General features: G+C 47.3%; 8 protein-coding genes, 3 long non-coding RNA genes and 2 other non-coding genes across 28 annotated transcripts; 7 read left to right on the top strand and 6 right to left on the bottom strand.

Annotated features, from left to right (window-relative positions):
• Window positions 1–209: 209 nt before the first annotated feature.
• On the bottom strand, window positions 210–19,079 carry LOC112646336 (uncharacterized). The gene is made up of 3 exons (XR_007411149.1): window positions 18,951–19,079; window positions 11,458–11,540; window positions 210–674 (listed from the first exon to the last, which is right to left on the bottom strand). It is a non-coding gene; the product is annotated as an uncharacterized LOC112646336 (long non-coding RNA).
• A 32-nt stretch (window positions 19,080–19,111) lies between these two features.
• On the top strand, window positions 19,112–44,890 carry RAC1 (Rac family small GTPase 1). Of its 2 annotated transcripts, XM_025426248.3 has the most exons (7): window positions 19,112–19,368; window positions 30,001–30,072; window positions 34,083–34,200; window positions 40,477–40,533; window positions 42,054–42,116; window positions 42,830–42,989; window positions 43,297–44,890. In XM_025426248.3, the coding sequence occupies exons 1-7, from the start codon at window positions 19,334–19,336 to the stop codon at window positions 43,425–43,427; spliced, it is 636 nt and encodes a 211-aa protein (XP_025282033.1). In that variant the 5' UTR covers window positions 19,112–19,333; the 3' UTR covers window positions 43,428–44,890. The 2 variants fall into 2 exon arrangements, with proteins under 2 accessions (XP_025282033.1, XP_025282032.1); XM_025426247.3 differs by lacking the exon at window positions 40,477–40,533 and having other exon boundaries at window positions 19,118–19,368.
• Window positions 44,891–45,824: 934 nt separating this feature from the next.
• Window positions 45,825–78,570, bottom strand: DAGLB (diacylglycerol lipase beta). 2 transcript variants are annotated; one of them, XM_025426239.3, is made up of 15 exons: window positions 78,360–78,570; window positions 76,768–76,919; window positions 70,202–70,373; window positions 69,070–69,328; window positions 66,770–66,892; window positions 65,923–66,050; window positions 64,303–64,429; window positions 63,873–63,956; window positions 61,710–61,787; window positions 58,678–58,758; window positions 58,457–58,584; window positions 50,326–50,394; window positions 50,170–50,242; window positions 48,758–49,008; window positions 45,825–48,652 (listed from the first exon to the last, which is right to left on the bottom strand). In XM_025426239.3, exons 1-15 carry the CDS (start codon window positions 78,452–78,454, stop codon window positions 48,457–48,459), a joined length of 2,016 nt encoding a protein of 671 aa, XP_025282024.1. In that variant the 5' UTR covers window positions 78,455–78,570; the 3' UTR covers window positions 45,825–48,456. The 2 variants fall into 2 exon arrangements, with proteins under 2 accessions (XP_025282024.1, XP_025282025.1); XM_025426240.3 differs by lacking the exon at window positions 76,768–76,919 and having other exon boundaries at window positions 78,360–78,536.
• A 4,620-nt stretch (window positions 78,571–83,190) lies between these two features.
• Window positions 83,191–102,411, bottom strand: KDELR2 (KDEL endoplasmic reticulum protein retention receptor 2). 2 transcript variants are annotated; one of them, XM_025426244.3, is made up of 5 exons: window positions 102,167–102,406; window positions 92,425–92,525; window positions 88,139–88,297; window positions 86,860–87,112; window positions 83,191–85,285 (listed from the first exon to the last, which is right to left on the bottom strand). In XM_025426244.3, the coding sequence occupies exons 1-5, from the start codon at window positions 102,255–102,257 to the stop codon at window positions 85,251–85,253; spliced, it is 639 nt and encodes a 212-aa protein (XP_025282029.1). In that variant the 5' UTR covers window positions 102,258–102,406; the 3' UTR covers window positions 83,191–85,250. The 2 variants fall into 2 exon arrangements, with proteins under 2 accessions (XP_025282029.1, XP_025282030.1); XM_025426245.3 differs by lacking the exon at window positions 86,860–87,112 and having other exon boundaries at window positions 102,167–102,411.
• LOC112646408 (small nucleolar RNA U13) lies at window positions 86,510–86,613 on the bottom strand. The gene has a single exon (XR_003127637.1). It is a non-coding gene; the product is annotated as a small nucleolar RNA U13 (small nucleolar RNA).
• A 13,008-nt stretch (window positions 102,412–115,419) lies between the features above and the next one.
• LOC112646063 (Grid2 interacting protein) lies at window positions 115,420–142,483 on the bottom strand. The gene is made up of 21 exons (XM_035717535.2): window positions 142,355–142,483; window positions 139,509–139,757; window positions 139,201–139,286; window positions 136,327–136,396; window positions 135,619–135,713; window positions 135,124–135,307; window positions 131,413–131,567; window positions 130,384–130,542; window positions 130,029–130,126; window positions 129,737–129,854; window positions 128,619–128,974; window positions 127,797–128,213; window positions 127,192–127,279; window positions 126,345–126,422; window positions 125,644–125,840; window positions 125,181–125,336; window positions 124,956–125,042; window positions 123,939–124,068; window positions 123,723–123,841; window positions 122,883–123,047; window positions 115,420–122,640 (listed from the first exon to the last, which is right to left on the bottom strand). The coding sequence occupies exons 1-21, from the start codon at window positions 142,387–142,389 to the stop codon at window positions 122,569–122,571; spliced, it is 3,114 nt and encodes a 1,037-aa protein (XP_035573428.2). The 5' UTR covers window positions 142,390–142,483; the 3' UTR covers window positions 115,420–122,568.
• Window positions 118,826–131,456, top strand: LOC118354971 (uncharacterized). 4 transcript variants are annotated; one of them, XR_007411154.1, is made up of 7 exons: window positions 118,826–119,010; window positions 120,504–120,949; window positions 121,274–121,450; window positions 125,280–125,823; window positions 128,639–128,705; window positions 129,811–129,875; window positions 130,320–131,456. It is a non-coding gene; the product is annotated as an uncharacterized LOC118354971 (long non-coding RNA). The 4 variants fall into 4 exon arrangements; XR_007411152.1 differs by lacking the exon at window positions 120,504–120,949 and having other exon boundaries at window positions 121,582–125,823; XR_004816501.2 differs by lacking the exon at window positions 120,504–120,949.
• Window positions 142,484–169,734: 27,251 nt separating the features above from the next.
• On the top strand, window positions 169,735–169,841 carry LOC112646395 (U6 spliceosomal RNA). Its single transcript, XR_003127627.1, has one exon. It is a non-coding gene; the product is annotated as a U6 spliceosomal RNA (small nuclear RNA).
• A 9,729-nt stretch (window positions 169,842–179,570) lies between these two features.
• Window positions 179,571–195,912, top strand: ZDHHC4 (zinc finger DHHC-type palmitoyltransferase 4). Of its 2 annotated transcripts, XM_025426250.3 has the most exons (9): window positions 179,571–179,697; window positions 180,202–180,393; window positions 180,832–180,888; window positions 181,001–181,124; window positions 181,873–181,946; window positions 182,865–183,043; window positions 186,699–186,824; window positions 188,599–188,843; window positions 195,568–195,912. In XM_025426250.3, the coding sequence occupies exons 4-9, from the start codon at window positions 181,008–181,010 to the stop codon at window positions 195,856–195,858; spliced, it is 1,032 nt and encodes a 343-aa protein (XP_025282035.1). In that variant the 5' UTR covers window positions 179,571–179,697; window positions 180,202–180,393; window positions 180,832–180,888; window positions 181,001–181,007; the 3' UTR covers window positions 195,859–195,912. The 2 variants fall into 2 exon arrangements, with proteins under 2 accessions (XP_025282035.1, XP_048967112.1); XM_049111155.1 differs by lacking the exon at window positions 180,202–180,393 and having other exon boundaries at window positions 179,625–179,697.
• A 1,226-nt stretch (window positions 195,913–197,138) lies between these two features.
• INTS15 (integrator complex subunit 15) lies at window positions 197,139–211,415 on the top strand. 3 transcript variants are annotated; one of them, XM_049111156.1, is made up of 6 exons: window positions 197,139–197,528; window positions 198,013–198,234; window positions 200,708–200,873; window positions 204,839–205,363; window positions 206,740–206,779; window positions 210,629–211,415. In XM_049111156.1, exons 1-6 carry the CDS (start codon window positions 197,367–197,369, stop codon window positions 210,828–210,830), a joined length of 1,317 nt encoding a protein of 438 aa, XP_048967113.1. In that variant the 5' UTR covers window positions 197,139–197,366; the 3' UTR covers window positions 210,831–211,415. The 3 variants fall into 3 exon arrangements, with proteins under 3 accessions (XP_048967113.1, XP_025282034.1, XP_048967114.1); XM_025426249.3 differs by having other exon boundaries at window positions 197,145–197,558; XM_049111157.1 differs by lacking the exon at window positions 197,139–197,528 and adding an exon at window positions 197,612–197,806.
• A 23,773-nt stretch (window positions 211,416–235,188) lies between these two features.
• LOC125755247 (uncharacterized) lies at window positions 235,189–237,872 on the bottom strand. Its single transcript, XR_007411155.1, has 2 exons — window positions 237,800–237,872; window positions 235,189–235,721 (listed from the first exon to the last, which is right to left on the bottom strand). It is a non-coding gene; the product is annotated as an uncharacterized LOC125755247 (long non-coding RNA).
• Window positions 237,873–238,402: 530 nt separating this feature from the next.
• ZNF853 (zinc finger protein 853) lies at window positions 238,403–245,955 on the top strand. Of its 7 annotated transcripts, none has more exons than XM_025426257.3 (4): window positions 238,403–238,769; window positions 239,020–239,155; window positions 239,563–239,685; window positions 242,464–245,955. In XM_025426257.3, the coding sequence occupies exons 3-4, from the start codon at window positions 239,601–239,603 to the stop codon at window positions 244,578–244,580; spliced, it is 2,202 nt and encodes a 733-aa protein (XP_025282042.1). In that variant the 5' UTR covers window positions 238,403–238,769; window positions 239,020–239,155; window positions 239,563–239,600; the 3' UTR covers window positions 244,581–245,955. The 7 variants fall into 7 exon arrangements, with proteins under 7 accessions (XP_025282042.1, XP_025282044.1, XP_035573432.1 ...); XM_025426259.3 differs by having other exon boundaries at window positions 239,568–239,685; XM_035717539.2 differs by having other exon boundaries at window positions 239,020–239,114.
• A 10,957-nt stretch (window positions 245,956–256,912) lies between these two features.
• Window positions 256,913–275,339, top strand: ZNF316 (zinc finger protein 316). The gene is made up of 6 exons (XM_025426263.3): window positions 256,913–257,063; window positions 261,111–261,493; window positions 261,671–261,810; window positions 262,660–262,786; window positions 263,323–263,436; window positions 271,112–275,339. The coding sequence occupies exons 2-6, from the start codon at window positions 261,139–261,141 to the stop codon at window positions 273,439–273,441; spliced, it is 3,066 nt and encodes a 1,021-aa protein (XP_025282048.1). The 5' UTR covers window positions 256,913–257,063; window positions 261,111–261,138; the 3' UTR covers window positions 273,442–275,339.
• Window positions 275,340–283,112: the final 7,773 nt, after the last annotated feature.

The following is a 283,112-nucleotide window of genomic DNA, read 5'->3' on the forward strand; positions in this document are numbered from 1 at the left end:
GCTGTTTAGTGCCTGCCTTTGGCCCAGGGCATGATCCTGGAGTCCTAGGATCGAGTCCCATGTCAGGCTCCCTGCATGGAGCCTGCTTCTGTCTCTGCCTCTCTGTGTCTCTCGTGAATAAATAAAATCTTAAAAGAAAAAAAAGAAACGTATTTTCATAAAGGCATGTAAAGTTTATAAGAGAAGATAGGAGAAAAGATGCCAAGGCATATAAGAAAATAATTTTATTAAGCCTTGATCTAGAGGTACCAGGTGAGTTATCTACAATCTTCTTTCCTGCTGTTGGAGCAGTGACTCAGGTGAGAGAAATAGTTGTCTTTTTTCTTTCCAGCTTCAAATGATGAGAAAAGCACAGGGAAGCAGAGTTCCACATTCAGCAACTTCTTTTAGCCCCATGACCTGGTTCTGTAAAATGAGGATAAGGACACCCATCCTACAGGGTATTTGTGAGAAATAAATGAGAGCAAGTATGCACTGGCACTGTCCTAGGCAGATGGAGGGCACCCAGAAAGTGGTAGTTATTTTCATGCTTAGGGCCCTTGAGTCCTTAGAATACAAGTTTAGTGGCTCCATTAATAATCATAAATAGGGGCACCTGGCTTGTTCAGTTGGCAGCACATGCGACTCTTGACCTGGGTGTCATGAGTTCAAGCCCACGTTGGGGGTAGGGCTTCCTTAAAAAGAAAAAAAAGAAATTCCAATTTTGAGGCTCTCAATGTAATAAAAAATAAAGAAATAGAAAAATATAAGGTTACCAAAAATATATATAGTTCTCAAAAAAATCATTGTAATTAATAATACTTAACTATGGATCACAAGCAACCCCAAGAATGAGACACCTCAATGATGTGGCTGGAAGAAAGGATGGACCCAAATGATCCAAAATGTTGGTCAGAAATAATTTATATTCCTTTGCTCATTCCCATGGAAACTTGGAAGGGTGGGGCGGATTTAAACATGAGAGCTCAGTTGCCATTATAAGAAAATTCAAGTTTCCAGTTTCTCACTGAAGGGCCCTTTCCAGGCACTCCTATTATTTCAACAGATTAAGGTCAATGTGAATCAATGACACAGTGCTAGTATGGAGTCATAAGTGAAAAAAAAAAATAAGGACAAAAGTATGCACAGATGTGTGTGTGCGTGCATACATACACATGTATGTATAAAAATATACACATAGGGACGCCTGGGTAGCTCAGCAGTTGAGCATCTGCCTTTGGCTCAGGTTGTGATCCCAGGGTCCTGGGATCGAGTCCCACATCAGGCTCCCTGCAGGGAGCCTGCTTCTCCCTCTGCCTATGTCTTTGCCTCTCTCTGTATTTCTCATGAATAAATAAATAAAATCTTTAAAATATATAAAAATACATATATATCTGCATATTTACATGCATATACGTATTTGCATATATATGTGGCTGTATACATATTTATACATATATACATGTATGTGGGGGGCTGGAGGGGCCTTTTGTTTGTTATTTGAATAAAAGGATAAACCATACATTTGTTTTAAATTGCTTTTAAAAATCAGGGCACCGGGCACCTGGGTGGCTCAGTGGTTAAGCATCTGCCTTTGTGGATCCTGGTTGTGATCCTGGAGTCCTGGGATCAAGTCCCACATCAGGCTGGGAGCCTGCTTCTCCCTCTGCCTATCTCTCTGCCTCTCTGTGTGTGTGTCTCATGAATAAATAAATAATATCTTTACAAAAAAAAGATTTAAAAATCAGGGCACCTGGGTGGCTCAGTGGGCTAAACCATCTGACTCTTGATTTTGTCTCAAGTCACACTCTCCAGGCCATGGGATCAAGCCCCACATTGTGCTCAGCATGGACTCTGCTTGAGAATCTCTCTCTCTCTCCTTTCACCCTTCCCCCAGCTCATGCTCTCTCTCTCTCTCTCAATAAATAAAATCTTTAAAAAGTTTTCTTGTAATCCCTAAAACTCGAAAGCAAAGTGAAACAGATGAACCTGTATACCCAGTTGGTGGCATAACAGAGAGGAACCATTCCAAGAAACATTACAGCTATAATCTGTACCAAAAAAAATTATAAAAAATTTAAAACTGCTATAAACTCCTAAATCATTTTCAATAATGATATTGTTGATGGTACTATTGATATTGTTATTCTGAAACTGCTCTGTGTTTCTGGTCAGAGTGGCTAAAATTAACAACTCAGGAAACAACAGATGTTGGCGAGGATGCAGAGAAAGGGGAACCATCTTACACTGTTGGTGGGAATGCAAACTGGTGCAGTCATTCTGGAAAGCAGTATGGAGGTTCCTTAGAAAGTTAAAAATAGAGCTATCCTATGACCCAGCAATTGCACTGCTAAGTGTTTATCTAAAGGATACAAACATAGTGATTCAAAGGGGCACATCCACCCCAATCTTTATAGCAGCAATGTCCACAATAGCCAAAATATGGAAAGCATCAGATGTCCATCGGCAGATGAATGGATAAAGATGTGGCGCGCGCGCGCGTGCGCGCACACACACACACGAATATTACTCAGCCACCAAAAGGAATGAAATCTTGCCATTTGCAATGATGTAGATGGAACTAGAGCAAAAAAAGTCAAAGAAAGACAAATCCCATATGATTTCACTCACATGTGGGATTTAAGAAAGAAAGATGAACATAGGGGAAGGTAAGGAAAAATAAAATAAGATGAAAATTGAGAGGGAGGCAAACCATAAGAGACACTGACTCTAGGAAACAGTGTTGCTGGAGGGGAGGTGGGTGTGCAGAAGAGATAATTGGGTGATGGGCATTAAGAAGATGTAATGAGCACTGGGTGTTACATGCAACTGATGAATCACTACTACCTCTGAAACTAAAAAATCAATATGAAATTGTTGTGTGTATTGTAATGTGTGGGCAGCCCCAGTGGCGCAGCGATTTAGCGCCGCCTGCAGCCAGGGGGTGTGATCCTGGAGACCCGGGTTCGAGTCCCGTGTCGGGCTCCCTGCATGGAGCCTGCTTCTCCCTCTGCCTGTGTCTCTGCCTCTCTCTCTCTCTCTCTCTCTCTCTGAATAAATAAAATTTAAAAAATGTATTGTAATGTGTAATTATGTTGGTGTTGAGAACAAGGGGTTTTTGCATGGGAGAAAGGAGTTGCCCCTATAAGTTTGAGGAGTGTAAGTAAAAGCACTATAGTCCTGAATTTGAATTGGAGGTATGGCATGAACTCAAATGTCTTTATCTTAATAATATGAGCGTGGGGGTCTGGGTGGTGCAGTCAGTTAAGTGTCCGACTCGATTTTCACTCAGGTCATGATCTCAGGGTCATAAGATGGAGCCCCACGACGGGCTCGCTCTCTCTCTCCCTCTGCCCCTCCTTCACCTCTCACTCTCTCTAAAATGAATAGCTAAATCTTTAAAAAGATGAGTGTGTGTATGTGTGTGTATGTGTGTGTTTCCTAGCTCTACTTCTTGAAAAAGCCAAGGAATAGTGAGTGACCAGCCTAGTAGCAATGCATCTCTAGTCCCCAAATTGAAGTCTCCAAATATATTTTTCTGTTAAAAGGCAGATACCTGGGATCCCTGGGTGGCGCAGCGGTTTGGCGCCTGCCTTTTGCCCAGGGCGCGATCCTGGAGACCGGGTATCGAGTCCCACGTCGGGCTCCCGGTGCATGGAGCCTGCTTCTCCCTCTGCCTGTGTCTCTGCCTCTCTCTCTCTCTCTCTCTCTCTCTCTCTCTCTCTCTCTCTCTCTGTGACTATCATAAATAAATAAAATTTTTTTTAAAAAGGCAGATACCTCATTTGGAGCAGACAGTGTACGTACAAGATGAGCCAAGAACTTCCTGTCACACCAGGCAGCAAGGAAGTTTTCATAGACCCCTAGGGTACTGTCAGAAAGAGTCAGAAGCCAACTTAAAGAGATTCCCATGGCCAAAAATGTGACAATCTGAACAGCAACAAGGGTAGTAACTTCAGTAGTATGAAGCAAACTAAGTATGGGCAATCTCTGAGTACGTTACAGTACTTGTATTAGTTTCCTCAAGCTACCCTCATAAATTAACACAAAACAGCTTAAAACAACAGAAATTTGTTCTTTCAGGACACCTGGGTGGCTCAGCGGTTGAGCGTTTGCCTTCAGCCCAGGGTGTGATCCTAGGGTCCCAGAACTGAGTCCCACATCGGGCTCCCTGCATGGAGCTTGCTTCTCCCTGGGCCTATGTCTCTGCCTCTCTCTCTCTCTCTCTCTCTCTGTGTGTCTCATGAATGAATAAGAAGTCTTTTCTAAAAATTTTAAATAATAATAATAACTAAAAGACAAAATCAAGGTGCTATCATGGCCATGTTCCTTTCGAAGGTGTCTGGGAAGAATTCTTCTTTGGCATTTCCAGGTTCCAGTGGTTGCCAACAATTGGTGGCATCCCTTGATTGATAGCTGTATAACTTCAATCTCTACCTCTTTCTTTGCATGGCTGCCTTCTGTGTGTATCTGTGTGTCCTCTGCTTGTAAGGACACCAGTCATTGGATTTGGGGCCACTCTATTCCAGTGTACTTCATTTCAACTAATGACATATATGAAGACCTGATTTCCAAACAAGGTCATATTCTGAGCTTCCAGGTGGATAAGAATTTTTGGGGAGAATGCTATTCAACCTGGTTCAGTACTTCATCACAAAACAAAACAAAAAACAATCTCTCCAGTTATCTTTGGAAAATGCTTGGAGACAAACTCATTTTTTTTTTTTGACAAACTCATTTTTATAAACTAGTAAATAAGGGGAAAGAATGGAGCATTTATCCTACTTTATCTGTATAAACTTTACTTCAGGATCAGTAGTTAAGGATATGTTTCTCTTTATAGACAGGTCCAGCTAATATATAGATCAGGAATGCTAGAATCAGAGTATCATTGTTTTATAGACCTTAATAATTCATTAATCTAAACACTAATAATTGATGAGTGTTAACATCACACACACACACACACACACACACACACACACACAAAACAACCAGGCATGTGACTCCTGAGGAAATGCATTGGAAAAAAAAATTGAATCTGAAACAAACCTTGAGATCTAATTACCAGAGGAACATATTAAATGTCTACAATGATGCAGCCAGCAAAATCAAGATTGTGACATTTAGAAAAAGATACTTAAAAAAATTAAAGGAAGGCTTTCAAATCTCAAAAAATACTTGAGAGAGTTAGCTATCAAATCCAATGTATGGTCTTTATTTCCAAAAAGTCAACTGGAACAAGGGTGGTGCATTGGGAAAACTTGATAATTTTAAGGAATCATTATTTTTTTTAAGTTCACCTTTTAGAAATACATACAGAAATATTTACAGATGTCATAGGTAATGTATGGAATTTGCTTCCAAATAATGAGGATGGGGGAGAGTGAATGTAGGTGACCCAAAATGACCCCAAAACTGATCACTACTAAGTCAAATGCTGTATATATGGAGATGCACTCTATTATTCCGCTTTTGCATACATTTGAAATTTTCCATTAAAAAGCTTAAAAATTGGGGCACCTGGGTGACTCAGTAGTTGAGTGTCTGCTTTTGGCTCAGATTGTGATCCCAGGGTCTTGGGATCAAGTCCCGCATCAGGCTCCCCAAAGGGAGCCTGCTTCTCCCTCTGTCTTTGTCTCTGCCTCTCTCTGTGTCTCTCATGAATAAATAAATAAAATCTTAAAAAAAAAAAAAGGTGTGTGACAATCAAATGCATGACATTCCAAAAGTCATAGAACATCTAGGTAAGCCCAGGTTATCCTCCTTGATCTTAACTGTCATGAAACAAATCCCAAAATTTATTTAGTGTCTGTGAAATGCTTAAAGTTTTATATGGTGAAACAAAAAGCTAAGCATAATGCAAATTGCAAATTACTTTTTAGGAATCAATATGGTGGCTCTCTATAGTCTCATTTGAAATTCTTCTTTTTGACCAAAGTGAGCATCCCTGTGATGCCTTTTTTTTTTTTTTTCCTGTGATGCCTTTTTTTAATAAGTACTACTTGAAGACAAAGGAAGCCAACACTGAATAGCCTATTAGTGTTTCTTTCTGTGTGCTAACTTAGTACTCTCCCACTGTAGCCCTGGGAGTGTACATCTGTGAGGCTCCCCCAGCTTCACAGGATAATGTAGAGTGGCTGTCGTCATTCCATGTGACCCTAATCGCTGTCTCTTGTTTGAAGCCTTGAAGTTTGGGAATGTTTTACTACCTAGCAATAGATAACAGATACATTAAGGAAAAAGTTTTTTTTTAAAATGCCAGAATCTCTAAATGGGCTGGATTAACAAGGGCTCAGGTTTTTTGGGAACAAAGTTTTAAGCAGAGATTCTAACTTTGATACTGGCCAAAGGCAAGGGGATGTTTGGAAGGGTAATAAAAGGGGAAGTGTTAAATGTCAGCTACAGGCTTGTGCCTGTGGAAATGGGGGCTGAGGATGGTATCTACCTGCATGTCCTTGCTCGCTGTATCATATTATTGTTATTTCAAATCTTTGCCATCTCTTTCCTCCCCCTATTCTTTATTATTCCATATAAAAAGCGTTGGTGCTGGTTCTACTTCTTCTTCTTCTTCTTCTTCTTCTTTTTTTTTTTTGCTGGTTCTACTTCTATTTGGTCCACAAGTTGCAAAACTTGAGATGGGTCAGAAGGCAGAGAGCACTCCCCAGAGGTCCTGGACTTGGAGCCTTTGCAGTCCCTGGACCTGATTCTGTGTTTCTCTCCCCAAGATGGATGAGTGCATTCTTGGTTGAGTGTAAGATCGTGATGGTTACATTAGGGTGGGTGGGAGCACCTAAAAATATTTCATGTGTGGAAAGATGTATGTGCGTGAGTGCCATGCCACCAGAGGGCACATGGTGGATGTGGCAGGAGCCGATAATTGTCCTCTGGGATCCACTCTTCTCTACTTTCAGGGATAGACTTTTTAGCAGGGCCTGTATCTCCTAGCCTGCACTGCCTCTTATTGTGGTCACATGACTAAGGTTTGGAGGATGGGATATAAGAATCAAGGCAGCTTCCAAGATCATCCTGAAGAGACACAGGACACACAGTCCTCCACGTTTCTCCATCCTGTGCTTGGAACTTAACATGCTGGCTAGAGTTCCATCTGGGTCCATGAGGAAGGAGCTGGACCCTGAGGCATCATAGATAAGAGGAACATACCAGTCTGAATTACTCACCTCTGGATTTTTGCACACCAGTGAAGTAAACTTTAATCTTGTTTAAGTGGTTGTCACCTTAGGTCTCTGTCATTTGCACTGAAACTAATCCTAATGAATAGTGGATATCTTTTCATTTTCCCTGGCCAGCCACATCTTCCCATTCTTCCAGGGGGACTTCCTCCCAGGGGGACCTCCTTGTGGTCATGGTAGGCTATGAGTCACTGGGTGGACTCCCTTTTCCCAAACAGTCCACCCACCACCCCTTGCCAGTAATGGAAGCCTGAGTGGAGTGGAACCTGCAGGCAGGTGAGTCTGTTATTGTAGTATTAATGCCCCAGAAACCTTTTTTTAAGGTTTTATTTATTTATTTGACAGAGAGAGAGAAAGGGAGAGAGAGAACAAGCAGGGAGAGTGGCAAGCAGACAGGAAGAAGCAGATTCCTTGCTGAGCAGGGAGCCCAATGTGGGGCTTGATCCGAAGACCCTGGGATCATGACCTGAGCTGATGGCAGACGCTAAACTGACTGAGCCACCCAGGTGCCCCTAGAAAGAAGATCCTTGAGGTCCCTGGAGTGGCCCAGCATGCTGTCCTTTCTGAGCCCGAGTTAATCAACTTTTCCTTAGATTCTGTGACCTCCCCAGTGTTCTTTCCATCAACATCTTTGTTTTTTTTTTTTCTCAATCCAGAGTAGCTTTCTGTTGCCTTCAACCCAAGAACCATAGCTAATGATGTCTCCCCACCTTTCCTTTGCTTTCCCATTTTTTAAGATTTCATTTGTTTATGAGAGAGAGAGAGAGAGAGAGAGAGAGAAACAGAGAGAAAGAGAGAGAGAGGCAGAGGCAAAAGGAGAAAGACCTGAGACTTGATCCTAGGACTCCAGGATCATAACAAGCCAAAGGCAGGTGCTCAACCAACTGAGGCACCCAAGCACCCCATGCTTTCCCATTTTTTCACCTTTGGTTGTGCCAGTATCCCCACCCTGATACCTCTTAGTCACCATTGTCTCATAATAAATCATCCCATAATTTAGGTGCTTAAACAACAACAATCATTTTATTATCATTCTCACTGTCATCAGAGTTGAGTGGGCTCCACTAAATGGTTCTCATCTGGGGTCACTCATGTGTTTGCAGTCAGATAACAGTTAGAGCTGCTGTCATCTTAAAGGCTTCCTGCATTTTTGAACATAGAAATTCCTTGATGCTAACTGGGTATACAACAACTTAACTCAATTCGGACACTAACAACCTGGAGTTAGCATCCGATTCTATAGGTTCAAAATCTCAGTCCCTTACATGGCCTCTTCTTCAGATGCCAGCCGCAGGTCCTGGGGACTATTTGTAATTCTGACAACCTATACACTCAGGGGTTCCCAGACCCTTCTTCAGTCTCGATAATTCACTAAAATGACTCATGGAACTTACTAAACCACCATTATACTTATGGTTACCAGTTTATTATGAAAGATACAAATTAGCAACCAAATACAGAGCCCAATAGGATACAATGGGATACTACTTAGCCTTAAAAAAAAAAAAAAAAAAAAAAAGGAGGAGGAGGAGGAGGAGTGAGGCCCAGAAGGGTGACTCAGTCAGTTAAGTGTCTGCCTTTGGCTCAAGTCATGATCTCAGAATCCCAGGACCACACAGCCCCCCCCCCACCACCACCATCGGGCTCTCTACTCAGCAGAAAGTCTGCTTCTCCTTCTCCCTCTCCTTCTGCCCCTCCCCACCACTCATGCTCTTGCACTCTCTCTCAAATAAATAAAATCTTTATTTTAAATCTGTAATCTTTATTACAGAAGGACAAATACTACGTGATATCCCATATATAAGGAATCTAAAATAGCCAAACTCATAAAAGCAGAGGAGAATCATGGCTGCCAAGGGATGGAGTGGGGAGGGAAATGGGGAAGTGTTAGTCAAAGGGTACAGAGTTTAGTTGTGCAAGATGAATAAGTCCTAGAGATCTATGTGTAACATAGAGCCTATAGTTAACAATACTGTATTGTATACTTAAACAGTTGCTAAGAATGTAGGTCTTTTTTTTTAAGATTTTGTTTATTAAAAAAAAGATTTTGTTTATTAATTCATGAGAGACACAGAGAGGGAGAGGCAGAGACATAAGCAGAAGGAGAAGCAGGCTCCTTCCAAGGAGCTTGATATGGGACTCGATCCCAGGACCCCAGGATCACAACATGAGCCAAAGGCAGACACTCAATCACTGAGCCACCCAGGTCCCCCAAGAATGCAGGTCTTATGCTAAGTGCTCTTATAACAACAAATAATTATAGCAGTAAGTAAAGGAGGCAGGAGGAAAGTCTTGGAGGTAATGCATATGTTTATAGCATTAGATTGCAGTGATAGTTTTGTGAGTGTATATTTATTACGAAGCTCATCAAGTTATATACATTAAATATGTATAGCTTTTTGTCAATCATACCTCAATAAAGTGGTTAAAAAAGAGTTGAAGAGGACAAGGTCCAAGTTGAGAGAGGCAGGGCTACCATGCCTTCTCCTCACAAAACCCAGGCATACCACTCAGCACTGCCACCTGTTAGCCAACCTGAAAGCTCCTCCGGCCTCATTATTTCAGGAGTTTCTTTGGAGGTTTCATTACATAGGCACCATTAATTAAGTCATTGGCCACAAGATCAAATTCAATCTCCAGTCCCTCTCCCTCACAAAGATGATGTAGTAGGTAAGATGGCCAATAATATCCTCATGGAAGGGATGCCTGAGTGCTTATAACTGAAGGAATATGAATCATATTCTGGGGCTTTGCTTCTTTTCATCAAGTTGGCAAAGTACATGCACTTTAGATCTGTTTGATTTCCTTCTTGAAATCTCTTAAAGTGAATTTAATTTTTATTCCTGTTTTGAGCTGGTAATAGATGCCCATTGTTTGAAGGGAGTAAAAGAGCTGTAGGGGCCAAGGGCAGGCTTCCCAAAAGTGTGCCACTTTGGCATATTGATTATTTCATTTTTTAAAGATTTCATTAATTTATTTATTTGAGAGAGAGAGAGAGAGAGAGAGAGAGAGAAAGAAAGAGGGTGAGAAGGAGAAGGACAGAGGGGGAAGGAGAGAGAATCTCAATCAGACTCTGTGCTGAGGGCCGGGCCTGACAAGGAGCTTGATCTCAGGATCCTGAGATCACAACCTGAGCTGAAACCCAGCTGAATACTCAGTCTACTGAGCCACCCAGGCACCCTAGCATACTGAAAAAACACACTTAAGAAACAGCTGATGCAAACACTCAGATCCTCCTCTGTCACCCCCAAATCACAAATCTCCCATATAAAAAATATCTTCCCAGGGATGCCTGGGTGGCTCAGCAGTTGAGCATCTGCCTTGAGTTCAGCGAGTGATCCCAGGGTTCTAGGATCAAGTGCTGCATCCGGCTGCCTGTGAGGAAACTGCTTCTCCCTCTGTATATGTCTCTACCTCTCTCTCTGTGTCTCTCACGAATAAATAAATAAAATCCCACCAGAATGACTAAAATCTAGAAGACTGAGTAGAAATAAAGACTGATAATACCAATATTCATGGGCATACAGTGTGATGGGAATGTGAAGTACGACAATGAGTTTGGAAAAACTCTCAGTTTCTGATAAAATGAAGCACACCTTCTCTATGACCTGGCAATTCTACTTCTGGGTACTTAGTCTCAAATAAGTGAAAATGCATGCTTAAAAAGAAGATTTGGGGGTGCCTGGGTCACTGAATTGGTTAAGTGTCTGATTGTTAATCTCAGCTCAGGTCTTGACCTCAGGCTTTTGAGTTAGGGCCCCATGTTGGGCTCCATGCTGGGCACAGAGCCTACTTAAAACAATAATAATAAGTAAATAGTAAATAAAAAGAAGATCTGTATAACAATGTTCTTAGCAGCTCTATATCTATCTATCTATCTATCTATCTATCTATCTATCTATCTATCTATCTATCTATCTATCATCTCTTTATTTTAAGAAGGATCCATGACCAACACAGGCCTCAAACTCACAACCCTGAGATCAAGAGTTGCACACTCTGCCAACTGAGCCAGCCAGGACCCCAGCAGTTTTACTTATAACAGCCCAAATTGGAAAACCCTAGGTGTCCATTAACAGGAAATCAATAAACTATGATATTATTTTACAATGGATTACCAGGTGGTGGTGTAACAGAGCAAATTTCTGACATGTACAAAATGAATGAATCTCAAGCATTTTACTGAGGGGAAGAAGTCAGGCACAAAAGAATATAAACTTCATGACCCCCCCCCCCCAACTTTTATTAAAGTAGGCTCCAAGCCCCATGTGGGGCTTGAACTCACATGCATGAGATTTGGAGTAGCATGTTTTTCTGACTGAGCCAGCCAGGTGCCCCAAGGCTGTATGATTCCTTTCACATGAAGTTCTAGAACAGGCAACAGTAACCTATGAGCAAGATCAGAACAGAAGTGCCTTTGGGAGTAAAGGTAGAGACTGGCAAGAGACACAAGGGAATTCCTTTGGGTGATGGTAAGATTTTATCTTTTTTTTTTTTTAAAGATTTTATTTATTTATTCATGAGATATATATATAGAGAAGCAGACTCCCTGCGAGGAGACTGAAGTGATACTCAATCCCGGGACCCTGGGATCACGCCCTGAGCCAAAGGCAGATAGATGTTCAACCACTGAGCCACCCAGGTGCCCCAAGATTTTATATCTTGATGGTGTTTTGTGTTACAACTATATACATTTGTCAAAATTCAGTGAACAATAAACGGAAGATTTGTACATTTTATTGTACCTAATTTTATCTTACAAAAAGAATCATTAGGGATGTCTGGGTGGCTCCGTGGTTAAGCACCTCTGCCTTTGGCTCAGGGCGTGATCCTGGAGTCCCAGGATCGAGTCCCATGTCCGGCTCCCTGCATGGAGCCTGCTTCTCCCTCTGCCTATGTCTCTGCCTCTCTCTCTGTGTCTCTCATGAATAAATAAATAAAATCTTTTTAAAAATCATTAATTATATGCATGCTGATGTGTTTAAGGGTGAACTGTACTTGGGACACTTGGGTGGCTCAGTGGTTGAGCATCTGCCTTTGGCTCGGGTCGTGATCCTGGGGTCCTGGGATTGAGTCCTGCATCAGGCTCTTCACAGGGAGCCTGCTTCTTCCTTGGAGCCTGCTTCTCCCTCTGCCTATGTCTCTGCCTCTCTGTGTGTGTGTGTCTCTTATGCATAAATAAATAAAATCTTTTTTTTAATAAATAAAATCTTAAAAAAGGGTGAAATGTACTGATTTCCTCCTTTTGAAACGCAGCCAAAAATTTGATGAATTGTTAAATGGTAAATAGATATGTGTAAAGCAAGTACAGGAAAATGCTAATTGTAGAATTTAGATGGATATACAGATGTTCATTGTACATTCCTTTCAACTTTTCTGTGCCGAAGTTTTTATAATAAAATGGAGGAAAGCAAAGAGAAAAAGAGAAATATAGGGGTGGTGTAACCATTCTCATTTATCACATCCTTGCTCTGTCACCAGAGCTGAGCCAGTCAACAACAGTACTGGTTTGTCTTTCACTACCCCTGGCTGTCCATGCTGGGGGAAGTGGCCAGGAAAACAGACAGCGTGTGGTTTATGGCCACAAAGTTTCCCTGCTCTGAAATGGGCTGGTCATAAAATAGTCACCATCCCCAGGGTGGGGGAAGGGATCCTTCAGCTGTGTTGGATCTCTGGTTTCTGCCTATCTGCTTCTTTCGGTTTATTTCCTCCTAGTGGAAGAACACATGTTCCAGAAGCTTCCTGGGATATGGTGTGTGGGAGGTAAAACTTTTTTGAGAACTGACTTGCCTGAAAATGTTCTCATTTTTACCCACCCACTTGATCGATAGATGGGCTGTGAGTAGAAGCCTCGGTGGAAAATCATCTTCCTTCAGCATCTGGAAGGCATATTGCTTTGCCACTGCAATTGTTGGGAAATCTGAGGCCATTCTATTTCCTGTTTCCTTATGACTTGTGTTTTCTGTTTGGAGACTTATAGAATCTTATCTGCTCCCATTGTTCTCAAGTTTTCACCATGATGAAACCAAGGGTGTCGCCAATTTTCATTCACTGGGCTGGCACTTTCTATCTCTAAACTCCAGTCTTTCAGGTCTGGGAAATTTCCCTGAATATTTTCATGGATACTTCCCTCCTTTCCTTTGTCTTTGTTCTTTGTTTTCTGTTACAGGATATTATTAGGATGGTTGGCCCTACTGAGCTAGTTCCCTCATATCACTAGCGTTTCCTACTTTCTATTTCTCCGTGATTTGGGGCCCTCTGAGAGATTTTCTCATCTTGGTGTTCCAAATTTTCTGTTGAGTTTTTCCTGCTAGGTTTTGGTTTTTGTTTTGTTTTGTGTTTTTGTTTTTAAATCATCTGAATGGGGGCACCTGGGTAGCTCAGGGGTTGAGCATCTGCCTTCAGCTCAGGATCTGAATGTTTCTTTTTTTGTTTTAAAAAGTACTTCCTTCTTATTGTTTTGTTTTGTTTTTAATCTAAAGATACTGATGGCCTTAAAGAAAAGTTTCCGTCTCCTTGTCCCCAAATTTATTTATTTATTTTGGTTATTTTGATTTCTAGCTTCTATTCTGGAAGGTTTCCTCAAATTATATATATATATATATATATATATATATATATATATATATATATATAAAACTTCCAAAATAGAAAAAAAATATATTATATATATAATACATTTGTATTTAAAGATATTATTTATTGGGATCCCTGGGTGGCGCAGCGGTTTGGCGCCTGCCTTTGGCCCAGGGCGCGATCCTGGAGACCCGGGATCGAATCCCACATCAGGCTCCCGGTGCATGGAGCCTGCTTCTCCCTCTGCCTGTGTCTCTGCCTCTCTCTCTCTCTCTCTGTGACTATCATAAATAAATTTAAAAAAAAAAGATATTATTTATTTATTCATGACAGACACACAGAGAGAGGTAGAGACAGAGGTAGAGGGAGAAGCAGGCTCCCTGTAGGGAGCCTGATAAGGGACTCCATCCTAGGACACTGGGATCAGGACCTGAGCCAAAGGCAAATGCTCAACCACTGAGCTACCCAGGTGCCCCTCCTCAAATATCTTTTAATCCTCCTGGGTAGGACAGGTTACCCAGAGAAGAGCCCTCTACTCTCCACCCCTGATTGGGAGTAAACTGCCCACAGGAGCCATGAAGGAGGGGGTTAGGGAGGTTCCAGATTCAGCCCAGGCTACTAAATCCCTTTGTTTTTGTTTTCCAGGCTCTGTGCCTGGACTCCCCTCCACTTCACCCGTCGACCCTATTCAAATACTGTTGGTTTATACTCTCTAGAGAGGAACCTCCAGTCCTTTGTAGGGAGGAGGAGGGTGACCACCTTCCACCTTGCCTAATGCAATATGAGGAGCAATGTAGACCATCTGCTGCTGCTTCTGAGCTTTCAGGCTCTCTTATTCTCTCCCTCCACCCCAGTTTCAAAAGCGCCTGGTGCTGCCAGTTTGACACTTTGACAATACTCTGGTGTAAATCTGGTGTCCATCCATGTTTCCGGCTGCTAGTCTAAGTGACTACCAGTCTGTCTCCTCATCCCAGCTGCCAATATCTGTTCTTCTCCACACTGTGCATCTAGGATTATTATGTCTTTTGCTTTTTAAATTTCTTTCTGAAGTTCTAGTGGGGTTTTGGGTAGAAATTAAATTAGATACTTGTAATTAATCCATCATGTTAATCTGGAAATGAATACTATATGTTCATTTGCTTAATAAGCATCTTTCCCACTAGAAGGTAGGTTTCCTGATGGCAAGATCTGTTTTGCCTATTTCACAACAGAATAACTTACTGACCTTGAATGAAGGACCTCAGTAGGAAATATGATTGTGTTAACCTTAAAAATGAAACTGCCAGGGGCACATGCCTGGCTCACTTGGTAGCATATGTGATTCTTGGGCTCAGGGTTGTGAGTTCGAGCCCCTCATTGGGTGTGGAGATTACTTAAAAACAAAATCTTTAAAACACACACACACATACACTAAACCTGCCAGTTATTTATTTTTTTTATTTTTTAAAGATTTTATAAAAAAAAAAAAAAAAGATTTTATTTATTCATGAGACACACACACACACACACAGAGGGATGCAGAGACACAGGCAGAGGGAGAAGCAGGTTCCATGCAGGGAGCCCGACGTGGGACTCAATTCCAGGTCTCTAGGATCATGCCCTGGGCCGAAGGCAGGCGCCAAACCGCTGAGCCATCCAGGGATTCCCTCTGCCAGTTATTTTCAGTAAAAATGGATATATTTGGGAATAGCAGAGAATTGCAATTGAGGACACATAGGCTACAGCAATACAGGGAGTCCAATTAACAAAGGAGAGAAACATTATTTTAAGGAGAAGTAAGGAAGTTGGGAGGGATTCTTTTGAATAAAAATCCATTGGGAAGTGGCAGCCCAGGTGGCTCAGCAGTTTAGCGCCACCTTTGGCCCAAGTTGTGATCCTGGAGATCCAGGATCGAGTCCCATGTCAGGCTCCCTGAATGCTCAGTGGTTTCGTGCCACCTTCAGCCCAGGGTGTGATCCTGGAGATCCAGGATCGAGTCCCACGTCAGGCTCCCTGCATGGAGCCTGCTTCTCCCTCTACCTGTGTGTCTCTGCCTCTCTCTCTCTCGCTCTGTGTCTCTCATGAATAAATAAAATAAAATAAAATAAAATAAAATAAAATAAAATAAAATAAAATAAAATAAAATAAAAAGAGGATCCCTGGGTGGCTCAGCGGTTTAGCGCCTGCCTTTGGCTCAGGGCGTGATCCTGGAGTCCCAGGATCGAGTCCCATGTCGGGCTCCCTGCATGGAGCCTGCTTCTCCCTCTGCCTGTGTCTCTGCCTCTCTCTCTCTCTCTCTGTGTGTCTCATGAATAAATAACTAAAATCTTAAAAAAAAAAAAAGAAAGTCCATTGGGGAGAAGTAAGAATTCAGGGTGATGATGGTTTTCCATCGGCTGAATAGAAGGGGCAGTTGACTTCTTATAGGAGATGCGATGTATACCTTTCCCTGTTGGGCCTTGTAATGACTGATTCTTTTCTATTGAGATTTTTCTGTTAGGTGTCTGTAATTGACAATCATTGATATTGAGTGATAGGGTTCTCTCTACCAGCCTCCCCTTCTAGCATCTTGGGTTCACTTTAGAGAGGTTTCCTTTATTAATTTTCATAATTGCATATCCTGGCCACCTGAGAAATAACCATGTAGCACATTTAGAAACACATGTGGTCTAATATTTGCTTATTTAGTTTTAACTTTAACTTTTTTGGCCCATTTGTTGCCATGAAGGACATTATAAATAGACACTCAATACCAAACTTGGAGAAGTTTTATTTTTTATTTTATTTTAATTTTATTTATTTATTCATGATAGACATAGAGAGAGAGAGAGAGAGAGAGAGAGGCAGAGACACAGGCAGAAGGAGAAGCAGGCCCCATGCAGGGAGCCCGACGCAGGATTCGATCCTGGGACTCCAGGATCGCGCCCTGGGCCAAAGGCAGGCGCTAAACCACTGAGCCACCCAGGGAATCCCCTTGGAGAAGTTTTAAATTGAGTTGTAAACAACTCAGTTTTAAATCAGTTTTGTTTTTATTTATTATTATTTTTAAAAGGTTTTATTTATTTATTCATGAGAGACATAGAGAGAGAGAGGCAGAGACATAGGCAGAGGAAGAAGGGAGCTCCTCCTCCCTAAGGGAGCCTGATGGGGGACTCAATCCTAGGACACCAGGATCACAACCTGAGGCAAAGGCAGGCACTCAACCACTGAGCCACCCAGGCATCCCTATTTTTTTAAAAATAGGCTTCATGCCCAATGTGGAGTTTGAACTCATGACCCTGAGATCAAGAGTCAAATGCTCTACCAACCAGCCAGGTGTCCCCAACTCAGTTTTTAATCAAAGTTTATTTTCATATATGAGTTGTACATTTTGTTACTATACAGTCACAAACTTCTTGGACAGTGGACTTTCATTTACCAATATAGAGAAATAATGATCTGAACGTGGGTTGTGTTGTGTGTTGGCTCAAAAACCCTTGTCCTATCAGAATAAAGTCCATGCTCAAAGCAACCCGAGATTACCTCTCTAGATTCTAGACCTGGAGCAGCTCAAAGGTGTAGCTCCCTCCAAGTCACATCTGAGGATGGCCCCAACTCTGTAACTCCCAAGACTTTGTTCTCCCTGTGGATAGATCTTTTCTTCTCATTCCATCAAGACACACCAAAAATCCTACTCAGTGGCATGTTTCCATTCTCATCTGCTTGATGAAAGCCTTTTTAAATCAGTGTGAGTAGACTTCTTGCTCCCTGATTAGCACTATATTTGTACCCCACTCACAGCACTAAGAACAGTGAGCCTGGTATCCTGGCAACTATATCCTTATCTGGTTCATTTACTATCAGTCCATTACGCAACAGCAGCACTCAAATGTTTGTTCAATTGAATTATTGACCGAAGGCCCCACCCTTTTATTTGCTCCTGGTCTAGAAACACAGAGGTAATTATACCGAGTGGTTTCGTTTGTCATAGATTTACTGGAAATTTTTAACAGCAAAGGGGACGATGTTGCTCTACTATCCTTGAAGTTTCAACTTCTCCTTAAGGAAGATCTTCATGAACAGAGCAAAAAGGAGATGTCCTTTGCCCTGGGAACATGTTTGTTTTGAAATAACAGCAAGAAAAAGATGCTTTAAAAACCAAACCAAACCAAACCCGTGTAGAAGTGTGATTTCAGAACACTGTTACAGTACTGAGCAACAGAGTGAATTTCAGGAAAAGAAGGCCTAGGAGATGGAAATGTCATTGGAAATCAACTCCCCTGGAGAGTCTATTCTCAGAGCCGATGGGACCGTGAACCCGTTACTACCTTGCAGGAGGGCAATGCAACAATAAATACCAAAGCTTTAAAAAACGCTCACTCCTGCTACCCCAGTAACTCCAGTTTGGGGCGTATAGTCTAAAGAAATCAAGTTGTGAATTTTTTGTCACAAACACGCCCAGCCCAGCATGGTTTCTCAAACAGGGACAACTCAGCCGCTCAATAACAGAGACACTGGGTGAGGGCCACGAGCACAATGGGAGTGAACAGTAATTGGCCGTTAAAAATGTCCTAAGGGTTAGGTATTTTTCCAACTTTATTTTTTTAAATATTTATGATAGAGAGAGAGAAAGAGAGAGGCAGAGACACAGGCAGAGGGAGAAACAGGCTCCATGCACCGGGAGCCCGATGTGGGATTCGATCCCGGGTCTCCAGGATCGCGCCCTGGGCCAAAGGCAGGCGCCAAACCACTGCGCCACCCAGGGATCCCTCCAACCTTCTTTAAAACATATCTTTACACACATAAAGAAGTAGCCAAGAGGGGCACCTTATGAGTCTAGGCCCCAGAGTGGACACGGGACCTACTTAAAAACAAAAAACAACTCAGAGGAAAAAATACCAAAATATTGGCACTTTAATGGTCTGGTAACATCAACTCCAGAACTTGGTATAAGGCGTGGAACTAGTAAACGCTCAACGCACCGGAAACGGACAACGCACACATAAGGGAAGAAATTTCAACATTTTTGGCTCAATGAGCAGAAGTTATCTTTGGAAAATGGTAGAGCGTGTGGCATTTGCTTCCTTAGAAATTTAGGTTCTGAATTTTCTGGCAGAATCTCGTCCTCCCCTCAGAGTTCTCACAGAAGTCTAGACTCATGCCCTTCGCCAGGTGGCACAAACATGGCGGCCGGCCCGCCCCCGCCCCCGCCCCCGCCCCCGCCCCCGCGCCCCCATCTCTTACCACCCTCTGGAGCCGAGCGGGCCCCAGCCGAGCGCGTCCGAGCGCTCCCGAACGTCCCCGAACCCGGCAGGAAGCCCGGGAGCCGCGCGGGCAGGAGCGGCCCCGCCCCGGAGCCTGGGAGCGGCGCGCCGGCGCGGGGGAGGGGAGACCGGATGTGAGTGGAGCGGCCATTTCCTGTTTCTCCGCAGTTTTCCCCCAGCTTTGGGTGGTGGCCGCGGCTGGGCTCCGGCTTTCCGTCGGCGGAAGGCGAGGCGGCGTGGACAGCGGCCCCGGCACCCCGCGCCCTGCCGCCTGCAGCCGCGCGCCCGCCCGCGGCGCCCCGAGCCCGCCGCTTCTCGCGTCAGCGCCCGCCCGCCGCCGCCGCGGCCCAGCGAGCGGCCCAGATGCAGGCCATCAAGTGTGTGGTGGTGGGAGACGGGTGAGTGCGCGGGCCGGGGCCGGGGGCCGGGGGCCGGGGGCCGGGGGCCGAGGCCGAGGGTGGGGCCTGGGGGCCGGGCCGGGCGGGCTCTCGCGGGCCCGGAGCCGGCCTCTCCGCGGGGCGCGGGCCACCACTCACTCCCTCCGGGACTGGGAGGCACGGGGCCTGGTTCCGGCTCTTTTTTTTTTTTTTCTTTGCCTTTTTTCTTTTTTCTTTTTTTTCTGATGGGGGAGGGAGTCGCCGAGCGGCGGCCGGAGGGAAAAGTGAACTCCACCCTCCCGCCTTCTGGGCCCGCTGCGCGCGGGGCGGGACCCCCCAGCCGCGCCGCCACCCGCGCTCGTCCGCCCCTACAGCGGTGGGCTTGGAGTTGCCTTTCTTTCTCTAAGGGGGGGCGGGGAAGGACCCTTTCTGGGTTTTTACATCAGCCTCTGGAGCCCGGTTATAAGCTTCCGTGTGTCCCGGCGACCAGGTCGATAGTTCTTGAGTATTTGCCTGGGCTGGTTTGGCGACCCCAAACTGATTTCCCGTATCTTCCGCTTGTACTTAGCCGCTTTTAAGATTTTTCCCTCCCTTTGGTGATAATTCTTGTACTTTCCTTGGAGAAACTTTTGGGATTCTAGCTACGAGAAGCTAGGTGTGATTAAGACTGATCTTTTCTCTGAATGTGGTGTGGTCATAAAAAAAAAAGGAAGAGAGAAAGAAAGAAATTTGCTTTCGCTGCTTGCATTAGGTATGGGATGTAGCAGAACAGGCTCCCTGAGCGGAGCTGCCCTGTGACTCAAGGCATTTCTTTTCATTACTGTCTGTGGTGGTTACAAGGCCCTAGAGGAAGACAAGACTTGGCTTATGCAGTTTTTTTTTTCCCCTCCCATAGAAACAAAAATCTCAGTGTAATCCGAGCAAAATTGTGTATCTCAGCAGTGCTCGAGTTAGTTGAGTGTTAACAGCGAAGATCCAAGAATTACTATCAGTTTCATCAAACTCAGTGTAATTGGTACATTTTTCAAGTCTTGTAAAATCGAAGGAAGAGTTCTGGCATCGCTCTTCCTTTTGATTAATATTCCCCAAACTTGTCATTAGGACTGATGTGGCTTTTATGCCTCCCAAGTTGTGAATTAGCTCATTTAGATTGTTGTAAATTAGACATTTTGAAACTGTTGCTACAACTATTTCAGATGTAAGGACAGTTGAACTGATTTTTTAAAAGATGCCCATCTGTGTGATTTGTCAGTCTTCAACGTGTGAAACGTTATTAACACTTCATGGTTCTGTGCATATAGCTAAAAATTATGACTCTCACCTATTTAGGAATATGTATGTTTTTTGTTTTTGTTTTTTAAACCCTTGAAAAGAAAGCTTTTCTTTCATTTGGGGTCCAAAAACTTCAGTTAATTAGTTTAATAGGGAAATCAGTACATTGGTTTAAATGAAATTTGATCCTTTTGTGTAATGAGTTAACTACACATATATCACATTGTCTTATGAACACTTTAACTGCATTTCCTTTAAAAATTTAAAAATGCTGAATCTGTAATGCTTAGAGTATGAAATAATGCTGTTTTTTTTAAATTGCTGATAATTCAGTATCTAACTTTAGAATGTAATATTCTTTTTTTTTTTTTTTAAGATTTTTATTTATTTGACAGAGAGAGCACAAGCAGGGGGAGTGGCAGAGGGAGAGGGAAAGAGAGAGGCAGGCTCCATGCCAAGCAGGGAGCCGGATGCGCCACTTGAACCCAGGACCCTGGGATCACGACCTGAGAGGAAGGCAGACACTTACCTGACAGAGCCACCCAGGTGCCCTAGAATGTAATATTCTTAATTGAAAATTTCTGAAACTAAACATAAGCACAGCAGACCTACTTAATGCTTACAGATGATGGACCCCGAAGATTTGTATTGCCTTGTGTATCTAGTCACATACTTGTTGAATGCCTGTTGTGGGATCTGGATCCTTACTTCGAATCCCCACTCCCAATGATTAGGGAGGAACCTGGGCATATTCACACTCCTCTCCCAGGACAGGGACCTCAAGTTGAAGTGGCGAGGATTAAACAAGTTGCTGGGGGACGCCTGGGTGTTTCAGCGGTGCCTGCCCGGCTCCAGCTCTGGTCGAGATCCTGGGATCGGGGATCAGGCTCCCTGCAGAGAGCCTGCTTCTCCCTCTCCTTGTGTCTCTGCCTCTCTTTCTCAGTCTGTCTCATGAATGAATAAATACATAAATCTTAAAAAAAAAAAAAAACAAGATGCTGAATACTAAGTGCCTCCCAGGTGCCTGGCCCCAGGTGAGAAAGTGCAGGCAGCCAGCCTCATATAGTGTTGCTCTTTCTCTTAATCTGAGGCACTGTTGGGCCCTGTGTGGGAGGTCCAAAGCATAAAACAATTCTTGGCTTTAAGTTTTCATTCGATTTATTTGGTACTGTATTTGACATTGATGTAGACTGGGGCAAAGCCCTGTTAGAAGTAAACAATTCAAGCTCTGTTTATTTATTTTTTAAAGATTTATTCATTTATTTAAGTAATCTCTACACTCAATGTGGGACTCAACCTCAGGACCTTGAGATCCAAGAGTTGCACGTTCCTCCAACTGAGCCAGCCAGTTGCCCCCTCTATTACTTTAAATAAGGGACAACATACAGCAAACATTACTTCAGTGAAAAAGTTACATACATGACTTTCCAAACCAAAAATATTTTTTTGCTTTGACCCAAACAAAACATACCTGATGATATACTTGGAATGTTCTTTTATTCAAAAATTGTTAAAGCTGTAAACGTGGGTGTAAATTTTGTGGGGCAAAGAACTCAGTGCTGTGGGACTTGTAGTTAAGGGGAGTTTAAGCAATAAAGGCAAATTGAAGCTGCACAAATTGCAAGCTTCCTTATCTAAAAAATATTCTTGGGAATTAGGTTAAAAGTTATATCATAACCATATTATAAGTAGGATCAACTAGCCTATATTCTTTTTTTTTTTTTTTTTTTTAAGATTTTATTTATTCATTCATGAGAGAGACAGAGAGAGGCAGAGACACAGGCAGAGGGAGAAGCAGGCCCCATGCAGGGAGCCCGTTATGGGACTGGATCCCGGGTCTCCAGGATCATGCCTTGGAGGCAGGCGCCAAACCGCTGAGCCACCGAGGGATCCCTAATTAGCCTATATTCTTATAAATTATTTCCTATATAGCAGTTCACTGGCATTAAGTATAAAATGTGAAGTGACATTTTGATACTGTTTAATTCTGCAGATCCTTCTCTTGGTCCTAATTCTGTTAGTCCTTCCTGAACACAGGGTCTTTTACTTTGACTTGGGGGATCTCTGCCCCCAAGATTTTCTCTCAGCTTCGGTAAGACAGCATCTCACATTCAGATGTTTCTAAACATTTTTAATAGTGTTGCTTTGACTTTGGTTGACCAGAAGCTGGGAGTGAGTGACCTGAAGCCCCCCTACGTTCACTCCAGATTGGGCAAGTGGTCTCATCATCCCAGTGTCTAATTTAGACATTGCTTTCCAGGAAATTGTTTTAGTTCAGTGTGAAAAATACCTTCCATGATGATGTCATCTTTTTAGGAATGTACACCACTTAGTCTCCACTCACTTCCATTGAATAATCAGTGGGGAAAAAAAATCAATGAAGGTATGATCCATGAATTTAAGTACCTCATGAATTGTCTTTGTGTATTTTTGTCTTGAGGCATGGGGTTCCACATTTTTGACCGGTTGTAAAGGTGTTTGAAATCTACACTGGCTTCTAAATTTGAGTTTGTTATTTGCCTCTGATCTTGGTGGTTAAAATTATACTTAAGTCTTTTTTTTTTTTTTTAACAACTTTCAAATGATAATCCCAGTAAAAGTTCAAGATTGGGTTCAGTAGAGGAGTTATCAGTAATTTTTAGAAATCTTAAAGCCACTTTTCATAATGTTCTATCTTTTGCATTAATTATGTATTGAATGTATTAGTACTTCCTTCTTTTTCATCTCTGCATCACCCACCAGGTATTTCTTGTGATTTTAGTTAAGACTAAGAAGATGTTTTATCAGGAATCCTGCTACTAAGGCAGTTACCACGTGTCAGAGGAATTTCTCTTCCCACATTTTATTTATTTATTTTTATTTTAAAACTTATTTATTTATTTATGAGAGACAGAGAGAGAGAGAGGCAGAGACAGAGACACAGGAGGAGGGAGAAGCAGGCTCCATGCCGAACCGAACGTGGGACTCGATCCTGGGACTCCAGGATCACGCCCTGGGCCAAAGGCAGGTGCTAAACTGCTGAGCCACCCAGGGATCCCCTCTTCCCACATTTTAATATGAAAAATTTAACACATAAAAGTTGAAAGAATTGTACAGTGAACACTTACCACTTAGAGTTTTGTTATCAATATTTTGCTCTATTTCCTTATCACATATCTTCCCATAATTAGGGCTTTTTTTTTTTTTTTAAGATTTTATTTATTCATTCATGAGACACACAGGCAGAGGGAGAAGCAGGCTCCATGCAGGGAGCCCAATATGGGACTCGATCCCCCTACTCCAGGATCACGCTATGAGCCCAAGGCAGACGCACCCAACTGCTGAGCCACCCAGGTGCCCCAATAGGGCATATTTTAACAGGATTTGACTTTGAAGGAGAATGGGGATGATATGCAGTTAGATAAAAATTCTTGTTTGTGAACTCTGTATCTTGCTCAGATCCAAGTATCAAGTACTCCAGGATTAGGATTGGTGCTTCTAGAATTCTAAAAGGCAGGGAGGGGCCTGTAGAGTAATGGCTACTTCAGGATTGAACTCTCTCTTTGAGGTAGCATCTTCAACCTTTAGGGTTTGATTTTTTTTTTTTTTTAAGATTTTATTTAGTTATTTGACAGCACAAATAGAGCTACAGGGAGAGAGAGAAGCAGTTCCTCCCCTGAACAGAGAGCCCAGAGGACCCTGGGTGGGATCATGACCTGAGCCAAAGGCGGATGCTTAACTATTGAGCCACTCAGTCACCCTCAACCGTGAGGGGTTTTGAAACTACATAGGCTTTTTAATTTTTTGAAGCCTCCAGTGGTGATAATGGTTTTCCATAAATTGTTTGTGGTGATAAATAATCAGAACTTCAGATTAGGGTTTGTTTATTTGTAGCACTAAACTACTCTGTTATTCATGTGCTTTCTGAATTTATTTACTGAAGGCCTACTGTTGGAGAGTTCCCAAACCCCATTTCACAGGGTAAATTGAGGACTTTCATTTAGGATCTTTCATTTATGCAATAAATATGAATACATATTTAATAGATATAATTCACATTTCCTTATATTCTATTAATCCTAGATCTAGGTACTTTAAAAAAAAAGATTCATTTTAGAGTGAGTGTGAGCAGTGAGCAGGAGTATAGGAAGAAGAGGGAACCAGAATCTCCAGCAGTCTAGCAGCCTCCCCACTGAGCCTGGAGCTCCACACAAGGTTTGATTTGAGGGCCCTGAGATCATGACCTGAGCTGAAACCAAGAGTTGGATGCTTAACTGAGTGAGCCACCCAGGGGCCGGCCCCAAGATCTAGGTACACTTGGACAGTAATACAGGCTCCTTATTTCCTCATTGGAGAAATCTGGTCTTTCAGTCCTATTGATATCAGTGTATCTTTTTAAAATTTATTATTATTTTTTTTAATTTTAGAGAGGGATCCCTGGGATGTGTTTCTTGATCTCGGTGGTGTCAGTTCAAGCCCAAGCTGGGTACAGAGGTTACTTAAAAATAAAACCTTTGGGCAGCCCTGGTGGCTCAGCAGTTTAGTACCGCCTTCGGCCCAGGGCGAGATCCTGGAGTCCCGGGATCGAGTCCCACGTCCGGCTTCTGGCATGGAGCCTGCTTCTCCCTCCTCCTGTGTCTCTGCCTCTCTCTCTCTATCATAAATAAATAAATAAATCTATTAAAAAAATATTTTTAGAGAGCAAGCAATTGGGGAGGGGGGCAGAGGGAGAGGGTCTCAAGTAGACTCTGTTCTTAGTGTGCAGCCCCACGTGGGGCTCAATCTCATGACCCTGAGATCATGACCTGAGCCAAAACCAAGAGTTGGATGCCTGACTGAGCCATCCAGGTACCCCCCAATGTATCTTTTTAAAAATAAGACAATACAGAAAGTTCTTATTTTTGAATTTCCTGTATTGTTATTGTATCCCTTTTTTTAATAAAGGTTTTATTTTATTTTATTATTATTTTTAAATATTTTATTTATTTATTCATGTGAGAGAGAGAGAGGCAGAGACACAGGCGGAGGGAGAAGCAGGCTCCATGCAGGGAGCTCAGTGTGGGACTCCATTCCCTGGTCTCCAGGATCAGGCCCTGGGCTGAAGGTAGCGCTAGACCGCTGAGCCACCAGGGCTGCCCAAAGGTTTTATTTTTAAGTAACCTCTGTACCCAGCTTGGGCTTGAACTGACACCACCGAGATCGAGAATCACATCAGCCAGGTTCCTCTCCCTTCTCTAACATGAGGGAATTGGCAGCATTTCCAGATTAATGGATCATACGTGCTTTTTAAGTTTTGGTTTATAGATTTTAGTAATAGTGAGATCTCAAAATTTTTAAAGTTCCTTTAAAGTTCTCTTAATGGAAAAACAACATAATGGGAACATGAGTTATTGGCTTTAATCTTGGTTTATTTCTACAAGATAGAGCAGGAGCGGCACAGATAGGGTGAAAAAATGTGCTCATATGAACTTTCTTCCAGTAGTCTCATGTTCATTTTTTAAATTATTTTTTATTATTTTAGATTTTATTTGCGCAAGAGAGAACGTGAGCACAAGTGGGGGGAAGGGGGGGAGAGGCAGAGAGAGAAAGGGAGAAGCAGACTCCCAGAGGAGCAGGGACCATGACCCCAGCCGAAGGTAGATGCTTAACAGACTGAGCCACCCAGTTGCCCCTCGGGTTCATTTTTTAATGTTGTGGCAGCTTTCAAAGATTATAAAAAGATGGAACTGAGAAGTTAAGTGTATATAAAATTGGAAACTCCAGAGCTGGAGTTAAACTTTCTGGATAGTAACTTCCAGAGATTCTGCAGCAGCATCAGTCCGAGGCTGTGAGGCTGTGACCAAACACTGCTTCTGTTCTCTGTTGGGGAGCTGGTACTGCCTGAGCTTGTGTTGACTTTGGCCTCTAGGGGTTTTTTTGTGGAGTGTGTTAAAAGGAGTGAATAAGTAACACTAATGGGAGGTAAATAACCATTTCCTTTTTCTTTTTATCTGTTGTTAAAAACTAAGTAAATATTTAAATCAAAGGTTGGACATATACCGAGCTGCCCAAGCATCAGACTCTTGATCTCAGGGTCATGAGTTCAAGCCCCATGTTGGGTTTCATGCTGAGTGTGGAGCCTACTTTAAAAATAAATAAAGGGCAGTCCCGGTGGCTCAGCGGTTTAGCACCGCCTTCAGCCCAGGGCCTGATCCTGGAGACCTGGGAATCGAGTCGGGCTCCCTGCATGGAGCCTGCTTCTCCCTCTGCCTGTGTCTCTGCCTTTCTCGCTCCCTCTCTGTGTCTCTCACAAATAAATAAATGAAATTTAAAAAATAAATAAATTAATTTAAAAGTCAGAATTTTATAATTTAATTATTTTTTAAAAGATTTTATTTATTTATTCCTGAGAGAGACACAGAGAGAGAGGCAGAGATACAGAGGGAGAAGCAGGCTCCATGCAGGGAGCCCAATGTGAGACTCATCCTGGGACGACTTCAGGACCACGCCCTGGGCCGAAGGCAGGTGCTAAACCACTGAGCCACCCAGGGATGCCTCTAATTTAATAATTTCTTATAGAATTTAGGTTTATAGCAAATACTGTAATGATTGGTAAGAAAAAAAATTCCCATCAGTATAGGATTATGCCAAGTACCTTGAATTCCTTTGCAGTTATACCTTTCAGAAGACAATGCCTCAGATGAAGGTGAGGTTTCAGGAAAATAAAGTTTAGGGCATTTAAAACAGTCATATTTATAGTAATGGCTTTGTTCCTTCTACATATGGAAGAGATTTAGGACAGGCTCTTAAGGGAAGTGCTACTATAACATTTTAACATAACCGTTAAAACCTTTATAGCTGCTTATTCTTGACATTAAGAGGCAATAAGTATTAATATTTTTGCACAACATTTGTAATTTGAGAAGAGGTTCACTGGTGATGGCCTTAGACTCCACTCTCCTCCTCGGCTACCACATCCAGCCTATGGCTGAGCTATCATATTCTGCCTCATGCCTAGGAAGCTCTTGAAATGGCCCACTTCTCTTCACTCTGAAGTCCCCTCTTTGGTTCAAACCACTCGTTTTCCTGCCTCCAGTCCCAGTTTCCTCTGTCCTCTCCACACTGCAGTCAGAGGCTGCTTCTGAAAATGCAAATTTAATGGTTTCTTGGCAACTAAAAATCTTCTGGGACTTCCCAAGTAGGATCAAGTCCCATGCCCTTAACAAGAAGAGATGACAATCTTCTCATATTTTCCTTTGGTGCTTCCCCCTTATTTCTTTGTTCTTCAGTTACGCTGAGCTTCTGGGCCTCCCCATAAATGATGTCGCTTTTGCCTAGAATGTTCCTCCTGTCATGTCCCCACTCCTCCTAAATTTCAGTGTACATCGCAGCCTCTTCTTTCCGCCTCCAAGACTAGGTTAGATCCCTTCACTGTACATTTCCAGAGCATCTTTAATGACACATCACATAATATGTAATGTAATGACACATTACATAATTTTTATGTAATGACTGCATTTTTTATTCTTCACTTTAATAACTGCTCAGATTCCACAAGATCTTGTTCATTGCTTTATATCTTCGGCACCTACTATTCTTCCTCACATAGCACACACTTTGTTGGTATGGGTTAAAATAGGATTAATGCTTTCAATAGTTTTTTTTTTTTTTTTTTTTTTTTTAAAGATTTTATTTGTGAGAGACAGAGAGAGAGAGAGAGAGAGAGAGGCAGAGACACAGGCAGAGGGAGAAGCAGGCTCCATGCAGGGAGCCCGACATGGGACTCCATCCTAGGTCTCCAGGATTAGGCCCTGGGCTGAAGACTATGCTAAAAACCGCTGAGCACCGGGGGCTGCCCTTTCAATAGTTTTGTGATGAAGTTGATAGTTCTGCATCCATTTTACAGTTGAGAAAACTGAGGCATAAGGATGTTGAAACTTAAAAACAGTTCCAGCCAGCAAGTAATAAAGAGCTGGCTCTGGGTCTCAGATCCAGGGTAATGACTACAGATCTCAGCCTCCTGCTTACACAGGTTTGACATTGTAAGCTTTTCACAAAATGTATGGCCAATGACTCATTTTTGTTTAGAAAGCCTTGAGGAGTTGGAAGCTACTTCCTGATGATGTAATGTTTGACTCCGTGAGGTCTTTGGGGGGTGGGAGAGTTCCAACTTTTAAGCTCTTTATAGTGTTAGGAGTAAAACAAGTATTGGCAAGACTGGATGGGCCTGTAATCTGTCCTAGCTGAGAGGTTTTTGCCTCCAGCTAAGAGTGCTACAAAAATAGAAAAGCACTTAACTTCTTTATGACGAATCCTAATTCATAGTAGTTGAGTTTGAACGACAAAATGTTACAGCTCAGAACTTCATTGTGTGACAGACAGGACCTTGGTAAGCCAACAGCAAACAGCAGGAAGATAGGCTCTTGTAGGGAGAGCATTTAGTGAATCCTTAGGCAAGGGACACAGGCTCTCAGAACCCCTTGAAGTCACTGTAAGAATGTAAAATTTGGAAACCATTTTTTGGCTAAGGGTGCAGTGATCTTGATTTGTAGTTAATATTCTCATGAAAAAAATTTTCAGGTGGTTGAGAGACTTTTAGCCTCTGACCTCCGCCTGATGGTACACTGTACCCACTACTAGTACAGGAGGCCCTTCTGTTTTGGAGAATTTTTGCATGATTCTTTTTTACTTTCTCCTCTTTGCAGCTGTTTGGAAAGTTAGGCCAGCATCCCAGGACTGTTAGTTAATATGTCTGGAATATATCATATTAGTTACTCTAAAAACTTAGGGTGATATGCGAGGATGGGGGGGGCTGGGGAGGTGGCAAATGAATACAGATGAATTAAAGTGAGTTCTGTGTGGCTCTTTGTGGTTCACAGTTGATCTGTGGTGGTTAGTGACTAAGCACTCTATTAAGAGAACAGTCATTACTGATGCCAGAGGAAAGGCTCTAAAAGGTAGTGGGTTTGAGTTACCACTCTGAGGCAGCAAAATACATAACAACCAAGCGGAAGCTGTAGAGGAAGGCTTTGTTTGCATATTATATCCATCAGAATGATCTGAGGATAGAATTGAAGATTCTTGGATGAAAGACTGGGTACAGATGTTGACAAAAGAAAGAGACTCTTAATTTTAAAATATTGTTCCTGTTCAACCTGAGCTTATTTAACAGTTTCTGACTATGAATGCTAATGCCCTACACCTGAATAGAACATGAGGGCTCCTTTTTGAGAAATTTGAGTTTGTTTACTATAAATTTCAGGATAAAATGTGTAGTGTTAAGTAAAAGATTATAGAAACTGTTTAATGGTAAGTAAGTACTTGGGGTATACTCCTTGATTTTTCTATAAAGTTAACAGAATAATGAAAAGATTACATTCATGCTGATTAAACAACTTACACTCTTTTCTTCTCTCTCTTTAGAGCTGTAGGTAAAACTTGTCTACTGATCAGTTACACAACCAATGCATTTCCTGGAGAATACATCCCCACTGTGTAAGTATCCAGTTAACCTGGGAATTAACTTGCCTCTGATGTTTTTTTTTTTCTTTTATTCCTTTGACCATTGTTTTGCTATAAAGGCATTCTTACTTTGCACAAAAGCAGATCTGATTAATTTTCCATCTAAACACTCACCTAAGTCTAATTATAAGGTATTTGGGCTTTTTTTTTTTTAAGTTTTTATTTTATTCATGAGAGACAGAGAGAGAGAGAGAGAGGCAGAGACACAGGCAGAGGGAGAAGCAGGCTCCATGCAGGGAGCCTCATGCAGGACTCGATCCCGGGACTCCAGGATCCAATCCTGGAACTCCAGGATCACGCCCCTGGGCAGAAGGCAGGCGCTAAACCGCTGAGCCACCCAGGGATCCCCTGTATTTGGGCTTTTAAAAAATACTTAATCTTATGTAAAGTTTCTACATTGTGATGAAACACGCAGCTTTCCTAATTGATTCTTAGATATTCAGGAAACAAAGTTAACTAACTAGAAGACTGGAAAATGGAAGAGTTTCTGGTAAATTTGGCTCTCTAAGCTCTGTGAAGGATCAAGGAACTGAAACACAAAATACACTGTTATATTGTCATTAGCCTTTTTTGGCAAGTAATCTGATGGTTGCCTGTCACGTGAGTTACCAGGGTGTGTGTTAGGGTCAGTTGTGGGAGTACAGAATTGGCTACTGAGCTGCTGCTTATTCCCTCTTGGCCACAGAATTGGGTGGAGATGGAGAAGTGCTTTTCTGATGATGGGGTTACTAGGGAGTGCTATGTAGCTGAGCCTCATAATGTATCACCTGCGGCCATGATGTCAGCTCTGTCTTCATGGCTGCCATCCTGGTGGAGAAGAAACCCCTCAGACCCCACCTGTGCTAACCTTGTCAAGCACAACAGGTGTATTTTGGTGGTCTCCAAAGTTTTGTAAAAGTGGGATCATACTGTCCGTGTTGTCCATGTTCTGGTTTTGTGGTTGGGACTTTCCTTTTTTTTTTTAAATTTATTTATTCGTGAGAGACATAGAGAGGCAGAGACACAGGCAGAGGGAGGAGCAGGCTCCACACAGGGGACCCAATGTAGCTCTTAATCCTGGGACCCCAGGATCATGCCCTGGGCCAAAGGCAGATGCTCAACCGCTGAGCCACCCAGACATCCCAGTTGGGACTTTCCTAATCTACACATAGGTAGAGTGAAATCCTTATTAGCTGTCAGTGACTCTGAACTAGGATAGCTGATAAAAACCACTGGTCATTAAGGTTATTTTTTTTTTTTTCTTTTTTCTTTTTCTGTGCTAAATGTTGCACATATCGTGCACATGTGATTGATTATTAGAAGTGGAAGTGTGCCAAATCAAAAGGGAATGGCTATTTAATTTTTTTTTTTTTTTAAGATTTTATTTGAGAGGGGGATCTCTGGGTGGCTCAGTGGTTTGGCCCCTGCCTTTGGCTCAGGGTGTGATCCCGGAGTCCTGGGATTGAGTCCCGCATCGGGCTCCCTGCATGGAGCCTGCTTCTCCCTCTGCCTATGTCTCTGCTTCTCTCTGTGTCTCTCATGAATAAATAAATAAATCTTTAAAAAAAAAAAGATTTTATTTGAGAGACAGCACAAGTGGGAGAGGGGAGCACAGGGAAAAACACAGGGAAAAACAGCACAGGGAAAAACAGGGGAGCACAGGGAAAAACAGGAAAAAAACAGCACAGAGCAGACTCCCCGCTGAGCAGGGGACCCTGACTGGGAGCTTGACTAGAGATTTGATCCTAAGACCCTGAGATCATGACCTGAACCTAAGGCAGGCACTTAACTGAGTCACCCAGGCGTCTGGATATTCAAAGTTTTGGAAGATACTACCCAGTTGCCGCCAAAAGGCTGTCAGTTGGACCAGCTGTGACCAACGCGGCCTCCTCAATTTGGACCATGGGCGACAGGCATTGAAAAAAGCTGCATTTCTGATCAGCGGTGAGGTTAGGATCCCATGAATGTTCACTGTCCATTTGCAGTCTTCTGTGAATGGCCTGTGGAGTTCCTTTGCTTGTTTTTCTACTGAAATTTTATATTACTGATGAAACTCTTGTACATAAGAAATTTTAGGGACAACCCGGGTGGCTCAGCAGTTTAGCGCTGCCGCTGGCCCAAGGTGTGATGCTGGAGACCCGGGATTGAGTCCCACGTCGGGCTCCCTGCATGGAGCTTGCTTCTCCCTCTGCCTGTGTCTCTGTCTCTCATGAATAAATAAATAAAATCTTGGGGATCCCTGGGTGGCACAGCGGTTTGGCGCCTGCCTTTGTCCCAGGGTGCGATCCTGGAGACCTGGGATCGAATCCCACGTCGGGCTCCCAGTGCATGGAGCCTGCTTCTCCCTCTGCCTATGTCTCTGCCTCTCTCTCTCTCTCTCTCTCTCTCTCTGTGACTATCATAAATAAATAAAAATTAAAAAAAAAAAACTTAAAAAAAAAATTAATCCTTCTATCTCATTTGTCTTTAAACTTCATCATGAGATCTTCTGCATAAATAAGTTTGGTGTTTTTATGTAAATATACTGCTTCGCCGCCATGCAGTTTTATGTTTTACTTAGAAAGACCATTCCTGTTTCCGTGATGCAAAAATACCCTCTTGTAGGTTTCCTAGATTTTTGTGGCTAAAGTTTTCATTTTGTGGCTGAAGTCCGAATACATTTAGAATTTATTTTTTTGGTATACTAGGAGGCAGGCACCTGATTCTTTTTCCCAGATGGAAAAAAGTCATAATACTGTTTATTGAATATTTTTCTCACAGAGGCAGAATTGCAAGACATGAGGCTTTTTCTTTACGGTATTTAGTTGTCATTCCATTCTGTAAACCACATTGGAGCCTTACGCAGACCTCTGCTTTGCTGTCTCAATGTAACAAGACCCTAAGTTTTAGTGTTGAGAGTTGAGAGTATGTAAAAATGATTTTGAATTTTATCTTACAGGCTGATATATTGTGTCTTGTTTGGTACTTGCCCTGGTTTGAATTGCAATCCCAGATTTTTTCTTTTTTTTTTTTTCCTTTTCAAGATTTTATTCCTGAGAGGCAGAGGCAAAGACCTAGGCAGAGAAGCAGGCTCCCCACGAGGAGCCGGATGTGGGACTCAATCCCAGGGCCTCGGGATCACGCTCTGAGCCAAAGTCAGATAGATGCTAAACCACTGAGCCACCTAGGCGTCCTCAGAATTAATTTTTAGTGAAGTACTTGGTGGTACTTAGTGATTCTTGTTTGTTTTTTAAGTCCACCTTATTTTCTGCCTGCCAGGCTTCTCTGGGCTGCCTCTTATCATTAACTAGTTTTTGTGTAACAACTTTAAGTTAATTTAAGTACATGTGTATACTCACTCTTGAAATGTTACATGATAGCTTTTCTTTTCTTTTTTTAAGATTTTATTCATTCATAGAAGAAAGAGTCAGGGACAGGCAGAGGGAGAAGCAGGCTCGCCTCACACCATAACTTTTCAAAGCATTGCTTTGTGTTACCATAGCAGTTTGGTTGCAGGCCTCGGTGACCAAGGCTTGATGGTGATTGCCCTGCACTTAGTGCGGGTGTTCTGGAAGCACTGTAGAGTATGGCTTTGTGGTATGCCACCTTGTTGAAGATGAGTAACGTGTACACAAGTCAACAAGTGGGTTTGAGAGAGGGACTAATTTATACTTTGTTTCTTTCTGGAGAGAAAAATCTTAATGTTCTCTTCATTAAAAACAAAGGTTTTCTCTTGCTGACAGTCATTTGTTTTAGTTCAGTGGACTACCTTGTCCTTTGTGTCTGTCCCAGGCGTGTTTCTCCAGGTGCAGTGTTTTCGCCTTCCCCATACCCTGCAGCCCTTTCTCCTTCCATGTGGCTGCTCTGGCTCCTTGTGCCTGCATGCTGGCACCTTTGCTTTCAGGGGAGCCTCCAGGCCACTCCTGGCCTTGGCACACCTCTGAGACCCTTGCTATGATAGTCACTCAAACCCCCCATCTATGCCTTATGTTCCAGGGCTAAAGTGTTTTTTCTCCATTCTACAGCTTTGACAATTACTCTGCCAATGTTATGGTAGATGGAAAACCAGTGAATCTGGGCTTATGGGATACAGCTGGACAAGAAGATTATGACAGATTACGTCCCTTATCCTATCCGCAAACAGTAAGGATCATGACTGCTTTTTAATGTGTCCTTTAGAGTATGTAATTTTGACTGTGTAATTGCGTATCACCTACAGGTTTGCTTATACAGTTGGCACTTGAATGCACAGGTTTGAACTGCAGAGATCCACTTACACCAGGACTTTTTTTCCATAAATACATTACGGTACTGTAAGCATAGTTCCTCCTCAAGATTTTCTGGTTTTTTTTTTTTTTTTTTTTTTTGTTCCTCAAGATTTTCTTAGTGACATTTTCTCTGGCTTACTTTAGTGTAAGAATGCAGTGTATATTACACATAACATATTTTACATGTATTAATCAACTGGTTATGTTATTGGTAAGGCTTCCCAGTCAGTAGCAGGCTGTTTCTTAAAGTTTCGGGGAGTCAAAGTAATACACAGGGTTTTGACTGCATAGGGGGTAGTCAGCACCTTTAACTACCCGCGTTGTTCAAGGGCCAGCTGTATTGCCATCTTTAGTAGCAAGGTTAAGTTCGGTAGTGAATGTCCTAGATGAGGACCAAGGATTTGTTTCTAATTTTTTAGCCTTACCAGCTACTAACGATGGTGCTATGTGTTCTACATGCTTTCATTTTAATTTCAGGACAGCCGCATGAAATAGGTACTGTTTTGTTCTTGCAAACCAGTTTCAACAATAATTACTTTTAAGATCAGTTTGCTTTGTGCCACAGAGTCAATTTAAACAGTTAAGGTTTTAAAAATCAAGTTAATGACTTCTCTTTTGGAATTAATATTATTTTTCTAATAAAACACATGCTCATCTTTCTACAGCGTTAGTATCTAAGTCTTCTCAATGTATATTCAGGTTTCGGTTTTGTAAAAATATGTCCACTGTGTCCAGTCAGAAAAACTTCTAGATTAGTTTTGCTTCCATTTCAGAGAATTTTAAATGATGTGTGTATCAAAGTGAATCAGTAATAGCTGGTTAAAATATGCTTAGAAACCACTTTACTTGAAATAAGCAATTGTCTTATTTGTACCATTTGCTTATCTTGTTACACGTTTGTTAGTCATTTTTAAAGTGTTTTAAACCAACTCTAGAGGCTCAGATGACTCACTGGCCAAAGGAAAATGCTCTAGGGGCAGTCAAGTGAATTTGTCAGGTTGAAATCCCATGCTCTGCTTCCTAGCTCTGTGACCCTGGCAGGTTTCTTCACAGCTCTAGTCATGACCTGTTTTCTCCTAGGATTAGATTAGCAATCAGTATAAGGCACACTGAATAGTTCCAGGCACATCACAGACAGTCTAGTGTAGCTGAGGTGAAGATTCATAGATCTGGACAGCTCTTCAAGTCCGAGCTGGCTGGGCCCAAATGAACAGAAGTTGCTGTACATGCTCTCAGCAAGCTAGGATGACCAGAGGAGGATCAGGTGGAGACATTCTGGAGTTTTTTAAAGTTAACTTTCTATTTAGTAAAATAAATTTAAAACTCTATTTTTTAGATTTATTTGAGACAGAAAGCACGAGAGTAGGGGGAGGGTGCGAGGGAGAGAACAAATCCCAAGCAGACCCTGTACTCAGTGCAGGGGTCGATGCAGGGCTCGATCTCATGACCCTGAGATCGTGACCAGAGCCAAAACCAAGGGTCAGACACTTAACCAACTGAGCCACCCAGGGGCCCCTAAACTTAGTGTGCGCATGTGCAAATGGGGAAAAGGGGCAGAGGGAGAGAATCTTCAAGCAGACTGCCTGCTGAGTGCAGAGCCCTGTGTGGGGCTCAATCTCATGACCCAGAGATCACAACCTGAGCTGAAATCAAGAGTTGGACACTCAGGACACACAACAAACTGAGCCAGCCAGCTATTCCCCCCACCCCCTTCCTTTTTTAAAGTTTTAAAGTTTTTTCCATGCAACAGTCATTGTCTTTTGTGTTTATTTTTTCAGCTGGAGGAATTCTCAAATACAATTAATTTGAACTGTGGATTTTTGCTACATTATAGTAATAGTGTTCAATAAAGACCAAACCCATAAAATGCTAAGTCTGAATGAGTGATGCCTCATTTAATCTCCAGCTAAAAATTAACTGTGATTAAGTTTTAAAAGTCAGCTCATAATCCCCAAATGGTTCGAAGTCTTCAGTATGTTTAGGAAACTTCTGTCCCCAGTGGGGGCTTGATAATTCCAGATTTTAAGTGGATTTGCTACCTATTGACTGGTAGAGTAGGAGTCTCTAACCTACTGGATACATCTGGAAGGGTGGGGTATCACTTCTGAGAAATGAGAACCACCTCCTGTGACTCAAGGGGTCCGGGCAGGGTGCGGCCTTTTTCTCTGAGGGAGTCATTCACAGTAAGTCAAAGGTGACTTGGCAAGATTCCCACTCTGTATGCTAGAGAACACAGAGATAAAGTAGCAGATTGAATCAGGCTGCAAGGTATGAAGCCCAACATCCAAGTGGGTGGGGGTGTTGTCCTTCTAGGGCAGGACTTTGTAAACTTTGTTTCATCTGTACAAGGTGCTAGTTTCCTGTCAAATACTTGAATGTCTAAACGGGTGGAAGGCATGATTCTTGCCCTCCAGTAGTTCACACATGTAGGTGTGTAACATACCACGTACCAGCACAGGGGGTGTCCTGGTGCTTAGAGCAAAGAGGAGAGTGGCCATCCTGCCACTAAGGACGTGCTTGCTGGCTTCTTTGGGGATGAGGAAATTGTCTTGGCTTCTGGGGGGAGGCCCTGAATGCTGTCCTACTGAGAGCAACAGGCCTGGTGGTTACAGGCTGGCATCTCAGCAGAGGGGACACCTCTAAACTTTGCACTGACTGGAACCTGGTCTCTGGTTTTTGGCTCTTTGGTCTATGGGACTCCGTGACTCATCCATGACTGTGCTCAGATACTCCTGAAGGGACAGTGGACCATTTCTTACCCAGATCTCACCCCTTACTTAGGACATTGTGACCCAGAAACATCCTGTTTCCTGTGGTCATTTAACGCTGTTCTCCTTGTTTGTAGGGTGACTCTGGGTAGCGAAGTTAAATCTGTGTGAAGCATTTGTTTCTACTTTGTTTTCCAAAAGATGGCGAGCGGGTGGTCCTTTTCAGGAGAAACTATCCTTCACGTTTTTGTTTTTCTTGATTAAGTAATCCTTCAGGCTCTTCCATCTCTGAATAAGTTACTTTAACACGCTCTTTGAAAATACCCTGTGAGTTCGGCACACTCCCCTTCAGCTGGTCTATTCGCCATCGTGGTATGGTCCGTGCAGGGCTGTATTTGCCTTCTTGTTCCGGGACTTGGTGTGAGTGGGAACACCTGGGACTTGCCAGTCACAACAAGCTCTGTGTGGGTTCTGAGAAAGCTCAACATTACCCAGCCTGCTGGCTGACGTGCCGGGCCTCTTGTGCCTGGGTCAGCCGGGACGTTTGTGTGAGCTCACCTTGAGAAGGGCTAGGCTGCTTACTGATGCTTAAAAAGAAAAACAGTAGCATTTAGCTTGGCCTTTTTTTTTTTTTTTTTTTTTTTTTAGTATTTTATTTATTCATGAGAGGCAGAGGGAGAAGCAGGCTCCATGCAGGGAGCCCAATGTGGGACTCGATCCCGGGTCTCTGGTATCACTCCCTGAGCCAAAGGCAGGCACTTAACCTCTGAGCCACCCAGGTGTCTCAGCTATTTTGATTTTCATATGGCTTTCTACTTTAAATTGGCTGTTACAGGATTTGTGTCCTCCAGCCAGAGGTTATTGGGAACACACTTGTGGCTGAAAGAAATTGGGTTTGTTCTCTGCCCTGAGCCGGACGTCCACCTGGGGGCTCGAGAAGGCAGAACTTGCTCTGGATTGGGTGCTGGCTAGAAGCAGGGTAGTTTTAGGGATGCCCTAATCTCCTCTACAAGGTGGGGATGAAGCCGTGACTGGTGCAGAGATAGGCATGCAGTCCCCTTGTCTGGGAGAGGGGGATGTTTGGTGTTTTTATAATTTGTACGGTGACCTTGTATTTGAGGTTAGACAAGATTGTGAAGTGTTCTTCTATTTATTTCTTTATTTTTGTGTTCATGCCAGCATGGTCAAATAGTGACCTCTTCTAACCCCAGCACTCTGGGAGATGGTCCCATTCAATGGGAACTTGCCATAACCAAGCTGTGAGCACTGGGCTGGCTCCCAGGTGTCAGGGCTGCTCTTCGCTTTCTCCAGAGCATGTTTTCTTAGCTCCTCCTGGATGCCACATGCGTAGTGTCTTTGCCCTGTTTGTGTGTCTCATGCTGCTTTTCTCAGTTCATAGAATACCCGTAGTAAAAAATATTCCAAGTCTGAAAGTAAAAGCCAGGTGGAAGGCCTCGGAGAGGAGGATCTAGAAGAGCCCCACCACCCCACAGTCTGTCTGCTCATATCCTGCTAGGAGCCACTCGTCTCTCTATGGTCCCCCTTCACACATGTAGGAGGAGACCTGCTTTGTGATACACAGGTAATGAGGGCTGGGTGGGAGCATGTGTAGTCAGAAGTGTCCTGCCAGCATGGGGAAAGCAGCTAGAGGAGAGGTAAGCTTGTGGCTCAGGACAGCTCAGGTGAGTAAAGAGGCTCCAGCACATCGGTGACCCTGGGAGGAAGGCTGAGCAGGCCAGGCCCTGCTTTGGAGCTCGGGGGTTTGCGAGGACAGGCGTTAACATGGAGATGCCCTGCCAGCCATGAGCAGCGTGGACTCTGTGCAGGGCGTTGGTTTAGAAGGCCGAGGTGGGAAAGACTTGCTGCTGGAAGAGATAAGTGTCAGAAGCATAAGACATTTTATTTATTTTTAATTAATTTTTTTTTAGGAAAACTAGTTTTTTTAGGATTTTTGTTTTGCTTTTTTTGTTTTTTAGAGGATAGGGAGGGGCAGAGGGAGAGCAAGAATCCTGAGCAGGCAGTGTGGAGCCCATGACCCTGAGATCATGACCTGAGCTGAAATCAGGGGTCAGATGCCTAACTGATGACCAAGCCAGCCAGGTGCCCCTAGAAATATTTTTTTTTAATTTTTATTTATTTATGATAGAGAGAGAGAGAGAGAGGCAGAGACACAGGCAGAGGGAGAAGCAGGCTCCATGCACCGGGAGCCAGATGTGGGATTCGATCCCGGGTCTCCAGGATCGCGCCCTGGGCCAAAGGCAGGCGCCAAACCGCTGCGCCACCCAGGGATCCCCCTAGAAATATTTTTTAAAGCCATATTTTGGCTGGGGGAAGGAGGAGGAGAAAGGAACAGGCAGATGGCGTAATGTTAATGTAGGATGGAAAGCATGTTTCTTCTTCAAAAAAAATGTTCTTAAAAATTGGAAAGGGTAGAACAGATATGGTTGGAGGATATTTTGAGGCTGCATTTTTGTGGCCAATGCCCAGGAGTTTTTGTGTCACAATAAATATTTGGTGGCATGTCAAGGCCTTGGGAGCACAGATCTTCAAAAGTCGCCCATAGATTAAACCCAGGATAATTAGGGCAACTTTCATGTTGTTAGAATTGTAGATCAGAGAGACTTAAATGAGATGAAATTTAAAAAATTCTCTTGTCCATCTGTCTCTTAAAAAAAATTGTAGGTTTCTGTGTTGCTTGAAGAGCAAGTCTTTCCGATTTTTGTCGGAACAAAGGAATGAATTGATGGCACTGTGGTAAACATGAGAAATGCTGTCCCTTCTGGGCGTTCCCCTCCAAAGCTGGGGGTGGGGGGAATTAAAGGTCTCAGTGCATTTACTCCAGTAATTCAGGCCCCTAAATCCAAACTGCATTCCCAGGATTTGGGGGAAGAGAGGACCAGCACTTGCACACAGGAGGCTGGCCGTGTTCACAGCTCTCTGACTGGGCCGTGCTCCTGGGGAGTGCTTCGTCTGAGAGGCCTGTGTTTACAGACAGGTGCTCTTCCTGCGTGCGGCGGCTTCAGCTGGGCTTAGGTCTCAGACCTGGGATGGAGAGCTGTGACAGGTGTGCCTATTGCCAGTGGGAGCCAGCAGTGGCACAGGGATACCCCTTCGGTAAGGAAGGGTGCTTCCTTAACCTTTCTCACCTGGACGTGACCCGTGTGCTTTCTCAGGCGTGTTGTGGCTTCTGCTGGAAGCACACCCTCTGTGCGCTGCCATGGCTAGAAAGGAGTGCCCCCCTCCTTCCCCATATCTGCCTGACATCTTGTCTTCACCCTCGTTGACCTTCACAGGGTTTGATGAACTGTTTGGTGGTATTTGTCAGTTGCTTTCAGATCCTTTAGGAGGGTTGAGACAATTCTGATGAAGAAATAATGGATTATATTGACTTGCATTTTCCTCAGTTTTTACTAAACTCAGACAAAGTTCTCATGCATTACTAGGTTGGAGAAACGTATGGTAAGGATATACCCTCCAGGGGCAAAGACAAGCTGATTGCCGTATGTAAAACTTTCAATCCACTTCAGTTTCAAGCTTTATCTGTTCTCTCATTTCACTTAGTTTTCCCAGAATTTCCTGTTGAGCCTCATGTTCCTTGAGTGTTTTAAATTTAATTCACTCAAGGTTGGGGTTTTGTTTGATAAAATGTGCTTTCAGTAGAGCGAGACAGTTTACCTACTAGCTTGAATTAAAGTGGTTTGTGAACTGCTTGCTCCCCTCCTCCCAAGGGGAAGGAGGAACTTTTATGAAGGGGCCTCTTCAGGCGGGTTGGAGATGAAGGTGTGGAGCCCCCTGCCCCAAGCCCACCATGGAGCCCATGCTTGAGCCCAAGGGGGACTAACCGTGGCTGCCAGGGCCTCCTCCGCTGTGGTATCCGGTGTGCGGGCCTGTCTGCGGCATGGCTGTGCGGTGCTGGTGAGCTAACCCACCTTTGCTTTGAAGTGACGTAATCAGGTGCCAAAATGCCGAGGTGATTCTTGGACGAGCCTGTGCATGCGCTAGCGTTTGGAAAATGTCATTTTAAAAAAGCTGTTGTGTGGGATGTTTCTCTCCCTTTCCAGGTACAAGACATCAGCTGGATTGGTGAAAGTGTTAGCTTGGGAATTGGGTACATTTCACAAAGCATAGCTGCCTTTTTCCAGGAAAATGTCTTATAAACCTAGCATTTTAGAAACTCTTAAGCATTTTTAAGTACAGGTAAATATTTTAGTTTGGCTTCTTACACAATACAGAATGGGAGATATGTTTTACATTCAGTCAGAAAATCTTCCAGGTATTTAGTCTGCACTGACTTTTCCTCTGAATCTCCACTTTGCCACTGCCGCACGCTCTAAGTCCTGCAGAGAACCCCACTTGGGATTGAGAAGCTGATAGCCAGGAGAGGCCACTTACACACAAGATTGCCCTTCTGCACAGTGGTTGTGCTCACTGAGCAAACCACTGAGCCCCACTCCGGGCCAAGGGACTCTGGTGGCAGTTCTTAAAGCAGCAGTTTAATTGCACCCCAGTGGTCCACTATACATGTACTTAATGTGCACATGAGGAGTTTACTGAAAAGCACACTGTTGATAAAGGTTTTTAAAATCAACTCTGCTTTTGATAAATGGAGATCACATTTTACAGAAATATTGGAGTGGTAGCTTGATTTTGTCCCTATATATAATAGGAACATTAAATTCCGGGGTGGAGGGGATAAATTCCCAGGGGGAGTTGGAAATGATGGAGAAGAAGCCTCTGGGGGTTCTGATTTGAGGTCCCCCCTGGCCTCCAGTAAATTTGAGCACATTCTAGTAAATCCTCTCCCCCCTTTCAGAAGTAACTGGCTGCTTCATGTGCTGGCTCTGGTTTGGGAGCCTTCTGACAGAACTGAAGGGGGGAACCAGGAAGCAAGCTTTAGACACAAGCTGCTGGTACATATACGCAGTTCGTCTCATGATTCATTCCCAACAGCATTTACAAAGCAAAGTGCATTCATCATTGTAAGACCATTTCTAAACGCCTCCCTGTTTCCTTTTTATAGGATGTATTCTTAATTTGCTTTTCTCTTGTGAGTCCTGCATCATTTGAAAATGTTCGAGCAAAGGTAAGTGGGGAATGTTTTAGAGGAACATCTTGTTATGTAATGTCTCCTTGGGAAGCAAAAATAACACTTGGTGATAGGAGTTTTAATTATTTAAATTGATGTTGTAATTCTACTTAGGTAGCAAATCAGTTTTGAAGTATATGACTTTATTATGTAGAGTTCTGAAGTTTCAGGGCCTGATTCAGAAACGCTTTGTTCCTTGCTAAAGTAGTGAGCACTTTGGAGTCTGCCTGATGGGGTTGTCTAATAAAAATAGTGACCATGACTTTCCACTGCTGCCCTGGTCACTTGTGAAAAATGACATGTGCAGGATGTCCTCCAGTTGTGGTCAGGGATGTGTTCAGTGGGGCTCATGGTGGCAGAGCTGAGACCTCAGTCGATAGTTGACTTTTTTGCTGAATAGGGAGGTTTCTCAAGAGACCATCTAAGAATTTAACTCATTTTACCAAGAGGTAGTGGTTTGGGGGAGGGGGATGTTCCCTCCTTGCCTGTTCTTGGGAGTCCCAGCTTGCTATTCGAATGCCCACAGGTAGGCCCATGGTTCTGGAAGGTATTGCAAGGTGAGCAGGGCTGAAGGATGGGATGCTGTGTCTTGTTGAGGACTCTGCAGCAACTAAGGAGTGGCTGACAGTTTGACACCTGTGGGGATGTAATTTAGGCAAAAGAGGTTCATCAGGGAGGGTGTGGTGACTCTCTTCCTCTCTTACATTTAGTGGTACCCTGAAGTGCGACACCACTGTCCCAACACCCCTATCATCTTGGTGGGGACTAAACTTGATCTCAGGGACGACAAAGACACGATTGAGAAACTGAAGGAGAAGAAGCTGACTCCCATCACCTACCCACAGGGTCTGGCCATGGCTAAGGAGATCGGTAGGAAATCTGCATTTTCACATCTGCTTTGCACGTGCTTTTATTTTCATGGCAGAGACAGGAGTCCAGTCTGTGGGAAGTAAAGAGCATGTTTTTCTGACTCAGGCTATGGTTGACTTCTGGGGAGCCAGCCAGGCAAAGCTCTCAGTGTGAGCGCTCAGTAGGTGAGCTCCGGGTGCAGGTCAGGGGTTGCTCTGCTGTGCCCAGCGGGCTGTCAGGAGTCTGGGCCTGGGGAGCTGCTTCCTGCCCTCCTCCTGGACAGAAGGGTGGGCTCCACATGTGGCTATGAGGCTGTGTTTCTCGGCAGGTGCTGTAAAATACCTGGAGTGCTCTGCTCTCACGCAGCGAGGCCTCAAGACAGTGTTTGATGAAGCTATTCGAGCGGTTCTCTGCCCCCCTCCCGTCAAGAAGAGGAAGAGAAAATGCCTGCTGTTGTAAATGTTGGGTTCCCCTGCCCCATCCCCCTCAGAACCTTTGTACGCTTTGCTCAAAAATGGTGGAGCCTTCGCACTCAATGCCAAGTTTTTGTTACAGATTAGTTTTTCCATAAAACCATTTGAACCAATCAGTAATTTTTAGGTTTTGTTTAAAGTGTAAGACTTCAAACTTTCACATTAAAATTTAGCCCTAAAATGGCCAGCTTTCTTAAAGCCTTATTTTTCAAAAGCCCCTATTCTTGCTCAGATTAAGAGTTGCCAAAATACCTTGTGAACTAAGTTGCATTGTGCTGAGAACACTAAGCACTAAACCGTTCAAGATCCCTGTCCTTCAGAAGAGACGGCAGTGTCTCAGGTTTGGACCTGCAGACCTGTGCTTGCTAGTTTCCAGTAGGAAAGCCGCACAGCCTCCTCGAGCTGTTGCCACATTGCCATCTAAGCCCGTGGCCACGCCCTAACTGTACTGTATGTCCTCACGGAAGGAGCATAATGACTCAATTCTTTGGATCAGTCTTTTTGATTTTGTAGTGAAATTTTTTTAAAAAGTTAGTGTATTCGCTTTTGCTGACATTTTGAACAGACCTCTCACTCCCATGTTCCTCCAATGAGGGCGGGGGGCACAGCACGTGACGCGATCAAAGGATAAAGACAGTATTTTGACAAAATCCGGAGGTTAATTTACACTACATTGTACACGTCATAATCAAACTGAATAAAAGTGTCACGGGTAAAATTTTAAAAGGTTAATTTCTGTCAAATGCAGTAAATGAAGAAAGGTCGGTATTATCACTAAGTGTTTTAAGCTTTTCCTTTTTCTTAGACCTGCCATCCTTCCTGAAATTGGGCATTTAATTCATCTTTGAACTGGTTGTACCCATAGTTGCTAACTTAGTGCTTTTCTTATAGAACCCCTTCTTAACGAGCAATATGCCTCCTTGTATTATAAAATCTTTCTGATAATGCATTAGAAATTTTTTTTTGTAGATTAGTAAAGTGCATTCCTGTTTCCTTGTTACTTTATTCAAAGCTAATAAGCACTCTCCTTAGTTTTCTAGTAACTAGGTGTAAAAATCATGTGTTGCAGCTTTACAGTTTTTGAAATATTTTAGATATTCCTAAACTATGAACTTTCTTAACATCACTGTCTTGCCAGATCACCAATACTGTCCCCTGACTAACGCTGGCCCTCCTCTGCCTCACCCCCCGGACACACGCTTCCCGTTGCCCTGCCTGACCATGTTCCCTTGGGTCTGTGACATTCTGTAAGCCCGTGCTTGTGCTAACGAAGTTCTGTACGACTTACCCACTGGCAAGAATACAAGGTTGGACCTCTCAACCAATAAAATAGAACAACATTTTTTAAATTGACAGTTACAGAATCGTGGAGTGTTTTTACATTGATCTTTTGCTAATGCAATTAGCAGTATGTTTTGCATGTATGACTTAATAAATCCTTGAATCATATGATTGTGATACTTGAATTCTTAAGAGCTCGAGCAATTTCCTGGGGTGTGTTCGGTTGTCTCACCTGAAAATCCTGGGTTGTGGGAAACCTAATTCCCAGTGCATGTTTTCATACTGGAGGGCTTGGAAGGGGCCCCTCCTGAAGAGGAGCTGGGGAATCAGGTTGGGTTCTGCACCTCCTGAATGCTGGGGAGACCTAGGTGACATCCACACTGGGGTGCATGTGCATACATCCTGGGCCAGAGCTCTGGGCTGAGGCAGACGGTGGCAGCCTGATAGGGAAGAGGCTAATGATGACTTTGAATCAGATTCTTTCTGGAGCCTGAAACTGTACTATGAACTGGTCATGTTAGAATCAGTTTTTTAAGTAATCCTTTTTATTGCTCTGAAGATCGCTTTGAGTATTTTTTAAAGAGTTTAAAAACCACATAATTCTAGGGATGCCTGGGTGCTCAGCAGTTGAGGTTTGCCTTCGGCTCAGGGCATGATCTCGGGTCCTGGGAGCAAGTCCCGCATCGGGCTCCCCATGGGGAGCCTGCTTCTCCCTCTACCTAGGTCTCTGCCTCTCTCTCTCTCTGGGTCTCTTATGAATTAAAAAAAAAGATCATGTAATTCTAAAGGTTTGCTACAAAAACAGCAGCCTTCTCTCTTCACACCGTCCCCAAAGGCAGTCAATTTGAGTTCTTTTAACTGTTTCTCTCCATATGTCTAAGTGATGCCCTTTTTTTTTTAAACCTACTAGATCACCAGTTATGAAAGGATGGATAGACTCCCAACAGCCAGATGGAAGAGATGCCTAGATGCCTAGGGCCAGGTATGGGGGAGGGGCATGGAGCCTCCCCAAATCTCCACATGCTCCCCAGCCTGTAAGCTACACCCACCCCCCATTCTTACAGGTTTTTTTCTAGAGGCTTTGTTACATAGGCACGGTTAATTAAATCACAGGCAATTTATTTGCTTCAGTCTCCAGCCCCCCCGCCCCGGGCCCTGGGGGTCAGGCTAAGTCACTTTATGGCTGGTTGCATTTTCAGTTTCAGCTGCTACCACAGATACTCCTGGAGTGGCAACTCCCCCCACTCCCTTCCCTAAACAGAATTATTTTGGTTGGTGGTCACTATTGAGTATCCATGTGAATATTCCTTGCTGAGCTGTGGAGGAACAAAACTTGGCTGCACAACTGCTTTTTTTTTAGGAATAACTGGTACTTTGCTTAATTTCGATTTTGCTTAATGATCTAGTAAGTGAACTTCCATCTGTGATCTAAATCTCAAACGTGTAGATTTATTTTGTTTCACAAATTTCATTTTCCTAAAAGTCTCAGAATCCTTGGGCCACTGTTCCCTGATGTGCTGATCTTCGTATCCCCTGGGCCACTGTGGGCCTCACTCCCAATTCCAGCATCAGGAGCCCACGCGCAAATGACTGAGCCAGCTACATGCCGCCAACTCCTTTTTAATTTGCTTTATCTTGAACACCTCCAAGAGTTTCCTGAGAAAGAAGTAAGTGTGTGGGAAATGGGTTTCTCAGCCTTGTGTCTTTGAAAACAACTTCCTTCTCCCTTGATCCTTCCTGGCTGGTCCGAAGTGCTGGAGTGGAAATGGTTTCCTTTCCGTTTTGAAGGCCGCTCCCTCGGGTCTTCCTTGGCCATTTCTGTTGTGTGGAGTGAACTTATGTTGATAAGCTCTGTGAGATTTCTTCCCGTCTTGCACAGCCTGGGCTTCTCTGAGCCTTTTTGCTTGTGGGTTCTGTCGGCTGGGGCGCTGTTGCCCAGCTGCCCTGGAGTCCAGTGCTCATGCTTTTCACCTTCAGGGGTTATCCTCCGTCGTGTTCCAGCCTCGGGACCTGTTTTGTGGTTGCAATGCTTTCTCTGTTCCCACGCTGTAGCTGGGATTGCTACTCCTGGTCCCTTGTTTTTCTGTGCCCGGTAGACCCGGGCCCATGCTTAGAAGTTGTGAGGCTATGAAAGCAGACTGGGGGGGCACCTGGAGGTACAACTGGTTGAACGTCTGATTCAGTTTTGGCTCAGGTCATGATCTCTCAGGGTCTGAGAATTGACCCCTGCAATGGGCTCCCTACACTCAGTGTGGTCTGAAATTCTTTCTCCCCTCCTACCTCCTCCCCATGCTCACTCAATCTAAAATAAATCTTAAAGGGAAGGGATGCCTGGGTGGCTCAGCGGTTGAGCCTTCGGCTCAGGGCATGATCTTGGAGTCCTGGGATTGAGTCCCACGTCAGGCTCCTTGCATGGAGCCTACTTCTCCCTCTGCGTCTCTGCCTCTCTCTGTGTCTCTCATGAATACATAAAAATAAAATCTTTAAAAAAATTAAAAAAATAAAGGGAAGGGGGCAGACTGGAAACCAGGCACCATAGGTGGTAGCAACAGGTGTCCAAAATCTCTTAGCTTTCTGCCACTAGGAACGTACAGGAATTGTGTTTAGACACAAAACCTGTGGCAGTTAAGACACCTAAGTAGAAGAAGCTGAGGAGTGTGTTGTTCCCCCCGCCCCCCACTGCACTGCTGTCTAGGGCTCTTCCCCCCCAGAACAAACCCAAGGGCCAAACTTCCAGCTTTCAAATAAGCAGCCTCACTTTCACTGGTTCCCTGCTGTGCACAGGGGAGAGGGGATCAGAATCCTAAACCAGGGTAGTTCTGGTTTTTCCTCCTCCACTTAGGATTTTATCTCTAGCCAACCAATTGTTCCTTCTCTTCTTTCCCCATCCGTGTGGGTTTATGCTTTTTAAAGAGATCTGTTTACTGTCATTTTCTAGCACTTTGGTGGGGTTAAATCAGATGCCTGTGTGATCTTCAACCTTTAGGCCAAAGCTCCAAAAAAGCCTAAGGCTTCATTTTTGTTCACAATGGACAAAACTTTTACAGCAGGATTGCTGGTAAAACCTTCCTGGAAATATCCAATAGATAAATACATCACAGTAATGACACGTGTAAGTGCTTTATTCACTCCGAGTCCACTGGCTGATTTCCAAAAGCCAGAATATTTTGTGAAAATGAAACAGCTTGAAATTGAGACTGGAGTGCTTGGGGGCAGTGGTCCCATTCCTAGCCCAGCCTTGGAGCCAGCCCTTCAGGCCACCCAGGAGAAACCCATCTGTGCCCTGACAATGGAGTACTGAGTTGGTGCAGCCAGGAAAATCCAGTTTGCAAAATAAACTGCAGATCTGCATGCAGGTCTCCTCTAAACAATGGTAAGAACCTGTCAGCAAAAAGGTGGCCTAAGGGGTGGGAATCTACAGATCCATCCGGGTCTTAAACCTGGCCTTGGGTTCCCACCCTTTCCTGGGACAGTTCTCAGATCACCAAGGGAGTTGCCCTGAAGCTTCAGATTGAGTCCCATCATCTCAGTCCTCTCTCCTGATAACTGATCCTGCTAATACTTGGATCAAAGTCACTTCCCAAGTTATTCAGTGATTTAGAAAACCATCGAATTTAGTACCCACCAGATTCCTACCAATGGACATCCAAGGTACTGGCATCATGGAATCACTCTGATTTTGTCCATGTAAGAACAAAAGTGAGTCATCCCGGAGCAGGTGGCATTAGCCCCAGTTACACCACATCCACGTTCGAGCTGCCTCCGGCTGGACAGAGAACAAATGCAGCCCTGTCGGCTACCACGCTGTCCAAGGCCTTCATCAGGACGTCAGGCATGTGGTCTGTTAACATCTTTGGGCCGATGAGTATTTTGCTGAACTGTGATTCATGGGACCACCTCGCACAGTACTGAGCAGCAGCACGGCAAAACCTGAGAAGGACAAGAGGTGACCTGGCTAAGCCTCCCTTTAGGGCGCCACCGTGTGCCTCGTCTTCCACCTGCTTAGTGGCCTCTGCCCACACTGCCCACACTCACCTCCCCGAAGTGCCTTCTTCCTCCAGGTGGATGATCCTGCCGGGAGGGTAGAGGGGTGGGTACTTGGTGGGGGACTCCAAGGGGGAGTCGCTGGAGAAGCTGTATGTCGGGGACCCATGTGTTAGCAGGCTCTGCTCCCCCAGAAGCGGCTGTGTTAGGTCCCCCTGGGTGCCCCCATCCAGCTCCGTGGGAGAGTTATCAGGGCTTCCTCCGAACAGCTCATACCAACACCCGTGCAGCAGGATCTTGTACTGAAGGAGAGACCCAAGAAGGCAGTACGCTCGTTACACTGTGCGGCTGGCACTGTCAACACAGACCCTGGACCCAGAAACCTGTGCTTAGGGACCGTGATCCTCAGAGCTCAGACCAGTGGTCTCTTTAAATCCTGGGTTTTGGGGATCCCTGGGTGGCGCAGCGGTTTGGCGCCTGCCTTTGGCCCGGGGCGTGATCCTGGAGACCCGGGATCGAATCCCACGTCGGGCTCCCGGTGCATGGAGCCTGCTTCTCCCTCTGCCTGTGTCTCTGCCTCTCTCTCTCTCTCTCTATCATAATTAATTAATTAATTAAAAAATAAATAAATCCTGGGTCTTAGGAGTGTGGAGGTCAGTGGCCCGACCTCCTGTGTCTCTTGGCCAGTGAAGCCATATCAGACTTGAAGTAATATGTGAAAACCAAATCCTGCAGATTTTGAGGAAAAATCATTATCATTTTTCATTCTTTTCAGGTAGTTCTGCCAACCAGCTTGACTTTTCCTTAAAGAGATTTATTAATTTTTAAAACTCTGGATTGGGGGGGTAGTGGGTAAGGAGAAAGTTATTTTAAATTAAAATTTCTGAGTAGCATCAAAGAAATGCTAGAAAACAGGTTAAAAACTTCTCTATATCCCCTGCCTTGGATCACATCGCTAAGAATTTTTTAAATCTGCCCTTTTTAAAACTTCAACACATCATAGATATCTTTATTGGTAAACATAAACTTATGTCACCATTTCTAGTGACTAGAATAATCCACTGTATAAATTTGCTAGTGCTTCTTAAACTCTGGGAGCCTTTTTTTCTAAGCTTTGAGACCAAAAGCATCCAAATACTGCTGGTGCATTGGTGGTTCAGTGGTAGAATTCTCGCCTGCCAAATACTGCTGGTCACAAGACAGGGCTAAGAAAGCATGAGAAGGTAAATCACCTAACTAGGACAGGGATGGTTCTAGTCAGTATTCTGACTGTGACATCTCATGACTGAGCCGTTTGCTTTCTTCAGCATCGTTATAGGATGCCAAAGATCTGTACAGAAGGTAGAGCTTCAGGCAACAGCATCAAATGCTGTGGTCTAAGAGGCTCTGAATTTAGAAATATCCTCTCCTTGGCACATACAGCCGCAGACTCCTTAGATCCTCTCACAGGCACCCCAAGTTACCTTGGGCTTGTTACAGTGAGCAATCACTCGCAAGATTCTCTTCTTCAAATCTTCCAGGTTAGTCACACTTAACCTGTTTAGCAAAAGACCAGATTGAGGCTCAGAACTTGGCCTTTCAGCCACCCCAAACCCAGATGAAGCATCCAGTGGACTCACCTGGGAATGACATCCTTGCCTAGGACAAGTGACACGATGAAATTCTTAGAGTATTCATAAAGGGATTTGCTGAAATTTCAGAAAAATAAAAATTAGTGAGGTCTGAGGATTATACTGCCCATAAAGAACTCCACAAAGAGAAATCAGGTCACTCTGCCAAGGTCAGTGAGCTAAGTTTCAGAGAATAAAACTGTTCTCTACTCTTTAAAGGGGAAGAGAAATAAAATGGAGAGACTCCAACCAGAGCAACACATTTCCAGATTCTAGTAAAGCCACAACATCCATCAACCAGATCAAAATCAAGCCTATGCTTGTATCCTTTGACCCAGGAACCCCACTTGGAGGAATCTAACAAAGACGCTTTGGCAAAATGGTAAAGAGATGCAAAAGGCTATTCACTGCAGCTCTTATATAAGTTTGTCAGAGCACGCCACGGCTACCATGTATTATGATTACCATTTTCTAGGACGTACAGCCAGTAGTGCAGAGGAACATGGGAAGCAGCATAGTGAGTATACAAGAGAAATCCAGAATGTGGATTCTCCAGAACAAGTAATGTGGTTTCAGATACAGAGGGAACTGAAATGTCTTTTTTTTTTTTTTTTAAGATTTATTTGAAAGAGCAAGAGCGCACGAGTGAGTCGGGCAGAGGGAGATGATTCCCCATTGGGCACAGAGCCCATGCAGGACTCCATCTTGGAATTCTGGGATCATGACCCAACCCAAAGGCAGATGCTTAACCGACTGAGCACCCAGGGGCCCCGGAACTGAAATATCTGTATGTTAAAGGAGAATTACATTATTTCCATGTCTGTGTGGATTCCCTGTACATAGGCTATTAAATCTGATTTAAAAACAATAACAAAAAAGTAGTTACAAGGCAAATCCACTATATCCTTGTTTGGAATTTAAAAAAATCAACTGTAAAACATTTAGGAGATAATTGGGAGAACATGACCAATTACTGGAATCAAATTTTCTCCAAGTGCTCTCTGCTTTAAGGACCCCCAGGGTATTTACAGATGAAATGATAGGTCTCAGATTTGTTTCAAGGTACTCTAGCCACAGGGATGTGTGGGAAGTAGGGTGTGTACGTGAAGATTGGTTATGTTAACAAATTATGGAAGCTGATTAAATGGTGGCTTATACTACTTAATTTTGATTTTTAATTTTTGTATGAAAATTCCAATTCCATTTAACAGATCATTAGAAGCAGTGAAGAGAGAACCAGTGACCAAGTAAATAGATCTGAAGAACTATCTAGATTGTAGCACTAAAAGTAAAGATACAGAGGTAGGAGCAAGAGGTTGGAGATACCCAACAAGATCAAGTGGAGGGAGGTGCCACCCATCTGTTGGGAGGCCCTGAAAGAGTGTGAGAACACAGCAGAGGCACTCTGTAAACCTTCACAGACTGGAGAATCTACAACTTCGAAGTGAGATACACTGAAGATCATACACTCAGAATAAAGCAAATGTCCACATAACCTGGATGCATCTTACTGAGTAGAAGAAATGCAACACAATCCTGCACATTGTAGGATTCCATTTATATGGCATCAAAAAAGGCAAAACCATAGTGACAAAAAGATCCTTGTATACCCGGGGGTGCGTGGAGGGGACCGATAATGGTGATCCTATCAAACCCCAAAGGCAAAAGGATGATAAAACTGTCATTCATGAAATTAGTTTATAGAGTAAAAAAAAAGGCATCCGAAAATGAATTCTAACTAATAAACAGATTTAATGAGGCTGTTGGATACAAAATCTTGGCAAATTTCTCAGAAGACTGATCTATGACAACAAAAGATGTAGAAAATCATAAAACTCAACTGAAAGACACTAAAGACTCCCTGAAGTTTGAAATGTGATTTCATGTTCAAAGGTAGGAAAGCTCAATGTCCGTTACCTACAAAATAGAGGCAGTTGAAATAAAAATTCTAAGCTTTTAGTTCACGGAATTTACCAAACTGATTCTGAAGCTGACATGGAGATGTCAAGGGCCAAGGATAGCCAAGATGCTTTTTCAAAAGTAAAAGGATTTGCACTAGTGGATGCCCACACTTGATGTCAGCAGTAGGGTAGGGGTTATGATAATGTGCCATGTGCAGAGGAAATAAAACTGGTTCCCTGCCTCACACCACAAACAGAAACTCAGTGAAACAAAGAGACTGACAGAAAGCTGAAAGGCCAGACTAAAAGAGTAGAGGACACAAGGTCCAGATCCTTACGATACAAAAATCATAAACGGGAAGATAGACAAATTAGTGTTACGATTAAGAAGTGATGACCTGAAGACAGGACTCAAGGAAAAAAGCACACCAAGGACCAGGAGAGAGCATATTCATGACAGATAACTTGCAGCCACAAAAAACAGATTACAGAATATATGTGTTTACAAATCAATGAGAGGAAGAACCGACCCGACGGAAAAATGGCCAAAAAGAACATCACAAAAGTGGAAACTCAACAGCCAATAAAGACCTGAAAAGAGAACCAACTTGGTTAGCAATCATGGATATGTAAGTTAAATCACGATGAAACATCACTATGTGCCCATTGGACTGGGAAAGTTTTAAATCTGAGATTAACGGTTGGTGAGAATGTGGAATGAGGTGACCTCCCATCCGCTGCAGGCCAAAGGACAGTGGCAGAGCCCCTTTGTAGAGCAAGGGGCATTCACATGCAGAGGCGGGGCATGCGCACACGCACACTCCGTGATCCAGTAACACCCCCCCACCCTCGGTCTACACCCAGAGAGGGTCCAAACAACCAATGACCATCACCAGCAAAACAAACCTTTGTGATGGATATAGGACGAAACAGAACCAGAACTGACAGGATCACATCTTACAGGCAGCAAACATAATGTGGAACAAAAAAGAGAAGTCACAGGGTAAATTAAGTACAATTCTAATTGGATAAATTTCAAAAAAATAAGGGCACCTCAGTGGCTCAGTCGGTAAAACACCTGCCTTGGGTTCAGGTCATGATCTCAAAATCCTGGGATGGAGCTCCTGATCAGTGGGGAGCCTGCTTCTCCCTCCACCTCTGCCCCTCCCCCTGCTTGTGCGCTCTCTGTCAAATAAAATCTTAAAAATAATACATTTCAAAAAAATTAAATTTCAAAACCATACAAATCCAAACTATTATGTGTCTATAGGTGGTAAAGCTACTTTTCAAGCAAAAGTATTTTCACACAGCTCACTTTCCTGAAGTAGACAGCAAAACCACCTGCCATATGTGTACAACCAGTTCTGACAAATCCATGTAGCTGTTTAACTACCACCACCATTAAGATAAAGAGCATTTCCATCACCCCCAAAAGCTCCCTGTATCCCTTGGCAATCAGTCCCACCTCCAACCCCAGGCAACCACAGCAAAATGCATACAACCTGTATGGACATTTACTTATTGTTCTCAAAAATATGTTTTTGGTTTTTTTTTAAGATTTTATTTATTTATGAGAGACATAATGAGAGGCAGAGGCACAGGCAGAGGAAGAAGCAAGCTCCCCACAAGGAGCTTGATGTGGGACTTGATCCCAGATCCCAGGATCATGCTGTGCCAAAGGCAGATGCTCACCAGATGAGCCACCCAGGTGTCCCTCAAAAATGTTTTATGTTAATGTTTCACAACTTACAAATTGTTATTTTAAAAAATTACTCGTGTCTTTTTATATGTACAAGTATATATATTTTAATCTAAAAAGAACTTAGGGGCACCTGGATGGCTCAGTCGGTGAAGCATCTACTTGGGCTCTGGTCATGCTCCTGGGGCCCTGGGATTGAGCCCCACGTTGGGCTCCCTGCTCAGTGAGGAGTCTGTTTTTCCCTCTCTCTCTGCTCCTTGTGCTCTCGCACTCTCTCTCAAATAATAAAATAAAAAAAAATAAAAGAAAAATCTTAAAAAAAGAACTAAACATTTAAAAGGTACATCAATATTTATATATGTGACAATTACTTGTAATAATAGAAAAAATGAATGTAAATATCCCACAGTGGTAGGATAAAAATGGTATAACCAGATGATAGAATACTAATGAGTTCTATAAAAAACATGTTCTCAAACAATATAAGTATATAGTGTATATAGAATATCATGTTAATTTGTAAAATACACACACAGAGATGGAAGTAAACAAACCTAAATAGTTATAATGGTGAGTTCTGGGTAGATCTTTGATCTTTCCACTTTTTTATATTTTCTGAAATTTCTATGATGGATATGAATTTTTTTCCTCCCTTTTTTCCATCTTATTCTTAATTTTTTAAAAAGATTTTATTTATTTATTTGAGCACAAACAGGAAGTAGGGGGGAAGGGGAGCAGAGGGAGAAGCCGACTCAAGGCTGAGGAGAGAGCCCAATGCAGGGCTTGATCCCAGGATCCTAGGATCATGACCTGAGCCGAAGTCAGATGCTTAACCGACGGAGTCACCTAGGCGCCCTTCTTTTTTAATTGTAGCACAAATTTCTTTTATAATCAGGGCAAAAGATTATATAGGATTAAGTATGTTAAGAAAAGAAAAATGTACTTTTCACACTTAAAAAATAATCAGTAAACAAATCCAGTAAAGTTGTAGGATACAGAATCAATACAGACATAACTTGAGAGTCTTGCAGGTTCAGTTAGAGACTGCTGAAGTAAAGCAAATATTGCAATACTGTAAAATGAACTGTTTGTTTTCCCAGTGCATGTAAGGTATGTTTACACTACACTGCAGTCCATTAAGCATGCAATAACATGTCTAAAAAACCAATGTACATACTTTAAAAAATATTTTATTGCTAAAAAATGCCAACCACTGTTGGGGGTTTTCAGGAAGTCATCATTGATTGCAGATCAGCTTAACAAAATATAAAATCATGAAAAAAATCTGAAATATTGCAAGAACTATTAAATGTGACACAGACAAAAAAAATGAGCAAATGCTGTTGGAAAAATGGCTCCAATAGACTTGCTTTTAAGGCAAGGTTGCCAAAATCTTTAATTTATTAAAAAAAAATTTAAAAAACAGTATCTGCAAAGTACAAAACAAGGTATGCCTATGTACAGAAATCTGTTCTTTTTTATAAAGTAATAATGAACTATCAGAAAAATAAAGCAATCCCACCTACAACTGTAGTGAAAAAAAAAATATGAAGTGAGAAATTCAACCAAGGAGGTGGAGACGTGTACCCCACAAGTAGTAAGACACTGATGAAAGAAACTGAAGACACAAATAGAAAGATGTTCTGTGCTCCTGGACTGGAAGAATCAATACTGTTAAAATGTCCACACTACCCAGAGAAACCTAGAGTCAGTGCAATCCCTATCAAAATTCCAATGGCATTTTTCAAGAAACAGATCAATTGATCCTAAAATTTATGTGGAACCACAAAAAAACCCTAAGCAGCCAAAGCCATCTTGAGAAGGAAGAACCAGGCTGGAGGCCTCATGTTCCTTGAGTTCAGACTGTTACAAAGCCACAGTAATCACAACCGTATGGTACTGGCACAAAACAGATACAGATCCCAGAGGTACTTTACAACAAAAGAGCCAAAAATATACTGATGGGGAAAGAACAGTGTCTTCAATTAACGGTGATGGGAAAACTGAAGCCACTTGCAAAAGAATGAAACTGGACCCCATCTCACATCTCTCTCACACACACACACACACACACACACAAATTAACTCATAATGGATTAAAGACTTGAATATAAGACCTAAAACCGATTATAGAAAAGCTTTGTCAGATTTTTGAACATGATATTTACATTATTCTTTAGCAGACTCTTTCTGTAAATAACCATGCATAAATTACTTTCTGCGTTGTTTTCTTAGAAACTGTCTGGATATCTTTTCATTAATTTAAAATTAAGTGAACTTAATATATAGAGAAAATTTGAGTGTTAAAGATAGCTTGTTTTAGGACAGATTTTTAAAAAATGAGTATTCCACATGTCCTTTATAAGAAAATTAAAAAAAAAAAAAAGAAAAGAAAATTTTTTTATTTTCTTTTTAAGGGACATGCCAGTTCTAGGGATTCTCAGTTGAGAAGCTTGGTTTTTATAGCATTGCCATCTTAGAGATTCTTACAGGAAGAGATTGTATTAGATATTATATTTATTTCATTTAAGACACTTTTGAAAATTAATTTTCTGAGTAAGATATTCTCATTTGCATTTGTCTTTTAAAAGCCAATAAAATATCTTTCAATTAAAAAAAAAAAAAAAAAAGACCTAAAACCATAAAACAACTCGAAGAAAACAGGCAATAAACTACTTGACATGTGTCCTGGTGATAATTTTTTTTGATCTGACACTAAAAGCAAAGGCAAAAAAAGCCAAAATAAAAAAGGACTGCATCCAACGGAAAAGCTTCTGCACAGCAAAGGGAACCACCAACAAAATGAACAGGCAACCTAAGGAATGGGAGAAAACATGGGCAAATCTCATCTCTGAAAAGGGTTGATACCCAAAATATATTAAGAATTCACACAACCCAACAGCAAAAAAGACAGTAAGATTAAAAAAAATGGGCAGAGGATATTAATAGAGATTCCCAAAAAGAGACATGCATATGACCCACAGTTACACAGAAAGGTGCTCAGCATCACTACTTATCAGGAAATGCAAATCAAAACCACAATGAGGGATCCCTGGGTGGCGCAGCGGTTTGGCGCCTGCCTTTGGCCTGGGGCACGATCCTGGAGACCCGGGATCGAATCCCACATCAGGCTCCCGGTGCATGGAGCCTGCTTCTCCCTCTGCCTGTGTCTCTGCCTCTCTCTCTCTCTCTGTGACTATCATAAATAAATAAAAATTAAAAAAAAAAAAAAAACAAAAAACAATGAGATCCCACCTCACATCTATCAGAATGGCTAGTATCAAAAACAAAAACAAAGCCCCCAAACAGGGCAGCCTGGGTGGCTCAGCAGTTTAGCGCCGCCTTCAGCACAGGGTATGATCCTGGAGACCCGGGATTGAGTCCCACATCAGGCTCTCTGCATGGAGCCTGCTTCTTCCTCTGCCTGTGTCTCTGCCTCTCTCTCTCTCCCTGTCTCTCATGAATAAACAAATAAATAAATCTTACAAAAAAAAAAAAGCCCCCCCCAAACCAAGAAACCCCAGGTGTTGGTGAAGAGATGGAGAGCAGGGAACCCATGTGCATTAATGGTGGGAATGTAAACTGGCATAGTTGCTGTGGAAAACACTATGGCAGTTCCTCAGAGAACTGAAAAAACTACCGTTATCATCTAACAATTGCATTTTTGGGTATGTATCCAAAAAAAAGAAAATACTAACTCAAAGAGATGTCCACATCCCAGGTGCACTGAAGCATTATTTGCAAGAGCCAAGACATGGAAACCACAACATGAGTGTCCATCAGCACATGAATGGACAAAACAGTGTGCGTGCATATGCATACACAGTGGCCAGAAAACAGAATGAAAACAGAATAGAGTAAAAGGAAATCCTGCCATTTGCAACAACATGAATGGACCCGAAGGCATTATGCTATGTGAGATAAGCGAGGCAGACTCATTTATCTTTACAAATACTGTATGATCTCCCGTTCATGTAAATCTAAAAAAAACCCCAAACTAAAAACCAAGCTCAAAGATCTAGAACACATGGGTTTGTGGAGTAGGTGAGGGGAGCCAAAGGGTACAAACTCCCAGTCATAAATAAGTCATGGAGACTGACGGGCGTAGAGTACGCAGCACGGGGACTCAAGTTAATGATACTGCACTGCGTGTCGGAAAGCCGCTGAGAGAACAAGTCTTACAGGTTCTTACCACAAGCAAAAAAATTCTGTAACTATGTTAACGTGGTAAGTGTTAACATGACTTCCTGTCATGTTATCATTTCACAACATATACAAATACCAAGTCATTACCGCTGCGCTCCTGATACGAAAGCAATGCTACAGGTCAGGTGCATCTCCATTTAAAAAACAAACCCTTAGTGCTGTCTCATTTAGGCAGCAGAGCTCCGCTCACATAGACCTATGAAAGGCTGATATTCAGTCTTCAACTGAACAGGGCCTGAAACAAACTGGTGCCAAGGAAGAGAAAGCAGAATGAAATCACAAAGAAAAGCCCAGTGTGGAGCACCATGGCCCAGGCTTGACGCAGAGCAAGTACCTCAGTAGCCCCCTGGGTGGGGAGAAGGCGTAACACCGGACCTGCGGGTATGAGTTCCGGAGCATGATGGCCAACACGGCTGCGGCGCCCGCCCCCAGGCTGTGCCCCACCACCACGAGCTGATACTCCTACAGGACAGAAGCAGAACATGGCAGGGTTACAAATTTTTTAAAAAAAGCAAACCGTGGACGACAACAATTAAAGAAAAATTAAAATCTCACGGGAGCGATGCTGAATGCTTGGCTCAAAATCCCATCGTTGACGAGGCGCTGGTAAACATATCTGGCAGCTTGAGAAATCCCCTAAAAACGCAGACAAGAGAAGGTGGCTATTGGTCATCAGAAGAGACAGGCTCCATCATGACATGGCAGGATTACTGTGTGCACACTTATTTGTGAGGAGCATGAGGGGGAATCAGCGGCCGCAGCTGCCGCCCACCGCCGTGTTCCTGGAACCTGATGCAGGGCTGGCAAAGAGTGGATGCTCTATGAATATTTCCATAAACTAAGGATGGGGCGACATCGACAACACCTTTACACGTCAACAGATCTTTCTATGGCTTTTCAGTAGCTACGTGGCATTTTGCTGCATGCATGTAGCACGGTTTAGTTCAGCAAAGTCCCAATGACTTAGATTTAGATTATAAAAGACTGATCTTGTAATGTGATATTAAAACATAAAAGTTCCGAACTGACGATAATTGATTAAGCATCTGGTTTCTGCAGAGGCAAAACTGAGACCACTGGAAGCCGAGTCCTAGGGGCGGTCAGGTTTTAATATCAAAAAATAAAATTTAAGACCTCCTAACAAGTATAGCTGTCCTAAGAAACAGATTTCTTGAAAACAAAGCAGTTTCAATGGAGAGAGCACCATGCAGACTGACAAGATGGGCCTGTCTTCTCACAGGACCAAGGGGGAGAAATCCTGCATTGAGATGGGAGACTTGGCACTGCCTGGAACGTTCCTGCCAATTCCCAAGTGGGTCATTACTGAGTTCTGTGGGAGAAGACTGAATCTGGCCGCATACAAGAGAAGCTAAAAAGAGATTTGCAGGGTTTAGCATCTGTGAACAGCACTTTCCCTGCCTTCCCTGTGGCCAGCAGGGCAGTCACCTCCCACATGCGTCAGGGACCAGTGTCCATGTGTCCAGTTCAGGTCAGGTATAGCCAAATGTGACCTGGACACAATGGCCATGGCTGCAGGCCCTGGTGTGTGTCGCACACACATGAAGGTCAAGATTGCGTTCAGCTGCGTAGCCTTAAACTCTGGCTATTTTGGCCAGTATCAGACAAAACTTGTACATGCAAAGCCAGAAGCAGGGAGCAAGAGTTCACGCCCTCAGGCATCACACTGCTGCCTTCCTGGCCCGAGGGAGGAGCTGTTCCTGGCAGGAACGGGACCTAGAGCGCACAGGGTGGATGCACAAAGGCTCGACCAGAGGGCAGATTCTAAGAACAGAGCCGTGGCCCAGCCCACTGAAACCTGACCGGTATTTTGTGGTTGGCTAGTTGATGTGTCTCTGTAAAAAGTTTAACATTTTTCTGTGTTTTTCTTCACATGTGCCCAGTAGTTAAACCGGACTTTTCTGTGACTTGAGGCACAAAAAGACACCTAAGGGTTAGAGGGGAAAATTCACATTCCCAGGACCATCATGCTTCTAACTGGTGGCAGAAGAGCCTCCAGTCTGGCTCCACATTGCAAACCGTCCAGGCAGGACACTGTCGCTCCATCAGCTACACTCTGGTTTTGACATGTATTTTATAAAGATTAAACATTTTACTTACAAAACATGATTACAATGATAGCAATGCATGTTTTGGGTCAAAAACACTCAGAGTATATAAAAACAGCACAGACCTGCTGCCCTGCACCTCAACATCCCTCTCCCCAGAAGGAGCTGCTGTAACCCCTGGGACCAAATCATTCCCTCAAATGTGTCAACACTCTGCTCTAAGCTGATCCATCATCTCGGAAACGCGAACCCAAACCACAGTGAGATACTGCCTCACACCTACTAGGATGGCTAGAAGAATCAAAAACCAGAAGGTACGTGTCCTTGAGCATGTGGAGAACATGCACCTTGTGCCCTGCTGGGAGGATGTCACATGGGGTAGCTCTGCAGGAAAATAGCTCGTGGTTCCTCAAAAAGTTAAACACAGCAGATACACAAGACCCAGCAATCCCACCTCCTCGGAGATTCCCTAAAGAACCAATAGGAGGAACTCAAACGGTAGTCTGTCCATCCCTGCTCCCAGCAACAGCGCTGACAGCAGTCCATTAGTGAACAAATGGATAAACCAAAGGTCATCTGTGCACAGTGGGATGTCAGCCAGACCAGGAAGGGGACTCTGACATGTGCTACGGCCTGGACTGAACTTGGGGACACTATGCTCAATGAAAGGACAAACAATTGCCTGATTCCACTTTTGTGAGTTCCCTAGAGCAAGCACATTGGGGTGTGGGCAGGGGGCACTAGAATGGAGGTGACCAGGGGCTGCGGGAGTGGAGGGAAAAGCTATTCCTTAATGGAGAAGGAGTTCATGTCCGGGATGATGAAAAAATTCTGAGTACAGATGGTGGTAACAGACACACAGCATTCTGAACTATCTGCCACCACTGAATGCATACTTACAAATGGTTACAATGATAAATATCATGTTACATAATTAAAAACCTTTTAAAACACAATTCTGCTCTAGGAAGGCTATTTCTGTCCCTTGAGGAGGAGCCTCCCCCACCCAACCAACACAGTAATAATGAAACGAGAACTTGTGTTGTGACATGGGCAGAGGAAACCTGCCAGACGACAGGGCAGTGCTGTGGGTGGCTGCCCCTCTGGGGGGCACAGGGCGGGAGGGCCTTGTGTGCTGGATGCTGCCCTGTACCTTGCTGAGAGGAGGTCACATGGTGTAGCTCTCTTTACCACATGGTGAAGCTTCTCTTCACAATATATTACTCCCATCAAGGGAAGAAGAGCATTCAACTGGGGTTCATAACTGTGTGGCCTCTGGCCGTCCCTTGATGGCTCTGAATCTGCTCCTTCCTCTTAAAAAACAAAAGCAGCCTCGAGAGGTTGCCATGAGAATTTCTACTAAAAGAACAAAAAGCCCTTACTTTGAACAGCACTTGGCACATGGTAGCTATCTATTGTAGGGTTAGCATTCACAGGAGAGATTCAGAGTTGGAAAAATCCTGACCCTTTTGAGCTTCTCCTTAATGGAACATTCCTGAACACACACCCCAGGGCTTGTACCTTGTGTGCCGAACAGTCTTGCACCCCACATTCTAAGCTGAGGGTCTCACTCTCCGCTGACAGGTCCGTGAGGATGTCCTACAAAGAGTACAAGGGAAGAAGCTGTTGGGATGGACTGTGCGTGGAGGTTGGGGGCAGGTCCCTCTGAAGGATGGCAGAGAGGGCCAGCATTCTGGGTCACACTGCTGAGGGAGGGAAACCCAGGTGGCCAGGAAGCTCCTGAGGGACCCAGAGTGTGTGTGTGTGGGGGGAACGACACGTGGCTAAGACACACTTTCTGCCTTCCCTCACTGCACACCTCTTCTAAGTACCCACGAAGGAGAGAGCCCTGTACCTAGGTTTTGAACAAAGCATGGTTCCTGTCCTCAAGGGGCTACCAACAGATCACTGAAACCTAAGGGAGGGTAAGAGATGCATCAGAGGGGGTATGTGTGCTGTAGGACAGGGGTGGCGGGTGGGGAGCTTCCTGGAGGAGGTGGCAGACTAAGCAGAGACTAAAGGAAAAACTTGCTCTCAGGAAACAGAAAGAGGTGGGCAATGCTCACCTAAGGGGCTGGCAGGACTCAAGGCAGAGCATCTGAGCAAAGAAGCACGGGATCCCTGGGTGGCGCAGCGGTTTGGCGCCTGCCTTTGGCCCAGGGCGCGATCCTGGAGACCCGGGATCGAATCCCACATCGGGCTCCCAGTGCATGGAGCCTGCTTCTCCCTCTGCCTGTGTCTCTGCCTCTCTCTCTCTCTCTCTCTCTGTGACTATCATAAATAAATTAAAAAAAAAAAAAATTAAAAAAGAAGCTGGCAATGGCCAGGCACATGGGTGCTAAGAGGGGCTGAGGGCAGAGCCCAAGAGGCGGGTGTATCCCCAGGACCCAGTACAGTTAACCTGCTGGGGGCGGGACTCCATAGCTAGACCCTGCAAAGCTCAAGGGGCCTTTGGGGCATTGGAGAACCACTGGCAAGCTGAGTGCAGGGTAGGAACTGGCAAGGCAGGCTGGGGTCAGGTCACAAAGCACCAACAGTGCTGTGATAAGACATATGAATTTTCTATTAAAAAGTAATGAGGGTGGGGTGCCTGGGCAGCTCAGTTGGTTAAGGGTCTGCCTTAGGCTTAGGTCCTGGATCCCAGGGTCCTGGCATTGAGCCCCCACATCAGGCTTCTGCTCAGCGGGGAGTCTGCTTCTCGCTCTCCCTCTGCCCCTCCTCCAGCTCACATGCTCTTTCTCTTAAATCCTTAAAAAAAAAAATGTAATGGGGGGCAAGGGAAGTTTCTAAGAAGCAGTGGTAACATCTGAAACATGTTCTAGAAAAAGTTCTCTGTGGACAGTATGAGGACTGACTGGGGAAGACCAGAGATAGGGACCAAGATAGAAAACTGCTTCCCTGGCCCAGGAAGGGGAGCAGGGCCACAATCAGAGCCGTAGCACCTCGAATTAGAGACAAGCAGAGAGACCTGAGGAGGAAGCCAGGAGACAAAGTGAGGACAACTCCACTGTTCCTTCAGGGGCCAACTGGGGGATGCTGCAGAATTACTAGAAACAGGACCTGGAGAAGGTGAGGCGTCCTGCTTTCTAGGTGCGGGGTCCTGGCTGCCACCCTGAGCTGCAAGCCCTCCGCTACAGCGGGTGAGGGCTCACACTGTGGTGTCTCAGTATGCTTTCCGGGTCAGCAAGGAAGTGAGAACCAGGAAATGAGACTGAAGAAGGGCCAAAAACAAACCAGACAGCATGACACAAAATCAGAGAGAAGCAGCCACCCAGTAGCTCCATGGGGCAGAGAAGCGGGGAGAGGCAGGCCTGAAGGCAGCTTGCTGGCTCTGGACGGACACATGGCTGGTCCCGAGGCCCCTGCAGGGAGAGCCAGGAGGGGAGGGGCAAGGGGAGCAGCTCAGGGGAGTCTAGTGGGAGCCTCTGGAGGAGCTCCTCGAGTGGGGAACCTAACCCTGATGGTTGTTTCTGGCATTTCTCACTTAAAAGGAAATGACTATTCATTTTTTTTCCAAAGGGAGAATTTCACAAGACTGGGCGGCTTCTGCATTTTCTACAACGGTGTTTTCTGCTGCTCTAACTGATGTGTCCTCTATCCTCATTTCCTATGGGCCTCCTGGCACCTGCAGCTCACTGTTCACCCCACCCCTTGTCCCCAGCCCCCGAGCATCAGGCTCCTTACCTGGAGAGACATGGTACCTCTCACAGCTACCACAACAGATTCTTTCCTATGGTCCAGGGCCACTAAGAAGGGGAGCTCATAGACCTGAAGGTGAGGGAAAGAAGCGTGAGGCCTTGACAGGGAGAGCGTGCAGCTATGGGGCCGTGTTAGGCCGGTCTGCCATCACTAACAGCTTGGCAACAGTTCTTCAACAGAAGGAGGGCTACATAACAACACAGGATGGTATCCCTATGAAGACTTCTGGCTCCAGCTAGTGTTAAGCCCACGTGGGGCCTAGAAGCCCCCCTGGAATAGTATGCAAATCGCAGTGTGTGCCTGTGCATGCGTGTGTGTCTACACATATTTTTGGGGGGCAAGAACTTATAACTTCCATCATTATCTTGAAGGATCCCGGGACCCTACAGAAGTTATGAAACACCGTTATTCTGACCTTGTCATGAAAGCTTATGTGAATGAAGTCCCTGTACTGCAGTCCTGTCGTATGCAGGATGGAGCCAAAATGACAGTGGAGCTGATCACCTCCAACCAAGTCATATTCTGTTGTCCTGTTTCTACAACTAAAAAATAGGCAAAGGCATTAGTTGCTGTACCACTTAGCAGATAATGTCAATCCCCACTGCCTTGTTTCCCCAGCAAACACAAGGACCAGAGTTCACAATTTTCAGGACTTACTCTGGCTACTGGAAAACTGCTCTATTTCTGTGCATAGTTTTTACTAAAGTTTTGACTTCTGGAATCATGTTACTGTTTTAAAATTCAAAAACTAGGGATCCCTGGGGGGCTCAGCAGTTTAGCACCTGCCTTTGGCCCGGGGAGTGATCCTGCAGTCCCGGGATCGAGTCCCACATCGGGCTCCCTGCATGGAGCCTGCTTCTCCTTCTGCCTGTGTCTCTGCCTCTCTCTCTCTCTCTCTTTATATGTCTATCATGAATAAATAAATACAATCTTAAAAAAAAAAAATTAGAAAACTAGGGCAGCCCAGGTGGCTCAGCAGTTTAGTGCCGCCTTCAGCCCAGGGCCTGATCCTGGAGTCCTAGGATCGAGTCCCACATCAGGCTCCCTGCATGGAGCCTGCTTCTCCCTCTGCCTGTGTCTCTGCCTCTCTCTCTTTCTCTGTGTCTCTCATGAATAAATTTTAAAAAATATTTTTTAAAATTCCGGAACTAAATTCTATTAAGAACAAGTGAGACTCTCAAATCTCCAGGAATGGGACAAACTGGCATCTTGTGCTTCCTGATATGATGGACTGAGAAGGGTATGGTATTCTTCCTGGCACATTCCTGCCAAAAAAAGGTAAACTCAACTTTAATCCAGAACAAACCATCAGGCAAATACAAATTGAGGGCCATTCACAAAATACCTAGATTGTCCTTTCAAAATGTCAAATTATGCAAGACAAGAAACTACCAATGTTCCAAACGGAAAAAGACTAGGGATGAGGGGCACCTGGGTGGCTCAGTGAAGCGTCTGCCTTTGGGTTGGGTCATGATCCTGGGGTCCTATGATTGAGCCCCTCCCTTAAGGGGCTCCCCGCTCAGCAGGAGTCTGCTTTTCCCTCTCCATCTGCTCCTCCCCCTGCTTAAAGACTAGGGATGCATGATAACCAACTGCAATGCATAAGCCTGAAGTAGAGGAAAAATTGCCATAAAGGATACTATTGGGACAACTGGAAAAATGTGAATACAAAATGTAAATGAGGTATTGCTTAATACTAGCTCTCCTGGCACACAACCATATCATAGTTATGTAAAAGGTCCTTGTTCTTAAGAAACAGAGGCTGAAACAGTTGGAAATAAGGGGCACGCCTCTGCCACTAAACTTCCAGTGGTTTGGGAGGAAGCAAGAGTGACACAGCATATGTGATTACAATGAGTCACAATTGGTGGCTCCAGATAAAGAATCTATGGGAGTTCTCAGCACTGTTCTGACAGTTTTGAAACATTTCAAAACAAAGTTTTTGGAAAGGAGAAACAGGATTATTCTTAGGATGAAGTGTGGGCACCATAGGAGTGACAAGCAGAAGGCGGGGGCCTCGGGCATGCCCACCTACCAGTCCCCACCAATCTTGCAGAGCCCTGTGAAGGGGTTCCGATAGATGTAGAGGGGCCATCCATAGGCCGCTGCTGCAAACTGCATGTAATGGTGACAATTTGCTAACTCTGCGTCCAAATCAGCTTCCTGGAATGGAAGAAAAAAAGCTTTTTGTTTCAGGGAACCCATTATGGACAAGATCATAACCTGGATTTGAACTCTTGACCTTCCTTTCCTCACAGAATAGACCTCTCGGCAGACTTTCACAAGGAAAACTGCTCCTTAAACACAGACTGAGACAGACCCCTCATTTAGAAGAATGCAGCAAGTATGGTGGAAAAAAATCCCTAATGACTTTCGTGCCTCATTCTGGAACGAGCCAGTGACTGTGCCAGAAGCACACGGGGAGAGCAGACCACTGGGCCCTTGTAACAATAAGTAAGCATGGAAGACCCGGGCGTCTATATGAGATGCAGAGAAATACATATATCCAGGTGCAACCTTCTCTTTCAGAAGCATGAACATCTGTGACAGGAAAACAACTCCAGAAAAACTCTGCTCCCTTGGTGCAGAGAAGAAAGCAAACACACCCAGGGAGAAACAGGCCCCATCCCAGAAAGAATTTTTGCTATGTAGACTTCAGTTGCCAATTTCCTAAAATAATGAAGTGGCCAGGAATGGGCTCCTTCAACCTGAGCTCCAGGTGAGGAGATGCCTCACCTGATGAGAGATACAACTAGCAGAAGCCACACATCAGATTCCAAGCCAACTGCTTCTGAAATTGTTGCTGGCTAGTTTTGTTTTTTTGAAGATGTATAAATAGGTATAAATGTCAAAACTTTACAACCCAACACAAAGGGGCTTACCTGGGGGGGCCCTGGGGAATGGCTGATCACCTCATCAGGCTCCTGGCCGTTCCTAATATTGTCTTGTTGCTGATGGAGAAGAGTGAGGCCTGCTGCAATGTCGCTGGGCACCAGATCGGTGTCCTGGATGAAAACAGCAGCTTGTCATGAAACTCATCAGATACTGCCCATTAGTTCCTTAAAACCCAGTTTAATACAGTTCACACATACACACACAGTTATGTGTAATGAGGCACCTTAGGGCAGCCCCGGTGGCGGAGCGGTTTAGCACCGCCTGCAGCCGAGGGCTTGATCCTGGAGACCCGGGATCGAGTCCCATGTCAGGCTCCCTGCATGGAGCCTGCTTCTCTCTCTGCCTGTGTCTCTGCCCAACGCCCCCACTTCTCTGAATAAATACATAAAAAATCTTAAAAAAAAAAAAAAAAAAAAAAGAGGCACCTTAAAAGTATTTTCAAGACTCCTACACGTTAGCTTAATGATTTTTACTGTCCTGCCCTCAGACAAATCCACCGGAGAAACAAATACTGCTGAGCTCTTATTTTCAAATTTCATTTCAAGTCACTTAACTACTTACTACTTCACATCTTTTGTATAGTTGGGAGCAAACGGATCAGTAAGCTCACCATCTTTGTAGTAATGGCCAATTTTAGCCCAAATTTAGACTCTTGCTCAAGATGTTGTGACTTTGTTCAGAGAGTTCCCAGTAGAGATTTAAGAGGCTCAACTTCTCACTGGCCGCAGCAAGCCTCCGAAAGAACCTCAAACTAGGGAAACAACAGAAAGGGTCTCATGCACCCAACTGTTTCTGTCTCCTTCAAGAGGATGCCTTGGCTGCCTCCAGGCACTTCCAGCTCATAGGGAAGGACCAGGCACTGACCACTCGGCCCCTGAGCTATCAGTTCTTCCATCTTAAGACCAGACCGAAGCACTCCTTTATGGTTAGTTTAGGGAGATGTGTGGTGGCCTGGTGCCAGCCTACAGGGCCAGCCCAGGGCCCTGCAGACACACCACATCCTCCCCCACAAAGAGGCAAGGAAGGACCAGCAGTGTGCAAGATGTCAGGAGAACTGCTCCCCCTTACCTAATCTCAATACTGAACACAACAGTTTACCAGAGAATATTACATAAAAACACTGGATGTGAAAGAAAATGAGTATTTTTTTTTTTTTATTTATGATAGGCACACAGTGAGAGAGAGAGAGGCAGAGACACAGGCAGAGGGAGAAGCAGGCTCCATGCACCGGGAGCCTGCTGTGGGATTCGATCCCGGGTCTCCAGGATCGCGCCCTGGGCCAAAGGCAGGCGCCAAACCGCTGCGCCACCCAGGGATCCCGAAAATGAATATTTTTAAATCACAGGAGAAACTGCTCTGGAACGAAAACACCTTCTGGCACTATAATGACATATTCAAACTCCCCTTCAAAAGTAGAATAATCTGGGATCCCTGGGTGGCGCAGCAGGTTTGGCGCCTGCCTTTGGCCCAGGGCGCGATCCTGGAGACCCGGGATCGAATCCCACATCGGGCTCCCGGTGCATGGAGCCTGCTTCTCCCTCTGCCTATGTCTCTGCCTCTCTCTCTCTCTCTCTCTCTCTCTGACTATCATAAATAAATTAAAAAAAACAAAAAAAACAAAAGTAGAATAATCTTAGGATGCCTGGGTGGCTCAGGAGTTGGGCACCTGCCTTCAGCTTAGGTTGTGATCCTGGGATCCAGGATCGAGTCCCATATCAGTCTCCCTGCATGGAGCCTGCTTCTCCCTCTGCCTGTGTCTCTGCCTCTCTCTTTGTGTCTCTCATGAATAAATAAATAAATCTTTAAAAAAAAAAAAAAGGAATAATCTCAACCCACCCCCACCCCCCAAAAAAACCCAGCAGAAGAATCTCTCATTTCTATCATGCTCTGACGTAGTAAACAAGGTCTGACTGATACCACCTCGGATGCAGGACACTGCCTGTGCCTGGCACCTGCAGAAGACCAGCTGGATGGAGGACACGGGATTCAGACAACTGGCAAATCATCCCCAAAATATCTGGGTTCCATTATTTAACTCCTTAAAAACAACTTAAAATCTGGACAATGTAATGGACAGGTAGCAACACCCAGACGCATCACCCAGAGAGACAGGGTCAGTAAGAGCAGGGCTAATGCTCCCTAGGGTCTCCCCGACTCTGCCACACCACAGACTACACATGTGCGAGAGGTATTTTACATGAACAGGGGATTAGCTCCAAACAGATGATTCATCTTAACATGACATTTACTTAGGAAAAAGAGACGAAAGCAGACCCCTTCAGCTTACTGAAAAGTAGGTTGAGAAAAGCTCTGCCGTACTCGAAAAAGCAACTCGAGTATGGTCGTCATTCCCAACGCAACAGCACAGGAACTTGATTCTGGTTTCCCACACGCTGGTAGCTGCTGTCTTGAGGCCACTGAATAGCTGGCTCGACTCATGACTGTCCAAGTGATTGGGGCCAGCAGAGGGATAGGGAGCCATTTTCCCCCCAAGGGGGTCAAACACAACGATGATGGTGACCACAGTGGAAATGATGATGATCCAGCTGCAAAAGAGAGAGAGAGAGGGTGTGATGACCTTGGATCCCACATGCAGACTCAGGAGCCATGGTTCCCTCTTCAGGGTTCAGTTTTTTCATCTGTACAGCTGTGGCTCTCAATACCTAGGAAAATGTGGATCTCCTAGAACCAGGCTGAGGTAAGCAATTTGTTTCTTCTAGAAAGTTCTTTATGAGCCCATGGCTGATCCAGGCCCCCCCAAAATCAGAGCCTTAGAAGTGAATACCACAAAAAAAAGGAGGTGCCTGGTAGGCAGTTGTAGCCCAGGCATGTGTATAGCTGGAACCTGCTCTCCATGGTCCACTCACCACAACCCAAGCCCTCAACTCCTCAGGGCCTTGGAGTTCTTCTCGGTAAAACCAAAAGAACTTTGCCACATTATGGGATACTCTGATGGCTCTTTTATGCACATGTGTAAGTATTTCTAGATTGTCCCCAGTGTGCCAGGCCCTGTGGTTCATGAATGCGTGTACCTCGGGAAGATGCATCTCTGCAAAGGGCCTCTGCTGTCCCTGAGTGTGTGGCACGGGAAGGGCAGTGTCAGCACGAGTGTCCAGAAGGGAAAGTAACTAGATCGGTTCTAATCCCGAGTCCTGTGCATGAGTCCCTGTCACAGTTCCTGCCTGATACCATGTTTCTTCTCATCCTGCCTTCAGTTTTTGCCTTTGATCCGGTCTTCGGGTTTTCTTCCTTCTTATAATAGAATGGATGGAATGCAGAAGAATAAGAACCAGCAAGAAAGAAAATGACAACAGATGCATAATGATGTGGGCTATCTTCAGTGACTCAGAAAGGTCTTTTTCCTTATACCTCAAATGCATCTGAGACAAGAAATGGAAAGAGAAGACGGAATGCCTCACCTGATGACAACGGTGGCAATGATACCGTTCACCACCGTCTTGTCACACTGAACGTCGTCTGCTATCCAGGCAGCCCCCAGAGAAGCCCAGACCATTTCCGGCAGAAAGAGCGCTAGGCGGATGTAAAGCAGTTTGGACATAGATTTCCGTGGCCCAGGATTGCAGATGGTTCCTGAAACACAGAAGATACTCAATCTAGCACCCAGCTCCCTCAGAGACTTCCCTTCCACAGAACAGTGCATAGAGCATCTGTTAGTACTGGAGGCATGTCTGGCAGCTTCTACTTGTAATTGGAAATCAATGTGTAAGGCTAAGAGCAAGTGACCAAGTGATGATGGAAAGAGGACAAAAAGCCTCAGATTCATTTCCTAGAAATGACAAGGGTTTCAAGATATTTCAAGGTTCTAGCCAGGATGATGATATACTCATTGTCTAAACTGGGACACTTCTGAGAGAAGAAGGAGGTGTTAATAATTATGCTGGGACAACCGGCACACAACACAGCTGTCCTGGGCCAACAGACATACACGGTCACCTGAGTTTTAGAAAATAACTCCCCCATCTGCCTGAGACCTATGGTGTTCAGGCACCATCTGAAAGACTTATACCCATTATTCCGCAATCCTCACGACTCTAAAGATAGTCACTATCCCATTTTACAAATAAGGAAACTGAGGCTAAGAGCTTAGTAACTGCTTTCTAAAACATAACCCAGGGGGTGCCTCGGTGGCACAGTCAATTAAACCTCCCACTCTTGATTTCAGCTCAGGTCATGATCTCAGGGTCGTAAGACCAAGCCCTGAGTCGGGCTCTGCACTCAGCGGAGAGTCTGCTGAGATTCTCTCTCCCTCTCCCCAAATTCTCTCTCTCAGATAAATAAATAAAATCTTAAAAGAAACAAAACAAAAACAAAACACAATCCAGGTCTGCATGGTCCCGGCTTCTCTGTCTCACCAATGTCTGCACTTTTGGGACATGAAAAATTCTGACATGTGAGAACACTTACAGCCTAATGTGCAGGCGGAACCTTTTTACCTTGTGTCTCAAACAAACCCAAGTATCCGTAGAGGTCCGTGTGCTATAATTCCTGATGTAAAACATCAACCCTCTCCCTCTGAGAAAAAGTTGTGATAAATACCAATTTAAGCAATATAAAAATACCACGATTAAAACAAAAATACTGGAAACAAACTCCAAAACAGTGAATGAAGACAATCTAAAATGTAAAGAATGATTTGATGAGGAAACAGCTTTTATGTTCCAAAAAATCACCTTCCATTAGGATGGATTACTTAGAGTCACACTTTAAAATTTTTTTTTTTTTTTTTTAGATTTTATTTATTTATTCATGAGAGACACAGAGAGAGAGAGGCAGAGACACAGGCGGAGGGAGAAGCAGGCTCCATGCAGGGAGCCCGACGCGGGACTCGATCCTGGATCTCCAGGATCACGCCCTGGGCTGAAGGCGGCGCCAAACCGCTAAGCCACCCAGGCTGCCCCACACTTTAAAATGTTAAGACACTATCCAGCCTCAGTTTGGGCACAAAGTCAAAATTCAAGGCAACCAAAACAGCACATTCTCTCTGAGGGGCAAAGAGCACACGCTCTATTTGGGGTCTGCTGCTAATAATAGTGGCTAACCCAAAAAAACAGAAACACCATCTGGATGGCTCCAAAGTAAGGAATGAGGCCCTGACAAGCACCTGGGCCTGATACTCGGTGAATGAAATAAAGATGGAAATAAGAAAGCAGAAAATGGAGTTCTGGGTAGGATTCCAAAAAGAAATCAAGATACTGAAAAACTCTCCCTTGTATAGTCATACCCACCTCTGAAAACACTGTTATTTTATTTAGAGAAGAGACCTTCCTCCCAAGACAAAGTGTGACTCCTGTGGGCGCTGTGATACTGAGGCCCCATAATTAATGAGTAGAACTTCCTCCCTGAATGCAAGGTCTTCAGCATAGCCTTGGTCTGCATCAGGCAGAACCATTTACACAAAGATCACAAAAGGAAGGCCTGTGTCACAGTTCTTTGGTTCAACACCTCAACACACTGCAGCAATCTTCTCCAATGTGAGATAAACAATGAGCTCCCAATACAAATACAGAGGAGATGCAAGGAAATGTCTTACAGTCAGGATCAAACACAGTGAACGGCACACCCTGGAGTTTGAGGGCGTGTCTTTTGCTGCCATCAAAACATGGTAGTCATGAGGCTGGACGTTCCCTAATTAAACCTCCCATATGGTAGAAACAGTACGATTTCACCAGGGAGGTTCTCAAATCAAAACTAGAAACTACCACAATATCAAGATTCTTTTTTTTTTTTTAAGATTTTATTTATTTATTCATGAGAGACAGAGAGAGGAAGAGAGAGAAGCAGGCTCCATGCAGGGAGCCTGACGTGGGACTCAATCCTGGACTCCAGTATCATGCCCTGGGCCAAAGGCAGGCACTCAACTGTTGAGCCACCCAGGTGTCCCACAGCCTCACCAACCAAATGTATTATGTGAATCTTTGCTATTTTGACTGAGGCTGCACATTTTTCATACTTAAAAAAGCCATTTATATTTATTTTACCATTTGTGATCTTTGCCCATTTTTCTACTGATGGTTGGTCTTTTCCTTACCTATGACAGAACCCCATTATATATGAAAAAGATTGGCTCTTAGTTACAATTCTTCCCATGCCTTTTTTTTTTTTTTACTTTATGGCATTTTCATTGAAATTTACTTAATATTTTTAATAAGGCATATGAGATTTATAACAAACTGATATTTAAACTAATATGATTCATAAAATACTGTTTTTAATTCAGTCATAGTATCTGTAGCCACAAGTAACAAAAGGTGTACAAAGAGGAAGGCCCTGGGACCTCCTGCACTGGCTTCGGGACTGGATAGACAGGCATCACAGATCTCTTGTCTCTCACAGCTCTGCCCTCTTCAGTCAGCTCATCCTGGCTGTGAGAGGAAATACACCAGGAATTCAGCAGTTCATCCCTCTGCAGAATCACCCAGAATGAAAACAGTGTCTTGTTTTGGTTATTTCCTAGAGGAGCAAGGAAAAGACTCCCCCAGAACTTTCTGGAAAACTCCTGAATTTCACTGGCTCAAACTGGGTCACACAACTATTCCTGAACCAATCACTGACACATGAGGATCATTCCTGAGCTGGGTGGAGAGTTGGCTTCTCTGACACCATATTTCACATGTGAGGGGCGGGGGAATGTCCCAAATAAAACTGGGTTCTGTCTGGAAGAGGCCACTGGGTAGGCAACCCACCCAGAACACACAAAGCTGGCACAGAATGCCTAACACATACTGTCAGATGTTTTCTGAGCTCTGGCTGGGAGTATGAGATGGTGCAGGCATTAGGCAAGTGCTTAGGAGAGGAGCCTCAGTGAACATGGCCAGCCACTACAGGGTGTGAATGTGCCCTGATATCACCAAAAATATCTAAAGAAAAACACTAAAGGGAAAAAAAAGCTTATATTCCCGCTTCAAATCTGAACCCATTATTTCAGTGGCACACTTGGTCTCCTAACCAGAACAGGACATGAAAACAGAGGACCAATAAATGAGATGATGCCACCGCTAAAGGGACACCAACCTAAATACTTCATCTTTCAGAAACTCAGACTTCATTAAAAAGCTCCATAGTGGGATGCCTGGGTGACTCAGCGGTTGAGCATCTGTCTTTGGCTTGGGGCATGATCCCCATCCCAAGATCGAGTCCCACATTGGGCTCCCTGCATGGAGCCTGCTTCTCCCTCTATGTCTCTGCCTCTCTGTCTCTCATGAATAAATAAATAAAATCTTAAAAAAAAAAACTCCATAGTTCGAGGGTACATGGCTGGCTCAGTCAGTAGAGCATGTAACTCTTGATCTCGGGGTCATGAGTCCCATGTTGGTCACAGTTTGTTTGTTTGTTTATTTTAAAGATTTCTTATTTATTTATTCATGATAGACTTAGAGAGAGAGAGGCAGAGACACAGGCAAAGGGAGAAGCAGGCTCCATACCGGGAGCCCGACGTGGGACTCGATCGTGGGACTCCAGGATCGCGCCCTGGGCCGAAGGCAGGCGCTAAACCGCTGAGCCACCCAGGGATCCCCTATTTATTTATTTTTTTAAAGATTTTATTTATTTATTCATGAAAGACCCATAGAGAGAGAGAGAGACTGAGAGAGAGAGAGAGAGAGAGAGGCAGAGACACAGGCGGAGGGAGAAGCAGGCTCCATGCAGGGAGCCCGACGTGGGACTCAATCCCAGGTCTCCAGGATCAGACCCTGGGCTGAAGGCAGCGCTGAACCGCTGAGCCACCTGGGCTGCCCTAGAGTTTACTTTAAAAAGACAAAACAGGGATCCCTGGGTGGCGCAGCAGTTTGGCGCCTGCCTTTGGCCCAGGGCGCGATCCTGGAGACCCGGGATCGAATCCCACATCGGGCTCCCGGTGCATGGAGCCTGCTTCTCCCTCTGCCTGTGTCTCTGCCTCTCTCTCTCTCTCTGTGACTATCATAAATAAATAAAAAAATTAAAAAAAAAAAAAAAAAGACAAAACAGGGTTCTTGGGTGGCTCGGTCAAGTAAGGGTCCGACTACTGGTTTCAGCTCAGGGCATGATCTCAGGGTCATGAGGTTGAGCCCCTGCATCAGGCTCCGTGCTCAGTGCAGAGTCTGCTTGGGATTCTATCTCTCCCTTTGCCCCCCCACTACCACTCACACTCTCTAAAAAACACCACCACACTACAACCACAACTCCACAGTGGTAAAGCCACACAGCGGGCACTGGCACACCACAAAACTGGGGCCTTCCTTGCTCTAGACATTTGTTCATGCATTCATGTTTCCAGGGGCATGCTAAAATACACAGAGCTCTCTTTTCCATACATTTCTCTGTAAGCAGGCACAAGCCACTCTTCCCAGTTTTCCAAAACCCTGTGGTGTTTCCCATGAAACACTTGGCCACTAACATTTCTCTATCACTCCCCATGAGCTATCCCCATCTTTTAAGTTGCAGATTGTCATTCCAAAGCATTAAGATCATGCCACCCAGTATATCAACTATTCCCTCCCAGTACTTTTACCATCTCCTGGAGTGTGTAAACATGCCATCCATAGCCCCACTCAAGCAATGGTGAAATGTGCTGGAGGGCAGCATGGTGTTCAGCCCTGCCTCTGATCAAGGTTTTAGTTACTAACACACTACCATGCTCAGCTCATCCTATGAACCTGAGCACTCATACAAGGAAGGCCCCCAACATTTGCAGTGAAGTGACTACAGAAAACTGTAACATGTAGAAGACAATAGTTATTAAGAATAGATGGAACTGGGATCCCTGGGTGGCGCAGCGGTTTGGCACCTGCCCCTGGCCCAGGGCGCGATCCTGGAGACCCGGGATTGAATCCCACATTGGGCTCCCGGTGCATGAAGCCTGCTTCTCCCTCTGCCTGTGTCTCTGCCTCTCTCTCTCTGTGTGACTATCATAAATAAATAAAATTAAAAAAAAAAAAAAAAGAATAGATGGAACTGTTACAACTCATTAATAAAGAGGACAAATAACCCAACTTAAAATAGGCCAAAGGATCTTAGTACACACATCGCCAAAGATGATATAAGAATGGCCAGTAAGCAGATGAGAGGATGCGCATCAAGGATACTAATGAGACACACCAGGATGGCTAAGATCAGAAATTGGACAATGTTAAGTATTGCCAAGGGTGTAGAGACACTGAAATTATAAACTGAAAGAAAGACAGTGTAGCTGCTTGGAAACCGGTTTGGCAGTTCCCCAAAATGTTAAACATAAGGTTACCAAATGATCTAGCAATTCCATGCCTCCACATATATCCAAGAGAAGTGGAAACTTGTCCATACTAAAACACCTGTGTGAAAGTTCATAGTAGCACTATTTGTAACAGCCCCAAAATGTAATAACCCTAAATGTTCAACTACTGACAAATGGATAAGCAAAATGTGGCAAATCCATTCAACGTAATTTTTAAATTTTTAAAATTTCTTTGAGAGCAAGCGAGCACGAACAGTGTGTGTGGGGGGGGTTACAGAAAGAGAAAGAGAGAGAAGCAGACTCCCCACAGCCTGACATAGGGCTTGATCCCAGGACCCTGGATCATGACCTGAGCAGGAGGCAGAAGCTTAACCGGCTGAGCCCCCAGACGCCCCCCATTCAATGTATTACTGAGTCGTAAGAGGAATGAAGAGCTGACACACACTAAAATGTGCATAAACCTTGAAAACATCATGATAAGCTTAAGAGGCCAGACCAAATGGCCACATAGTGGATGATTCCAACTGTATGAGCCAGAATAGGCAGATCTATAGAGAGAAAGATTAGTGGATGGCTAGGACTGAGGAAACTGGGGGGTAATGGGGAGTGATCCCTCATGGGTATAGGATTTCTTTTGGGGGTGATGAAAATGTACTAGAATTGCGGTGATGGCTGTGTAATTCTGTGAATATACTAAAAATTCACAGACTTGTTACACTCTAAATGGGTGAACTGTATGGTATTTGAATTATATGTCAATAAATTCCTATCCTTTACCTTTCATGCTGACACACACGATGGCAGACACTGTACATATAATAACTGCCAAGAGAACGATAAGAACGATCAAGTAACTGCTGAGCAGAACTCCACCTGCACAGTCCAGCTTCCCTCTGTGCATGAGATACAAAGTCAAAATGCCAATCCACCTGCCAAGAGATAGGGAGGGTCAGAAATGGAAACCAGGGAACTACATCATAAAACATTACAAAAAGAAAGAAAAGGAGTTAATATTTAAACAAAAAAAATCTTAAAGGAGTTAATATTTCCCAAAACAAGGTGAAGTTTGCTTTCAAATACAATTTTCTTCAATAAAAGATCTACTAAAACAAAAATAAAAGATTAGAGTATGACTTTTTAAAAAAAAAACTGAACTTTAAAAAAAAAAAACTGAACTTTATACTTCCTATGCTTACATGATTGTTCCTTTTTTATTCCTGCTGTAGTTCCTAAGAGGCACTGAATGCCATAAGCAAGCAAATATAATGTGAGCTGCTGAAAAAAAGCACAGCCCCACAGGACTCAGAAATATGCGAGCGTAAATCAACAAAATACATGCTTGCTAAATTATTAACAAGATAATGTTTACTCCTGGGGACAAACAAGAAATTGACAAACACACATTGTAATCTGCTGTGTGTAATACAAAAAAATAAAAAATAAAAAAAAACAGGAGGTGGGAATCAAGTTATGCCAAGATGTTCCATAGTGAACAGTGATGAACTTGCAAGGCCACATACTGCCGACTTCTTTATTTTGTAATTCAGTGCGGAATAAGGAAAGAGCACCAAGCAATGCAAAGTAACAGTGATGGATCACTGGAGGTGTTTCACCAAAGGGCAGAGCACCGCTGTATTAAGGATTCGAGCCCAGGGGTGGAATCTGGGCTCTATTAGGAGACTGGGTCTGGAGACAAATAGTGGGAAATGATCTCGGAGAGACGTGGCTCTTAAAACTATGAAATTACGGAGGGGTCTCTTCCAATATTCCTTTGCCCTCAAGAATCCACTCTTCAGTAACAGAGGTGCTGTATTATTCTCTGCTCACACTCTCTGGGAGCAGACTTGAGGCGCCCAATTCACTGCCCATCGGTTGCACGCTTTGTGCCAGGCCTGGCTGCTCCCCAGGGAATTCAGCCGCCACCGGTACAGAAGGCTACTATTTCCCATCCTTTCCTCTGGCGGACACCAGATGCCCTGTGTTTCCATGCCGAGCGCCGTAATGATGCAAGTGCCTGCTCTTGGCTCGGGGAAGCCGATCCCGAGGCCACGGCCATGGGTCGGCGACCACGTCCTGGAGGCTCCCGGGGCCAGGCCCCTCAGTGCCGCAAGCGGCGGGGGCCCAAACAGGGGACCCCGGGCCCGGCCTCCCCGCTCCGGCCTCAGTGTGCCCTCCGAGAAAAGGGGAGAGCAGAGCGGCAGGACGCCGGTCCTCGTAGGTCTCGCGCGGTAGAGAGGCCCGCACAGGAGAACGTGGGCACCGCGTGGGCGCGCACAGAGCCGGAGACACGGCCACTCCAACCCGCTCCGTCTGCGTCCCCCCAGCTCCCAGCCGCCCGCCCGGCAGCCCGCACAGCCTGCCGCCCTTACCACACCACTCTCAGGGACAGCTCGAAGAACCCCGGGAAGACCAGGTCGTCGCTGGCGATGGCCCAGCGCCGACCGAACAGCACCATCCCCGGCATGGCGGAGGTCCCGCTGCCCGGCCTCGGGGCGGCCGCCGCGCGCCGCTGGCCCTTTAGAGCCCCACTCCCTTCGGAACCCAAAGCCAAACTGACTGCGACTCCGCGCAGGCGCGAGCGAGGGTCGGGCCCGGCGCACGCGCACTGAGTCCCCGCGCCGCCGTGGGGCCCTCCGCGCCTGCGCAGAGACGCTGACCCTGACGGGGCCGGCGCGGGTGGTCTTGCCAGCTGTCTTTCACGTGTGCAAAGTCCGTTCTAATAATATTCGCGTTTTGTAGATAAGGATTCTTCCGGGCCGGGAGGAATGAGCACACCTAGAGATCTACGGATGTTAATGGCGGAACTGGGGCTGCTCTCAGTTCACCCAGGCCTCAGATCAAGTGTCCCCCTCTCAAAGAGACCTTCCCTGGCCACCCTCCCTGAACAGCACATCCACCTGTTCCCATTCCCTTACTCTGCTTCAGTTTTCCTCCTAATATTTGATCGCTCCCTGACATTATACTGCGTTTGTACCTCTTTCCTCCCACCTTAGAGTGTAAATTGCATGAGCAATTTACTTCGTCCATCTTGTTTTACTGCTACGCTCAGAATAGAGCACACTACCGGATATTTGATGAAATCATACAGGGAATTATAAGTGGGGAAGTTACAAGGTTTCTATAGAAAAAGAGAACTAGGGATCCCTGGGTGGCGCGGCGGTTTGGCGCCTGCCTTTGGCCCAGGGCGTGATCCTGGAGACCCGGAATCGAGTCCCACCTCGGGCTCCCTGCATGGGGCCTGCTTCTGTCTCTGCCTCTCTCTCTCTCTGTGACTATCATTAAAAAAATATATATATATATAAATATATATATATATTAGAAAAAAGAAAAAGAGAACTATTCATTACAAAATAAATATTTTGGAGGCACTTGGTGTGGCCAGAAGTGACCCAATCAGAGAGGTCAGGGAAGACTTCCCTGGAGAAGATACTAAAACAAAATCGGAAGGAAGAGTAGGAATTCAGTGGAAGAGAGTGATTTAGAAGTTAGAGGGCTGTGCCTATGATCTGAATATTCCCAAATGTGGTAATAGTTCCCCTTTTGAAAACAGGATTTGTAAGGCTTAGCAATAAGATTATTCTTCTAAAAAAAAAAAAAAAAAAAAAAAAGATTATTCTTCTATATAAGCTTTTGTTAGTAAAGATACTGATGACTTAATGTTATGAACAATAACAACCCACAAAACTATAATTTCAAAGAGGTAGTATATGCATTAAAAAAAGAAAATGTTTTGTATAATTCTTTTTTTTTTTAGATTTATTTATTTATGGGGGGGAGGGGCAGAGGGAGAGAAAATCCAAGCAGACTCTGTGCTGAGTGCAGAGCCCAACACAGGGCTTAATCTGACAGGCCTGAGATCATCCCTGAGCTGAAACCAAGAGTTGAACACTTCACCAACGGTGCCAGCCAGGCGCCCCTGTATTTTGTGTAGTTCTGATCGTCTGCAAATATGTTCTGCCATTTCCGTGTAACATTAGTCCATTGGTTGAGTTAAAGCTATTTAAAACATTGTTCCTTTATGTGGGTATCTCATACAAAGAATATCCTTAGACAAGTTTTTCTACTATTAAAAATAGCTCTTTTTAAAAATATTTTATCTATTCATGAGAAACAAAGAGAGGAGAGAGAGGCAGAGACACAGGCAGAGGGAGAAGCAGGCTCCATGCAGAGAGCCTGATGTGGGACTCAATCCCAGGTCTCCAGTAACACACCATGGGCTGAAGGCTGTGCTAAACCACTGAGCCACCCAGGCTGCCCCTAAAAATAGCTTTTAAAAAAATAGATCCGGGACACCTGGGTGGCTCAGCGATTGAGCATCTGCCTTTGGCCCAGGGCGTGATCCTGGAGTCCTGGGATCGAGTCCGGCATCCAGCTCCCTGCATGGAGCCTGCTTCTCTCTGCCTGTGTCTCTACCTCTCTGTGTGTGTCTCTCTCAAGAATAAATAAAACCTTTTAAAAATAAATAAATAAATAAATAAATAAATAGGTCCTTGGGACACCTGGGTGGCTCTGTGGCTGAGCACCTGCCTTTGGCTCAGGTGTAACACTGGGGTCCTGGGATCAAGTCCCACATCGGGCTCCCAGTGGGGAGCCTGCTTCTCCCTCTGCCTCGGTCTCTGCCTCTCTATCTGTCATGAATAAATAAAATCTTTAAAAAATCTTTTTAAAAGATTTATCTTTATAAATACAGTTCCTTGAACATCGTAGAGATTAGAGATGCCAATCCCACACAACTGAAAATCTGAGTATAACTTTTGACTTGCCTGAAATTTAACCAATAGCTTACTGGTGACCAGAACTCTCATCGATAAGTTAACACATATTTTCTATGTCATGTATTATATACTGTATTCTTACAATAAAGTAAGCTAGAGAAAAGAAAATATTAAGAAACCCATAAGGAAAATACATTTATAGTTCTGTATTGTATTTATCGAAAATAATCTGTGTGTAAGTGGCCCCATGCAGTACAAACCCATGTTGTTCAGGGTCAACTGTATTTCCTCTTTCTAAAATGAAATATCAGGGCAGCCCGGGTGGCTCAGCGGTTTAGCACTGCCTTCCGCCCAGGGCCTGATCCTGGAGACCCGGGATCAAGTCCCACGTCGGGCTCCCTGCATGGAGCCTGCTTGTGTCTCTGCCTCTCTCTCTCTCTCATTAATAAATAAAATCTTAAAAAAAAAAGAAAAAAAAAAGAAATATCCAAGTCATAGCACAGCCCTTGAAAAGGTAAATGGGCCATCATGACTTTTTAAAAAATATTATTTATTTATTCATGAGAGACAGAGGCAGACACAGGGAGAGGGAGAAGCAGGCTTCCAATGGGAAGCCTGATGCAGGACTCAATCCCAGGACCCCAGGATCACATCCTAAGCCAAAGGCAGACGCTCAACCACTGAGCCACCCAGGTGTCCCAGGACTTTTTTTGAAATGATAAAAATTTTCAGATACAGAGATTCCTGACACCTAAGGAGCTACCATCTAGCTGTAACAAGGGATAACATCCCACCATATTTGCTCCATCTTGAATTTTGAAGAAAATAAAAAATCTTTGATATCCTTCTCTGCTTGTTCTTTCAAGCAGAGTTAATTTCACTATTTGCAAAGTATAGTATTTTTCACTTTCCTGTTAACTTGGAGCAACTGTGATCTTTAATCTTTCATTTTTCCAAATCAATTGGTTCATTTTCTCCCTTTAGCATTTAATTTTCTTCGAGTAAATGTCTGTGTCCTGTAAAATTAATATCCTTGCATTGAGTCCTCAGATGGTGGGGGGTGGGCAGTGTCAGCCAGGTGACCTTTCAGGAAGTTCCATAGTTGTTTTTCTAAGCTCTTCTTTACAGCCCTGGGATCTTCAATCCTCAGAATTCAAAGTAAATGAGGGAATTTTTCATTGTAGGGCACACCAGTTCTCCTGTTACCTAGCCATGTATCTGTGTTAGATCCCTTATCAGAGGAATAAACACATTCCGTATTTTCATTCTGTTTTGGTAACAGAGTCAAGTGTAGTGTAGCACTTGCCCAAAGACTCTCACCGTTTTTTGTTTTTAAGATTTCATTTATTCATGACAGACACACACACACAGAGAGGCAGAGACACAGGCAGGCTCCATGCAGGGAGGATACTGGCCGAAGGCGGCGCTAAACTGCTGGGCCACCAGGGCTGCCCAGACTCTTACCTTTTTAGTGACCAATTGGAAGTTGGAGGTAGAGACTAGGAGCATTCTAGTATTAGAAAAAAGTATCCCTGTCATTGTTTTAAAACATTAGTGCTGTATTATGCTGCAACTTGCTCTTAAACTGCAGGGATGAGAGGAGATGGTCTCAGAACCCGAGGAGTTAAGGCCCACAGCACCCACACGACTCCACACACTCCAAAGGCTAGCTCAGAGGGGTTGGAGTGAGAACCTTGCTAATGTGGGTTCCTTGCTAATTCCCCATTCAGTCACTAGAGGGCGAAGTGCACAGAGAAACCGCACCTGAAGCTCCCACCCAATTAGTCACTCAGGTAGTTTTGGGAAGGGACTTAGCAGTGAATGTCTATAGTTGCATCACTCTCCCAACTAGGGCAAATTTGACCTATGTCATCATATAGGTCATGAGGACTCCTGCCCGAAGTGTTTTCCAGCCAGCTTTCGGGGCAGCTGTCCCAAACTAAGCCCAGGGGGAGGGGGAGGAGGGCCAAAGGTGCCGAGCTCTAGATGTGTGTGTGTGCATCAAGCTCTATTTCGAGCTTCATCAATATGGGCCATTCACAACTTGCAAAAGTCCTGTGGTGGAAGTCTCTGCAGGTAATACGGAGATGGAGGCTCATGGAGCTAGGGTGTGAGGAGCCATGAATCCTAACACAAGGCTGACTCCACAGCTTGAACTTTTTTACACAGGATTCCCACCAAGCATTCATGATTTCTATTGAAAAGCAATCTTTCCAGGAAGTCGTCCAAACTAGTGGCATCTTTGAAAAGGCAGGCCTGGATCTTCTCCCAAGGCCTTCTACCTGCAACCTTCTCTCTTCCCCTCAGCTATTTCTCTACCTACTCCTTTCCTGAGCAGCCTGGAAGGAAGCAGGAAATGTTATTGACACTGGTGTCAGTAAGCAGCCAACTTAAACCCACTTAATGGGCAAATTTGTTAACTTTATTTCTCCTCATGCTTTCATTAAAAAAAAATTCACACAAATAAAACAGGTGGATAAAAATATTAATTACCTGATAATCTTTATTGAAATGAAAGGAACTCTGAAACAGTGCTTCATAAGGCGCATTATACAAGGCCTTTACCCCTACATGTGTGAGGACGCTGCCCCAGTCCTGCACTCCCACTCAGCCACCCTGTTTATCATGATGTCATCCTGGTTGACTACAAAATGGTGGTAACATCTTAGCCAGTTTCACTTTTACGTGGGCAGGATGACCAGAGGAGACACTGATACTTCAGATCGATGCCTTCAGTCAGGCAGCCTGCTGAGGTCCCAGATCCCTGTCATCTGCACTGTGCTCTCCCATAATGATCCCAGCTTGTGTTCGATTTACATGCACAGAAACAGTGTGAGCCCACCACCCTGCCCCCAGTGTGGGCAGCAGGCTGCTCCACCTATACTGAGATTTCCCATCCTTCCTCCACACTCTCAGAATCTTCCAAGGAGGATGAAAACAGAAACTAAACCAAGACTAGAATGCTAGAAAGACAGATACACAAAAGGACAACCATGAGGTATGGGGGGGGTGGGGTGTGTGTGGAAATGAGAGATAAAGACAAGAGGTTCAACTGTGCAAGTCACACTGCCAATTTAGAAAGATGTTAAGAGACATATTAGATAAAAATAAAACCCATCTTGCTCCCTTCTTCCATAAGATATTTTAATGCAGCAAGCAAAAATACTACATCCTTCTTGTAGTAAGCACTGTTAGTATTCAACACTTTAACATTTATGGTGCATCAGAGAAAAACAAAGTCATATGCTTTTGCATAAATCAAAAAAATGTAGCAAATCAATAAAATGGCAAAATTAGGAGGAAAAATTTCAATTTTTCCTCAAAATACAGAAACTTTTAGATTGATTTGTGAACGATAAATGTTTGCGGCCCTATATAGAGCTTTTGTTGCCAATCGGAAAATGAAAAAATCATCCTGACGTAGGATGTTCCAAAAGCCTAATTCATCCCCCCCCCAAAATAAGACAATTTATTCTACATTTAATAAAATGTTTATTTAGGATGGTAACACAAGATAAATCATGCAAGAGCTCAGTAAAAACAAAACAAAACAAAAACAAATCAAAGAGTGTAAGGAATGGCAATTGGTGCTGCCAATTAAGAAAAAAATGTAAATCATTTTACTACCCGAAAGTGATATGAAAAACCATTTGAATCTGAGCATGGACATGGTTGTAGTAATCTTTTGGAATTGTAAATTTAAGTGATAGGTGACTACCTTGTGTTCCATTCCTCAGAGGAGTAGAGCCTAGATTCAACATAATCATTAATGTCCCTCACATCCCACACCTAGATGGCAAGCAGACCAGAACCCCTGCCCACTGAGTTCTCTGACACTCTTGGGACAGTCTCAAAGGGACTCTTCTTAGCAGGAAAGGGGGGCAGGCACCTTTGGTGACTCTTAAACGAGACTCCATCTACATTCAGAATCTAAAAATTTTGGTAATGAAAACCATAAGCTTGTGTGAGTCATCCTTACCAGCCTTACATGTAGTGTGATGTCCAAGGAAGGATTTCCACATTAGGTGGGAAGAAATTTGAACAAAGATAGACCAATTTGAACATAGTGTCTCAGATTTCAAACAAATAAAACTCATCTTTTGGCAAAAATAAATATAGTGGAATGCAAGTTTGATAGATGGAAGAATATATAATCTATCAACTGTCAAGGAGTACAATTTCATTGCAGACACAAAGAATCAACAATTTCAAAGAATTAAAAAAAAAGTTTGCACTTATTCCTCACAAAATCTTCACTTTTGGAACTACTCCAATTGAAGCTACACACTGAATTTATTAATACAGCATTAAGTTTCTTTGTGTAAAAAAATCTTTGTACATAGTAATAAAAAAAGATAAGGCAAGATGCATTTAACAGAAACCTTCTGGTTCTTTTCCTCTGGGTTCTTACAGAGCCACTGATGACTATCTGCAACAAAAGAGTTAAGTTTCTGATTTTCCGTATCAAGCATCTTGTGCCTTTGCTGTGGTAAGAATTCTGTCCGAGCACCCTGAAGGACAGATGCTGGTGATGGTCTTTGGCACTTACGCGGGCAGACTGAGCTTCTTTCCCTTGAGTACTAGAATTTTAAAGAGAGGAAAAGAAAATAAAAGGTTATTGGTATTAAAAAAAGAAAAAAAGGTTATTGGTATTGACAAGCTTGTAGTTTCCTTCTTCCTGCTCCTAGAGATCTGTCACCTCAAGACACTACAGAGGAAGGTACAAGGAAATAAGTCTTTGGCACCAAAAGTCATTTGATTTTGGTGTCAAAAAACAAACTTCTGAAATATGAATATGTCATGTACACATATACTGGGATTTCTTTCATGTACCTCCATGTCCCAGCAATTGAATTTAAAAAACACAAATTCAACTGAACTTGTCACTAAGTTCATAGCAGTGTTTTATCATTACTTTCTCACCTAATCAACATACATTAAAATATAACTGTTAATATGTACAGAGAGATCTACGAAATTTTGGATGTTAAAAAAGATATAAGATATATATGCCCTTGTACCTACCAATTCCATCATTAGAAATTATACTGTATAGCAAGGGTTTTTAGCCTGAGACTGTGGTTGGGTTACAGGGTTCCTGAATCCCCTAAAACTATATTTATTTGTGTGCACATGCATAAATATGCCTTTTTTTTTAACAAGGACCACAGTTTTCATCAAGTCTTTGTGATGTTCGCATGTCCTATATTCATATAAATATGAAAATATACACATACAAGGATACTGATTTAGCCACTGTTTTTGTTGGTTTTTTTTCAAAAATTTTTTTGAGAGAGAGAGCATGCACACAAGTGAGGGGGAGGGAGAGAGCGGGAGGGAGAGGAAGAGGAGACAGAGAGAGAGAGAGAGAGAAAGTCTTAAGCAGACTCCACCCTTAGCACAGAGCCTGATGTAGGGCTCAATCTCACAACCCTAAGGTCATGACCTGAGCCGAAATCAAGGGTGGAATGCCTAACCAACTGAACCACCGAGATGCCCCAAGCACTGGATTTTAATACCAGCAAATCAGTCTGAATACCCATGAGGGGGGGGGGAGTGAATTATGGTAATACACAAAATGAAATAGTCTACGGCCACTGAAAACTATGTAGATTTCTATCAACAGACTTGAAAAAATGTGAGTGGGGAAAAAAAAAAAACCCAGATTATAGAACAGCATGTACAGCTTAATCATTTACCTGTGTATATGTATAGACATATCTGGAATTACATTTACTGAAACATTACGATCATCTCTGAGTGGTAGGGTTTCAAGTGATTATTTTCAGAATTATTATTTTTTACGTCAGATGGATAATATGCCAAGGTCGTAACAAGGTTTGAGGAGGCACATTGTCACACAACTGCGTGAACACCCAATCATTATGCTCATCAACTACAAAAAGATCACGTATTCAGAGTTATAAAAGCTGATTAAATTTCTTACAATAAAAACATCCTATTATGGAAAAACAATGAAGCTACAGAAAAAAAAAGGAAAACACCCAGAATTTTATTTGACAGTCATTAAAATGTTTTCCTGAAACCAGTTTTGCTTTATGGGCTAGTGCCAGATTAGGAGCATGCTGGGCTGGAGAGCTCCTAAAAACACATGGCTGTAGGAACAAAGCAGGGAGGAGGCAGCCTGAGGTACCTTTTGTAATATACAAGTAGAAGAAGTCGCAGTATAGAATCGTTTGGACAACGCCAGCCACCACAGCAATGAGGTCAAAGAAGCCCTCGAAGTAGAAGCGCCAGATCCAGTTGACCAGATACAGAGCACGGTAGAGGCCCAGGAAAAACAGGTAGTGGGTAGTGATGGTCTCCGCCTCCCCTGTCTTGCTGATCATGAAGAGCTGAGGGAGGATAGCCACAGATTCCAGGTAGATGGAGAAGGTCCACAAAATCTGTAAGAGTAACCACAGGCTTCATTAGCACCCAGTACCCACCATGAGTTCATAGGACATATTCTTGCTTTATTGTGGAGCAGCACAAAAAGTGAGGAGTCTGGGCATCGGAGCATCAAGCATGGCAGCTCACCAATTTAATGAATTACAGAAACTTGAGCTACATTGAAGAGGCACAACACTCCACTGACAAGCTGGGTAACCCAGACACTCTTGCTTCTGTGAATTTTCGTTAGCCATCTCTCCAACATCTCCTTCCTGGTACATTTTTCCATGAATCTACACAGATGTTTCTCCTGGATAAGTTTGTCCCATTCCGAATCTAGGGTCCTGGATGAACGCTGCTCGCTGCCAGGGTGAATGAGGCTGACAGCTCTCCCACTGCTGCTTTTCCTTACCACTTGGGTCTCCTTCACGGACTATCTCAATATTTACATCATCTCTCTTATTCTTTAGGCTTTTTTTGGTGTGGTTAAATCAAAGGGTAAGTAATGGGAATTGTAATCATGCAAACATTCTGCCTAACAATGGCACTTGATTCACACAGTAAGCCTTGCAGGTAGTTCTGGGAGTGTTCTGAATCCACGACCAGCAGCTTCCCCAAGATGCTAAGGGAAGGGTTAGGCATCCAGGAGCAGGCTGCTGCTCTGTGGAGTACAGGGCACCATGCAAACCACTCTTCTAAATACCAGCAGTGTAGCAACACTGCTTAGGGGATTTGCACGCAGCATCAACATGCAACTCCCCTACATGAAAAGGAAACAAAGCTAGGTGCTCTTGAAGCACCTGCACAGGCAAGGCACTATGTTTGCTACCACAGAAGCCTGGTTCATTCTCTAGAGGAGAATCCAGCAATAATCTGTCAGCAGATGCCCAAATACCTGGAAGCTTAACTCCTGTCTGTGATTTATTTAGACCTAATAGGGTATATGCTGCACCAGAAGCTTGTCAAATCGAAAAAACAAATCAGAACCACCCACATTATCTGCAAACACGTCTATTTCCCTAAATAATCTCTTCACTAACCTCCAGAGGAGAGAAATCATGATTGACTAGAAAGGAGAGGCCTCCCACAGGGACCACCAGAAACTCCACTCGGAAGGTATCATGATTTCCATCGTAGGTTGCCTTAAATTTCATGTAGATCAGGTACACCGTGGCATAGGAGCAGGCAATGTAGATGAGCTAAAGACAGAAGAAAAGCACCAGGTCATCCATATTTTACAACAGTTCCAACTCCCTTGGCTTTCTACATCATCCATATGCTCAGAAAGGCATGATTTTTTTTCTTAGCTTTTTTTGTTTTGAAACTTAAATACAATAAAGTTTGCTTCTGGGGAATAGAGAGTTCTATAAGTCATATAACCACCATCACAACTGAGACACAGAATAGTCTTATCAAGTGACACCTAAACACCTCCCTCAGACCTGCCCCTCTGTAGTCAAGCCCTCTCCCCAGGCCCAACCTCTAGTGGAAACCGATCTATTCTTCTTCCTCTTTTTGTTTTTGTTTTTTTAATTTTTATTTATTTATGATAGTCACAGAGAGAGAGAGAGGCACAGAGACACAGGCAGAGGGAGAAGCAGGCTCCATGCACCGGGAGCCCGACGTGGGATTCGATCCCGGGTCTCCAGGATCGCGCCCTGGGCCAAAGGCAGGCGCCAAACCGCTGCGCCACCCAGGGATCCCTTCTTCCTCTTTTTGATAACTGATCTATTCTTGGTCCCTGCAGTTTTTGCCTTTTCCAGAATGCCAAATAATGAGATTGTATCTTATGTCCCCCTAAGACTGGCTTCTTTCAAGCAGCGTAATGCTCCCCCCGCTTTTTTAAAGATTTTATTTATTTGAGAGAGAAAAGCCAAGCAAGAGCAAAATCAGAGTGGAGAGGCAGAAGCAGACTCCCCGCTGAGCAAGCAGCCCAACGTGGGGCTCAATCCCAGGACCCCAGAACCATGACGTGAGCCGTAGGCACTTAACTGACTGAGCCCCCCAGAAGCCCTTAAAAGCAACATAATGGATTCTCAATCCAACCACGTTGTTGTGTGTATTAACAAGCAGTTCCTTTTTACTGCTGAACAGTTTACTGTTTGGGTATACCACAGTTTGCTCATCCACACACTAGCTTAAGGACAGGTGGGTTGTTTCTAGCTTGGGGGATGGCAGATAAAGCTGCTATGAGCATTTACGTACAGACATTCATGTGAACCTAAGTTTTCATTTCTCTTGGGTAAATACCTAGGAATGGGATTGCTGGATCATATGTTAAATAATGTATTATGTATTATTAATTATTATATATTATTAACCTCAGTTTAAACTATTAGCAGCAGCTTAAGAAAAAAAAAAAAAGAACACATAGTTCAATGCAGTTCAACCAGTGCACCTCCCTCCAGCACGATGCTATTTCTTAGCTAGTGCTTTCCTTTTTTTTTTTCCTTAGGACTTTATTTATTTGAGAAAGAACATGAGCAGAAGGGAAAAGGAGAACTAGGCTCCCTGTTGAGAAGGGAGCCCAACATGGGGCTCAATCCCAGGACCCCAGGATCATGCCTCGAGCTGAAGGCAGATGCTTAACCCACTGAGCCACCCAGGCACCCCTCCTTTTTTAAAGATTTATTTAGTTGTAAGAGAGAGGGAGAAAGAGAGTGAGGGGAGGGGCAGAGGGAGAGAATCTTGAAAAGACTCTCCATCGAGCAGGGAGCCCAACTCAGGGCTCGATTCCACGACCCATGAGATCAGGACCTGAGCCAAAACCAGGAGTTGGAGGCTTAAATGACTGAGCCACCCAGGTGCCCCCAGCTAGGGCTTTTCTAAATAGAAGATACAACATAGCTCACATTTAACTCTACAATGATCACTTTTACTTATAGTGTGTTACTTTAACACAGAACATTCAGATCATTTCTATGAAATTTTGTCTGGTAGCATATGACAGCAAACCAAAAATAAGGGATAACTTGTGAAACACTGACGCCTACGAGGGAGCTCACATAGCAGTACAGTCGTTTAAAGGCTTACAATCAAGTCATGTCCTTTCATATTCAAAAGGTCAAACACCAAAGGAAAAGTCTGTTATTCTGAAATTATAGCAATTTTCAGAATGCAGAATTTTACACACAAGAATCAAAGGGCAGCTTTAGCCTCTGAATGGAAAGAAATGGGATATCAGTTGGGCTACCCGATACCACTCCTTAGGAAAACCACCTCGTGAAACTTAATTAGGAAAACATTTGGGCAAATAACTTATTAGGAAAATGAGAGCAATCATCAAGCCCTCATATGTCTAAAGACAAAATAACTAAACTATCCCTGGTACCTCATCATGAAGTTATATTTGCAAATACATAGTTGACAAGGTACTAAAATTGTTGGTTATACCCATATACCAACTACTAAAAAAAAAAAATTAATATATGGTTAGAGTTCTCTCCATATAGATATGTATACATATATATAAATAACATACAATCTACAGGTATCAACACAACATATATACATTTATACACAAAGTCTCCTCCAGCAGAACATCCAGCCAAGGCACATGTTTGTGGGGGTCCTTCCCCAGCGCCCGGACTACAGCCAGCCAAGATTGGTTCATAAAGGTCTTATGGCCACTGGGGTAAGCAGCTGCTTCTCTCCTCTCACCAGTGCTGTGCATTTAAAGTCAAAGCAATGAGTAGGGACACCTGGGTGGCTCAGTGGTTTGGCGTCTGTCTTCGGCTCAGGGTGTGATCCTGGGGACCCGGGGATCGAGTCCCATATCAGGCTCCGTACATGGAGCCTGCTTCTCCCCCTGCCTGGGTCTCTGCTTCTCTCCCTTTGGCTCTCATGAATTAAAAAAAAAAAAAAAAAAAAAAAGGCAATGAGCACATAAAACTTGGCTGTCACTCCTCTGATTTTCAGGATGTGCTTGGAAATTAGAACCAAGCAAGAAGGATTCCTCTGAAAGCTAGGTATCCCAAGGAAAATGGAGGAGGATTTCTGCTTACACACTAGTAATATCTGCAGTTTTGACTTGTCCTGGACAATAAGCAGGGACCTACCGGTTTTAAGTAAGCTAATTATTTCCTGATTACTAGGCCCTGGTCACTTAGTAATGAAGAATGAAATGATTACAGGCAACTCAAATTAGTTTTTTAGTAAAGACCACAGACCCAAATATGGTTTTGTCTACTTTGATCCGTGTTTATGAAAAACGCTTTTTAAATACCACACCAAATAGGCTTCAGCTTAAACTTGACTTTATCAGGTGTGCCAATAATCAAGTGCCTACAACACTGTCCCCCCCCACATACACAGGTGCTCAGTAAACTATGTAGAATGAATGAATGAAAGAAATGAGACTTCTACTGCACACCCTGAGAGCCCCATACTTCTTTTTCTTTCCCCCCATACTTCTTAGCACTCATCACAAACTGCTATCACTCACTAAGTATCGATTGGGATGATTGGTCTACTCTCCCCAACCAGAAACTTAATAAGACTTCTGCTCGTTTTCTGCCTTATCTTCAATCCTAGGGAAGTACCCACCACTGCGGGTGCTCAATAAATGTAAGTTCAATGACTCTGGGAAACTGAGGCCTCAGCAAGTAGAGAGCATGCACCCCCAGTAGTCCACAAGATGTGAGGTGGTACACAAACATCTTGCATTTTAATAATTACAAGTTTGTTTTAATGTGGATTTAGAAAAATAGAAGGACACCAAAGCCATGGATACTAATGCTTAAGAAAGTTAAAATGTTTTATAAACACATTGAGAAAATTATGGTACAGATGTTATTTAGGCATAGCAAAAGTACTAAAGATGGCACACAAAAAAGTTCCAGAAACATGGATTTAGCATGAAAAAAAAAGAAAAGAAGTCGAAGTCTATACATAATCTCTCCCACAAGAGCAAAACGAGGTATTGCAGCGAGGAGCCTAGCTAAGCTTCCAGTCCTTGTTCTGAACCAACCTGCTGGATTTCCCAGTGAGTCTGTAATTTCCCTGCTTGAAACATAATAGTTATCTCTCTTTCTTACAGGGTTATCAAGAGCTTTAGAGGTTTATCATACTCAAGGAATGTAAGATTAAAAAATCTCTAACTGCAAAGCACTTCAATTAAACAGATACTCTGAAACAGAAAATGTGCTTAATGATAACACTATCCCCACTTCTTTGTACAAGGTGGTCTAAAAGTGCTTAGGTCTAGAACAGCATGTTTAGACATTATTCTAGAAAATGTTTAACTGTACAACTGACATCAACTTAATAGTTTCCATAGGCCTGTGAATTATGTATAAAATGCATTCCATTGGATGCCATACCATACCTTCATAGATGTATTATATAATGAAATAAATGAAGTAAAAAGATCCAGGTAACGAGTTGTGAAGACCAGTGCAAAGAGAAGCTGGCTTTTTCCAGAAATACCTAAAGAAACAAAAGGAAAGTATTAGAAAAGCCTCTCTTAGAGGAGCTGAGTGCTTCCTGCAGAGAACACTGCAGGAAGTGGAGACAGGACAAGTGGGCTCCAGGGTCAAAGGCTGATGTCTGGGGTGACTCCAAAATGACAGCAGCTCTAGTTTTCTTTTCACTTAGCATTCCTGAACATGCTTCTTTGGAGAGGGTCTAACAGCTCTGCAGTCTTATCATGCTGGGTGACTATGGGAAAGTGCCTTAATTATGCCAGTGCCAATCAATATACCAGGATGTGTACTGTTCGAATGAACATTATATTTTTCTTTTTTAAAAAAGATTTTATTTATTTTTGAGAGAGCGCGTGCATACACTAGTGGGGGAGGAGCAGAGGGAGAAGGACCATGCAGGCTCTACCCTGAGCACAGGGCTCAATCACAACTCCAAGATCAGGAACTGAGCCAAAATTAAGAGTTGGACACTGACTGAGCCACCCAGGGGCCCCTGAACATTGTATTTTTCAAATATATACTTTAGACAAAAATAATTTCACCAATTCTGCTGGTATTTAGTGTTATAACTTGTCTGCTACCTTTAGCATCCTTCTTTCCACTTTAAAACAATATATCTCATGAAGACAAATCCTTCATCGTGTTGGGGTCTAACCTGATTAAGGAGATGAGGAACTCAGTGAGGAACACTGCACTGCTTCAGGTAAGAGTGAGCGGTAACCCTGTGGAGTGGTGGTACGGCCTCCCAAGGTGACTGATTTTGTGAGGGCAGCATGTTAAGATTTTTAAAAATTCCATCTCTTAGATTCATCACACAGCCATAAAAATGTTGCTATGGATGCTATGGCAACAAAAGGGTGGGAATCTACTACTATAGTCAGTCCTCAAAAGAAAATAGTCTTAAAAAAAAATAATTTTTTTTTTTTAATCTGCTTCTACTTACTGCCAACCACCAGTCTACCTCCAGAGCGTCATTTAAGGATGTGGAGACTCCATTGGGGGTTGGGGGTAGGTATTGAAGGTCACATAGTATGTACACTCAGCTTTTTTGACATCTATATTTGGCCAAATATTTATGTGACAAAGGATGTGAACTATGGGTTTCAGAAGATTGAGTGAATTCATTAAGGAAACTGAATCTTACTACACATCAGAACCCACCCACCTTCCTCTATGTTGCAAACTTCATACCATTAAATATTTAAGCAAGCATGTATTTAGCAGAAATGTCACTGCACCATATTACTGGCAACACTCATACATAACATGAAAATCATTTTTAATTTTATTATTATTTTTTTTAATTTTACTCATTTATCCATGAGAGAGAGAGAGAGAGAGAGAGAGAGAGAGGCAGAGACACAGAGGGAGAAGCAGGTCCCATGCAGGAAGCCTGACGCGGGACTCAATCCAGGGACCCCAGGATCACGCCGCAGGCCGAAGGCAGGCTCCAAACTGCTGAGCCACCCAGGAATCCCCGAAAATCACATTATTTTTAAATGATATCTTATAAAACAATTCTGCAGCTTGTAAAAGCCTGGACAAGAATGTTACTTTCTCCGTATGAATAACTACAGTTCTAGTCTATTCACAAAACCACCAAAACAGAATCTGAAGAAAAAGTTGACTCTCTTCTGGATCTATCAATAGCAACCAATTTTAAGGGTCAAAGGTGGAGATACAGACAGTCTGCTCCTTCCAGTCTTCCCCAGTAACAGGGAGTTATTTTTCTTATCAGAGAGATCAATGTTCTAAAGAAAAATAATGAGGCTGCCATTCACATAGAGACACGGGAGAGAAAGAGAAAGACAAGATGAAGAGGAAAAGGATAGGGAGCATGCAGTTCACATCTGATACTTGTTGAAGCTTTGAGAGAGAAATTCCCAGATCCTTTACCATCTGGTTCTTTCCAATATTTTAAACAAAAAATTACAGGGTACATGCAGGCAAATTTGTTATAAGGGGTTTATTCTAATGGAACTTTGGGAGTCAGATTTGTAATTTTTCATTTTCAGCATTCCCAAATTAAAAACCCAGGACTATCATATTGCTTTTACCACTCCCTTTGGGACCCAAATCACATATCACTTCACTCTGGGAAATCGTCTTTGAAGACACCCTCCCTTGGTGATGTTTATTCATTCAACAAGTATATAATGGGAATTACTCCCCACCAGCTGCTGCCCTAGCTCCTATTATGGTCTTATAAAATACACTGCGATTATCTGATTGCCTGTCTTCCTTCTTCTCCAACAGACACTGAGATCTCCAAAGGCTGGGGTCATGTCTTACCCATTTTGTATTCTCAGTGCTCAGCACTAGGCCTGACACACAGCAGGGCTAAGAAAATATCTGCCAAATGAATGAACAAATGGTCCAAAAAAAAAAAAAAAAAAAGATAGAATTCATTTTATTTTCATGTCATGGGGTAAATTCTCATTTTGTGGTATTTTGGGATAACATTTCCAAAGAGTTTCTAAGTCATACTGTGCCTCTATGACTGTAAATAGGCAATGTTCTTTGGGTTCTGCCCTAATTTACTGCTAACCAGAGGGTAGAAGAGCCCTCTGAGCAGGAGAGGGAAAGAGAGACAGGCAGCATGTGGCCTGCAGCTTGTCTTGTGGTACAGAATCCATGTAAAGAACATGCTGGAAATATAAGTTTGCTTATTCAGTTCTACCCTATTCTTCCTGGTCTAGGATCCTGATTACCAAGCAGCAGCTTTTTCCCTTAAGAGAGAAAAATTTTCTTGTCTTCACAAGATGGCAGGGACCCCAGAGCAGGCAGAGGCAGGAATCTCCTTAAAGGGGGAGAACCTCTTGCAAAGCCTGAGGGGTCCCACAGTCACTTTCTCCCTGTTTTGAGATCAAAGCATGTAAAGGCTAGCAGGTAACAAGCTCTCAAGAATACTCATCCTGAATGTTTCTAAAAGAGCCATCCCAATACCAAATGCACCAAATATCTGTATTAAGGAGTATAACATGTTAAATAGAAATCAGTCATTAAACCTAACACCATTCCTATCTTTCCCCATTGGGCCAAGTTAGGGTTTTTTTTTTGTTTGTTTTTTGTTCTGTTTTTTTTTTTTTTTTTTTTTTTTTTTTTTTAATTCATGAGAGACACAGAGAGAGAGAGAGGGGCAGAGACACAGGCAGAGGGAGAAGCAGGCTCCAAAGGAACCTGATGTGGGACTCGATTCCGGGACTCCAGGATCATGCCCTGGGCCAAAGGCGGCGCTAAACCACTGAGGCACCCAGGGATCCCCCAAGTTAGGTTTAATAAAATCCTACAACTATACACTACAGTATATATTACTTTAAATTACACTGCAGGTTAAAGTTGGATTTCTTATATTCCCAGTGGTATATAGAAAAGAACCCTTGATCAAACAGAAAAGCTTTCCATTAATTATTTTTGTTCTGGTAACAGGTGAGCTGTAAGCCCCCCCTCCCCCCCAGGTTAGACCACCAGAACATTCTGCACTGTCAATAAGGCAGCATTCAACAAGGGCCCCAGGAACCATGCTCCAAGCCATTGTCTTATGGATATTCTCCTAAAGTCCATTAACTTTCCCTGGAACCAGCAGCCTAATAGGAACTAACTCGTAACACAACTTTTGTTACTTAGGGAAAAAGAAGCTCCAGAGGTAGACAAACTGGGTTTAAGCTCAGCCCAGGAACAGAGTTAAGCCTGGGCCCATTACATACATTGCCCTCTCTCCCGACTGCCAAACCTCACTTTCTGCATCTGTCAAATGGGGACAAATTATGACAACTTTATGGGACCATTAGAGAAAAAGTGCTTTATACTATACCTGCCACACTACAAATGCTTGATAAATGACAGCTCTTATTATGTACTGATTTGCTATTTCTTCTTGCTTTCAAAGAAATCCATGCTATTTAATTAAAAATTCTAACTGGGCTAAAATATATGGAATAAAAACAAAATGACTTTTTTTTTTTTTGTCCAAAATGACTTTTTAACAACCCTCCCACCCCTGTTTTATTTTTTTTTTTTTTTTTTTTTTTTTAATTTTTATTTATTTATGATAGTCACAGAGAGAGAGAGAGAGAGGCAGAGACACAGGCAGAGGGAGAAGCAGGCTCCATGCACCGGGAGCCCGATGTGGGATTCGATCCCGGGTCTCCAGGATCGCGCCCTGGGCCAAAGGCAGGCGCCAAACCGCTGCGCCACCCAGGGATCCCCCACCCCTGTTTTAAATGCAACTTTCCTGGGACACCTGGGTAGCTTAGTGTTTGAGTGTCTGCGTTTGGCTAGGGTTGTGGTCCCTGGGTCATGAGACTGAGTGTCACACTGGGCTCCCTGCAGGAAGCCTCTTCTTTCTCTGCCTATGTTTCTGCCTCTCTCTGTGCCTTTCATGAATAAATAAAATCTTTAAAATAAATAAATAAGTGCAACTTTCCAGGCTTTTAAAAAACTCCTTTCTGTATATATGCTTGTATATGTACCTGCATATATTTGCTCTGAAAATGGAGCCATATAATCTTTTGCTTTACCTTTTTTTTTTGGTAAAGATTTTACATATTTGAGAGAGAGCACAGGAAGCAGCAGAGGGAGAGGGAGAAGCAGGTTCCCCACTGAGCAGGAAGCTCAATCCCAGAACCCTGGGATCATGACCTGAGCTGAAGGCAGACACTTAACTAGCTGAGCCACCTAGGAGCCCCTTCAATTTGCTTTTTTAAACTCAACCTCTCAGATATCTTCTCCTGTTAATACTTCTAGCTCTTTCTTGTTAAAGGTTGCATAGTGTTCTATAGTATAACCATATCACATTTGAGCAACCACTCTATTAACAGATATTTGGGTTGTTTACAACTTTTGTTTTTATGAATACTACAAACATCTTTTTACCTATAAACAGTGTTTTGTACTTATTTAGGTACAAGAATATCTTTATACCCATAGACAGTTTATTCACATATGTGGCGGTTTCTGTGGTTTTGATGCCCTTTGCTAGGATATCCTTTGCTAGGATAAAACATATGAACATCAAATTGCTAAACAGTCAGATTTCCCCTAGAAAGGCTGTGCCAATTTTCATACTAACACTAAAGGAGAATGCCCTTTCACATCCTTGCCTATGTTAGATGTTATAAACCTCTTTTTTCACCCAGTAAGGAAATAATGGTATGCATTGCCATTTTATTATCCCAGTTCCTAACTATTAGTAAGGCTGGGCATGCTTTCATGCTTAATGAGCCTTCTGTTACTCTTCTGTGAACTGCCAACTTTGCGCATTTTTCTACCCTTTTTTTATTTATAGGAGTATTTAATTATGCATATTAACTTTTTGTCACTTAGATATATTACAGATTATTTCTCTCAGGTTATTGTCTTTTAACTTTGATGATATTCTAAATCAGTGACTTCATTTCGGGAGATGAATCATCTTGCTTCCTTACCAGCCTACCTGGTCCTATGCAGGACCATGGTTATGAAGATACATTAGGTCAGGTCATCTTCTGTGTCAATCAACAAAGTTTCAGACTTTTCTTACAGAGGTCTTATATACACCTTGCTGGGAAGTCAAGGGAGCCTTCCCTGGGATCCTCCAAGCCACTTCACATCCACAAGATTTACTGCCTACATGGTTTAATATTTAATACCTTTTATTTTTTTAATTTTTTATGTATTTCTTATTATTTCAAATAAATTGCCAACTTTCTTGAAACAGAGACTTTGATAGGTACAAGGTGCTGCTCTTGTGTCCTCAGGGCCTTGCACACAATGCATGGTCAGTAGATGTTTGAGAGCAACAATTAGTCAACAGACTGGCAGTCAAAAGAATAGAGGTGACAGCTGCTACTAAGAGGAAGCTGTGATACAGAAGCTTCTTGAATTCTCAATGATCATAATAAAAGATGAGATTCTATACTTCAAAATTATAAGTTGTCCAATTATGAGGAATGCAGGGGACACTATATGTTCCTGTCTTGTTTGGAAGGACAAAAAGTCAACACAACCCACATAACAACAGCTAACAACAATCAAAGCAATAGATGGGGGAGGAGGAGAGACTAGGAGATGGTGGCTGGGAGTCATGGATCTCAAAAGGACTCCACTAGTAATTTAAGCACAATAGATACAGCACTATTAATAACTATCAGCCAGCCTACAGAAAAAATGTTGCTGGGAAGTTCTTCATCTACAAACCAAGGCTTTTCTCCCAAGGCTATCCAGGTCAGTGTTTAGAACAAGGATAAAGTGCATATCTTGAGCATACTGTGGATCCAGCTGCAGTGACAGTTTAGGGATATGAGAAAGTCACACTTCATGTGGGCGCACCACTTTGTAGCGACAGTGGCAGAGAAAGACACAGACAGCTACACCAAGATCAGCTCTTCTGCCCTCACTTCAAAACAGGCCCTTAAGGTAGCCATTCTCAAATTAGATGGTCAGGAAAACAGAATCTCCAGCTTCCTCACTAATCTGTCACATCCCTTACCCTAAGGGAACAAAGTCCCCTGGTTCTAGCTGCAGGCAAGTTTAAAACAGGTGCCAAAATCCTAAAATGATTCCCAATACCAGTATTGTCAGAGTGAGAAACACAACCTGAATGTACAAGTCTCTTATTCCAGTTATTTGAGAAACTCATATCAAATTCTTACTCTTTCAAAGGCCTCTAAACAACTTTCATAATTTAGAATGGAAAAACAAAGCAGCCAATCAAATTTAGCACTTAAGTCTGAATAAATGATCTCAGTGGTTTTGATTTTTAAAAGACCAGGAAATCTCATGTTTAAGAACTAAAATGATCCTAACTCTAATAAAGATACTAGAGTTCAATAATGCCCTATAAGTACAGGTTAACTGTAGGAACACCAGACAAATACACATGAACTTAACTACTTATCTTCCTTATTATTTTGGCTGAAGTATTTTCTATTTTCCTAAATCTCCCATATGCAGATAGTGAATATTAAGCAAACTAAACAGCAAACTGTCTCACTTTCTCCATATGACTCAAGGGTTCCCTTAAGAATTCTATACCTGGGGCAGCCCCGGTGGCGCAGCAGTTTAGCAGGGCCTACAGCCTGGGGTGTGATCCTGGAGACTCGGGATCGAGTCCCATGTCAGGTTCCCTGCATGGAGCCTGCTTCTCCCTCTGCCTCTGTCTCTGCCTCTTTCTCTCCTTCTCTCTGTGTCTCTATGAATAAATAAACAAAATCTTAAAAAAAAAAAAAAAGAATTCTATACCTGGTGCACTGGCTTCTCCCCCGTATCTTAGATATGTGTTTATTTATTTTTAAAGATTTTATTTATTTATTTATGAGAGACACACACAGAGAGAGGCAGAGACATGGGCAGAAGGAGAAGCAGGTTCCCTGCAGGGAGACCCATGTGGGACTCAATCCAGGTACTCCAGGATCACGCCCTGGGCCAAAGGCAGGCGCTAAACTGCTGAGCCACCCAGGCATCCCTAGATACGTGTTTAAAAGACAGTATGCTTCAACACTTAAGGACTTGACAGAAACAGGCTTCTGAGAAACACATGAGGGAAGATGAAGAGACTCATACAAAAATTTCGCAGCAAAAACCAAGATTAAAAGTAACACTTTCTGAGTGAGGTATGGGTAAACATGGGTAGTCAAAAGGTATACACTTCCAGTTTTAAAATCAATAAGTCCTGGGGATGCAATGTACAGCACGATGACTACAGTCAATAACACTATACTGCATATTTGAAAGTTAATAAGAGAGTAGATCTTAAAAGTTCTCATCACCAGAAAAAAAAAATGGTTAACTATGTGCAGTGATGGATGTTAACTAAACTTATTGTGGTGGTCATTTCACAATATAGACACATATCAAATCACATTACACACCTAAAACTAATACAAGGTTATATGTCAATTATATCTTAATAAAATGGGGTATGTGGGGGGTGGGGGGAGACAGGACACGACACTATCACACCTTGCCTGAGTGCAACAAAAAAGATTACCTAAACTACCGATCTGGCATCAAAGTTTAAACTAAAAGTACTTAGGCCAAAATAGATACTGATTCAAAATCCTTAACTGTGAGTTAGCTTCCTTGTTTCAATCCTGGCTCTACCACTAATTTCCTCACCTCCCTTAAAACTCAGTTCCCTGATCCATGGAATGGGGAGGATAGCACCTGGCTCTTAAGACCAGTTTAAAGACTAAGTGGAATAAGCAATACAAACCATTTACTGCACTACCTAGTACACAGTAAGTGTACTTAGTAAATGTCAGCTATCACAATTGCTGCAATCACCTTGCTATAATTGGAAATCTTACAACTGAATCTCTCAGAAAATGTACAAAAATGAGAGATCACCTCCAAGCCACACAACACTGGTTTCAGTACATGGACTTTGTAACATCCATTTTGATTGCTCAAAGGTCTCTTTTGTTTTTGCGTACTTCCTCCATCTCAGGTATATTCTGGGGAGACAGGGGAGTCCTGAAGACAACAACAGTCAGTGATGTGCAGTGTTACTCTAGATGTGGAAATCTTTAGAAACTGATCAGGGAAATGGGATCTCTGCCACCAGGTCCATCTTTTACTGCCTCTGAGAAAATTAAGCTCTTGAATTCAAAAGTTATTTCACTGACGCCATGGCATCAAAAAGACGTTTAAAGACACTGCATTTTAAGAAATCATCTAAAAAGTCGCCACTCTGAAGCTTTTAGGGGTAATGAAATGTTAAAACTTCACTGCTATTATCTGGGGAAGATCTGTCCCACTGCCTTCCAGCAATGCATGCATGAAATGTGTACTCCAGAGGAGGGAGTCGCCAACTCACTGGTGACGTGGAGTGAGGAATTACAGGAGACCGCATCAGACCTCGGCGGTACCCCGGCGCCGCAGGTTGAAGAGAACCCGTTATTAGACGGAGGCACCCGAGTTCCACAAACTAGTTCGTTTCTCAAAGCAGCACTGATGGTCCCCCCAAAATTTTACTTAGGTACCTCCTCACACCCCCTCCCACGGCGGGCGTGCCCCTGGGCCCCAGCGCTGGGGTGAAGCCCACACCACTCTAATCAGGCCTGGCCCGACACCCTAACCTAGAGGCCAGTGCTCGAAGGGGCTGGGTGGGGAGCGGGGTGACCTCCCCGCGCCCGCTCCACCTCCCGGGCCGGCCTGGCTGCCACGTCAGGCCAAGCGGGCCGCGGGCCTGCCCATCCTCCTCCCTCCCGTCCCATTGATTCGCGGGCTCCCAGCACCTCCGGACCCGCCGCCCAGGCGCCCAGGCGGGCGGAGCAGCGCCCATCAGAGCCGAAGGCCGGGGGCGAGCCTGCCGGACTCCCCCGGCCCCCGCCCCATCCAAACTTTTCAGACAGAATGAGGCCCGCGCATTCCGGCTGGCGCCCTCTCCCCCGCCCCGCCCCGACCGCTCAAGTTCAGGGGCCGACCCAGCGCCGAGCTGGGCCCAGCGCCGCGACACCCCGCCCGGCCTGGGCGCCCACCCCGGAGCGGCCGCAGGGTTCCCCCCACACACACACCCACGCCGGGCTGGCAGCTCGCCGGGCTGGCCGAGGGGGTGTGTCGGGCGCCGCAGGCCCGCGGGCAGAGGGGCGGCCGAGGTCGGCGGCTCCTCGGGGCGACCCGGCCTGGCGCCCGAGCCTCTCCGGGACCTGGCCCGCCGCTCACCCGCGCAGGAGCGCGTCTTCCAGATCTTCAGCAGCAGGATGACGATGGCCGCCAGGTGGGACAAGTCCCCCGTCAGCCGGAAGATGTTCATGGCGGCGGCGGTCGGCGCGGCGGCCCGGGGCTCTGCGGCTCAGGCGGCGGCGGCGGCGGCGACGGCCCCTGAAAGGAAGCGGCGAAGATGGCGAGAGCCGGCGCGACGTGGCCAGGGACGTGGCCGAACTGCCGGCGCGCGCGGGGGAGTCTGGGAGAGCGGGACGCCGCCTGGCCCCGCCCCAGCCCCGCCCCTTAAAGGGGACGCGCCCAGCGCAGGCGCGGTCCGAAGCGCCCGCTTAGGGGGGCGGGGGGGGGGGCCCCCCTTCCCAGGATCCCGACCCCTGGCCAACTTCACCCTACTGGTTTCCGTCTTCCCCTCGGGTTCCAGCGATTTCCTTTAATTTTTGAAATGATACTTCCTTGTGAGGGATTTTTCCCTACCTTCCTACTGTTCTTAAGAGCTCTTGCAAGCTTGCTGGATGAAAAAGTGAAGGGGAAAATAAAACATTAATGAGCGATGGGTTCGCTTCAGACATGAGGTCGTTATTGGGGGTGAACGGAAGCATGCCGCTTCGGCCGGGCAGTTGCAGTTTTTACCATTCTGGGGACTCTCTTTGAGAAAGAGAGTGCAGAATTAGGAGAAAAAGTGAACATTTCGGGGATCCCTGGGTGGCTCAGCGGTTGGGCACCTGCCTTCAGCCCAGGGTGTGGTCCTGGGGTCCCAGGATCAAGTCCCACATTGGGCTCCCTGCATGGAGCCTGCTTCCCCCTCTGCCTGTGTCTCTGCCTCTCTCTCTCTCTCTCTCTCTCTCTCTCTCTATGTCTATAATGAATAAATAAATAAAACCTTAAAAAAAAGAAACGTCTGGATCATAGATCCTAATTTTAATTTTAAGAAATCAGTGTTTTGGGGATGCCTGGGTGGCTCAACAGGTTAGCACCTGCCTTCAGCCCAGGGCGTGGTCCTGGGGTCCCAGGATCAAGTCCCACATTGGGCTCCCTGCATGGAGCCTGCTTCCCCTTCTGCCTGTGTCTCTGCCTCTCTCTCTCTATCATAATTCAATCAATCTTTAAAAAAAAAATCTGAACATTTCTGTAGGATGAGAAAATAAATCGCAAGGAATTACAAAATAGAAAAAAGCTGACAATCCGCTGCATAATTTGCGGAGCCTAGTGCTAATTGAAAACTTGGGGTCTCGGGTTCAAAAGCAGGCAATAAAAGCTCTGGCCAAAATACAAAGCTTTCCTTTATTTTTTTTAAGATTTATTTATTTATGATAGATAAATGCTCGGTATGATAGATAGATGCTCGGTAGAGCAGGCTCCACGCCGGGAGCCCGACGCGGGACTCGATACTGGGACTCCAGGATCGCAAGAATCACGCCCTGGGCCAAAGGCAGGTGCTAAACCGCGGAGCCACCCAGGGATCCCTGCTTCCTTTTATCTTTTGCAGTCTCTTTTGGGGTGTTTCCTATTTGCTACTTAATGCTCTTAATAAGAAAAAGTCTTTTTAAAAAACTTTTTAAAAAAGATTTTATTTATTCATGAGAGACACAGAAAGAGAAGCAGAGACATAGGCAGAGGGAGAAGCAGGCTCCTCAGACAGGTGGAGTCTATGGGACTTGATCCCAAGACCCGGGGATTGTGACCTGCACCAAGGCAGACACTCTGCATCACTTAGCCACCCAGGTGTCCCTTAAACATTTTTAAAAAGATTTTATTTACTTATTTGAGAGAGAGAGAGAGTGAGAGAAAGCAGGAGGCGGGAGGAGAAGGAGAAGCAGACTCCCCAGGGAGCAAGGAGCCCTGCCAGACACTGGGTCCCAGGACCCTGAGATCATGACCTGAGACCAAGGCAGGTGGTTAACCCACTGAGCCACCCAGGCACCCCTGAATAAGAAAAAGCTTTAAATTATGATCAAGAGTTTCACAGATTTTCTTTATATGGGTCCATGTCAGTTTTGAATGCAAACACCAGAACCCTTAACTGTTTAATGTTAAGTCCCTGAAATGGACACAATTCGTATTTCAGGGCTTGTCCTGGAGCTGGTCAGGAGAGATGGACACAGCACAGACCCAGGAAGAGTGGAAGGATAGAGAGGGGGTCCACCAGGCACAGAGCCCCTCAGAGAGCACATCTTTGGGCATGGGGGTACTGGATGAGCCAGTGCCATCACTCACGTGAGCCAAGGTCTGCTCTGGACTCCAGTGGAGTGTGCACATGGATCTGATGGCTGGCTGCTGGTTGCCTCTTCAGACAGCTGGTAATTCTGTGGCTGAGAGGTCAAGACAGGCAGCTTCCCTTTCCATGCTCAACCCATAGGCAGAAGGTAGCCCTCAAGGGTATTGTAACCTCAGTGCCAGGACGCATGAGGTATCTGGATCAGGGGAGAGTGAGAGGCTTGTCCCCGCTGAGTTGGCTGCTAAATGGTGGGATAGCTACCTGCCATGTCCTGCTCAGAGAGGCCAAAGGGCAACCCAGAGCCACTCTGACCCAGCTGGACCCACCCCATACCTGCACCCATGCCCCTACCTAAGTGGAGGGTGACTGTAGTCACTGTCGGGAGCAGAGAGGAGGAAGCTAGATGCCAGGGCACAGGGGAACAGGCAGCCCAGAACCCATTCTGAGGAGGCAAGGAGGAGGCAAGAGTGGAACCACACAGAAGCCAATGCTCCAAGTCCCCACTGTATGTCCCATTGTCTCATTGAACCTCATCTGCAAAACACAAATTCAAAGATAAAATTACTAAGAATTTGAAGATGGTGACCACAGAGCATTAAGCCTTAAATGTGGGGCCATTCTGTCCCTGTGAAACTGCATTGATCGCTCACCAAGAACTCAGCCCTGCTGACAGATACTGCAAACAGCACAAAATCCTGAAAATATCACTATATTTTTATTAACTAACAACCTCATACAATTCCATAGTATCCTTTTACCTCTTTTTTTTTTCAGTGTATATTCTTTGGACACTTCCTCCCATGACAATGATTTTTATGTATGACTGTGTGTTGGGATTAAAACTTTAATAGTGCAGAACATTGTACTTTTTTCTATATTTGTATTAAGATGTAATTGATATATAACATCATTTTGGTTTCAGTTATATAACATAATGATTCAATATTTGTAGTTACTATGAAATGATCACTACAATAAGTCTAGTTAACATCTGTCACCACACAGAGCTATAATTTATTTTCTTGTAATGAGAGCTTTGAAGATCTACTCTCTTAGCAATATTGAAAAATACAATTTAAGGATGCCTGGGTGGCTCAGTGGTTGAACGTCTGCCTTTGGTTCAGGTTGTGATGCTTAGGTCCTGGGATCGAGTTCCACATCCAGGATCCCCACAGGGAGCCTGCTTCTCCCTCTGCCTGTGTCTCTGCCTCTCTTTTTGTGTCTCTCATGAATAAATAAATAAAATCTTTAAAAAAAAAAAAGTGTTGCCTAACTGACTGAGCCACACTGGTGCCCCACCTCGTATCTTTTCAACAAGCAGAAACTTAAAACTTGGAGCCAGGCACATAAGCTAAACTCCTAGAGAGACAGACAAGGTGTCATCCTCTTTGGTGCTTCCATTCCCATAGCCCCTATGAAAGACTGTCCTGGGATGCAAAAATGGCAAGAGATATATTTAGCTTTTAGAAAGATTTATATAATCTGAAAGAGACAGAAAAGATTTGAGATTACAAGTTTTCTAAAGGAAATGCTAAAAGAAAAGTTCATGGTGTCTTTCCCTTTGGGGACCAAGGAAATTTTAATTATTTTTAGATTTTTATTTACCCAACCTCATGATATTTCCTAAGCCAGAGGCAGCCAGCTAAATCAATCCCAAATTCCTGGACTTCCCAAACTATGAGATAATGAATATTTGCTGTTTTACGATACTAAGTTTTGGGGTAATTTGTTACCTGGCCACAGATAACTAATACAGAAGTGATGCATAAAACATGCAGCTTCATCAAAGACACATGAGATGTCCGAGTTCTATCAGGGTTCGTGCCTCACACAGAGTACAGAGGAATTGTGATCTATTTCCCTGGATTTCCATAAAAACAAAAATGAGTCATGTGTCCATAATTGTATAAACTGGATTACTGAGTCTATTCGCACAGGAGAGAAGTTCCATTTGGATGCAGCATCGGGGAGAACTCACTCCTCCGCTTGCCCTTTTACGCTTTTACTGGCTGGCAGGATTTTTTGCAGACTAGCGTCTGGTCCTCTACCCTGCACAACTTGTTTCTCCTTCACAGAGATGCACCATCCCCCCTCCACCCCACCCCAGATCCCCTTTCAAGAAAGGGCTTGCTGGGACACCTGGGTGGCTCAGCAGTAGAGCACCTGCCTTCAGCCCAGGGCGTGATTCTGGAGTCCCAGGATTGAGTCTCATATTGGGCTCCTTGCATGGAGCCTGCTTTACCCTTTGCCTGTGTCTCTGCCTCTCTCGCTCTGTATCTCTCATGAATAAATAAATAAAATCTTTTTAAAAGGCGGGGGGCTTTGCTGCCCAGCTGTAGGAAATGTAGTCAGGATGCAGGTGTCAGCATCATCAGGGATGGCCTCACCCATGGAGTGCCACCTCACCCAAGGTCACACCTTTCATGGAGCAACCTATATCGGCTTCCAGTGACTGAGTGAAGCAGATATAAAGGCTTGGCCAGTTCATCTTAAAGAAGAATATTCTAGCAGACCACACTTAGTCTAGAACATCCATCATGTGGCCAGGACTTTACTGGGCCTGTGTAACAATTTGCTTTCTCTACGCCCAGGGCTGCTTCTCTTTCTTCCTTCCACGGATATAGATTCCTGATAAACATGACATACCTCCAACTGTCTCAGCAGTGGCTGCTTCTGGAGAACCCATCTCATGACAGTTGGAACAGGGAGGGGTTCAAGAAAGCAGGTGATTAGGTGTGGTTTTGGAGCTGGCTGGCAGTGGCTGCCACTGGAGCACGGCCAGCCCTTGGCAGAAGGTAGATATTCAATCATGAAAGTTAACTGGTGGTGGACTGGGAGGTTATATCAGTGGAAGTGAAAACACCAGTGGGTACAATGTATCAGCCAGGTGAACCTTATGGAGGAAATAGACACAAGGAGGATGATAGGATTGGCTGGTGGCTCCTAAGTGCAGCTTATACTCAACATCTACAAAAAGACAACAAAGAGGTGAGAACAAGTTTCAAGTCCCTTGAAAGTCAGGCTAGAGGGCAGCCCCCGTGGCGCAGCGGTTTAGCGCCGCCTGTAGCCCAGGGCATGATCCTGGAGACCCGGGATCGAGTCCCACATCGGGCTCCCTGCATGGAGCCTGTGTCTCTGCCTCTCTCTCTCTCTCTCTCTCATGAATGAATAAATAAAATTTTTTTTTAATAAATAAAATCTTAAAAAAAAAAAAGAAAGGCTAGAAAGCCAACAGATACAATGGCTGCGTGCAGGGAAGTCCTCCAGCATAATGGGAGGTCGGGAATCAGGGCTCAAGTTCAAACCATCATAGTCCCGGAGATGACCGTGAAAGAAACTTAATGAACTTGCCCAACCAAGACAAGTCTGTTATGTCAAGGTCAGGGCCTTGCTTGAAAGAACCTGGAATCCACATACACAGTTTGGAGGTGTTTGGGCAGAGGCCTCAACCATTTCTAGCTCCCTGGCTACCATGAAACTTTTGAGCCTGTAGAAATGCCCCCACTCCTCACCCTCGCCCAAGAGCTAGCACTCCCTGGAGCTAGAAGGCTATGCAAAGACCTCTCCATGCCAGGTAACATGTGCTCCTCTCAGAATCAATCCTAACATGTTTATGTCATGGGCTTGTCCCTATATTAAGGGAGTTGGTACAGGTGTTCCTGGAAGCCATTCCCCTGCGGGGACAGCTAGCAGTCACATAACTATACATACAGAGGACTGTGGGCCCCATACATGTTTCCCACTGAACCTCAACCAAACATAAACCCTGTGCAACTTCCCGTTAGCCAGACCACAAAAGTGCCTGTGGCCTCTCCATTAACACTTAGAATGTGAGGGAAGGAAAACAAGCAAATAGGAGCAACCTCAAATATTCCACTTTTATAAAATTTCTGAAAGCATATGTCCCTATGAATGCAGTGTTAGAAGCCCCTGCCAGGGTCTTGGAAGTAGCCTGGGTAAGTGAGGGCAGGGCTCTGGAGCTTCGGCTTCACTCAATCCCATGGTAAACAGATGGCCAGGGGGTATTTTGTCCTGTTGTTTTTTTGTATGTACCACACATATAATGTAAAATTACATCTTGCTTTTAATAGATTAAAACAGTATAATCATTCTTTCTCATCATTAATTCGTTCTGAACATCACTGTTCCATGGAACTTAAGCTTTTATTGTACCCCTTTTATAATAGAAAGGAACACATGCTCATTATAGGATATTTGAGAATATAAAAAGGTAAAAGTGACAGGGGAACAAAATCACCTGTAAGTTCACAACTTAGATAATCATAGTCACTGGAGACCTTGTCTGCTCTAAGGCAGAAGGTCAAAGAAGGTGTCATGTTAAGAAGGGACCCCCCCCTCATGACAACAACCCAGTTCCCAGGGAACAGCCAGAGTTTCAGAGTCTTGCCAACTGTGGGGTGGGCTGGGGGGAATTTAAACTGTGTCTTAACTGGGTGTTCCTCAAATATGGACCTGTTTGGGAAGACTTGGGGAAGCAACGGAAGCCTAGTTCCAGACAATCCTGTGAGCCCCCAATGGGGGCTCCCTGTAAGAGAAGAGAGAGGAGGGAGTGGCTGGTACTAGAACAACTTTAGTTATCCTAGCAGGAGGATCTAGCTTGAAGGCCTGAGGCGGCTGCACCACTGGAGTCTGTAATTGGGGTCCTAGACATTTTGCTCTGTATCTCTTTGATAGAGCAAGATCTGGGGCAGGGGGTTGGAGCAAGATGAGTTCTTCACTTTTCTCCTTCACAATAGAGTGCCAAGTGGCTATAAGGCTGGGGGATGTGGCTGGAGACCTCTGTGGACTCTGTCCCCCACACCCAGCCTAACTGATAGGAGGGAAGGCAGACTGGCATCTGTGGTGTTGGGATTTCAGCAGATGGAGCCTCAGCACTGGAGAGAGACTGGGGAGGGTTACCACACGTGGTCACCCTCCATAACCACACCACCTGGTAGACATGTGTTTGTGAATCCTCTTCTGTTTGGTTCTGGGATGGGCCTGTGACTCACATTAACTCAGAATGAAGCAGCAATGATGCTGTTCTGGCTCTGGACCTGGACTTCAATGGGACTGGCAGTTTCCCAGTCCTCTCTCTTTGGAAATGTGTTTTTGGGAACCCTGGACTGCTCTGCCAGGACCCCAGCTACCCTGCTGGGGCAGCCAAGCTGTGAGGAGAGACCTACACAGCATGGTTGAGTTGGAAGAAAGGTAAAACCAAAATGACAAAAGAGCAAAAATCCAGAGAAGAAAAGCCCTGGATCTAGAATCAGCCTGGAGGTTTGTGTTGATGGCTCTTGGTTCAGAAGGACACAGGAGAAAAAGCTTGTACAGTATGGGAGAGGGTTAGTGTTGCAGACTTGCATATAAAGTGGTACACTCAGGAGGTGGGACCCTCAGAAGGGAGGACTTCAGGAGCTGGGACCTCAGGAGGTAGACTAGGGTGGAAATCCCAGAGAGTGAAGGGGTTCTCTCAGCCTTGGGCCCAGGTGAAGGGAGCAAAAAACAAAAAGTCTCCTTGAGAATTGTTTAAAAGATTTATTTATATGAAGGAGGAGCAGAGAGAGAGAGAGAGAGAGAGAGAGAGAGAATCCTGAAGTGAACTCCTCTCTGAGCTTGGAGCCCAATGTAGGCTTGATCCCAGAACCCTGAGATCATGACCTGAGCTGAAACCAAGAGCAGAATGCCCAACTAACTGAGCCACTCAGGTGCCCTTCCCTTGAGAATTCTTTTTTTTTTCTTTAAAGATTTATTCATTTGTTTTTAGAGAGAGAGAGAGAATGAGCAGGGCGAGGGGCAGAGGGAGAGGGTGAGAGAATCTTAACACTCTACACTGAACACAGAGCCCTACACAAGGGTCCATTTCATGACCCTGAGATCATAAACTGAGCTGAAACCAAGAATTGAATGCCCAATTGATTGAGCCACCCAGGCACCCCTCTCTTGAGAATTCTTTTTTTTTTTTTTAAGATTGTATTTACTTATTTGAGAGAGAGCAAGTGAGCATGAGGGGAGCGGGAAGGTCAGAGGGAGAGGGAGAAGCAGGTCCCACTGAGCAGGGAACCCTATACAGGGTTTAATGCCAGGACCCTGAGATCATGACCTGAGCCAAAGACAGATGCTTAACCAACTGAGCTACCCAGGTGCCCCAGAAATGCATTTTAAATCCACACTTTAAAAAAATTACCACAGGCCAGTTTCCAAGAATAAGAGTTCTTAATAAAATATTGCAAAAGCATGGGATCCCTGGGTGGCGCAGCGGTTTGGCACCTGCCTTTGGCCCAGGGCGTGATCCTGGAGACCGGGGATCGAATCCCACGTCGGGCTCCCAGTGCATGGAGCCTGCTTCTCCCTCTGCCTGTGCCTCTGCCTCTCTCTCTCTGTGTGACTATCATAAATATATAAAATTCTTTAAAAAAAAATATTGCAAAAGCAAACAAACAAAAAGCAAAAAACCCACACAAGGAGAAAGTCACTGAGAGATAGAGCAGAAATAAGACACTGTGATATTGGACTTGCATAAACTTCAGTTATTAGAATTAGCAGACACAGAATAAAAAATTAAATGTGTTTAACATGTTTATATAGATAAAAGGAGGAAAAAATATGAATGGGAAGCCAGAGACTATAAAAAATTATCAGGCATAGTTGAAAAAGAACCAAATGGAACTTTTTTTTTTTTAGATTTTATTTTTAAGCCATCTACACCCAATCTGGAATTTGAACTCATGACCCCGAAATCAAGAGTCACATGCTCTACTGACTGAGTCAACCCAGGCACCCCCTAAATAGAACTTTTATAAATAAAAACCATAATAATTGACATTAGAAATTCAATAGATGAAGCAAACAGATTAAACACAGCTAAAGAGAGAATTAATGAACTAGAAGTTAGATATGGAAATTAAACAATTTATGGGGCAAATAGATGAAAAACATGAAAGAGAGGGGTTGGAAGAGACAGAGAATAGAGTAAGAAACAAAATACCCCCAAAAATAAAAATAAAAAAAAGAAACAAAATACCCAATTGGCATTTCAGAAGGAAGAGAAAATGGAGAGAATGAGAGATAAGCAATATTCAGAAAGATAATTACTGAGAACTTTCCAAAACAGATGAAATATCTGAATTCTCAGATTCAGGAATCCCAGTGAATCCCAAGTGAGATAAAGAAATCCCTTTCTGGGGATCCCTGGGTGGCGCAGCGGTTTGGCGCCTGCCTTTGGCCCAGGGCGCGATCCCAGAGACCGGGGATCGAATCCCACGTCGGGCTCCCGGTGCATGGAGCCTGCTTCTCCCTCTGCCTGTGTCTCTGCCTCTCTCTCTCTCTCACTGTGTGCCTATCATAAATAAAATAAAATAAAAAAAGAAATCCCTTTCTAGACACAGAAAAATGTCAAGAGGAAAGAAAAAACTTTGAAATTAACCACAGGGAAAATACATAGAACCCACTGTGCTCAGTTGAATAGTGTTCCCTCATCCCTTTCAAATTTATGTCCACCTGGAAACTCAGAATGTGACCTTATTTGGAAATAGGATCTTTGCAAATGTAAATAGTTAGAATGAGATCATATGGGATTAGATGGGTCCTAAACGGGGATCCCTGGGTGGTGCAGCAGTTTAGCGCCTGCCTTTGGCTCAGGGCGCGATCCTGGAGCCCTGGGATCGAATCTCACGTCGGGCTCCCAGTGCATGGAGCCTGCTTCTCCCTCTGCCTATGTCTCTGCCTCTCTCTAGCTCTCTCTCTGTGTAACTATCGCAAATAAATAAAAATTAAAAAAAAAAGATGGGTCCTAAGCCAATGACAGGTGTCCTTATAAGAGAAAGAAAACAGAGATGTGGACACAGACACACACACATACACACATACACACCATATGAAAACACACACACACACACGGAAAACACTATTTGATGGTGGAGGATGGAGTGGCATGTCTATAAGCCAATGCATGCCAGGGATTGCTGGTAACCACCAGAAGGTAGGAGAGATACATGAAATGGATTCTTCCTCAGAGCCTCCAAAGGGAACTAATTCTGCCAACATCTTGATTTTAGACTTTTGATCTTCCAAACTGTGAGAGAATACATTTCCATTATTTTAAGTCACCCAATTTGTGGTAATTTGTTTACAGCAGACCTGGAAAATGAATACGTCTACCCTTTACAACAAAACCATCATTAGGGATGCCTGGGTGGCTCCGTGGTTAAAAGCATCTGCCTTTGGCTCAGGGAGTGATCCTGGAGTCCTGGGATCGAATCCCGCATCAGGATCCCTGCATGGAGCCTGCTTCTCTCTCTGTCTGTGTCTCTGCCTCTCTCTCTCTCTCTCTCTCTCTCTGTCTCTCATGAATAAATAAATAAAATCTTAAAATCATTAGACTGACAGCTAACTTCTCAAGATTGGAAGTGGTAGAATGGTATCTTCAAATTGATGAGAAAATGTAACTGTCAACTTAGAGACATATACCCACTAAAATCATCTTTCAAGAATATAGGTGATAAAAAGATATTTTTAGGGGTGTCTGGATGGCTCAGTCAGTTGAGCATTGGACTTCTGATTTTGGCTCAGGTCATGATCTCAGAGATCATGGGATCAAGTCCCTAGCTGGGCTCTGGGCTTGGTGGGGGTGGTGGTGGAGGATCTGCCTGAGATTCTGTGCCCGTTCCTCCACTCATGCTCTTCTCTCAATCTCTCTCTCTCTCTCTCTCTCTCAAATGAATAAATCTTACTTTTAAAGATTTTATTTATTTATTCATGATAGTCACACAGAGAGAGAGAGAGAGGCAAAGACACAGGCAGAGGGAGAAGCAGGCTCCATGCAGGGAGCCCGACGTGGGATTCAATCCCGGGTCTCCAGGATCACGCCCTGGGCCAAAGGCAGGCGCCAAACCGCTGCGCCACCCAGGGATCCCCTGAATAAATCTTTTTATTTTATTTTATTTTTTTGAATAAATCTTTTTAAAAAGACATTTTCAGATACAAAACCTGAATTTACTCCTGACAGGCTCTCACCACATAAAGTTCTAAAGTAGGGGCACCTGGCTCACTCAGTTGGTGGAGCATGGGACCCTTGATCTTGCAGTCCCGAGTTCAAGCCCCATGTTGGGTGTGGAGATTACTTAAATTAATAAGTAAAAACTTGGGGATCCCTGGGTGGCTCAGCAGTTTGGCGCCTGCGTTTGGCCCAGGGCGCGATCCTGGAGTCTCGGAATCGAGTCCCACGTCCGGGTCCCGGTATGGAGTCTGCTTCTCCCTCCTCCTGTGTCTCTGCCTCTTTCTCTCTCTATGATACATAAATAAATAAATCTTTAGAAAATAAATAAATAAATAAATAAATAAATAAATAAATAAATAAATAAATAAATAAAAACTTTTTAAAAAAGTTCTGAAGTAGGGCAGCCCCGGTGGCGCAGCGGTTTAGCGCCGCCTGCAGCCCAGGGCGTGATCCTGGAGACCCTGGATCGAGTCCCACATCAGGCTCTCTGTATGGTGCCTGCTTCTCCCTCTGCCTGTCTCTCTCTCTCTCTCTCTCTCTCTCTCAATAAAAAAAAAAGTTCTGAATTAAGATATATACTTGAGAAGTGTGAAAATGATCCCAAGAAGGAATAACAATTGAGGAGAATGAGAAGATAAGAAGTCCTCAGTGGTGGAAACTGGGAGTCCCAGAACAACACAAGGGTTCAGCAGTCAGCCTTTCATTAGGCAGAAGCTCTGCACACAGGAGACAATGGGCCGGATTGTTTCCCAGGATGGAGTTTTCCACTAAGCCTGAGAAAAAACTGAGAAAATTAAAAACATCTCCTATACCAGTGATCCCTTGTGACTCAGGAGTTCAGCTCCTGACTCAGCATTGCATTAATTAGTGTCCATTTACACACCTTCTTTCAGAAATATCAGTCCTCAGTAGAAGGAAAGGCTAACCAAGGTTTTGGGATGCATTTCTTGAGCACCTAAGAAATGGCTCTTGATATGGTCATAAATATTCTCATTTATTTCTGGGAACTTTAAATAGTTTTTGGTAACTAAGTCATGTGTTTTCTGCGATCTTATGTATTTCGACTACTTCTACCGAGTGGTAAGTAAAAATCTGAGACCAAAAATAAATAAATAAATAAATAAATAAATAAATAAATAAATAAATAAATAAAAATAAAAAAAAAATCTGAGACCACTTTTAATATTTTGGGTCACTCATGGGCAAACATAATTTTTTCACTGGTCCCCTATTTTTTGACATCCTGGTTGCTTCTTATTTGGCTCACTCATTGGAAAGCATTGCAAAACAAATTGATTTGTAGTGAGATGCTGCCAGTTGTATTCACATACACTATACACCTGTATATTTCAGCAATGTGACTGGGGTCCTATCACCTATTACCCTTTTTTGGGGAGGGGTAGTGAAAAAGATTCAGAGCAAGCACACAACCATTTTTCATTCTTAGCCACAGATGGATAAAACAGTCTCCTATCAGGGCAATACAAAGTTAAACACTGAAAGTGTCCAGATACTATGAAAAAGTTCTCCTCTGTTCATCTCTGCTTCCATTTGGAGTATAGTGGATGCATGCCTCTTTTGGTATAGTCAGCTTTGTGAATTTTTTTTTTTTTGTAAAAACTTGTGGTACCTCAACTCATATGGACAGTAACATCTAAGAGATTTATAATTTCTTTTGACTCTTCTGTAGAGCTAATGAGATAAAGATTCAGCCTTAAGTTAGCATCACCAAACCTTGTATACACATTTCAGTTTACTACATAATATGGGGACACAAAATTGTACTTCATTTTCTCTCTCATTTCTTTTTTTGCACGTAAGTTTGCTAGTGAAAATGCAAATCTCTGGGGATCCCTGGGTGGCTCAGTGGTGTTAGCACCTGCCTTTGGCCCAGGGCATGATCCTGGGGCCCCGGGATCGAGTCCCGCATTGGGCTCCCTGCATGGAGTCTGCTTCTTCCTATACCTCTCTTTCTTTCTGTGTTTCTCATGAATAAATAAATAAAGTATTAAAAAAAAAAAGAAAATGCAAATCTCTGTATGTGAATGAGGTTATATCTGAGATTTATTTCTGCATATTATGTATCTGAGTCCATGTCTTCAGAAGAATGATAAATTATTTTCTATGTGTGTATATATACAGATACATTCATATAGGCCTCAACACACACACACACACACACACACACATGCATGCATATACTTTTGAATAATATGAAATTATTTGAAGAGAACAACTTTCTGCAGATTCCTTCACCAGTGAGGATTAAATTAATGATTGCTTAAAAACCCTTGACAATCCAAAGATAATTTCTCATGGATTAGGTTTAATGGCTGAGAACACAGAAATGGCAAGACAGATTGAATGGCATGCATCTTGCTCTTTTCTCTCTCTGCAGACTGGTCTTTCCTTCTCTGGCCCACCAGCAAGCTTACATCTCTTTCATTCCAGAGAGCAGCCATAATGAGCCTGAAATCTCTAGGTACTTCTTTCACATCTCCTTGGGAGGGGTTCTGATTGGCTCAGCTGAGGCCAGGATTCCACTCAAAGTCCAACATATTAGCCAAGTGGAAAAGACACAATGTGGAAAATGTGTGTGCCAAGGGTCCATTGGATTTATTGGGAGGAGGGGCATTGGGTGGGGTCTACATAGACAACCAAGAGAGCTGCCCTGCACACTCCATGGGACAAGGGCAGGCTCTCTGGCTCCTGTGAAAACATTCCAGGCATCTTCTGGTTTTAGAGGTCAAGCCAGAAAGAATGGTCATCTTCAGCCCAGGATAAAGCTCGCTCATGATTCATTTCAGGCATTGAGATTTACCTTTTTGAGAATGACTGATGGTACAATTAATATTTCCATCAGAAGAACATCCATCTCCCAGAAAGGTAATCACATGGAAGTTAGATCAACTCCACAAAAAACCAACCGTATGCCTGGCTGTCTATTTGCATTCCTGACTGTCTCGGTGAGGTGACTTTCCTAGTGACTGAAATGGGATATCACCCATTTCACCAGATGGGGGTGAGGGTAAGGGGGCAGGGGGTGGGGGGTGGATTGATGACACAGTGGGGTTTTTAACTGCTCGAGTCACAATGCTTCTAAGACTGCTGTGGCTCCAACTGGCGGGACTTCTAGTCTTTCTCCTGGGGTTTCCCTCCTCAAATAGCTTCTGGGGGATTTTTTAAAAAGACTTTATTTACTCATGAGAGACAGAGAGAGAGAGAGGCAGTGGGAGAAGCGGGCTCCCTGTGGGGAGCCTGATGTGAGACTCGATCCCAGGACCCCAGGATCACAACCTGAGCCGAAGGCAGACACTCAGCCACTGAGTCACCCAGGCACCCCAATTCCAGGGGATTCTGTAGGGATGGGTCCATGTGCCACACATCTGTTCTGGTGGGCCCCTGAACTTTGGCCTGGCTCCTATTGTCTGAGTTGTCATTTCTTCCCATCCTGTTTGTATCCCTGAACCAATTCTCCTCCTAACACAGTTAAATTCTGCCAGTGTAGCTAAGGCCACATCAAGGTGTCTGCCCAGCACCCAGGCGGGAGAGAGTACTTCCAGATTGACACTTTCATCTCATACCAGGACCTCTGTCCCTGTAGCTCTCACAAGGCAGGGCCCAGCTCACCTCTCGCTGCTGGGGGGTTCCCAGCTCCACCCCAGTGGGCTCTCCTCTCTATACCTTATTGTCCTTCCTGCCCACGGATGTGTGACAGGGTGAGGGGCATCCATTTCTTTCTGTGGAAACCCCCACACTATCCCTACACGGTCCAGAACACACTGCGTGAATTCAGTGTTGGCGACATTGGGAATCTAATCAAATTCTCTTTAGAGAAAATACTTTCCTTTCAGGACCCTGTCAAGGTATAGATGTAGCTCATTTGCTCAACTAAACAGACCCTTTATCTCTTGGTCTGTGGAACCAGCGTTTGGTTTCATGGTAGCTCACAGTCCCTCCTCCCCCAGAACAGTGTGGGTCCCACCTTCTTATGAATGAAGCACTCATCGAGTGAATTTCCTCAAAGGGCATCTTCACAATAAGGCAATAGCATCTTTCCATCCAGAACCCGGAACTGTCAATTAGCCCTAAACACAGTTCCCTTGTTAAAATTTAAAAATGATTCAAGTAAAAAAAAAAAAAAAAAAGATTCAAGTCTTTTTTATGGGGTACCCCTCTATACCCCAGGGTAGTACGAATGTGTCAAATGATTCAGGCATCTTATTTCAGGGGTTACAATCTCACAGATGGGCTCCATCTGGCTCACAGACATGTTTTCTTTGGGGGGGGTGCGCTCATAACTGATAATCTTCCTTACAGTTTTGCATTGGCTGCCAACATTTCACCAGGACATTTTAAATTTAAAAAATCTGGGTTTCTGGCTCGCTTTGAGAAAGCCTGAAGATCAGGGCATCACAAGGTTTGCCTCCCGCACAGGGAGGTCCACTGGCCAGAGGGGAGGTCTCCCTGCAGACAGAGCACCTGCCCTCCAGCGCCCCCAGGGTCTCCCTGTCATTCTGTGTCAACTCCCCTTCATCCCGGGCTTTGCATCATTCTCCTGCACCTGCCCACTTCCTGTGCTCCCCCTGCTTGCTTGGCCTCTGTGGACTTCTACTTTACAACCCTTGTTTTACTGCTTTGGGTACACGTGGCCAAACTGTCTTACAGAAAGAAGGCGGTCATTTTCTGGAGCAGCTTGGTAGCCGCTATTTGGATGTGATTTCAGCTTGATTTAATGGGCAATTATTGAGCACTCGCTGCGTATAAAGGCTGCAAGCAGCCGGGCCAGGGGGAAATCAAGCTGATGGCAGGGTTATCGGTGCATAGATACCTGGGAGCCCGAGCCTGGGTGTGTGATAATTTGCCAAGGGAGGACAAACAGTGCCCAGTGTTGCTTCAATAAAGGTCAATTAAGATAAGAACAAGTGTGCCCTTGGCTTCCTGTCTGGGAAACAGCAGGCTAAGGGGGATGATGGGAGAGAAAGCTAGGTGGCCAAGCGCTGAGAGGTGAGTGGATGGTGGGGACACAGAAGCAGGGAGAGTGGGCCACAGCTCTGAAAGACTGGCTCTGAAGGGGGCAGTGACAAGGCATGGGGCGCTGGGGTCTAGACAGTTCTTGGAGGGCTGCTGGGGGAGGGATATTTATAGGTGATGGGCAGGGAGCCAGTGGAGAGTGATTTGTGTTCAGTCCTCTGGGAGCTTGGAGAGCAGGAATATAGCACACAAAATTCACTCTGAGTTGGACTTGAGACCAAAGGGATGAAGACAGGGAAGGGGAAAACATCCTGGTTACAGCAGCCTTTCTCTTTGAAACATCAGCTCCATCCAGAGATCTTTGAGGCCTCCAGGGTACCTGATAAAGTACCCCGGAAGGTGAATGCATTTGGAGGTGGGGTCTCTAAGGAGACAATTAAGGCTAAATGAGGTCATAAGGGTGGGACTCTAAAGCAAGAGGACTGATGTTCTTATAAGAGGCAGAGACACCAGGATGTGTACACACAGAGAAAAACCAACTGCAAGCCAAAGAGAGCAACCTCAGGAGGAACCAAACCTGAGGACACCTTAACCTTGGACTCCGAGCCTCCAGACTGTGAGACAGAAAACTGGTGGAGTCTAAGCCACTTTGTCTTGGTATTTGTTATGGTAGCAAATGAATGCAGGGAAAGACAGAAGGGGTGAGAAAGGGCCTTTGGGCTTTATGTTGAAGTCACCAGCATCTGTGACCCTGGGACACATATATATGACATAATATTGAGAAATAAGTAAATTCCCGGGGATAAATGCTTGCATTCACAACCTGTCACTTGGTAAGGAGTTGCTGGGGGGATATGGCACATATATGGGCTCACATGTAGGGCTTTGTAGTGACTTGGGTGTTGAACCACCGTGAAGTACAACCCTAGAAAATTGAACTCGGAGAGGTTAACCCATAAGATGTTTGCACTCAGTATGGTGCTTGGCACAAGTAGGCAGTCAAAATGTATTGGCCAATGCATTTATGAATGAAGAACGTTCACTGAGGATGTGAAAAGAGTGAACATCCATAACCACCTTGGGTGTTATTAGTTAACCCTTTTAGTGTTGCAAGTGACAGAAACCCATTCAAACCAGCCTAAGCCAAAAAATTAAATTTTAAAAGTTTACAAATGGAGGGGGAATTTGTTGGCTCAGAGACTGACAAGTCTGGAAGTCCGCTTCAGGCATGGTTGGATCCAGGGACAAAGAGATGTATGGAGTGGTCTTCTCTTCTCTTCTTCCCTGTATTGGGTTTATACCCAGGCAGGTGTCTCCACATGGTGGTCCTGGCAGCCCCATTTGGGGTTCCACCCTCTATACATCCAACAATTCATCCAGAAGAGAGGGAGCCTCCCTTTTCAAATAGTGCTAACTTGAGTCTTAACTGGACTCTGAGCCACCCAGCCAGAGTCATGAGACCATCCTTGTCCAATTGGCACCGCTCAGGGCCTGTGAGTAGGGGAGAGATAATTTATCAAAGGAAAAACAGGGTGCTTTCCCTGTAGCAGGGAAACTAGTTGCTAGGGAGGCACAGGCCATTGCTGCCCCCTGGACAGAGTGGAGTCAGGGGACTAGGTAATGGGAGAATAGGTAAGAGAGAGGAGGAAGCATGACACCAGGACGACACATGGAGATGATAACCAGAGCTGAGCCAAGTCCAGGCAGGATGGAGGCCACTGAAAATTAAAGAGGCTGAGATCTGTACCAGGATGTCTGGCCAAGCAGGCAGGTGGTAAACCAATTGCAAAAATGGCTCTGATTCTCCAGCCAACCCTGAATCCACACCCTACGCAGTGTGACTTGGCTTCATCTCTCATCCAGAGCGGAGCCAATTAGACCGCCCCTAGAATCTGGGCTGGCCTTGTTACATGACAGGAAACTGTGATAGAATGGTGGTGTGCCAGGTCTGAGGTCTGAGGTTAGACTTCAAGGGGCCTTCTGTGACTTTGTTTCTCCTGGACCCCTGCCTTCACTATGGGAACCATCCTGGCTATTTGGCTAGAGAATGAGAGGTCACACAAAGCCACCCCAGTTGTCCCAGCCAAAGCCCCAGACATGGGAGAGAGCCCTCCCTGCATGACTAGTAAAGCTGCCTACCTGATTTACAGATGACATTTGATTTGTGAGTCCACTGAGCCCAGCTCAGATCAGAACTGCCCAGGTGACTCCAAGATTCATGAGCAGTAAGTGGCTGCTGTTTTAAGTGACCAAGATTTAGGACAGTTTGCTACATGACTTCATGTGACACATAGGTTCCCAATAGAAGGTGTTCAGGGAGAAAACAGAGCTAGTGCTGGCTTGCCAACTTGTGTACCCTCGCACCACACCCTCCTCCCCAGCATAGGGCTGGATTTACTTGGAGAGTGTGTTGGGGCTGGAGCCTATCATTTCTATGGATCTCATACAGGGATTTTAACTCACTGTCTGACATGTTTCTCAGAGACACAGGCTTTGGTCATTCATGAAATCATCCAGCTTAAGCTGCTGGGAAGAAATGAACACCTCTAGCCACATCTGGATCTCTCTCCCCACCCCCACTGAATTATACATTTTGGTTAGCCTTTTTTTTTTTTTAAGAGGGTGGGGAGGGGCAGAGGGAGAGGGAGAGAATCTTAAACTTAAATCTTAAACTGGCTCCACATCCAGCACGGGGCCCGACATGGGATTCGATCTCATGACCCTGAGATCATGACCTGAGCTGAAATCAAGAGTCGCTTAACCGACTGAGCCACTCTGGTGCCCCAAGTTTATATGGTGGCTGTGAGTGGGGGACAAGGAAAGAATATATACATGGCCTCAAAGAATAGTCTGGGAGATTGCCAGGAACTGAACGGGTCCCAGATACTGTCCAAAAGCAACATTAGCCATTTGATTGTAGGGAGAGAAAAAGAATCCGAGACAAATTTAAAGCCCATTGCAGACTTCTCTGGAAGAAAGTTAAGGAAAGAGGCAACAGGAATCTGCCTGATGTTGGGACTGCCAATTGGAACATGAAAAGGATGGAGGAAATGAACATATCCTCCCCGTCCACAGCACCCCTGCTCTTGGTGTCCAGGTAACTGTCTCCTCTACCCCTGACCTCACCAGGGCCTCCAGACACATATGTGAAATGGCCTCTGGGATCCCAACTATGTCCCACTGTGTCATCTACCCTGACGTCCACTCTGCTCATGTGACCCATTCCAGGGAACATCACCATGACCCAGCCAGGCAATCAGCTACCAAGTCCTGCTCACCCAGCACCTAAACAGCTTTCCATCCTCTCTGTCCCTACTTGACCACGCCATCCCACTCTCGGGCTCCCCAAACTGGACTCAAATTTGTTTGCTGGATAAAACCCCTCAATTCTACAGTCTGAAACCCCTCAGTTCTACAGTCTGACATCGCGGTCTTCCTAATCCAGTCCTCTCCTGTATTCCTGCCCAGCGTCTGTCCTCCCTTCCCTGCTTCTAGCTTCCAAGACCCAGGCTTGGTACACAGGCCCCCAGGTCCCTGCACTTGGGGATATCCTTTCTTCCAGTTTCTTCCAGGCAGCCCCAGGAGGCCAGGGCTGGGTGAGGAACCTCAAGGCCTGTCATGCTCACTGGCATGGCATGTTCAAGGGCATCTGTCACTTTGTCCAGGGTCCAGAGTGCATGTTCTGCAAGGGCGTCCCTCCAGCCTACTGGGAGCAGGCTCGGAAAGGAGATTCCGATGTCCTTGCTTGGGGCAGAGAATGCTCTGGCCAAGCTCTGAGGGGCAGACAGTAGACACTGCCCCCAGGTGGGGGCCACTTCACAATCCACTCACTGGTGGAAGCCGGGCCACCCCTCCCTTGGGCCAGACCAGAGTCCTGAGGGTGTGCATAGCCAGCATCTACTCCAAGACCCAGAGAGAGGCCGGGCAAAGCCAGGCCTTCCAGTGTGAGCATGCCTGTGGGCAGCTAAGGTTCACACTCTCCGAGGAGTTAGCACCTCCTCTCTGTCCCATGCCCCCAGTGCTCACTTGGAGCCAGAGCCAAAGCCAAGGCCCACAGAGGGGAACCAGGCTGACCCTGCACCTTCCCAGTGCCCAGAGCCTGACAGCTGAGGTAGCTGGAGACACGGGGAGGCCGGGCCCCATCTCCCACACCTAGGCTGCTATGGACTGCTCCAGGCTACTGGGATGGGCCTCAGGCAGGATGGACTCCGCAGGTCACCAGGCCAGGGGTGAAACCATCCCCGAGCTGCGTGGGCCATCCCCAGCCTCCAGGTCACTGAGTGCTCGCTGGAGAGGAAAAGGTACAAGAGGAAGGGCTGGTCAGTGGTCCCAGGAGCCCCTGACCCCTGTCCTACCTCATTCCCCTCCCCCCCCCCAAAAAAAAAGCCAGGAAAGAGACCTATCAGCTCCGTGGGGGTCGCATCACACTTGCTGGAGGCCCTTTCCCAATCTGGGCTTTATGGAGGCGCCTGCTTTTGACCCCTGGAGGGACTTCTAAGAGGCCCCTTAGATCTCCCATGATGGCTCACCTCGAACTTGCTCATGAACTCTGCAAAGATGCCAAAGAAGGCCTCAGAAGTGGTTGCTTTGGAGTCCTCACCGAAGAAGGCCAGTGCCCTGCCCAGCTCCTCCATGGCCTCATGTTGCAACCCGTCCAGTGCCCGCAGCACCGGCTGGGCTGTATCTAGGAAGGACTGATCAGCCTCTGTTAAGGAAACTACCCTCAGGTTCTCTAAGCTGCCTGGCTCCTGCCTGCCCCGTGCCCCATGCTCAGCTATGTCCAGCGGCTCCAGGACCTTTGTACACTGCTCCCTCAGCTGCCTCTGAAGTCCACAACATCCAGGCCATCCACGTGTCTTCTCTGTAAGGCAGCCCTCTCCCTACTCTGGGCACTTCTCAGATGCCATGACCCCTTCCTCCTCAAACACCCACATATAATAGCCCCCTGGCATTCTCTCGGTTTTGATCTCTCCTTTTTTTTCCCCTTGTAGTATCCATCCCTATCTGTGCTCAGTGGCAACATGCCCCTCTCCTGATTCCCTTTGGCTGGTTAGGGCCTGAGAGGTCTGTCCCTGTATCTTGTGACTTGAGCCTGGGCTGCCCATGAGGACAGATGGGGCAAGGTGGTGGCTTTCAGATAGTCCAAAGAGCTCCTCTTCAGTTATGCAGACATGGTGTGAGTACCTGGATTCTAAATCACCAGGATGGACCCTCTGCCAGGACCCCCTGACCCACTTACAGCAGCCTCTGCCCAGAATCTCTGCTGGGACACAGGGTCTGCAGTGGCCACGGGAGTTGATCTTGAAGCCAGCTCTACCTGGCCACCCCAGGGCCCACCTTGTTACTGGGACAGGCTGCTCTTTGGATACCGTCATGACCATAGCAAACTTGTCCTCACTAGAGGGAGACATGCTCTGGCAAGCATCCTGTATCTCACTGATGGTGCCATGGAGGTCAGCCAGGTCACTGGTCAGGGCCCGTTGATTCACTGTAGGGAAGGCAACAGAGCCTCATGAGCACTGACCTCCCAGCCCAGGACAGCATTGCCTCTGCTTCCTGACCCATTGTCCATCCACTCAGCTTACCTTTGGCAGCCAGGGGCACAGTGGGCAGGTCCTGAGCAAAGCCCAGCAGTTCTGGGAAGTGCTGGCTCAGTGATTTGGCAAGGATGTGCAGGAAGGTGGACTTCCCATCCACAGTCTTTGTGGAATTCAGCTGCAAGTGATGCCCAACATACAACCTCCTCAAGGACCCCATCAGATTGCTGATCATATGGGTCTGGGTACCCTTGGCCCCACTTCCCCTGGAGTGTGGCAGCAGTTCCTGGCCCTTGACACTCACCAACTCCAAAGTTTCTAGTATTCCTCACTGTGAGGCTCTGCTGGGATGCCCATGGGCCTCCCTAGGAGTTTGAAAGCTCTCCAGCCCAGATCTTTGAGACACCTCCCCACCCCACCACCCAGGAACCAGGGTCATAGCCACCAGCTAGAGGAGGCCACCAGCTGTTCTGTCCTTGGGAGCGTGCTCTTGTCAGCAGGTATAGCCCAAGATTTTTCTGACCCCCAGGGGAGCACCACTCACATATCTTCCTTCCTGTGATTTTCTGGAACCATCTCTGGCCCACCTGTGCCTCAGACATCCTAAAACATTCATGTCTACAAATGGAGATTTCTTCCTCTCTTTTAAAACAACAAAAGGTACCCCGGTAAAAGGTCTCAGAAACAGTGGGAAGGCTGGATATTCGAGTTGTCCTTTCTCAGATCCTAGATCTTTCGAGGTTAGGATGGCCTGGCAATCGTGCTGTTATTAAGGGCACAGAACCTACCAAGTGGGATTCTCTCCTTCCTCCTGGAGTCTCCCTTCCCTGCCCCCCCACACTCCATTTCCCCAGATCCTGAGGCTTGCCTTGCCTTATAAAAGCCTCCCACCCCCAACCTTTGCTGCATTCCAGCCTGCAGGCAGCCAGCTTTTGCTTCTGGGGAAAGGGCCCTCCTTGGCCATGATATTCTCTTCTCTCCTCTGCCACAACTTGGGTTGGGCCTGACCTCCCCATCCTCGATGGTAGAGCATGCTCATCGATTACTGCCAGCTGGTTCCCTCACCTCTGTCAGGAAGTTGATCTTGAAGCCTGTGGTCTTGTTGGTTTTAGGCTGTCCATCATTGAGATAGTTGCCCATGGCCAACACAAACTGTGGAAAGGAAGGTGGGCAGGTCCTGCCCAGGTCCTCACCTCACCCCCTGGACCCCCATCATGGTGGACCTCCAGACAGGAAGCCCCAGGGGGCAGACAGGCAGGTGGAGTGACCAGGGAGGGGGTGCGCCCTGACCTCCAGGATCTTGGCGAGCTTCCGGCTGTTCTTGAGCTCAAGGGAGGCCTGGCGCAAGCACTCCAGGCTGCCCCGGATCTCTTCCGTCTTCTCTTGTAGGGTGGCTTGGAAGTGGAGGCTGCGCAAGCGGGTTTTGTATTCGGGAACGGATAGCATCTGTCATGAAGGCAAAGCCAGGATTCACCCGCCCCACCAGGAGACCCACTGCCCCACCGCAGCCTGGGGTGGGGGTCAGCCGGCAAACCGGCATTCCCTCGAGAAAGAATAAGCCCCCAAAGGAAGCACAATCCCATCTACCTTGGACTCCAGGAGGGAACCGGACGTTAATGGGACACAGGCACGGGCGCAGCGGCCGTAGGGGAGCGGGACCCACACAGCCCCGGTACAACGAGGGCCCCGACAGAGGCGGCCAAGGCCACTGGGCAGCACCCCTGACCCCTGGCGGCCGTCACGGCCGCAGCACCTGCAGGACGAACTGGTCGGGCTCGCTGAGGCGGCCGGGCGCCTCGCGGAAGGCCTGGTAGCGCTGCTCCTCGTCAGCGTCGGGCGCGAAGAGCAGCAGCTGCGCCAGGTGCGCGGGCTCCAGGCGCCGGGGCTCCATGCTCATGAGCACCTGCCGCAGCTCCGCGGGGCTCAGCTTCAGGTGAGCGAGCAGGATGGCTGCGGGCGGGGCCGCGAGCGTGAGCCGGGGGCGGGGCCAGGCGGATGGTGGGCGGGGCGACTGGACGGAACCTGCGCGGGGCGAGGAACCTGGGCGGGGGCGGGGCCGGCCCAGAGACGGAGGGTCCTTCCCACGGCCGAACAGAGGTGAGGACACGGTTCTCGAAGGGGTAGACAGGTGGGGCCTGTGGCGGTGGCGCCAGAAACGAGGGAGGAGACCGCGAGAGGGAGAATAGGGGATGGCCGAGGCGTGGCCAGAACTCAGGAGCCTTAGACCCTTGGGGGCGGGGCCAACGGGGGGCCAACGAGGAGGCCAACGAGGGGGGAGCCCAAGCGCGCACCTGCGCCTTGGAGGGATCTAGGACCCCAGAAGGGGCCTTCACCCAGCAGCCGGTGTCGGGCCCCCAAGAACTAATGTGTCATCCACACAGGTGGATCCAAAGCTCTGCGGCCCAGAGGGCCACCTCCTGTCCCCCATACCCCTGGGACTCCCCAACCCCTCACAGGTGTTGTAGGCCTTCTTGTGAGACAGGATCTCCACCACCTCTTTCTTCCTGAAGGGCTCAGGCCCAGGCACCGGCTCTGGAAGGCAAAATGGTTTAATGATGGGAGTCCAAGCTGGTTGGAGGACCCAGGAGGGGTTTGGCCACACCCACAGTCCAGCTCCAGGGGTCCAGTTACTTCCTTCCTCAGCCTCCCACTCTCGGGGTTAGTGCAACATTCTCAGCATGGGCAGTGCGTGCCCCTCCCCCACCCTCTCTCCCCTGGGTCCTTGGGGCTGAGCTGTCCAAGGAAGGTGAACTAACCACCTCTCCACCTTGCAGATGCTTCCTGGATGGACAAAGGCCTTTCTCTTCCATCCTGGAACCACCTTCCACACATAATATTCCTCACTGCCTGGAGTCCCACCCGATGACTATAGGGAGATACCCTGAGAAGGGCAAGGGGACAGAGAGACTGGAGGGACATCTAGTCTCCTAGATATGGTTACCTCCTGATACCCTTATTCTGGCTGTGTGACTTTGAGCAAATTACCTAGCTTCTCTGTGCATCTTCATGAGGAAGTTAAGGTGATCACAGTTTCTACCTCATAGAATTGTCACAGGATTAATTTAGAAACGGGGGTGTCTGGCATTTGGTGAGCATGGAATAAATACCAGCTACTATGATTATGTCCACTTTGAGATGGGAAAACTGAAGCTCTGGGAGGTAAACTCAGGGACACAGGAAGTAAATGGCAGTCAGCGCAGACTTCTGGGACTCTAAGCCCGGGGATGCCACAGAAGGCAGCAGGTGGGCTTCCACAGATGGCTTGGTATGAGGGTTCCCCCAGGACCCCCAGGCCACTCACTAGTAGGTTTCTGGGTGCCAAAGTGCAGCTCCAAATCGAGGTATTTCACCATGTCGCTCAGCTTGTCATAGTCAGAATCTTCCCCTAGCTGCAAGGCAGGGGTGGGGGAGGCCAGGAGAGATTCAGAGGGAGGAGAAACACTGACAGCTGGACTTCCACCCCCCACACCACCCATCCTCTAAGGGCTGCCCTGGGAACTACTAAGGGAGAGCCCTCATCAGGCCCTGGGAGAGAACTGAGGACCAGAGGAGACTGCAGGAGAAGCTAAATCATCCAAGTTATGGGATGGTGAACTGCCTCTTTGTGAGGACAGTAATGCACACAAGCAGAAAGCAGCAAGTTTCAGTGGAGCAGGGGGATAAAGGGACTGCTAAGGGACTGAGGCCAACCAAGGGGGCTAACGGAGGTGGCTGAGAGGTCTGGCCCTGTTTTGAGGGGTCCTTTGCAGGGGGTGAGTTCAGCAGAGCTGCCCTGAGCTTCTGATGTTGGGGGAATGGAAGCAGGGAAATGCCAGGCACTAGAAACTGGCCAGGGTCTTGTCTTCAATGCTGCTCCCCAGGCCAGACTCCCCTGGTACAGGGCACCCCAGGCCCCAGGCCACCTACCTGACCCCAGATGGTGCCTTCCGAGTTCTCTACCTGCTCCCACCGCAGGCGCTTGACGCTCATGTGGCTGGTCTCACTTCGACGGTGGCCCAGGCCCCGGGACAGCATTGGGGGTGCACAGGGCACCGGTGGGGGCAGGGGAGGCGGGGGCGGTGGAGGGACTGGGTGGCTGAGTTGGGCGAGGGGCTTGGCCAGCGTCTGAGCAGGGCCCCGGGGACCATCAGGGGTGCGGGAGCTGGGCTTGGGGTCATGGAAGGGCAGGGGTGGTGGAGGCGGGGGGCTGAGCGGGGGTGGGGGAATGTGGTCGGAGATGGAGGAGTAGGTCAGGGAGCTGCCTTCCTCACTGCTGCTGATGCACTCACTAGCGCTGCTCCGCTCATTGGTCACAAAGCTTCCCTGGTCATCATGGAAGCTCATCTGCCAGGCAGAGCAAGGTGAGGGATGGTGGGATAGCCTGGGGCAAGGGGTGGGATAACCTGGGGACAAGGATTGGATAGTCTGGTGGGTTAGCCTGAGGCTGTGGGTAGGATGGCCTGACAAGTAGTCTGGGAAAAGGAATGGGGTGACCTGAGACGAGGTATATGGGGGAGCCTTGAGTGAGGGGTGTCATAGCTGAGTTAAAGGGTGGGATAGCTCAGCCAGGGGGTGGGGTAGTCTGGGACAGATTTCAGGATGGACTGGAGCAGGGAGAGGAGTGAGTAGCCTGGGGCAGATCCCAAGGGCAACAAGATTCTTGCAGGAGCCCAGGGATACTGTTCCCCTTACAGACCCCCATGTCACCCCTGGGCCCCTGACCCTCCACATCTGCTGGCATGTGCTCACCTCCTCGTAATCGTTCTCAGGGCTCAGGAAATCATCCACAGCAGTGACCCGGGGACCCAGCTGCTCACTCAGCACGTCCAGGAAGCGGTCAGTATCTCGGCTTCGCATGGGGCGGGAGAAGGTGAAGAGCTTCCTGCGGCTGGGCGGGCGGGCAGGGTCCGGGCTTGGGGGGCTGTCAGAGCGGATGGGCCCAGGGTCTGGCTGTGGGGAGGGCGCCCTGCTGCTGTCCAGGCTGGCGTAGGGGTGGGACTCAGAGCTGCTGGGGGAGGCCAGGCCCCCTGAACACAGTGGGTAGTAGCAGGGGGAGGGCAGGAGCCGCTCGCTGGGCCACGAGACGCTGGACAGGGTCCTGGGCCCTGGGGTGGGGGATCAAGCGTGAGGACCCCTCTTCAGTCAGTACCTGGGTTCCAGGTGCAGGCTGAGGGTAGGGGCCGGGGGCAGGTTGGCTCTGTGTCCCTGGGTACCTTCCTTTCCCTCTCTGGACACAGCACAAGAAGACCCTAGATGACCCTGCCTCCCCAGGCCTTTATCTGAGGGAAATCACAGGTCAGAGCAGGTGAGGGGGAGCACTACTTAGCCCCAGGAAAGGCCAGACCCCAGCTTATCTTGGAAGGGACCTCAGGGATCCCACCTAGGACCAACTGAACACAACTGAAAGGGCAGAGGGGGACTTCTCCAGACCCTAGATCAAGGATCATGAGGTGGTTCCCACACCCACCAGGCCCTTGGCTGACAGGAACATTGTCCAGGGGTCCTGCCTTCTGAACTGCAGAGAAACCATCTTCCCAGTTGTGCCATTCACAGAGCAATGCATGCACTTAATAGTTTATCCAACAGCCACATGCTAACCTGGGGCTCCTTCAAGGGAAGACCTCTGCTTTTCTAAATCTGCAGTAGGGGTAAGGATCATAGGGGACATGGGAAGGCCTCTGATGACCTTGACCTTGAGGGACCTTTGCCATGGAGGCTGCTGAGGTTCCCCACAACTCAGTCACATGGTAATGGAACAAAGGGGAGGCTCCAAGGATGTGCCCCAGATGGGGGCAACACCTAGATAGGTAGCCCAGAGGCCACAGGCCAGTGCTGCTTTCAGGAACCGGGGCTGGCTGAGCCCCTACCTGCTGTGCCTGACGGGCTGGGCACTGGTGGGGAGGCACGGGATCTGGACGAGGTCCCCACCTTCCCTTTGAAGCTGCTGTTCAGTCGGGACTCAAGCTCTGCATAGACGGCCGACATCTTCAGGGAGAGGAGGCCAGGGTGAGTCCAGCCCACCCTCACCTCCCCCATGAGGCCCTCACATAGCCTCAGAGGTCAGGCCTGGGTGATCAGGAAGGCAGGGATCTGCCCCAGCCCCATGAGCCACCTATTCCCAGTGGCCACAGAACCACCAGGAGGGCAGTGAGGTCTCACCATCTTAGGATTGGGGGTCTCAGGGAGGGACGTGCCGTCGCCTGCCTGGCGCTCGCCTGGGATTAGAGGAAGAGGCATCTCGGGGCAGTCGCCGGGACCTGCCAGGGGAATCGGGGAGGGTGGAGTCCACCATGGAACAGTCTAGTGACCCCTCTGAGCTCTAAGGCTTGGGTTCATAGCCATGGAGAAAGAACCAGCAAGCCCTGGTGGTTGGTCCATTAGGAGGGCCATCACTCAGCCCTGCTTAACCTGTTCTCGGGGATCTCTCATCTCACCCACCCCATTCTGCAGGTGGGAAAACTGAGCCCTGCTGGCATCCTCACACCCAGTCCCGCCTTTTGGTCCAGAGCCTTACCGCAACTGAGGCTGGCCTCCAGACCTTGGGACCGGAGGCTGCGGCGGCACATGGAGGAGGCCCTCAGGGAACTCCGCCGCTGGAGTTCCGGCACCGGCTCAGGCTCAGGCTCAGGCTCAGGCTCAGGCTCAGGCTCCAGGTCCAGCTCAGGCTCCGGCTCTGCTGTGCAACATGAACAGGAGATGGGCCCCTTGTGTTCTCAGCCAGTCAAATGGCCTCCAAATACAGGAGTGAAGGCAGCAGTTGTCTGCACCAATCTGTGACCCCAGGCCCTGCTTCGCATGTGGGGTAAGATGCAAGATTCCAGGTCTAGGCAGACATATGGAACATTGCTACCCAGACTATGTTCTGAGCCTCTTGCTAAAACCCTCGAGCCTCCTCCAGCAAATTGTGGGTCCCCAGGACTAGGGACAGTGGACACACAAGGGCCAGAATGTAGGATATCTGCAAGCTTTACCATAGCAGGTGTAGAGTGCCTAGAACAAATGCACAGTGTTTGGCACACTTTCGACTCCTGTGGCCTCAATGATAACATGCATGGTTGTATGGGCACCTGGGGCCCACTGTAAGAGGTATGAAGTAGTTGGAAACTGAGGCCGCAGATGGTCTGGCAGGCCCTACTGTGTATCTGTGTGCATCAAGGCTCACCAATCAGGTGTGACCTGGCTGTGTGCTTGCTATCCAGCTCTGCAAACAGAAACCACATGAATTTCTTGATCTGTGACATATTTCTTGGTGTGTGATGTACAGCCACTGAGGTCACTTCCATTCTGTGGGTGAGAATCCTGGGGTTCCGGGTGGATAGGTAGGGTGTCTAGAGTCCAAGGTAATGTTGCAGTGCTACTTAAAGATCAAACTGAAAAGGCACATTTGTGGGGGCAAGTGTAGGACCAGCCTGGGTGCGGCCGGCATGGGTCTGCATGATATGGAGGTCCATTTATATGTGGGAGAAGCCCAGGTCGGCTGTAATCTGAGAACAGGTGTCTGGCTCTTCACCTGGTGGGCTGGAGAGGGGGAGAGGCTGCTTACCTGTCATGGCTGTGTAGCCCAGGAAACATGCAATTTTCTCCTGGCAGAGCTCCTGCTCCTCGTAAGTCAGCAGCTGGTAGATGAACTGCCAAAGGACTTGCTTGGCAGGTGTGTCCAGCACAGGGTAGACATCCACAATGAGGGTGTCAATGTTCCTGGGGAAAGGTGCAGAAGCAAGGGGTTCATTTCTCAGGGGCTCAATGCAGGGGAGGGAGAGAGGGATATGGGGGCACTGCAGGCCATGGAACCCACCCCGGCCAAAACAGAGAAGTGAGGAAAGGTAGGAATGCAGGCCCTGGTGATGGGCCACCCTGATTCAAATCCTGGCTCTGCCACTTACCAACCAAGTGACCTTTCTCATACTTAATTCCATTGTGCCTCAGTTTCCTCCTCTGTAAAACATGGATAAAAATAGCATCTACCCCATAGAGTCGCTGTAAGATGAAAACACACACACACACACACACACAAAAAAAAAAAAAAAAAAAAAAGAAAAGAAAAGAAAATACACAGTGCATTGGGCAAGTGGATTCATTATATCAGGGATTGGTAAATGATGGCCTGCAGCCTAAAATCTGGCCCACCTTCTGTTTTTGTAAAGAAAGTTTTATTGGAACACAGCCATGACTGTGTATTTATCCATTGTCTGTGGCTGTTTTCGAGCTACAATGGCAGGGTTGAATAGTTTCTGTGGAGACCATATGGCCCACAAACCCTAAAATATTTAACATGTGGCCCTTTGTAGAAATAGTTTGCTGATCCTTGGACTATATGGGAAAATAAAACTGGATCCTCTCGTAACACCACACATAAGGATGAACTCTAGGTGGCTAAAAGACAACATATGAAGGGCAAAATTGTAAAATAAATAGAAACAGTGCAGAAAAATATCTTTTGGCCAGGGGTGGGGGGTGGGGTGGAGAGAGAGTTCTTAAAATTTCAAAAGTCAAAGCCATAAGGCCCAAAATGTACTGAATTTGATTTTACAAAATCAAGGATATCTGTTCAAAGAAGCCCACTTTTGGCACATTGATATTAGATATAAAAGAAATAATAACAAGAAAAGTGGAAGATGTTTACAATGTCTAAAATCAACAAGCAACCAGTGTCTAAAATATACAAGGAACTCCTCCAAATTAACAAGAACAAAAAGCCCGTAAAATAAAAATGCATTAAGGGTCTAAAAAGGTATTCTATAGATAAACAAAAAAAGCTAACAAGGCTATTAAAAGATATTTAAAATAGTAATTTAAAAGCCCAAAATAGTGGGATACCTGGGTGGCTCAGTAGTTGAGCATCTGCCTTTGGCTCAAGTCGTGATCCCAGGGTCTTGGGATCGAGTCCCACACCGGGCTCCCCTGGAGGAGCCTCCTTCTCCCTCTACCTGCATCTCTGCCTCTCTCTGTCTCCCTCTCTGTCTCTCCTAAATAAATAAATAAAATCTTAAAAAATAAAATAAAATCCCAAAATAGGGGCACCTGGGGTAGCTCAGTCAGTTAAGTGTCCTCCTTCGGCTCAGGTCATCATCCCTGGGATCCAGCCCCACATCGGGCTCCCTGCTCAGTGGGGAATGTGAGGAATCTCAGTGGGGAATTCCCTCTCCTTCTGTGCTTGTTCTCTCATGCGCTCTCTTTTTCACTCTCAAATAAATAAAAATCTTAAAAAAAAAACCGAATACACAAAACCCAAAATAAAATAAGATGTCACTTTATGCCTAAAAGACTAGCATGAGTAGAAAGCTGGATAGTGCCAAATGCTGGTGAGTACATGGGGATGAGGGAGCCCCGAGGATGTGAGTGATAGCAGTGCTCTGGGAAACAATTTGGGAAGATCTAGTCAAATTCAGAAAACAAACACCTTAATAGCCAGCAAGGCTGCTCTTAGATATAAATTTCAAATGAGGGGATTCCTGGGTGGCGCAGCGGTTTGGCACCTGCCTTTGGCCCAGGGCGTGATCCTGGAGACCCGGGATCGAATCCCACATCGGGCTCCCGGTGCATGGAGCCTGCTTCTCCCTCTGCCTGTGTCTCTGCCTCTTTCTCTTTCTGTGTGTGACTATCATAAAAAAAAATTTTTTTTTTCAAATGAATCATACACAGCTCCATGGGGAAATGTGCATGATGATGTTCATCACCTACTATCAAGATGGAAGAGAGTGGTGACAAGCCTGTTTCTATCACTGGCAGATTAGACCTGTACCCTTGGTCCACAGGAATTTGGCCACAGTTATAAACAATGTATTAAATGTATACAGAGAGGGGGCTCCTGGGTGATTCAGCTGGATAAGTGCCTGAGTTCGGCTTAGGTCATGATCCCAGGGTCCTGGGATTGAGCCCTGCATGGGGCTCCCTGATCAGTGGGGAACCTGCTTCTTCCTCTCCTTCTACCTACTGCTTCCCGTGTGTGCTTGCTTGTGTGCTCTTTTTCCTTCTCTGTCAAATAAATCAATGAAATCTTACATGTATACAGAGCAACATGGACAGATCTAAACAAATAGCACTTGGTGAAAAAAAAAGTCACACACAGAATATGCACAGAATATCCCCAACTGTGATGTAGAACAAAAATATATCATATGGGGGGGGGGGCATGTGGCTGGCTCAGTGGGAAGAGCATGCAACTCTTGATCGAGAGTTTGAGCCCCATGTTGGTTGGGTGTAGAGATTACTTAAAAAAAAAAAAAACTTAAAAAAATACATCCTATGAAACAGCAATGCCCACACTTCAAGAATACATCAGAGAAAAGGATGTCCATTAAACTCATGGGACTGGTGGCCTTGGCAGGGGAGGGACACAGAAGGGGGGGGGGTAGCTAAAAGGGAACAAAAGGTGGAAACAAGCCAAGTGTCCATCACGGATGAGTGCACAGACAACATGTGGTCTATACACACAGTAGAATGTTACTTGGCCAAGATAAAGGGAAGAAGTAGATGTTCTGTCTTGGATGAACATTGAAAACATGATGTTGAGTGAAAGAAGCCAGACATAAAATCCCACACATACTACAGGAGCCTGTTCATAGGAAAGCCCAGAATAGGGAAAGCCTCAAAGACCCTAACATAGATTAGCAGTTGTTTGGGGTGGGGGAGGGGTGGGAGGAGGGGATGACAGCGAAGAGGTGCAGGGTTTCTTTTTGAGGTGATGAAAATGTTCTAAAATGGGAGTGTGGTGATGGGTGCTCAGATTTGTCAATGAAAAAGCTGTGCACTGTCCACTTAAAAGAGTGAGTTTTATGGTGTGTGAATTTTGTCTCAATAAAGCTGTTTAAACAAAAAAAGAAAAGGGGGTGAACAGGTGAGGGGTTTGCACAGACCATGACAATGACCCTCTGGACCAAGGAGGGTGACAGATGCTGCCTGCTGCTGGCACTCAGGTACAAAGAGGAAAACCCCAAACCAACCCCAACAGACCTGGCCAGCTAGTAGCAAATGCCCACAGGCTAGTCTTGTGACCTTCCCACAAACAACGTTGCAGGTCAGCACTTCACTTTGCAGGGGCTAGGTCACGTGGCTAGGGGGTTTCAGAGGCAGGGTTTGTGGTAGGGCACTTTGACCACCACTCTGGTGGCCCTGGTACCAGCTGCTGCTTTCTCTGAGTCTCTCCCAGGAGAAGGAGACTCGGGAGGCACAGACAGGGAGACCCGCATGGTGAGTCTGGGCAGGATTGGAGGCCCACCCAAGGCAGCTCACACCACCCCTCTGGCCCAGCCACCTGTGCTGGAAGAAGCTCTCAAGGGCCCGGCAGACCCCATAGCGCTCGGGAGGCGTGAGTAGGTGCTCCAGCTGCTGGCTGAAAGTCCTCCCCTGCACCCGAATACTGGAAGGCAGGATCTCCGCCACCCACTGCAGGGAGGTGAGCGCCGAGGACGGGTTGGGGGAATCCAAAGAATCGGAGTCTGTCAGGGCCACAGGCAGGAGAGGCACGGGTGACCCAGCATCCCCAGGTCAGATGCAGTTTCTCTGGCAGCTGGGGTGAGTGCCAGGCTTCGGGAGGCACACCTACTGCCAGAGGCTGGAGACAGGGACAGAGGGACAGCCCCAGGCAGGGCCCTGAGGCTGTCCCACTGGAGTCTACAGCACCACTTGGGGAGGGAGGCTGCAGGTGTGGGGGAAAAGCAGAGTCCTCTGTGGACTTGTAAGTCCCACACATGGAGACCCTGACAGGGTCTCCATGGGCCATGAAGCCAAGTGGCAGTGGGTGTCTCACCGCTGGCAAATGGGACGAGCCCTTCCTCCACCACCAGTGTGGGCATTGCACCACTGCCTTGAAGCATGGACACCACCTTGTCATGGGAGCAGTTCCTGCCAAGAAGAGATGGCCCAGGAGGGCCTGACCAGGATGAGCCCTGTCCACAGCCACCCACCAGATATCCATGTCCTGCCTGTAGAGGCCACTCAGCAGTCTGAGGCTGGGCCAGGACCAGAAGCCAGGGCCCTGCCTCTCCTGCCTATTTATGTCCTCTGCAGGAGAAGCTCCAGGACCAGGACCAGCTGGACACTTCTGGGTGCAGAGGGGTTGTGCCCATGTCATCCCTAGGCAGGGCTCCCCTGAAAGGGCAAGACACTCATAGTCCATGTAATTCTGTGTCTCAGGGCACCTGGCTGGCTTTGGCAGGAGAGCATGTCACTTTTGATCTCGGGTTATAAGTTCAAGCCCCACATTGGGTGTAGAGGTTACTTTAAAATCTTTAAAAACAAAAACAAAACAAACAAAAAAACCCTCTGTATTCCTTGCATGAAGTGACATCCTATCTAGTCTGAGGGGACAAATTCAAGAGTTCCCATAGGAAGAGGGGTAGATCCTGGAGACAAACTGGTCATAGGAGATTGGGACCATGGCCTAGGTGTCCCAAAAGTCAAGAGCCTTGGAAGATGGGTTTGTCACCCAGCTCTGATGTCCCCAGTAGCCTCTGACCTCATGTCTAGTCCATTGAGGAAGAGGATCCGGTCACCTGACTTGAGGGACGCATTGTCAGCCGGGCTCCCTAGAAGCAAAAAGAGAGTGTGTGCTGGTCAGCTGGGCAGGGCTGCAGTCTGTGAGCCCATTTTACAGGTGCCAAATAGGATGAGTGGCAAAGGAGAGCCAAATTCAGGCCAGCACATCCCACATTAGACCCAGCATCCCTCTGCTCTCAGCTGCTCTGAGCAGGGAGTGAGCCCCTGGGTAAGGGTGGGAGGCTTTGGGGCAGTGTGGACCTCTGATCAGCCTGAGCTGTTGCGGGAGAGCAGAAACAAGGAAGTTTGTTGGGAGCCGTATTTCTGTAGCATCTGTACACATGCTGAGAACCCCGCTCTCTGCCCTGCATGTAACAGTTCACATCATAGATTCCTCTGTGTCTTTGTTATTGGGAGAAAATGCATCTGCCTACAGGGAGGCAGCTTCCTCCCCCAGGCTGGGAAACATGGCGAGTTAATCATGCTTATTTGTTTCTGTACTTCCTGAGGCTTTGGTATTTTGGGGTCTTGCTGAACCAGGAAGCACAGCCTTCCAACTGGCTAGCCAATTCCTACATGGTAAATAACTGGCTCAGAAGAGGTCTTCTTGTATGCACACCAACTGATCCAGAGCCCACGCCCAAACCCCTTCCTGATGGGGCTCTCACACCCTGGGCCACATCTGCATACTGCCCTAATCTCCCAGGGCCAGGTACCTGCCAACTGGGGACAGCTCCTCTGCCTCAGAGCCAGCTCAGACTAATCCTGTACCTGCTCAGCCTGCTTTGCCTATCCTTCCCTTCCCCATGCACTATGGCCCTGTGTGTTATGGCCCTGAGTGGTGTGGCATGCCCCCTGCTCTTGGGAACTGTGAGGGACAAGCTCTTCTTTAAATGGTAACCATCTCTTGATCTGTTGGCCTCACCATACCAGAATAATAATAAAACCTGCATTTTATACACATGGGAGCAGCTGATTCTCACTCTGCCTGGGTAGCCTTGAGTAATGTAACACCTGGGGAGGGGACTGGTAGATTTGCTCCTGTGGATGTAGGGTTTTTTTTTTTTTCTTTCTGCCTCTTTTGTCAGCTGTTAGTCTAAATTTGATTGGTGGGGAGGGGGTGCCTGAGTGGCTCAGTTGGTTAAGTGTCTGCCTTTGGCTGCGGTCATGATCCTGGGGTCCTAGGATTGAGCCTTGCGTTAGGCTCCCTGCTCAGTGGGGAGCCTGCTTCTCCCTCTCCCGCTTGGACACCACCTTGTTCCCCCTGCTTGTGCTCTCTGGCTCTCTGGCTCTCTCTATTAAATAAATAAAATCTTTAAAAAAATAAATTTGATTTGGAAGCAAGGGGGGCTAGTGACAAATGCCTAAAGAAAATCTCAGATTGTGAGGAATTCTGTGGTGAGGCTGTGGGGTTTGTCCAGGGAGGAAGAGGGAGCTCATGAAAGACTTTCTGGGAAGGGGAATCCTTCCCCTGGAACTGAAAAGAAGGAGAGGGGAGGACGATGGTGGTGATAAATCCAACCTGGCCTGTTGGGAAGCTTGGGCCAGCCTGGGGTGGGAGGGCCAGAGGGATTGTAGCTGGGGATTCAAGATCACTGGATCAGGAGTCAGGAGATCCCAGGCTCTGGTCCTTGCTTTGCCAGAGCCTCTAAAGGCCTCAGTTTCCCAATCTGTAAAAGCTCTCACTTAAGCATCCACTTGGCTTCCTATGAGAAGGAAGGAATGGGGTTTCCAACCTGGAGGCTGGGCTGGGGAGAACATCACAGCTGGATTTGAAACATGGCCCCAAGCTCATATCCCTGTCTGCACATGTAGGTGATGGGAGGTAGTTGTGCTGGTTGTGGCACAGTTGGAAAGGAGAAAGAGGAGAGATTACTCATTTCTAAAGGACCAGTCTTGGCCCTTTCCCCTACAACACTGTGTTGACAACTTAGTAATGCACAAATTTGAGAAGAACTGGGACATGTCAGCCTCAAAAGGATTTGGTCTCAAAATGATCGGATGGCTAGAACAATGATGTAAAGGCAGGAGGGCACTTTCTTGGGGATCAGGTGTCCAATCCACAAATCCCTGCATGAGAGGTGCGAGATGGGGAAGGGTAGAAAGGAGTCATCATGAGCAGGGCCACCAATGGGGATGCATCACCAGGAGCATCATCCTCAGGTGCTGGGAGGATATGGGTGCAGGACAGAGAGAGCGGGTGACCCAGCCCTGTGGGGTGGTCAGCGGGAGGGAGGGTTCAGTTTAGCACCACCAAACATTTCTGCCCCACAGAGACCTTCCACAATGGAATGTGCTACCTCAGGAAGGAACGAGTTTCTTCCCACACTCCCCCCACCCACCCTGGAGAGGCAGGAAGAATTCTTGCACTGAGAAGGCTCTGCCTTCTTCAAGATATCACTGTTCCAGGATCAAAAAGAGGCAGGCTGGGTGGGGGTAGAAGGAGAGTCCAGATTAGGGGTAGGGGACCATATAGCGGGCAGAGATCCCGAGGGCCTGATGCTTCTCGGAGTCTGGCCTGCCCAGCAAGTGCCAGTTTATAGTGGGCACTCCACACAGGGCATGCTGTTTGGGTGCAGCCTGGGCAAGCACAGGTGTGTCCTGGCTATCCAGTGTCTGAGGCAGGGCCCCCAAAGGTCTGGATGGAACATTTGGCTCTCTGAGCTCAGTGACCCTGAGCTTGGTAGAGGTTTGCCCCAACTCAGACAGTGACTCTGGGACACTTAGAGGACACAGGCTAAATAAGGTGAGAACCTAGGGGCAGAGTGTGTGTGTGTGTGTGGGGGGGGGAGTGTTACTGAATATCAGCCTTACAGTGCTTCACCCCATCCTAGACAACCCGCCCACCCCTCACCAGGCAGGACAGACTCGATCCAGACAGGCCCGTGACCGCGCAGTGTGAAGCCGAAACTCTTGTTGCCCTTGTAGACTCGGACTGTCCTGGGAAGAAAGAAAGGGCGGGGTCGGGGGCTGGCAGCATCGGGAGAGGGAGACTGGGCCGGGAGGGGGGTGTGGAGGCGGTAGAGGATAGAGATGTCCCGCGTCCTGCCCTCCACCCCCACCCCCAGGTGTCCACGCCAGACCCCAGCCCTCTGCGCAGATGTGCATCCCAGCCCGCCCACTAGGAGGCATCCGCGGCCCGTGCCCGCGCGCCCCGGGTACCTGCGCGCGCCCCCCGGGCCCGCGCGGCCGCCCAGCAGCGAGGCAGCCTTGCGCGGGGGCGGCTCATCCGGGCGGCGCGGGGCGGCGCTGGCGCGAGTGGACACCAGGAGGCGCTCCGGCCGCTCCTCGCTGCGGCTCCGGCGCAGCCGCTGCGCTCCCTGCGTCCGCCGAGCGCGGCACAGCTTGCCCAGCAGACCCTGCGACACCACCTCGTCGAAGCGTGCTCGGTGCTTCTTGGGGATGAAGATCCTGCCGGCGAGGACCGCTGAGTCGGGGCGCGTCCCCAGACCGCGCCCTAAAAGTCTCCTGTCTTGGGCGCCGACCTAGGCTCTCCCCCCGCCCCTCCCGAGGGGTAACAAGGGAACCAGCAGCCGGCGCCTCATTCTCCCCCGCGGTGCTGGCACTTGCGCCCCAACCGGCGGGGGCGGGGGGGTGGGCACACAAGGACCGCGGTGCCTGGCTCTCCACCTCGGAAAAGTCACAATCGGACCGCCCCCATTACTCAGGGCCCCCAAATCCCATCCGTGGACCTTTTCCTCCTCCTGTCTCTGCCTTCCCACTTCTGGCCTTTCTCCTCATTTCATGCTCTTGCACCTGCCAGGCCAAACCCCAGCAGGGATCCCCCACCACCCATCTTCTTCTTACCTGATGCCCGGCAAGTCTGCTGGAGGAAATTGAAACCACAGCCCGGCCACGGTCAGACTTCCTCCAGACACTCATCACACTCCCAGCCGTCCTGCTTGCTTCTCTGCCCAACCCTTTCTATAGCTGCCTCTTCAGAAATTGCCAGAACCGCCACATCCAGCCCTACCTCTTACACTCTTGCCCTGGCTGCAGCCCTTCGCCCAGGGTCCTCTCTCTGCTTCCTAGCTACACTGGGCTCAACCTTCAACGCCCAGCGCTGGCCCTCTGTGAGTTTGATCTTACATGCTTCAGTAAGACTCTGTTGTCTGTGCCAGCCAGGCACTTGGGTTCAGAGCTGAAGGCTCTGTGGTTCCTCCTCTCAGAGAGGGCACCTGGATGTGATGGGAGGCAGTGGGGAGGCTTGGATGGACCCTGTGCAGAGCGTACACCCTGGGATGATTCCCTGGTACCTGTGAGTGTCCTCTGCAAGGCTGGAAGTTCCCTGAGGGCTAGAGCTGTAGCTGGGCTGAGAGCCATAGTGACCAGTCAGAGTTTGGCACGGGGAGGGACTCAGTGACTCAGGAAACAAGGGGGGGGGGGGTCCGCCAGCAGCATAAACGTACCTCTCCAAGTAATGGCAGAAGTTAACATCCTAGTGGACTCTCTGTGGCAGAGGATCAGGGGGCTCAGAGGAGATCTGTTAACTTGCCAGGGCTACACAGCTGGCCCTGGGCACAGCTTGGACAGAAGGCCAGCCTCTGAGCCTCAGCACTGTGGCAGGACTCTGCTGAGGGCCTCTGAAGTTCTGGTTGCTAGTGAGGCCTCCCTGACTGCATCCCAACGTTCCCTTCCATGCTCTTTGTACCAGGAGCCAGTGCCAAGGGCATGGTGGGGAGGAGGAAGGAAGATGGGAACAATGGCTCTGCAGCCAACTGAAATACAACTCCTCTGAGGTTGTTTGGAGTCCTCCACTTAGTTCTCCTGACTTCTATGGGTAGGATTTTAATAAGACCAGGCAGGCAGTATAAGCTGCCTGCTAGGGGGGGAAGGAATGTGGATCCTCCAGGAGGCGGGTGCATCAAGGCTGCCCCTCAGTGACCTCTGTTCTGGGTCTGAATGTTCTAGGAGGCCAAAATGAAAGACCTACTCAACTCCTCCAGGAGCATTCTGGCCTGATGCTCATCCTCACCCATTCACAGTGATTCCCAAAAATCTAGAGCCTAGGCCTCATTCCCCAGATGGTTACTCAAGGTCCCTGGAACCTGACACCTCCATCTGCCTGGCCTGCACATTACCCACACCCTCCCAGATCTACCATGTGCCTCATGCCCAGTCAAAGATGGATGACAAGCTGGAGATTGTCCACTTCATGCTTTGGGCTCTAGCCTCAGGCTCCAGAAGACCCTAGGTCCAACCTGGGCAGGGGCCAGATGACCATCCCAGCCCTACTCTCCAGCAGCAATTCAAAAAGGCCTTGCCCCTCACCTCCCCCCACCCCGGTGGTAACCATGGTGAGTCACCAAGTGCACAGGTGGGAGATGATTGGTAGCCTTTTCCCTGCTTTGCGTCCTTGGGATTAAGCCAAAGCGCAAGGCTGCCTCATGAGCCAGATGCCCTTCCTGGCTTGTGTTGGCCCTCCATGCAGTCACGAGTCTGGGCTAGCCCTGGGCCTGCTCTGAATCCACTCCCCCCCCCCCACCCCAGGACAGCCAGGCACAATGGGGCCTCATGGACCACTGTGGCACATCACTGCTCCTCTGACCCTGACAGTACAGCTGCCCCAGGATGTCCAGGTCCCTGCTATGCCAACAGGCTTCTTGGAGACCACAGGGCTCTTCCCTGGCCACACAATGTTGTCAGCCAGCTCCGTTCCCTCTGCCTGGGGGGTCAGGTGCAAATCCGTGTCCAGAGTCTTCCTAGAGGCTGCGCTAGGGTCCTCTCTCTCTCCACCACATCCCCAGTTCCCTAGACCTGCCCAATCGTAGAAAGGAAAGAGGGCTTTCCGGTCCCGACCCTCGGTGCCCTCCGACCCCCATCCCGACCCCCAGGGGCGCGTGGAGGTTCCAGGCATCCAACGCGGGGAGCTCGCCCCCCTTGCGCCGGGTGAGTGTCCACCTCAGTACCCCAGCCCCACCCCTTCTCAGGCCGCCTGAGGCGGGTCCGCCGCGCCTAGGGCGCACAGTTCCCGGGGGCGCGGGGCGCGGGGCGCGGGGGGGAACTACCGAAAGTGCCGAGAGAAGCCCTGGTCCTTCCCCATCTGGAGCCGGCGACGGCGGCGTGGCAGGTGCCGGCAGGTATGGGTGGCCAAGCCCGCGAGCAGAGCGAGGGCGCCGCGACTCCGCCAGCCTCTGCCGGGCGAGCGCACTCGGCCCCTCCCGAGCCTGCCCGGCCCGCGGCCCCGCGCCCGCCCCCTACGGGTGGCCCCGCCCCGCCCCGCCCCCACGGGGGACCCTCCGGCTAGCTCCCGGGGAGCTGGGGGGCGGTTCAGCGCGGCCAACGCCGCTTCCTCTCGGCCGCCCCCAGGTGTCTCGCCTCCAACCTCTCGGGCCGCCGCGCCCAGGTCCCCGGCACCGTGGCGAGTCCCTGGCACCTGGCTGCGGCGAGACTGAACCCCACAGTTCGGAAGAAGCCCCGACTTTCTTTGTAGAGCCTGCGAAGGCTTTCCGGAGGGTGTGGCCTTTGCGCTAGGGAGCTGGTCCGCGAGGGGAAGCCCTCCTCACCTACCCAGGGCAAAGCGCCAATCAAGATGCGGCTAGAGAGGGAGGCCTTGAATACTATCGCTGAACTCTGAGAACACTGAGGAGCCCGGGGAGGGTCTCTGGATTTAAGGAGAGGAGGAGGGACCCCAGGGGTTTTGGTGCACTCGGGGAGTGGGTGAGGCTGAGAGGGGAACAGGGAAGGGTGTGGAGTGGGGCAAGTGGCTAGCTTCTAAGAAACACAGAGGAAAGGGAATGTATGAGATCTGATGAGTGAGTGAAAATGAGGAAGGAGAGTCAGGTTGGGGTGTAGGGGAGGACAGAGGGTCTCCTCCTGGGAGAGAGGATGGGAGGACCAGCTAAAGGTAAAAGAGGGTGATAACAAGAAAGGGAGTCTGGACCTTTGGCTCTGGGCCTGCTGCTGGTGGAAGTCAGAGCAGGTGCTCACTGCAGGGAAGCTACTGCATTGTCATTTCTCGGTGGTCCTGTCCCGCTTGCGGGTGGAAGGGCACATAGATACCTGGGAACCAGCCCAGGACATCCTGAGGAGGGGCTCCTTGGGGGACATTAACACAAGGCTCTCTCCTCACCAGGCACTGGCCACTACCCAGACAGACTGGAGCTGCAGAGGCAGAAAACCCTAGGACTCTCCCTGTGTCTCAGTCGCTAGAAGGAAGGAACATCTTACATGGTTCTGCCTACAGGTTCCTGCAGCGGGTCACAGAGAGGCACCTACAGGCCTGATGGTCTGACTGGTACTGGGTTCGAACCACGCTGCCCGACACCTCAGCCCCCACGTTCCTGGCCCCAGTGAGGCCACCACCTTCCTGTGACCAATCAGGGCTGCTTTTCTCCCCAGCAGCATTAGGAAGTCAGAGCCAGCACTCATGCCACATCCTTCCAGGCCTTGTCCTCAGCCCTGCCAGGGAGAGAGATCCCTGAAAACCTCTACAGTGAGTACAGCTCCCTGACATCTGTAGGGCCACAGCCAGCGTATCATGATAGAGACATTTCCGAAGTTTGGTTCTGAGTGCAATGGCCCAGCATCCAGAACCAGGCCAGCCCAAAGGTTATGACAGCTGTCCACCTCACTGGGGGCAGAGGAGGCATGAGTAGGGAGCGAATCCTCATGCTCAAATTCAGACAGAGGCAGAAGTGCACATCTCCATGGGGCCCAGTGTTCTTGTATCCCTGTCCCTGTCTGTCCACACTGTATGCTGTCCCTCTGTCCCATTGCACAGTGAGGCCGTCAGAAAGGGACAGCAGCTGGTGCATCTGGCCAGATAGCCCAAGACAGCATGGGGGAGGCGGAGGTCAAGCAACAGCTAGCCTTGGCTGAAGTACCTGCCCCAGCGAGAGGCAATTGATAATGCTCTTATTTATTCATTCATTCTCTGGGGCAGTAGTTCTCAGTTGGTGATTTTGCCCTCCAGGGGACATCTGGCACTACCTGGAGATAGTTTTAGTTGTCACAAAATGGCAATTGGGTTGGGGAGTGTGCTACTGGCATGTAATGGGTGGAGGTCAGTGATGCTGCTAAACATCCTACAACAGACAGGCCAGCCCCCAAATGTCAGGCCCCAAATGTCACAAGTGCCATGGTTGAGAAACCTGCTCGATGGAGAAAGACACCTTCCTTAGGGGAAGCCCACACTAGCTGAGCACATACTATGTATGTCCTTTGTACTTCTACACAGTTTCATAGAATTCTCCCAATCTTTTTGCATTATGGTGTGTCTGACATTTGTCATTAAAGCGGAAGAGGATGAAGGGGGTACACGTGTTCCCTCACACCCTACCCCCAGATTCTCAACTAATCTCTTTTCTGCTTGCAGTTGGCAGTGTTCGTTTATATGATTTCCTACCAAGATCCCTGCTGGGAACACGTAAGGATTGCCAACCCCATTTTACAAGCAGACCATAGCGGTCAATTAACCTGCTCAAGGTTGCACAGCCAGTGAGCAGACTTGGGGGGTCCAAGCTAGGTCTGTCAGGATTCCAGATCCTAACTTCTTCCAGCACTGCCTGCTCCTCCCTCTCCTTCCAGATTTCCTGAAATACAGCCGACCACAAAGCTGCTCCCTCTTAACCACGTCACACCTCCCAAGCTGCCTGGCCTGTCCTAATTAGAAAGTCATTTTATCACTTCATCAAACTGGGATCCCTTTGGGGATAGACCCAAATTAGACTCTGAGCTGCAGGATGAACTGCCGTCATGAAGGAAGATGAGACCCTCTGCTTACATTACCATCACTGACCCAAATTTTACTCTTATGGCAGCACCGTCCAAGAGAACTTCCTTCAATGATGGACATGTTCTAAATGTGCACTGTCCTGCACAGTGGCTGCTAGTCATATGGGGCTATTGAGCACTGGAAATGTGGCTAATGAGACTGAGAAACTGACTTTTAAATTTTATTTAATATCCACTGAATTTAATTTTAAAAAGCCACATGTGGCTACTGTGCTTCCTGGTCTCACTGCTCCTTCTCCTTTCTCCCCAAGCATTCTTTTTTTTTTTCTTAAAGGCAATTGATAATGCTCTTATTTATTCATTCTTAGAGACCAAGAGAGAGGCAGATGGAGAAGCAGGCTCCACTCAGGGAGCCTGACGTGGGACTCGATCCTGGGACCCCAGGATCATGCCCCGGGCCCAGGGCGGCGCTAAACCGCTGGGCCACTGGGGCTGCCCTCCCCAAGCCTTCTGATTTGGCCAGGGAGACCACCTCTCAGAGGTCACACAGTGACTTGGGTGGGTTCCAGCCTCTGCCAAGCTCACAGACACACACATGCTCACACGTGCACACACACGCACACACACACAGCTTCACCTATTTGCACTCAATCTCTCATTTAAACCTTATCTCTCCTCAATGGGGCATCCTAAGGCCACCACTGTAGCTCTTTGTGGCCACCCATCCTAGGCAAGGTGGTTCACACCGTGGTACTGTTGAGTATGCAGTGTTGGGTACTAAGTGGCACCACCCTTGCTTGGTAAGGTCCACTTCTGTAGCTAGATGCCTGGCCCTGATTAACTCTTCTTGGGGACTGTCTTTCTGCCCCCATAGGACATACTGCCAGACTCTGAGGGTCAATGAGTTGAGCACTGGCACCTGTTGCCTCTTCCAAGGAGCCTGCCCTGATTAACCCCCACCCCGCCCCCCGCTGAGTTAGCCCTGGGCTGCTGGCACTCAGCCCTCAGAATCACAGATAACTGTATCTGTGACTCCTCCATGCCCCCTCAGAACTCTCCCATAGAAAGTTCTGCATGAGGATCCCTACTGCAATCCTGGAACCCAGCATGTGGCCCACCACAGCCTGGGGGTGGGGTGGGGAGGTAGAGGGTAAGGAGTTGGGGGTTGGGGTGGCTGAAACCACACTACCAAGGTACCCCGCTCCCTGCAGAGCCCAGCTGGGCGCCGCCCCTTCCTCCAGCATCCTCCCCAATTTTCATGTCGCGCTTGACACGCGCTGACAATAGAGGCTGCTGTTTCATCCTCCCCACCAGCGTCTCGGGGATGCTGCGGGGTACCGGGCATCCCCAGGTGTCCAGGTTTCCCGCTTTCCAGGCTCTAAATTGAGTGCACCCAAGGGGGTGCCTCCCCCACTTGGGCTCTTCTTGACCCACTGCCAGTCGCTTGGGGATGAACTGCAGACGGGAAAGCAGGCGTGGGGAGACAGGCTGTCCCGGGAGGCAGAGGCGACACAGATGGAAGCCAGGGCAGCTCTGAAGGGAGATGAGGGGGGAACTGCGGGGGCCTCCAGCGGAGTCCGGAGGCCAGCTGCTAGCAGCCTTGTGACACGCGTGCCAACTTCCCAGGGGACAGCCAGCCACCCGCGCCCCTGGCCCAGCCCTGGTGGAGTTGGGCGGGGTAGGGGGCTTCCCGTTCATCACCTCCCCAGGGAGCCCTCGGCGCCAGCGCATCATCTCCACTGCCAATTAGGCTGTAGAAATAACTTTTTTTTCCTCTTTGGATTTTCCTAGCAAGGGGCAAGCCCCTAACTCACCCCAGGCAGCTCATGGTGGCCTCTTTCGGTGGCCTTCTGTGCTCCGCTGCAGAGCTGAGCTGCTGCGCCCAGGCTTTGTTGGGGGGGGGAGGTTGGCCAGCCCCATCCCTGACATTGGCCAGGCCCAGAGGGAGGGGCAGGCTGCGGGGTGAATGGCAGCAAGGGGAGGGGGCGGGCTGTGCCCAGGAAGTGGGGGGAGCAGTGGCAGGCCCTGGAGGCAGGGTGAGGAGAGAAACCACCCCCTCCCCCCAACAGGATCCTGGCAGCAAAGGCATCACTAAGGCCCAGAGGGGGCCTGATCAAAGCTGTGCTGTACAGGTCAGTGATGCCCTGGCAGGAAAGTGGCGAGTGTGGGGGGGTTCGGAAAATTCCAGGGCCACTCCAGGTATAAACCCACCATGAATTTTTTTTTCCTAAAGGATAAACGTACAGGGGTCCAAAGCTAAGCAGAAGAACAGAAAGTGCATAGCTGATGGTTTCACGGTCCTGTGACAGCTGCTCATTTGCTGTGTGACTTTTGGGCCAGCCTCTTAATCTCTCTGAGCCTCAGTTTGCTTCCAAGAAATGGGGATAACAATCATGCTGGGATGATTCATCCAGAGAGTGTTCCTCTAGGCCCTGATGAGGTCCTCGGCACAGGGCTTGGCATCATCAAAGGGCAGAGGGTACCCATTTTTTGTAGCATGGGGATGTCCTTTCTGCAGGAGGTTGGTCCTCTCTGCAGCTTGTGCCAGCCCAACATCTAGCAGCCAATCCATTTTCACCCACAGCAATGCCCTCATACCCAGCAGAGCCAACAGCCACCCTGACCAGGGTCAGCGTTCAGGGTCACTGGCCCACCCTGGGAGTGGGTCAGTGTTGGGCCCAGTTCAGTAGCAGGACGTGCAGCAGCAGTGCCTGGGTGCTGGTGGGAGAGTGGGTACCTCTGAGCTAGGCACACCCTGCCTGCCTATTCCTCCCCCAAATGAGGTACCTGAGGTTGTCCAGGAGTGGTGCACGGGCCTCAAGGGGCAGCTCCAGGGTGAGCGCCCACACCAGGTCATCTACTTGCTGCTCAGCTGCGAATTGCTTCAGTGCAGCAAATACCCGTTCCTTGGCAGTTGGCTGGTCCCCCAAGATTTCATCCACCTGTGAGGAAGGGTCTGGTGAATGACCACATGGACCAGAGCGGAACCCTGCTCACCTCCTTCCCTTCCTCCCTCAGTTTACCTCCACAGGACAGCTGCCAAGGGAGCCCTGCTTGAGCACTGTTGCAAGCTTTTTACCCAAATGACGTCATTTCCAGCCTCAGGGCAGCCATCCAAGATAGCAGGGCTAGTATCTTTATTTACATCCAAGCAAACCTAGGCTAGTCTAGGTGGAGTGACTTGCCCAAGGCCATGGGGTCAGGACTCATACTAAGAGAAAGGCCTTCTACTGAGCATTATAAGGATCAAAGGAATCCTTTAAAAGCTCTTAAAAAAGAGCTTTAAAATGCACCAGGCACTCAATAATTGCTAGTTACTATTATTATAACACTATACTCCTTTCCACCACACTGTTCACTGAGAGATCCCACAGAGAATATTCTGGTGTTACAAAGAAGCCCTGGAGTGTGTGCCTCTCCCTGAATTTGGATTCCCTTAGTGCCCCCTCTGGACTTCTGTTTTTTTCTGCTTTGTGTACAAACCAGCTGATACAAATCAAGGTACATCTATTCAGAGGAGTCCATGCAGCTATTGGAAAGGGGCATGCAAATAGGCACCATGTTTCTGGAGGGCAGCTTTGGTAAGTGTATCCAGAGCCTAAAAATGCACCCATCATCTTACTCAATGATCTAGAAATGGATCCTAGGTATGTCCTGAGAAACAAGATGGTGCACGATGATATATGAGTGAAAAGGTTCACCTCTGCATTGTTCATAAAACAGATATATTGGAAGCAATATAGATATCTGATAATATGGAATGGATAATTTTAGCTCATCCATTTGAGGGATATTTGTAGTCCTGGCTATTTGGCTAAGAAAAGAGGAAACCCCAGACTATGTGGGAGGCAGGACCCTGGCAGTTATGTGGTAGTCTGGGGCAGTTGTAGGCTCTGGTCTAGGGTTTTGGCTCTTGAAAATATGATGCAGAGAGATGGGGACAGCAGAGCTTGCTGAGGGTGGTGGCCAAGGCCCACAGAGTACCCTGAGCACTAGTGGGGTAATTTAGGACAGCTGGGCTCCAGGTTGCCCATCCCATCCTGGTTCTAAGGCTGGATATCCAGCTGGGATTCTGCAAACTGTTCCTCCCACAAATCAAATCCCTTTCCTGCCTAAGTTAGCAGAGTCAACTTCTGTTGTTTGAGAGCCAAGTCCACTTGATATTCTGTAGTACTGGATATCGTTGATTCTGGGTTAACCTTTTTTTTTTTTTTTTTCATATTTTAACGTCCCTGAAATCAGGATGTATCTTATGACTAGTAGCCATTCCTGGGCATGTATATATGGATGTAGTCGTGGGTGTTCATATTGTTACTTACACTGATTTATGTGCATTGCTGGTACTAAATATGTTCAAATAAGTCTAAAGTCCTTTTGCAATAACTACTAAATCAAGTGAAAAGTAAGGTGATAAGGAAGCATGTGTCATGGGTTTATTGCCAGAGGTATTTCTCTTTTTGTGGTAAAAAAACAAACAAATGGGGTGTCTTGCAATTAACATGCTTTCAATTTGATGCAATGTATACTTTTTGGCCAGAAAGAATGATGCTGGGGATTTTTATTTAAAACCATAAGGTAGGGATCCCTGGGTGGCGCAGCAGTTTGGCGCCTGCCTTTGGCCCAGGGCGCGATCCTGGAGACCCGGGATCGAATCCCACATCGGGCTCCCGGTGCATGGAGCCTGCTTCTCCCTCTGCCTGTGTCTCTGCCTCTCTCTCTCTCACTGTGTGCCTATCATAAATAAATAAAAAAAAATTAAAAAAAATAAAATAAAATAAAACCATAAGGTGCACCTAGGCGGCTCAGTGGATAGTGTCCGACTCTTGATTTCAGCTCAGGTCATGATCTCAGGGTCCTGGGATAAAGCCCCATGCTGGAAAAAAAAAAAAAAAAAGCCCCATGCTGGGCTCCACGCTCAGTGAGGAGTCTGCTTGAGGATTCTCTCCCTCTGAGCCTCCCCTGCTCTCTCTCTCATAAATAAATCTTTAAAAAAATAGAACTATGAAATGCAGAGTGATGGCTAAGGGTGTGGAGGTTCTTTTGGGAGTGACCAGAGTATTCTAAAGCTGGTCATGGTGATGGTTGCACAAATCTATGAATATACCCAAAACCACTGGATTGTACATTTTATTATTTTTTTATTATTTTTTTAATTTTTATTTACTTATGATAGTCAAGAGAGAGAGAGAGAGAGAGAGAGAGAGAGAGAGAGAGGCAGAGACATATGCAGAGGGAGAAGCAGGCTCCATGCACCCGGAGCCTGATGTGGGACTCGATCCCGGGTCTCCAGGATCGCGCCCTGGGCCAAAGGCAGGCGTCAAACCGCTGCGCCACCCAGGGATCCCTGGATTGTACATTTTAAATGAGTAGATTGTATGATATGTGAATCTATCTCAATAAGGCCATTATAAAATATGCAGAAAAATGCGATGAACAGGCAAGTGAGAAGAGCAGTTTACAAATGGAATACACAGGGTTGTCTGAGCCACTGGGTGGCTCAGTGGTTGAGCATCTGCCTTCAGCTCAGGTTGTGATCCCAGGGTCCTGGGACTGACCATGCTTCTCTCTCTGCCCATGTCTCTGCCTCTGTGTCTCTCATGAATAAATAAATAATATCTTTTAAAAAAACAAATGGAATACACAGTGTTATATTTTTAGATATATATGATTACACATATATCTATGAATTAGAAATATGCACTAAGTTTTATAGTGATTTGGATTTTCTAAAATAAGTCAATGGTTTCCATTTTTTCTATAGCAAGCTTGTATGATTTATACAGTCAAGAAAAGGGAAACATGTTATTATTGTTCCTTTTCTTTTCCTTTATTTTTTACTGTGGTAAAAATGCACATAACATACAATTTACCATTATAACCATTTTAACATGTACAATTCAGTGGTGTTAAGTACATCCACTGTGTGGTGTAACTATCACCATTATCCAGTTCCGGAACATATTCATACCCCCCAAATAGAAACTCTGTATTCATGAAATACTTGCTCCCCATTCCCCTCGTCCCCAGCCTCTGGCAACCACTAATTGGTTTTCTCTCTCCGTGGATTTGCTTATACTGGATACTTCTTGTGAATGGGATCATACAGTGTGTGACTTTTGTGTCTGAAATTGTTACTTTTTGTTTTTGCAACAATTAAACGTTGTCTGTCCATACTCCATGAGAGCCCTCCTGTGATAGTCAGGAGGTCTGGGGGTGTCTGAACGCTGACGCCCTGAGCTGACCCTGAAGCAGAGATGGGAGGCTGGGCGTGGAGTGAATGTGTGGGTTTGCTGTGTCTCGCTTTCAGGGGAGAGTAGATGCAACCTTAGCCAGAGCTAGGGCTGTTCGATACCACCTCTATCACCTTCCATTCACCCCCAACATCCGTAGACAGCATCCTTCCCCACCACCCTCTGCTGTCAGAGGATGAAGAGCTCCCCATCCCCCTGGCCAAGGTCAACCCTCCAATCCAGACACCCACGGCCCCACACGACCCCACCTTCTTTTCCTCCACCTACTTGTCACTCGGCTCTCAGCTCGAAAGTCACCTCCTCACAGAGCTTTCCTGACCACCCTGGCCAAGCAGCCCTCCTACTTTCTCTCTCATCTCCCTGTTCATTTCTTCCTTCCACAATCATGATCCTCAGATAGCTTGTTTATAGACTTGTGCACTTCCTCGCTGGCTTTTTCCCACAGGGACAACAGGTTCCCTGCTTGTCCTCATCACAGCCATCTCCCCGGTCTCAGCGCATCACAGATCCACAACCAATGATGGCGAAACACGTGGATTTCAGTGTCTCTACTGCCTTCTTCCCTTCAGCTTGCATAAATATTCAAGTCTCTCCTATAAATACATGAGTACATGAAGTCCTCTTACCCTGCAACCCAAGCAACCTCTTAATTCTTCTGGCCCAGAGCTGTCTACACTCCTTGCTTCGATACTACTATCCTGATCTACTGCAGCACTCCGTGGCAATTCCCTGGGCAAGGACCCCAAAGGGTGACTTCTGGAGCTCAATCTTCAGCCCAATGCTTGCTCCAGAGCTTCAGAATGGCATGCCCAACTCCTTCCTAGATAGTCGCACCAGGAGATTAAGGCAGGCTTTCCAGAGGTGGTGATGCCATAAAACGGGACTTCAAGGGCATCATGCCAGAGTCCTAGCACGTGCACCCCACAAAGTCTGTGTTACTGTTTGTCTCCTCCACCTGCTATGACCTCATATGATGGCCTGAGACCCAGACCTAACGTCTTGTTCCTGCTTAGCATCAAGCACAGGGCTTGGCACATAGTAGGCACTCAGTGAATGTTTATGGAACTGAACTGAAGAGCCACAAATGGCCAGCTGTTCTCTCACTGCATTTCCTGTGACTCCCCTGGCGACCTCAGTTTCCCTGGCAGTGAGTAGGGCAGGCTGCAGCACCGGCACACACACATCCACACACACACACACACACACATCCACTGTGCCAAGGAAGGTTAGGGTTTTGCAATCAAAGTCAGCTGCAGCCTCAATTCAAAGGAGAACATGGCTAGCTGGAAAGACGTTTTATGTAAGAAAGAGGAAAAAATAGTTCCCCCCCCTCCGGGGCCTGTGCCACAGTGCGGCTTTGGTGTCAGCCATTACCCAGATGCTCTCAACCTACATCTAAGCATGAGGCACCATCACGGGATGCTAATGGATTTTCTATTAAATATCAGAATCTTCAAGGAGGAAAAACTGGGGCAGAGAGAGCACTGGCAACAACCCGGGAGCTAATTGTCAGAAAGTCCTTGATTGTCCCCAGGCAGTCTCTTCTGGGGATTTGCTCTCAGTTTTTGCAGGTGCTTGGTGAGCTCAAACCAGAGCCCACCACTCCCACTCCCCCTTGGTAGAACACACATCATGGCTGGCCTGGGCAGCCAGTCAGATTCCTCCCTCCCTCTGGCAGTCGCCACCCTGGCCCTGCTTTGTGGCCAGGTCTGCATGTCCACCCTGCCCTTCTGGGGGCTCTGAGCATGCCCTCTTACAACTTTGCAGGGGTTGGATGGAGTCTGGGACACGCCTTTGGTTCTGTAGCAGGTCATCTGGAATTATAGCAGACATTACTAGTGACTGCAGTCTGAATGGTGGTGTCCCCCGCCCCGCCCCCATTCATAGGCTGCAAACCTAATGTCCAATGTGATGGTATCAGGAGGTGGGAACTTTGGGAAGGGATGAGATCATGAGGGTGGTTCCTTGCGAATGGGATCAGTGTCCTTATAAAAGACACTCCAGAGACCTCCCAGCTCCTTCCCTCCGGTGAAGACACGAGAGGTCTGCAACCCAAAAGAGAGCCCTCATTCTGCCATGTTGGCACTCTGATCATGGACTTCTGGCCTCCAGAGCTGGTAGGAAATAAATTCCTGCAGTTTCTAAGCCATCCAGGCTGATATTCTGTTACAGCAGCCAGAAGGGATTAAGCCACTAGTGCTCACCAATATTGCTAGCTCCCCTCCCCTCTCTGAGCGCACAGAAGACTGCGTTTCCCGGCACCCTTTGGAAGCAGTGGCGTGACTAATTGTGGCCAATGAGCACGGGCTGCGGGTGCAGTGCTTTGCTCCCTCTCTGAAGTCCTTAAGAGCCAATGCACACGTTTCCACCCTCTCTTCCTCTTCTACAGAAACTTCCGAAGCTGCACGTTGAGATGGGGGCGTCTGGCATGTTGAGGCCTTGTGTCAGCCATCCTGGAGAGTTGCCTGGACTTTTAGAGGACTTTGTGTGGATGGAGAATAAACCTGTGGGGTGTGCAAAGGCCCCAAGATGTTTGCTGTTTGCTATAACAGCAGAGCCTATTCTGGGGATAGAAAGAAACTGCATCTTCTGAGGAGTTGTACCCTGGTGACCTAGGGAGGCGAGAGCTGAATCTTGCATGTATGTGTGAGTGACTGCATACACTTGGCTACAGAGGCTGGCCTGCTCAGAATCATGGGCTAAAAGGCTCAAGTTGGGGTCCTGCCCAGACACAGGGTCATGCCAGGGTACATGGTGGGGATGAGGCTCCTGAGGGGATTCAGTTTAGAAGGAAGGAGGACTGGACCATGCTTGGGCACTGAAGAAGGCCAGGTGGATAGAGATCTGGTACCTGGGCAGTGGGCTGGGGGCCATTTCTCTAATAGCAGGGCTCCTAGTCCTCTGCCCACCAAAACCTCATGGCCAAGCTCTGCCAAAAGGAGGAATGAACAGTGCCCTTTCCATGGAGGAAAAGTGAGGGTGCCTGTGAACTTAAGTGTCCTAATCACCAAACTGAGTTTCCAGGATGTTGGGCTGGGCATCCACATCTGAAGACTCTGAAGGACAAGTTAGGAGACCTCTGGAAGGTCTCAGGTAGTTGCTATACTGACACCTTCCAGTAGGTCCCAGTAGATATGATGATACTACTCAGCCTCTTTCTCCCTGACTGTGTCCCAACCAGGTTGCCTGGATTTTTCCAGAAAAGATCCAGGTTTCTGCAAATCAGGGATTACTTGGGATTCAGGTCTAAAGGCCAGCTCCATCCTCAGAAGTCCTTTTCCAGCTCTGGGTCTCTACCTCTCTTGGTGGCTGCTTCTTGCTTCCTGTAGATGACTTAGACCTTGGGCTCCTCTTGTGGCTAAGGATGTTAGTCATTATAGGATCTGACGCTCAGTCCTCAGGGAAGTCCTAACTTTCCACCAGCCACCCCTTAAGGCCTGCTCGTGCCAAAGTCTGATGCCTTTGGAAGATCAGGGGACTTGAATCAGGGCCTCTTGTTGCCAACTAGCCAGCCAGACTACTGTGTAAGGCAGAGCCAGATCCCAGTTTTGTGAGGGCTTAAAACAAGTGTGGCTCTTTAAAACAAAACAAAACAAAACAAAAAAATAAAACAAAACAAAACAAAACAACTATGTGCTGTTGTCTGAATGTTCGTGTTCCTTCCAAATTCATATCTTAAAACCCTAAGCCCCAAAGATGATGGCATTAGGAGGTGGGGCCTCTGGGAGGTGCTTACATCATAAGGGTAGAGCCCTTATGAATGGGATTAGTGCCCTTACAAAAGAGACCCCAGAGAGCTTCCTTGCCCTTTCCACCGTGTGAGGACACAGTGAGAAGGCACCAGCTAGGAACCAGAAAGTGGCTCTCACCAGACACCAAATCCGCTGGTGCTAAGATCCTGGACTTCAGGCCTCCAGAAATGTGAGAAATGAATTGAAATAAATTCCTGTTGTTTATAAGCCTCCTGGTCTCTGGGATTTTGTTACAGACTAAGACACTACGTTAGTCAGACAGACAATAGAAGGAATGATCCACTGCCACACGATGTGGATGAAAGTCACAGCAAAATGTTGAGCACAAGAGGCTCAGCACCAAAGAGTTATGTGCTGTACATCCATTTTTTAAAAAAGATTTTATTTATTTATTCATGAGAGACACAGAGAGAGAGAAGCAGAGACATAGGCAGAGGGAGAAGCAGGCTCCATGCAGGGAGCCTGATGTGGGACTCGATTCCCAGGACTCCAGCACCATGCCCTGAGCCGGGAGGCTGACACTTAACTGCTGAGCCACCCAGGCGTCCCCTGTATATCCATTAATACGAAGTTCACAAAAGGGAGATACCTGAGTGGCTCAGGCAGTTAAGCATCTGCCTTCAGCTCAGGTCATGATCCCGAGGTTCTGGGATTGAGCCCTGAGTAGGGCTCCCTGCTCAGCTGGACACCTACTTCTTCTCCCTTTCCCTCTGCTGTTCCCCCTGCTTGCTCTCTCTCTCTCTCTTTCCATCAAATAAATAAATACAATCTTTTTTAAAAAGTTCACAAACAGGCAAAAGTCATCTCTAATGATGCAAGCCCAAATAGCAGCAACCTCTTGATGGAACCAATAGAGAAAGGGGAACATAGGATCTTTCTGGGGGTGAAGGAATCATTCCATTTTCTATCATTACCTATATTCTGTCGATCTGCATTTTGATCAGGGTGGTTTACAAGGGTGTGTGCACATGTAAAATCTAGTGAGCTGTACACTTAATGTACTTTACACCTGTGTATCTCAGTAAAAAAGAGAAGCAACCCCCATAAAACAACCAAACAGAATTACAAAATTAGGTAAAGGGCCTTGAAGCTCGCGTGTCTTTATATTTCTGGCAAATGTGTCCCTAGAAGACTCCTCGGCTCCAGGTTGTGGGAGCCATACCAGGCCCCAGAAGGGTACCCGGCCAACCACACCCCCCCACCCCCCCACCCCCCGCGCGTCCTACCTTGCGGCTGAACTCCTGGGCCTTGCGTCTGCGCTCCCGGTGCACAGCATCCGGGCGCTTGCGGCGGCCCAGGCGCAGCAGCTCGCGGCCCAGGGAGAGGCCCGGGCCGCAGCGCGCGGGCCGCGGGGCTGCGGTCGGGGATGCGCAGCGGGATCCCGCGCCTGGGTCGCCGTCGGGACTGGGGAGCACCCCGAGGCTGGGCGGCACGCGCGGGCAGCGCCGGGCCAGGCGTACGAGGCGCTCCCGGCTCAGGCCACCCACAGCCAGCCCCTCCACCTCCAGGATCTGGTCTCCGGGCCGCAGCCCCCCAGCGTGTGCGCTGCTCCCTTCTGTCACCTCCAGGACGAAGCAGGGGCCCGAGCCACCCAGACGGAAGCCGAAGTCTTCGGGCCAGCCCTGGTTGGTGGCGGGCATGGCAGCGCTGGTGGGGCAGCTGAAGAGGGAAAGAGAGGGCACAGGGGATTCATCGAGGCCCTGGTCTGCTGCGCTGCAGGCCGCTTAAAGACCCAGGAGATGTGCCAGTCTGGGCCTCTACTTCTCTCTGCCTCCAGCTGGAGGATTAGTGCTTAAGTTAAGACACTATTGTGTCTCAACTCCTAGATTCAGCTGTGCCTTAAGTTCACCAACTTCCATGTAAAATAAGGACTTCCCAGTGCCATGCGCTCACAAATGCCTACTGACTTTGGCAGGTATTTGCCCTTTGAATTGTAGGACTCTCCTTTTGGACTTCCTTGGGGAAGCATGGTATGACTGATTTGGAGGTCTCCCAGGTCCTGACTCTAGGACAGGCTCAGGGGGAGGGGGAACCTCTGTCCTCCAAAAAAGGCCAGGTTGTGTGGCCTGGTGAGGTGGGACGAGACACAAACCTGAAAATAAAGGGAAATCTCACTAAACCCAAGTCAGGAGGCCAGAAGGGGGAGCCATACCATTCCACCTCAATTATAATAAGGATTATCTCTCCCAAAGCCCAACAGGAGAATCATCAAACAGAAAAAAATCATCAATTACAAGCCCAACAGGAAAAGACACGCATTGCCTCTCCTACAAGAGGACCACCCTTGCAACTCAGCCAATGAGCAACCGTGATTATTATTATTTTATTCAAAATAATCCCTCCCAACTTCCTTATTCTTCTCTATAAAATTCCTCTCCTTTGTTTGTTGGACTTGCCTATGGTTTTTGCCATAGCTTGTTTGTCCTGAATTGCTATTCTCTACGATTCCTGGGTTAACCCATTTTTACTAGAAAAAGAACTTTTATTTTTAAGGTTAACAAACACAGCCTGGGGAGGCAAAAGGGTGACTGTCCCAGATGGAACAATCTAGGTGTGTTTCTACATGTCTATTTAGAGCAGGGATTGCTTAGAGCTCATGGATGGCCTCTGAAACTGTAGGCAATATGTGGTGTGAAGGTTTGGTTTTCCAAGGAAGAGTCTTTAGTTCTGAGGACTTCCTGACTCTGGTTTCAAAGAACCTCTGAGGGCTGGATTTGAAGGCCCTCCACAGATGCTCAGAGCCCCCCAGCATGGAGTCAGTCATCCTCTTATGGCTCCCTTTCCCAAGATGCCTGAACATGTCTTAGTGACTGGAGAGTTGGGGTGAGGAGGAGATCCAGGGTTCCAGCAGCGTCGTGGACTAGTAAAAAATGGTCTTAAGTGACCAACAGTGAGACTCACCTGGCCACCAGAGGACAGTGTGAACACTTTTCACCTTGCATGTGGTGGAGGCTGTTACACCCCAAGGCTGGCCAGCTTCTTTCCAAGCCCATTCCAGGGGACCTGGTCCTCCTCTGCCAGGTGGCCATGCTGCCATGGGGCCTCAGGGACACTTACTCTATTGCTTGATGGCAGCACTGGACTCCTGGGTGCACTGGGCCCAGATGGGGTCGGGGGCATCACCATGTCTTAGAGGAGCCCGAGGTCAGTTCTTATACCATGAGAGAAGTAGTAGCTCCTCCACAATCAAAGAGGGGCTGGCTGTAAACTCTGAATTTGGGGCAGAGGCATATGTTTCCCATACATGTGCACACCTGTTCTGGCCCACATACCCGTGGCAAGGCTGCCTGTCAGAGACCAGAGCAGGCAATGCCTAATACCTCTACACCCAACCTGTGGAGCCCACAGTGCAAAAGTGGCTACCAGCACTCAGACCCCACTGGGCTTTTGCACCATGTCAAGCCCTCCTATGTGTCGCCAACCCTGCAGAGTCACCCAAGCTCTCTCCCACCCACCCAGAACTCCTTGTGTGGGCCAGTCTGCCCTCTCACCTTCACCTAGAAACAGAAATCCAGGCTCCTGACAGGGCTGATGGGCTATCTCAGGGCATGAGAGGGAGGCATCTCAGGGCTACCCATCCCAGATTATTGGGTGCCTCTCCCACCCCGTGCTCCCAAGTTTGCTCACCTTCCTCACTGGTGATTTCAGTGGTTGCAGGGACAGAGCACAGGGCTTGTGGAATGCCTGGGGACACTTGCTTGTTGCCAGCCCTCTGCTACTGTACGAACAGTATGACCTTGGCGTCAGTTACTGATGAGCCCGAGGTGACAGCTGGAGTTTCTAAGGCAAAGTGATCCTCTGAGTAACCTGAGAAGGCCCCAGTTACCAGGCAGACCAGCAGGATGGCTGGACAGCTTGGCTAGGGCCCAGAGTGGCTGGCCCCTGCTGTGTGGTCCTGGGGGGCAAGCAATTATGCTCAGGCAGGAGTGGAGGCTGGCTGGAGCTGGGCCATGGGCTGGGTACACCCATGAGGTCATAGAACTCGGTGGGTGGTTTGAGAGGGTTCATCTAGGCTGTTTTGAGATGAGGGAATGTAAGATGGAAGAGGGGGTTGGTGAGACTCAGTAGGGCGTGGGGATCCAGTCTCCACAGAGAATATCACTGCCAGAGCCCCAGTGGTCAGATTTATCCTCAGAAAAAGGTGAGATCCAGCCCAGAAAAACCGGTTTGGATGGGCAAAAAGATGCTCACCTAAGTAACTTTGGAAATGAGTGGAGTCTGTAAAACTGAAGGCAGATGGAACTGCACACAGTCCTGTACTCTAGGAGGTTTCCCACTAGGGTGCAGGTTAACAATTCTGAAATCACACACATGCACACTGGAATCAAATGATTATGTAAATGGATGGCAGGAGCCAGGTTTCTCCCTAGTGGAGTGGGAGGTTATAGACAAGCTAAGGGGAAAGCTAGAATAATCCACGTGGTACTAGATCAAAGCTGGGGATGTCAGTATGAACTCGTGTTTTGCTTACTACAGCTGTGGAAATATTTATGACTGTGTGTATTATACATAGGTTAGTATATGGACTTATGTCTGCTTATTCTGTCAGCAAGAGGGCCTAGAAGCAAGACTCCCCAGCAGCAATGAGCATATCTAGTGCCAGGCCTTGGCTTCTAATATTCTCCAATAAAAGGAGTCCAGGATCCTTAGACAAATGACTGATTCTAGGCCTGGAGCAGGAAGCATGCAAGAGGATCCTAGAGCATCTTCTGGTACCAGAGAGTACACAAATGCTAAATGCACACACACACACTCACGTGCATGTACCTACATATGGTGGGGTTTGTCAAAGGGACACAGGAGCAAATTGAGAGACATCTCATTGGCTGAAGATGGAACAATATGAGCAACAAAATAAATAATGTAGTACTAGGTTATGACCCCAAACATAAAATAAATATCCATGAGTCTATGCTGATGTAAACATATGGTTGAATAAGTAGGGGAGAAAAGACATCTCTCCCATGCAGAAGAATCTCAAATGATTTATAACTTTCCCCCATTTAAGTGTGGGCTGCACGTAGCAACTTCCTTCCAACAGGGACAGTACAAAGGGGTGGGGGTCACAGTACTTCACAGTGAAGAAAATGATCAACCCTCCCTCAGGCAGGTGATCGAAGTTAATAGCAACAGGGATAAGTCAGGTTGATGGCATGTGCCCTTTATCTGATGTGATGAGAGCAGCACTTTGCCTCCGTGAACTTCCTCCCCTAAACCCATAACCGTTCAACTAGGAGAAAGAGGAACATCAGCATACTTAAATTGAGGGACATTCTTAAAACACGAGGTTTGTCAAAGGGACACAGGAACCTGCCTAAAGAGCTCCCAGAGGCCAATGATGAAGCATTTGAGCAACAAAGTCAATAAGAGAGTGTTGGATCATAACCCAAATAAAATAAATATCCACGGGTCCATACTGATACAGACAAAACATACTTGGCTCTTCAAAACTGTCAAGGTCATCGAAAACAGGATAGTCTAGATATTGTCACAGACTGGAAGGGCTTAAGGAGACCTGATGGCTAGATGCAGTGTGGGATCTTGGGACAGAGAAAGGACATTAGGTGAAAGCTAAGGAATCAGAACTAATGATAAAGATCAACATTTATCAGTTGTGACAAATGTACCATAGTAATGTAAGACACCAGCAATAGGAGATGTCGGGTGTGGGGCAACAGGGAACTACCATAACAGCTTTTTTTGCACACCCAACAGTATTCTAAAATTAAAATTTTATTAAATTTTTTTTCTGAGGATGTGGGTGATGGGGATCAGATGGATCAGGTGAGGGATGCCTGGGTGGCTCAGCAGTTGAGTGTCTGCCTTCAGCTCAGGGCCAGATCCCAGGATCCGGGATTGAGTCTCACATCCGGCTCCCTGCATGGAGCCTACTTGTCCCTCTGCCTGTGTCTCCGCCTCTTTCTCTCTCTGTGTCTCCCATTAATAAATAAATAAAATCTTTAAAAAAAAAGATGGATCGGGTGGTATTTTTAATAGGTCATCACGATGGAGCTGGATGTTTTGCAGTTTGCTTAGGCAAGGATGCTCTAAATTATTGTGTGTGCATGCAGTGCATGCACTGCATGCATGTAGAGAGGTAGATGTGTCTATGCGTGTTCTCTAGTCTCATTTACATTACAAACTCTGCTGGGTAGGTTACAGTATATCTTCTTTGGGGGGAAAAAACCCTAACACTGTGCGTGAACCAGTGTCCCCAGAACATGGTCGAAGAACAACTGATATTGGAATAAAATACATCTTTGAGCATACCTCCAAATGCTTAACAGGCTGCGTAATTGTTGTGCTACATGGTAATTACGCATAAGCTGTGACAGTCACATGAGTGGCTTTACTTGGTGTGCTTTTTTGACTTCTTGATTAATAAACTGATGTTTCTCTACATGGTAAAAAAAAAAATAGAGTCACGCAATGCTGCTGATGGGAGTGTAAAATGGTACATCCATTATGGGATACTGCTTGATGTTTTCTTAAAAAGGTAAACGTGGGGCACCTGGCTGGCTCAGTCTGTACAGCACTCGACTCTTAATATCAGGGTCATGAGTTTGAGCCCCACGCTGGACATGGAGCCTATGGGAAAAAAAATAAAAGTTATGGATGCCTGGGTGGCTCAGTGGGTTAAGCGCAGGACTCTTGATTTTGGCTTGGGTCATGATTTCAGGGTCATGAGATCGAGCCCTGTCTTGGGTTCTATACGCAGTGTGGCGTCTACTTGAGATTCTCCCTCTTTCTCTACTCATGCTTTCTCTCTCTCCCTCAAAATAAATGAATAAAATCGTCTTTTTAGGAAAGCTAAATGTACACTTATCATGCAACCTGCCCATCCCATTCCTAGGTATTTATGTGTCCAAGAGAAATGACAGCATATGTGTACATAAAGACTTGGACGTGAATGTTTATAGCAGTACCAATCACAATAGCCCAAAACTGGAAACAATTTATACATTGATCTATTGGCAAATGGATAAACAAACTGTGGTATATCTATGCAATGAAATGCTACTCAATAATAATAATAAGTGAATTCTTGATACACATAACATGAATGAACCTTAAAAACAGTATGCTAAGTGAAAGAAGCTGGTAACAAAAGTCTCTCTGCTCAGATATCAGGCTCTCTGCTCAGCAGGGGTCTGCTTCTCCCTCTCCCCCCCGCCCCTCCCCCCTGCTCCTTCTTTCTCTCTCTTTCTTTCTCTCTCTCTCTCAAATAAATAAAATCTTAATAAAAAACGTCATTCTCATCACATCTTATCAATGGCACATGCTAAAAGCCTGATTTACATGCTGTTAACCTTGATCATCTATCTGAGGTTGGATTTGTCAGTTTCTCCACTGTAAAGTACTGTGACCCCCACTCCTTAATACTGTCTTTGTTGGAAGACAGTCACTGTGTGCAGTCCACACTTAAGAAGGTAGAGTTATGCTCAACATAAATTATTTGGAATCCTTATGCATGGGAGATATGTCTCTTCTCCCCTATTTATTTGATCATTTATTTATATCAGTATGGATTTATGGATATTTATTTTATACTTTGGGTTATAATCTAGCACTAAGTTATTTTGTTGCTCATATTGTTCCATCTTTGGCTAGGGGAGTCTCTTTTAGCTCATTCCTACTCTCCTTTGGCAAGTCTCCATTGCTCTGTGTGTGTGTGGTATGTGTGCATATGTGCGTTTTACAATTGGCGTGACAAGTTGGTCCCAGGATCATCCCAGCCCTAGAATCAGCCATTTCTCCAAGGTGCTTTGATTTACTTGGAAGAGGAGGGAATAATATTCAAAACTAAGTTCTGGGCACTGGATGTGTTCATTGCTTCTGGGATGTCATTGCTTCTCGGCTGGGTCACTGATGGCAAGCACACACATGCTCCCCTAGCCATGTGGTCTCCAATTGGTCCCACATTTACTCAGTTCAGCACCCTTTCGTTTTGTCCCCCTCACTGAGGTTACCTTAGACATTTGTAATGCAGTTACATTCTTTCGGTCACATTCTGTCTTTCATCTTAGGATGCCCCAACTTGCTAGGAGATTTTTAAATTTGCATACATTGAAGGTCACTCTTTGTGCTATAACTGCTTATGGATTCTGACAAGTGTGTGATGGCATTTATCTGCCATTACTGTGTCACCACCCTAGAATAGTTTCTGTGCTTCATCCACTCAATCTCTCTGCCCCTGCCCCCCCCCGCCCATCTTCTGGCAGCCACCAATCTCTTTATAAAGTGATATCTCTATAGTTTTGCCCTTTCTAGATTGTCACATAAATGCAATCATATGATACGTAGCCTTTCAGACTGTCCTTTTTGCACCTAGCAATATTCATCCATGTTTCTGTGTCTTGATAGCTCTTTTTTTTTTTTTTTTGTATCATTCCATTGTATGGATGTACCGCAATTTCTTTACCCATTCACCTATGAAAGGACATCTTGATTGCTTCTAGTTTTTGGCAATAATGAATAAATCACAGACAGGTTTTAGGGCAGACATAACTTTCCAATCAGTTGAGTAAATATATAGTACAATTGTTGTATGATTACAGTTAAACAAAGTTTAGTTTTCTCAAACTGTCAAACTGTCTCCAAAGTGGCTGCACCATTTTGCAACCTGCCAGCAACAAATGAAGAGTTTCTGTTGCTCCACATTGTTGTGGGCAATTGGTGGTCTAAAGGTTATTTGGGACTTTAGTGTGTGTGTGTGTCTCTCATTGTTTTCATTGTTTTTTTTTTCTTTTTTTTTAAAGATTTATTTTATTTATTCATGAGAGAGAGAGAGAGAGAGAGAGGCAGAGACACAGGAGGAGGGAGAAACAGGCTCTATGCCGGGAGCCCGACGCGAGACTCGAGACTCAATCCCGGAACTCGATCCCGGGACTCCAGGATCGCGCCCTGGGCCAAAGGCAGGCACTAAACCACTGAGCCACCCAGGGATTCTCTCATTGTTTGTTTGTTTTTTTATCCAATGTTAAATGATGTTGAGCATCTTTTCATAAACTTATTTGCCACTTGTATATCTTCTTTGGTGAGGTATCTGTTTAGATATTTTGCCTATTAAAATTTTTGTAATTGTTGAGTTATCAGAGTTTTTTTTTTTTTAAACCTGTGTATTTTGGATACAAGTCCTTTATCTGCAGTGTGATTTACAAATATTTTTTCACAGTAGGTAACTTGTATTTTCATTCTCTTAACAGTGCTATTCACAGAGCAAAGTTTTTAAATTTAATAAAGTCCAGTTTATTAGATTTGGGTGGGGGTATTATGCTTTTGCTGTTGTATCTAGAAACTCATCACCAAACCCAAGGTGGTATAGAGATTTTCTCCCAATTTTTTTCTTCTAGAAAACTGTGGAAAACATCCAGTCCAATCTTGATGCCCTGTAAAGACTGTGTTGTCATTAATCTGACTCTTCCATGAGAACAGGCTTTTTTTTTTTCTCTTAAATAATCCACAGAAATATGACTGTGAACACCATAGAATGGATCCTGATTGTTATGGACTGAATTTGTCCCTTCCAGTCCAGATGTTGAATTTCTAACCCTCAGAACCTCAAAATGTGACTATCTCCTTTCAAGAGGTAATGGAGTAAAAATGAGACTGTTAGGGTGGGGGCCAACCCAGCATGGCTGCTTTCTCTACAAGAACGGGAAATTTGGACATAAAGAGACACCAAGGATGTGCATTCACTCAGGAAAGACTATGTGAGGACACAGCGAGAAGATGGCCATCTACAAGCCCCAGGAGAAACCAAGCCTGCTAACATCTTGATCCAGACTTCCTACCTCCAGAGCTGAGAGAAAATAAATTTCTATTGTTTAAGCCACTCAGGGGCACCTGGGTGGCTCAGTGGTTGAGCATCCGCCTTTGGCTCAGGTCGTGATCCAGGGGTCCTGGGATGGAGTCCCACATCGGGCTCCCCACTGGGAGCCTGCTTCTTCCTCTGCCTATGTCTCTGCCTCTCTCTGTGTGTCTCTCATGAATGAATGAATGAATGAATGAATGAATAAATAAATAAATAAATAAATAAATAAATAAATCTTTTTAAAAAAGGCCACACGGTCTGTGGTATTCTATTATGGTACCTTAGCAAATTAATGCACTGCACAGTGAAATTTTATCAGAGTTTGGCTAAAAGATTCCTCCTTCAGGAGGTGTTGAGAGCTGGGTAAGTGGTTTGGCTAAGGAGACTGGAGGGGGGAGGGGCAGAAAAGAATTGATTGGGAAAACCCAGACATAAGTTTAAAATTAGCTGGTGTCCTTTGCCCATGCCAAGTCCACCTGTCATATCCAGCCACTTTGGACTGAGTAGACAGAGACCAAACTAGGCATTAATATCTTGTAGTCCTGTCATGTCCTACTACTCAAAGCCTCTGAGTATATCTGCAAAATATCCTCAGGTGACTGAGGCAGGGAATAGGAGACTACCTGCTTGGGGGATGGAGGGGTTGGACAAGATGATTGTCCCTACCCATGACAGGAGAACTGAAGTTGACTGATGACATAATGGCATCTTGAGGACATTTTAATGACTGCCATGGGGCCATGCTATGGCTTTCATCAGCAACTTGGTAGTGTATTAGTCAAGGTGATTAATGCTAGCTGTTGTAAGAAACAACATCAAATCTCAGTGGCTTAACATAATGAAATTTCATTTATCACTTACATCACTGTCCAGTGTGGGTTGGATGGCTCTCCTGGGTTGGGGGGAGGGCTTCCTCCAAGAAAGTCCACGGGGTTCTTGATCCTTCCATCTTGTACTGACATCTTTTTTTTTTTAAGAGTTTATTTATTTATTCATAGAGACAGAGAGAGAGAGGCAGAGACACGGCAGAGGGAGAAGCAGGCATCATACAGAGAGCCTGACGTGGGACTCGATCCACGGTCTCCAGGATCACGCCCTGGGCTGCAGGCGGCGCTAAACCGCTGCGCCATGGGGCTGCCCTGTACTGACATCTTATACTGTGGTTGCTTCTCCAGGGTTACTGCAGAAGGGCAGGGGATTGCCAGAGGATTGTGCAAGAATATTTTAAGGCCCAGTGTAGAAGTGACCTACTTTTCTTTTGTCCACTTTTTTAATACCCAGAATGAACTTCAAATGAGCTTGAATGATGTAGTCTTCCCCTGTGCCTAGGAAAAGGAGATACTGTGGCAAACATCTGGCATGGTCTCTACCACAGATGAGGACATGAATTTTTCTACCCAGCTTGCAAATGTTGGGTTGCTGGGGAAGACCATGGGTGGAGACTCAGCCCTGCAGTCAGGGATGTTGGTTGTGACATCATTTCAATCTAACAAGACAGGAGAATTGGCTTAGCAATAAAGTGGCAAGAGTTGGGGGCTTTCTTGACTATAGTCTGATGTGAATTAAGGAGCAGGTTTGTTGGGAGCATTCTTTGAAGAGGAGGGTGGCATGGTGAACAGAATTTGGGTTAGTAAATCCCACTGCCATACCATTGGAAAGTGTTAGCAGTACAATAAGGATGAACGAAGCAGCTGCTATGTCCAGGTCCAGGCAGGCCTGACACTGCTCAGCACTCATCAGGTCTTGGGCCTGAAGTTGCAATGTAGAGGTAGTTTGTGAGCCACATGCTAGTGGGAGCCTCTCCCAGAACCCTGCTTCCACAACAGAAGTGAGATCAGCCCATGGAGCACCTCATCTTTCTTATGTTCACTTCCCTTTTGTCTGTTTCTCCTCTACTCACATTGAAGATACTTTATCTTGTTCTGCATATCTAGGTGAACCATCTCTAGTCCTATCTGAAATAAATTAGGGAGATGTAAATAAACGTGGTGGAGAATAATCTGTGATATTGAGAAGTCGCTCTTCTCATTCCTTTTATCCACTGCTCTTCCCCCAATAATCAAGGTAATTGGTGGGGGAAGGGAGTTCTGAGAGGGCCAGTGGAGGGGGAGATTGAGCCCTAGAGGAGCCACCTATCTGTTTTTCAACTTCCTATGTAGACTTCAGTGTCTTTTGAAAAGACAACTGTCTGAAAGCCAAACTAATTTTTTGGTGTCAAATTGGGGACTTTGGAGAGGAAAAAATAGAATTGCAAAAGCTTATGGTTTACACTATAAACCATAGAGTGGGACTGCTTGCACAGCGATCAAGAACCTCTTTCACACCCAAAGGAAGAGTTTGAGCTGAGGGCATGGAGGAGAGACTCACAAGGGAGGCTTGGAGGAGCGACTCACTGCCTCATTGGAACCTGGGTTACTGAAGCCAAGCTAAATCCAGTTACGGAAAACCAAAGAAGGTTACATTCAGCACAGTGTGAACTCCTATCAGCTGCACAAGCTCCACCCCACTCTTAGGAGCACCATCAGAGTCAAAGTAATTATTATTTTTTAAAGATTATTTAATGAGAAACACACACACACACACACACAGAGAGAGAGAGAGAGAGAGAGAGAGAGAGAGAGAGAATCAGGCTCCATGCAGGAAGCCTGATGCAGGACTCGATCCCAGGTCTTCAGGATCACGCCCTGGGCTAAAGGCAGCGCTAAACCGCTGAGCCACCGGGTCTGCCCAGAGTCAGAGTAATTAATGCTAGCTATGGTAACAAACCACGTCACTGTTTGTATGTGTGACAAACTGTGTGTCCCAGATGCCTCTCCCTCTGGTCCCTTGCTTTGGACTAATGTTCAGAAGCACTCCTGATACTGGAGACGCAGAGGTCCCAGGCTGCAAAGTTTGTAAGCTGCTAATCCTGCTCATTCTGGAGCTCCTAGTCAGTGATGCACCATTGGTAACAGGCTCTGAAGAGGAGTTGCCCTGGTGGCTTCCTGACCCAGAGGAGCCATCAGAACCTGGTGGACTAGTTCACTGTCATTACTGAAGGCAGGATAAGAGGTTCTCCAGGGACATTTCATGGAGCCAGTGAGACACTTATTCCAGGCCCATCCAAAGCCCTCTGTTTTTCCAGCCTCCCTGAAGAAATTAGCAAACACTTCCTCTATTTGGTTTCCATGGTGGTCCTCTTTCTTCATTCTCAAATTGGATTGACCATCCTAACTTGGCCTTCTTTGCCAGCTCCTCCTCTGCTTCTGGCCTGTGATATCAGAGAGCCTCTGCCTCTTCTCTCTTTACACCTTTTTGCTCATCCTAAGGAACTGCATCCGTTCTGGGTGACCTTGCAGCACTAGTGACTGCAGCTTTGTGGCTAAAATTTCCTCCCCTTTCCTTTGAATATACATTTCCTTGAATCTACACCAGGAGACAGCTGCCAGGAAGGAATTTTATTAATAGATTTGCCTTTGCGTCTGGGAAATGAAGGACATCCACCAAACATACACTCCTGCCATGTCCCAAGCAGCTGGTGTTTTCGTGGTTGCACTTCTCATTCATTCGGGGCTTTATCTAATATGGGGGGACACTTTTGACATATTGCTATCATTCCAGATACAACAACTTATTAGATGCCCACTTCCTGAGTGCCTACCCAGCATCCATGCCCCTTTCTAGTATTACCAGGTCTGCATCTGGAATCTTCCTCTCTCCTGAACAGCAGCCCCTGGTTCAGGAGAAACTGATTCCTCCTGAAGCTTTGGCAGGAGGGCTTCATTTAACTCACCAAATGGTGCTTTCCATCCTCCTGGCCCCGTCATTGGTTCCGGAGGGAGCCCATGACTCAAGTCAGAGTGAATTTTAGCACTCCTACTGGGAACACCAGGGCAACCCTCCCCATTCTCCTTTTATTAGAAGCGAATGTGGATGGGCAGCCTGGGTGGCTTAGCGGTTTAGCACTGCCTTCAGCCCAGGGCGTGATCCTGGAGACCTGGATCGAGTCCCACGTCGGGCTTCCAGCATGGAGCCTGCTTCTCCCTCTGCCTTTATCTCTGCCTCTCTCTCTCTGTTTCTCGAATAAATAAATAAAATCTTTAAAAAAAAAGAAGTGAATGTGGAAGCATGAAGCCCCAGGGGTGGCTGGCAGCCATCCCACCACAAGGAGGAAAGCTAGTCTGAGGAATGAAGCTGATACTTGAGTGACGGAGTGAGGAACAAAAAGAACTTCTGACCTTGATGATGCCATTGAGCCACTGATTCAAACCATTTCTGAAGCCTGCCCCATCTCTGAACATTGTGGTCACAGAGGCCAGGAAGAGTCCTTCATTATTTGATCCGGTTTGAGGTGGGCTATTACTTGCAGCATAAAGAACTTTGATACCTCAAACCTCTTGTGCCAGAAATACTTCCCATTTTGTTCTTCTGTATGGATCACGTTTGTTAACTATTATGCCAGCAGCCAAAATTTGATTGAATGTGTTTTACATGTCTGCATTATCTCATTTCATCTTCACAACAACCCTTTGAGGTAGATTCTCTTATGTCATGAGGAAATCAAGACAGAGAGGTTGAGTAACTGTCCTAAAAACCACACAGCTAGAAGAGATGGATCCTGGACTGGAACTCAGGAAGCCTGACTCCTGAGCTCATACTCATAACCCCTACACAACTTCCCATCCAATATTCTCATTCTGAATTTCTTCCTGAAATGACATTCATATCTATGCTTCACAGAGTCCAATGTCAGTCCCAATTCACTTGGTGTCCAGAGTGACTCTGGGGCACTAACTGATGTAGGCAGGCTACATCAGTTTGTAGGCAGGCTACATCAGGTTTGAGGACCCAGAAGGGGTCCCACAGGACCAGCTGAGAGGGTCCTTGGCTTCGTGCAGGATAAAAATCAAATGTAAGTGCTCGCTTTGGCAGCACATATACTAAAATTGGAACGATACAGAGAAGATTAGCGTGGCCCCTGCGCAAGGATGACATGCAAAAATCAAATGTAAGCCGGGGAGAAGTGAGAGCAGAGTTTATTGAAGATATAGATAGAGGGGATACAGATGGAGAGTCTAGGACACTTGGAATGGAATAGAAGGATGAGCCTTGTCTTTACTTGGGGCCTGAGGTTTTTATTGAGGATGGGGGTCTGGCATACGTGTCCTCTCAGGCATCCAGGAACTGGTCAAAACAAGGATGAGGGCTCAGGTGTCTTTCATAAGTCACTTATGCCCTGAAGCTAGGGGTCTTGGTTTCAAGGGGTCTGGAGTCAGTGGTCTTGGAAAATGTACAGGACAACCTCATTCAGTCAGTCCTTAGGTGTTATCTATTTTGCTGGAAGGCTCCAGAGAAATCATTAACTCCTTGACCATTATAAGGTCATACGTAGTCATTACTATAAGCCATGTGTAGGGCAGGAGTGGAGGTCCTAACAAGAACAGAAGTAGGAAAAGGGGCAAAAAAGCAGTTTTTTCAGTTTCCCTGTCTCATTACCATGAAGTATCATCATTTCTTCCCCACAGTTGAGACAGCATTCACAATATTGTCCCTTGTCCTCCTCCACCCTCTCTATGTGTGACATACAAATAAAACAAGTGGAGCAAAAATTGTGTACTTTATATGGAGGGGCCATCCTCCATCAGCCTGCCTGTAATTTCTTGCTTGTCTGCCTTTTCTCTAGGTTGTCAGATGAAATGTCTCAGCGGTTGTCCTGAGACAATTCAGCCCCAGCTCAATGTCCAGGGCTGGATGCTCCTTTTGCTCAGCATGCCTAGCTGATTCCAATTCCAATTGTGAGACTAATTCTCAGCCTCGACAAAAGCAGAAAACTAGAATCTCTATTGAGAGGCTTTAAGATGGTGGCTGGAGATAGGATCTCCACATTTAGCAAATAGAAATATAAAGCACCCAGTAAATTTGAATTTCAGATGAGCAAGAGATGATTTTTTTAAAATTTTTATTTATTTATGATAGTCACAGAGAGAGAGAGAGGCAGAGACACAGGCAGAGGGAGAAGCAGGCTCCATGCACCGGGAGCCCAATGTGGGATTCGATCGTGGGTCTCAGGATCACGCCCTGGGCCAAAGGCAGGCGCCAAACCGCTGCGCCACCCAGAGATTCCAAGATGATTTTTGAGTATAAGTGTACTTATACTCTTGTTTGAGAGATACCACAGCTGATGGTAAACTGCGGTATTGGTGAGCACAGTAACAGAGCATTTTGGTGAGGAGAGCTCAGCAGTGTACCAGGTCAAGACCAATTCAGAGTGACCAGGACATGGAGGTTCTGCTCTGGCAATTCCCCTTGACCTGGTAGCTGAACATAGTTGCTTTAAGGGACAGCAATCAAAGTAGCAAAGGCCAAATGGAAATTTAAAAGTATAAGCTACATTGTGTTCCAAGCAGGTCAATGGTGCAACACATGGCCCTAGGGACGGGTGGGAGGACTCCATGTTTTGGTGATGTCCAGGATATTGGTTTCCTGTGGGTAGATTTCATCCTTTTTCTTGCATTCGTGCAACAGTTTTTATTGAGCATCTGTTATGAGCTAGGCATTAAATAGTTGCTACTGATATAATAGTAAACAAATAAAGATCCAATTCTTGCCTTCCAATGAAAATACTTGTGTTATGTCCCTTTTTAAATTGTTCTTTTTTCCTCCATTGTAAAATTCCTCCTGACCAATAAATCACTGATTGTGAACAAGCCTCGGGCTATTTGTCTGTTGCAACAGTAGCTATGAAGTCCTGCATCACATTTCCAAAGTATTGCCTCAGTCATTCCCTTGGGGACAAGAGATCATGGTATAAAAGGTGGTTGATCCTGTCAACCGATCTTGCAGCAGGTAAAAAACTGATAGCACAGGTCCAGTTTCAGGGGCTGACAGGAGGGTTTAGGAACACTCCAAGGATAAATTCTTTGCCACATGTTTTACAGGCGATACAATTCTTCTATCACATTTGAATTCAAATTTTGATTTAAGGCTTAAGCAGTGCTTTCTTCTATGCTATTTATAAAATATAAGTGTCAAGGTTCATGCTTGGAGGTTTTGAAGATCAGAGGGAAAGAGTAAAATGCCAGAAACACTTGAGTTTCGGGAACTGACAAACTACCGAGAGCTTTATCCTGAGAAAGTAATTCAATTGAAAACAAAAAGCTATGAATGTGCTACTTGCAAAACTATAATATTAAAAAGTAGACAATCATACAAATGTCCAACAATATTGAGTTCATTTTATTGCATCCCTGGATAATAATTAATACTGTCTAGATAGAGAAAAGCACTTATGATAGACTAAAGGAGCAAAACTCAAAAACTGGATACTACAATTCTATGTAAGCCATTTAAATGAGTATATAAAATTCATGTGTTTATAGAAATGCACAATAATAAAGTAGCACTTCAGATAGCAAATAGAGACTTTTCCTTTACTGTTATTTATATATTTCCATAAAGTGTAAAGGAGTTTAAAAAGAAAAATATGAGGTGGGGGAAAAAACTGAATGACTACATGTTTTTGCTAGGATTAGGATATTTTAAGTTGCAAGTTACAGAAGATATAACTCCACATGGTGGTGGTGTTTTTTTTTTTTAAGATTTTATTTATTTATTCATGAGAGACACACAGAGAGAAAGAGAGACAGAGATAGAGACACAGGCAGTGGGAGAAGCAGGCTCCATGCAGGGAGCCTGATGTGGGACTCGATCCCAGGACTTCTGGATCACACCCTGGGCCGAAGGCAGGCGCCAAACCGCTGAGCCACCCAGGGATCCCCCCTCTCCACATGGTTTTAAAAAATAAAGGGAACTGGGGAGCCTGGGTGGTTCAGTCAGTTAAGCATCTGACTTTTGATTTCACCTGGGGTCATGTTCTCAGGGTCCTGGGAATGAGCCTGGGTCAGGCACTGTGCTTGGTGCAGAGTCTCTTTGGGGTTCTTTCACCCCTTCTCCCTCCACCCTTCCCCCTACTCACACTCTCTGTTTCTCTCTAAAATAAATAAATAACCTCTTTAAAAAAATAAAAGGGACTTTTGGCTCCTCTAACTGTGAAGTCCAGACGTAGTGTAAGCTTCAGGTACAGTTTGCTCAGGGCTCTGACTTCATTTCTCTGTGCCTCTCTCAGGTCTGCCCTCCCCAGAGGGTAGGCTTCATCCTTGGACTGGCTTTCCTTCTAGTCCCAAGATAGAAGAAGTGAAGCTACAGGCTTCCTCTTTAATATCTTTATTCAATCTAGAGGAGAGGAAGCACCATCACTGCTTCGGAATCCTCACTTCATTCTAATTGCGTCCCTCGCATTCCAGAGGCTAGCTTTTGTTTTGAAAAATTATTGTGATTAGAAAGGACAGGACTACCCTGATTGGCTGATACCAATTAAGTCCCACCCCTAGAGCTGGGGGTAGTTTGTGCCTACCCAAAGAGCTTGGAGGTGTCTGGCTTACATATTGAGTGGGAAAGCCGTGTCCGTCAAACCATGTATGTGCACAAGAGTGTCATGTAAAGCTGGGATGTGAGTTAGAAGGCAGTTAAAAGTTTGATAAATATATCATGCCTTGGTTACATACTTTAAGTGTCCCCCCTTCCCTTCTGAAATTATCTCAGCCATCACAGGGAGAAATTCCAGATGAATTAGAGATAAAAGTATAAATCAACTAGGAGAAAACATTGGAGAATATATTTGTCAATTCGTGTGTATCTGTGTGTATGTATGTGTAATTTTGGAGTAAAGAATATATATATTTTAAATATTTTATTTATTTATTCATGAGAGACAGACAGAGAGAGAGAGAGGCAGAGGCAGAGGGAGAGGCAGGATCCAGGCAGGGAGACTGACGTGAGACTCGATCCAGGATCCCCAGGATCAGGCCCTGGGCTAAAGTCGGCGCTAAACTGCTGAGCCACCTGGGCTGCCCAAGAATATCTTTTTAAATATGATTTTTAAGGGTGCCTGAGTGGCTTAGTTGGTTAGGTGTCTGGCTTTGGCCCTGGCCACGATCCCAGGGTCCTGGGATTGAGTCCCACATTGGGTTCCTTGCTCTGCAGGAAGCCTGCTTCTCCCACTCTGTCTGCCACTTTCCCTGCTTGTGCTCTCTCTCTGTCAAATAAATAAATATAATCTTTAAAAATAAGATTTTTAAAAGGGGATCCCTGGGTGGCTCAGCAGTTTGGCGCCTGCCTTTGGCCCAGGGTGCGATCCTGGAGTCCCGGGATCAAGTCTCACGTCGGGCTCCCTGCATGGAGCCTGCTTCTCCCTCTGCCTGTGTCTCTGCCTCTCTCTTTTTCTCTATGTCTAAAATAAATAAATAAATAAATAAATAAATAAATAAATAAATAAATAAATAAATATTTTTTAAAGCCACAAAAGAAAAGCCTGATAAATGTATTTCAGAATTTAAAATTTCTGTATGACAAAGACGCCATGAGCCAAGTTAACACATATGTGACATACAGAAGAACATATTTGGAATTCATGTCAGAGACAAAGGTTTAATATTCAGACTGTGATAGAGAATGTCTATTTTTCTTTTTGGTAATAACAGCCTACCAAGTGTTAGTTGAACACATGGCAGCACAGCCAGAGACTACATTTCTCAGCTCCCCTTTGGCCATGTGACTAAGTTCCTGTGTGCGTGTGTGTGGGGGGGGTGGTCGGGAAGGTGTGTGTGTGTGTGGAATCTGACCAAGAAAAGCTAAGTGTAACTTACAAGCTCTATTCTCAAGGATAAACAGCCTTCTTTCCTTTCCTTCTTCCCTTTTCTCAGGGGCTCAAAGGTGGTGACCTTGGGGCACGGACACCACCCTAGTGCTGTGTTTCCAAAGTGTGCACAAGGTGCCGTGGGGTACCACAGTGAACTCATAGGGGTGCTGAAGGATAGCTAACAGTTTGAGGAAGTAAGGCTACATCTATGTTGTGCATGAAATGACAGCTTGAACCAGTTCACATTTTCAATGTTAGACTATTAAATTCCCAATAGCGCATCTTTGAGAATATGGATTTAGAAAGCAATTGCTACTGGAGTATCTATGTTGATAGATATGAGAAATCTATCTAGAAGAAATAGAGAAGGGTGATTTACAGTCTGATTTTAAAGTTTGATCAACTGTGCCAGGGGCATGAAGTTGTTAGAACATAAATATTTGGAACGCCTGAGTGGCTCAGCGGTTATCTGCCCCTGGCTCAGGGCATGATCCGTGGTCTCAGGATGGAGTCCCACATCAGGCTCCCTGCCTGGAGCCTGCTTCTCCTCTGCCTACGTCTCTGCCTTTCTTTCTGTGTGTCTTTCATTAATAAATAAATAAAATCTTTTAAAAAAAAGAACATAAATATTTATTAAGTTGTTTAGAGCTCATCATTTAATATATGGGACTGTTGGGTATTTCTTTTGGCTGAGGAGCTTTGTGGAAAAAATATTTTAAAATAAAGATGTTATTTATTTATTTATTTGAGAGAGAGCACAAGCAAGGAGGAGAAACAGGCTCCCCACTGAGCAGGGAGCCCGATGTGGGGCTCAATCCCAAGACCCTGGGATCATGAACTGAGCCAAATTCTTAACTGACAAAATCATCCAGGTGCCACTGTGGAAAGATTTATAAGGCACTTAAGGGTGCTATGTACAGAGAAAGTTTGGGAATCTGTGCCTAGTGGTAGAGAACAGGATAGAAAGAATCTGGGTCTTTGTGTGATCTTGTGGATCTCCTGAAACAGAACTGCCTACTGCTGCTGGACTGCCACCTACCTCTGGATTATAGACGTCTTTCCTATCTAAGCCATTATTTTGGGGAGTCTCTCTGTTACAACAGCATACAGACATGGTAGGTGTGCCGCCTATATTCCCACAGCCCACATAGAGGCCACCTGCAGATGGTTCCTGTACGTTGATGGTTTTCTGAGTCTCTGCCCGAGAGGGTTCTCTGCTAGGGGCTGCGTTGGCCTCTGTGTGGGCAGGCCAGAAAGACTAGGGAATCACTGCCCCAGGAGTGGTTGGGTGAAGACCCCTGCTGCTTTGTCCCTCATTGGAATAATTCTGAGGCACAGCCTATGGAGTCTCTTAGAGGATCCCTGGTGGGACTTGAGCCCCAGATGCCCACCTCTACTCATCAACATCTGCTTTCTTGGCTTTCTACTCTTTTCTTACCAATCTCTCAACATATTTCTTGGGGATGTCTCCAAAAACAAACCACTCATATCCAATCCTTGTCTTGGAGTTTGCTTTGTGTGTGCGTGCATGTGTGTGTGTGTGTGTGTTTCCCTAAACCAAAAGCAGCAACTAGCCTGTACCTTAACAAATACATAAAATACGTAAACAAGTATTGCCAAGCAACAAGAAAATCATAAACAACTCAAATAAAAACGGCAAAGGATAATTTAAGCAATTCACAATAGAGGAAAGATTATTGGCTAACAAATACATAAGCTATTCATCACTAGAAACTGGCCAGTGGTAATTAAGATAGCCCAGCACAGTAATTGAGAACATCAACTGATTCTTAGCCCAATGGTCTGAGTTTGAATTGTGGCTCTAATACTTTCCAGTTCCCTAAGAAAATTTAACTTTTCTGTGCCTCTGTTTCCTCATCTGTAAAAGTGGCATAATAATACTCCTTATCTCACTGAGTTCCTATAGAGGTTAAATTATAAATGCTTAAATTTTTTTTAAGTCCTTAGCACAGTACCTTGGAACACAGGAATCCCTAAGAAAATGTTTGTTAAGCAAGTAAATAAAATGTCATTTCATCTATTAGAACGGTAAATATTAAAGGAACTGATCTTTTAAATGTTGGTAAGGGTTTGGAGAGACAGACACTCTCAGACATTTGTGGCTGAAGAGCAATTTAATAGTATTTATTAAAATTAAAATGCCTACATATTCTTTAGCCCAGGCATTCTAGTCCATGTAGCTGCCCTAGAAAAACATAGCTACTTGTATGTAATGAACCTCATTTAGGTATTTCCACTGCAGCAATGTTTGTAATAGCAAAAACTGAAATGAACCTAAATGTTGAGTCATAAAACAGTTATACTGCAAACTGGTGGCCCTTGGCCTAAACCTGTCATGCGAATATGTTCTGCTTAGCTCGAACAGTGTTTTAAAATCTTGGATTAGTTGCCAACAGTACAGAAATTAGATTTATGTTATAAAAATCCAGGTTTCAAATACTCTTAAAACACTGGCATTCAAAGGGCATTTGGGTGGCACAGTAGGTTGAGGATTTGACTCTTGTTTTCAGCTCAGGTCGTGACCTCAGGGTCCTGGGATCGAACCTTATATCAAGCTCTGTACTCAGCACTGAGTCTACCTGAGATTCTCTCTCTCCTTCTGCCCACCACCCCCCCCCCCCCGCCACCAAATAAATCTTTAAAACACTAAGACACCTAGGTGGCTCAGTCAGTTAAGTGTCTGCCTTTGGCTCAGGTCATGATTTCAGGGTCTGGGGATCCAGCCCTGCATTGGGCTCCTGACTCAGCAGGGAGTCTGCTTCTCCCTTTGCTCCTTTCCTGACCCCAGCTCATGTTCTTGCTCTCTCTGTTCCTCACTCTCTTTCTCAAATAAATAAAAATCTTTTTAAAAAAAAAAGCCTCACTGGAATTCAAGTTAAGAATCATTTGGTCTGCGTAAATAGCTATTTCTGCTTATAACAAAATACACTTGCTCTACTTGTCACTTTATTTACTACCTGCAGAGCCCCTGTAGACAAAGGAAGGTGGGACCCTGGCAGATGAGTTATGGCTCAGCTATGTAATAAAATATCCATAATGAGGTAAATACAAAGCAGTAGGCATACACATGGAAAGATCATCAAGATTGAAAAGAGAATAAAAAAACAAAAAAGGAAGATGGAGGACCATTATGTATAATGCCATTTCTGTAAACAACAGTAAACTACATACTTGTTTATAAACATTGGGTACTCAATATATATGTGTTGAATTCACATATTTATGAATATGGGACACCTGGGTGGCTCAGTGGTTGAGCGTCTGCCTTTGGCTCAGGGCGTGATCCTGGAGTCTCAGGATCAAGTCCCGCATCAGGCTCTCCTTCTGCCTATGTCTTTGCCTCTCTCTGTGTCTCTCATGAATAAATAAATAAATAAAATCTTAAAAAAAAAAAGTATTTGGGATCCCTGGGTGGTGCAGCTGTTTAGCGCCTGCCTTTGGCCCAGGGCGCGATCCTGGAGACCAGGGATTGAATCCCACGTCGGGCTCCCGGTACATGGAGCCTGCTTCTCCCTCTGCCTGTGTCTCTGCCTCTGTGTGTGTGTGTGTGACTATCATAAATAAATAAAAAAAATTAAAAATAAATAAATAAATAAATAAAAAGTATTTATGAATAAATATCTAAAAGAATTTTGGGAGGTACATACCTCCCAAATAAATGATTAATTTTGTCTAGGGACTGGGATTTGGGGGCAGTGTTCAAGGAACAGTTTTGTAGTTTGGTTGTTTTTTTTTTTTTTACATGAACATAGCATTGTATTTCTTGTGTAAATTTTAAATAATTAAAGACAACCCAGGACAGCCCGGGTGGCTCAGCAGTTTAGTGCCGCCTTCCGCCCAGGGTGTGATCCTGGAGACCCGGGATCGAGTCCCATGTCCGGCTCCCTGCATGGAGTCTGCTTCTCCCTCTGCCTGTGTCTCTGCTGCGCTCTCTCTCTGCCTCTCATTAATAATATATATATATATATCTTAAAAAAAATAAAGAACCCAGCGCAAAATGCTATAGGTGATCAAACCAAGATTCAAAGTTAAGTCTCCACTGAAACCATCCCGAGGAAAATGAATGGGGATAAAAATACAGTTCTGCATTGATGAGCCAAAAAAAGTAACCCCAAATACTTAACTACCAGCTCAAAATTAATCAGCAGGGTGATGAGTCAGCTGGAGACACTGATGCGATGCAGCCCACTCCGGACATGGGATGACCTTCCATCCCTAACCAGTATTCCCCCCGCGGCATCACGGCTTCTGATTTGCAGGTTTTATTTTCTCAGTTCTGTGTCCGGGAGCTCATGAAGGCTTTGCACACCATGTACCAGAAGGCGCCCCGCTTGTAAGTTTCTTAAAAAGGAAAAAGAAAAGGAATCGAGAAGCTGGGGTAGGTAGAGAAGAGCCTGAAAGCTAGCGTTTGGAGATCAGACAGTCCCCCTTCAAAGGGAGGACAGGCTTGACAGGTCTTCAGAGGCATCAAGAATAGACTACTGGTCTCCGCGGATTCAGAGTGGTTCGGAGCAAAGGGACACCCCACAGGGGCCTTCTCGATGCTATGTTTGGAAGCAGCTCTTTCCACCCCCGGACCAACTATCCTTAAACAGACTTCCTTCTTATCCTCCAGGTTTGTAGTCAAGCAATTGTCACTGTTCCCAGGGGCAGGACGTTCAGAGCTGTTTTGAGACAGCAGGAGCAAAGACACGGGGACGGTTCGGACAGATCCCAGTGGGGCGACTGGCACACAAAGCAAAGCTAGTCCTGCCCATCGCGAAGACACGGCAGAGGCGCCCCTAAGTGTACCCGCCATGGGTCAGCCGGGGTCCCCGCGTGGCTGGGCTCTACTCGGCGCGCTTCACAACACCCGCACTGGCTTAGGATCGTCTTTTTCTAAGATTTCTGGCAATAGTATTGCAAAGCGCGATTTTTCCGTCCCTCAAACCCGACCTCCTCTTCTGGAGGAGCCAAGGCGGGCAGCTAGTGACAGCTCCCCCAGAAAGGCAAACAAACGCCAGCCGCAAGCCCGACCCAGCAGCTGCCCGCTGGACCGCACTTCCGCCGGAAGTCGGCTTGGCTGCCGGCGCCCCGAGTGAGGTCACAGGCCCGCCGGAAGTCTAGAGAAGCTCCTTGAAGGCACCGCCTGGGTGCGACTGGCCGTTGGCCCATTCCGGCGGTAAGGCCGCCTTTGAGGGTTTTTTTTAATACTAGTTGGCCCAGGGGCGTCTGTCTCCTTGCCTAATCCGCCCTTCCACCGTGTGTGTGTGTGTGTGTGTGGTCGCAGGCCCACCCCCACCCTGCTACCCACCGTATCCCCTTGGCGCCGCCTGCACCGCGCCTCCCACTCAGGGTCCCGGCCCCCGGGGAGAGCTTCGGCCAAGCCCACCCGCCGGGACCCTCGGAGAGTGCAGCCTCGGAAAGGCATTCTGTCCGGTGGCCAGAGTGGACACTTTAGGGATTAGGGATAGGACCCGGGATCCGAGGGTACTGGCTTATTCTTCCCAATTAACTTTTCCTGCCAAAGTCGTATAACCCGGTTCACCCTGCTGGATCTCAACACCCCCGCGCGCGGGGGCGGGGGGGGGGGAATCTCAACATTTCAAGTTATTTTCCACCATTTATACCGCCTTTGACTCCCACCCTGTTTTATTATGTGAGTGCTTTATCGATGTCTCTGCAGCCAGATCCAGCCTTCTAGGAGAACCATGCCTCCTGCAGCTTTGGGTGCCACCTGTTGTGCCAGGCACATGCCGCTGCCCAAGAGGAGATGCTGTTTGAATTCTCCTTGAATATTGAGAGAAGGAATGCCCTAGCTGCCAGTAGAAAATTATCCAAACGAGAACTACGTAGGCCGGGGACCCTGAATCGCCTCGTGAGAATTGCTCTTCTTTGTTTCCTCTGTCTTATCTTGTGAATAGTTTGTAGTTTGTTTATCTTAGGTGGAAGTCCGGGCCTGAATCATATCTGCTAAGGCCAAAAGTAACCTTTTCCAGTTAATACAAGCCTGTGTGTTGACTCTAGTCCCCGTGGGTGAGCCACGATTGTTGTGGGAGTGAGTCGTGGGAGTGAGTCCTGGGACTGCCACTAGGGGATGCTTGTACCAGTAGCATGGTCAGTAGATTCTTTTGGGGTACATTCGGTAGCAATATCTATGCAAGTTTATATTTAAGTACAAAGATGATTTGTTATGGGTAGGAGGGAAGATGTATGCATTTTGCATATCCCCCCCCCTTTTTTTTGGTAATTTGCAGGCAGGAGATGCCCTAAATAAACCACAGTGGTTTGATTAGGAAATTCTTATTTTGATTAGGAAATTCTTGAAGGAGAGGGAGCTCTGGACCATCTGGGAGGCCTCAGCAGTGCATGCGTAAGTGCTGATGAATTCTGTTTTGGGAGCCATTTATGGAGTTGATGTCTGAGAATATGTGCGATGGAATATATCCCTCAATAGTAGTCACACTCTTTCTGTTTCTTTGTAGCCTCAGGATGGACTTCTTGGTTCTCTTCTTGTTCTACCTGGTTTTGGTGCTGATTGGTGTTGTTACAGTATGCATCTGCTCAAAAACCCATTACCTGAAAGGTGTAGTCAGAGGAGGAGCACAGGTAACGATGAATCTTGGAGACACTGGATTTTCACTACCACCAATCTAAAAGGCTCACCAGTTCCCTGATGAAACAAAAAGGAGATGCCATTTTTATTCATTTGTTCACTTCACTTATGGCATCTATGTAATTTTTGAAAGTTTCTGGGCTTTGTTGCTTTTGAAAGTAATCTTGTGATGTTGCTTTGAGAGAAGATAACATTCTTAAGGTTGGCTATTTTTCTCTGGATTTGATGCCTGTAGTTGGGCATGGATGTGAACAGTGTCTGCATGGAGGGGCTGGATGGGTGGAACAGGGAGCTGTATGGTTAAGGAGCTGAGCATCAGGCTGCCCACACTCCTTCAAGGATCAAAGTGAGCAAAGTTGAGGTCATCAACCTTTGGGAAGGGGTTGACTTGGAGGGTAACCTGGGCTAATGCCCAGTGATTACAGATGGACTCGAACCTAGGATTGAACCCAAAGCACGAAAGGAGTGGAGTTCACATTAACATTACCTAATCCAGCTCCTCTGCTCTCCTTCCTTTGCCTGAAGACCCTGACATGGTGTTTTCTCTGGAGTTAGGTGAAAACAGAGGAGCTGGCATTAGAGAAAGACCGGCTGAGGGAAGCCCTGCATTTTATTCTCTCTTAAATCTCTTCTCTGCCCATATGCAAAAGTGCAAATCACCAAATATCACCAGCTGAAAGTGAAGCATCTAATTTGGGAGTGGGGGAATGACAAATGACAATGAATTCTTTTTTGTTTTAGATAATTTCCTGTATAATTCCAAAATGCCTTCAGAGAGCTATGCCAAAATTGCTTCATTACCTCTTCCGTACACGGTATTTATATTTCAGAGTGTAAATACTATCTTCTTTTTTTTTTTTTTTAATTTTTAGTAAATACTATCTTCTTTTCGGGGCATCCAGATGGCTCATTGGTTAAGCATCTGACTCTTGGTTTCAGCTCAGGTCATGATCTTAGGGTCCTGAGATTGAGCCCCAAGTCAGACTCTGTGCTAGGCACAGGGCCTGCTTAAGATTCTCTCCCTCTACCCCTCCCTTTGCCCCCCTCCCCCCCCCCCCCGCAATAAGTACATAAAATCTTTAAAAAAAAAATACTATCTTCTTTCCTGGTTTGATTTTTAATTGTTGCTGTCCTCTAGCTTCCGGAAGCTCCTTGTTGGTTTCCAGCCATGGTTTGGGGAAGGAGGCTGGAAAGGATCAAGAGTCCTAGGTTCAGGACCTCTCCTCATAATCTGCCTTTTATTTCTGGAGTTTTCACTGAAATATTTAGAGTGGCAATATATTGCATGCATTTCTGTGAAGAGATATATCCTGATACCTCAATTCCTAATAAAGATAATAAGGGTGCCTGGGTGGCTCAGACAGTGGAGCCATCCACCTCTTGATTTTGGTTCAAGTCATCATCTCAGAGTCATGGGATTAAGCCCTGCTTTGAGCTCCACACTTAGCTTGGAGTCTGCTTGAGAGTCTCTCTCCCTCTGCCCCTTACCCTGGTCTCACACTCTCCCTAAATAATTAAAATCCTAAAAAAAAAAAGTTGATAATAATAGATAGCATCTATTGACTACTGAGTCTTGCTAGGTACTATGAGAATTGTCTCACATTGTCTCTTATGTAATTCTTGCTATTATCTCAAGCTCAAAAGACATGGTTGGCTCTGGGTTCAGTTTAGTATTATATAATTTCTTTATGAAGAAGGCCCTGTGAACAAGCCATGTACCCGTTTCCTTTCAGAAACCACACCTTCATTATCCTGCACCTCATCTTGCAAGGGATGGTTTACAGTGAATACACCTGGGAAATATTTGGCTACTGTCGAGAGCTGGAGTTCTCCTTGTGTTACCTTCTTCTGCCCTATTTTCTGCTGATTATAAACCTGGTGTTTTTCACTCTCAGCTGTGTAAGTGACCCTGGTAAGTTGAAGCTTTCGGTATGGAGACTGGTGACAATCAACCTTACTCTTGCAGTGCTACAGACTAGTGAGGCCTCTGGGGACTTCGTAAAAGATAAGATATGTAGTGTTTTCATGATCTTTTCATTGTGATTGTCTTCTGATTTTATTTTTTTCTTCTATGATTCATAGATTATTTAGAACTGCTTAAAATTTTCCATATACTTTTTTAGTTTATTTTTTGGTGCTTCACTAGTAATTGTGTTATATAGTTTGTGGTCTGTATGGCTCTGTTTCTTTTACAATTTTTTTTTTAAAGATTTTATTTATTTATTCATAGAGACAGAGAGAGAGAGAGAGGCAGAGACACAGGCAGAGGGAGAAGCAGGCATCATACAGAGAACCTGATGTGGGACTCAATCCAGAGTCTCCAGGATCAAGCCCTGGGCTGCAGGCGGCGCTAAACTGCTGCACCACCAGGGCTGCCCCTCTTTTACAAATTTTATTGCATCATATCCAGTTATGTGTATTTTTGTAAATGACCTGTGGGCTTGAAAGAGTGTGTATTTGGGCAGCCTCGGTGGCGCAGCGGTTTAGCGCCGCCTGCAACCCACGGTGTGATCCTGGAGACCCGAGATCGAGTCCCATGTCGGGCTCCCTGCGTGGAGCCTGCTTCTCCCTCTGCCTGTGTCTCTGCCTCTCTCTCTCGCTCTGTATCTCTGAGTAAATAAAATAAAAGGTCTTAAAAAAAAAAGATAAAACACAGCAATAACATTAAAAAAAAAAAAGAAAGAAAGAGTGTGTATTTTCTAGTTCTTGGTGTAGACAGCATGTGAGTCCATTAGATCAAGTTTGTTAATTATGTTCAAATCTTTTATATTTGTATTAATTTTTTTGGTTGCTCAGTTACTGAGAAGTATGTTATCTCATTTTGTTATTCAACTTTTTTTTTTTAAGATTTTATTTATTTATTCATGAGAGACAGAGAGAGAGAGAGAAGCAGAGACATAGGCAGAGGGAAAAGCAGGCTCCACGCAGGGAGCCCAATGTGGGACTCAATCCCAGATCCGGGGATCATGCCCTGAGCCAAAGGCATATGCTTAACTGCTGAGCCACCCACGCGTCCCATGTTATCTCATTTTGTTGATAGATTTGAGGTTTCTTCTGGCAGTCAGTTTTGACTTTACTTATTTTGAAGCTGTTGTATATGTGCGTATGTGTGTGTAGGTATATATAATATATATTTTTATATTATTTGCATTCAAGTTTAGAATTGGTATTCCTTTTTCCTTGAATATTTTTTTATAATAAATTTATTTTTTATTGGTGTTCAATTTACCAACATACAGAATAACACCCAGTGCTCATCCCGTCAAGTGCCCCCCCTCAGTGCCGTCACCCATTCACCCCCACCCCCCACCCTCCTCCCCTTCCACCACCCCTAGTTCATTTCCCAGAGTTAGGAGTGTCTTTATGTTCTGTCTCCCTTTCTGATATTTCCCACACATTTCCTCTCCCTCCCCTTCTATTCCCTTTCACTATTATTTATATTCCCCAAATGAATGAGAACATATAATGTTTGTCCTCCGATTGACTTACTTCACTCAGCATAATACCCTCCAGTTCCATCCACGTTGAAGCAAATGGTGGGTATTTGTCTCTTTGTTACTAGTATTGTTCTTTGTTCTTTTTTTGTCTGATATTAATATTATTACACTTTTATTTTTTTAAGAGGGGGAGAGGGAGAGAGAGAATCTTAAGCAGGCTCCATGCCCAGTGTGAAGCCCAATGCAGGGCTCAGTCTCACGACTCTGAGATCGTGACCTGAGCCAAGATCAGGAGTCAGATGCTTAACTGACTGAGCCACCCAGGTGCCCCTTACCCTTTTTTGGGGGACTGGGGGGATTGATATTTGCTTGGTATCTTTTTTCCATGCCTTTACTTTTAAGCTTTCCTGTCCTTGAAGCACCAAGTGTCCATCAACTGGTTAATAGGTAAATGTGATGTGCCTTCTCCATGGAACAGTATTCTGTAACGGGAAGGAATGAAGGAGTGATATATGTTAGAACTTAGAGGAACCTTGAAAAACTATGCTAAATGAAAGAAGCAAGATACAAAAGACCACAAGTTGTAGGATTCCATTTATATGAAATATTCAAACAAGGCAAATGCATGGAGACGGAAAGCAGATTAGTGATTGCCAAGAGCTAGGATTCAAGAGAAATGGGGTGACTGCTAAGGGGTTTCGTTTCTTTTCTTTTCTTTTCTTTTCTTTTCTTTTCTTTTCTTTTCTTTTCTTTTCTTTTCTTTTCTTTTCTTCTTTTCTTTTCTTTTCTTTTCTTTTCCTCTCTTTTCCTTTCTTTTCCTCTTTCTTTCTTTCTTTCTTTCTTTCTTTCTTTCTTTCTTTCTTTCTTTTCTTTTCTTTTCTTTTCTTTCTTTTCTTTTCTTTTCTTTCTTCTTTTCTTTTCCTTTTTTTTTTTTTTTTAAAGATTTTATTTAGGGCAGCCCGGGTGGCTCAGTGGTTTAGTGCTGCCTTCAGCCCAGGGCGTGATCCTGGAGACTGGGATCGAGTCCCACGTCGGGCTTCCTTTGTGGAGCCTGCTTCTCCCTCTGCCTGTGTCTCTGCCTCTCTCTCTCTCTCTTTCTCTCTCTCTCTTTGTTTCTCTCATGAATAAATAAATAAAATCTTTTTTTAAGAGTAAAGGTTTTTTTTAAGATTTTAAGTTTTTTTAAGATTTTTTAAGATAAAAATCTTAAATATATTTTATTTATTTATTTGAGAGAGAGAGAGAGAGAGAGAGAGAGACACCTCAAGTGAGGAGAGTGGGAGGAGCAGAGAGAGAGGGAGAAGCATACTCTCTGTAGAGCAGGGAGCCCTGAGGAGGAGTCCAGTGTGGAACTTGACCCCAGGATCCTGGGATCATGACTTAAACTGAAGGTGGGCACTTAACCAACTGAGCCACCCAAGCACCCCTAAGGGCTTTCTTTTTAAAGCGATAAACATGTTCTAAAATTGATTGTGGGGGATCCCTGGGTGGCTCAGTGGTTTAGCTCCTGCCTTTGGCCCAGGGCGCGATCCTGGAGTCCCGGGATCGAGTCCCACATCGGGCTCCCGGCATGGAGCCTGCTTCTCCCTCTGCCTGTGTCTCTGCCTCTCTCTCTCTCTCTCTGTGTCTATCATGAATAAATAAATAAATCTTAAAAAAAAATAAAATAAAAATAAAAATAAATAAAATTGATTGTGATGATCATTGCATAACTCTGTGAGTATACTAAAAACTGTTGAATTGTGTACCTTAAATGGGTGAATTGGGTTTATGAATTGTATCTCAGTAAAGCTATTTATTTTATTTTATTTATTATTTTTTTTAATTTTTATTTATTTATGATAGTCACAGAGAGAGAGAGAGAGGCAGAGACACAGGCAGAGGGAGAAGCAGGCTCCATGCACCGGGAGCCTGATGTGGGATTCGATCCCGGGTCTCCAGGATCGCGCCCTGGGCCAAAGGCAGGCGCCAAACTGCTGCGCCACCCAGGGATCCCAAGCTATTTATTTTAAAGTGAGTTATTTAGAATGTTAAATATAGAAGTCTTAGTTGCACTTTGTCAGGACAGATTTTGTGAATGTTTAGTCAACCATATTGCTTGGAACTGATGTTTGTCCTTACTTTTTTCAGGTACCATAACGAAAGCAAATGAGTTACTGTTTCTTCAAGTTTATGAATTCGATGAAGTGATGTTCTTAAAGAATATGAAGTGCTCTACGTGCAATTTAAGGAAACCAGCACGATCCAAACACTGCAGTAAGTTTGGCTTTAATTGCTCCAGCTCTAGCCTTGCACAGCAAATATGTGGGCTTTCTCAGTAAGGGAATGTTACAGAAATCCAAAAGCAGGGCCCTTGGTCTCCCAGCATGGGACAGCCACTGCTTGTAGAGGCCAAATTGTTTCTTTCAGATGACTGGAGGTAAGTTCTTAATGTTCTCGTGTAATGGGCAGCTCAGCCCTGGGCAGAACAGCCCTTCCTTTGCCATGTGGTAGGGCATGTGGCCCAGCAGGAATTTCTGTGGGATGTTGTGTTTGCAGATTTTAGCTCTGGCAGAACCTACTCTTCTGGGGAATAGCCAAGATTCTAGACTAGTGCCATCCAACAAAAATATATCATGAGCCACATATGTGATTTAAATTTTCTAGTAGCCACATTACAAAAGTAAAATGAGGCAACATTGGATTTAATTATATATTTTATTTAACCTAACATATCTAAAATATCATTTTAATGTGTAGTCAGTATAAAAAAATCATTCATGGGATAGTTTATGTTCTCTTTTTCATACTGTCTTTGAAATCTGATACATATTTTCCATTTACAGCACATCTCAATTGAGACACTAAATTTTCCTTGGAAATACTTGATCTGTATTTAGATTTCATAAAATTTGCTGTCAGAAGAGCAGATTCACCTACCCAAGTTATTCTAGAAATTCTCAGAAGTTTTTTGGTTACTGAATCAGTACCAAAAAATTATTTCTGTTTAATACCCATGTAACAGTTCAACCTTTAAAAAAAAAAAAGATTTTATTTATTTGAGAGAGAATGTGCATATGCTTACACAAGTGGGTGGAGGGGCAGAGGGAGAGGGATAAGCAGATTCCCCGCTTAGAGGGAGCCCAGTATAGGGCTTGACTCCAGGAGCTTGAGATCATGACCTGAGCTGAAGGCAGATGCTTAACCAACTGAGCCACATAGGTGCCTCAATAATTTGTCTTTATCTGAAGAATTGATTTGACTTTAAAGCCTCAGTTTTAAAATTCTGTCTGTCCGGGATCCCTGGGTGGCTCAGCGGTTTGGTGCCTGCCTTTGGCCCAGGGCGCGGTCCCGGAGTCCCGGGATCGAGTCCCATGTCGGGCTCCTGGCATGGAGCCTGCTTCTCCCTCTGCCTGTGTCTCTGCCTCTCTCTCTCTGTGTCTATCATAAATAAATAAATAAATCTTAAAAAAAAAAATCTGTCCAAGTTAAGTTCACTAACTCTTGTGTCCTATCAGTATTACTCATGTTGAACTTAAAGGAGCATTGCATGAATTGAAGAACTCTAAATTTATCAGTATCAACAGAATATTCTTCCAAATTTTTTCTTGTAGCCACATTTCAAGTGTTTAATACCCACCTGTGGCTCGTGGCTACTTTATTGGACACTGCAGTTTTTTTTTATTTTTTTATTTTTATTTTTTTTTAAGTATTCTTTTTTTTTTTATTAAAGAATATTTATTTATTCATAGAGACACAGAGAGAGAGAGAGGCAGAGACACAGGCAGAGGGAGAAGCAGGCCCCATGCAGAGAGCCTGACGTGGGACTTGATCCAGGGTCTCCAGGATCACGCCCTAGGCTGTAGGCGGCGCTAAACCGCTGCGCCACCAGGGCTGCCCAGACACTGCGGTTTTAAGAGCTTGGTGATAGCAGCCACCATTTCTTCCAGCTCATACTGCCCGTAGTCAGTCTAAACATCTCTGTAAGTGTGCTTTTTGTCTCATTTTTCATCAAGGACTAACTCAGTGTTGCATTCTTGTTTCTGTGCAGGTGTGTGTAACAGGTGTGTGCACCGTTTTGACCACCACTGTGTTTGGGTGAACAACTGCATTGGAGCCTGGAACGCCAGGTACTTCCTCCTCTACCTCTTGACATTGACAGCCTCAGCAGCCACCATGGCCATCGTGAGCACTGTGTTTCTGGTCCAGTTGGTGGTGTTGTCTGACTTGTATTTGGAGACTTACATTGATCACCTTGGACACTTCCAGGCTGTTGACATTTTCTTTCTTATTCAGGTAATTAATTCAGGTAGTTGTGTTGTGGGATGTGTTTCTGATATTAGGTTTCAAAATTGGAAAAAGGTCATTTTCCCAGTCAAAAGATGGAGCTATTCCTTTTTTAAAAGTCAATATATAATTTAAAAAATTTTATTGGGGATCCCTGGGTGGCTCAGCGGTTTGGCGCCTGCTTTTGGCTCAGGGCGCGATCCTGGAGTCCCGGGATCGAGTCCTGCGTTGGGTTCCCGGCATGGAGCCTGCTTCTCCCTCCTCTTGTGTCTCTGCCTCTCTCTCTCTCTCTCTATGTCTATCATGAATAAATAAATAAATCTTTAAAAAATAATAATAAAATAAAATAAAATTTTTATTATTTATTTACTTGAGATTTTATTTATTATTATTTATTTATTTAAAAAAATTTTTTTTAAATTTATTTATTTATGATAGTCACAGAGAGAGAGAGAGAGAGAGGCAGAGACACAGGCAGAGGAAGAAGCAGGCTCCATGCACCAGGAGCCCGATATGGGATTCGATCCCAGGTCTCCAGGATCGCGCCCTGGGCCAAAGGCAGGCGCCAAACCACTGTGCCACCCAGGGATCCCTTATTATTTTAGATTAAGATAGAGAGAGAGAGAGAAAGAAAGCACCCTCAACACAGGACTCAGTCTCACAATCGTGAGATCATGACCTGAGCTGAAATCAAGAGTTGGATGCTTAACCAACTTAGTACTGAGACACTCCAATATATAATTTTTTGAATTGATATATAATACGTGTGCTATAAAATTCATCCTTTTTTTAAGTTTATTTATTTATTTTTTAGTAATCTTTACACTCAATGTGGGGTTTAAACTCATGACCCCAAGATCAAGAGTCATATGCTCTTCCTACTGAGTCAACCAGGTGCCCCTAAAATTCATCCTTTCAAAGTATAAGATCTAGTGGTTCAGAGTTGTGTAACCACCACCACCATTTAATTTCAGAACATTTCATCACCCAAGAAATAAACTCTTACCTATTACCAGTTACTCTCCACCCCTCTCTTTCCTTGCAACCACTAACTGGCTTTTTGTGTTTATGGATTTGCCTTTTCCGGGCATTTCACATAAATGTAGTTGGACATTTGTGGCCTTGGACTGGCTTCTTTTTCTTAGCATAATGTGTTCAAGGTTCATCCGTGTTGTAGCATGAATCAATATTTCACTCCTTTTTGAGGCTAAATAATATTCCACTGTGTAGATGTATACCACATTTTATTCATTTATTACCTATGGACATTTGAATGTTTTCACTTTTTATTTTTGAATAAGGGTACTGTGAACATCTGTGTACAAGCTCTTGTGTGGATAGGGGTTTCCATTGCTCTTTTTTTTTTTTTTTTAAGGATTTTATTTATTTATTCATGAGAGACACACAGAGAAAGAGCGAGGCAGAGACACAGGCAGAGGGAGAAGCAGGCTCCATGCAGAAGCCCGATGTGGGACTCGATCCCGGGACTCCAGGATCATGCCCTGGACCGAAGGCAGGCGCCAAACTGCTGAGCCACTCAGGGATCCCCTCCCTTTTTTTTTTTTGGTTTTTTTTTTTTTTTTTTTTTGGTTTCCATTGCTCTTGAGTCATACCCAGGAGTAGAATTTCTAGGTCATATGGTCACTATACTTGTAGTCATTTGAGGAGCTGCCAGGTTGTTTTCCAAAGTATCTTCACCATTTTACATTTCTACCATCTGTATATGAAGGTTCCAACTTGTTACTATGTCTTTTTGATTAAAGTCATCCTAATGGATGTAAAGCGGTGCCCTTGTGAGTTGATTTGCACTTCCCTGTTGACTTAATAATGCTGAGCCTCTTTTTGTGTGTTTCTTAGCCACTTATATGTCTTTTTTGGAAAAGAAGATTTACAGGAGAAGCTCATTTTTTAATTGGGTTGTTTTCTTGTGTTGTAAGAATTCTTTGTATATCCTGGAAACTTGACCCATCTCAGATGTAGGATTAGCAAGTATTTTTTCCCATTCTGTGGGTTTTTCATTTTTTGGATAGCTTTCTTTGAAACAAAAAAGTTCCGTATTTTAAGTTTAGGGTTTTTTGTTGTTGTTGCTTATGCTTTGGTGTCATATGTAAGAATCTGTTGCCTGCTCCAAGGTCATGAAGATTTATGTATTCTTGTGTTTATATATTTAACTCTTACATTTAGGTCTTTGATCCTTTTTTGAGTCAATTTTTGTATGTTTTGTAGGGTTGGGCTCTCTCTTGATACTTTTAGCGTCCCAGCATCTATTGTTAAAGATACCCTTCTTTGTTCATTGAATTGTTTTGGCACCCTTGTCAAAAATTTATTTACAATAACATAGGCTTCTTATAAAAACTCAAATATTTTATGGCTAAAAGATTTCTGTTGCATTTATGGGAAGTAGCTTATGAGCAGTCACTATTTTAGGTAACTGGTTGCTTCTTGAGTGTTTTTTCTTTTTTTAAAAAAAGATTTTATTTATTTATTTCATTTTAAAGATAATAAAATACCATGAACAAGTGAGATGTAGTCCATGAATGCAAGTTTGGTTCAATATTAGAAAATTGATTAATGTTTTATATAGCATTATTAAATATAAAGAACAATGACGTGATTATTTCTCTAGATGCTGAAAAGCCTTTCACAGAATTCAACACTCATTCTAATAAAAGCACTCAGACAATAAGAATTGAAGGATACTGTCTTTAAAAAAAAAAAAAAGATTTTATTTATCATTCATGAGAGACACAGGAGGGAAGCAGAGACTTAGGGAGAGGGAGAAGCAGGCTCTATGCAGGGAGCCCAATGTAGGACTTGTTCCCGGAACTCCAGAATCATGCCCTGAGCTGAAGGCAGTCACTTAACCACTGAGCCACCCAGGCGTCCCAGAATACTGTCTTAATATGATAAAGTACACAGTCTTAAAGTTAGTTTTTTTTTTTAATTTATTTTGAAATAATTATAGATTTACAGGAGATTATAAAGAGACACACAGGAAGTCTATACACTCTTTAGCCCCTCTTCCCATGCCAGAATCCCTATACAGCACAAGGCCAAAACCAAGCAATTGACTTTGGCACAATCCCCAGGGCCAGTTAGATTTCACGAATTACATGTGTTTATTGTAAGAATGTTTTATGTAAGAATCTGTTGCCTGGTGTGTATATAGCTCTGTGCAATTTGTCACATGTTCACAAATAACCCACCACTAGCATGCTCTATTATCAATCGCCACAGACTCCCTTGTGTTACCCTTTATAGCTAAAGCTTCCTCTCCATATCCCTAATGCTTGGCACCACTACTCCCTTCTCCATCTCTGTTATAATGTTATTTCATGATCGTTACATAAATGGAATCATACAGTATCTTTTTGAAGTTGGTTTCTTCACTCAGTGCAATTTCCTTGAGGTCCATGAGAACAGTTGCATGGATCTAGGGTTCCTTTTTATTGCTGTATAGTAGTCCATGCTTTGTTTAACCATTCACCCTTTGAAGGCCATCAGCTGCAAAAAGCGGCATTGAACATTCCCATTTACAAGTTCCTGTGTAATGATCTGTCTTCACTGTGATTGTTGGGTTGATGATAGGTCTATTTTAAGTCTTAGAAAGGACCACCATACTCTTTTTCAGAGTGGTTGTACCATTGTACATCCTCACCAGTGGTGGAGGAGGGACTGGTTTCTCTGCATCTTTGCCAGCACCTAATGTTATCACTATGTTTCATTTTAGCCATTCCGATAGATGTGTAGCAACAACCTCGCCATTTCAACCTTGAGTAATTTTTATTCTTAAAATTTCTTTCAGCTATGAAGCAACTGGGTGGCTTAGTCTGTTAAGCATCTGACTCTTGATTTCTGTTTGGGTTGTAATCTCAGGGTGGTGGGATCAAGCTGCATGTCGGGATCATAAATTGGAGACGTCATGTTGCTTTGCCCTTCAATATGTGAATGTGCATTTTTAAAGAATGTCACCTTAACTACAATTAGGTTATCTCACCTAAGAAAAGTAATAAATCTGTATAACAAACATAGAATATGTAGTAAATATATAATAAATCATCTAATCCATATTCAAATTTCCCTATTGTCTTTTTATTTCTTTTTTTCAAATGTTTTTTTTTTAAGATTTTATTTATTTATTCATGAGAGATACGGAGAGAGAGAGAGGAAGAGACACAGGCAGAGAGAAAAGCAGGCTGTAGGCAGGGAGCCCGCTTCTAGGATCAGGCCCTGAGCCAAAGGCAGACGCTCAACCGCTGAGCCACCCAGACATCTCTCAAATGTGTCTTTTATAGCTTTTTTACCTCCGTGAGCCAGAACCCACCTCATAGTTACTCTTTGCATTTGAATGTTCTTCTCAGTCTCTCTAAAATAATGGCCCCAACCTTTTTTTGTGAAATTGACAATTAATAGCTGTCTTTTAGAAAGTCCCTTGTTACAAATTTGCCTTTTTCCTACTTTTGTCAACTGATTTTTCTCTATTCCTTAATATTAATGTGAACTGGAAGTTAGTTCTAGAGCCCTGCATAGATTCAGGTTAAGTATTTTTGGCAAGAATGTGTATTTCATATTGCTTCCCATCAGGTGGAACAGAGGACCAGTGACACCCAGCTGTCTCCATTGATGAAGTGCATTTTCCCCTTTGCAGTGGGTCATCTGTGTATATGGTTTTGTTTTTGTACTTAAGATTTTCTGTAGGATAGGTTCCAAAAAATATAAATACTGGGTCAGAGATTATTAACATTTACAGATCTTTTGATTTTAATATAGTCAGATTGCTTTTTTAGAAACCTTCTGCTTAGAGTGATTTGTCCATGTTCATTTTGTTGCATCAGAGCAGGCACTGAGGATGCCCAGTGGTGGCGAGTGCTTCTAGTGTGGTAGGAAAATATGGTTTACCCTTTCTAAAAACTATTTCTTTTGTTGCTGTTGATTAGTTTTCTTGTTTGTCAGTCATCTATAGATCTGCTTTTATGACTTAGGTCCTTTAACTGTTTACCTATTTGATACTAATATTACTTTTTTTTAAAGATTTATTTATTTATTTATGAGAGAGAGACAGAGACAGAGACGCAGGCAGAGGGAGAAGCAGGCTCCATGCAGGGAGCCTGACATGAGACTCGATCCCGGGACTCCAGGATCGTGCCCTGGGCCAAAGGCAGGTGCCAAACCGCTGAGCCACCCAGGGATCCCCCTAACATTACTTTTGATTTGAGATCATATAGTAATGATAATTCATTCTTGTATTTGTTTTCATTTGTATATCTTTTTTTTTTTAAGATTTTATTTATTTATTCATGAGAGACACACAGAGAGAGGCAGAGACACAGGCAGAGGGAGAAGCAGGCCCCATGCAGGAAGCCTAACCTAGGACTCGACTCCGGGTCTCCAGGATCACGTCCTGGGCTGAAGGCGGTGCTAAACCCCTGAGCCACCCGGGCTGCCCTGTGTATCTTTTTTTGTATAAAAAAAATGCAGAAATCCTTTCTTATCAAATCTCTTTTCTTTGTAACTTCAGTTAGAAGTTATCTCCTATCAAGAGATGTATCTGCTTTTACTTGTGACTTTCAAAAATATTGAACTCTTTCAAAATTCATTTTCTTTATTATAAAAAAATAAATTATAAAGATTCAAGCAGTCCAGAAGCATTTAAAATGAAAAGGCAGAGAAACAGGGAAAGTGGGCATAGGTGGTCAGAGGTACAAACTTATAGTTGAAAGATGAGTAAATCCTGGGGATTTGATGTATAGCCTGGTGACTGTAGTTTATAGTACGGTGTTGTAAACTTGAAAGTTGCTAAGAGAATGGGTTTTAGAAGTTCTCATCACACAAAAAAATTGTAACTATGTGTGGTGATAGGTGTATTAACCTTGTGATCATTTGCTGTATGTTACGTTGTACACCTTTAAACTTTCATAATGTCATGTCTATTATATTTCAATAAAGCTGGAGGGAGAAGCATAAAATTTAAAATCTCTTTAGAAAAAAACAAAAAACTGAGGTCTTTAACCCCTCCCCTCCCCAGAGGCAACTATCTTTGTAGTTTGGTATACACATTTCAGGCTTTTTTCCTATGTGTATACAGTCACACACCTTCATGGAGTCTGTTTTTGTTTTTACCTGAATTTGATCCCATTGTGAATCCTTGCCTCTTGTCTTTCGCATTGGCAGTATCTTACCAATGTCTTTTCCAGATGAGTACATGGAAATTGACCTCATTTTATTGGCTATTATTCCATAGTATGACTATCCTAGGGTTTTACTCTTCCTCATGGGTGGACTTTTTAACATGTTTCTTTTAGGAAGAAGGCCTGTTAAAATCACTACAGTGAATACTCTCATGCATGTATTTCTGTAGTCGTATTGTGTTGAGAGAGAGATTGATCTCCTCTGTCCATCTGGACTTTATTTTGATGCATGAACTAAGATCTGTGTTTGTCTTTATTTTACAAATAGTTAACTGGCAAAGCACCATCTCCTGAGTATCCTTTCCCTTTTCCTTCCATTACAGATTTCATTTATCTTACTTGACTCTTGTACAGACCTGGGTTTCCTCTTGGGCTGTCAGTGTCATTTATAGTTGTTTGGGGTTTGGTGGGTCAGATGTGTATGGAGGTGGATGAGTTGGGTGGGCAGCTCACACTTGTCCATGTAACGGGCCAGGGCTGGGAGGTGCTTACTTACTTGTGTCACAGCCTAGCTGCCTAACATGCTCTTTCTTCTTTGCCTCCAGTACCTGTTTCTGACCTTCCCGAGGATTATCTTCATGCTGGGCTTTGTCATGATGCTGAGCTTCCTCCTGGGGGGCTACCTGTGCTTTATTTTGTACCTGGCTGCCACCAACCAGACCACTAACGAGTGGCACAATGGTGACCGGGCTTGGTGCCATCATTGCCGCCACGTGGCCCGGCCCCTGTCAGCAGATACCCAGGTCAACCGGAACATTCACTCCCATGGGCTTTGGAGCAACCTTGGAGAGGTCTTCCTACCTGCCACTGCACCTTATGAGAGAAAGAAGAACTGAGAATGGGAAGTGTTACTGCCATTTAAATATAGTATACATTTATTTATACATATAGATACTTTGTAAGCATTAGTGTGGTGTTTTTTGGTTTTGGGAGTCTTTTTTTCTGGCTTCTGAATGTTTATAAATCGGCTTTAAGTGGTTAAGGAGAAGAGAAAACTAGTGTTTACAGAGTGCCTAATCCTTATAGGACCATGCTAGATCCGGTGGTAGAAATCCCCCTTGCTCATCCTCTGTTCCTTCAGCCTGTTGGAATGGAGTATATTTGAAGTCCTGGTGCCAGCGGAATCAAAGAGGACGTCCCAGACATTCTGGTTAACCGTGGTCTTCCACTAGAGACTCTAGGTTTCTGACAGGAGGGGTCTGTACTGTGTCCCCTGGTGTGCAGGAGAGTCTCAGTGACTTGGGGTTGTGCCTGGCTGCACTCTTTTTGATGGCCTTTCCACCTCTCCCAAGGAGATAGGCCTTGGCTTTTCATCTCCTTAATCAGACCTAGCACTCTCACCGAGGTCCTCCCTTGAGCCAGCATGGGCCCAGTCTTGTGCTTGTCCCCTGCCTGCCCTCAGTCACTGGCCTCTTGTGGCCCTGATCAAGTCTTATATGCCCTGTTTTTAAAATTCAAACTAACACCCAGAGCCCCACCCCGCCACTGCCTCGTTAATTCAGTGCAGAGATGGATGCAGAAGAGATCCATAGAAAGTGCTGAGAGCTTTTAGGAGGGGAGAGTTTTCAGGAGCAGGATACCTAAGATTGCCATGGCCAGCCGTACTGGAGGGGATTGGGGAAGGGGGAACTCGTGACAAGAACTTGGAGGCGGGGGGTCAGGAGGCATCATTTGTCACCGCAGCCCCAAGAGTTCCAGACTAGACATAATCTTTGACGCGGCCTGCTGAGGCCTGAGCTATGTACCAGCCCCAGCGAGCCCGTCCTACAGGTGGAAAAGCGCGGTGAAATTAATCAGTAGGCTTCGAGCGCCGCGCAAAGGAAGCCAGAGGAGCTTCCCGTCCTGCGCGCAGGCTGGTGGAGCTCGAAGCCCAATCAGCGTCCAGCTGTGGGCGCGGCCGCCCGGCCCCAGGTCCGAGGGCGGTCGCGGGGCCCGGGGGCGGGGCCCGGGGGACGGGACGGGGCGGGCCTCCCTCCACGCGGGCGGGCGGGCCGGGCCGCCAGGTGGCGCCCTCCCGAGAGCCGGCCCTCGCCACGGCCCTCGCTTGGCCCCTGCGGGCCGCCGTCGCCGCGCTCGGCATTCCGCCGCCGTTCGGCTCCGCGGCGTCGGGCTCCCGCTGCCCTCGGTGGCGCCGCAGTCGCACAGCCGGGCGCCCGCTGGCCGGCGGCGGCGGCGATGGCCCCCTAAGCAGGCCCGAGCGGGAGCCGCAGGCGGGCGGGCGCCGGGGTCGGCGGGCAGAGGCCGGGTTGCGGCCTCTTTGTCTCGGCGGCGGCGGGCGCGCCCGCGGGGCCCGGGGCGGAAGTCCCGACGCGCTCCGGGCGCCCCGGGCCGCGGCGGCCGCACCATGAGCGACATCCGCCACTCGCTGCTGCGCCGCGACGCGCTGAGCGCTGCCAAGGAGGTGTTGTACCACCTGGACATCTACTTCAGCAGCCAGCTGCAGAGCGCGCCGCTGCCCATCGTGGACAAGGGCCCCGTGGAGCTGCTCGAGGAGTTCGTGTTCCAGGTGCCCAAGGAGCGCGGCGCGCAGCCCAAGGTGCGGCGGGCGTCCGCGAGAAGGAGACTCTCGCCCCCTCTTCCGCCCCTCGCGGTGACAAGCGTTTGCCAAGCACAGACCCTCTTCGTCTGAGCGGCTCCGTTCTCGCCCGTGGCCGGGCTCCTTCGCAGCAGCCCCAGCGCACCTGCTCTGGCTTCCTGAGCGTTGCTCAGCTGGGTGCGACAGCCCGGCCTCAGTGGTGCTGCGGGAAGAGACGTTAAAGGCCTGTAATCGAGTCTCAAACCTGTGTAGGTCGTCCTGAGCGCCCCAGGATGATGTAGAATTCCGTATGGTGACATCTGAGAGTAGCAGAGTTCTTCCCCCTGGGACTCGGGCTGTAGAGGAGTGAACAGTTCCCTGGGGAAAAGAGAGTCGTTCCTGTTTTCTTGCCTTAAGAATTCACGCGCAGGTTAAAGCTGAATTTCTTATCGCTTCTCTCCGATTTGTTTTACAGAGGTTGAATTCACTTCAGGAGCTCCAACTTCTCGAAATCATGTGCAATTACTTCCAGGAACAAACCAAGGACTCTGTCCGGCAGATTATTTTCTCATCCCTTTTCAGCCCCCAAGGGAATAAGGCTGATGACAGCCGGATGAGCTTGTTGGGAAAACTGGTCTCCATGGCAGTGGCTGTGTGTCGAATCCCAGTGTTGGAGTGTGCGGCCTCCTGGCTCCAGGTACTTCTCCAGAAATAGCCTTCTTCTCCTCCTCCTCCTCCTTTTTTTTTTTTTTTTTTTTTTTTAAGATTTTATTTATTCATGAGACAGAGAGAGAAAGGCAGAGACACAGACAGAGGGAGAAGCAGGCTCCCTGCAGGGAGCCTGATGTGGGACTGGATCCCAGGACTCCAGGATCAGGCCCTGGGAGGAAGGCAGGTGCTAACTGCTGAGCCACCCAGGGATCCCCGAAATAGCCTTCTTCTAAGAGTCTGAAGAGGAGTTTAGTGTCAGGAATTCTTCCCTTAATTGGGTTTCAGGTGAGGCTTTTCCTGTGTGTTATCTCCTTGCTGTCACTACCCTGTGTGCTGCTACCCTACATCTGCAGTTACATGCGGGTGGTAACCATTCCTGACAAAACCGTAGTTTGTAATGGTAAATGGATTTTAAAAGTAAAAAAAAAAGGTTCATCTTTTTTTCATTCTTTTCCTTAGCTGGAAATAAGGTAGTATTTTGAAAATAGTTATGCATGTTGTGGCCTTAAAGTTCAGTTTGTTTGTTTGTTTTTAAGATTTAATTTTTTTAAAATTTTATTTATTTATGATAGTCACACAGAGACAGAGAGAGGCAGAGACATAGGCAGAGGGAGAAGCAGGCTCCATGCAGGGAGCCCGACGTGGGATTCGATCCCAGGTCTCCAGGATCGCGCCCTGGGCCAAAGGCAGGTGCTAAACCGCTGCGCCACCCAGGGATCCCTGTTTTTAAGATTATTGTAAATCAAATTATATACAATTAGGTCAGTAAGCATGTGAATTGTTTTGCATTGTCCCGGGGTGACATTACAAAGATCATGGCTCTTCTAATGGTTATGGATGTCAGAGCCTTCTAGTGTGTTTTTAAATATCAAAGAATATCAGAAGATTTTGTGTTAGAGGGTATTTGAAAAGATTTTGTTTTGATTTATTTATTTATTTATTTATTTATTTATTTATTTATGATAGTCACACAGAGAGAGAGGCAGAGACACAGGCAGAGGGAGAAGCAGGCTCCATGCACCGGGAGCCCGACGTGGGATTCGATCCCGGGTTTCCAGGATCGTGCCCTGGGCCAAAGGCAGGCGCCAAACCGCTGCGCCACCCAGGGATCCCTTGTTTTGCTTTTTTTATTACTCAGAGTCTTTTCAAAAATTGGTAATTCACTTGGAGTAGTGATTAACTCAGAATTCGAATTAACATGATTCTCAACTAAGCTGACAGAATTTGCCATATCCATTTTCACAAACCTGCTTCATTCTCAAGTACTTGAAGTTATTTAGTGTTGGGTTTTGTTTCCCAATTAATGTAGACATTTTCCTTGAAAACTGTTTATTCTCACAACGTGGCTAGAAAGATACGTTGTCCTTTGTGGCACACAGGTAAGTCTTGGTGGAATCTGTACCTTAATTCTCACCAGTCCCATCTCAGGGGCATCTGAATTGATCGTGTGTGCTGTATTTAATGTCACAATTACCTCTATCCGCTGATCACCTAGTATAGTCAGGCTTAGCATCTTGTAATTCATCACATGATTTCCCATTTCTCTCTCCTGATGCTGTCGTGTTGGCTTTTTGGCAAAAAGCAGATGTCAGTGATAAGAAAGGGTCATAGTGGTTTGAATCAGGATTTGCCCCATCGAGGCAAGAGGCTGCAGCTTCCTGCTAGGGAAGGCGGGGGATGGTGGTTTGTGGTTGTGGGAGCAGATCTGAGCCTGAGGGAACAATCTGGCCTGCTGTCTCCTTGCAGCTTCCCCCCAGTAGGCCACCCTGGGGCCCTGGAACTGGAGCATCCTGAGCAGCTGTTGAATGTGGCAGTAGCTACAGATTGGCCCCTGAGTGGGAAGGAAAAAGGCAGGGGAGGGTGGTAAGGTAGGATTTGAAAATATTATGGAAATCTGTAAAGGAGGATCATAAGAGAGAGAGAGAAAGTGAGGAAGCATTGCTCTAGAATCACATGAGCATTCACAAACACTCGGCAAGCTCTTTCAAGTGGTAGCAACTGTTCATTTCTACCTTTGGAGTCTCACCTATAGGGTCACAAAAGTTATCATTTCCTCACCTGAAGTTAGAAGCGATCTTTCCTAAGTGAACTTCAGAGCAAGAGTCAGCAGGCCTTTTATGGAAAGGGTAAGACAATAAATATTTTAGGCTCTGTGGATCATATGGTCTGTGTCAAAACCAGTCAGCTCTGTCCTTTGTAGTGTAGGAGCAGCCTTACACAATAGCAAACAGATGAGCAGATCCATGTTTCAGCAGAAGTTTATTTACAGCAACAGGTATCAGGATGGATTTGGTCTGTGGGCTTAGGTTGGCTGAGCTCTATGTCAAGTAAGCTCTGAACATCTTTTTGCCCCCCTCTTGGAAAGTGATTTTCCCAGGTGTGGTGGTCTCCACCACATGTACATAGTTGTCTACTAGCTCATGACACTTGTAGTTATGTGGACTGTGGCTTCTTTCCAGCGGACGCCTGTGGTCTACTGTGTGAGGTTAGCCAGGGCCCTCGTGGATGACTACTGCTGTCTGGTGCCGGGATCCGTGCAGACGCTGAAGCAGATACTCAGTGCCAGCCCTCGCTTCTGCTGCCAGTTCATAACTTCTGTCACCGCACTGTATGACCTGTCATCAGGTAAATTTGAAACAGGCTGTGGCTGTTAAAGCAGCTCAGTTGATTGTCATTTTTATTTCCACCAAACACCTAGGCAAAATGTCCAGTAGAAGTGTTGGCTTTTTTTTTCCCTCTGAAATGTGTGTTTTCTTTTAGGCTGAAAAGCGAAAGGAAGGGACCACCTGGACTTCTGGAATTTGCCAGCAGGGAGCTTTCCTTAGTGACTCCCACTTGCCAAACTCAGTAATGGTCCGAGCAGACAGCCTAAAAATGCTGGCGACTACAAAAAAAAAAAAAAAAAAAAAAAAAAAAAATGCTGGCGAATGATGTCTGGGGAAGACATGGCTCTCTCCCTGGATGACTTGCTTTTTCTGATCCATCACTTTTTATTTTAGAAAATATCAAAACTTCGCAAAGTGGCAAGATTATTATAAGTTTGCAAGACTCTCACCTAGATTCATCACTTGTTAACGCTTACCATGTTCTCTCTTTCCCTTCCTCTCTTTCTCTCCCCCTCTCTCACACATACTTGAAAGTGTTTGGTTTTCCTGAATTTTTGAGAGTTTGTTACCAATGTTATATATCAAGGACTTAAGCACATATGTATCTCTCTTGCAAAAATGAGCATTCCCTTAGTAACCATGATACCATTATCACACCTAAGAGATTAAATATGGAGGGAATACCATTATCTCTTATATAGACCAGATTCAGATTTCCCTAATTATCTCAATAATGTCTTTTATAGCCCTGCCGCCCCTTGAAGGGTCAGGAGAATTCAGGATCCCATCAGGGTTCATACATTATACATAGTTGTTATGTCACTTTGGTCTTTTTAAATCTTGAACAGATAAAGCATTAAAAAAATTTTCTTATGACATTGATGTTTTTGAAGAGCTCAGGCCAGTTGTTTTGCAGAATGTCCCTCAATTTAGATTATCTGATGTTTCCTTATGTAAAATTTGGGTTAAACATTTTTGGCAACAATCCTGCCTAGGTGTCCTGGGCATATTGTACTGGGAGGCATGTGTGGCACTTCTACTGTGGTGACATTTTTTTTTTCTTTTTTCTTTTTTTTCCGTGGTGACATTTTTAAAGCTTTCTTAGGAAGATGCCTGGCGAAGTCCTTAGGCAGCCAGTAGATGGCATTTGACTTCAACTGGGAGAAGCCCTTGTCCCCATCCCTGTCCAGCATCAGAGCACTCTAGTCAGGTCTTTTTTGCAGGCTCCCAATAAAACCAATACAGGTTGACTAGCTCTGGTTGAATTAGAACGGGAGTCTCAGACCTACACTGACTAGGCTCTGCTGTGTACTTACCTCCCCCAGAGGTGGGTTCTAAGGAACATGGATTGACAAGGTTTCATGAAGCACTGCATCCTTTCACATCTGTGTCCTTGTGTGAACCCCACAGTCCATTTGGCCCGTGGGCAGGGACTCTGGGCCTGGATTTCCACATGGGGAGGTTTCAGACCTCACCACGGTAGGCACTTTTTCTGCAGAGCCAGACTCAAAGCCTGCATTTCTATTTCAGATTCCTCCTTTGCCCTCGGTTCTTGCCGCTCAGAGGGCTGACAGATAGTCTCTTATTCTGGTCTGATGGCTAAATCAGCAGCAGGAGAGCCTTCAACATTTCCAGTTTTGTTCAGTCCAGCAGCACCATGATTATATTTGTCCTTTTGTACTTTTTTTCTTTTCTTTTTTTTTTTTTTTTTAATTTTTATTCATTTATGATAGTCATAGAGAGAGAGAGGCAGAGACACAGGCAGAGGGAGAAGCAGGCCCCATGCACCGGGGGCCCAATGTGGGACTCGATCCCGGGTCACCAGGATCGCGCCCTGGGCCAAAGGCAGGCGCCAAACCGCTGCACCACCCAGGCATCCCTTTTTGTACTTTTTTTCCCCTTACTGTTCAATTTTTTAGTTCTCTTAAGAAAGTCCATGTGGTCAGTATGAACACTGAAGTGCGTGTCATAGTCATGTGTACTTTTAAACTGTCACTGTCCCAGTGGTGTGCCCCTGGGCTGGGAGGCAGGTCTTGTGAGCAGTACCCTGCTGCTAGAGTGGGCTTTTCCCTGGCACTCTTCTGTAAAGGCTTCCTCAGAGCTGTTAATAGCTGGGAACAGTAGTTAGGCCCTTTGTTTTCCCAAAGGAAAGATTTAATTAAACCATTGTACAGCATCATGGTTGCTTTTCCAAGCCATCCATTATTCCAGACCAACAAGGATGGGAATTGCCCTTCACATCGGGGACAGATTAGACAGTGTGGAAAAGGAAGTCATGTTTAGAGAATACCAGCATTCTAGAATGGATATGAGACATGGTATTTTTCTCTTAAGCCAGTTCGCCAGTCTAACGTGTTGGTGATTGTTTTGCAACCATTGTATGGAGGTCTGATCAGCATACAAAAAGCTGTACATCTTTAATGTATCCAACTTGGTGAGTTTGGAGATAGGGAGGTCACCAGGCACACAGTGGTGGCCCTAGAGGAGGGACTGGAGTCCACAGTCGGAATGGTGACTGATGCTGCTCTTGGGAGCTTCTGGTAACAGGAGAGCATTCCTGGGCCATCTGTACCTTCAAAACTACAAGGTGGAAGAAGCTCACCTAAGGAGACAGAACCTCCTCTCGCCAGAATGGTGCAGAGAACTTGCGTCTTTGAGTAGGAAGGTCATGGAGGTAACTTGTAACTTGCTCAAGTACACTCACTCACTCTATGCACCGGGCACAAACGTACACACAGCTTTCAGGCTCTTAGAGATGCCTCGGCTTAGATGTGTGTGGGTGTCGGGGGGTGGTAGTGTGCTGGACGAGTAGGTATGAGACTGGCATTCATCAGACAGAAACCTCTCAAGGGGTCAAGGGGCCAGACACAGGGTCTCCAACTGCTTATCGTGCCAAGTGAAGGAGGACAACTGCTACCTATTGTCCTCATTTATATAACAAAGGCAGGGTGAGGTTGAACACATGAGTAGGTAGGCATGATCTCTGGAAGAAGGGGCATGTCTCTGGAGGAGGAGTCTCGGTCAATATGTGTCTCACCCCACACTCTCCTGTCTCTTACTTGGCTTTGGCCTCAGCATCCTGGAAGTAACCCTGTCACCCTTAGCTCTGCGTGAGCTGAGGGCTGCACAGCTCCAGAGACAGGGGGCTGGGGACCCATTCCCATGCTCACAGACAAGGGCGTTGTGTGCCACTCCCAGGATGGGCAGTGCAGCTGAGTGGTTCAGAGCCAAGCCATCTGGGCCCAGATCTGGGCCCACCACACACTTCTAATGAGTCCCAGGGGAGGGACTTGATATCACCAAGCCTCCTCCTTCCTATAATAGGTGGGTTATGTGAGGAGTGAGTTAATCTGTGTAGAGGATGTAGACTGGGGCCTAGAAAATAGTAAACCCAAAATAAAAGTCAGCATTTATTTTAATTATTGTTCTCTGTCTAGGCTGTAGAATGTGCCAGGTCCAGGGTCACAGGAGGTCAGTCTTCACTTAGACAAGGATTCCAGATTTGGGGCTTAGATGGTTCTTGGTGGCTGACTGACCCCTCACCACTCTCAGAGCTGCTCTGAGCAGAGGCCACTGTAGCCGTCACTGCCACAGAGGAGCCACCTGCCCAGGGACAAATGCTACTCTCTGGAAGGGGCTGAGGTGTGGTAGCAGTTTGGGATATAAAGAGTGTGGGAGTTTATTTAAATTGACCCATGGGACAAATTAAGGCATGACGGAGTTCTAGGTAATTGTTTATTTAACAAATAGGTTGTTGAGCCCACTGTGGCTAGACAGTCCTGGCTCTGACTAAGATGAGAGTCCCAGCCCTCAAGGTGTTGGGTGTTCTGGGAAAGGGGGTGGAAGATAGGTAAACAAAGGTAAATGAAACGCGTAGTCTGTGGGTCAGGTGCTGCGTACTGTGCCCTCAGGCCCATCTCCCTGACATCTGCCTCTGTCATGGGGGCTGCAGACACTTCTGACTTAAAGCGTTTCTGTTGGCAGATGACCTCATCCCACCATTGGATTTGCTCGAAATGATTGTCAGCTGGATTTTTGAGGACCCAAGGTTGATTCTCATCACTTTTTTAAATACTCCGATTGCTGCCAATCTCCCCATAGGATTTTTAGAGCTCACCCCACTCACTGGATTGATCCGCTGGTGTGTGAAGGCCCCTCTGGCTTATAAAAGGAAGAAGAAGCCCTCCTTATCTAATGGCCACGTCACTCCCAAAGTTCCAAAGGACTCTGGAGGGATGGACAGAGACTCCCACCTCTTGTACTCAAAACTCCACCTCAGCGTCCTGCAGGTCCTTATGGTGGTCCAGGTGCACTTAACTGAGAAGAATCTGTATGGGCGCCTGGGGCTCATCCTGTTTGACCACATGGTCCCCCTGGTAGAGGAGATTAACAGGCTGGCGGATGAACTGAACCCCCTCAACGCCTCCCAGGAGATCGAGCTCTCCCTGGACCGGCTGGCGCAGGCTCTGCAAGTAGCCATGGCTTCCGGGGCCCTGCTGTGCACGAGAGGTGGGTGACTCCCTGGCCTGGGCCCTCCGGGGGGCAGGGCTGCCACCAACCCCTGCCAGAAGGAAGACAGGGAGTCCTGGACACGCATCATCCTCTGCTCTTTCAGGACTCCTTTCCTCTTAGCACAGGATACCAGGGCAAAGTCACAGAGCGTGCCCAGGGAGAACACTGGCCATGCAGTCTGTGTCTCTCCCAGTCCCTTTGCCCAGGACCCGGGACTCCTTAAGAATCAGAATAACACCTTACCGGGCAGCCCCGGTGGCACAGCGGTTTAGTGCCGCCTGCAGCCCAGGGCGAGATTCTGGAGACCCTGGATCGAGTCCCACGTCAGGCTCTCTGCAAGGAGCCTGCTTCTCCCTCTGCCTGTGTCTCTGCCTCTCTCTCTCTCCCTGCATCTTTATGAATAAATAAATAAAACCTTTAAAAAAAAACAAAACACCTTACCATCTTTCCTGGTAGAAAATCTTTTCTTTTTTGTTAAAGATTTTATTTATTTATTTATTTATTTATTCATTCATTCATTCATTCATTCATTTGACAACACAAGCAGAGGGAGAGGGAGAAGCAGGCTCCCCGCTGAACAAGGAGCCTGACATAGGGCTCAATCCCAGGACCCCAGGATCATGACCTGAGCCAAAGGCAGATGTTTAACTGACTGAGCCTTTCAGGTGCCCTGAACCTTTTCCTTTTTTGCAGTACATAGTACACAGGTTCAATCAAGTGCATGAAGCATTTCCAGCACCTGTTTCCAGGGTCCATAATTCTCTGGCACTTCAGTGCTAGAGCGCTCCCCGTGTCTCATCGCACCTGTGCTTTAGTGACTGTGAGCTCCCAGATGTTGCCAATGGCCCCAGGCGGCAGGCACTCTGATGCGTGATGCTGATGCGTTTGAGCATCTGATCTGCTCAGTGAGAGCCCCGCCTCTGGGCCTTTTCACAGCCATGGTTGTGAAAACCATGGTTCCTGGTAGACCTGCCCCCCTTCCTGAGTCATGTATTCTGTTTGGACCTAATTTTTGTTTTTATTTTTTAAGATTTTATTTATTTAGCCATGAGAGACGCAGAGAAAGAGGCAGAGACACAAGCAGAGGGATAATCAGGTTCCATGCAGGGAAGCCAATGTGGGACTCGATCCCGGGTGTCCAGGATCAGGCCCTGGGCTGAAGGCAACACTAAACCGCTGAGCCACCGGGCTGCCCTGGACCTAGTTGTTAAAGCAAGAATTGAAGGAAGAGAGAACATTGTTTCTAAGTGACGTTAGGAAAATATAGTTAAGGCACTATTGCTGTCTTGTCAACATCCTTGAAAAGAACTCAGTGAACATTTATTTCATCTTGTCTCCAGTCTGTTCCTTATGATATATTTCCTTGATTTCAGATGACCTGAGAACCTTGTGCTCCAGGCTGCCCCATAATAAGTAAGTGCCCTCTCAAAGACTTCGGGCTGGGCTGGGCTTCGGGTGGACCCCTCGTCCTGGCCTCCTTGGGTAGAGTTGGTCTGTAGGGTCTAGAGCATCTGTATGTAAGGAGCCCCCTAAGGATCTAATGATGAGTGGGAGGTATGATAGCATGACCCACATGAGAGAAAGCCCAAGTGGAGAGTAAATCAAACAGATAAAGCCACCTTGCCTGGGAGTCAAGGAAAGAAACAAGAGTAAGCTCAGAGTCATTTATCCCTCACTAAATTAGCATATGTGTTTCCTGGTGACTTTTGATGTTTGTGCACACATATTGTTGGTGACAATGTGGGTGGCACAGGCCTTTGGTAACCACTGCAGAGCCATGGCCCCAGGGCATAGCATGTCGGTTAGGCTTTGTTGATGGGTGACCCTGAGTGGGTTATGAGCATGGTTCTAACTGGTTTTCTCTGATGCTTGGGCAATAGCTCTGCCTGTCTGTGAGCCTCCGTTTCCGCCCTTGTAAAACTGGGGGACAGTTTTCCTCTGTCATAGGGTCGTAGTGAGGATTAAATGAGGTGGTATTTGTAACCTTCCAGCCTAGTCCCCGGCATGTGGGATTCTGACCTTAAATGGTGCTTATTGTCATCATTTGAGGGAAGCAATAGGAATAGTGGGGAGGAGTCCAGGCTAGCTGCTTGCTCTCTGTATGACCGTGGGCAAGTTCCATATCTTCCACTGCCTTGTTTTGTCTGCAAAATCAAGAAAATAATAATATCTGCTTCATCCCCTGCCTCTCTCGCCCCACCCAGAGGATTTTGTGAGGATTAAAGTAGAAACACAGCACTTAGGATAGTACTTGGTGTGTAGCGTCTAAGAAGTATTAGCTGCTGTGCAGCATACTATTATTTTCATAATGTGGGAATGTCACTTAATCTAATTAATTTCCTCCGGACTCTAAGAAGCAAAAGCTGTATGTGCAAAACCGTTTCAGGCAAATGCAGTATTAGTAGCAAAAAACTGGAAGCAACCTCATGGCCCTCAAGTATGGGGATACTTAGTAAGTTAGTAGTGATACATCAAAAGAATAGAAATTATGTATCCACTAAAAATAGTAATTGTGACACGGAGGTGAGAAAGCATCTGTAGCTGAGGGCACAGCTCTATCCTGCACAGGGACAGAAGACAATCCAGTGATGTTGGTAGGATTACTAACATCCTTTCTTCAGAGGGTCACGTTGGCCTTTATCAGGGACAGAGGCACTGGGGCTCCAGGGCTGGCATTGGCCAGCAGTGTGGACAGAGTGGGAGCCAGCTACCAGACTCCACCACAGTAGGGGTGCTTCCAGCTGCCCAGGGTCTGGCCCACCAACTCTGCTGGGTCAGTGAGTCTGGGCACATGTAGCGGGCTGATAACACACATAACTGGAGGCCAGAGGGTTGGCCAGGTGCCAGCTTGTGGGCTGACAGCAAGAGTAGTTGCTGCCCAGGGACTGGGTGCTCCTGTGTGCTTAGGGATCTTGGTACCAGGCCCTGCTGTGGGAAGGTGGCTTTGATCAGGTGTCTGGGCAGATACAAGAACCAAATAGGTGGAGTGCGCTGGCTCCCAGTGGAACAAAATGATCCTGCTCAACAGAATGGACGCCTGTCCCTCAGGAGCCCACACTGTTCCTTTACCCCCCCGCCCGGGGCTCTAGGAAAATCACCTGGCATCTGATGAGTGTGTTAGTATAAGTGGGCATCTTTCTGCTCCTCTTGCAGTAATCTCTTAGTAATATTTCACTTCTTTGTGCTCAGCCATTGTTTAGTGTGAATGTTTCAGGGCGTCAACGCAGTGATTGGGTGTAGATCCCTTATTTTCTGAGCAGTGTAGCTACTGGTCCCCATTGGAATCCCAGTGGAACTTCCTCACACCCTCTGTTGGGCCCTGCCCTCCTGACACGTGTGTCCCAAAACCCAACCTCCCAGGGCAGCCTGGCATTAGTGTGGGGAAGGACAGGACGTGTGGTCACTTGGAAAACTTCTCTGACTTCAGGTAGTCTCTGTTCTTTTTATTGCTTTCCGAAGAGACTGGAAATTTCTTGAAACTCCTTTTGTCTCTGGCAGGGTATGTAGGTTCAAACAAACATAGGACTTACATTTTGCTTCTGTAATACCCTCCTTAGGTTTATTTCTGTGTTTGCTTATTTTGAGTGAATTTCTCATCCCAGGTTATAGAAAAATAGTAACATAAATGAAAAGGGGCTCCAAAGAGTTTTGGGCCGTGAGAGGGCAGCAGCTTTCTTCGTGCCTTCAGTTAATCTTTTGAGCCCCTCCTGTGGGCACCAGGCTTTGTACTGGGGGGGAAGAGGTCAGTCTGCAGAAGGCTTAGCTCCCACCCTCAGAGCTCCAGGTAGGCATCGACAGGAGCCAGGGCCAAGTGCCTGGGGTTGTTCCTGGACCAAGCAACACAGGTTGCAGAGAAGGTATGGCAGGTATGACTTCGTGGGATGAGGAAGTCCTGAGGGTAAATGATGGGTATGAACAGGACCAGGCAGACAGATCTGGTGATGTGGAGAGACCAGCTTAGATGCTGTGGAGATTAGAAACCAGCTCAAGCCATGGCCCTGGGGTGTGGCCAGAAGAGCAAGAGCAGAGCCATAGTGTCCGTAGCTGAGGCCAGGGAGGGAGGGGAGAGGCAGGGCTGGGAAAGGAGACCTCGGTCCTAAAGAGGAAAGGGCCCAAGGGACCAAGAAGTTTCTCTGATTAAGGCGTGATTGGGTATTTGGGATGGACTGCAGGACGTGGGTGCACTAAGGCCTGGGAGGGCTGTCAGTGGTGGGAAAGGTAGGAATCTCTGCTGATCTTTCTGGGAGGGAATGTAGGGGTTTGTCAAGGATGAGACCAATCAGAGAGAACTCTTCAGGGAGTTTCAAAAGGGACCAGTATTGGAAACTGAGAGGGATACCAGAAGGGAGGCCAAGCCTGTGGATATTCCAAACCACAGAGGGGTGGGGGGGCACAGGCCCGAGAAGGTGCCTGGCACCCCCGGCTTGGAGCAGTTGTGGGTGGAAGGGAGGAGTGACAGGGTCATGAGGTGGTTTGTGGAGACCCAGAGGTGGTATGATGTGTAGGGCTGGAGTGTGGGTGCAGACGACTGTCACCCCTGCAGTGAAGAAGCAAGTAAAGAGGAGGGTTGGAAGCTCTGCAGAGAGGGAAAGGGTAAGGGCCGGGTCCAGGCCTGCGCCATCAGGAGGGCAGGGCCCTATACCATGCTCACATGAGAGTCTCTGGAAGGCCAGCTTTCACGTGGCTGTGCTTGGAATTTGGCAGGGACTCAATCATGATGAGTGACGCTGAGAACACTGTGGCCTGCCATCCTACTTGCTGCGGTGTCTGGGTCATGACCTCTTAACTGTAGACATTTGGGGGTGAAGCAGAGGTGTAGGGGTGCCCAGGCCACCACACTGAAGCTGTGCTCAGAGCGTCCTGAGGCTGTAAGCCTGAGTGCAGACCCTTCCTCCACAGTCCTGCCACTGGAGCCCTTGGGCACCTGCCATGTGGTTTCCTCAGGTCCCTCCCTCTCTGTTGTTGCTCACAAGATCCTGCTTTTCCTATTGCCAGCTGCTCCTCTCTCCTCTGTCCGGGACCAATTTCAATCCTGCCACCCCCAGGTCATCCATAGCCACAAGCCACCCCTATTCTACCCCAGGTTGACAGATTTCCCCCTCTGGAAACCGCATGTTCTGTGCCTATGTGGGGCACCTCTCCTGGTGCATGTGTGAGGCCCCACCGTGCCCAGGCCTTCTCTACCGTCCTCAGGGTGCTGCCTCCACAAGTAGACAGGCCAGCCCAGTCACCCCGGCCTAACCCTTGTGCTTGTATTTGCAGCCTGCTCCAGCTGGTGATCTCGGGCCCTGTGCAGCAAACACCACATGCGGCGCTCCCCCCAGGCTTCTACCCCCACATCCACACGCCCCCGCTGGGCTACGGGGCCGTGCCGGCCCACCCTGCCGCCCATCCCGCCCTGCCCACACACCCAGGGCACACCTTCATCTCGGGCATGACATTCCCGTTCAGGCCCATTCGCTAGGCCGATCCCGTGTGCAACTGAGGGGCAGTGTGCCTTCTGTGTGGGCCAGAGGAAGCCTTTCAGAGAAGTGGGCAGCCATCCCGCAGAAGAGGACCTCGTGGGAGCAGGCGGTGGCCCCTCGTTGCCCCGGCAGGACTGTCTTGGTGCGGAAGTTGTGCAGCGTTGCAGTCGGGGGGCCTCCCGTGGGGTCACATTTGCAGAAGTCCACGTGGGATCGATGAAAGGAGGAGTGGGCAGCGCCTGATGAGGGCTTGGGCGGCCTGCGGACACACCGACTCCACAAGCCAGTATCTGTGTGTCGTTTCAGACATGCAGGGAGCCCGTGCTGCCCCGAGCACAGCTGTGATGAGCAGCATTTGCAAGGCCCTTTGGCATCTCCGTACGTGAATGTGACAGGGCCCCTGCCACCCGGGTTCCCGGGGAGCTCCGTGAGCTCGAGGCTGGGCCTGGGCGCTTGGCGCTAGCTGGGGAACTGGGCAGGGACCTGCAAGAGGACCGCCCGTCCCCGCCGAGGAGCTCCTCTGTTTTATCGGGGTCTAAATTTTCCTTTCATATGTTCAAATAAATTTTTTCTAAACAGCTTTATAGACTTTATGGACTATATTTTTAAAATGTAGTCATTATGAATGGCAGTGGTTTCCTTGTGGGTCTGCAGTGATGGGGTAAGAAGATTGAATAATAATTTTAGGCACTTTTTTTTAACAGAAATGCTACTGACAACACATCTCCTCTGCCCTGTGCTGCCCCGAGGGTCTGTCTGCTTCCCTCCATTTTTTTGCTGGCACTCAATGGAAGGTATCTGCTTTGAGTTCTCATTTACTAGTTTTAGAAAAGAAAGATACCACTAGCCATGACCTAATACTCCCCTGGACTAGAAGCAAGGCATGAGAGATGCTTACTATGACCAGTGAGCAATAAAGGACTAAGATGAACTTGTAGGGATGAAATTTAACCTTGTGGTTTGTCTACCTTTCTGTTCTTGGCCAAAGGCCACCACCCAGGAGACCAGACCAAACCAGACTACCTAATAAATTCCTGTGTCTTTCTTCTTTTCTCTTTTCTTTTCTTTTCTTTTCTTTTCTTTTCTTTTCTTTTCTTTTCTTTTCTTTTCTTTTCTTTTCTTCCTTTCCTTTCCTTTCCTTTCCTTTCCTTTTTTTTCTTTTCTTTCTTTTCTTTCTTTTCTTTCAAGTCTGGAGTTCAGGGCATCCCTCAAGGTAAGGAGCAGGAGCCAGTGCAGCTGCCGTGTAGGGTCTGCCCTTGGTTGGAAAGGACCCCAACCATATGTGCTTTCTCAGCCTTGCAAACCTGTGGCTCTCTTTGGGCACCCGCAGTGCTCAGCCAGGTTCCCAGAGCTGCAGCTGGTAGGTAAGAACCAGCCTCTCAGGGATGTTTTTGTTTTTTAAGATATTATTCATTTGACACAGCGTACAAGCAGGGAGAGAGGCAGAGAGGAAGAGGGAGAAGCAGGCTCCCCACTGAGCAGAGAGCTGGACCTGAGGCTCAATCCCATGACCCTGGGACCATGACCTGAGCTGAAGGCAGACGCTTCACCAACTGAACCACCCAGGTGCCCCAGGAATCTGTTTTTATTTATTTTTAAAGATTTTATTTATTTATTCATGAGAGAGACAGAGACACAGGCAGAGGGAGAAGCAGGCTCCATGCAAGGAGCCTGACGTGGGACTTGATCCCAGGTCTCCAGGATCACGCCCTGGGCGGTGCTAAACCACTGAGCCACCCGGGCTGCCCAGGAATCTGTTTTTAAATTGCATTTGAGAGCCATGAACCAGAAAGGAAATTGCCCTTTCTCTGACTTTGCCTTCATTATTCCTGGTTCATTGTGTTCCCTATTTATACGTTTATCTGCCGAGGTCAGATCTGGGACTGAAAAAGTAAATGTCTGCTTCCATGTCTTGGGACATGCCTGTGAAACGAGATGAGCACTTGGCTGGTTCTTGGTATTGACCTCTGGTGCCAAGTATTTCTGAAAAAGCGTGGAAAAGAAGCTCTCCAATGGCTGTGTAGTTAGAGGTCTATGAGCATGACTGTCCCAAAAGGAGGCTTCCTCTAAACATTTCCAGGGACTAGTTATGTCTTGGCTCCTCTCAGACCCAAGGTGGTTTTCGCCATGAGTGACTGGGTGAACAAACGGAGGGGAGGGGAGAGAAAGAGGAGGAGGGGTGTAGAGGGGAAGGGAGGGAAAATGTAGGAAATAAAGCTACTGGAGTCTCCAACTTTCTTGGGTGGTGTTTCTAGTAGTACATGAGTAATTAAGTCAACTTATTAAAAATGTAGGTTTAGGGACGCCTGGACAGCTGGCTCAGTGGTTAAGCTCTGCTTTCAGTTCAGGGCATGATCCCACATTGGGCTCCCTGAGGGAAGCCTGCTTCTCCCTCTGCCTATGTCTCTGCCTCTTTCTCTCTGTGTCTCTCATGAATAAATAAATAAAATCTTAGAAAAAAAAGTAGGTGTATATGCGCTGTTTACACGTTTACCAATTTTCACCTTTCACTTTTTAATAATGAGAATATTTCCTGTTTACTAAGTATATTCCAGGCTCTTGCTAATGAATATTTTATGTACATTAAAAATTTGCATAGGACAGGTGCCTGGATGGCTCAGTCAGTTAAGTGTCTGCCTTCAGCTCAGGTCATGATACCAGGGTCCTGGGCCCACAGCATCTGGGTCCCTGCTCAGCGGGGAGTCTGCTTCTCCCTCTTCTTCTGCCCCTCCTCCCTGCTCGTGTTCCCTCTCTCTCTCTCAACTTAATAAATAAAATCTTTTTTTTTTTTAAGTAATTGTTCAAACTTAAAAAAAAATTGTGTATGAGAAAATATTTGCAGACTGTAAAATTAAGTATATCTATATAGAATGTATTAAAAACAAATTAATCAAAATTAGAATAAATGAGTGAAGGACATGAACAGTTCATAGAAAATACAAATGACCAATAAGAAAAGATTCTAAAACTGGTAACCAGGGAAATATAAATTAAAAAGAGATGCCATGATTTTCACTTATCCATCAGATTGGCAAAATAGAAAGTAGCTAAGGTCTGAAGAAACAATGATCACACTGTTGATGTAGATAACTGGTTTAGCCACTCTGGAGAAATGAAAAAATAAAATGGCCCTGTCTCCCAGCAGTCCTGGAACCCGAAAGGGGTATTCAAGGATGTTCATGGCAGTATTTATTTTTTAAGTAACAATTGTATTTTATTTTTTTAAAGATTTTATTTATTCATGAGAGAGAGGCAGAGACACAGGGAGAGGGAGAAGCAGGCTCCACATAGGGAGCCCGATGCAGGACTCGATCCTGGGACCCCAGGATCAGGCCCTGGCTGAAGGCAGGCACTAAACCACTGAGCCACCTGGGGATCCCCAAGTAATAGTTTTATGGAGAGATAATTCACTTACCTAATTCACTCATTTCAAGTGCATGATTTGATGGTTGCATTGTATTTACAGAGTTGTGCAAACAAACATCACCACTATCTTAGAACATTTCATCATCCCCTAAAAGAAATCCTGCACCCATTAGTACCCTCTCTCCCTCTCCCCCACGGCCCAGGGCAACCAATCTACTTTCTATCTCTTATGGGTTTGTCTGTTCTGAACACCTCACATATATGAAATCATACAGATGTGGTCTTTTGTGACTGGCTTCTTAGACTTACTTAGCATCATGTGTAGGGGGTTCATCCACATTGTAGCATGTATCAGCACTTCATTACCTTTTATAGCCAAATAATAACCTATTGTATGGATGTATCACATTTTATTTATCCATTCATTGGCTGATAGACACTTGAATGCTTTGGTTCATAGCGTTTCTGCTATGAACATTTGTGTACAAGGTTTTGTGTGGGCATGTGTTTTTAATGTTCTTGGACACACACTCCTATGGAAATGCTGGGTGCAGTATTTTTTTTTTTAAGATTGTATTCGTTAATCATGAGAGACACAGGGAGAGAGGCAGAGACACAGGCAGAGGGAGAAACAGGCTCCATGCAGGGAGCCTGATGCAGGACTTGATCCTGGGACTCCGGGATCACGCCCCAAGCCAAAGGCAGATGCTCAACCACTGAGCCACCCAGGTGTCAGATGCTCAACCGCTGAGCCACCCAGGTGTCCCAATTTTTTTTTTTTTTTTTTTTAAGGAAAATCCAGAAACTACTTGAATAGCGTCAGTAGAGGACTGGCCAACTAGGAGTTGTAAAATTCAGACATCTTTGGAGACCGGGCAGGGGTTGTCAATGGGTGAAGCTTCCAGAATTAGACACCAGGGGATCTGGGTACTGGGTACTCTGCCAAACTAGAGAAATCCTAGGGGTGGTCATTGCCATGTCTGGGCACCTGGGCCAAGGTAAATATTTCCAGAACTCCTGAGTATTCAAAAGAAGATGGAAATCAATTATTTTATGGTATATTTTTCTAATTTGAAAACCACTCTTGGAAAGTCATCTATGGCATTAGAAGTCACAATGGTGGTGGAGGATAGGTATGATTACAAGAGACTTCGTAAGTGTCAGTGATGTGTCCTAGAAATGGGGTAATGGCCAAAGGAGACCTTGCCTTACTGTGTTGTTTCAAAGTTTTGATTTTGTTTAAGGTTTTTTTCATTAAACCATTCTGAGTCATAATGAAAGACGACAAGACTTGAATTAGCCCCTGACTACTCAAAGAGAAGCCCATTTTTGGCATACAGACTAGTGAATATATTGCACACGTTTTACTTTTTTTGCAAGGAAATGTGTTCTTGTCACTTGTCTAATTAAAAGTTAATTTTTAAAAAGTGCATGTTAATACTTCTGTCTCTGGTAGTGATGGGCCAGATATTTCAGACCAGCTATTCTGCTTTAACAAAAAATGCCGGATAATATACAAAAATATCTTGAAGTTTTGAAGAGCCAACAGGTTGTGAAGAACTTCCAGGTCAAATGCTAGGGGGGGCAGCCACCACGAGGCATCTAAGATACTCTCAGTCTTTTTGCCCTGAGGGTCTCAGGGGTTAAGGGTTCAAGGCAAGGGTCTACTAGGAGACCCTCTCTCCATTTTGCTATGTCAGTGGCTACATATAAGGAAACCTCCTGCTATGACTTCAGTTCTTGGAGGATCCCTAGACTTGTAGTCCTCCTAAGGTGCCTGGCAGAGCAAATGTACATCCTCTGGAGGAAAGGCATTTGTCCTAGGCTTCAAGGAGCCCTTAAACTATTATTCAAGGACAGTGACCAGTGTACAGTGAGAAATGAGCAAGGTGCTGCGGACAGGAACCAGCAGCTGCAACCAACAGCAGAAATAGGCTCCGAAAGTCACAATTGCCAAGGTCAGACTATGAATCAGTTGTGCCTACTCTGTTTGAAGGCATAAAAGATGAGTGTGGAACTGCAGGGGAAATGGAAGCATGATTCACCTAGCAGATTTGAAAAACAGCCAGATGGAACTTCTAGAAATGAAAAGTGGAATCACCTACTTAATCCAGTTAGTGTGGAGCTGGTGGGGATGCAAAATGATACAACCCCTTTGGAAAGAAGTGTGGAAGCATTTAGCAAACGTGTATATGAATTTGCCCTTTACCTAGGAATCTACTTCTAGGGCTGTGCCCTAAAGAGCCAATAGTGGAAATACAAAATAATATCTGTGCAAGACTTTTCACTGCAGCATTCTGTGTAATAGCAAAGACTGAACACTTGCCACGAGCCTTAACAGGTGCATTATCCACGTGGTAGAGCGTAATGCTACTGCTAAGAAAAAGATACATTCTGCTATGGAGTGACAGCTAGGGTTTACTGTTAATTAAAAAGGAAAAATCAAGGCCCAGAAAAGTCTTTACTGGGTGCTATTCTTGCATAAGAAAGGTGAGGGAACATAAATAAAGACGCAGGGTGATAAAGGGAAAACTAATAAAATAGTTGCCTAGGGGAAGCAAGGAGGGGCAGGCTATAGCAATTATGAAATGTAGCTTGTTTTGTAGTTTCAACTTTGGGGCCATATCACTATTTAACATAATTAAATCAGAAACATGAAAGCAACCTAAAACAAAGGAAATTAACTTGGTTATCTGAATTGCTAGCACAGCCATACAGAAAAGAAAAATTTAGCTACTTTTCAATGTAGTATTTTCATAATACCCGGGCCCTCCTCTTATGAAATGATGTTCAACATCGCCAAGAATTTTTAAAAATGTAAATTAAAGTAGTGAAGTAATTTTGCCTCTCACATTGGCAGTGGTTTAAAAAAAAAAGTGTTGGGGATCCCTGGGTGGCTCAGCGGTTTAGCGCCTGCCTTTGGCCCAGGGTGTGATCCTGGAGTCCCAGGATCAAGTCCCGCATCGGGCTTTTTGCCCAGAGTCATGCTCCCTGCAAGGAGCCTGCTTCTCCCTCTGCGTGTGTCTCTGCCTCTCTCTCTCATTCTCTCTCTCTCTATCATGAATAAATAAATAAAATCTTAAAAAAAAAAAGTGTTGCTAGCAAGTGTATGTGGCAGATTTACTGGCCATCTCATACCAGCCAGCTACCTCCTTCTTCATGATCAAGAACCTTGTTTGGGGCACATATGTGACAGGCATCTGCTCTAGGAAGGCTGGGCCCCTCCCTTGTAGTGAATTGTGATTTGTCTGAACCAGCTTGTCCTTCCACAAGCCTGTTTGGAATTTGGTCCTGTAATTGGCAGAGGATCTGATTCTGGCCAATATTGGGACAAGCGTGAGAAGATGACTTCTGGAAACTTCCCCTCTAACCCCAAAAGGACCAAAAGTAGGGACACACCCATTTCAATGTTGGATCTTGTTGTGGACGACATGGCACCTCTATTCTGAGGCTGTCGGCATCTTGCAATCCTCCTGGGAATCCAGTGAGGTGTCCCCAAGCCACTAAATTGACCAAGCCTAAAACTTCCTACCATTGCACTGCTTATTAAATGAAATAATAGTGTTTTCCTCTGTAAGCCAGTTTTAATTGGCCATTTCTGAAATTTGGAACTGAAAGTATCTGATATAGCAGAGTGGTAGAGAAATAGGCACTTTTATTCTTGGGTGGTGATGCTTAAATTGGTACAACTTTGTTAGGGCAATATCTATCAAAAGTATAAATAAATATATAAACTTAAAAAATATGTATCTAAATATAGCACACACATATATAGACAGATCTCACAGATGCACTTTCACAGTTAAGTTTTATGTACGAGCATATTTGCATTTGCCAAAGATGAGAAACATCTTAGATATTCATCAGCAGGGTCCTGGTTCTATAAATTAAGGCATATCCTTGCAATTGGAAGTCAGGGGGAATTTTTTCTAACCAGGTAGCTATTTGTCCCACGTGGAAAGATGTCCAAAATATATTTAGTTTAAAGAGCATGTTGTTCCAAGTCAATGTGTATATGATGATCTCCACCGTATAAGCAAATTATGCACAAATAACAATATAGTCCAGTGATGATGACTGTCTTTTGTTTCTGCCCACCCAAGATCCAATCCCTCTTTTCCTTTTACTGATACCATCTTGGTTTCACCCAGGGTCCTTGGTTCCAGCCCTGACACCAGGGGGCAGAGGACACATGACCCAGACCTAGCACAGCTGAACATACTGATTAGCTGAAGATGAACCCCTGAATCTAGTGAACTCTAATGAAACCCAAGACTTTAGAACTGCTGGAAAGAGAATCTCTCTTTCCACTCGAGGCTGAGAGGATGCAAGTCTGCAGTTGATGGGGTGGAGGCCAATCTCATGGATAGCATGTACTGTCACAGAGGAGCCCAGGGCTGAGAAATGAAGAGATTCCGAGCCCTGGATCTTGACATGCCTGGGGATAGTCTCTATATCGCGGCCTATTTATTTATTTACTTACTTATTATTTAATTTTTATATATCCTAGGCTTTTAAATTGTGAGTCAAACATGCTTCCCAACCTTGCCGCCCCCCACCCCACCCCAGCTGGTTTAAGGTGATTTTCTCTCACCTGCAACTGAAAGATTCTTAATTAATTCACAAATATATACATCTATGGATTCTTATAGGAGATATCTGGAAGGCTATGCCCTTAGTTATTAAGGGTGGTTGGGTCTGGAGGTTGGATTTTAGGAGATGTAAACTTTCTAAATTACGAGTCGTGCTGTCTGATGTAACTTGTAGCCACATGTGACTCGAGTACTTGAAGCATGGTGGGCTGAATGAGGACATGCTGTACACTATACATGTAGAAGACATTTTAAAAAAAGAATGTATATTTCTGGTTAATCTTTAAAACCAACTAGATGTTCATATTATTTTGGATATATTGAATTAAATAGTTTTTTTAAAGATTTTATTTATTTATTCATGACAGACAGAGAGAGGCAGAGACACAGAGGGAGAGGGAGAGAAGCAGGCTCCATGCAGGGAGCCCGACGTGGGACTCGATCCTGGGTCTCCAGGATCACACACCGTGCAGGAGGCGGCGCCAAAGCGCTGGGCCATTGAGGCTGCCCGGATAGATTGAATTAAATAAAATATACTACCAAAATCAATTTCACCTGTAACTTTTTACTCTTACTAAATGTAGCTACTGAGATTCGTTAAATCATGTTTTTAGCTTGCATCCTATTTCTGTTAGTGCTGGTATAGACTGCGTGAAAGCCATCCTCTAAATGTTTGTTGATTGAGTATGATGTTTAAAATGTTTGCAACATTGCAGTATTAACTTTGTAATCAGATAAACCAGAATTTGGAAATGTTTTAACACAGTGGCCCATAGTTACCTAGAGATCTCGATCATGTCTAGTGCCTGGGATTTCGCATTTACTGCAGAGGGCTGGGAATTCCTTCAGTGGAATGGTCAACAGCATGGGCTTTGGAATTCCACAGACCAGGGTCTGACCCTAGCTCTGGACCTGTGGGACCTTGGGCAAGTTAATTAAACCTTCTGAGCCTTAGTTTCTTCAGTCATAAAATGGAGTTAAACATGTTTGTCCATACGTGTAGCTTGACTCCGGTGTCTGAAAGGAGAGCCTTGTGCCTCTGTGCTCCTTGTGCTACCACCGAATCCTTAGGTGTAGATACTTTCTGCCTACCTTTGCAGAGCTGAGATTGCTCACTGTGCCCCAGATCCATGCTCTCATTCTGCCATAATGAAATGGCAACTGAACCCATCCCTAGATTCCTTTACCCAGCCTTCCTTGTACATGATCCCTCAACTTCAGGCAGCATGGATTGGACAGCCGAACCATTCAGAATTTTCCTAGGAATCTAGTTATGCTGGCCAACAAAATGCTCCTCTCCTAACTCCCACTGTGAGGAACCTAGCTGACTTACAGTCCCAGCAGCTGCCTCTCAGGATCCTACATCAAAGTTGTGCTTTCCCCAGACTGCTCCCAGCCAAGGATGAGCATGCTGGGTATACCAGTGTAGGTCCATTCTTGCAGGACAGGGAATGCCTCTCATTTGAGTTATAGATTCCCCTCAGCCTGGCAGAGACCATCAGAGCTGTGCTGAGACTGAGGTCTGAGGCTCTTCCTACCCAACATCCTGTTCTTACCCCTTCCATTCAGGTGTCAGGCCCATCCTGGCACCTGCTTCTCAGAAAATGTGAACTCCATGCATTAGGACTGGACTTTAGTGTCATTGGGTGTAGCTGAAACCTAGGAATTGTGTGGTGGCCTTCTTCTCTCTAATGTGCTGGTGTCATGTTTTCCAAGCTTGTCTTGTCACAAGGATCAGCTGGCTGCTTGTTAAAAATGAGAATGAGAAGCTTCTTATTTAAGAGGCCTGGGGAGAGTGTCTGGGAATCTATTCTTTTAGCAACTGCCTCAGGAGACGCCTATAATCAAGTCATTTTAAGAAAGACATGGCTCGGTAATCATCTTTTTATTTTTATTTATTTATGATAGTCACAGAGAGAGAGAGAGAGGCAGAGACATAGGCAGAGGGAGAAGCAGGCTTCATGCACCGGGAGCCCGATGTGGGATTCGATCCTGGGTCTCCAGGATCGCGCCCTGGGCCAAAGGCAGGCGCCAAACCGCTGCGCCACCCAGGGATCCCCTTAACCACCCAATACACCACAGGTAATTGAAGAAGGAAAAATGAGATGTGACTACCTGCAAACAAAGAAACTAGCTTCAAGCCTTTCTTTTAGACAGGCACTAGGGGAAAGCACCAGGCAGCCCCATAACAGGAACTGATGTCACCAGAGACTTTGTTTTGTAGGTGAGGATAGTTTGGTAAATGATAGGACCTGCAGCCCTCATGGATATCATTTTACTGATGCACATACTTGGCGGTGAAGGGATGTCCTTGATCGGCTAGTTCTGCTTGCTGGGAGCGCTTGTCCAGTATCTTCAAGATTTCCTGAGGGACCCTCATCTCCTGATTGTTGCATTAATTTTTTTTTATTGAGATCAAATTCACAGAACATAAGACTCACTGGTTTATTTTATTTATTTATTCATGAGAGACACAGAGAGAGAGGCAGAGACACAGGCAGAGGGAGAAGCAGGCTCCCTGCAGAGAACCCGATGTGGGACTTCATCCCAGGACCCCAGGATCACAACCAGAGCCAAAGGCAGATGCTCAACCACTGAGCCACCCAGGTGCCCCTAAAACTCACTGTTTTAAAGTCTATACAATTCACTGGTTTTTAGAATATTCATAATGTTATCCCACTATCATAATGATCCAATTCCAGAACATTTCTATCACCCCAGAAAGAAACCCTGTACCTCTCATTCTCCCCTTCCCATCCCTTGACAACCACAAGTCTACTGTCTGTAGATGTGCCTATTCTACATATTTCAGATAAATGAAATTGTATAATATATGGTCTTTTGTGACTGGCTTCTTTCACTTAGCATTGTGTTTTTCAAGGGTCATCCATGTTGTAGTATGTAGCAGTACTTCGTTTATGTTTGTGGCTGAATAATATTCCATTGTGTGGATAGATCATTTTGTGTATCCGTTCATCATTTGATGGACATTTAGATGGTTTCCACTTTTTGGATATTATGATTAGTGCTACTATGAACATTTGTGTATATGTGTTTGAACACTTGTTTTCAGTTCTTACGGACATACACCTATTGCTGGGTCATACAATAACTCTATATTTTTCTTAGGAACTGCCACTTAGGAATAAATTTAGCTAAGGAAGTTAAAGACTTATACAGTGAACACTATAAAAGTGTTGAAAGAAATTAAAGAAGACTTAAATAAGTAGGAAAACATTCCATGACTTAATATTGTTAAGATGGCAATCCTCTCCACATTGATTTTCAGATTCAATGTACTACGCATCAAAATTCTAACTGCCTTTTTATAGAAATGGACAAACTGATTCTAAAATTTACATAGAATTACAAGGGAGCCCAGATATGCAAAACAGTCTTGAGGGGAAAAAAAGAACAACATTGGAAGACTCACAATTCCTAATTTTAAAAGTTACTATAAAGCCACAGAAATAAAAACAGCCTGGTAGCGGTAAAAAAACAGACATGTAAACCATTGGAACAGAATAGGAGTTCAGAAACCTGTATATCCATGGCCAATTGTTTTTCAGCAAGGGTGTCAAGACCATTCAATGGGAAAACACTAGTCTTTTCAACAAATGGTGTTGAGACAACTGGATCTCAACATGCAAAAGAATGAACTTGGAAAAAAAAAACAAAAGAATGAACTTGGACTTCTATCTCACAACAATATATGTATATTATCTCAAAATGTAGTGAATACATAAATGGGTGTCTTGGGGCACACCTTCAACACTCTGCCAGGCAGCTAACTACTCTGCCTCCCCTTTCACTTCCTGCTTGCATGCAGACAGGGGTGAAAGCTTAGAGCATTTTCAGGTCTTTCCTGAGCATATGCACAGCCCCAGGCATGTTGATGGCCTTCTAGATATCTAGAAATATGTCAAAGCTTCTCAGAGCCCTTATCCTTTCAAAGTATCTCATTCTCAAGGCTTTCCTCCTCAGCCTTTTAGTCAGACTGTTGTTTGCTCCAACTATTATCCATTGCCTCCAGAGCCACTAAACATTTTCCTATAAATATTTTTTAAGATTTTATTTATTTAAAAAAAAAGGTTTATATATTTATTCATGAGACACACACAGAGAGAGGCAGAGAGATAGGCAGAGGGAGAAGCAGACTCCCTGTGGGGAGCCTGATAGCGGACTCGATCCTGGGACTGGGATCACGCCCTGAGCTGAATGCAGCCGCTCAACTGCTAAGCCACCCAGGCGTCCCCCTACAAATATTTTTGATAAATGCTCCTCTGTAATGGCTTCAGTAGTGGGACGGTTCCAAGGAAACAAAAAGCAAGCCTTTTGAGTGGGTCTTCCAAGGAACCATCCAACAGATGAGCCAAAACATTTCTTTGCAAATGAAGTCTGTTCTGCAATCCCTTTGATATTAGTACCAGGAATTCAGCTGTTCTTTCTTTCCTTTCTTTCTTTCTTTCTTTCTTTCTTTCTTTCTTTCTTTCTTTCTTTCTTTCTTTCTTTCTTTCTTTTCGTTCGTTTGTTTTTATTTTTATTTAAGTAATCTCTACTCCCAACATGGGACTTGAATCCACACTCTGAGATCAAGAGTCCCATGCTCTTCCCACTGAGCCAGCTAGGTGCTCCTCAGCTGTTATTTTCAAGCCTATCATGGAGCCAGGGAGCAGAGGATGGGATAGGGTAAGGTAAAATGCCACAAAGCTTGCTGCTCTTACCAACACCAGCCATTTTTAAAATAAGCACTTCTTGGGATGCTGCAAGCTTTTATCTTCTAGAGTTCCAAAAAGGTTGATTCTTACAGTTCTTGTCAATTTTTTTTTTTTATTGCTTTTATAAAGGGCTGACTTCGGGCAGCCCAGGTGGCTAGCGGTTTAGTGCCGCCTTCAGCTCAGGGCCTGATCCTGGAGACCCAGGATCCAGTCCCACGTGGGGATCCCTGCGTGGAGCCTGCTTCTCCCTCTGCCTTTGTCTCTGCCTCTCTCTCTCTGTGTGTCTCTCATAAATAAATAAAATCTTTAAAAAAAAGATAAAGGGCTGACTTTTGGAGTTCCTTACTCCACAATTTTTGTTAATATCAAACAATTTATTCTTTGATGTTTTGGTGAGATCTGAGCTTTTTGTTTTGGGGCTTGGGGTTTTTTTATGGCTTTTTAAAATGACTTCTCTAGGGATTGTAATTACACGTGCCTGATTTATCACAGTCTATGTAGAGTTATGATTTTAACTTCAAGCAGTGTACAAACTTTACAATTTTACCGCCCTCTTGTGTTATTGTTGTCATATGCATTACATCTACATACATTGAAAATCTTGCTAGATAATGTTATAATTTTTACTTCAATATCCATATTTTAAACAACTTAAGGGGAGAAAATTAATCTATTACATTTATTCGTATATTTATCATTTCTGTTGCTCTTTCTTCATTCCTAAAGTCCAAACTTCCCTCTCGTATCATTTCTCTTCTGCCTGAAGATCTTCCTTTAGCATTTCTTGTAAAGCAGGTCTGTTAGTGATTAATTCTCTTAATTTTCTTTCATCTGAGAATGGGTGTCTATCACCTTCCTCCCCGAAAGATATTTTTGCTGGACATAGAATCCTGTTTTGCTATTTTTTTTTCTATTTAAGCACCTTAAAAAATGTTGGGGCATTCCATTGTTGGGGTGCCTGGCTGGCTCAGTCAGTGGAGCATGCAACTCTTGATCTTGGGGTTATAAAATCAGGCCCCATGTTGGGGATTACTTAGAAGTAAAATCTTTTTTAAAAAAAATCTCATTCTATTGTCTTTTGATGAGAAATTCAGTTATCCCTATGTTTGTAATGTGAAGTTTTCTCTGGCTGCTCTTAAGACTTTTTTCCCTTATCTTTGGTTTTCATCAGTTTGACTATGATGAGTTTGGGTGTTTTTTTGTTTTGTTTTGTTGTTTTTAATCTTATCCTTTTGGGGGTTGCTGAGATTCTCAAATCTCTAAATTTAATTCTTTACTCAAATTTAAGATATCTTCAGTCATTATTTCTTCAGATATTTTCTCTGTACCAGTGTCTTTCTCCTCTCCATGACACTACTGTTAGACCTTTTGATACTGCTCCATAGGTCACTGATGTTCTTTGTTCAATCTTTTTCACATTGAGATTTCTAGTCATTTGTTCTCAACTTTACTGACTCTTTGATTTGTCATCTCCATTCTCTTATCGAACCCATTCAGTGATTTGGTTTTTAGATTTCAGATATTGGTCTTTCTTTCTTTTTCTTTCTTTCTTTCTTTCTTTCTTTCTTTCTTTCTTTCTTTCTTTCTTTCTCTTTCTTTCTTTTTCTTTTCTAAAGTCTTTTTTTTATACAGTTTATCTGCTGAAAACAAGTTCCATTCATTTCAAGCATGTTTACCTTTACCTCACAGAGAATAGTTATAATAATTGTCTTAGAGTCTTTGATAATTTCAACATCTAGGTCATCTGAGGGTTGGTGTATGTTGATTGTCTCTTCCCTCAGGAATTGGTCGTATTTTGCTAGTTCTCAGTATGTTGAGTAATTTTGGATCATATGCTATACGTCTGCAACACTGCTTTGGGGTTTTTTGTTGTTGTTTTTAAGACTCAAGGTACCGTTACATTCTCGGGAGAATGTTGGAATGTTGCATTTTTTTTTGTTTAAAGCAGGTGGTCGGGTGCCTGGGTGGCTCAGTGGTTTGAGCATCTGCCTTCGGCTCAGGTTCTGATCCTAGAGTTCTGGGATCAAGTCCCGCATCAGCCTCCCTGCAGGGAGTCTGCTTCTCCCTCTGCCTACGTCTCTACCTCTCTCTGTGTGTCTGTCATGAACGAACAAACAAACAAATAGGGATGCCTGGGTGGCTAAGTGGTTGAGTGTCTGCCTTCTGCTAGGGTGTGATCCTGGAGTTGCCAGATCGAGTCCCACATCAGGCTCCCTACATGGAGCTGGCCTCTCCCTCTGCCTATGTTTCTGCCTCTCTCTCTCTCTCTGTGTCTCTCATGAATAAAGAAATAAAATCTTTAAAATACATACATACATAAATAAAATCTTAAAAAAAAAAAGCAGGTGGTCAACCTGGTTAAGACCACAAATTCTCTCCTTCCTTCTGTGTTCAGTGGTTCCCATGTCAGTTCAGTTTTCAAAAATTTTGCCACATATCTGAGTGTGGCCACGGATGCACTGTTGCAACGTGTATTAGTTGATGTGTGGAAGTGGGGGGGGGCATTCTCAAGCTTTCTCCTCTCCAGAATTTCCTTCACACTCACTGACTCCCGAATTCCTCTGACCAGGAAATGAGATTCTCTAGGAAGCTCAGCATCTCCCACCACTACCACCCCTCCCACTGTCATAGCCGCAGTTCTGTGTGACTGGGCTTCCTCTGGGGTGAAGTAATGAGAGAAAAGACAGAGGGAGATAAATGACAGGGATCCCCTCATTCTTCACACAGCAGGCACCCTTTATCCTCATTCCTCTGTCCAGAAATGTGGGTCATCTCTCAGGATGTTAGGTGTCCATGCACACCTCCATGCCCACCATGACAATGAGGTTCCACAAAGGGCCCTGGCCTCAGGGTAGGACTGGGGAGGAGAAGAAGAAAAATGTGGACGTTCTCCTCCCATTCTCCTCACAGAGACCACTGTCAGGGTCTTCTGGCCATAAACACTGGTTTCTCTTGAAGTTTTTACTGTCTCCCTCTGCTATGCAAGTCCCTAATGCAGCCTGCCCCAGCCCAAGGCCAGTAAATAAAGGAGATAAACAAACAGGAAACCACCTCTGCCTTACTGGTTTCTCTTCGTCTTTTGACTTTCCCAATCTGCCTGTTAGTATTTACTTTTCACAGCCTTTAGGTCATTGCTTTTTGGGTTTTTCCAGTTTTCAGTTGTAATCAGCAGATGAAGGAGATGAGTCCCCTTTTATCTTCTTAGAAACCTTTCCCACAAATACCATTTGCTCTTTCCTCAGGCCTGGGGATTATCTCAGAGGCAGAGAACTAATTCCAGATCCTTATGCATCAGGCTTGGGGTTTTCCTGGTAGCACAATCTTATATAACTTAGGTTGCTTACTAATTAATTTCATTTCTGGGGACGTAATTGTATATCGGCCATAGCCTAGTGGTTTCCACAGGCCAGGCCACTCGAGCCCCCAATAGCACTTTGATTGCCTTCATGACCCAGCATGGTATGGACTGATTAACTGCTGAGTCCTGAGTCCTCCCTCTAGTGGCCTTGACCCAGGGTCGGGGTGGGGAACCCCACGCTGGGGTGAGAATGGCAAGAGCCTGTAATGGATGCCAAGATGCACCACCCAGATCCTCCTCCCCCTTTAGGACTTAAGGATGTATCCCCCTGAGCTGCCAAGTGTGCTGCTGCCTGACAGCCCCTATCTGCTGGCCATCTTCAGACTTGCATTTGCTAAAGAGCAACACTTTGCCCCAGGTCACATCCTTGCCTCAGGTCACATCCTCGCCCCCTCCACGGGAGCCTGTCTCTAACGGTTGGTGCAGGTTTACAAAGTCCTGGCCCTCATGCCCCTAGCTTGTGATAACTCTGAAAATGCTCTTGGCTTCAGAGATCCCCATCGGGTTGCCTGGGGCCTTCACTGAGACCACACTGCAGTCCAAAGTCTCCTCTGGCTGCGCCTGCTTCCTCTCTCCCTCCTATCCGGTTCCCAGCCCTCTGTAACCTCTGTAACAAGGCTTTGGCAGGCTAATCTCCATGCTAGAGTCAGCATCCTAGGAAACTAAACCTGCAACAAAGCCTTTCTCTGCCACCAGGCCTAGGCTGTGTCCTCAGTGTCGGTGCTGAATCCAAGGGCCAGGTATGGGCACGGGATGACAGGTCACAGCTGCCAGTCTGGAGGGCCAGCTCCAACCAGGCCCGAAAAGGTCAGCTTACACACATTACCTATTTTCTTTCTGGGCTGCCTACTGGTTTCCCTAGCTGTAGCCACTGATTTGAGCATTACATTGCTAGAGAACTGATTTCCATGCCACTCATATAACACCTAACAGATAAAGTGTTGCCACTTTGCTTGTAGAGGTTTAGTGCTGCCTTCTGGCCTCCGCCTGTAGAATGTTCTTCTATCCCTGCTCAGGCTAGGAAGTTCATTTCGATGTCCTGGGGGCATCTTTATTGTGGTAAAGAGCTTTCTAGTGATCCTGGTGTTTCCTTTTTTTTTTTTAAGGTTTTATTTATTTATTTGAGAGAGAGAGAAGCAGACAAGCAGGGGGAGCAGCAGGGAGAGGGAGAAGCAGGGTCCCCACTGAGCAGAGAGCCCCATGTGGGGCTCAATCCCAGAACCCTGAGATCAGGACCTGAACTGAAGGCAGATGCTTAAATGATTGAGCCACCCAAGCGCCCCGATCCTGGTGTTTCTATCATTAGCTCATTTCTCAAATCAAGGGTGAAGTCCTCTGAGCCCCTTTGGGAGAGGCAGTAGCAAGGGGGGGACTGTGGCTGGGACGGAATGCCCCTATTCCATCCATCCCCGTATTCTAGCCCCAAAGTCTCTGTTTTGAGTCCTCCATCTAGGCCAAGGGCAGTGCCCATAGGCACAGAGCTAGATTTGGTTCAGGTTGGCATTGGCTCCCCTGGAAACTGCTTCACCATGCCCTATGGGCAAGCCAGCGCAAAAATACAGGCTACCATCAGTACTTAATCCTCCTATTCAGCCTGACCCAGGAAGCCACACTGTGCCCCTCCTGGGTGAGTTCCCTGGTGGTTCCTTCCACCCTTACATCCCTGCCCCCCATTCTTATTTACTCGGGACCTTATTTGGAAATGGGGTCATTGCAGATGTCATTGGTTAAAATGAGGTCATTCTTGTGAGCCCTAATCCAATAGGACAAGTATCCTTATAAAGAGGGGAAATTTGGAACCAGAGACACACACACACACACACACACACACAAGGGGAAACCAGACACACATACACCATGTGAAGGAAGAACACCATGTGAAGATGAAGGCAGAGATCGGGGTGATGCTTCTACAAGCCAAGGAACGCCACGGGTTGACAGCAATACTCGAAGCTGGGAGAGAGTTATGGAACAGACCCTCCCTCACAGCCACAGGAGGAATCAGCCCCCTGGGCCTCCCTGATCTCAGACTGCTGGCCTCCAGAACCATCTGACACTCATTTCTGCAGTGTCCGCCCAGTGTGTGGTACTTTGTCATGGCAACCCCATGACACTCAAACAGAGTCCAAGTGGAGCTCCCCTCCAGTGACCCAAGAATCGACCTGAGACCCAAGTCTTGGCCTGTGGCTACTAGTGCTTTGAGATGCTCTCACAGAGCCCCACAAAGGCCCCCAGTTCAAACCGGGCCTCAGCAAAGGAACACCAAGATCTTACTGGAAGGGAAACGCCATCAGATGGAACCATCCAGTGCTGTGGTCCTGGCATCCTTGTTCCCTTCAGGTGATCTTTCAGTGCCTCAACATCAGAGGACCTGAGGTCTCAGGTGGCCCTATCTGGTACCTGTATTAATTGTTTTAACAGAACATACTGCCCCATCCTGACCATGTGTGGGAATCTCCTTGCCTTGTCTTCATCTTGGCCCAATAGGCAATTTCAAATCCCACATTTTTCTGGGGTACCTGGGCCTAAATGCCACTTATAGTATCAATTTCTGCATTTGTTAGGGTTCTGTATTTGCAGAGACCAACCCTGAGTGAATTAGGCAAGGAAAAGGGTTTCATGGAAGCACACAAGGGCATGTCACAGGAAGGGTGGGAACTGGAGCTCTGGGATTCTTAGCAATGGGAACGCAGGGGACTCTTGCTCTAAGGCACCTCCCTGGGCACGTTGAACCCAGTCACCTTTGGTTCCAGTGAGCCTCTTCTCCAGATCCTTGGGAGAGAGAGATAATCTTGCCCTTCTCGGCTCAAATGCCCTGTAGATAGCAAGTGGAGATTGGATTATTATACTGAGTTGTTTCTGTGATGTTAGTAGGTGTCAAAAACACCCCTAGCCTGATTGTTTTATTAATTAATTTAACAAAGGGGCAGTCCGAGTGGCTCAGCGGTTTAGCACCGCCTTCAGTCCACGGTGTGATCTTGGAGACCCGGGATCGAGTCCCACATCGGGCTCCCTGCATGGAGCCTGCTTCTCCCTCTGCCTGTGTCTCTGCCTCTCTCTCTCTCTCTGTCTCTATGAATAAATAAATATATTTAAAAATAAAAATAATTAATTTAACAAATACTTATTTGTTTAAAAGATTTTATTTATTTATTCATGAGAGACACAGAGAGAGAGGCAGACACACAGGCAGAGGAAGAAGAAGACTCCCTGCAGGGATCCTGATGCGGGGACTCAATTCCAGGATCCCAGGGTCACACCCTGAGCTGAAGGCAGATGCTCAACCACTGAGCCACCCAGGTGTTCCTTAACAAATACTTACTGAGGGATCCCTGATGGCTCGGCAGTTTAGCGCCTGCCTTTGGCCCGGGGCGCGATCCTGGAGTCCCGGGATCAAGGCTTCTCGGGCTCCCTGCATGGAGCTTGCTTCTCCCTCCTCCTGTGTCTCTGCCTCTCTCTCTCTCTCTATCATGAATAAATAAATAAATCTTAAAAAAAAAACAAATACTTATTGAGTGCTTATTGTAGTGAGTGCTCAGGAAGCAAGGATGACTAACCTAGACAGACTCCTTGTCCTCAAAGCTGGCAGTCTTGGGAGGGAGGCAGACCCCAATCACATTGTAAAATCAGAGATCAGGCAAGTGCCATGGGTTCTTGGTGCTCTGAGAAGGAACACTGGGGGTTTGACCTGAGGAAGCAATGCCCAACATTTGGCCCCTAGGCCACCACCGTGCATGCTTTAGATACATTTCAGGCCATCAGTGCTGTTCCCCAGCTTGTCATTCTTCCCTGGATCATATTCCAAACTTCCTCCATCATCCTCAGTGGAAGATGAAACTTCGGCAGCCCCAAGCCGCCATTTGGGTGCAAGTCTGTCACATTCCATTCCCCAATGGGGCCCCCTGCTCCTAACCCACTGTCTTTTCCCTTCTGTCTCTCTTTCTCTGTCTCTTTTGCTCACTGTCTCTTGTCTGTCTCTCTCAGTAAGGAAAAAAAATTAAAAGCACAAAATTTTAGAAACTAGAACACAAATGAACTGATGGGTCTGACATAACAGAGTACAGAAAGTTGAAAGCTAAGCTATCAGAGAGGGAAGCCAAAAAGAAACAGTGAGATTTCCCCCCAGAAAGCCTGCAGAATCTAAGGCTCCCCGTAAGGCTGAAAACAGAAAGGTGGCTACAAAGTATCACAAGGGGCCAGTGGGTCTCCTTCGCATCTACTCTGGCAAAAACCTGGTACCAAACAGGCTCTGACTTTGGAAACACTGGGCAGAGCCAGAGGCATGAAGAGTTCTTCTTGAAACCATGGGGATTTATGAAATCTGCTTCCTGAAATGTGAGACCTCTTCCCAGTGTTCCCCTCAATCCCCATTTGGCTTCTAGAATGCTCAGGGCCAAGTTACTTCTCCAGCCAGGAGGTCTTTCTAGAGAAATTGAGTGGCTTGAGAGAAAACACTACCAGATGTTGCAGGACACCCCTCCCCGTGGCGGAGTCCTTCTCTTATTTGCTGAGCGACTTACTCCACACATGTCACTGAATAGCCCAGCGTCACCTGGCATCTGACAAAATCCTCCAATGGGGGAAATGAAACAAACACTTTTTTTTTTTTTTTTAATTAACTAGAGCAAACAGTGATAATGGAGGAAGCAGGAACAAAGTTGACTGTCTTCAGTGAGACAGGAGCAAATATTGCAATCATGCAGCAAGAACATGTATAAGAAAAAAATTCCAGTCTGAGAATAAGAAAGCTCTGGAAATTAAAGACAGGATTGCAGAAATAAAAGCAGATGGGTTAGAAACAGTGCAAGAAACTCTTCTAGAAAGTGTAACCAAGAGGGGTGCCGGAGTGGCTCCATTGGTTGGGTGTCTGATTTGATTTTGGCTCAAGTCATCCATGATCTCAAGGACGTGGGATTTAGCCCCATGTTGGGCTTCTCATTCAACACAGTCAGCTTGTCCCTCTCCCTCTGCACCTCTTCTTGCTTATTCTTTCTCTCTCTTAAATAAATAAATAAATAAATAAATAAATAAATAAATAACATCTTTTATTTTTTTTTTATTTTTTTTTAATTTTTATTTACTTATGATAGCCACAGAGAGAGAGAGAGAGGCAGAGACACAGGCAGAGGGAGAAGCAGGCTCCATGCACCGGGAGCCCGACGTGGGATTCGATCCCGGGTCTCCAGGATCGCGCCCTGGGCCAAAGGCAGGCGCCAAACCGCTGCGCCACCCAGGGATCCCCTAACATCTTTTAAAAAAAAGAGAGAGAAAGTGTAACCAAGAGAGTAAGTGATGAAAAATGGAAAAGAAAGCATAATGACGTCAGAGGATCAGAACAGAAGGTCCAACATCCAAATAATCAAAATTCCAGAAAAGCAGAAAAGAGAATATGGAAGGGGACACTATCAAATAAATAACTCAAATTCCTTCCTCAGACAGAAAAGCATGAGTCTCCTGATTGAAGTGGCTGCCTGAGTGTCTGTGATCATGGAACTTCAGAGTACAAGTTAAAAAAATTTTTTTTCTCAGTTCCAGAGAGAAAATACCAGCAACACAGAAAGGATCCAGTATCAAAATGGCATTAGGCATCCTCAATAGCCACACTGGAGGCCAAACGACAATGAAAGGGTGTCTTTTTTTTTTTAAGATTTTATTTATATATTCATGAGAGATACAGAAAGGGAGAGAGGCAGAGACACAGGCAGAGGAAGAAGCAGGCTCCATGCAGGGAGCCTGATGTGGAACTCAATTCCGGGACTCCAGGATCACACCCTGAGCCAAAGACGGCGCTAAACTGCTGAGCCACCCAGGGATCCCCTGAAAGCGTGTCTTTAAAATCTCAGGAGAAGTTCATACTCAGTCACATATAAGAATAGGTTTTTTTAATCTTTTATTTAAGATTTTACTTATTTATTTGAGAGAGCCAGAGTGAGTAAGAGAGAGAACACAAGCAGGGGGGCATGGCAGTGGCAGAGGGAGAAACGGGTTCCCCTCTGAGTAGGAAGTCCAATACAGGGCGGGATCCCAGGACCCCAGGATCATGACCTGAGCTGAAGGCAGCTCCTTAACCAACTGAGCCACCCAGGTGTCCACCGAATAAAAACTTTTTAGATGTGAGGGCTTCCCAGATTTTACTTGTCATATACTCTTTTCTCAGGATGACCACTGAGGAATGTGCTCCCCCAGAATGAAGGTCAGGATAATCAATACTAGTGGCACAGCATTCCCATCTCTGCCTAGCTCACAAATGTCTGAATTCCCAACATGGGTTGGCAGGAGGCTTGCTTTACAGAGTCACCAAATGTGCCAGCTCTTTGCCTGTTGCCTCTTGACTCAATCCCCATCCTTCCATATGCTCCACTGCGGGAGCCTGGAAGATGGGAAATGACACTTCTCTCAGCTCCCCTGCCAGCTGGCCTCTGGCTAGATTTTGCTAATGGGAAGCACCAAAGAGGGATCAGAAGTCAGGATGGAAGAGAAGACATTTCCTGTTTCTGGTGGAGCCGTCAGTGGCTGGTCAGTCTGGGCTGGTTGCTTCTTGCTTACAGATCGCAGTTCCAATACTGGTCACACCAGCCTCATAAACGCAGCAATTGTGTCTATAATATCATTTTTCCCTCTTGCCCCTCTAGCCTAGAGATCTTTTTTTAAAGATTTTATTTATTTATTTATTTATTTATTTATTTATTTATTTAAAGATTTTTAAAAATTTTTTTTATTTATTTATGATAGTCACAGAGAGAGAGAGAGAGAGGCAGAGACACAGGCAGAGGGAGAAGCAGGGTCCATGCACCGGGAGCCCGATGTGGGATTCGATCCCGGGTCTCCAGGATCGCGCCCTGGGCCAAAGGCAGGCGCCAAACCGCTGCGCCACCCAGGGATCCCAATTTTATTTATTTATTAATGAGAGAGAGAAAGAGAGGCAGAGATACAGGCAGAGGGAGAAGCAGGCTCCATTCAGGGAGCCCCATGCAGAACTCGAACCTGGGCCTCCAGGATCACGCCCTGGGCCGAAGGCGGCGCTAAACTGCTGAGCCACCCAGGCTGCCCTAGCCCTAGAGATCTTAATCCCTGGGTAGTCTTATCATCCCCTATGTAATGCTCCAGGGCTTGTAATTTTTGTCATTATTATTCATGAGAGACACAGAGAAAGAGGCAAAGACATAGGCAGAGGGAGAATGGGGAGCCTGATGTAGAACTCGATCCCAGGACCCTGGGATCACAACCTGTGCCAAAGGTAGATGCCTAACCACCCAGGTACCCCTATACGTTTGTTTCTTTACCACTACACATCTCCTCCAAGTTCCCACAGCAAGGGAGGTGTGAGATGGAGGTGGCACACCAGCTCCCATGTGTTTTGACTTAGACATAGCACAGGTCACTTGCCTTCATAGTCTCCTGGCCACATTAATCATTTAACCCCAGCTGAACTGCATGTAACACTTGGAAATATAAGGGAACACTTGGAATATTTGGTGAGTGCTAATTGTCTCTATTATGACTTAAGAAGGAGAAATATGTGGTATGAGGAAACAGATTAATGCAAGAGAGAAAGAGACACAAAGTCCCAGATGATGACACTAGACTCCCAGGCTGGCAGCAGCACTCCAGAGGGCAAACTGCCCAATATGGATGCAAAGGAAGGAGGCTCCAGAAGGGATGTCTGGGAAAAAAAAAATGAAACAAATAGATTTTCTGACGAGTTTGACCAGGTGGAAATTTGGGTTCACAGGCATTTATAGAGCCAAAGGAGGACACAAAAAGACTTTTCAGGAGTTTCTAAAAAAGGAATCAAAGCAAATTTTAAAAAAGATAAGAAAAAGGGGCACCTGGATGGCCCAGCAGTTGAGCATCTGCCTTTGGCTCAGGTCATGATCCTGGGGTCCTGGGATCGAGTCCTCATAGGGAGCCTGCTTCTCTCTCTGCCTATGTCTCTGCCTCTCTCTCTGTGTCTCTCATGAATAAATAAATAGTTGTTTTTTTTTTTTTTTAAAAAGGGAACTCATACAAATACTTTTACTGGACTTGGCAGTGAAAATTATTTCCAGAGATGTACTTATGGGAATAGTAAATGTGGATTTACCCCAGACTGTGATAACACTGTGGAAAGGGCCATCCTGCCCTGTAGTTCTGCAGCTGACCACCAGAGTTGTACAGACTCCACAAGATAATGGCATCATGCCCCAGCAAGTAGACAACAGCTGCAAGTTCAGGAGTCCCCAGGAACCCCGGAACTTCTCACTAACTGGCTACAAATTCAGGGATTCATTTGTCCTACTCAGGTTGGATAATTAACTAGATTAACTCACAGAATTCAAGAAAGTGCTGGACTTACAATTACAGTTTTACTACAAAGGATATAAAGCACGATCAGTCATGGTCCCTGAAGAGATCCAAGGTCTGGGAGAGTCCTGAATGTAGAGCTTCCATGTCCTCTATTCTGGACACAGAGTGGCTCTCACCAACCAGGAAGCTCACCTGAACCTTGGTGCCCACAGTTTTTATTGATGTTTCATTATGTAGGCATGATCGATTGAATCCTTGGCCATTTGACTAACCTCAATCTCTAGCCCCAAAGGTTGGTTTGATATCACCGGGTTCAGAGCCCCAACCCTGTAATCACATGGTTGGTCTTTCTGGTATGACCAGCTCCCATCTGAAGCTAATCCAGTCCCCTCACCCCCTGAATAACAAAGACATTCCTATCACTGGAGAGATTCCAAAGGTGTAGAAGCTCTATCCCAGAAAACTGGACAAAGACCAGACAAGTTATTGCAGGTAAAAGGAGGACATGTGCGTGTGTGGCATGAGGAGTTAAATCTGCATCTTCCAAAGTGAGGTGTCCACAGATACTACCTAAAATGGAAAAACCAAATAATAGCATTATAAGCATATTATTTAGAAACATGGGAAGAAATATCAGAAGAAATGGGAGGGGACTCAGAAGCGAGGAGAGATTTTTGTGGTTGCTAAAGCCTCACAGAACAATTTGACTTATTCATTCAGAATATGTATTGCCTGGATTAAAAAAAAAATTGAGAGGGGCACCTGGGTGGCTCAGCTGGTTAAGGGCTGGACTCGTGGGCAGCCCAGGTGGCTCAGCAGTCTGATCCTAGAGACCCGGGATTGAGTCCCACGTCGGGCTCCCTGCATGTAGCCTGCTTCTCCCTCGGCCTGTGCCTCTGCCTTTCTCTCTCTCTCTCTCTGTGTGTCTCTCATGAATACATAAATAAAATCTTTTTTTTAAAAAAAGGGTTGGACTCTTGATTTCAGCTCAGGTCATGATCTCAGGGTTGTGAGATCGAGTTCTGTGTTGGGCTTCATGCTGGACATGGAGCTTGCTTGGGATTCTCTCTCTCCCTCTTGCTTGCCCCTCCCCACCCCTCTGCCTGCTCTCTCTCTCTCTCAAAAAAAAAAATTTTTTTTTTTTTATTTATGATAGTCACAGAGAGAGAGAGAGAGAGGCAGAGACACAGGCAGAGGGAGAAGCAGGCTCCATGCACCGGGAGCCCGACGTGGGATTCGATCCCGGGTCTCCAGGATCGCGCCCTGGGCCAAAGGCAGGCGCCGAACCGCTGCGCCACCCAGGGATCCCTTTTTAATTTAAAGGTGAAAGAGGAAGAAAAGAGGTGCTCAGTCATAGACAGGAGAAGTGCTTTTCAGGACAGAACCATTGATTTGGGAAGACACCTTACATAGGTTTTGATAGCATATAGATGAGCAATATGTTTGGTAAAGGAAGTGGAGCCTGCAAAGGAGTCAGAAAGGAGGCAGATAGAGAGGAAGGAGGAACCAAGGGTGGTACCTCTCATCAGCCACCAGAGAAGTGTCCAAAGCTGCCTAGAGAGGAATAGCATGCGAGCTCTAGTGACGTGGAGGTCAGTGGTGACATTAGAGAGAGCTGTCTGGATGGAGTGATGGGGCTGAGGCCAAGTTGGAGAAGGAGAAGGAGGGACAGGTAGATGGAGATATGGCCAGAGCTGCTATGGGGCATCTTTCCAGGAACTTTGGTCATGGAGGGCAGGAGAGAGAAGAGGTTGCATATTTTTAAGATGGGAGAGCCTGGCGAATGAGCAAATGCTCTTGGAAAGAAGCCAGCAGAGAGAGAGAGAGAGAGGTTAAAGATTCAAGGAGTAAGTGGATCATCTGGATCCTCTGGGCATGAGGTCTCCCAGGAGGAAATAGGAGGCAGAGACAGCTCTGCTCCCAACCCTCCCAGGGGAGGGAAAGGTGCACATCTGGCTGGCCAGAGGGGAGATGCTCACTTATCCTTAAACTCCTGGCTAGCAGAATGCTGTTCCTATTCCACAGATGCAAGGTAATAATTTGCCTCATTACCCAACTGGAAGAGGCCATTGTGAATCCAGATTTCCTGCCTCCTTACTCCCTTTCCTGCTGCACTTACTCCCCTGATGAGGCAGAGGTGGTCCTCTGTCCTCTGGAGCATCTAGTCTGGGGGTGAAGCTGCCAGACAGAGTGCAAGCTTTTCAGAGGAGGGTTAGAGAAATCCAGAGCTCCACTACCTGTAGGGTCAGGAAGTATCCAAAAATGGGTGGCCATGTGAGCATGGAGACAGTAAGGAGGGCAGAGGACTGTGACCGTATGAGGGCTCTGCCCTCCTCCAGTGAGGCATTCTCATACTCTATCCCAGGAACAGCTCTCCAGGGCCAGATCTTTGGGTTTTTCAAGAGAATTCGAGTATCCCGATCTCAGTGTGAACCCTCCAGATTAGGACAGTGCAGTGCAGCCAAGTGATGGGATATCAAGATGGTCAGGTAAGGCATCCGGGAGGTGGAGGCCCCTGACCCAGGCAGGGGTTAGCTTGGCCTATCTGAGGAGGCCTCTGCACAGCCCCAGTAGGGATGGAGTCCTGCAGAGGGCGAAGGGGGTCAGGTACTGACGGGGGTGGGGTGGGGTGTGGCTCTTGGACTTACCCTTCAGTTACCAAGGGTGGCCCTGTCCGGTCCTTTGGGGTCCAAGCGCGCACAGACTCCGCGCCCCCCCCCCCCCCCGCCCCCTTCCATCGCCATCCCAGGCTCCAGGAGGAGGAGTTCCAGGTGCGAGGTGCGGAGGGGGCGGCCTCCACTGGGTCCGCCGGGGGGCGGGATGGGGCCTCCGCATTAGGTGAGAGTCATCTAAGATGCTAATGAACCACAGCTTGGACGCGGGCCCGGGGCGCCCCGAGGCTGCACGCGCCCCCCCGGCGGCGGCAGGGCCCGGGCCGGGAGCCTCGCCCGCAGCCCCCGCGCAGCGCCAGTCGCCACCCGCGGGCGAGCGGCCGGGCCTGGAAGGGTTAAGCCCACCGAGCTCGCGGCGGCCTAGAGCGGCGGCGGCGGCGCGGGGGCCGGGGCGCGGGGCGCGGGCGGCGGGCGGCGGGCGGGGGACAGGATGCGGATGCCGGGGGGACTTCCTGTGCCGGCCCCGCCGCCCCCGCCCCCGCCCCCGCCCCCGCCCCCGGCCCGGCCCGGCCCGGCCCGCTGCGCCCCGCCGCCCGCTGCCGGCCGGACGCGCGAGCCAACCGGACCCCGCGCGGGCCGCCCCCGCGCGCCGGCTCCGGGCACCTGTGGCCGCGGGCGGACCCGGCCGGGCGGAGACGGTGTCGCCCGCCCCGCACGCCTCGCCCGGCCGCCCCGGCCCCTCTCCCGGGAGCCGACACCAACTTCTGCTGGTGAACTCCGTTCTGCCCCGTCTGCGGCCCGGGGCGACCTGAGCAGCCCTGACAGCGACAGCCCCGCCGCAGTGCCCAGAGAGGCCCCCGGGTGGCCCAGCGCCTCCCCGGCGCCTTCTGGATGGAGGCGCCTCAGGAAGAAGCTGGCTGACGCTCTGCCTGCACCTTCCAGCCCCTGCTGACCACACCTCCCCTAGTGCAGAGGCCGCGGTGAGGAGCAGGAAATGCTGAACCAGGTGAGGCCCAGGGGGTTGGGGAGCCGGCCAACCCCGGGCGCTGCCCTTGAGAGCTTTGAGCTGGATCCTGAGAAGGGGGGGGGGGGCTGGAGTTATCTTGTGAGGAGGGGAGGCAGGACTGGATGCGCTGACACATCTGCAGGGGCCAGGGTGGAGGCAGGAGAGAGCTGGGGAACCCCCCAGACTTCAGGATCCCCTGGGCCACCGCTGGTTCCGTGGGTTGCAGTGCTCTGGAATCCTGCCTTCCCAGGGAGCTGAGGTGGCATCTGGAACCTGTGGCCTGCATGTGGGCTTGGAAGACCGGATGAACCCCAACAGCCGTCTGGGAGGCAAGAAACCAGGGAGGTGAACCCACTTGTCAGTTGCTTTGAAGGAGACGGTGGAACGTGAGATGTGTCTCTTTTTCTGAAAACTTCCTCATGTGTCCCTCCTGGGACTCCAGCTCCCCATCCCGCTGAAGGCCGGTTCCCACAGTTGGCCCTCAGTGTGGAGCACATGCACCCGCAGTCCCGAGGCATGGGGCTGAATGTGGGCCTTGCAAAGTTGAGAGAGAAGAGAGAAAGGATTGCCTCTGCAGGGAAATGAAGGGGCCCTGGGAGCTGAGCCTCCAGGCAGCCCTGCTCTTCCCTTCCCCAGCTATCCCCTATCCTTTCCAGCCTGGCTGGAGCTGCTGGTTCTGGGGCCCGAGGCAGAGACTGGGGGGCTCTCTGGCAGTTACCGCCACCGGGTAGGCCAGAGGTGGGGTGCTCCCAGCAATCCTGCCCACCTGAACAGCTTCCTTCCTTCCTCTCAGCACAGCTGGCTCCTCAGGATCTGGGTCTGAACGCTAGGATGGAGCTGGGGGCAGTGGCCAAAACCTTCGTGCTGGAGCTTCGGTGTCTTGAAGATGGGGGCCCAGGGCCTGACACCCTCTCAGGTGAGGGGCTCAGAGGGGTGTGGGCTCTGACCTAAAGCAGAAGATAGTCCTCAGGCTCCCAGAGGATCTTTTGACAGAGCCCCAGGCCTGCTGTGGCCAACGGGGTGGGGGTGTGCATTCTGCAGGATGGTGGGCAGCCTGCTGTCCACAAGGGTGCTCACCTGGTGGTTTCCGGGTGGGGAGGGCAACCTGCAGCCACTCACGTCACACCAGCCCACTTCAGTTCGCCTTAGGATTTTCTGAGGCAGCTCAATCAGGCCATGGTTTTGCTGGTGCAGACATTCTCAGCCCATGCCCTGAACCCCAGATATGTGCTGGCTGGGAGCTGCTGCTTTGTCCCCAGTAGTCAGGGAGCCTCCATTGTCCTCCTACCTGTCCCTGGCTCCAGACTCAAGTTCTCAGATTGAATTCAGGGGCTCTCTCCCCCTGCCCCTTGTACCTCAGGCATTGGCCCCTTGGCTTGGCTTCTCTTTGTCCTGTGGCCTTCTCTGACCTTGTCCACTTTTCCTGACCTCTGCTTTTCCATCCTTCTCTCTCCCCTTTTGCCCAGAAGCATAGGTGGCCCTGTAGAACCTTCCAAGATGCCTTCTCCATCTGAGACCCACTCTGGGCCAACTTTCTATGATGGTCATGCTCCTGGGAGCCAATTTCCCTCCCTGTGCTTTGAGCACACCAAGTGGGGGCTAGCCCAGGGTTGAACAGCATGAAAAGAACCAAGGGAATTGGAAGGTTTGGTTAGGGATGTGTGGACTGAATGAAGGGTCTTCAGGCTCAAATATTTAACTGAGAAAAGTCTTGGAAGGGTATGCACTTCAGGTGACACTTAATATGTTTACTAAAACATCATCGTTAAAAATGCTGACATTGCTGCAAGAAGCCAGGACTAGCTACACGGCCAAGTGCTGTGCTAGAAATGTGAGGATTCACACAGAGGCACGATATGTCCCTGTTCCTCCCAGAGGTACTGGGAGGCTGGTGTGGCTCAGACCTGCTGTGGGGGAGACAGGTTTTCATGGCTGTCTTTGCTCACCAGCCACATACTCATTGCTGGTGAGTGTGTATGAAAAATACTTGTCCCTCTCTCTGTGTCTCTCATGAATAAACAAAATCTTAAAAAAATAAAAAATAAAAAAGAATGTTATTAGAAATAGTTTTCTTAAAAAAAAAGAAATAGTTTTCTTTTTTCTCTTTCCTTCTTTCTTTCTTTTCTTTCTTTTTTTAGAAATAGTTTTCTAAAAGGAAATTATTTACATGGAGATATCCTTTCATTTTTTATTAAATCAATATGCTCCTAGAAAAAGTGGCCAGAAAGCAAAATTTTCTAAATTGAACCTCTGCTTTCTGTTACAAAACTGAACATATGAGGCTATAGGAAGAGCAGGGTTGAAATCAGACTTGGGAATGGAACAAGCCTCTTGGGATTTTCTATGAACACGGCATGAATGCTCAAATTGAGAAATAACAGGTGGATATTGTGCAGACAGTGAAACGTGACAGTGGAGTAACACCTATGTTGCACAACACTGGGTTGCACTTATACCCCCTCAAATTTTCACGGTGGCCCTGAGAAGGGTCCATCTTCTTTTGCTTTTCCATCTTCTCTGAGTCAGAAAACCTCCGGTTCCCAGAGGTTACCTACCTGGCTACTCACCCTACTGACATGAGGCTGTGGAGATAATCCTTTCCTTTTCTTTTTTCTTTTTTTTTTTTTTAATTTTTATTTATTTATGATAGTCACACACAGAGAGAGAGAGAGGCAGAGACACAGGCAGAGGGAGAAGCAGGCTCCATGCACCGGGAGCCCGACGTGGGATTCGATCCCGGGTCTCCAGGATTGCGCCCTGGGCCAAAGGCAGGCGCTAAACCACTGCGCCACCCAGGGATCCCAATCCTTTCCATTCCAGACTAACAGTCTCAAACACGTCCAGTCTGTAGGCTGTTTTAAACGGAGTCAGTTGTGTCCTTGCTATTTCCAAACTGTTCATTACTTTGCAAACTAATTTCCTAACCTGTGGGCAGAGTGATTTGTCAAGCACCTGCCAGGTTCTAGAGGATATGCCAGGGCCCTACCTCCTTCACCACTGAAGCTGAAAGTGTGGATATCCTGAAGCTGTTACTGACAGGGAGGGCTCCGAGGCTGCAGGAGGTTGAGAGTTGTTAACTGGTAGAGTTGGGGCCCAATCTGAGAACTTTCCCCTGGAAGCCTTGTGCTCTCCCTGACACTTCGGTGACTTTTACAAACCACCTGTGGTAATACTTTCAGGCAGCTTTACAGAAATTCTTTATTATTTGAAGAGAAGGAAAGTTTCACGTATTTAAGGCATGATCCTCACTGAGGTCTAAGTTCATCGTGCGCCTGTGGCTTGGCTGTGGGAATGGCTTGTTCACTGATTCCTACTAGATGGTGGTTAAGCATGAGAGGCTTCTCTGGGAATGGTGTTGGGGAGCCCCTGGAACCCAGGCTCTTGTCACTGCCAAGATCTAAGCATGGAGCCTGTGTGGAGGAAAGCCCAGAGAAGAGGTTGGAGAGCCAGGGCCCAGAGTGACTTGACCCACAGTCCTTTGGGCACATTTCTAAGCCAACCCCACACCTCTGGGCATTTCAGTTTCTGCCACGCTGCCATGGCCTATCGATCCAGTGCTTTGGGGGCCTGGCTGAGAGCTCAGCAGTGTGTCCTAGAGTGGGCATCTGTGGGGCAGGGTAAGCCAAGGGGTAGAGGGGGGGTCAAGGGGGTCTGTAGATCTTTCTCTCCTGGCTTCCTACCATTTCCACTACAGGTGGCAGCGGTGGGAGTGAGAGTCAGGAGGAAGAAGAAGCTCAAGAGAAGAATAGCAGCCCACCACCGCCAACAAGCTCAGCTCCAATGGGGGCCAGGGAACTCACCGACAAAGCACAGCCCAGACAACAGGAGTTGCAACTACAACAGTCAGAACAGCAACCAGAGCAGCAGCCACAAAGCCAGCCATCAGAACAGCAGTTGGAGTTGCAGCAGCAGCAGCAAGATGGGGAAGACCAGCTGCCTCAACAAAAGAAAGACCTGCAGGGAACACCCCAACCTGTGCCACCTGGACAGCAGAAACCCCAACTGCAGCTGATACAACAGCAGGAACAAGCACAGGAGCAGCACGTGTATGAGCAACAACTGTGGCAGCAACAAAAGGAACAGTTACAGCAGCAGGACCAGTTACAGCAGCAGCAGGAGGAGGAACAGTTACAGCAGCAGCAGCTCCTGCAGCAGCAACAATTACAGCAGCAGCAGCAGCAGGAGGAGGAGGAACAGTTACAGCAGCAGCAGCAGCAGCAGCAGCACCTGCAGCAACAGCAGGAGGAAGAACAGTTACAGCAGCAACACCACCAGCAGCAGAAGGAGGAACAGTTACAGCTGCAGCAGCAGCAGGAGGAGAAACAGTTACAGCTGCAGCAGCAGCAAGAGGAAAAACAGTTACAGCAACAGCAGCACATGCAACAGGACCAGTTACAGCAGCAGCAGCAGGAAGAATTACAGCAGCAACAGTTACAGCAGCAGCACTTGCAGCATCAGCAGGAACTGTTACAGCAGCACCAGCAGCAACAGTTACAGATGCAGCAGATGCAGCAACAACAAGAACTGTTAGAGCAACAGCAGCATCAACAGTTACAGATGGAGCAGCTGCAGCAGCAGGAACGGCTACAGCAGCAGCTGCAGCAGCAACAGTTACAACAGCAGCTGTTGCAGCAGCAGCAGTTACAGCAGCATCAGCAGCTGTTGCATCAACAGCAGCTGCAGCAGCCAGAACAGTTGCAACAACAGCAGCTGCAGCAGCCAGAACAGTTGCAACCACAGCAGCAGCAGCAGCCCTGTCCACTGGAGCCAGAGGAGGAGGAAGAAGTGGAGCTGGAGCTCATGCCAGTGGACCTGGGGTCGGAGCAGGAACTGGAGCAGCAGCGGCAGGAGTTGGAGCGGCAGCAGGAGCTAGAGAGACAGCAGGAACAGCGGCAGCTGCAGCTCAAACTGCAGGAGCAGCTGCAGCAGCTGGAGCAGCAGCTGGAGCAGCAGCAGCAGCTGGAGCAGCAGCAGCTGGAGGAGCAGCAGGAGGTGCAGTTGGAGCTGACCCCAGTGGAGCTGGGAGCCCAGCAGCAGGAGGTGCAGCTGGAGCTGACCCCCGTGCAGCCGGAGCTGCAGCTGGAGCTGGTGCCCACCACGGGGGGCGGCGGGACTCCGGCCCCGGGGGCTCCAGCCGCGGTCGTGGTGGCCCCCCCGGGCTACGTGGTGCTGCAGGAGCTCATGGTGCTGCCTGCCGTGGCCGCGCCCGCGGTGGTGGCCATTCCCGGCCCCGCGGGCAGCGCGGCTCTGACTCCGGCCAGGCAGCGGCGGCGGCGGCGGGCGCGGGATCGGCCGACCATCTGCGGGGAGTGTGGCAAGGGCTTCAGCCGCAGCACGGACCTGGTGCGCCACCAGGCCACGCACACGGGCGAGCGGCCGCACCGCTGCGGCGAGTGCGGCAAGGGCTTCTCGCAGCACTCCAACCTGGTGACGCACCAGCGCATCCACACCGGTGAGAAGCCCTACGCCTGCTCCTACTGCGCCAAGCGCTTCAGCGAGAGCTCGGCGCTCGTGCAGCACCAGCGCACGCACACGGGCGAGCGGCCCTACGCCTGCGGCGACTGCGGCAAGCGCTTCAGCGTCTCGTCCAACCTTCTGCGCCACCGGCGCACACACTCGGGTGAGCGGCCCTACGTTTGCGAGGACTGCGGCGAGCGCTTCCGCCACAAGGTGCAGATCCGCCGCCACGAGCGCCAGCTGCACGGCGCCGGCCGCTCGCGGGGCCTGGGCCTGCTCCGTGGCACACGCGCAGCCACCGGCGGCCCAGCGCGCTCAGAGCAGGCAGCGGGGTCTGCGGACAAGGCACCGTGACAGGGACGGGCGGGGACGGGCGGGGACGGGGTGGGGGGGGCACGCTGGGGTCCGGGAGAGCGCAGGCTCCTGATCCATGGTGTGTGCGCGCCTCCTGGAAGCTGGCTGTGGCCGGGCTTCCGGCTCTCCCCCTGGTTAGCAGAGGGGAGGCCAAGTTCACTCATGGACCCTCGGGAAGCCTGCACCTCCATAAGAGGGAAGCCGCTGCGGCCAGGCAGCACAGATGTTGCACATCTGTACGAACAGCTCGCCGCACAAATTTCTTATTGGGTACCAATCCGTGAGGAGTCTGCAAAGCCCTTCCCCTGGAAAACTGGACTTCGTAGAAGTGAGAGCCACAGGAGAAAACTGCCGGTGATGCGTGTGACAGTTGGTGACATTAGACATGCATTGAACACTAACCAGGGAATCGAATACATGTGGTGAAACGCACAGGAATAGGATTTGATCCTGGTGAAAATTTCTTCAAAGAAAAAAAATGGGGGAAGAAAGGAAATTTATCTGCACTTTGTAGAAAACTGATCAAGGCATTGAATTGTCCTCAGTGGCATTTGCCTTGAAAGTACTTTCTAGAATGAAAATTCATCAGGGTGGATATAATCCTGATTAAAATGTGTTCCTAAGCACAGGGTCAGAGTGTCCACTGGGTCAGTGCACAAATGCCAGGAAGCCCCTCCCTGGGTGGGAGTTACACCTTCCCTCCAGGGGAACTAAGGGCTCCAATAAGCATGAAAGTCAGGCTCTAGCCGGCTTTGCTGCCAAGTTCCCGAGCCCACAGGGGCCTTTCAGTGTCCTCTTGACCAGGAGCCTGCCGCTGAAACAAAGGGCATTCTGAGAATGCTCCCTGAGGTCCAGTAGAGTGATCCCCTTGGGGACAGAGTTCTGAGGAAGCCCCGCCCTGACCTCCCTGAGATCCACCAGCTCTAAGCATCTCTTTTGCTTGCCCTGGGGACTAAGGCTGTGGGGTTGGAGCCTTGAGACCCAGGGGCAGGGTTCTCCTGGGCCAGGCTATGCAAGGTGCTGGCCCGAGCAGATCCTGCCTCATCACTGGGAGAGGGGGGTCAGAGGGATAAATTGGGGGACAGAAGTTGGAGGCAACAGAAATGCTTTTTACAACGTTTACAGAATTGTCTGGGGGGTCTGTGAGAGCTTCAGCAATGTTAATCCCTGTGGGAAGGCAGGATGGTGGAGGAGGCTGCCCGCCCCTGCTGCCCCCAAGGGTTTCCTGCTCTCGGCTTCCCATGTGTGGCTGCTTAGATCCTGCACCCCTCATTGTCCCCCTGCTTCTCCTTTACTAACACAGCCTGCTACATCTTACAAATGTGTTGGTAAGTGAGAAACAAAAATTGAAAAATAAATTTAAATGGAAGAAATACATTGTCTTATCTCTGTGTTTTCACTCCCAGGTTTTGTGTCTTGCCATAAAATGGGATGAGGACCTGAGTGTAGATGCTCAAGAAGGCCAGTTTGGGCATCTCCTAAGGACAGCTTGAAATCATTTCAGAAGTGGCTGCATTTTCCCTTGCTCTGCCACCGTTTACAGTATTTGTGTACAATAGTGATTTCCTGGGTCCCTGCTGCCCCCCATAGGCCCTGATGGGCTAAAGCCATTTCCCTGAGTAACCCATTCACTGATGGGGTTGGGTAGCAGATCTTTCAACTGAGTCTATGACCCCTCAGGGGTGAAGGTCTGAGTCATCTTGTTAGACAGGCCTCTGAGACCAGCAGAGGTCCTAAGGCAAGGGGACCCAGGGATGATGGGGAAGATGAGGGGGCATGCGGGGTGTGAGTGGATCTGTGTGAGACAATGAGTGGCCTGGACAAGTGTTGATTCTCTGCCCACATCTTGGGTGGGTCCTTGTGCAGATACGTAGGCTCTCCCCACCCTGCCTGGCTTCCCCCAGCAGCATCTGCAGCTCTTCTATCTCACACACTCTCAGAGAAGGGAAAGTGGCCCCTAACCCAACTCTGAAGAGTTGCAAAAGCCCAGCTCCCTTTCTCACGCTGGGACAAGTCTGAGGCATCACTTCTGCTCCAGAGGAGCCCTGAGACAAGGTAGAAGGCTCTTGCCTCTGTAGGGCTTTGCCTGAGAGCCTCTTTATGCCCTCCCCTGTGCCATACTCCTGCTCCCACCAGCTTCCCCTGGCTCTTTCCTTGAGGGAACATTCTGCATTCTACTTCTGCGGAACCCAGGACAGGGACCCGCATCCAGGTGGAGAGGCTGAGCCTATTGGTAAGTGAAGGCCGTGTGCTGGGGCCTGGGTTGGGGAAGGGGATGTGTTCCAGGTTTAGAACAGGTGGCCCCAGGTGTTGACAGGCATCACCGAAGAGCTCACAGCCCAGTAGGAGGGAGACACGTGGTCATACAATGGGATGGGCTACAGGGGAGAGAGCACCTGACTCTGATATGGGGAACCAGTGACCTCACAGGGGGTCTTGCTGAGCCATAGGTGTTTGCAAGGTGAGGTCAGGAGGGATTGGAGGGGAAGGTGGTCTAGACAGAAGTCACATGGTAAAGTGGATCAGAGCCAGAGGGACTGATGTGATTAGGAACTGTGAGTTCCCAGGTGGCTGGGAGGTCGGTGCTATAGGAGATAGGTGATGGAATGAAAGGGAGAGCTAGGGGCTAGATTTTATAGAATCCATTAGCCTCAAGATCCTAAATTCCTCCTGTTTACAGCCCTGACTTGTCCCCAGAACTTCTCAGCATCTCTGTCACCTCTATTAGGCTTCTCCATTTCCATAGGCATCTAAGACTATGCAAGCCTGCCCTCTGTGCACCCCCTCCATAACTCCTGAGTCTGGAAGCCCAGCCAGGTGTGGCTCCTGGAAGGCTCCATGAGGCAGGTTCTGTCCATGGGGGTGGGGGGCTGGCCACCCCTGATCACTGCCCTCATCACTCAACTGTCCTCCACCTTACTTTTGCCACCTAACCACAAACCAGCTCAGTCCCCAGTCCTGGCTACCTCCACCCCCATCCCTATCAGCAGTCTAGCCAGCAGAGACTGGAATAGGCACCCTCTTCTGCGCCTGAGCCATCTCTCACTCCTGTACTTATGTCTTGAACAAATGTCATGGGAAGAACCCTGGTGCAAGTCAGGGTGGGGATGGGGGGGCCTGATCTAGAAGCTGCGCTGCCCACCCACCTGCCCTAGCCAGGGTGCCTAGGGCTCCTGCCTGCTGTCCCCACCCCAGTGTCCCTGCATCCTGAGCTCCTGTCTGTGTGGCCAGAAACCCAACATCGGCTCATCCCCATTCACAGCTCCCAGGACCAGTGCTTCCCAGACTGGGATTCCTGTGTCCAGAGTGGGGGAATCGTGGGCACAGAGACACTTGACACGCCAGGGCTATGTAGCAAGGAGGTAGGCTCCTCATCTCCTCAGCCCTGAAAGCACTCCCCCTCTACCTGGTAGCTGCAGTTCCATCATGTCCAACTCTTTGGGCTGGCCCTTGGGCTGTATTTGTGCCATATCAGGAGCTGGCTGGCTAAGCTCAGAATTCTCTAAAATGGAAAATCCCCAGGGAATGAGATAAAATCAAATCTATAAAGCAGAAAAGAGCCTGACTCATTACTGGTCTTTGTTTCCTTTGAGTCAACTTGGTATCTTTTAGGAAATTTTAATGTTTCTCCAGGGAGAAACAGGGGATTGGAATTCTGGCCACCAGTTACTGTGTGACAACTTTCCTTGCTTCTAAAATGGGAGCAAGTGTGTCTATCGTTCTGGGTTACTGTGTGTCAAACACAAAAGGCTAAGTAGTACAGGGAAACAGGCCCAGAGTTCAAATATGTTTGTTGCATCTAAAGCAAGAAAGAGTCACACACAAATTCTTTCCTCTGGTTGGATTTTCTATGAGATAAGGCTTTCTACTATTCGTACGTTAAAAATTTTAGACATTGTAGAAATGAATTGTGAGACACCCCCCCCCCCAGACAGTCAAAGGACATAGCTGTGCCTTTAGGATCCTCCCCTGCAGGTAGGATCTGGTAGGGTCCCCAGGCAACTCCATCCCAGCCTATGACATCAGAATCTACTCTTGAACTTCTCTCTTGGACTTGAAGACTCATCGGTCTCCCAGACTTGGATATTACAAAAATCTAAAGCTCAATAAGATCACACAAAGCTCTTAATTCCCGGCCAAGCCTGCATCTCCTGATTCCTCCCTTCACTGGCTGGCAGCACCAACTACCTGGAGACTGAGACAAACACCCAGGAGTCCTTCTAGATGTCCCCTGTTTTTCCTAATGCCCTCTGCTTCAGTTAACTATAATTGTGCAATAATCCACCTAAAATAGTGGCTAAAAACAACAGATTCTTTATTATTTTTCATGGTTCTGCAGATTGCCTAAGCTTAGCTGGGTGGTTCTTCTGCCCCATGTGATCATCTGATGGCTCAGTGGGGCTGAGACATGGGTTCATCATGAGGCTGGTAGTTGATACTGGCGATCGGCTGGGAGCTCAGTGGGGCTGTCCACTGGAGCTACCCATAACTTCTCTATGTGACTAGGGAGTAGAGTGCCTGAGTCCCAAGAGACCTGGGCTTAGATCTGCAAGGCTTCTTGTGATCTAACCTTAGAAGCTGTGTGGTGTCACTTATGCTGGATGCTGTTTATCAAGCTAAGTCACAGTCCCAGCGCAGATCAAGGGGCTGTGGAATCAAGCCCTGAGTCGGGCTCTGTGCTGGGCATGGAGCCTGCTTGGGATTCTCTCTCTCTCTCTCTCTCTCTCTCTGCCCCTCCCCCTCCCTAAAAAATAGAAGGCAGCTGTAAAAATAAGTACAAGGGAAACAAAACTGTTGTTAAATTATGGTGAGACCCAGTTGCTCAGTGGAAGTTCCAAATTCAAGGCCCGTTCCGTTTTTGTCTAAAGGGTGATGACCATGTGTGGGAGAGGTATTGGAGACCAGCAGCCCCATAGAGAGACTTTCTCTTTGATGCTATCAGAGGACTTGGAGGAGAAGTGGCAGGAAAGGTGACAAGGTAACAACTGGGTATTACTGAAAGTTCTTCCCAGCACCCCTTTAAACCATCTCTGTCTCACATGATCTGCAGGAGAAAATTCGAATTCCTTGCCTCGGATAAGAAGCTTTTCAGGGGATGCCTGGGTGGCTCAGCAGTTGACCAGCTGCCTTCGGCTCAGGGCATAATCCTGGGGTCCAGGATCAAGTCCAGCATTGGGCTCCTTGTGGGGAGACTACTTCTCTTTCTGCCTATGTCTCTGCCTCTGTGGGTGTGTCTCTCATAAATAAATAACATAAAAAACTTTTCAGATTTTCTCTGGCTGCCACCTCACACCCTTTTGAAAACCTTTTAGGCTCCTTCCTACCATGACAGAATGTGACGTTCTGTCAGGCGGTACAAACTGGCCATAAAATTGACTTACTCTCAACTTATTTATCTGTTTTCAGAATAAGTAAGCAATCAATGGTGAGGTAAGTAAATACATAAACACAAATCAAATTTGAACAAGGCCACTTAATCTGTGCACCGATGATTTTTGCCCCTTGCCCCAGGGGTGTGGTTTAGGAAACTGCTGAGGGACTCAGTCACGGGCAGGGGAGGGAAGGAATGGGGCTAGGGTGGGAGAGGTGGTGAGGGGAGGTTGTCCGCAGCCTTGAGGAGCTGCTGGAGCAGCCTGGGACCACCCCCATCAGAACACCTCTCACCAGAGGGCAGTAACACCTTGGTTTGTGTAGACTGCTGCTTAGCTGGGGTTTCCTGCTACTCATTGCTGAATTCAATCTCGACAGATTTCCCAAATCCACCTGAAGAAGTAACTAATTTAAAAACAGATTTTAAACAAGATGTAAGAAATCAAATGGTGTCCCCCAAAACACAGACTTTTGCTTTTGGGGGCCTATTAAAGATGTAGTCATCGGGAACCCTGGGTGGCGCAGCGGGTTTAGCGCCTGCCTTTGGCCCAGGGCGCGATCCTGGAGACCCGGGATCGAATCCCACGTCGGGCTCCCGGTGCATGGAGCCTGCTTCTTCCTCTGCCTATGTCTCTGCCTCTCTCTCTCTCTCTCTCTCTCTCTCTCTCTGTGACTATCATAAATAAAAAAAAAAAAAAAAAAAAAGATGTAGTCATGAAATTGAGTTTACCAGTAGCCTCTTCTGCCTAATTCCTGCTCACCCCTCCAAGGGGATGATGGCCGTAAAGAGGTTGTCAGCCCCCCAGTGATTGTCATGAAGCTCATTCTGTGTGTCAGCCTTCCTGTGGTTCAACAGCAGGGGCACAGGAATGTGGGAGGTATGCGGCATACAGGTGCATTTGGAATTCTGGGAGGCCCATGCCAGCCATCTCCGTCTCTCTAGGAGCACACACACTTGGGGCTGGCGCTGCCTCTGCACAGACCCACTGCAGGCATTGCCACTGCCTTCAGGGACTGGCCCCTTGTCTGGGCAGAGCTCCCTCCCACTCTGCTCTCAGGACTTGCTCAACTGGCTCCTCCTGCAGGAAGCCCTTCTGGGCTCCTCCTGGACTCTCATGCCAGGGACTGGCAAGGAGTCTAGCACAGAGGGATGCCAACCAAAGTTCCCACCCAGCCCCACATGCCCAGCACGGTGAGATGGCAGAAATGCCACTGCGAAAAAGAACCAGAGTCAGACAGTAGTTAAAACAGTAAAAACAGCCCGGGGCCTGATCCTGGAGACTCGGGATGGAGTCCCATGTCAGGCTCCCTGCATGGAGCCTGCTTCTCCCTCTGCCTGTGTCTCTGCCTCTCTCTCTCTCTGCGTGTCTCTCATGAATAAATAAAATCTTTAAAAAAATAATAAAGCAGTAAAAACAGATTTATTCAGGACCTAATGCAATAGGGAAAAAGAGACCTCAGAATAGAACTGGACCAAAATCGGGATTCAGCAAGGACAAGTGCAGATTTACAGCCAAGGAGCAGGGTAGCGGGAAGTTGGTGCATGGACATTTACTAAGATGGAAGAAACATCAGGGGTCGGGGGGGAGGGGGATTCTGGTTAAACAGACCAGACAGGATTCCTGCTGAAGGCAAGCCAGGGCAATCAGACATCCTGGTGGTGGGGTGTGGAGGGGTGAGGACCATGACCAGATATGGAGGGTGATCAGATATCCAAGGTGGGGACTCTGGCCAAACCGACTTGACAGGATTTTTGTTAAAACTGGGTGATACAGACAGGTAAGCTGGAAGTCAGGGCCTAATTGAGATAGAGGCTGAGACTGAAAGTTTGGTTAAAGGAAATTGTTTTTTGTCACCCCTACCCCCTACCCCGTCTGCCTACAGTCTAGGCCCCACCCCTGCCTGTTCCTTTCTGCTCCATTGCAGGCGCCTGGATTCACCCCCCCGCCCCCGCTGACTGGACACATGTGTCATCTCCGCCTGCTCCTTCTTTCTGCCCTCTGGCCTGGCCTCAGTACGACTGCTCTCTCCTCGCCTGCCCTGCACTGCTGAGGTGGGAGGCTGGGATGGACTCATATGACAGACTGGGCAGGCATGGCTTCTAGGGTTGGGGGGATTGCGGTGGGGGAGGGGCTCCCTCTGGAAGGACTATGGGCAGAGTCCTTTACTGTGATGCCACGGATGCAGAACCTGGGAATGTTCCCAGAGTTATCAGGTTCCCTGCCCCACCCCCAGACAGTAGAAATTCCCATTTCCACAGCTTGACTCTGTCACCTTGAGCTGTGGACTAGATATTTGTGTCCTCCTCGCCCCCCCCCCCCCCCGCCCCAGCCCCTCTTTCATCTCACACTAATCCCCAATGTGATGGCATTAGGGTGTGAAAATGACTAGGTCATGGGGGTGGAGCCCTCACTAATAAAAGGGACCCCAGAAAGCTCCTTTGACCCTTCCACTGAATAAGGACACAGCCAGAGTGCCAGCTATGAACTTGGAAGCAGGTTCTCATTGGATACCAAATCTGCCAATGCCTTGATCTCAGACTTCCCAATCTCCAGAACTATGAGAAATCAATGTTTATTGTTTAAACCTCTCAGTCTTTGGTATCTTTGTTATAACAGCTTGAACCAACTAAGACACTTTGTCATCTTAAAGCCCTGTCACTTCCCACCCAAGTTATTTCAACAGCCTTGGGTCAGCTGCCTGCTGCCCACCTGGACCCCTGCCATGTCCCCCACCCCTCCCCACGGTGCACCCACACCCTCCAACCTGGCAAATCATGAGCCACCTCTGCTTGGTGCCTTTGGTGGCTGCTTATCACCATGGGGGCCCTAATGCAGCACTCGGTGGTCCCAAATCCCCTACTGGCCCCAAGCTCCCCACCTTCAGGTTCTTGCTCCGGTGGGATCTCACCTGCTCCAGCTTCTGGGCCTCTTTCCAGCTTGGCTGAAATGCCACCCATCCCACTTGCACTTCCCTCAACACCTGGCCCACGGCTCACAGGTTACAGGGAGGTATGCTCCTTTGTGTCCCTTACTGCTGTCCCCCCAGACCAGTCCAGGTAGCACGGTGCAGGAGGAGTTCAAGCTAAGGCTAGCCCTTGTGTCTGGGAGAGGCTGCTGCTTCCCCTCTGGACAGCGTACCTCCACCAACCCCAGTCGCTGGCTGGGCTGAGTGGCAACGTCCACTTTGGGGCTCTGTTATTCTTGTTCTGTCTGCTTCCTGCTCTTTTGGGGTACACAGGCCTGGGTAAGCCTTACTCCTGGGACATACTGCCAACCACCTCTCTCCTCTCTCCTTGTGGCTCATACACAGCTGAGTGGAGGGTGGACCAGCCCCTGATACAGGTCTGCTTGCTCTCCTGCTCACTGTACCTCCCTCCCAGGCTGACCTCTGTTGGCAGAGGCCTCGAGGGGCACCAGGTCCCTTCCTCAGAGGTTCCTTCTATTTCTGACCCACCAGCTGCCCCTCACAGAGGCAGACAATCAGCAGAACTGGGGCACACCTAGATCCCAGCCTATCTATCTACCAAATCCCTCTCAATTCCAATGACCTCTAATATGGAATACTGACCCCTTGTTTACATTTATAATTGTTACCCAGGGCTCTCTGTCACTGCCACAAGGATTGCAATTCTGAGTTCTGAGAGCCCCCCATGGTAAATTCAGAGGGTTCTTAGCAGCATCTGCTTGTGGGTGGGACCATTGCCTTAGTGGAGTCTGGGCTCCATTTTGCTCTTGCTGGTCCTCATGCCTGCTAATCTCTTGCCCCACTCAGCCCTGGCACCTCTGGTCAGCTTTCAAGCTCAGTCTGCTGTCCTGACTTTTGAGGTCTGTTGAGCCAGGGGCCCAAGTGAAGGCTCTGTCCCCTTGCCCTCCTCACCACCTGGTTGGCGGGGCCTGAACTCTTTAGAGAACTCCTAGAATGAGCACAGGGCCCTGCATTCAGCGGGTGGGCATGCAGGTGTGCAAGGGAACAGGGCCCATTAAGAATCCCTGCTGAGAATAAAGGATAAGCAGAGTTGAGGCTGCTGGCCTCAGAGGGAATGGGGGTGCCATTGGAGACCTGAGGATCTACAGAGAGGCCAATGGCCAGGACTTGCCCAGGAAGTTAGGATTGTGATTCGTGCAACCCAAGCCTCAAGGCTACCCAGAGCTTTCAGGAACATCACTACATGATGGAGTGAAGGGGAGAGGAGGAGCGGGGAGTCAAGGCTGGAATCTGGCTCTCTAGCACCCCAGGGAAGAGAGGCCTGCCTGGCAGGAGCCCTGCCCTATGGTTGTGCTCAGGTTCTGTGCCTATAGGTGTTGGGCCAGCCAGCTCCAATCCCTGTCAGCTCTGGGCTTCGATGGCTGGAAGGGTTAAGGCCAGGTGACTTCAGGACATGAGAGTCCAAAGCATGACCCGTTTGGGACAGCCTGGATCTGCTCAGAGTAGGCACAAAGCTGACTGGGGCCCAGAGGAGGGTCACCTGCAGAAGCTTGGCCAGTCTGAGGCAGTTGGCAAGTCCCACACCCCAGGCACCCAATCCGGATCCAGTGGAGAGCTGATCTGGAAGGAACCAGATCAGGTGGGGTTGTAAGAGTCAGGAATTATATTGATTTGACTATAAAATAAGCACAGATATGAAGGCTCCTATCAAGCAGCTTGATTTTCACTGAAGAGTGGGCAGGTCTACCCGAGTACACCTTGCTTCTGAAGTCACAGGTGTGGGGCAAGGGAGGACAGTACCTTGGGGGAATGTCCCAAGCCTAACTTTGACCTCGGACATGCTGACTGGGTGGTGGACTGTGGGGCCTTTCTGTGGCTGCCGCACGTGGTGTATTGGACTGGACAAGCTTTGGGGGCTCTGCCTGTTAGAGGGCAGGAGGAAGGAGAGGCTTCTGGGGGTGGTGGGGAGGAGAGCCTCAGAAGGGGGAAGAAATAGGCCAGAGGAGGCTCCCTGCTCAGCCTCTGGAAGGTAGTGGAGACTCAGGCGAGCGTGGTGGAGGGCAGAGTCTGCTGGGTGGGGAGAGGCCCATGGACTCCATGCCTTTGAAAATCTCTTCAGAGAAGGGAGGGCGAAGAAAATCGGTCTTAGTTTAGGTATCTGGTGGGGATAGACCAAAAAGAGGTAGGTGTGTGTGTGTGTGTGTGTATGTGTGTGTGTGTGTGTGTGTGTTTAAAAGATTTTATTTATTCATGAGAAACGCACAGAGAGAGACAGAGAGAGAGAGGCAGAAACACAGGCAGAGGGGGAAGCGGACTCCCCACAGGGAGCCCAATGCAGGACTCAATCCCCAGACCCAGGATCATGCCCTGAGCCAAAAGCAGACATTCAACCACCGAGCCACCCAGGAGTCCCCAAAAAAGAGTTTTGAAGAGATGCTGGGGTGATGCAGGGTCCCTGCCTGATGAGGGCAGGGAGGGAGCTGTTGGTTCTGGGAGAGTTTCTGATTTTTGCAATCTTTTTACAGGAGACCCTCAATTTTTAAGTGTTAGTAATTTCAAAACACTTTTAAAACACCAGAAGCCAAAGACAATCACTGTGGAGACTTAGACTCAGCTGGAGGGTGGACAGCTGGTGCTCTGGGCTGGAGGAGGTGAGGCTTGGGGAGAGGGGAGGGGAGGGGCGGCTGTACCCCTCTGCAGGACACAGGTTTGACTCTTCTGTAGGCCTGAGAAGCTCACCAGCCATGGGCTGAGGTTTTGGAGGGGAGAAGCTGTTATTTCAGGCAGGTTTAAACCTGGCTTAAGCCTGGTCAAGTTGCTGCTCTGTCCCAAGAGTCCAAGGCTGGGGGACATTACAGAAAGTTTCAGAATAATAGTACCTGTGGGGTGGGAGCTAGGGAAGGTGCAGGCCTGCACCATTCCTGACTAGGGTTTGCAGGCAGGCTGAAAAGGGCCTGGACCTCTGTTGAATTCAAGAGCTCACCCTCAGACCCAGCTGTGTCCCCTGGGAGTGGATGCAGACAGGTTTTGGGGAGGGCGGCAGGTGGACCCTGAGTCCAACAGCCTCACCTCACAGCTCCTACAGCCACTGACCACCTGTATCTCCCTCTGCTTGGAGGACCCTTCCATTCCCAAAGGTGGCCCTCTGCTTTGTCCCGATTACATGTCCATCCAGGTGAAGTTCTAATCCGAGGCCCTAATGCATTCAGAGGCTGCTCCAGCCCACCGCCCCTCAGTCCTCATCGTTCTGGGTAAAACCCTCACAGTTAGCGGCACTGGTCTTGCAGGCACTGGTGTCCCTGCAAGCAGGGCCAGTGAGCATTGGACACCTGGCCCACCTGCTACAGTCCCACTTGCCCATCACCTGCAAGGGATCGCCCGGGGCCTTGTGGAGTCATGGCACTTAGATTGTATGGATGTCTCTACCAGGTCCCTCCACAGCTCATCACCTACCTCCACTGCCTCAGGACGTGGAGAGGGTGCCAAGGCGGGGTGGGCCTAGCTGCAATGATCTGGCACTCAGTAGGCACTCCCTGAATCTTGGTTCGATCAGGAATCCCGACTGGGCCCGGGAGAGGGTAGGCTGAGAGCTGAGGGATCTCACGTGGTGACTCCAGGGGGCGGGCAGAGATGGGGTGTCCAGGGGTTGGGGCCAGGGTCTCGGAGCTGGGGGCACTGGTGCGTCCAGGGGTAGAGTCGGGGTCTTGGCCGAGACAGGGGCGCTGCGGTGTCCACGGAGGGAGTCGGGATCGGGGGTCGGGGTAGGGGGCGCTAGGGCTCCCGGGGTGGGCTGGAGTCTCGGGTTAGGGGAAGAGGGCGCTGGGGTGCCCTGGAGTCTGGGTCTCGGGTTGGGACACCGGGTGCTGGGGCGTCCAGGGGTGGAGTTGGGATCTCGGGTCGGGCAGGCCGAGACCCAGGACCCACAGCGCCCTCCCTCACTCGCGCTCCTCTCGGGGCGCTTCCTCTCGCGCCACGCACGCCCCCTCTGGGAGTCGCGCTCGACCCCGCGTGACCGGAAGTGGCCCCCCGTGGGCGCGGGCGGGGCGGGGCCCGGCGGCGGCACTTCCGGTGCCCACGCGCCGCCGCCGCGCAGCTCCGGGGCCGTCACTTTGTGTAGCGCGGGGCGCGCAGGCCCGGCCCGGCCCCGGCGTCCGGCGGCGGCTCGGCCGGCCCGGCGCGCGCGCGGTGAGTGGGCGGCAGGTGCGGGCGGCCGGGCGCGGGGCGCGGGGTCGGGTCGGGCGGCCGCTCCACGCCGGCGCGGGAGGCCGCGGGAGGCCGCGGGGAGGCCGCGGGGCCGGAGGGGCCGGGCCTGGGCCTGGCGGGGCTGGAGCGGAGCGCGGGCAGGGCCTTGGGAGGCCGCGCCCACGGCCGGCGCGGCGCACGGCTCCTCGCCCCGGCCGGCGCGATGGGGGCGGGCCCGACCCCCGGGGCGGGTGGAGGCCGGCAGCGCGGGGCCGGCGGGCTGCGGAGGACACGCGCGAGTCTTCCGGAGCTGCCCGCCGCCGGCTAGGCCCGAGGGGCGGGGGTTGGGCCGTGGCCGCCCCCGGGGACACACCCATCCAGGAGGGGCTGTCAGCGCCGCGGCCTCTTCGCGCGGCCCCAGCCCGATAAGCCCCCTGGAGGGATGGAAGTGGCTTGGCTGGGCGCCCCGTGAGCTTGCTCAGTGACCTTGGGGGCCTCGTCTGGGTCCTCCCTCTCTGCAGATGGAGGCCCGGGTGGGCTGCTGTGCCGTCGGCTACTGCTGGGCGTCGGGTAGGGGAGCCCATCCCTGGGGTTGGGCAGGGTCTGGGCTGCCCCAGGCGGCCACAGAGGTGGGAAAGGGGTGGGTCTTCGGTGGAGGACGAGGTGGGTAGGGAGAAGGCGAGGTGGGCGGGAGGATCAGACTCCTAGTTGCACCTGTGTGGGGAGACTTTGGCGCTCCGTCTGGTTCAACAAGTGTTGGCAGGTCTGGGGAGCTGGCCAGCATGGTGAGGGGCTGGCCTGGGGGAACTGGGATGGCTGCATGCATACAGATGCACCAGGAGCAGATCCTGGGAAGTAGGGGAGCCCAATCCACGGACACACAGTGAGGATCCTAGTAGTCAAGGAAGGAAGGGTTCTTGGAGAAGACAAAAACCTGGAAGGCGTTGAATAACAGGGGTGTGGTGAGGTCGGTCACCGAGAGGGAGGGAAGGGACCTAGATACATGTGCACCCACACATTTCTCCTTCTCTATGTAGGTTCCTTGACCTGGGGACTTTTGTGGAGAGTTTCTAACAGTTTCCAAACTTTGCTACTTTTTTCATTCTTGTCATTCTCCCTTCTCTCCATGGAGGGTGCCTTGTCATCCTCAGCTCCAAGTGTCTGCAGTGCTGTATCCTAGGATGCATGGCCCAGGTGGAAAGAAGGGTCTGGGATGATGTGGGGGTTTATGTTCATGAGGCTGCTTACTTGACCCTCTGTGACTTCTGACCTGGAATTGGATGCCTGGAACTGGGCAGAGTGAGTGTCCGTAGGCTGACAGGATGGGAAGAAAGGAAAGCATGAGGGTCTGGGGGAGTGTGCCCAGCATGCAGCTGCCTGATGATGCAGAAGGAACCTGGTGCCTGAGTTACTGAAGTCTGTTTTCCAGGATGATTCTGTTCTCGATTCTGGGTTGAGGCATGTGGGGGTGTCTGGCTGTGCTAGGCCATGGTTGCATCTGCAGGGTGAGTGCCAACCCCTTCCCTTCTCTGGTTACCAGCAGGTACATTTTTGGGGAGAAGGGACTTCAGGCCACAGCTTCTTCAAAGGCAGAGATTCTTAGTGCTTCTGGAGTGGGTTCCATCTTGAAGAACCCTGAAGAGTGGTCAGTCTATTCTGGAATGTGCCAGTGCAGCCAGAATACTGAGATGTTTTGTTTTTAATGAGCTCTACACCCAATGTGGGGCTTGAACTCACAACCAGGAGATCAAGAGTCATGTGCCTTACTGACTAAGCCAACCAGGCACCCCTGAGTTTTTAAAAGCTCATATTCATCACATTGATTACAGACTTTAGAGTCACTTCCTTAATAAATATTTGAGTGTTTGCTCTGTGTCTGGCACGAGGAGGATTCGGAGGTGAACAAAGGGACCTTCCGTCTTCCTGCAACTGATCATGTACTTGGGGAGACAGGCAGTAAGCAGTTCCAAAAATATATAAAAATGAGGTGCTGTGAGGGCAGAGCTCATGGAACTGTATGAAATGGGGCCCAGGAGACTCCCTCCAGAGGATCAGTGAAGAGGAAAAGCAAGTTCTAGGGAAAAGGAATGTCATGGGCAAAGGTCCAGAGGTGGGACCAGCAGGGGGCCACTTTATTCCAAAGCCCTAGGGTTTTCTTCTTTAGTAAGTGGGTCCTTGGATACAGCAGACTGGCCTATGGGAGTCTGCTCTGGATGGTGACCAGGCAGGAGGCAGCTCTGCTGGGCTTGGTGTGGTATTTGGGTTCAGCCAGGATTTGCAGCCTGAGGCCTGGGTGATGAAAGCCTTCTGTGGGTCCTCAGGTGGGTGGAGGTTAGGAAACGTTTGCTGTGCATTCTCAATGCCCTGAGTGCTGGGTAGGGCTGCATCTTCTTGGCGGTGGCTTGAGTAGCATATGGCACACATGTCTGTCTACACCTCGGCGCCTTTACAAGCCTGAAGAGCTATGGAGACCAACAGCACTGGCTTTGGGGTGGCCCACCAAGGCATAGCTCTTCCCCTGTGACCTTGGATTCAGGAACGGTAAATCTGCAATCTAGTCAGATAGAGGGGAGAATGAGGAGCGGGACAGAGGTAGCTTCGGGGTGCCCGTGCATTCCACCCCCTGGACCGGGGCCTTGGTGTACTGGGAGGCCTTAATGAATGCTCCACATTCCCTAGCTGTTTAAGTGTGGATTTAAAGCAGCAGCTTAGAGCGCTTCAGAAAATGAGTGTGTGTTGCCTTTTTAATAGAAAAGCGATGAGTTGTGGAATAAGAGCTATTCACAGAGCAGGTTTCTCATAGGTTCCCAGGGTTCTGAGCCGTTCTCATGACCCTGTGCATCTTTATGTGGGGGCCCCTGTCCCATTGTAGGGGTTCTGTGGCAGATGTCTACCGGTAGAGCTGGTTGAGGTACGGGTGGGCCCAGCTGTCCCATGTGGCCTGACATTGCAGTATCCTTCTGGCATTCATACCCTCATCCCAAGATTTTGGGGTTGCTGTGTTTGCAGTGGGCTTGAAGCTCTTTGGAAATAGCCCTATTTAGGTCTTAGGTGCTGATGGGGTTGGTGCTGGGTGATGGGCTCATTTTTAAGCTTTCATTCAAAAAGAAGCCATGGAAATTGACTTATCAAAATTCTGACTCTGTCTTGCCCTTGGGCCTCCACTGGGCTGGTAAAGGGTGTGTGCCCAGGAGGGAGGAGTGGCCCCTGGACCTGTAGCCTGCTGTCCATCAAGTCTACCACCCTTGGTCTGGGCCGTGGGGCAGCATGGCTGTGTCTCTCCAGAGCACTTGGGCTGAGCCAGCTGTGATGTTGGGGTGCGTAGGACCCTATAAGCCACTGGGGTTATGATGGTTCTCTCCTGGGATCATCTGATCCTTAAATTTGAAGAGATGTCACAGGATATTTTAGATCATCTTTGCTGGTCCAGTGATGAACCAAATCTCTGTGATCCACTGAAATTTTTTCAGATGCTCTGTACAGAGCAAGGGGCAAGGGAGGTGCAGAGGGTAACACATATGCCGCCTCTGGCAGGAAGGAGCCTGACCTGCTGGTCTTTCCTTGCACCCCTGCGCATGCCCAGGCCTCTCCTCCCATAGCCCTGCCGGCACAGTGTGGGCATTGAGAGCTGGTTTAGCTGTTCCTCCCAGGCTGCACTCACCCCATTCAGCCAAAAGTGGGCCACTCTTGGCCGTGTTGCCTGGACTCCCTGTTCTTCATGGCCCCTGAGGATCAAGACCTGGGCTAAATCCCTGATTTACTTCAAGAAAGCACCACCGTTCATACCCAGCACATAATTGCTGGCAAGAAAGAGTTGAGGCCGCATAATGGGGTCATGGAGAGGGGCTCTGTGGTTTTTCGGGGTACAGAGTGTCCCAGTTGTGCCACGTGCGATCGTGGAAAGAGCCCCAGTCCTTCTTCAACTCTGGTGCCGTTACTGTCTAGTGGGGGAGATAAATCCTGCCTCCGTCAGGGCGGTGTGAGGCTCTAGGAGCAACTCGAGTGAGTGTGCCGTAGGTGGCTCATCACTGCCACCCGACTGTGTTTCAGGCCGAGCTGAGGCTGTCCTCCGGGGAAGATGGCAGCCCCGCGTGTGACTCCAGACTCACCAGCCACGCAGCTGGCGAAGGCAGAGGATGGGTTGGAATGTGGCCCTGCTCAGGAGGAAGAAGAGGAAGAAGAAAAGGGGGAAGAGGTGGAGATAGAGGAGGAGGAGGAAGAAGAGATCATGGTGGAAGAAGGGGAGGACAAGGAGGTGGTGGAGGAAGAGGAGGAGGGGGGGCGGGCAGGGCACGTGGATCAGGTTGAGGTGGAGTTGGAGGAGGACGAGGACGTGGAGGACGCGGTGGCAGAGGAGCAGAGTCTGATGTTGGGGACCCAGGAGCGTCTAAGCCGTGGCAGTGATGCCAAGTCCCCAGTTCTTCAGGAAGAGGGTAAGAAAAGGAACTGGCTCCTGGGGGCGACTGTGGGGGCTTGGGAGGGCAGGCGGGAGAGCTCTTGGGCCCGACATGCTTGGAGCTGGAGCATCAGGACCCAGGAGCTCCTGACCCTGCTTGCTGTCCCAGCAGAGGTGACCGTGAAAGCGGGCCCCTCAGAGATCTTCTCCTCAGCCTTGCAGGCCGCCCGGGGTCCAGCCACACCTAGGGATGAGGACCTAGAGGATGATGAGGAGGAGGAAGAAGAGGAAGACGAGGAAGAGGAGGAAGAGGAAGAGGAAGAGGATGACGATTCTCTGACAGCTGGATCTCAGGTGAGCTGCTCTCTTGTTTGGAGCTCAGTTAACCAGGGAGGGTTTCCTGAGAGGGGGCTTGGTACCTACTGTCCTAGAGACCCCTGTTGGCAAAGCTGAGGCACTGTGGACCCTGTGGTCCTCAGGTTGAGCTTAGGCTGGGAGCAAGGACGAGGTGGCAAGAAGCAAGTGGGAAGCAAGCCCTTGGCATGTGGTTCCATTTTCCTGGGGCCCAACACTTCCCAGGCCATCATGTCTTGATGATGTTGACTGCCACTCACTGGGCTGCATTGTGTGTAGTTCCTTCAAAGGCCTGGCTCTCCCCCAGGGCTGGGCTGCGTCCCCTGACCTCAAGTGCCTGTCACCTGTCTGGGCTCTGGTTTCCTGCTGAGCCCAGTTAGATTGGGCACCAGTGCCCCGAGTCAGCGTAGCTGATGCCATGTCCTCACCCGGGTGTGGGCCCTCACACTGCTGATATGACTACTGGCTTAAGCTGGATGATGATGTAGAAGGGGAGGATACAGCCTCCCTCGCAGAGCCTTGGGCTTGAGCCTCATGGTCTCCTGACCTCAGCATGAGTCTTGGCTCTGCCCCCCACGAGCTGGGCATTCGCTGCCTCTGAGCTTGGGTTCCTAATCCCTGAGTGGAAGTGGGTTCCTTGCCTTCTAAGGCCACAGCAAGGATCAGACACCTTCCGTACTGTTGGGCCTGTGCAGGCCTGTCAGTGATGGGATGTCAGGCTGCATCCCTGTTACAGGACCATGGTCAGCTCTCTTCTTGAAGAGATTTTCTGTTGCTCATTTTATAGGGGCTCCCCTGCCTCTCTCCTAGGGCAGCTCAGGGCAGTGGCCAGGGCGCTTTGTTTTCCAGGGGCTGGTAACCTTTGAAGATGTGGCTGTGTACTTCTCATTAGAGGAATGGGAAAGGCTGGATACAGACCAGCGAGACCTTTACAAGGATGTCATGCAGGAAAACTATGGGATCCTGGTGTCCTTGGGTAAGCAGGGAAGCTTCCTGGTGTGATGGCTGCCGGCAGCCTAGCTGTTTGGGAGAGTGGCTTCTGAAGCCCCAGGATCTAGGAGCGGGAGGTCCTGGAGCCAGCCCACCTCTTAGGGGAAGTCCTAGGGACTACCTGTCTTCTGGATGGGGCTGTGTTCTGGGGTCTCCACGGTGGCCCATAAGTGCTGTAAGCCAGGTGGATGTGTTCTGGGAGCTGCCAGTCTGGTGCTGGTCTCTGTGCTGTATACTCCCTTAGAGGCCACCGGGGGTGAGGAGTCAGATGATAGAGGAGACGAAGGTGTGGAGGGGCTCAGCAGGAGAGCTGCAGGTATTGGGACAAAGCTCCAGATTCATGAATGTGGGATTTCCCCCAGGGTGGAGGCCGGGAGGTAGGAGGGCTGGTCCTTAGAAGGATGGAGAAGAGGGGAGAGAAAGTGAGGAGCTGGTTGCCATGTTGGGGATGGCACTCTGTGGGGTGAGGGCAGGGCCTGCCCAGAGTGGCCCTGCAGCTGTCTGTGTTTCTCTTGTGGCCAGGATACCCAATCCCCAAGCCAGATCTGATCTTCCGGCTGGAGCAAGGAGAGGAACCCTGGGTCCCAGATAGCCCCCGTCCTGAGGAAGGAGACATTGTCACTGGCGTCTACACAGGTGAGTAGGACATGGAATCTTGTGGGGTTTCTGCTGACAGAGCTCCTCAGAGCTTTGCCAGACTTTGGCCTGACCTGAGCTCTCTGCCATAGCCTTGGTGCTGGTGGTCTGGGATGTGGAGTGGGCCATGTGGAGACAGGGAGATGGCCATGGTCTAACCTCTGCCTTTGTGGGTTGGCTTCTCTTGATTCTAGCCCGTGGAAGTCCAAGGCTGGGGAATCCTTAGAGAATCTATGGGTCCCTCTTAAGAACCTTTGAAAATGTCCCTGTCTTTGCCTTGGAGCCTCTCATTGTTTTTGGTTTTTTGGTTTTCTTTTTTTGGTAAGTGAGGGCCAGTTCAGTGTTTGACTCGGAGGGACCAAGTGCAGGAGATGGGCAGACTCTCCAAGAGGGCTGGTGCTCACCTTTCAGGTTCCCACACTCGAGCTGGTCCTGTAGCTTTTCTACCCATTTAGCTATTTCTGAGCGAAGGGTCTTGGAGGCAAGCTGCTGGCCTGGGTGGGCAGCTCTGTACCTTCCAGAAAGGAGATTTTGGAGGGATGTATACAGGAAGTGTTCAGGGTGGCAAATTCCTCTGGAGACTGCCAACATGGCTCTGGCTCTGTTCTTTCAACTTTCTGAGCTTCACTTTACTCACATGGAGAAGAATTTGAACTAAATCCATAACTTCCAAACTGAGGATGCAGGACTGGTTCAGTGGAGGCTCTTCAGGAGGTCTGTGAGTGAGGCTCGGTGTTTCAGAGAAGTCTGTGGAGGCTCTTTCCCTACCAGTGTGTCTGCCTTCGGGCTGGAGTGACCTCACCCTAGTGAGAGACAGTGGATGGCTCATGCCCATCACATGCCTGGAGAGACTCAGAGCAACTCATAGACAATACAAAAACAGAAAAGCACAGACAATGTTGCTAGGCCTTTGTGTGTACTCTTCAGAGTATTGTTTCATTTACTCTGTCTCCTCACAACGACCCTGCGCAGTGGCAGGGAAGAGGTGGCCAGTATACCTCGCAGATGAGGAAATGGACTAGAAAGTGGTGTCTAAGTGGCTTGACCGAGGTGGGCTCAGCCCCAGGGTTCACTTTCCATGGGGTTGCAGAATGTCCTTCTTGCCCTGGGTCTCCATGGTCTGCTGAGCCCTCTCTCGGAATCTTTCCTGGGCTTCAGAGGTGGGTGGGCTGTGGCTGGCAAGACCATCATAGCCACTTCCAGGATGAGTCTGGGACAGAGGTGGTATTTCACAGGGGGTCTCAGTGGGAGGTGGACCCTGTTTATGGACACATCTCAGAAAAGCCACCTGCAGATAAAGGGGCCACAGGCCTGCCTTGATCAGTCTCATCATTTGGGCTAGATGTGCCCCCGTTCTCCATGCTTCTTGGAGGCTCCTGGGTTACAGCCTTTTGCAGGCTTCAGCATGGGTGGTTCTCATAACGTGACCTGTGAACCTGGCTGGAGTTTGGCAGTACCCCAAGGAGGCTGGCTAGCTGGGCCAGTGCCCTTCTCTTCCCCTGGCTAGTCACTGGGCTCAAAGTTCCCCCTGTCTCCACCCCTGCTGCACAGGGAGCCCAAGGTGGGTGCAGGCATAATCTTAGATATGTCCCTGTCTGCTGGGAAGGGGTACAGTTGCCAGGGTTGGGTCAGCTGCAGTGGGGCAAATTCATCTAAGGCCATTTTTATTTATTTTTGAGACAGTGAGAGAGAGCATATGCAAGCATGTGTGTGAGTAGGGCGAGGGGCAGTGGGAGAGGGAGAGATAGAGAAAGAATGCTAAAGGCTGACTTCCTGCAGAGCATGGAGCCTGAACTCGGGGCTCGATCCCAGGACCCTGAGACCATGACCTATGCTGAAATCAAGGGCCAGCCAGTTAACTGACTCAGCTACCCAGGTGTCCCATCTAAGGCTTTTCTTAACTATAACTATGGTCTGTTTGCTAAATGGTCTCCCTTCCCTTTTCTCCCTGTTCTCATTTCTGTGTGGCCAAGTCCATTGAGAATGAATTGCTGGGTCTGAGCGAGATGGATGCTGACTGTTCAGAGCCTGACGGAGTTTCTGGATTTCTCAATTGTAGTATGGCAAAACAGAAATGTATTCCTCCTTGTGCTTCTTGAAAAAGTGGGCCAAAAGATTTGGACTCTGGCCAGATTTGCCTACTCAGGTGCCCCATGCCCTGCGCCACGCTGGTTTGAAGGCTCCTGCTCTGCCTTCTGGCTCCACGCTCCGGCTCCCAGACCAGGGCCACCACCTCCAGCTCACCTCTTTTTTTAAAGATTGATTGATTGATTGATTGATTATAGATATAGCGAGGGAGAGGCAGAGACACAGGAGGAGGGAGAAGCAGGCTCCATGCCGGGAGCATCCGAGTCCTGATGCAGGACTCGATCCCAGGACTTCAGGATCGCGCCCTGGGCCAAAGGCAGGCGCTAAACCGCTGAGCCACCCAGGGATCCCCTCCTCACCTCTTCTGACCCCACTCCCTTTCCTACGCTTTTCTCCTCACCTGGCTTAGGGCATAGATAGCAGCACCCTGTCTTTGTGGGAGCCCCTGGCAGGACCCCATTTCCTGTCCACGTCTGCACCGGAGCAGGAATCACGGCTGGAGAATAGCCTGCCTACCGGCTGACCACACCTTCTGAGGATGCTACCACCACCCAGGCCTGGCAGTCTGGCCTTGTGTCTTTGTTGTGTCTTTCTGCTCTCGGAGATGGACCTTTTAGGCCCTCGGGACCCCACATGGTCCTGGTTTCTGAGCTGCCTTCCTGGGTGCTTCTTCACCTACCTTTGCTTGTTTACGAGACCAGGACAGTACTGTGTCCTCTCTGTTCTCTCTCAGTGACTGGGGCCGGAGCTTTCAGTACCACATACATTTACACTGCCCATCCTCAGCTTCTTTCTCCAGCCCTCGCCTTGTCTGCCTGTCCATCTGCTTGACATCTCCACTCACTTATCTGATGGATTTTTCAAAGCGAGTCTGAAACTGAAATGGCACTGCTTCTCCTACCCCTGGCCCCCCTTGCAGCATCCTTGGACCCTGAGTGGGCCTAACTGCATGCCTCAGTAGTACTTGTGACTCGGCCTCCCTTGCCTCACCCTGTCCCAGGCTTCCATAAGGCCATCAAGCATGTGGCCACAGATGTTCCCACCCAAGCTGCCTCTGCCTTTCCCTCCAGCAGCTTCCCTGTGTACTTGGCAAAGCATCTGGGCCCTTCTCTGGCCTTGAGGCCTGCCGCTCCCCCCAAGCTCATCTCATGAACTCTTAGCTCGTCAGGCCCACAGACCACCTTTCTCTTCAAGCTCTTGCCTGCCTCAGGGGTGTTTTGCCTACTGTTCCCCTGTCGAGAGTGCCTTTTGTGTGGCTGGCTCAGCTCTTAGGACTCCATTCAAGCCCCATGGTCTCTGAGTATACAGACTTTGGGAGCACCCCCTCCTGCATCACTCCAGGATGTCCCCCCGGATTTACAGCAAACAGTGCTGTCTGAAATGGTCCTGCCCAGATATTTGCTTCCTCATTTCCTGTCTGCCGCCTCCGGCAGACACTATAAGAGCTGGCACTGTATATTGTCCACCCCTGTGCTGTCTCCAGCGTGGGCCTGGCACCCAGCAGGCCAGCAGCTGATCGCCCTCCTTGGCTACTATTCTTGCCCCTCATGTGAAAGTGAAGGATGGCAGAGAAATATAGCATGCAGGATTACATCTGCTTAAAGATGACCTGGGAAAGGATAGAGATAAAAGCAGTAAGAGAACACCAAGGTGAAAGAATCCCATGGTCAGTGAACACAATCTGTGGTTTTGGAGAGGAGGAAGTCAGGAACAGCTGTGGAGTGGAAGCTCAGGCCTGGCACCAGCCTGCATGTAGTCCCTACCTCACATAGCCCTTGAGCACCTGGGCTGAGTACCTGGGCTGAGCACCTGAGCTGGGCACCTGAGCACCTGGGCTGAGCCTCTGGGCTGGGCTTGTCTGCCCACAGGAGAACTGGGGTCAGGGGAGGTTAGTCCTTAGTGTGGGTCTTCCCTTCCTTTGCCACCCCCTGAGCGGGTCTTAGATGTCCCTGTATCCCCCTTTTTTATAAGCCAGGAATAAGGTACTTGGGTTCTGTCTTGCCTCAGACCCCTGCACTTGGTGTAGGCAGGTGGAAAGAACCAGGAAACACTCCATGTGAAGAAGAGCTAGGCCTCAGGATCCTGTTAATAACTGGCCCTTGGTATGATATTCATGGTACAAATGAGGATACTGAGGCCAGAGAGGTCATTTCCAGTGATGGGGATGTGGGCCCTGTCCTCCTGGGAGGACAGATTCCAGTACAGAAGCCTGGCCCTGTCAGGAGTTGCCATCTCCCCCACACCTGAGTATAGCCCTAGTCACCAGATTCTTGCCCAGTGGGAAGAAGGGGCAGCTGACTAGCTGGAGAAAGGAGCCCACCTGCAGCTTTGGGCTCACCAGCCTGTGTCCAAGTCCCCCTCTTGTAACTGACCCTAGGTAGGGGGCTCTCCTTAAGCCCACCTCAAGTCCCTGGGTCTGGATGGAGAAGTCAGGAGCAGGTGTTGACTTCACTCACAGGCTCCCACAGACATGGATTTGGTCAGAGCAAACCCACAGCTGACTCTCCATAGGGCCTGGGTCAGGTTGGGCCTGGGACAGGCCTCTGGGTTCCTGGACAGGGGCAGAGGTGGTTCGGGGGCAGGAGTCATAGAAACAATGGCATGGGTCTCAGAGCTTTGTGTTGGTTGTGCTGAGCAGCTCAGAGATGGTTGTGCGGAGCAGCTCAGAGATGGAGGTGCACCAGGCATGTGGTTTGGGGGCGTTTATCTTCTCCAAGGCCCTTTGATTAGTGCCTGGGTAGGGCACCTACTGGAGGTGCCCTGGGGGCTCTCCTGACAAGGCCACTGGTCAGCCTCTGGGATTGTTATTGGGCCTCAGAGCACTGGTTCCAGCCTAGCTAATCATCACCCAGGGTCATAGTCCTTGGGAGCAAATGTCTCAGGGAGATGAAACAGCAGCTCTCACTTCCCAGAGTCCTCTTTTCTACCCTACTCCTGTGGGTTCTGGAAGAAGCAACTGTGTTTGACCTTATGGGCCACTGTAACAAAATACCCTCTCACCCATCTTGTAAAAGCATTTTCTCTGCCCTGGCTCTTGTCTCACAAGTAGACCTGGTAAGTGCTCACTTGGATTCTAGCAGACTCCCTGGGAACGGGGTCCCCGTTGCAGCCTGGAGTGACCCTTCCACTGGACACCCCTACTCCAGGGCCCAGCCTCCAGACCCTGGCCCACTTTGGTGATAGAAGGACAAGGGAATAGACCCTGGCCTCAGGGCACGCTCGTCTTCCTCTGTATCACCTTCAGTGGCCCTGCTGTCTCCGGAGATCTTGGGGTGCAGCCAGCTCTGCCCCAGGTCATGGCTGCTCTTACTGTCCTTCGCTTGGTGTCAGTGGTGCTGTCCAGCACTTTGCCATGTGGTTAGTGTTTTCTCAGGCTTGGATAAGCAGCTGTAGCAGCTCTGGAGGTCCCTCCCATGGTCGCTCCCTCTGGAGAGCTGGTGGTTCAGCAGCTTGAAGTGGAAGCAGGACAAGGCTCACCTTTCCTGGGGTGTGTGGGGGGCTTTCTGCTGCTCCCAAATTGCGAGGAAGAGTTGTTCTGGGTGAGTCACTGGAGCCAGGTACACCCTTCCCAGTTCTGAGTGGCTGAGGTTGCATTTTGGTGGGCCTTCATTTGACCTGCATGTCTGCTCTGTGTCCAGTGGGTGCTCACCCTGGCTAGGTGCTGAGGTGCACACAAACCCCACTAAGACATTGACCTTGTTCCTCATTTTGAAGTCCCCCTGCCTTAGGGGGGCCTCTGATTCTAATTACACAAGACCCTCACCTGAGTCTTGTAGCAAATTCCTTTTGAGACTCATAGAAGGAATTCCCAGCTGAACTGCCTGTCCCTCCACCACCCCGTCTCATCAGGGTGCTCCAGCCTCTTCTGAGGTCTTCAAAGGGCCACCCACGTCCCATCACCCACTCATGGCTCTGAGTGGCAGATGGAGGTAAACTGAGCTTAGTTCAGGAAACTTTGGTCTCTTATTTTAAAGCTCATTTTTATTATAACATTGTAATACTAACTGTAGAAAACTTGAAAGTATTGCAATTATGAAAAAATAAAATAACCCATTTCTGTATCCCTTTAAATGATGCATTTCTTTTTTCTTTTACAGCTGAAATCATGCCAGAACAGTTGTGTGTCTGGCTTTATTTCACCCCAAGCTGTGCTATTTTCCCATATGACCATATCACCGTATGTGTAGAGTGCCATACAGAATACAGGACAAGGGCTGAGCCAGAATGGGCAGCCCTCCTGGGGCCCGACCTTCCCTTGGGGGCAAGACTCAGTGATCCAGACTCACCCAGCCAGGTGATGCCTGACACTGGCCACAGTTTGGTGGTGGGCCCACATGGGGTAGAAGAGGGCTTCCTACCCTCAGAGCTTGAACCTTCCAGAAACTAGGATTCTGAGGTGGGCTACACCATGGTGTGCCACCACTGTGGACACACCTGGGGCAGAGTGTACCTGAGGAAGTAGGTGCACAGGTGCTTTGGAATACCTGGGGCCACCATGGCTCAGGCGGTTTACCCCCTCTGTTTCTTGTGCCTGCTCCATAAACATCAGTTCCTTCCCAGGTGTGATGGCAGGCATGTCAGCACTCCATCTTATAAAAGAGAAAACCCTCCAGGCCTGACTCCATGTCCACACTCTGCACTAAAGTGAGAGGTCAGGGTGCAGTTTGGCAGATGAGGTAGAGAACAACAGGGCTTTGGGGAGCAGATGTCCTTGGTCTTCTGTGATGGCAAGGTACTTGCAGTTCCCCCAGTGTTAGCCAGCTTGGGGCTATTTCCCAAATGCACGGCTGCTACGAAGAAGTCAAGGTTTGGAGTGGCCTAGCAGGAAAACTTGGGCTGTGCTTGCTGGAGGCTGTTAGGATGAGCAGAGAGCTACGGCTCATGGCCCCTCTAGGTCTCCTTGGCTCAAGGCAGCCTTTTCAGGTTCTGCTCTGAGAGTGGAGGGGATGCTGAGCAAAGCCCAAATGCTTACAAAGGCAGGTCCTCAGCTGCAGGGTCCCAGGGCTGTGCTGGCACCAGAGCCTTGCTTGCCTTGGGCCAAGCAGGCCAGGGGCGGTGGTGGGGAGTGGCAGGGGTGGGTGGAGTTCTCTGGAAGACAAGGGGATTTGGGGAAAACAGCTCAGGGATCTGTTTTTCTGGCTACAGGACTCCTGTAATGGGCTTAGACCCTGGTCTCCCAGGAAGCTATAGGCAAGGTCACCAACTTTGTAGAGCTTGCTGTTCCTCAGCAGCATGGCAGGCCTTGGAGATCTGGAAGATGGATTAATTAGTTGATGCGATTTGAGGACAGGCCAAGAAATAATCTCAGCCTCCCCTAGGAGGGACACCCACGTGCATATTTCTCCCCTCCACAGAGTTCCCAGTAACTGGGGGAGGCAGTGGCTTTACTGTTCCCCGTGCCCTGGAACGCACACAGCCTCTCCCTTGGTGGAATGGAGAGGCACCCTGTCCCCAGACAGGATGGAGGCTCAGTGCTAGGGGTGCTTAGGGTCCCACTCAAGCTGTGATTTCTCTGGGGAGGAGCCTGCAAGGGGCTGCCTCAGCTTCCTCTCACCTCTCCCTTCTGGCTTTCCTTTGTCGCCTTCAGGGGCCTGGTTCTGGACCGATGACCTAGAAGACCACGAGGAGGAGGAGGACGAGGACTTCCTGGCAGAGGTGGCAGAGGAAGAGAACGAGCCCCCGGGGCTCTGGTCAGCTGCCTACGGCGTGGGGGACGTTCCTGGGACATGGGGCCCCGATGACTCTGATTCAGCGCAGACTCCGGAGGGGTGGGGTCCAGACCCCGGGGGCCTCGGGGGCCTGGCCCAGGGGTCGGAGGCGAAGCCCTTCCTGTCTGGCCGAGAGCCTGGTGCAAACCTGCTGGCACCCTGGGCGTTCCCTACCACCGTGGCTGCTCCGGTGGGGCGGCCCGAGACCACGTGCGACGTGTGTGGCAAAGTGTTCCCGCACCGGTCCCGGCTGGCCAAGCACCAGCGCTACCATGCCGCCGTCAAGCCCTTCGGCTGTGATGAGTGCGGCAAGGGCTTCGTGTACCGCTCACACCTGGCCATCCACCAGCGCACGCACACGGGAGAGAAGCCCTTCCCGTGCCCGGACTGCGGCAAGCGCTTCGTCTACAAGTCGCACCTGGTCACGCACCGGCGCATCCACACGGGCGAGCGGCCCTACCGCTGCGCCTTCTGCGGTGCGGGCTTCGGACGCCGCTCCTACCTGGTCACACACCAGCGCACGCACACGGGCGAGCGGCCCTACCCGTGCCCGCACTGCGGCCGCAGCTTCAGCCAGAGCTCGGCGCTCGCGCGGCACCAGGCGGTGCATACGGCTGACCGGCCGCACTGTTGCCCTGACTGCGGCCAGGCCTTCCGCCTGCGCGCCGACTTTCAGCGCCACCGGCGCGGAGGCGGGTGCGCGGAGGCGGGCAGCGACGGCCCTCGGCGGGAGCTTTGCGACACAGTAGCCGCGGCAGGGCCCGAGGAGGCCGAGGCCGAGGCCGAGGCCGGGCCGGAGGGGCCAGAGGAGGCGGAGGCTGGCGAGGCGGACGGAGAGGTCGAGGTCGAGGCGAGAGAGGAGGCAGTGGCGGTGGGGCCCACCCCCGGGAGCAAGGAGGACCCCGAGCCGGACAGGCGGTTCCTCGAGCTGGGCAATGGCCTGGGGGAGGGCGAAGGACCCTCTTCGCACCCCCTCGGCTTCCACTTTCCCGTGCACCCCAAGTCCTGGCTCCACCCGGACGGCTTCCCAATCCTGGGCCTCCCGGACTTTGGGGAGCGGCTGCAGGCCGACGGGCGCCCCCTGTCGGGACCCCTGGGGAGCCGGCTGGCCCTGGTGGAGGGCGCAGGGCTGACCTGCGACCCTTTCGGCGGCGGCGGGCCGGGGGGCGGGGGCGGCGGTGGGCTGCGCGCGTTCGCGCCGGCCGTCGGGGGGCTGCTGGCCGAGCCGGCACCCGCCGCGCTGGCGGAGGAGGAGAGCCCGTGGATCTGCTCCGACTGCGGCAAGACGTTCGGGCGCCGCGCGGCGCTGGCCAAGCACCAGCGCTACCACGCGGGCGAGCGGCCGCACCGCTGCGCGGACTGCGGCAAGAGCTTCGTGTACGGCTCACACCTGGCGCGCCACCGCCGCACGCACACCGGCGAGCGGCCCTTCCCGTGCCCCGAGTGCGGCGCGCGCTTCGCCCGCGGCTCACACCTGGCGGCGCACGTGCGGGGCCACACGGGCGAGAAGCCCTTCGTGTGCGGCGTGTGCGGCGCGGGCTTCAGCCGGCGCGCGCACCTGACCGCGCACGGGCGCGCACACACGGGCGAGCGGCCCTACGCGTGCGGCGAGTGCGGCCGCCGCTTTGGGCAGAGCGCGGCGCTGACGCGGCACCAGTGGGCGCACGCCGAGGAGAAGCCGCACCGCTGCCCCGACTGCGGCAAGGGCTTCGGCCACAGCTCGGACTTCAAGCGGCATCGGCGCACGCACACGGGCGAGAAGCCCTTCCGCTGCACGGACTGCGGCCGCGGCTTCGCGCAGCGCTCCAACCTGGCCAAGCACCGGCGCGGCCACACGGGCGAGCGGCCCTTCCCGTGCCCCGAGTGCGGCAAGCGCTTCTCGCAGCGCTCGGTGCTCGTCACGCACCAGCGCACGCACACGGGCGAGCGGCCCTACGCCTGCGCCAATTGCGGCCGCCGCTTCTCGCAGAGCTCACACCTGCTCACCCACATGAAGACGCACCGCAGCGCGGCCGGCGCGCCCGGCACGGCGCCAGCGGCCCCTGCGTCCAAAGCCGAGGCGCCCGCCAAGGGGCCGCCGGGCGCGGGCAGCGGGCCCGGGGAGCGCGGCAGCACCCTGCTGGAGTTCGCGGGCGGAACGAGCTTCGGCTCGGAGGCCACGGCCACCTTCGCGGGGCCCTCGGGCGCCTACGAGGAGAGCATCCTGTGATGGCCCGAGGCCGACGGAGGTGCAGCCCGCTGGGCCGCCGGCCCCTTGCTCCTCTGGCCTCGGGGTGCTGAGGGCCCCAGTCCTGGTGCGGTGCCTTCCCCTCAGCCCCCGGTGCACCGCACCCCCCCGGCCTCGGGCGCCCCTCTGCCCGGCCCCAGGAAACCCGGCCGCCAAGCTCGTCCGGCCGTGCAGGGGGCGCGTGGGGAAAGGAGGACCGCGCGCGGAGGAGGCGAGGGCAGGGGGCGGCCACCTCGACCAAGACTGCGAGCCAAGCGGTAGGGATGGCAGGCGATGTTATTTATTTCACTCGGATTCCGATTGCGGTGGCCTGGGGGGCCCGTGGCTAATGAGTTTGTAAGTGGGTTGTACAGCGAGGGAGGGGAAGCCCTTGCGTCAAGGGGAGGGTGGGGTGGTCGAGAGCAGAGCATCCGGCTCCTCCCGTGGGTCTGGCTGACGACTTCTTCCCATTCCTCAGTGAGAAACTTCAGGGACCTTCTGGTCATTCGAGTGTGTCCCAGAAGTTTTAAGGACTGTGCGGGGCTAGGGGAAGCCTTTTATGGGTTTCCGGAGGACGATGTTCCTCCCTCCCCAGGGGGGACAGAGATGCAACTGGGAAGCTTTTATTCCGTCTACTGTGCATATTTATTTCCATCTCTTGTATGGCCTGAAGAATCTGGGGGGAGGAGGAACAGCCAGAAACCAAATTTGTGGCCCCAGGCGGATGGGTTGCAGGTGTTCGCAGGGTCCTGAGGGAGTTTGAAGCCTTATTCTGGGGGAGGGTCACTCACTCTCACCCCACTTGAGCACCTGGATCAGCCAGGCACTAGTTCTGCTGGGCAGGTTTTGGTCTCCGCCTCCCCCTTTGAGTCCTTCGGTACTGTCGCCTCTGGCAGCTGGAGGTGGCACACTCAGAGACCCTTGGGGGCGCCTGGCTGGCTGCTGCGGCCATGGCTCCAGCATTCACCTGCCCAGGTGCCACCTGCCCTGGAACAGGTGGACACATGGAGCCCTGCCCTCTGAGCTCAGTGCTTGTTTAGATTTAATAACCAGTTGTCAAGTGACAGGTCAGCAGCAGGATCATTTCTCACATCCCTCTGGGGTTAGGGCTCTATGACGTCTGCAGGTCCCTTTAACTCTGCTTCTGTCATTACTCTATGCTAGAAGCAAGTAGTGTTTCTGTTTAGAACCCCACGTCACAGGGTGGGCAGTCTGTGCAGTGGCAGTCCACCTCTGGGGGTGTGGGACTTGAGCCTATGGCTCCTTGACCAGCCAGGCACCCAGCTATGCAAGCCCCACACCTGGTGGGCACCCCACCTCCCCACTCCCCGGGCTGGGCCATGGGGAGCCACTGGGCAGGCAGCTGAAGTATGGCTCCCATGAGGTCCCTCCCTCTTTAATGCCTTTTGGGCCACTGTGAGTGGGGCCAGAAAACAGATTTTGAAGCAACTGCATTCCCTTTTAGACCTAGTTTCTTCTGTTTTAGTGTAGACATGGCCTCGGGGCCTGAGAGCCTACAGCCAGGCTGCTGGGGCTGGGGGCGGGGTAGGAGGCACGGTAGTTGGTGGGTGGGAAGGGGGTGTGGATGGTGGTGGTAAGAATTCACCTGGCGGGGTGGGTTGGGGTCCTGAGGAGGGCAAGGGTCCCAGGGGGCATTAGCAATGCTGGACGATGCCTTTCCTGTCCTCAGTTTCTTTCCTCTCCCTGTGGGACAGGAACCTCAGGGGCCAAGGGCAAGGTGGTGTAGCCCTGCATGGCTGAGGTTTGGCTCTGCGCTCATCCCTCCTTGTGCACCCCTTCGAGTGCATACCTGCGATGCCCCTCCTGGGCCCCAGTTGCTTCTGCCCTGGCCTGGAGCCGTCAGCAGGAGGACCTAGCTTTAATAAAGAGTGGAGAAATGAGCTTTCTGACTGGATTCCATGTTGTTGGCGCTCCTCAATGCCCTCAGGGAGGCTCTGCAAGGTCTCAGGCCTTTTTTTCTGGGAAAACAAACAAACAAACAAAAACCCAACTTGTTTTTTTTTTAGGAGTTTCTCCTTTCTGAAACTAGAATTGGCCTGTCTGGAGTCAGCCCAAGATGAGCTTTGGTTCCTGCTACCTGTGTCTACCAAGTCTTTCTGCGTGTCCCCAGCGGGCACCCCACATTGCCACGTACTCTGTAATACACCTATCTCGGGACCTTCTTAGGCTTGGGATTGTTTTCTCCAGTCTTCCCACGGTCAGAGGAGAGGGACCAGGTGCCCTTCCTGGGGGTCCAGACATGTGCTGAGTCATAGACGTTTCCTCAGAGGCCTCAACACTTCATAGGTTTAGCCAGGCTAATCTGCTCTGTGTCAGGGCAAAATGCATCTCCCTAGCACCCTCAAATACCTTCCTTTGAACTGATTTATTGACCACCTTCTCACCACATGATATCCCCACATCCCATAATCAGATCTGACCTCCCATTCTTTCCCAATGGATTTGGAAAATATGAACTATGAAGTAAACTCTCAGATATGATTTGAAGGCATTAGAATAGAAACCAGCATTTCAGTTAAAAATTTTAAAAAGGCTTTGAGTGGGCAGATGGATGTTAAGATCTGGTTAAAAAAAAATGATGGCCTTGAGGATCTTAAGGTCTATTCAGAAAAGGTAAATTATTCCCTGATAGAGCTTACATATGTCTGGCCAAATTCTTTTTTATTTAGGGAAGGGGGTGGGTGCAGCAATCCTGATGGTCAGAAAAGCAGCAGACAGCCCTTCTGGTTTTGGGAGGACTTTTAAATTTCTGGAGTCCCCGATTGATTCCCCAAGTGTCAGTTTAGCATCTTTATCACTGCCAAGGAATAGAAGACCCCATGAGATGTGACCCATGGAAGGTGGTACTTCAGAGCCGTGAGGCTCTGAGCACCCCTCTGGCCTCCACCTACCTTTGTTATTTCCCTGTTTCTCTAGTGCTTGCATTTCCCCAACTTCCTACCTTTCTCCTGACCCTTTCATTTGATCTCTTCAGACACCTCCTTCTCTTTTTTTCTCTCTAATTGGCTACATATGGAATAAAGTATTTTGAATTTTTTGGTTATATTTATTAAATAAAGCTTTATGATCCTTGTTCATTATTTTTTCCTAATTATAAGATACATGCTAGTTGTAAAAATTCCAACAATGCAAAATATGTGTTATGTGCACACTTACCCCCCCAGACTCATACCACATCCCGCTGTGGGACATCAGAATTGCTGCAGGAGGTGTAGGAACATGTTTCTTCCACATACATGGAAATGTTTCACCACTGTGGACATAATTTACATGTTCCTTTGCAACTTGCTTTTTTCATTTAACAATAATATATTAGGACATTCTTTTCTCCTGGACAGAACTACCTCACTCATTTTAACTGCTCCATCGTAGCATTTCATTTTGTAGATGTACCATAATTTATGTAACTTCTCCTCCTCCAATAATGGATATTTGGTTGTTTCTAGATCCTCACAAACAGTGCTGCAATGTAGGTTCTTGTACATATTTCTATGCAGTTATGTAGATTTTTACTTACCTGTTTAAATGAGAAAAGGTACTAGAGGTGATGTTGCTGGGTCAAAAGGCATAGATATTTAAAATTTTGGATATAGCTAAATTGCCACTGGAAAGGGTAACTCCAGTCCAATAGCATATTCTCCAAGTGCAGTGAGAAAGTGCTAGTGGTCTATGGCCTCGCCAACAGGGGACATCAACAGTTGCTTTAGTCTTTGCTTTGTTCTTAATTTTACAGAGGTGAATGGCTTGCATTTTTCTATTTCTTTCAAACATGTAAATAGGTTATTAAAAAAAAAAAAACCTCATGGCCTTGGCTCAGGTATTTCTGGAGCTGTGGCTGTGAAACATCCTCACCCAGACCAAGTTTATAGCTTCCATAGTTTCTGGTAACACAAGATATCTCAGGTTTACCTTGGAAATTTCCTACCCAAAACCTATTAGCCACCCAATTCTCCAAGGAGTGAGGATTCCCTTAGTGGAAAATGATATTTAGGGACCACAATTTGGTGCCTGGGTGCTCAATGCTACTAGGTTGATTTTTTTCCTCCTAAGGAAAACATTTTCCAGCTAGAATTCTATATCCAGCCAAGCTGTTCAAGTTATGAGGACAAATGATATTTTTAGATGTGTAAGAATTCAGAAAATTTACCATCCTTTAACCGTTCTTAGGAGGCAAATCACAAAATGAAAGAATTGACCAAGAAAGAGGAAGATTTGGGATGTAGGAAATAGTGGAGCCATGAATAAAGTAAACTCCCTTCAGACAAGAACTGAGGCAAGAACAGACCAGGATCTTGTTTCCACGTTGAGACCCAGACTGAATATGGATGCCACTTCCCATAACTGGTGCCCACAGAGGCCACTATGAGGCTCTCTGCAATTTTTGCTTTTTTTTTAATTTTGAAATTATGTCTGTATATCTTACTACCCTGAGCATACTTATTTAGGTTCTTACCATAGTGTTCCATAAAGCTTAATCTGTATCATGCTTTGATTTGGTAAATTTCTTGACTGCTTTTCTTGGCATGAGATTCCTTCATATTTTGGAAACTTACTTTGCAGGCAGGCTCATTTTGAATAGGAAGGTTTTTATTTGTTCGTTTTTCTGGGCAGTGTTTGGGTTTCATTCTCTCTCTCCCCCTGTCCAGAAGTCCAGCGGTTGTTGGTTACCTCCACAGTAACCAGTGCTCTGAGACCCCGCTCCGGGAGGAAACCAGTCATGTTGCAGACCCATGGAAGGAGGCAGCATGCAACTGGACTGGATTCCTGGTCAGGAAGCTGGCTCCCAGTCCCCTTTGCCCACCTCCCTAGGTCCCCAGCTCCCTATAATCCCCAGTCCCCAACAGCAAGTGGGCAGCCCTTGTTCTCAGCTCTGTTTCACCTCCATGAACCTGCTTCAGGTCCTTTTCTCACCAGGAGCTTTAACAGTGTTTTTTCTCCCCAGAGCTGAGCCCCCAGCACCTCCTGCTCACTTCCAAACCTAGAACCCATGAGGCCTTTTCTCTCACCACTCACATTTCTTCTGCTTATTTTCGATCCAAAGAGATGTTTACATTGCAATTTGATCCTGGCTCTATCTTTTTGATTATTGACAAATTTTATCTTTCATTGCTATGTGATGGAAACAAGGAGAATATTGAATACAAACCTGATGTGCTATCTTGCCCAGATTGATATCATTTTTATTACCTCCCCTTAACTTTGTTTTCTTTACTCTCCCCAGTTGTCTAGTCTATATCCATTTTTCCATTCTTTTGCTCTAAGAAAAATCTCTGTACTCCTGGGGGTGCCAATGTGCCCCCAGTGACATTTCCCAGCCTCCTCTGTAGACAGAAATGGACAATTAAATGTAAGGAAAAGATAATTATGTGGGGCTTCCAAAAAAGTTCTTTAAAAGGGCCTGTTTTGGCTGGGAGGTATACCTTTTTGCTCTTTGATCTTTCTTTTCTTGTATGTGGAATGCAGATGTGATGGGTAGAGGTCAGCTGCCATCTTGAGACAAGTCACTTCAAGGATGGAAGCCGCATGCTGAGAATGGCTGAGCAGAAAAGCAGCAAGAACATGAGTTCCCCAAGAGCAAGATCACAGTGGGCTGGGCAGTGGAGACATAGCCAAGGTTCTTCTGCCCACCCCACCCCCATCCCTGCCAGGAACTTTCCAGTTAGGATGACCAACCTCTGCTGCTGCTGCTGCTGCTGCTGTCAGAAGTGGCTTTCTCAATAGACCCTCTGTACTTGCATCATCCCCTGAAGATTCAAAGTCCCAGGTAGAAGCATGTGATAGGATGGGCTTGGGTCAGGGGCACACTTCCCAGCTGCCAGGGGAATAAGAATAACTGGCTCCTTCAGCATCTATAGTGGGATACAGGCATTGCCTCCCACAAGACCCACACAGAGGATTCCTCCCTGGAGAAAAACCACAAGCCTATCTATTATGTCAAGATCACAAATCAAAAGCCATGGGTAATGTCCACTGTACTCCTATAGTAACTGATATATTGGGTAATCTCTGGCTGGAAATCTCTCCCCTTGACCAGGTGAGATGTGGCTCTTTTCTATTCACTACCAGTGTGGATGCAGAAGAAAACACAGAGATAGGCTCCAGTCTTGGCAGGCATCCTGCCTTTCCAGGCTTTTCTTTTTTCTTTTTTTCTTTTAAAAGATTTTATTTATTTATCCATGAGACACACACACAGAGAGGCAGAGACATAGGCAGAGGGAGAAGCATGCTCCCTGTGGGGAGCCTGATGTGGGACTCGATCCCAGGACCCTGGGATCACAAACTGAGCCAAACACAGACACTCAAAGACTGAGCCACCCAGGCGCCCCTTTTCAGGCTCTTTTTAAATATTCTGGTACCCATACTCTCTCCTGCAAATCCTGGGAGAAACTCTTTTCTTTGATCTTGGTTCCAGGCTTTCTGAGCTTTGGCTCTACCTCATGTTGGCACTACTCCTGGCTCTCATCCTAAACCTAGCCCTTTACAACATCCGATGCACATAGGCCCAGCTCTAGCCTTCCTTCAAGGATTTTCTTTCCAGATGATCAGCCCATTCTTAGAGAGTCTGGGGCAGGTGTCACCCACCTAGCTCAGCCCCTTAGTGCAAGTCAGTTGAGAACAGTCTTAGGACCAGCCATGCCTTCCTGAATCACTATGCCAAGATGCCAGTTCTAGTGTCCTGTCCTCTTTAGGATTTCTTTCCAGACAGAGATGGCAATATGCTGGACAGGTGACAAAAGTGTGAACTTTTTTTATTTCCACTTGTCATACTCATTCATGGAGCTGGCGGCTGAGCATTGGATGGCCTGTAAAGAAAGCAATGTTTTTGCTAGCACCATACTCAAAGCATCAGGAAAATGTATCCTCCTTTCCTCTGCCTCCCAAATCTTAACACAAGTGCATCTAACTGGTTGGGTCTGATTTGAGTCCAGCAGCAGAGAAGGCTGGAAAAATGCAGTAGTTAGCGTTCCAACCTCTGTAGACACACTTAGAAGGAAATGAGAATGTAGACCCATGCCTATTCACCATGTCCTTACCCCCTGCCATCAAGAGGGAACCCCACAGGAAGCTACTTGTTGACACCAGGATTTGTAGGGCGTCACTGCCTGGTCCCAATGTCATAATGTGTCAGCCAGGCACAGCTCCCAGACAAAGCTACCTGCCAATGGCCAGCAAATCCTGTGATTTGCATGCACTGAAAGGGATAATCAGATGGCTCTGGCTTGCTTTAGTGAATCATTTAAGGAGACTGTGGGTGTGTCACCAGTATTTGACTCAGAGTATCTTCTGAAAGTGTCATCAGTGCATTAAGGAACCTTATTAGTGAATGGGATCACACATCTGTCCTTCTCCCACTAAATATTATTAACTACTTCACCCCGAGGCCATTCCTAATGCTCTGGATCCTCGCCACAAAATCACATGTAGATTCTTCTTCTTTTTCTTTTTAATTGAGGTGAAATTTATGTGACATAAAACTAACCATTTTGAAGTGTACAGTTGAGTGGCATGTAGTACACTTACAGTGTTGTACTACCACCAGCTCTCTCTGATTTCCAGTCACTCTCGGTTCTCCCCGCCCACCCCCCAAGCCCCAGCCACACCTGAAGCTAGTGAGCCCCATCCTAGACTCTTTAATCAGGGCAATAATTTTCCATTTTTGGCTTCTGCTCATTTGAGCTGAATTTCTGTATTTGCACCAGAAAGAGTCCTAAACGGCAAAGCATCCCTCAGGTTCCAGCGTAAACGTGTTTGTCAGACAGGTTTTCTGCTCCCCTAAGCTGATTTAGATCTCCTTGGTCCACTCTCTTCCAGCAATGCATGGTTCTCACTTTCAGAGTTCTTTGCACAAAGTGCAGTATTACATGTGCTGCTGGTTTAAAGGCTGTCTGTTCTGTGGGCCAGTACCATCCAACAAAGTGGGGACAGTTTGTTTTGTTCTTTTCTTCTGACCAGCATATAAAAAGAATCCATGTAATAAACATGCTGGGCGGGGGGTGGACGGGGGATAGATGATGTCTAGACCTAAAGGCACCAGGTCTGGAGTGGTTCCCTAGCTACAACTCGCTATTGAGTTGGGGAGCCTCTCTGCCCACCTGAATCTTCCAAAGCCCCACACCTCCTCAGCCCCAAAGAAACAAGTACAGACTACCTTTTTAGAAACTCCTGCAAGACAAAAGGATGACAAGGACATTAAAATGCCATTGATACAAAAGTTTATATATGTTTGGGAAATTAATACACACATATTATACAAATTCAAACATATTAGTAGGCTTTAGTTTAGAGTGAAAATAGAAGTTTTTCTCATACCTACTCCCTAGTCGTATCTGCTTGCCATTCCCTTCCTGAAAGGCACCTGCTCTTATTAATCTTGTGTCCCAGAGAAACAATATGCATATTCAAATGCATATATATTCCTACCTTTCTTTTCAACAAATGCTGGAATACCAAACAATGCTTTTATCCTCTTAACCTTATGCCCTAAAGTTAGTTTCATATTAGCACAATGGGATCTACCTCTTTACTTTAATGCTACATAGTCGCATTGTATGAATGTTGTTACTTATTCACTCAGCTGCCCTCCAATGGACACTTTAGATGCTCCTTGTCTTTTGCTACTACAACCAATGGTGGAAGGTGTATATTCCTTTTTTGCACTCCTGTTAATACGATCAATACAATAAATTCCTAGAATGGAATTGCTGTTTCAAAGGGTACATTCATTTTGAGTTTTGCTGAAATAATTATAACATCGTACACTCTGATCAACAACGTGAGCCTCTGTTTTCTCAACAGGCTTGCCAGCAATATGTGTTATCAAACCTCTTGATCTTTGGCAACCTGATGGGTAAAACAAAGCCATTGTCTTAACTAAAATTTTTAAAATAACCCACACTGAGATTGTACTATAATGAACAACCACGAACTTTTCTTATGTACCCAGACTCGATGTTTTTCTATATTGCTTCAGAATTTTAATTTTGTTAGAAATAAATGTTACAGGTGCACTAGAACTCATATATGTATCCCTGGATAATTTCATTCTCTTCCTTTCCCCTGTGGAAGTGATTATAATTAATTTGCTGTCCACTGTTTCTGTGCATTACAGTTATATGCACATTTATGTCTAAAAACAATATTTGTGAATATTTTAAAACTATATATATTAGTCATCAAATTCTGGGCATACATAACTGTGTTTAAATTGTATATATCACTATACTTAATACACATTTATAACACTATGAGTTTTATATGCTAATTATGTGTTGCAGTTATATATAGTTATTTAATTGTGTATATTATCCATCAAATTCATATATTTCAGTTGATCCAGAAAGAGCATTAGATAAAATTCAACTAGAACCAGAAAGAAGGGCAATCTGGGTGGCTCAGCGGTTTAACACCACCTTCAGCCCAGGCCTGATCCTGGAGACCTGGGATCGAGCCCCATGTCAGGCTTCCTGCATGGAGCCTGCTTCTCCCTCTGCCTGTGTTTCTGCCTCTCTCTCTCTCTCTCTCTCTCTCTATGCCTCTCATGAATAAATAAATAAAATCTTAAAAAAAAAGAACCAGAAAGGAACTGTCTTAACCTTGTAAGGGTTTTATAGCAGAAATCTATGCAAACATTATACTTAATGGAAAAACAGATA

This window comes from Canis lupus, chromosome 6 (assembly GCF_003254725.2).
Source record: "Canis lupus dingo isolate Sandy chromosome 6, ASM325472v2, whole genome shotgun sequence".
NCBI classification, from domain to species: domain Eukaryota; kingdom Metazoa; phylum Chordata; class Mammalia; order Carnivora; family Canidae; genus Canis; species Canis lupus.

Coding starts and splice junctions, on each gene's coding strand:
- LOC112646063 (XM_035717535.2), bottom strand. CDS start 142,389: ATGGGGAAGGACCAGGGCTTCTCTCGGCACTTTCG. Junction 125,337..125,643: donor CCGACCAGTTCGTCCTGCAG/GTGCTGCGGCCG, acceptor CCTTCATGACAG/ATGCTATCCGTTCCCGAATA. Junction 123,842..123,938: donor TGTGCCCCTGGCTGCCAAAG/GTAAGCTGAGTG, acceptor CCTTCCCTACAG/TGAATCAACGGGCCCTGACC.
- ZDHHC4 (XM_025426250.3), top strand. CDS start 181,008: ATGGACTTCTTGGTTCTCTTCTTGTTCTACCTGGTTTTGGTGCTGATT. Junction 181,947..182,864: donor CATTACCTCTTCCGTACACG/GTATTTATATTT, acceptor GTTTCCTTTCAG/AAACCACACCTTCATTATCC. Junction 183,044..186,698: donor CAGCTGTGTAAGTGACCCTG/GTAAGTTGAAGC, acceptor TACTTTTTTCAG/GTACCATAACGAAAGCAAAT.
- KDELR2 (XM_025426244.3), bottom strand. CDS start 102,257: ATGAACATCTTCCGGCTGACGGGGGACTTGTCCCACCTGGCGGCCATC. Junction 92,526..102,166: donor GAAGACGCGCTCCTGCGCGG/GTGAGCGGCGGG, acceptor TTGTTTCTTTAG/GTATTTCTGGAAAAAGCCAG. Junction 87,113..88,138: donor ATGATTTCTCTCCTCTGGAG/GTTAGTGAAGAG, acceptor TTACTCTTACAG/ATTTTGTGGACCTTCTCCAT.
- DAGLB (XM_025426239.3), bottom strand. CDS start 78,454: ATGCCGGGGATGGTGCTGTTCGGTCGGCGCTGGGCCATCGCCAGCGAC. Junction 69,329..70,201: donor ATTGCCACCGTTGTCATCAG/GTGAGGCATTCC, acceptor TCTCTTTTGCAG/CTGGATCATCATCATTTCCA. Junction 61,788..63,872: donor GAGGTACCATGTCTCTCCAG/GTAAGGAGCCTG, acceptor TACTCTTTGTAG/GACATCCTCACGGACCTGTC.
- RAC1 (XM_025426248.3), top strand. CDS start 19,334: ATGCAGGCCATCAAGTGTGTGGTGGTGGGAGACGG. Junction 34,201..40,476: donor CCTTATCCTATCCGCAAACA/GTAAGGATCATG, acceptor ATGCATTACTAG/GTTGGAGAAACGTATGGTAA. Junction 42,990..43,296: donor GGCCATGGCTAAGGAGATCG/GTAGGAAATCTG, acceptor GTTTCTCGGCAG/GTGCTGTAAAATACCTGGAG.
- ZNF316 (XM_025426263.3), top strand. CDS start 261,139: ATGGCAGCCCCGCGTGTGACTCCAGACTCACCAGCCACGCAGCTGGCG. Junction 261,494..261,670: donor CCCAGTTCTTCAGGAAGAGG/GTAAGAAAAGGA, acceptor TCTTCTCCTCAG/CCTTGCAGGCCGCCCGGGGT. Junction 262,787..263,322: donor TGGGATCCTGGTGTCCTTGG/GTAAGCAGGGAA, acceptor TCTTGTGGCCAG/GATACCCAATCCCCAAGCCA.
- INTS15 (XM_025426249.3), top strand. CDS start 197,367: ATGAGCGACATCCGCCACTCGCTGCTGCGCCGCGACGCGCTGAGCGCT. Junction 200,874..204,838: donor ACTGTATGACCTGTCATCAG/GTAAATTTGAAA, acceptor TTCTGTTGGCAG/ATGACCTCATCCCACCATTG. Junction 205,364..206,739: donor GGCCCTGCTGTGCACGAGAG/GTGGGTGACTCC, acceptor CCTTGATTTCAG/ATGACCTGAGAACCTTGTGC.
- ZNF853 (XM_025426254.3), top strand. Junction 239,686..242,463: donor AGGGCCTGACACCCTCTCAG/GTGAGGGGCTCA, acceptor TTTCCACTACAG/GTGGCAGCGGTGGGAGTGAG.